The 288,358-nt window shown below is 42.4% G+C and overlaps 2 protein-coding genes across 6 annotated transcripts; one reads left to right on the top strand and one right to left on the bottom strand.

The window, feature by feature from the left end:
* Positions 1-52,664: 52,664 nt before the first annotated feature.
* Positions 52,665-167,702, top strand: UGGT1 (UDP-glucose glycoprotein glucosyltransferase 1). 4 transcript variants are annotated; one of them, XM_055316056.1, is made up of 42 exons: positions 52,746-52,871; positions 53,423-53,613; positions 58,466-58,601; positions 62,876-62,958; positions 65,589-65,719; positions 73,439-73,551; positions 76,374-76,548; positions 77,853-77,949; positions 79,064-79,142; positions 81,494-81,594; positions 82,487-82,586; positions 83,904-83,964; positions 88,345-88,436; positions 90,073-90,223; positions 90,729-90,848; positions 92,158-92,243; positions 96,270-96,405; positions 98,739-98,870; positions 114,948-115,112; positions 121,648-121,768; positions 124,058-124,156; positions 124,919-124,942; positions 125,446-125,540; positions 127,391-127,597; positions 128,369-128,500; positions 129,314-129,444; positions 131,699-131,794; positions 140,436-140,538; positions 141,854-141,933; positions 143,198-143,387; positions 147,268-147,426; positions 147,925-148,010; positions 149,766-149,850; positions 151,304-151,392; positions 152,146-152,250; positions 153,456-153,540; positions 154,875-155,057; positions 156,827-156,987; positions 158,010-158,124; positions 164,026-164,142; positions 164,623-164,791; positions 166,882-167,702. In XM_055316056.1, exons 3-42 carry the CDS (start codon positions 58,480-58,482, stop codon positions 166,905-166,907), a joined length of 4,602 nt encoding a protein of 1,533 aa, XP_055172031.1. In that variant the 5' UTR covers positions 52,746-52,871; positions 53,423-53,613; positions 58,466-58,479; the 3' UTR covers positions 166,908-167,702. The 4 variants fall into 4 exon arrangements, with proteins under 4 accessions (XP_055172033.1, XP_055172031.1, XP_055172030.1 ...); XM_055316055.1 differs by lacking the exon at positions 52,746-52,871 and adding an exon at positions 52,980-53,333; XM_055316058.1 differs by lacking the exon at positions 53,423-53,613 and having other exon boundaries at positions 52,665-52,871.
* A 48,530-nt stretch (positions 167,703-216,232) lies between these two features.
* HS6ST1 (heparan sulfate 6-O-sulfotransferase 1) lies at positions 216,233-257,868 on the bottom strand. 2 transcript variants are annotated; one of them, XM_055316439.1, is made up of 3 exons: positions 257,284-257,868; positions 257,000-257,083; positions 216,233-219,745 (listed from the first exon to the last, which is right to left on the bottom strand). In XM_055316439.1, the coding sequence occupies exons 1-3, from the start codon at positions 257,814-257,816 to the stop codon at positions 219,037-219,039; spliced, it is 1,326 nt and encodes a 441-aa protein (XP_055172414.1). In that variant the 5' UTR covers positions 257,817-257,868; the 3' UTR covers positions 216,233-219,036. The 2 variants fall into 2 exon arrangements, with proteins under 2 accessions (XP_055172414.1, XP_055172415.1); XM_055316440.1 differs by lacking the exon at positions 257,000-257,083.
* Between the last annotated feature and the right edge of the window lie 30,490 nt (positions 257,869-288,358).

Raw genomic sequence — 288,358 nt, forward strand, 5'->3', positions numbered from 1 at the left:
TGATGGCACTAGATTTCATTTTCCCAAGGGAGGTGCGGCACGGGAAAAGGGTAATGGAGGCCGACTGCAGCGGGGCGAAGAGGCCGCAGCAGGACCGAGGGTGGTCCTGCCTGTGCTCACTTCCCCGCGCCGCGTTGTGGAACTTGATGTCACCACCCAAGGCGACGGCTGGCGAAGCCTATGCATCGTTGGGGAATCGGGCGCGCTGAACTGGAGCAGCTGTGTTGGGTTTGCAACCAGCGCGCCGCCCAGAGAGCCGTGAAGGCAGCCCCAGGCCGTGCACCTGGGGGTAAAGGCGGCTGGCTCCGAGCGGCTCCCGGCGCACAACTCGGGCACTGTGCACTGGCTCCGTTGGTCTAGGCTACAAAGAAGCGAAAGGGGATGGTGCTGCTTTGTTGTTGTTTCGTTTGGGGTAGAGGATTGGAGTTTGCACACTTGTGGAAGTCTTTTTTTTTTTTTAAGATTTTATTTATTTATTCACAAGAGACACACAGAGAGAGGCAGAAACACCGGCAGAGGGAGAAGCAGGCTCCCTGCAGGGAGCCCGATGTGGGACTCGATCCCGGGACTCCAGGATCACGCCCTGGGCCAAAGGCAGGCTCTAAACCGCTGAGCCACCCAGGGATCCCCACACTTGTGGAAGTCCTAGCCAAAAATCTTGAAGCAAAATTCGGATCTGTTAATAGACATTACTTGCCCCTTCTCCTTTCCCAGTTGGTAATTTAGGCCTGGAGTTTTGTGGCTAGTTAGAAATAAGTAGTGGTGAAGTTCCTCCTTCCTATCCTGCACAGCTGGGTAAGATAACTGCTTGCTAGGAAGACAGTAGCTCATAGCAACAAGGTTGACTCTCAAGTACCCTCTCCTTCCTCAAGCTACTTTCCTTCCCTCTTCAAATTTCTTCTAAATGTAACTGATGTGATACCCTTGAGCCTCCTCTTTTCTTAGGCAGTCTATGACTCCTGCTGGATTCTGCTCCTGCAACCCTTCTCAAACTGCTTCCCAAAAGTTGCCGGTGATCTGTTTTATGGAGTGGTCCTTGCTTAGCTCTTACCATGTCTTACTGACAGTAATTCCATTTAACGTTTATCCCGTGACCTCTATAACCACGCTCTCTCCTGGTTCTACTCCTATCCATATCAAGCTCCATTATACTTCTTTTTTCTCACAAATACAGCACTTGCCAAGGGCCCAACCGTCTTATAATGCTCTACTATCTTCCTAACTAGTTTAATGCGTTCTTGAAAATGACTCAAAATCTTATCCACACAGTGACTTCTCTCTGAGTTGTACACCTACAGTTCCACAAATATGTCTCCCAACCCTCTGAAAGGTAACAGATTGAACACCTTTTTTGATTTGCCTTATCTATGCCCTCCTTCTGATTTCTGGGTTTGATGAATGACATCACCATCCTCTCTGCCTTTGGCTTTATTGTTGTTATTTTTCACTTTTCTATCACCCAGTGTCACCATATGTACCTCTGTACTGCCTTTCCAGTGGCTTCCATAATCTTGGCTCGAGCTTTCACTATTTCTTGTCTGGATTATAGTAGTGCTGTAATCGAGTGCCCCCACCTGAATCTCTTTCTACTCCCAGTATGACCTCCACAGACTTCTTTTTCTAAAACATTAATATGAGTCCATTCTTCCCTTCTATGATGTTCCAATAACTTCAGAATAAATCTTTAAATCCAGTATTCAAGGTCTTGATAATTTAGTCCCTCCAACTCAAACATAGGATACTCTCTCAACAGTAGTTTCCACCAATTCTCCACATAGTTTGACTTCCAGGGTTTTGCTCAAGGCTGATGTACCTTCTATAAGGCCTCAACCTTCAGCAATCACCTGGTAGAGTTCCACCAATTCTACACTACCTACCTGGAAAGAAAATTATTTATCTTCTCCTACAAGCCTTCCTTGAACTCCTCCCCCGTCCCCCCCCCCCACCCGCAGGATACTTTCTAAAACTTCTTCAGTACCTCTGATATAGCACTAATCTGTCTACTCTATATTCCTCCTGGAGTAGGCAGAGAGAGAAATTAATCATGTTTGTATCTCCAGTCAACAGGAAGGATTCAATAAATGTTTGCTGAGTATAGTCGCAAACACATCATAGTACATGGATGAAATCTGAGTTTTCCTCAGTTACTAGGGACAGCCTCTGCTGCTTTATTCATGCATGTCTCTGGTCCTTCATATCATGGACACTTGAAGGAAAATCCATGGTTATGTTGCTGGGTTTTAGAATCCCCACCACTGAGTTTGGTGTGCTGAAGGCACACCAAGACAATCCTTGTACCCCAGCTGGGCTGAGTCTTCCATACATCCCAAATATTCAAGCCTCCTGTCAGTTTCAGGTGCTTTTCTTGGGTCTTGATAATGATATTGCTCACATAAGGTAGTTTGGATGGATTGAGCAAAGACACCAACAAACACCACACACTGGGTGGTTATCTAAAGGAAGGCAAATAACTACTGCCCTCTACCAACAAAGAGGACAGGGTCTCAATGCAAGTGTCCTGTGGTAGTGAAGTGTCAGTGGGTGGCCTATAAGTGTTGGTGGAGCTGTAGTAGGCTTTTGGCACTGGACTCCTATGGTTCTCAGTCTGTAAGAACCTGAGTGGTCTAATGATACTCCTTGTGGTTCCTCTCAGTCCAGATGCTCCCCTTGGCCCAACTCTTAAGCCAGAGAAATCTAGTCTCATCCAGTTCACTCATCTGTAAAGTGAGAATGCCATTACTTATCTCCAAGTTATTGTATAGATTAAATGAGCTATAAAGGATGTGATGTTTTTGAACTTTATCATATCCATTGTTTTTATAACCTTCATCTCATTATTACTCAGGCGAGACTCACCATGTACTACCTCCTGGCACCACATTCTGTACCACTGTCCTTACCCCAAATGTACATGTGCTAGGTATGGTGGATAGATCGTAAGATGACTCCTTATGATCCTCTTTCTGGTGTTTATTCCCTTGTGTAATTCCTTTCCCATGAATGTGAGAAGGACCTGTGATTTGTTCTAATAGAAGATGGCAAAGATGATGAGATGTCACTTTCTTGACCATGTTATGTTCTATGAGACTGTTTTGCTGTCAGACTTGCTCTAGAGACTTCTATTTGGCCTGATAAAGCAGCCATGTGACATGGCAAGGAACCATAGGTGGCCTGGTAGGAACTGCAAGCAACCTCTAGGATTGGAGGGTGGCTTCCAGAAAACATCTGCAAGAGTTTAGACCTTCAGTCCTACACACCAAGGAAATGAGTTCTGTCAACAACTGGGTGAGCTTGGAAGCTGATTCTTCCTTAGTCAAGCTTCCAGATGAGAACCTAGTCCAGTTGATACCTTAATTGTCACATCTGGACTCTTGACCCACAGAAACTATGGGATAATAAATGTGTGTTGTGGGAGTCGGGTGGAGGATGGGGTAACTGGGTGATAGGCACTAAGGAGGGCACTTGATAGGATGAACACTGGGTATTATACTATATGTTGGAAAATTTAATTTAAAAAATATTTAAAAAATAAATGTGTGTTGTGTTAAGCTGCTAAGTTTGTGGTGGTTTGTTATGCAGCAATAGCTACCTAATACACCCAGGGTAGGTGGCATCTGACGCTAGGGCATCTCTTCTATAGGCTGTCTTGAGGGACTATTCTGTCCAAACGAGAAAGAATATAACTATCCAAACTTCTCAATTCTCTCCAGAATTTGAAAGTATATAATTTGAAATCTAGAGTAGAAGAGAAGGAGCAGAAGCTGAAAAGCCTGAGCTTCATGAAAGCCATGAGAAAAAATGAGCCAGAAATAGGCTGAAGCCATAGACAGAAAAGAGCAGCATGGAGTTCCTAAGGACAACTGGTCGTCAGGGGGAACCCATAAAAGCAGCAACACATGGGGGCCAATTCACCAGGCAGTGGAGGGGAGATGGATAAACATCTCTTAGAAAGTCAGAGCAACCAGCTGACTAAATCTCTTTACCTGACCAGGAGCCCTGTGGGTCTTCATCCACAGCCCACTCTTCATGAGCCAGAGTGAACCCATCTTCTTTATAGCCATTCACAACTTGTTGATAAATTCACATTAATTTGAGTGAGTCTCACTATAGCTGCCCAAACATGTCAATGTGAAGTATAAAGTCTGAAAGTGGACAGTGAAGAGTTGATATGGTGGATGCATTATCTATAAAGATCTAGATTACTGTCTCCTGCTCTGCCAAATTTCATCTGCTGCCTCATGATCCAGGGTGGCAGCACTGGCTCCTGCCATCTACTACTCTATTTCCATGCAACCGGTTTAATGTTAAGTGGACAGAAATTCAGTTGTGACACTAACCATGCAGTTAGTGCGAGCCTCACAGGTGGAGGGCAGAGTCCTCCACAGGCTGCCTTTACTTCGATGCCAGCCACAAGTCTCAGGGAGTTCCCAGGCCACCTGCACTTTTAACTTAACTGGCTAAAAATTCAGGGTTTCCCACGAATTTGTTTAATAATTCACTAGAATGATTCACAAAACTCAGGAAAGCATTATAGTTACAGTTTCATTATAAAGGATACACATAGAGATCTGAAAGGAAGGAAACACCTTCCATACCCTCTCTTTATAGAATTGGGGTGCATCACCCTCCCAGCACATCAGTGTGTTCACAAAACAGGATGCTCCTCTGAACTTCAATATCCAGAAACTTTATCATTGTTTTATTATGTAAGCATGATCACTTAAATCATTGGCCACATGATTGAATTCAATCTCCAGCCCCTTTTTCATCCTCAAAGCTGAAAGTCCCTGCCCTCTTCCCCAATCCTAAAGCTGCAGGGGTCACCTTATTAACATAACAAAATCACCCTCATCATCCAGGAAGTCCCAGATGTTTTTGAACCTTGATGCTAGGAACCCAGCACAAAGACCACACAAATTATTTAATATACCACACCATTACATCTGTATTTTAGCCAGGACTAAGGAGCAAAGAAGCCCCCCATCCCTTCCTCTTAAAGATACTTACTGGAAGCTGCACAGGACTATTCTGCTGATATCTAGTGGCTGGAACACAGACACTGTATTGCAAGGGACCCTGGGGACTGCAGGTGTTTTCTTTGACAGCAAAGTGTCTAGGTAAAAATTGAAAATACTATTTTTAGGAAAGGAGGGAAGATTGGTTATTCAGTAGGCAATGGGTGGTATTTGCACGGAACCCATGCAAAGGAGGGAAAGAAACACGAAAGGCAGAAAGTTTTTTCATTTCAGCCTCTGTGGGAAGTTGAGATGTCAAGGAACCCACTAACATAGCTGTGAACAGTTTCCATAGTAACAAATGCCAGTGTCCTGGCCCCCACCCTTGAGATCTGGTGATGGCTGCCAGAAGCAGAACTGTGAGTATGACCACATTAGAGGCTAGGTTACTGTCTATGGTGTCAAGAAGGACAAGAGAAATCACCCCAGCATCCAGAGGCGAAGACAATAGCACACATCCCAATGGAACAGACAGGATGAATGGGCCACTTATTCCACCAATAGACTGAGTGACAGGCATTCTGCAGAGGCTAGTTATGCAGAGCCAGTGAAACAGATCCATCACCACCCTAGGAAAGCATTATATAAAGACAATAAAACTTCCCTGCAGAGGGATAGAGACAGTTACAGCACTGACTGTTATGACGATATCTTTACTCCCAGGCTTGTGTGACCATAGAAATCCCAGTGAAGAACCATTGTTCAAACACTTTTTGTAGAAGAATGTGACTGAACACTGCAATGAGCAACTGGTGTTTTGGCTAATCCATAGTCCTTCCTTTTTAGGGAAGTTTCATTCCCACAACCCCATGTGATGTGATGACCATCACATGGCCCTGTCCCCTGACCTCTTGGATGGGTGTAGGTCCTGCTGGAAGAGTGAGTCCTCTCCCACAACCTGGAAACTGGTGTGAAGACATGCAGAGATTGAATGAGAATGGAGCCCAGTCACCTCATGGCAGCCCTTTGAGGTTCCTGGTACACAGGATGCCAGAGAGGCCTGGGCTCCCACTCTTCCTGGAGTCTGCTCCTTATACTCTTCTTTGGGCTCTCTGTGCTTTCCAGTATGTGTCTGAATTAGTTTTTTATTCTGTTATAGCAAATTACCACAAACTGAAAGAACCCACATTTATTGTCTTAGTGTTCCACAGGTCATCTGTCCAATGAGAATCTCACCTGGTGTCAGGCAGGCTGCTCTCTCTTCTGGAGGCTCTAGGGAGAATCCGTTTCCTCACTTATTTGGGTTGATGGCAGAATTCAGTTCCCTGTGGCTGTGGGTCCAAGGCCTTGTTTTCCTACTGCTGTCAGCTAAGGACTCACATTTCTTGGACGTGGGCCCCTTCCTCCATCTCTAAAGCCAGCAACGTAAGTTGGGTCCGTCCCATTTTTCAAATCTCCTCTCCTTCCATCTCATCTCTCTGAGCAAGCCAGGAGATATTCTCTGCCTTTAAAGATCATGATTAAACCAGGCCTGCCAAGATACTGCAGGATAATCTCCCTATCTCAGGGTTTATATCCTTAATTATATCTGCAAATTCTCTCTTGTCATGTAAGGCTCTATGGATTAGATATATGGTGGGCATCTTTGGTAAGCCATTATTCTTTGTACCACACTACATGTTTGACTAATTCCTGGAGGTTGGGGATCTGATTTCTATCCTGACTCTGCTTCTAGTCAACTGTCTGACACTGGACCAGACACTTCCTGTCTTTATGCTAGCAGATCACACCAGGAGTTCATGTCTTGGTAAGCCGTGTTGACAGATTTGCAATACAAGTGACACAGGGCAAATGTAACAGGTTAGTTCCCTGGAGGAATCGGGGTAGATTAAGTATGATGGTGGAAGCAGAGCTGCTCCTGAGGAAGAGAGCCATGGGGCCAACTGGAGAGGCCAGAAGCATTGGGGCTAAGGCAGGTTCATGAAGAAAGGATGAGGCAAGGCTTTCATGCCAAGTGCCAATACAATGTGAGTGGGAAGTCAGGCAGCAACACGGCACAGCCAGACCAACAGGCAGCAGAGCCAGATTTCATATCTCCCTGGCCTTAAGACCTCTGCAGACTCCATGGGCCTTTTGCTCAGTCTGGCCCCTTCTGACTCTTGGTGGCCTTGTAGCATCAGGCCCTTTGAACAGTTGGGATGCGATCTCATTCCTGAACACATTCCTTACCTCCCTTTTCTCCTACCACACAAAAGCCACAGGCCATATAAAAATCCAGCAGGCCCTCTCCTCAGGTGCCGAGACTTGCTCCAGGCCTTCCTTCTGCCCCTTCTACAAAGCCTTGTTTGGTAATTCCCTTGGAGTTCCCCACTGCCTAGCTACTTCTATTGACCATACTTCTGGTCAGCTAAGTCATTAGTTGGAATACAGCCCCTTCAGGAAGAAGACAAGCCACAAACGGACTTGGGGACCTTGTAGCCTCTCTTGGATCTGGACTAGGGAAAAGCTCAGGTGGCTTGCCGACCTGTCTGGGCCCTTTATTCCCTTCCTGATCCACACATCTTGAAATCACCTGACTTTCTCTGGTGCTAGGTTGAGCCATGCAGTTCAAAGACCTCTGTTCTTGAGCCTCATTTTCAGGAAGCTGGCCTTGAGAAAAACTATCTGCTTTGGGAACAAGAACTCACTATGAAGGTCAACTTTAGAGGCTTGACTGTCTGAGATCAGCATCCTTGTAATGAGTCCTCAGATGGTTCTAGAGCTGGCAGTCCTGCTTTTCAGTATTTGAGTATATTTTACTATTTGCTTTTTAAAATCATGACATTTATAAAACTTCTAATTCCAGCATAGTTAACATGTAGTGCTATATTTGTTTCAGGTATACAATATAGGGATTCAAAAATTCCACATATTACTCAATGCTTATCAAGATAATGTACACTTAATCTCTTTCAGTTATTTTACCCATCTCCCAATCACCTCCCTTCTGATAACCATCAATTTGTTCTCTATAGGTAAGAGTCTGTGTTTGGTTTGTCCCTCTCTTTTTTTCCTTTGTTCATTTGTTTTGTTTCCTAAATTCCACATATGACTGAAATAATGTAATATTTGTCTTTCTCTTGACTGGATTATTTAACTTAGCATAATGCACTCTAGCTTCATCCATGTCCTCTTTATGGCTGAGTAATGTTCCATTATATACATAAACCACATTTTCTTTACCCATTCATTTATCAAAGGAAACCTAGGTTGCTCCCATAATATGACTGTCATAAACAATGCTGCAATAAACATAGGGGTGCAGGTATCTCTTTGAATTAGTGTTCTCATATTCTTTGGATAAATACCCCAGTAGTGATTACTGGATCATGGGGTAGTTTTTTTTTTTTAATTTTTTGAGGAACTTCCATACTGTTTTCCACAGTTTGCATTCTCACCAACAGTGCGTGAGGATTCCTATTTCTCCACATCCTTGGCAACACTTACTGTTTCTTCTGTTTTTGTTTTTATGGCCATTCTGACAGGTGTGAGGTGATATATTATTGTGGTTTTGATTTGCATTTCCCTGATGATATGTGATAGTGAGCATCTTTTCATGTGTCTGTTAGCCATCTGGATGTCTTTGGAGAAATGTGTCTTCATGTCTTCTGCCCATTTTTAATTGGATTATTTGTTTTTTGGGTGTTGAGTTGTATGTTTTTAATACTCTATTGGATATGTCATTTGCAACTATTTTCTCCCATTTTGTAGATTGTCTTTTAGTTTTGTTGGTTGTTTCCTTCACTATGCAAAAGATTTTTATTTTGTTGTAGTCCTAATAGTTTTTCTTTTGTTTCCTTGCTTCAGGAAACATATCTAGAAAGAAGTTGCTATAGCTGATGTCAAAGAGGTTACTGCCTGTGTACTCCTCTAGGATTTTTATGTTTTCAGGTCTCACATTTAGGTCTTTAATCCATTTTAGTTTACTTTTATGTATAGTATAAGAAAGTGGTCCAGTTTCATTCTTTTACGTGTAGCTGTCCTGTTTTCCTAACACCGTTTATTGAAGAGACTGCATTTTTCTCATTGCATATTCTTGCCCCCTTTGTTGAAGATTAATTGACCACATAATTATGGGTTTATTTGTGGGCTTTCTAATCTGTTCTATTGATCTATGTGGTTATTTTTGTGTCAGTGCTATATTGTTTTGAGTGTTATTGCTTTGTACGTCTGGAATTTTATCATGACACTTTTATCTATGCCAATAAGAGTATTTTGGATGTAATGCAACTAATTTAGGCATTGGTCAGCTGTTCTGTATGCCTTTCTTGATTCAGTCTCTAATTTCTTCACTGTTCCCCCATCATCCCTCATGCTCTTTTCCCCTCAGCTCTGACAATGTCCCAGCTCCCTCCCATTTACTATGTCTCTACTCCCCCATGCCTCCCTCAAAAATGAGCAAGGACTAGGCAAAAAAGTATCCTGTGCAAGAGGAATATCAGAATACATCAAGAACCAGAGTATGTCCCACATTGGCAGGGGAGAAATGGAAACTACTTTAGCTTGGTCCTTGGCCAGATTGGAGTTGCTTCCCTGAGTTAGTGTGGCACTGAGGGAGCCACACAGAGAAAGATAAAGAAGACTCCAGTACAGGGGCACCTGAGTGGCTCAGTGGTTGAACATCTGCCATTGGCTCAGGTTGTGATCCTGGGATCCTGGGATCAAGTCTCACATCAGGCTCCCCTTGGCGATCCTGCTTCTCTCTCTGCCTATGTCTCTGCCTCTCTTTCTGTGTTTCTTATGAATAAATAAATAAAATATATTTTTTTAAAAAGTAGATCCCAGTACATCAGAAGTTATAGCTCCCAGGGATCTCCTGGATGGAGAGATTGAAGGCAAAGTAAATAGAAAAGTCTGGAGGGGTCAGGGAGACATTTTTAAATATTTACAAATGTTTGTATTTGAAATTTTTCCTTATTTTATGAATTTTGTGCACTTAAAGTAAAATGCCCGTTCTAACACTTGTATTCCTGTATGAACCCAAATAAAACTGACAATACTGGACTTGTCCTCTTGTTCCACTATGGTAACCACTTTGCCACTGCAGTCTTGAGTAGCTGAAATGGCCTTGGAGAGTCAGCACAAATGGGTGTAGGGATCTACCTCTTTCAGATATCTATGGATGTTGAAGCAAAGTCAAATGGTCGCATATCTTGGAAAGTTAGAGAACAACAAGTTATAGAGTATATAGGATCCATATATAACAATCAATTTATATCTATATAATAGCAATGAACTTCAAGAAAACGAAATGTAAAAATAGTACTATTTATAATAACAAAAATAAAATACTTAGGGATAAATTTAACAAAATGTGTATATATAAAACACTGTATATTGAAAATCTCAAAAGATTGCTGAGAAAAAATGAAAAAACGAAATAAGTGATGATGTATATACCATGAGTTTGGATTAGTGGACTAAGTGTTAAAGTGACAAATTTCTCCACATTGATCTATGAATTCAACATAATCCCAATCAAAATCCTAGCAAACTTTTTGCAGACATTGAAAAGCTGGTTCCAAATGTATAAGGAGAGGGAAACCTGGATGGCACAGTTGGTTAAGCGTCAGACTCTTGATTTCAGTTCAGGTCATGATCTCAAGGTCGTGAGATTAAGCCCCCTGCTAAGCCCTGCACTGAGCCCCGTCTTGAGCTCCATGCTGAGCATAGAGCCTGCTTAAGATTCTCTCCCTCTCCCTCTGCCCCCCCTCCTTGCCCTCTCTCACTCTAAAAAAAACAAAATAAAACAAAAAAAATCACATTGAACTTATAAATAAACACTTTAAATATGTTCAAAAAAAGAAAAAAAAACTATTATCTCAATTTCTTAGTTGTTATATAAATATTCATGAAAATGCCTCAGTGTTATATTTAATGGCCTATTATGTGCCAAAAGAAGAGGACATCTAAGAAATACTCACCTATCATGTGTGAATATAGAACATGGGCTTCTTTTATGTCATTTTAAAAATTTGCAGTGTAGTTGACATAGTTGACACTAGTTTCAGGTGTACAACATACTGATTTTGTAATTATGTATATTACAAAATGCTCACCACAATATAGTTATCATCTTTCATCATGAAAGTTATTACAGGGATCCTTGGGTGGCGCAGTGGTTTGGTGCCTGCCTTTGGCCCAGGGCGCGATCCTGGAGACCCGGGATCGAATCCCACATCGGGCTCCCGGTGCATGGAGCCTGCTTCTCCCTCTGCCTGTGTCTCTGCCTCTCTCTCTCTCTCTGTGACTATCATAAATAAAAAAAAATTTAAAAAAAAAGAAAGTTATTACAATATTATTGTTTATATTCCCTACACAGTACTTTTTATCTTTGAGACTTATTTATTTTATAACTAGAAGTTTGTACCCTTTACCTATTTCTTTTTTTTTATTTTTTATTTTTTATTTTTTTCCCTTTACCTATTTCACCTACACTTCCAGTCCTCCAATTTGACCACCATCAACTTGTTTTCCACATTTATGAGTCTCTTTCTGTTTTGTTGTTGTTGTTTATTCTGTTTTTTGTTTTTTGTTTTTTTTGGTTTCCACATATAAGTGAAATCATTTAGCATTTATCTTTCAGAGTCTGATTTATTTCACTTAGCAGAATACCTTCTATATCCATCCATATTGTCACAAATGACAAGATGCCTTTCTTTCTTATGGCTGAGTCCATTCACCTGTTAATGGATAGACACATAGACTGCTTACATATCTTGGCTATTATAAGTAATGCTGCAACAAACATAGGGGTGCAAACACCTTTTTGAGTTAATGTTTTCATTTTTTACTGATAAATACCCAGTAGTGGAATTACTGGATCATATGGTAGTCTATTTTTAACTTTTTGAGGAATCTCCATACTGTTTTTCATAGTAGCTGAATCAATTTACATTTCTACCAATAGTGCATGAGGGGGAAGTTCCCTTTGCTCCATATCCTCACCAAAACTTGTTGTTGCTTATGTTGCTGATTTTAGCCATTCTGACAGGTGTGTGGTGGATATCTCATTGTGGTTTTGATTTGTTTCCCTGATGATCAGTAATATTGATGACATTTTTACATGTCTATTGGCCATCTGGATGTCTTCTTTGGAAAAATGTCTATTCAGGTCCTTGGCCCATTTATTAATCACATTGGTTTTTTGGTGTTGAGTTGTATGAGTTCTCTATACATCTTGAACATTAATCCCTTATTAAATGGATCATTTGCAAATATCTTCTTCCATTCTGTAGGTTGTCTTTTTGTTTTGTGAATGGCACTATGCAAATTATTTTTAGTTTGATGTGGTCCCAATTGTTAATTTTTGCTTTGAGGAAAAATCCAACAAAAAATGCTGCTAAGACCAATATATAAGAGTTATTGCCTGTGTTTTCTTTTAAAAGTTTTAGGAGAACTTACATTTAGAGGTTATTAATCTTTTTTGAATTTGCTTTTGTATACAATGTGAGAAAGCAGTCCAGTTTCATTCTTTTGCATGTATCTGTCTGTTTTCCCAACACCATTTGTTGAAGGGACTGTCTATTCCCCATTGTATATTCTTGCCTCTTTGGTTGAAGATTAATTGACCACATAAATGTGGGATTATTTCTGTGCTCTCTATTCTGTTCTATTAATATATGTGCCTATTTTTGTGCCACTCCCATACTATTTTGATTACCATAGCTTTGTAGTATAGTTTGAAATCTGGAATTGTGATACTTCCAGCATTATTTCTTAAGATTGCTTTGGCTGTTCAGAGTCTTTTGCATTCCATATACACTTCAGGATTATGTGTTCTAGATATGTGATATATATATATATATATATCACATCTTTTTTGAAAATTTTATTAATTTGGGAGAGAGAGAACGTGGGTGGGGGGTGAGAAGGGGAGAGGAAGAGGGAGAAACAGACTCCCAGCTGAGCAGGGAGCCCAATACAGGGCTTGATCCCAAGACCCTGAGATCATGGCCTGAGTCAAAGATGGATACTTAATCGACTGAGCCACCCAGACACCCCTATACCACATCTTCTTTATCTATTCATCAACTGATGGATACTTGGGCTGTTTCCATACTTTGACTATTGTAGATAATGCTGCTATAAACATCAAGGTACATGTATCCTTTTGAATTAGTATTTTTGTATTCTTAAAATAAAATCTAGTAGTAAAAATCTGGTAGTGTGGTCGCTTGATAGCAGGGTAGTTCTATTTTTAACTTTTTTTTAATAATTTTTTTTATTTATTTGTGATAGTCACAGAGAGAGAGAGAGAGAGAGAGAGAGAGGCAGAGACACAGGCAGAGGGAGAAGCAGGCTCCATGCACCGGGAGCCCGACGTGGGATTCGATCCGGGGTCTCCAGGATCGCGCCCTGAGCCAAAGGCAGGCGCCAAACCGCTGCGCCACCCAGGGATCCCTATTTTTAACTTTTTGAGGACACTCCCTACTATTTTCCATAGTAACTGCACCTGTTTGCACTTTGCATTCCACCAACAGTGCAAGAGTGCTCCCTTTTCTCCACCTCCTCACCAACACTTGTTGTATCTTGTGTTGTTCATTTTGTTTTATTTTTTTTTCTTTTTAAAGATTTTATTCATTTATTCATGAGAGACACACAGAGAGAGGCAGAGACATAGGCAGAGGGAGAATCAGGCTCCCTGCAGGGAGCCCAATGCAGGACTTGATCCCAGGACCCTGGGATCATGACCTGAGCTGAAGGCAGACGCTCAACTACTGAGCCACCCAGGCATCCGTGTTGTTCATTTTAGACATTAAGACAGATGTAAGGTGGTATCTCATCATGGTTTTGATTTCTATTTCCTGGATGATAAGTGATGTCAAGCGTATTTTCATGTGTCTGTTGGCCATCTGTATGTCTTCTTTGGAAAATGACTATTCATGTCTTCTGCCCACTTTTCAATTAGACTATTCATTTTTTGAGAGTTGAGTTATTTTGTTTTTCTTTAAGTAAACTCTGCATCTAATGGGGGGCTTGAACTCAAGACCCCATGATCAAGAGTTGCATGCTCTACAGACTGAGACAGCCAGGTGCATCTAAGTGTTGAATTTTAGAAGTTCTTTATATGTTTTGGATACTAACCGTTTATCAGATAAGTCATTTGCAAATATCTTCTCCCATTCTGTAGGTTGCCTTTTAGTTTTGTCAAGTGTTTCTTCACTGTGCAGAAGATTTTGATTTTGATGTACTCCCAATAGTTTTTATTTTTGCTTTTGTTTCCCTTCCCTTAGGAGACATATCTAAAAAGAAGTTGCTGTGGCCAACATCAAAGAAGTTACCAACTGTGTTCTTTTCTAGGATTTTTATGGTTTTAGGTCTCACATTAGGTCGTTAATCCATCCTTTTTAAAAAAAGATTTTATTTATTTATTTACTTGAGGGAGGAAGAGAGGAGGAACAGAGGGAGAGCTCAGAGCTGAGCTCAGAGTTCTATGCAGGGCTTGATCTCATGGTGCTGAGATCACAACCTGAACCAAAATCAAGAATTGGTTGCTTAACTGACTGAGCCACCCAGGTGCCCCAGGTCTTTAATTCATTTTGAGTTTACTTTTGTGTATGATGTAAGTAAGTGGTCCATTTTCATTCTTTTGCATGTTGCTGTCCACTTTTCCCAGTGCAATTTGTTGCAGAGACAGTCTTTCTCCCATTAGATATTCTTTCCTGTTTGCCAAAAATTAATTGACCATATATTATATGACCATATATTCACGTCTCTTGTTTCTATTCTGTTCTATTGATCTATGTGTCTATATCTGTGGTAGTACCATACTGTTTAGATTACTGCAGCTTTTAAATATAACTGGAAGTCTGGAACTGTTAATAACTCTGGCTTTGCTTTTCTTTTTCAAGATTGCTTTGGCTATGTAGGGTCTTCTCGTGGTTCCACGCAATTTTAGGAATTTTCGTCCTAGCTTTGTGAAAACTACTGTTGGTATTTGATAGGGATTGCTTTAAATGTATAATTGCTTTGGGGAGTATACACATATTAGCAATATTTGTTTTTCCAGTCCATGAGCATGGAATGTCTTTCCATTTCTTTGTGTCATTTTCAATTTCTTTCATCAGTGTTTCATAGTTTTGGAATATAGCTCTTTCACATCCTTGGTTAGGTTTATGCCTAGGTATCTTATTGTTTTTGGTGCAATTGTAAGTGGGATTGATTCTTTAATTTCTCTTTCTGTTTAATTTGTTATTGGTGTATGAAAAGAAATGCAACAGATTTCCGTATTTGATTTTTTATCCTGTGACTTCACTGAATTCAGTGATCAATTCTAACAGCTTTTTGGTGAGTTTTTCAGAGTTTTAAAAAAAATATATTATGTCATCTGCAAATAGTGAAAGTTTTACTTCTTCCTTCTTGATTTGGAGGCCTTTGATTTATTTTTGCTGTCTGCTTTGCTCTGACCTCCAGTACTACGTTCAATAAGTGGTTAAGAGTGGACATCCCCATTTTGTTCCTGACTACAGAGGAAAACCTCTTGGTTTTTCCTTATTTAGGTTCATGTCAGCTGTGGGTTTTTCATGTATGGACTTTATTATGCTGAGATATGCTCCCTCTAAATCTACTATTTGAGAGTTTTTTTTTTAATCGTGAATGAATGTTGTACTTTGTCAAATGCTTTTTCTGCATCTATTGAAATGATGATATGGTTCTTATTCTTTTATTGCCATGAGGTAGAGCATTGGTTGATTTGCAAATATTGAACCACCCTTGCAACCTAGGAATAAATTCCACTTGATCATGGAGAATGACTTTTTTTTTAGTGTATTGTTGGATTCAGTTTGCTAGTATTTTGTTGAGGATTTTTGCATCTATGTTCATCAGAGATATTGGCTTACAGTTTTTTTTTTTGTAGTGTCATTGTCTTATTTTGGTATCAGAGTAATGCTGGCCTCCTAGAATGAATTTGGAAGTTTGCCTTCCTTTTCTACTTTTTGGAATACTTTGACAAGGATAGGCATTAACTTTTCTTTAAATGTTTAGTAAAATTCAGCCATGAAGGCATCTGGTCCTGAGCTTTTGTGTGTTGGGAGTTTTTGTATTACTCATTCAATTTTGTCAGTAGTAATCTGTCTGTTCAGTTTTTCTATTTCTTCCTGATTAGGCTTTGGAAATTTATGTGTTTCTAAGAATTTATCCATTTCTACTAGGTTGTCCAATTTGTTGGCATAGAATTTTTCCTAGTAGCATCTAATAAAACTTTGTATTTCTGTGGTATTAGTTGTAACTTCTCCTCTTCTATTACTGATTTTATTCATTTTGGTTCTCTTTCTCTCTGATGAATTTTGTATTTTCAAAGAACCATCTCTTTATTTTATTTTATTTATTTATTTTTAAAAAAGATTTTATTTATTTATTCATGAGAGACACAGAGAGGGAGGCAGACATAGGCAGAGAGAGAAGCAGGCTCCATTCAGGGAGCCCAATGTGGGACTCGATCCTGGGACTCCAGGACCATGCCCTGGGTTGAAGGCAGATGCTCAACCGCTGAGCCACCCAGGGATCCCCCATCTCTTAACTTTAGTGATCTTCTCTCTCTCTCTCTCTCTCTCTTTTTTTTTTAGTCTCTGTTTAATTTACTTCCACTCCGATTTTCAATATTTTCTTCCTTCTGTTACTTTTGGCTTTATTCTTCTTTTTGTAGTTCCTTTAGGTGTGAGTTTAGATTTTTGCTTGAGGTTTTTCTTATTTCTTGAGGTAGGCTTATGTCAGTATAAATTTTCTTCTTAGAACTGCTGATGCTGTAACTTAAGATTTTGAACCATGTGTTTCCATAATCATTTTTTAGGTATTATTTCCTCTTTGATTTCTTCATTGACCTCTTGATTGTTTAGTAGCATGCTGTTTAGCCTCCATGTGTTTGTGGTCCTTTTCAGGTTTTCTTCTTGTAATTGATTTCTAATTTGAATCTGTTGTGGTCGTAAAGATGCATGATATAATTTCAATCTTTTATTGAGACTTGTTTTGTGGACTAACATGTGACTTATCCTAGATAATGCTCTATGTGCGTCTGAAAATAATGTGTATTCTGGTGTTTTTTGGATGGAATTTTCTGTATATATACTTGTTAAATCTATCCAGTCTATTCAAAGCCACTCTTTCTGGGGAACTGAGTGGCTCAGTTGGTTAAGCAGTTGCCTTCAGCTCAGGTCATGATCCTAAGGTCCTGGGATAGAGCCTGGTATCCAGGGCAAGATGGCAGAAGAGTAGGGGTCCTCAATTTATCTGGTCCCACAAACTTACCTAGATAACTTTCAGAACATCCTGAACACCTATGAATTCAACCTGATATGTAATGAGAGAACAGCTGGAATGCTACAGAGAGAAAAAAGATTGCTTCTGACAAGGTAAGAAATCAGGCCTCGCATCAGGCTCCCTGCTCAGAGGGGAGTCTGCTTCTTCCTCTCCCTCTGCCCATCCTCGCTGCTCGTGTTCTCTCCTTCCCTCTTTCTCTCTGTCTCTCAAAACTAAATAAGATCTTTTAAAACAATTGTCCACCTTTCTTCCTTAAAAAAAAAAAAGCCACTTTTTCCTTATTGAATTTCTGTCTGGATGATATATCCATTGATATAAAAAGGTGTTAAAGTCTCTAATTATTATTGTATTACTGTCAAGTTCTTCCTTTATGTCTGTTAATACTTGCTTTATATATTTAAGTGCTATGTTGGATGCATAGATATTGACAATTATCATATCCTCTTATTGGATTGATTCCTCTATTATTATGTAATGCTATTCTTTGTCTATTGTTGGCCTTTATTTTAAAGTCTGTTTTGTTGAATATAAGTTTAGCTACCCCTAAGCTTTTCGTCATTTCCATTTGCATGGAATATTTTTTTCTACCCCTTCTCTTTCAGTCTGTATGTGTCTTTATGTACGGAAGTCACTGTCTTATAGACAATACTTAGATGGGTCTCTTTTTAATCCATTCACCCATGTTTTTTGATTGGATCTTTTAGACCATTTATATTTGAAGTAATTATTAGTAGGTATGTATTTATTGCCATTTTGTTAATTGTTTTCTGGTTGTTTTTATGGATTTCCTTTGATCCTTTCTTTTTCTCTTGCTCTCTTCCTTTGTGAGTTGATGATTTTTTTTTTTTTTTAGTGTTGTGCTTGGTTTTCTTTCTTTTTGCTTTTTTTTTTTTTTTGTCTATCTATTACAGATATTTGGTTTGTGGTTGTCATGAGGTCCATATATAACATCTTATGTACATAGCGGTCAATATTAAGTTGATGGTTAAGTCTGAATATGTCCTAAAAGCACTCCTCTCCACAAGAGTACAAGAATGAGAGTTTCCTTTTTCTGGTTGAAAAGCAATCTCAAAAGAAAGAAAGAAAGAAAGGAAGGAAGGAAGGAAGGAAGGAAGGAAGGAAGGAAGAAAAGCAATCTCATTTGGAAAATATTTTAAAGATGTGATTTGAGCAACAAAATTGGTGTATTTAATTAATTTTTTTATTCTTAATAAACTAAATTTGAAACCAGAGGGGAAGCATGATTTCAACATATTCAGGATATTTAAGGGTTCTAAAGACACTATTGTTACAGCAAGTGAAAAAAAAAGTGATTGCCTTAGCTACAATATGAAGAAAATGTTACAATGAAGATAGTTTGAACAAACACAACTGGAAATATTTTTCTATCTCATATTATGTGTCTCAAACTTTTGTTCATCATTTTATACAAAAATTGAAACATTAAAGAAATACAGTTAGATAAAATACCCATTTACTGATAATTTAGTTAAACTTTGAGCTTGGAGAATGAACTGGTTTCTTATTTACCTTGAAGGATGACTATAAAATGTTAAGATGAAAAAATTTCATTTGTCAAGGAAAAAAGAACGTATTATTTCATTTTTTATAGTCACTGTTCTATTAGTATTAACTACAATTTTCAATGCTGACCTAATAAAAATCAAAAGACAGACTTGACAGTCCATCAGCTGTTCACATTACATTGCCCCGTGTATTTCAAGCCATATTAAGCCTACTGATTAGCATGCTTACTCATTACAATGTATTTTTCTTAATTTGGGGGAGGATTTACTTGTTACAATTAAATATTAGTAAATAAGATTTTGTGTAAGTGTAGTTATGATTTTACTTTACTATATGTTATAGGCTGAATTGTGTCCTCCACAAATTCATATCTTGATGTCTAAACTCCCAGTCCTTCAGAATGGGCGCTTCAAAAGGCAATGTGGTTGACAAGAGGTCATTAAGGGTGGTTTCCTAATCCAGTCTGATTGGTGTCCTCACAAGAAGAGATTAGAACAGAGACACCAGGGTTTCAGGTGCACTGAGGAAAGTCATTTGGGGACACAGGCAGCCATCCTCAAACCGAGGGTAGAGCCTTCAGGAGAAACCAAATTTGCTGAGACTTTGATCTTGGACTTTTAGCATCCAGAACTGTGAGACAATAACTTCCTGATATTTAAGCCATGCAATCAGTGATATTTTGTTTGGCAGCCTGAGCAAGCTATATACAATATATGCAATGGTAAGAGTATTGTTTTGTGAAATTTTAGTTTCAGTTGTGTGTATAGGTACTGAGTCTCAATGCAAGATGCATTTCTTATTATTGGTTACAGGCCAAAATATTTGAAAAACATTGAATTAGAAGAAATGAAGGATTTTGCCTCCCAGCTCTGAAACAAGCCAGTTGAACTGGATTATACTAGGCAAACCTGGAGAAATTCTGGCCCCACTTTTCCCAGAGAGAAACTAAGGAAAAGAAATGGCTTACAAGGCTTTGTGTTCCTTGGAAAATAATTATAGAATAGTGTTCTTTTTTAAAGAAAAAAAAGTGTGTTTTTTAAAAAGATTATTTTTATTTATTTGAGAAAGAGAGCAAGTGAGAGAGAGAGAACACACACAAGGGGGGGAGGAGCAGAGAGAGAGATAGAAGCTGACTCCCCGCTGAATAGGGCGCTTGATGCAGGGACTCCATCCCAGGACCCTGATAACATGACCTGAGCCTAAGGAAGACGCTTAACTGCCTGAACCTTCTAGACACCCCTAGAATAGTGTTCTAAGGTGGAGTTTGGGGATAGAATTGACAAGGTCTGTGAACTTGGTTGGGAAAAAGGTACATATTTATTTTTACTAATGTGTATCTCAAAATTACATTTTCTATCAACTAAATAGAAAATGGAATGGAATAAATGGAAGCAACAGATTTCAATAATATTAGAAATACCTGTAACTTTGTCATCAGTAGAAATCAGACGTTTTCATATCATGTCACACAAACTGTACCTTAATAGATTAATCACAACCATTATTTATTATTATTATTATTATTTTATTTATGATAGTCACAGAGAGAGAGAGAGGCAGAGACACAGGCAGAGGGAGAAGCAGGCTCCATGCAGCGGGAGCCTGATGTGGGATTCGATCCCAGGTCTCCAGGATCGCGCCCTGGGCCACAGGCAGGCGCCAAACCGCTGCGCCACGCAGGGATCCCCTAATCACAACCATTATTATATCAAAAGTATAAGTAGATTTACTGATACAACTTATTATTTAATATATTAATAAAGAAACACATGTATTACTATGTACAGATTTTAAATATATATACATATATGTATGAGTGTGTGTTTTTAAGAGAAAGAGAGAGAGAGAGAAAGAGAGGGGGCAGAAGGAGAGAGAAAATCCTAAGCAGGCTCCATGCCCAGTGTAGAGCCCAACATAGGGCTCAATCTCACAACCTTGAGACCATGATCTGAGCTGAAACCAAGAATTGGATGCTTAACTGGCTGAGCCACACATGGCCACAAGGCCACCCAAAGAGTTTCTGGCCATTTGAAAAATAGCTTATATTGTCAGCAGCACAAATGGGAACTATTTCATTTCAGGACCCATGGACTTGTTCCTGCCTCCTGAGGATGTTTGGCTTACTTTTGCGGTTTCCCCAATCACATCATTTCATATTAGATCCCCCCTCATGACCTGAATGTGTAGCTCCATCCAAGGCCTTCTAGACTCCGTATGTCCACACTGCCATGGCTCACTTGCACCATCAGTGGCCATATAGGGTGTGTCCACCTCCCAAAGTGTGTCCTTGGACAGCCTGTCTTCCAGTTCACAGTAATTCGGATCTTCACCCACTGAGGTTTCCCCATGCACACAGCATTCCCATTCTGGCTTGCCCACCTGGTCAACACTGGGGGGAATGCCACGCTACTACAAAGAACAGAGTGATACCTTCCAGTAACCACCCCTTTTTACTGGAGAGATCATCCTAAACAGAATGAGGGATAATTTAACTCCTGCACAACCCATGTGTCAGTGGCACACTCTGGCCTCTAGAGGGATCCCTATGAATGAGGGAGAGAAGGAGAAGCAGTTCTGAGCCTTCTGGGAACAGGAATCTGGAACCTTTCATCACTAGCTGTCCTGGAGAATGGGACTCATGTCTTGTCCACATATCCTAAGTTCACTGATGTCCTTTAGTGTTCTTTGGGCAGGAATGCCTTACTTGATGTATCATGTCTAGTCTGTCTTCCCACCAGCCTTTGCCCACTGCTAACATTTATCTATGTGGGGGTCACAATGCAAATAGATTCTTGACTGCTTAGGCTCAGCCTAGCCTAAGTACCCAAGTACTTTGTACTAAAGAACTCCATCAGTGGAGGCTCCAGATTGTAACCAACAGATGTAATGGGTATATCTAGAAAACAAGAGTCAGGGACAAATGCATATCTCTAATCTCATCTGGTCTTCTATCTAGGAATAAACAATGCTCTGTATCATGTTCAGTTTTGTTTTCCCTTTACACTGATCGTTAGAAGCACTTCAATATGTTATTTTTCTTTTTTTACCTTTGTATTCAGAAATATTTCAAACACACAGAAGAGTTGAAAGAGTCACATAATGAACAGATATATTTCATCCATATATGTTAAAAATTCAACAATTTTTAACATTTTGCATGATAGTTTTTAACATTCTGTTGCCTTTGCATCCTTACCCGTCCCCTTGTTTGTGTGTAGAATATTGTGTTGTTTGTAAATGCTCACTTTCTTCTCCATGGACCATTAGAAGGTAAGTTCAGTCATCAAGATGCTTCATCCTAAAATACTTCAGTGTACATCTACTAGAACTGTCTCCCAGAAAACTTTCAAACCATAAAGGTTGTTCTAATGAGCTCCATATCCCCAAAGAAGGCAGGCCTTTTGTTATTCAGCTGGGAGACTGGTTTTCTCAGCAGATATGTCAGCATTGGTGGGCACCAGGTGCCAGGCTGTTGCCTCTGGCTGCTCCCAAGGGTCAGCTGCTGGGCCTGCCTTTTATTGTTCTCCTGGGCCTAGTCCTGATTCTGATTGAGAACCCAGACACTCAGGGTCTGGGCTTCCCAGGCACAAATAACCTGCTTATCCTTCTATTTTATGTTTTAAATGTTACTCTTTTGAGTAGGGAATACATTCACATGTTGTAAAAGCATGAATAATGCAAAGTTTCCTCCCTACTGCCAGTCCCTTGCAACATGCTCCTGTCTCATAGCCCCTCTGTTCCCCTTCCTGGAGGAAACGAATCTTATTAGCTTCTTGCAAGCCTTTCCCCAAATCGCTTATACGTTTACAAGCAAATATATGTATATGAATGGCTCCTTTTCACTACAGAAATGATAGCACATATGCACACTGCTCTGTACCTATGTTTGTCAATAACTTAAAAAAATATAACCAAAAGATAAGCACTATCCTATATTTGAAACTGGTACCTAAATTCAAACTGCTCTGTTGTAATCAAGCTTCAATGATCATATGTATATAAACAAAATCAATGGCATTTCTATACACTAACAATAAGACTGAAGAAAGAGAAATTAAGGAGTCAATCCCATTTACAATTGCACCCAAAAGCATAAGATACCTAGGAATAAACCTAACCAAAGAGGTAAAGGATCTATACCCTAAAAACTATAGAACACTTCTGTAAGAAATTGAGGAAGACACAAAGAGATGGAAAAATATTCCATGCTCATGGATTGGCAGAACTAATATTGTGAAAATGTCAATGTTACCCAGGGCAATGTACACATTTAATGCAATCCCTATCAAAATACCATGGACTTTCTTCAGAGAGTTAGAACAAATTATTTTAAGATTTGTGTGGAATCAGAAAAGACCCCGAATAGCCAGGGGAATATTAAAAAAGAAAACCATAGCTGGGGGCATCACAATGCTAGATTTCAGGTTGTACTACAAAGCTGTGGTCATCAAGACAGTGTGGTACTGGCACAAAAACAGACACATAGATCAATGGAACAGAATAGAGAACCCAGAAGTGGACCCTGAACTTTATGGTCAACTAATATTCGATAAAGGAGGAAAGACTATCCACTGGAAGAAAGACAGTCTCTTCAATAAATGGTGCTGGGAAAATTGGACATCCACATGCAGAAGAATGAAACTAGACCACTCTCTTGCACCATACACAAAGATAAACTCAAAACGGATGAAAGATCTAAATGTGAGACAAGATTCCATCAAAATCCTAGAGGAGAACACAGGCAACCCCCTTTTTGAACTTGGGCATGGTAACTTCTTGCAAGATACATCCACGAAAGCAAAAGAAACAAAAGCAAAAATGAACTACTGGGACTTCATCAAGATGAGAAGCTTTTGCACAGCAAAGGATACAGTCAACAAAACTAAAAGGAAACCTACAGAATGGGAGAAGATATTTGCAAATAGCATATCAGATAAAGGGCTAGTTTCCAAAATCTATAAAGAACTTATTAAACTCAACAGCAAAGAAACAAACAATCCAATCATGAAATGGGCAAAGGACATGAAAAGAAATCTCACAGAGGAAGACATAGACATGGCCAACATGCACATGAGAAAATGCTCTGCATCACTTGCCATCAGGGAAATACAAATCAAAACCACAATGAGATACCACCTCACACCAGTGAGAAAGGAGAAAATTAACAAGGCAAGAAACAACAAATGTTGGAGAGGATGTGGAGAAAAGGGAACCCTCCTGCACTGTTGGTGGGAATGTGAACTGGTGCAGCCACTCTGGAAAACTGTATGGAGGTTCCTCAAAGAGTTAAAAATAGACCTGCCCTATGACCCAGCAATTGCACTGTTAGGGATTTACCCCAAAGATTCAGATGCAATGAAACGCCGGGACACCTGCACCCCGATGTTTCTAGCAGCCATGTCCACAATAGCCAAACTGTGGAAGGAGCCTCGGTGTCCATCGAAAGATGAATGGATAAAGAAGATGTGGTTTATGTATACAATGGAATATTACTCAGCCATTAGAAACGAGAAATACCCACCATTTGCTTCAACGTGGATGGAACTGGAGGGTATTATGCTGAGTGAAGTAAGTCAATCGGAGAAGGACAAACAGTGTATGTTCTCATTCATTTGGGGAATATGAATAATAGTGAAAGGGAATATAAGGGAAGGGAGAAGAAATGTGTGGGAAATATCAGACAGGGAGACAGAACAGAAAGACTCCTAACTCTGGGAAATGAACTAGGGGTGGTGGAAGGAGAGGAGGGTGGGGGGTGGGGGTGAATGGGTGATGGGCACTGAGGGGGACACTTGACGGGATGAGCACTGGGTGTTATTCTGTATGTTGGTAAATTGAACACCAATAAAAATTAATTTATTAAAAAAATAAATATGTATATAAACACCACAGAAAGTGGTGTTTGCCCAGGGATCCTCCACTCTTACAAAGCGGTTTCCCCAGGAACTCCTGCCAAGTGCCATCAACAGAAATCCAAAATCCAAACTCCAAACTCCATATAATATAAAAGACAATCCTAGCTAGTACCAACGTAACCCTAATAATACAGTCCCAAGACCATGTCTTCCTAGCATGGTGTATACCATATTAAGTACCCCTTCCTAATATGTAACTTAACATATAGAAGTAGTAGACAGCTCCTACATTTTGGAGCCTGCTGAAATAATTTATATTTGCAAATCCTAAACCCTTAGCCTGCCTACCCTGCCTTGCTCATTCCTTCCCCTGGAAACCACAATAAAAGCTATTGCTGGGCAGCCCGGGGGGCTCAGCGGTTTAGCGCTGCCTTCCACCTAGGGTTTGATCCTGGAGACCTGGGATCGAGTCTCACGTCAGGCTTCCTGCATGGAGCCTGTTCTCCCTCTGCCTGTGTCTGTGCCTCTCTGTGTGAGAGTGTGTGTGTCTCATGAATAAATAAATAAATAAAATATTAAAAATATAAATAAAAAGCTCTTGCCTAAGTTTTCCTCTTGTTCTCTTTATTGCCCGACGGATCTGGTGCTTCCCTTATGGCTCTCGATGGCATAGCATGCCCCTTCCTCTTATAAACTACAAGTAACTATCTTTTTTTAAGATTTGTACAATCATAATGTACAGTCACCACAGTTAAAATCATTACAGAATCTTACTCCTTTTGTTGTTCAATCTCCAGCTCACTTCTTTTTTGCCAGCACCAACGTTGGCTTTTGCAGTCTGTTCTTGGTTCCTTTTGCTGTTTTTTTGAAGTCTTTTTCTTCTTGTACAGGCTGTGTCTTGCAAATCTATGTTTGGGTTTGTTTTTCTTTGTATAATTCAAGGAATCATAAATCATGCCAAAGCCAGTTGTCTTGCCAATCCACCAAAATGGGTTCTGAATCCAAATACAAAGATGGTATATGGTGTGGTCTTGTACACTTTGGCTGTTTTTTCCTGAATGTCTGTCTTAGGTACTGTTGCCTTTTTAGGGTGAAGAACATCAATGACCATCTACTTCTGCTGAAGTAGTCAGTTGGTCATGAGCTTCCTGGTCTGGATAGTTACTGTGTCGTTCATGATGGTGGCCAAGCTTCAAGCAGCCAGGGAGGGAAAAAGCTATCTTTTCAATGGCAACCATTTCCTGGTCTAGTGGCCTCATTATATCTGGATAATATTTAAACCTACATTTTAAAACAATCATGAAGCTTATATAATTAAAGGAAGGTATGGTAACATCTCAACTGAATGTTACTTAGAAGTTAAATATCTGTGTAGGTGGAGTATGAGGGAGAATTGCAGTGGCCTGTCCAATACTAGATAAATTAAGCTAAATTATTCCCAAGACTAAATGGCAAAATGAGATTCAAAGTCAATGGATCTAATTCATGCTGATTTATTTATCAGGTAAACTGATCATTTAAAATAGAAAAAGCAGAACTAGCCATTTAATTTCTTTATTCATAAAAGGAAAATTTGACTGTTTTCTTAGTAGTCTTCAGATGTTCCTTCTGTTACAAGCAGTAAAGAGCGTGACATCCAGTTCTGTCTAGAAAAAGGTGTACCTTACAGATTCAACACAATTTCTATCAAAATCTTGGTGAGCTTTTTGTAGAAACTGACAAACCAAAATTTACATGGAAATACAAGGGATTCACAGTATCCAAAGCAATCTTAAAAAGAATAAAGCTAAAGGACTCGCATTTCCCTATTTCAAAACTTACTACAAAGCTATGGTAATCAAACAGTGTGGTATTGGCATAGGATAGGTATATAGATCAATGGAATAAAATTGAGAATCTAAAAATAACCCCTTACACTGTGGTCAGTTAATTTCCTAAAATGGTGCCAACATAATTCAATGGGAGAAAGAATAGTCTTCTCAACAAATGGTGCTGGGACACTGGATACTCACATGCTAAAGAATGAGGTTGGATCCTTTGCTTACATTGTACGCAAAAAGGAGTTTCCAGTGGATTATATAAAACTGTAAAATTCTTCGACACAGGTCTGAGAAACACAGAAGTATATCTTCATGACTTTAGGGTAGGCAAAGTCTTCTTAGGTGTCCATCAAAAAAGTGAAAAGACAGGGACGCTTAGCTGGCTCAGTTGGTAGAGCATGTACCTCTTTATCTCAGAGTTGTGAGTTTGAGCCCATGTTGTATGTAAAGCCAATTAAAAAAGGTAAAACACAATCCACAGAAAGGAAGAAAATATTTTCAAATCACATATCTGATAAGAAACTTATATCCAAAATATATAAAGAATCTTATATCTCAATAATAAAAATATAATCCAATAAAAATAGGCAAAGAATATGAACAGACATTTCTCTAAAGAAAGCATGCATGTGAAAAGATATTCAGCATTGTTAGTCATTAGGGAAATACAAATCAAAAGCACAATGAGATACCACTTCATATCCAGTGTGATGAATATAGTAAAAGGGAAAATAATATTGGTGAGGATATGGTATATTTGGAACCCTCATTCACTGCTGATGGGAATGTAAAATGGTGCAGACATTTTGTAAAAAGATTGTCATTTTCTGAAACAGAGTTGTTATATGAACATAAATTCCACCCTTATGTATGTACTCTGGAGACCTGAAAATTTGTACATGAGCTTGCAGTGTTATTCATAATAGCCCCAAAGTGGAAACAATTCAAATGTCCATTAGCTGTTAAATGGGTAAATCCATTGAGATATAGTGATACAATGGAATATTTGTTCAGTTGTAAAAAGCAATGAAGTACTACATTTAATGCAATAAAGTGCTACAAATGGAAGAACTTTAAAAACATTATTCTAAGTGAAAGAAGTCAGTCACACAAGACTACATATTTTATGATTTCATTTGTATGAAATGTCAAAAAGAGCCAAACTCACGGAGACAGAAAATAGATTAATGGGAATGGGGGGGGGGGGGGCGGGGAGAGTTGATGGGAAACGGGAAGTGGCGGCTAACAGGTGCAGGGTTGCTTTTATGGTCATAAAATATTCTAAAATTGATTATGGGTGATGGTTGCATAGCTCTGTGAATACACTAAAAACCGCAGAATTGTACACTTAAGTGTGAATTGTAGTCATGTGAACTACATTACAATGAAGCTATTTTAAAAGTGTGTAACTTACCTATCTTAAATGCATAAATAAAATATTCATGCCAAAGGGTACCACACTTCCATTGTATGATGAAAAGAATGTTTTAAATCCAGTCGTCCTTAAACTTTGATATCGCTTAAGTTTTGCATTGTTTTATGACATCATAGGTTATTACACGTAGCAATCTTTTACTTTATAATCCTAAAGTTAAGAAAATAAAAATAATAGTTACTTGAAAAAAGTTATTCCCAGTAGCCATTTTATTTTCCCAGAGAAATTAAACCTTCTAGATCTTAGTGTCTCCCTAGTCCAAATCTGTTAGCATAAGTCACTAATCAGACTTTGTTTTTGTTAATGAAACAAAGGGGCCATTTCCTAAATCCCAGATAGGCCTCTTCACTTAGAATAGTATAGGAGGGTACTTCTCCTGACACATCACTGGCTTGGTGTTTTCCCTTTTTTTTTTTTTTAAGATTTTATTTATCTATTCATGAGAGAGGGATAGATAGAGAGAGAGAGGCAGAGACATAGGCAGAGGGAGAAGCAGGATCCACGCAGGGAGCCCAATGTGGGAAATGCTGATGGGAATCAGCCCTGAGCCAAAGGCAGATTCTCAACCTCTGAGCCACCCAGTCGTCCTGGTGTCTTCCGTTTTTGTCTGTGTTAATTGCTCTACATACTCTCTTTGTTATGGTCCTCCATGGAAATGTGAAATATCTGTTAAAACCATCTTCTGAGAGCTGTAGGAGGAGGAAGCATTGGAGATGGAAAATATAAGATAGGCATATTGGCTATTAGAATGTCCTTGAATTTCTCAACTTTTGTTGCAAACTTCGTCGAAGGAACTTTGATAAGCCTTTTTCAATTTATAATTCTATTGTTTATTTTTTCATTTTTCAAGGTTGCCTTCAGGGAATGGTGCTGTTATTGTTCATTCTTTTTATGAAGCAAAATATAGTAGTGACTTTAAGTTCCAAATAAAATATAAGTTATTGCACCTTGCAAAAGGCATAGCATTTTGGTGGGCCACTTTGGATTGATTCTAGAGGGAACATATACATTTGAGTGTGTTGTCTGACCTGATTACTGACTAACACATACTCTTTCAGTTTTGAGACAAACTCAGAGCAAGAGAAGGCCCTGCAGTTTATTTAACTTTATCGCTAGCTACTCTGCCACTTGAGCCTTATGACCCAGCAGATTCAGTGGCTCCCAAAATATTTCTGATATTTTGATGAATATCATGGAGCTTCTGGAAAATCCCAATAGAGGACCTCAGCTCAGACTTCTAGGATTTTGGAGCAAAGAAATGCCATCTTGTGAAGACAGATATTCCCTTTCTGAGAAACAGCTCCTGATTTAGTTCTGAGTCTTGATAGACACCAAAGGGAAACTCAATTATCATCTGACCTCAGTTGCTTATCCTGATCTGGGTATTACTGGGTCCATGAAGCCATAAAACTGGTTATGCATACTGATAATTCAACATCAAGTGAAAAAGTATATAGGAGATTGTGCATGAACATGTCCTGAGGACCCAAGTGAGTTATGAGAGCAAATGGCTTGGATTTGCATGGCAGTTACTTCTGCTGTACTGATACTTTCTCTCAGCCCACATTATGGCCTCATGGGAAGTTTCCTATGACCAGTTGACTGAGAAGGACTAGTTTTCTTCTTAGGCTTGGTCTAGGAATCGTTCTACATAATTTGCTAGTACTGATTTTAAGGTTTAAGGTGTATTTGTTTTTTTTTTAAATTTGGGGGGTATATTTAATTTTATTTTTATTTTAAAAAGATTTATTTATTTAAGACAGAGAAAGAGAGAGAGAGAGAGAGAGAGAGAGAGAGAGAGGTTCAGGGGCAGAGGGAGACAGAATCTTAAGTAGACTCCAAATTGAGCACAGAGCCTGACATGGGGCTTGGGAGCCCAACAAGGTCATGACCCTGAGATCAAGACCTTAGCCAAAACCAAGAGTTGGATGTTTAACCAACTGCATCACCCAGGCACCCCATTTTTGTCTGTTTTTAAAAATAATCTCGGGATCCCTGGGTGGCGCAGCGGTTTGGCGCCTGCCTTTGGCCCAGGGCGCGATCCTGGAGACCCGGGATCGAGTCCCGCATCGGGCTCCCTGCATGGAGCCTGCTTCTCCCTCTGCCTGTGTCTCTGCCTCTCTCTCCCTCTCTGTGTGTGACTATCATAAATAAATAAAAATTTTAAAAAAAAATAAAAATAATCTCTACACCAGATATGGGGCTTAAACTCACAATCCTGAGATCAGGATTGAGTCTCATGCTCTACCAACTGAGCCAGCCAGGTATCCCATTAAAATATATTTGTTAATGTTAACCTTGTAGCTTTGACTTTGCAGTATATCAAAAGTGGATTGTAATTGACCTAGAAAAGGAAGTGAACATCACTTAGAGACACAATGACTTACTTATAAGGACTCAAGATCTCTCTTAGGGAGAGCACAGGAAAATCTCTGATGGTACGAGGCAGCAGGATGTTTGGCAGAACTAGGATGATGGAATTATTATTGTTTGTTGGCATTTTAAATATGAGTGGAGGAGTATGCATGCATGCCAAAGTTTTATTATGAAAAAGTTTAGACTCACAGAAATTTGTGAATATAGTATACAGTTCACTTATCTTTCCCTAATGTTAACAACTATATAATCACAGTACAATGATCAAAACTGGGGAATTAACAATGGTACCATACTATTAACAAAACTGTTGTGCAAACGTCTAACTTTTTTTAGACCATCTATAGTGGCTTCTGTTTTACTGATGGAATCCTGGTTGACCAGCTATCTTGTCATGATTGTATCTATATCCCTTTTGTGAACTAAAGACTGCTATCTGGTCTAATCAAAACTGTGGAGATCATAAAACCTGTAGTTTCCATCTTCGTGCATCCAAATAATCTTTCCCAGCAGACTAGGCTGTTTGGACATGCCCTCCACCCCTGAGATTCTTCAAGTATAAGTGGTGTTAGAAGATTTTACTCAGGTCTTTCTTGAGGCCAACTGCAACACCAGACACTATGAGCAGAATACAGATCAGAGGAACTCTTATCCTATAACTTCTAGTATAAGAATTTGGGAGATTGGGGATCCCTGGGTGGCGCAGCAGTTTGGCGCCTGCCTTTGGCCCAGGGCGCGATCCTGGAGACTCGGGATCGAATCCCACGTCGGGCTCCCAGCGCATGGAGCCTGCTTCTCCCTCTGCCTGTGTCTCTGCCTCTCTCTCTCTCTCTGTGACTATCATAAATAAATAAAAATTAAAAAAAAAAAGAATTTGGGAGATTGATGTTTTTCAAAAGAGGCTGGATTTTACCTTTCTCACCCCATTCACGCACATTTCCTGACAATAAAGTGAGAGGAAGGCATGATCCCTGATCTGAAAAGTAAAGAAAAAAGTGTAAAAAAAAGAAAAAGGTCATTTCAACAAATGGTGTTGGATGGTCAACTAATCTTCGACAAAGCAAGACGGAATATCCAATGGAAAAAAGACAGTCTTTTCAACAAATGGTCTGAGGAGAAGTGGATAGCAACATGCAGGAGAATGAAACTGGATTACTTTCTTACACCATACACAAAAAGTAAATTCAAAATGGATGAAAAACCTAAGTGTAAGGCAAGAACCCATCAAAATCCTAAAGAAGAACACAGACAGCAATCTCTTTGACCTCGGTCATAGCACTTTTTACTAGATACATTGCTGGATGCAAGGGAAACAAAAGCAAACATGAACTACTGGGACTTCATCAAGATAAAACCTCCTGCACTGAAAAGGAAACAATCGACAACACTAAAAGCAGTCTCCAGAACGGGAGAAGATGATTTGCAAATGACATATCAGAGAAAGGGCTAGTATCCCAAATCCATGAAGAACTTATCAAACTGAATACCCCAAAAACAAATAATCCAGTTAAGAAATGGGCAGAAGACATGAATAGGCACTTTTCCAAAGCTGATATCCAGATGACTAACAGACACATGAAAAAAATGCTCAATATCACTCATCATCAGGGAAATACAAAACAAAACCATGATGAGATACCACCTCATACCTGTCAGAATGGTTAAAATTAACAACACAAGGGGATCCCTGGGTGGCTCAGCAGTTTAACACCTGCCTTTGGCCTGGGACGTGATTCTGGAGTCTCGGGATCGAGTCCCACATCAGGCTCCCTGCATGGAGCTTGCTTCTCCCTCTGCCTGTGTCTCTGCCTCTTGCTCTCTCTGTGTCTCTCATGAATAAATAAATAAAATCTTAAAAAAAATTAACAACACAAGATACAACAGGTGTTGGTGAGGATGTAGGAGAAGAGGAATTCTCTTGCACTGTTGGTGGGAGTACAAACTGGTGCAGCCACTCTGGAGAACAGTAAGGACATTCCTCAGAAAGTTAAAAATATAACTACCTGATCTAGCAATTCACTACTGGGTATTTGCCTAAAAGATGCAAAAATATAGATTCTAAGAGGTACATGCATCCTGATGTTCATAGCAGCACTATCTACAAAGCCAAATTATGGAAAAAGCACAAACACTCATTAACTGATAAATGGATTAAGAATATGTTCTTATATATATATAAATATTACTCAACCATCAAAAAAATGAAATCTTGCCATTTGCAACAACATGGGTGGAGCTAGAGTATGTCATGCTAATTAAAATAATTTAGTCAGAGAAAGACAAATACTGTATATGATTTCGCTTACATGTGGAATTTAAGAAACAAAACAGATGAACATACAGGGAGGGAGAAAAAAGAGAGACAGAGAGGGAAACAAACCATATGAGACCCTTAACAATAGAGAACAGAGGATTGATGGAGGAATTAGATAGGGGATGGGTATTAAGGAGGGCACTTGTTATGATGAGGACTGGGTGTTGTATGTAAGTGATGAATCACTGAATTTTACTCCTGAAACCAATTTTGGACTGTATGTTAACTAACTAGAATTTAAATAACATTTTGGAAAAAAACCCAAAATGGTGCTGGGAAAACTGGATGTCCACCTTCAGAAGAATGATGTTGGACTCTTACCTAACATCATACACAAGAATTAATTCAAAATGTATCAAAGACCTGCATATCAGGCCTAAGCCTATGAAACCATAGAGTAAAACTTCATGACATTGGATTTGGCACAATTTATTGACAAGACACCAAAGGTACAGTCAACAACAAGAAAAGCAGACAGATTGGTCTTCACAAAAATTTAAAACTTTTGTGCAGCAAAAGACAATATCAACAGAACAAAAAGGCAATCCATAGAATGGAAGAAAGTATTTGCATGTCATATATTGACAAGAGATCAATATCCAGAATATCTAGAGAATTCCTAAAACTTAACAAAATAAAATCAAACAGCATGATTAAGAAAATGAACAAAAAACTCGAGTAGATATTCCTCCAAAGAAGACATCCAGATGGCCAACAAGTACATGAAAAATGCTCAACATCTCTCATAATGAGGGAAAAGCAAATCAAAGCCACAATGAAAACTACCTCCCGCTCATTTGGATAAATACTATCAAAAACAAAAAGCAAAACCCAATCAATCACGTGTTGAAGGATGTGTAGAAATTGGAACCCTTGTGCAGTGTTGGTGGGAATATAAAGTGGTGCAGCCTCTGTGGAGAACAGTAGAGCAGTTCCTCAAAAAATTAAAAATAAAATTATTATGTGATCCAGTAATTTGACTTCTGAATGCCCAAAAGACTGAAAGCAGAATCTCTCTCTCTTTTTTTTAAAAAAGATTTTATTTATTTATTCATGAGAGACACAGAGAGAGGTAGAGACATAGGTAGAGGAAGAAACAGGCTCCCCTTGGGGACCCCAATGTGGGACTCGATCCCAAAACTCCAGGATCATGACCTGATCTGAAGGCAGACGCTCAACTGCTGAGCCACCCAGGTGTCCCTGAAAGCAGAATCTCAAAGAGATATTTGCACACCCATGCTAATGGAAGCATTATTCAGAAGAGTCAAAATAAGGAAGCAACCTAAGTGTACATCAATGGATGATGGATAAACAAAATGTGGTATATACATACTGTAGAATACTATTCAGCCCTAAAAAGGAAGGCAATTCTGATATATGTGCTAACGTGGATGAAACTTGAGTATTTCATGCTTAAGTGAAATAAGTGAGTCACAAAAAAGACAAATACTGTATAATTCCACTTCCATGAAATACTTAGAGTTGCCAAAATCATAGAGACTGAAAGTAGAATGGTGGTTGCCAGGAATAGGTGGAGGGGGGAATGCGAACTTATGGTTTAGGTTATGGTTTAGATATATAGAATTTCAGTTTCACAAAATGGAAAGAGCTATGAAGATGGATGGTGCCTGTCATTACACAACATTATGAATGTATTCAATACAACTGAATTATACACTTAAAAATGGTTAAGATGGTAAATTGTATGCTACTTCTCTCTGTTTCATTAAAGTTTCTGAGGTTTTAATTTGTTTTTTCATTTTTAGTATATTCCTCTGATTCTTTATTTTGATCGAATTTCTGTGTTGGTTTCTATGCATTAGATGAAACAGCCATGTTGCCCAATCTTGAAGGAGTAAGGACAATTTGTTCTTATAATTTATAATTTATAAATGTCAATTTATACCTTGTATAAATTGTAAAAATTGTATAAATTGTATAGCCAAGGTAATCTTGAGAAAGAAGAACAGAGATGGAGGAATCACAATCCCAGATTTCAAAGTATACTACAAAGCTGTAGTAATCAACACAATATAGTACTGGCACAAAAATAGACACATAAATTAGTACAACAAAATAGTCCATAAATTATAAATTATAATTTAAAATTTATAAAAATAGTCATAAATGCAAATGTTCATTTGTGTAACAAATGAAACTTTATCATTGAATCTTGCCTTAGCTCTTAGTTGTCTCTGAAACTTTTGTAATTTTTTCAAGCAGTATGGTTTTTTTTTTAAAAAGACTTTTTAATTTATTTTAGAGAAAGAGAGAGAGAGAGAGAGAGACTGCAAGCCACAGAGAAAGAGAGAAAATCTCAAGCAGACTCCCTGCTGAGAATGGGGCCTGATGTAGGGCTCAATCTCATGACCCTGAGATTATGACCTGAGCTGAAATCAAGAACTGGATGCTTCCCCAACTGAGCCACCCAGGCACCCCTTGTCTTATTTTTAATAGTTCCCATTTTTTGAGGGTATGCCAAGACCAGTCAGTGTCTCAAAGGGGAGGATCCCATCTAGCACCTAGATTCAGGATGTTTGGAAGCCAGACCTTCAGGCAGTAGCTTTTAAAATATATATGTGCAAATATATACAGTCCTGTGGGGACACAGGCATAATCCTGTAGACCACCAAGCCAGGTGATCTAGAGAGATCTCCTTGGTGACAATTGCAAAAATTGGGGCTCCAGACAGGTATATGTAAGTTCTTTAAAAAAAAAAAAAAGATTTTTAAAATTTATTTACTTATTGGGAGGAGAGGAGCAGAGAGAGAGGGTGAGAGAAAACCCCAAGCAGACTCCATACTGAGCCCAGAGCCCAATGCAGGGCTTGATCCCACCACCCTGAGATCATAACCTGAGCTGAATTCAAGGGTTGGACACTCAACTGACTGAGCCACCCAGCAAGATCCTTTTTGAGAGATACCAGTGAGCACAAGGGTGGCATCTACTGGCCTACTTCCCCAAGAGCACCTTTGTAGACTCTCAGTGTGTGCCAAACCTGAAGCCTGTCCCTCAGGCTGAAGCTCCTGGACAAATAAATAGGCCTCTTTCACAGAAGACTAGGATGACATTTCAGTCAGCTGTTTGTGCAATGTCCTGGTTGTGGTATCCTGCAAAAACTGTCTGATGGTTACAATCCTATGAGACACAAGAATGCAAGGAGATTGAAGATGACACAAACAAATGGAAAGATATTCTATGCTCAAAAATTGGAAGAATTAATAACATTAAAATGTCCATAATACCGAAAGCAATCTACAGATTCAATGGAATCCCTATCAAAATACCAATAGTATGGGGATCCCTGGGTGGCGCAGTTGTTTAGCTCCCAGCTTTGGCCCAGGGCACGATCCTGGAGACCCGGGATCGAATCCCACATCGGGCTCCCGGTGCATGGAGCCTGCTTCTCCCTCTGCCTGTGTCTCTGCCTCTCTCTCTCTCTGTGACTATCGTAAATAAATAAATTAATTAAAAAATAAAAATAAAAATAGTATGTTTTACAGAACTGGAACAAATAATTCTAGAATTTGTGTGGAACCACAAAAGACCTTGTATAGCCAAGGTAATCTTGAGAAAGAAGAACAGAGATGGAGGAATCACAATCCCAGATTTCAAAGTATACTACAAAGCTGTAGTAATCAACACAATATAGTACTGGCACAAAAATAGACACATAAATTAGTACAACAAAATAGTCCATAAATAAACCCATGCTTTATGGTCAACTGGTCTATGATACAGGAAGCAATAATTGTATACAATGGGGAAAAGACAGTCCCTTCAATGAACAGTGTTAGGAAAACAGGACAGCTATAAGCAGAAGGATGAAGCTAGACTACTTTCTTATACCATATACAGAAATAAACTCAAAATGGATTAAAAACCTAAATATAAGACTTGAAATCATAAAACTCCTAAAAGAAAACATAGGGAGTAAACTTTTGGACATTGGCTTTAGCAATATTTATCTGGATCTATCTCCTCAGGCAAGGGAAACAAAAGCAAAATAAACAATGGAGACTACCTCAAATTAAAAAGCTTTTGGACAGCAGAGGAAACTATCAACAAAGTGAAAAGGCAACCCACAGAATGGGAGAAGATATTTGTAAATGATATATCTGATGAAAGATTAATATCCAAAATAAGTGAAGAACTCATACAAATTGATACCAAAAACCCTAGGCTGATTAAAAAATGGGCAGAGGACCTGAAAAGACATTTTTCCTTTTTTTTTTTTTAAAGATTTTATTTATTTATTCATGAGAGACCAAGAAAGAGAGGCAGAGACACAGGCAGGGAGAAGCAGGCTCCATGCAAGGATGTTGAGACTCCATCCTGGGTCTCCAGGATCACGCCCTGGGCTGAAGGCGGCGCTAAACCGCTGAGCCACCGGGACTGCCCAGAAAAGACATTTTTCCAAAGATGACATACAGATGGTCAGCAGACACATGTTTGACATCACACTAATCACCAGGGAAACACAAATCAAAATCACCACTTCACACCAGTCAGAATGGCTACTATTCAAAAGTAGTATGTGACAATATAACAATTGTTTATGAGGATGTGGAGTAAAGTGAACCCTCTTGCACTATTGGTGGGAATGTAAATTGGTTTAGCCACTATGAAAAACAGTATTGAGTTTCCTAAAATAAAATTAACCATAGAAATACCATATGATCCAGTAATTCCACTTCTGAGTATTTTCTGAAGAAAACTAAAACTAAAACTAATTAGACTAGAAAACTAATTATTGTTTTAGTTTTCTTCAGAATGGATGGATGGAAGATGGATGTATATGCGTATATACAGATTCCATTGAATCTGTAGATTGCTTTCGAATGGATGAGGAAGATGTGGTGTATATGTACAAAAGGATAGTACTCAGCCATAAAAAAACAATGGAATTGTGCCATTTAGGACAACATGGATGGAACTAGAGGGTATTAGGCTAAGTGAAATAAGTCAGACAGAGAAAGACAAGTACCTTATGATTTCACTGATAGGCAGAATCTAAAAAGCAAAGCAATGCAAAACAAAATAAAACAAAACAACTGGAAAAAGATTTGCAAATATAGACACATTGGTGGTTGTCAGAAGGGAAAGGGGCAGGGGATGGGTGAAATAAGTGAAGAGGATTAAAAGATACAAACTTCCAGTTACAAAATAAATAATTCACTGGGATGAAAAATACAGCATGGGGAATATAAAAGATAATTTAATAACTTTGTATGATGACAGATGGTAACTACACTTATGGTGAGTATTTTATAATGTATATGATTATTGAATCACTATGTTGTATATCTGAAACTAATATGACACGTGAACTATACTTCAATTGAAAAAATAAGGAAAATCTACAATTAAAATAGATAAATAAATGAAAATAAAATGAAAAAATAAACAAACAAATATCCAAGCTCATAGTTACAGAGAACATATTGGTGATTGCCAGAGGCAGGGCGTTAGTGTTGGGGAAAAATGTGTGGGGGAAAAAAAAGAACTCTTTCTCCTTTGGTTACAGTTCTGTGGGAGCTAAGAGTGTAAGCTTTACTGGCCATTAGAGTCAGGTGATACAGAGGTGTCCCCTTGGCAACAGTTGCAAAAATCAGGGTGTTAGACAAGAGTATAATATTCTTTCTGGGAAATACTGGTGAGCTAGAGCAAGGCAGAGGAAGAGCATAAAAGCTGTGTTCACCAGCCTCCATTCCCTGAGGGCGCTTTAGTGTGTCCCCAGCTGTTTGCTAATCCAGAAGCCCACCCATCAGGCTAGAGCTCCTAGACAAGCAAATAGGCCTCTTTCACAGAAAGACTGGCGGTGTGCTTCAGTCTGCTGTGTGTGCAGTGCCCCTGGAGTGGTAGTCTGCTAGAAACTTTGATTATTATAGCCCTATAGCAGTGGGATTGGAAAGCCCCTATGACCTCCAGAGCCTGGTGATCAAGAGGTGTCTCCTGAGCAGTAGCTGCAAAACCCAGGGCACCAGACTCTTGGTAACTGAAAAGAGTTCATTGGGGAGATCCTGGAGCTCTGAAGTATGACTGAGGGAGAGTAAAGTCGGCATCTGCTGGCTGGAATAAGGCAGAGGGATAGGACAAAGATGGTGCCCATCAGAGAGCAGGCCCCTAGATGTGTGCTAAATTAGATGCCTGCCTCTCAGGCTGACATTTTAAAGTTAGTAAATGAGCCTCATTCACAGAAAGTCTGAATGCTTCTTGATCTCTTGATCGACCGCCTCTATACTGAGCCCTGGGGTTGGTGAGTCTATGTGAATCCTTTAAGAGCCATTCTTAGTTTGGTCTAGCCATGTGGGTTTTATGGACATGAGCCTCATTGGTTTTCAAAACTAGATGTATTTGGGGCTTGTCTCTCAGGTTTAGGTCATAAAAATTGGGGTTCCCAATGTAGGGTTCAAATCCTTTGCTTCTTGGGGAGAAGCTCCAGGCTTTGAGTTCCCTCCCAATTCCCTCCCAATTGAAATTCCCTCCCAGCTTCCCTCCCTGGTTACTGTGCCAGGGATGGGGTTTATGGTGAGATTGTACCCCAGGCTGTCTTACTTGCATTGATGTAGGCCTTCTCTTATTGGCTCTGTGTGTAGGAGTCACTGAGCCAGTTTTAGGTTTTTGTTTTGTTTAGTTTTGTTTCAAAAGAAGTTCTTTCATATGTAGCTGTGGATTTGTTGTGTCCCTGGGAGTAAGATCAGGATCCTCCTAAGTTGCCATCTTAAACCAGAACCTGGTAAATTTTATGTTATATGTATTTTATCACAATAAAAAAATTTGGAGAAAGAGGTAGTGTGGGCGACCACGAACTAGCTGGAGTAACTGAACCAAACCAGGCCCCGACTTGCATCCCTCATTCACTCAAAAGGCTCGAGAGCCTAAAGGGTGAATAGTTGGTAGACGCTTGAGAAAGGGCTTGAGCAATGGTTCTCAGGGCTCACTTGTCCGTGATCGCCCACATAACACAATAGATAAAACTTTGACCTGGTCATAAATGTAAATAAGGGTCTGTCTGTCCTTGCTGGTCTGTTTACCATACCTAATATTCCTTTGAAGTATGCACATCTGGAGCAACCAGCTTATCTATTTACCAAGGTCTTCTGGCACCCTCACGGGTCTGTCTTGCATGCTGAGAAAAGGGAACTTTGGAGAGTTTCACAAACCTGCTAAAAATAAACACCTTCTTGGCTTTGTTTTGCTCATGCTATAAAATGTTGTAAAACCTTGAATAAAGCTGGCACTGCTTGGACATCATCCACTGTGTCCCTCCTGTCCCCATCTCTTTACTTTTCTTTTATCTTCCTCATCCCCTTATCCTCAGGACCCTGATCGTTTTGCCACAGTGCGCGCAACAAGGTAGTGACTGCAAAGGAAGGAACAATGTACTATCTTATTCCCAGTAAACCTATAGGTGTTCTGCACGAGATCTTCGGGTTGCAGAGCTATGAGGAGCCAGTATACAGCTAAGGCCAGTTAACACCTTACAGCTGCCAGTGGGTCCCCACAGGACTAGAGTGACGGGAATACAAATGCCAGGACTTGGTGGTGCTTTCATGGAAGCACTCCCACAGTTTTGACTCTTGCTCTAGAGTAAGTGCAGTGAAGAAATAGGATGTTTAGAGACAGCATATGACCTCTTATGACAGCCAATGAAGTAGAAGTTGATAGTAGCCAATGTTAATGCAACTTTTTAATATTAAAAATGCCCTGAAGCATGTGTAGTGTGTTCTATTGGTCAATTCTAGGGAGTCCCAGAATAGACCTGATATTCCTCTTTATTTTTTGTTAATGTTGAAATAAAATTTTCATAGATAAGGACTCTTATTACACTGGGGTACAATAGAATACACCATGACCTTAAGACACTCCAGGAGAGGGAAAGATAAAAGGGAGATTCAGTTGGAGTATGCAACTATCACCAAATTTTCAATTGGCAAGTTAATCTAAAGACAAAACAAACCAAGCCCTCTTCCCCCAAACCAGTGAAAATATTACATTTATCATATTGGAGAGAAAGAAAAACGGGGTCCCTCAACATAAATACTAGAGGGGTGAATATAATAACTAGATTATACCTTCAAATAAAGAAACTTTTCCAGTGATGCATACATAAGCTGGTTTATGCATTCAGTAAAGATTTAATCACATGTATTTTAAGCCCCACAGTGTTGTAGGCACGGGGAATGCAGTTACAAACAAAACACATGAAATCTCTGCTCTTAGGGAGTTTAAAATCTTGGAGAGTGGGTGGAGACAGATCATATATGCTGTCTAAAAGAAATCTACTTTACAGATAAAAGCAACATAGGTAGGTTCAAAGTAGATGATTAGCCTGGGTGGCTCAGCGGTTGAGCGTCTGCCTTTGGCTCAGGGCATGATCCCGGGGTCTGGGATCAGAGTCCCACATTGGGCTTCCTGTACGGAACCTGCTTCTCCCTCTGCCTGTGTCTCTGCCTCTCTCTCTGTGTCTCTCATGAATAAATAAATAAAATCTTAAAAAAAGTAAATGATTAAAAGAATAGATGATGTGAACACTAACAACAAATGACATACCCCAGCTGTACTGGCAACATTAACACAAAAAATTACACTTCAGAACAAGGAATATTAGCAAAGACGGATATTGCATTATGATAAAGTGGTCAATTCACCAAGAAGACATAACAGTGTTAAGATATCTGCACCTAGCAATGGAGTTTTAAAATACATGTGGCAAATAGTGAAGGAAATAAAAGGAGAAACAGACAACTTCACTATTATATTTGGAATATATATTCCAAGTATTGATAGGAAAAGTACACAGAACATTAGTAAGAACATAAAAATCCTGAACCACACCACCAACAAACTGACCTAGCCAGGATTTATAGAATACTTCATTTAAGTAATCTCTGCACCAAACATGGGGCTGGAACTCACAACCCTGGGGTCAAGAGTCTCATGCTCTTCCAACTGAGCCAGCCAGGTACCCCAAGAGAAGCAATTTAAATACAAATTATGCAGAAAGAAGGAAATGAAGAGCAAACTTTAATGAAAATAAAGATAGAAAATCAATAGAGATAGCCACAGAAGGGAAAAGCTGGTTTTGTGAGAAGAGCAACTAAATGGATAAATCTCTAACTAGACTGGTAAGGAGAGAAAGAGAATGCACGAACTACCAATGCCAAGAATGAGACAGGTGACATATTTTAGCAATTCTACAGTTATTAAACAGACCAAAAAAGGAATATAGACTTTATGCTCCAAAATTTGATAATTTAGGACAGAGGTCAGCATGATATGGTTTCTGGGTTACATAAGCCTATGAGTTAAGAATGGTTTTTACATTTTTAAAAAGGTTGTAAAAGAAGAAGAAGGAAGAGGAGGAATAGGGAGAGGAGAAGAAGAAAAGGAAGAAAAAAAGGAAGAAGAAGAAAAGAATGTATGACAGAGAATAATATAAAGTCTGCAAAGTCTTTAATATTTACTATTTGGTCTTTTATATAAAAAGTTTCCTGATACTTAGATGAAATAGACAAATTCTTTGAAAAATTAAAATTACCAGTGATTGTAGAAGAAAAAACAGCCCGAATAGTGCTATGTGTATTAGGATGGGGTTTGTGCTAGGTAAGGTGTGTGAGGCTAAGTGAGGGTACCAAATCTGAGGAGGTACTTACTTTTGGGATCTTTCTAATTAAAGAAGGTGAATGCTTCTTAACTGTGCCACTCTGGAAAACATTTTGTCAATCTCCTATAGAGTTAAATATATATTTATAATATTATCCTATAATATTATTCCTATGTATTTATCCAAAAGAAATGAAAACAAATGCTTCTACTAAATGTTATATGAGTGCTTAGTATAGCTCTATTCATAATCACCAAAACAACCCAAATGTTAAAAAACTGGTGAATGGACAAAAAAATTGTGTTAGATCTATTCAATGGAATACTACTGAGTGATAAAAAGGAATAGCACTACTGTTTCATGCCAAGTGTATGAATCTCATATAGATTATCGTAAGTGAAAGAAGTTAGAATCAGAAGGCTGCACACTGCATGATTTCATTTGTGTAATGTTCTGATAATGGCGAAATTATAAGGATAGAAACACAGAGCCATAGTTGACAGGAGCTGGGGTAGTGGGAACGGTTTGATGACAAGGGGCAAGGGATAATGGCGAAATTATAAGGATAGAAACACAGAGCCATAGTTGACAGGAGCTGGGGTAGTGGGAACGGTTTGATGACAAGGGGCAAGGGAAATTTTTGAGGGGTGATGAAATTGTCCTATACTAGGATTGTAGTGGTCATTACACAACTGAATATTATCATCAAAACACACAGAATTATTTATAAAAAAGAGTTAATTCTGTTATATATAAATTAGAATAATTCAAAGAAAGAAAAAAATGAGGAAGTTTTTTAAGAACATGCAGAGAATTTCCAGGATACATTTTTAAGTGGGAAAAAAAAAAGTGCAAAGTGCAAAAGAATACCTAAAATATGTTCACTTTTGGATAAAAGCAAGGAAAATAAGAAAATAAGTGAGAATATAGAAGATTGGAATAAGACTAGTAACCAAATGATTCAAATGACATTTTTAGAGCATTCTGTTCAACATGAGAATACACATTCAAGCGTTCCCAGAACATTCATTGTGATAAAGCGTATTGTTGTCTATGAAACAAGTCATAATAAATTTTAATAAGTTGAATCCTAGGAAGTATGTTTTCTGACTATAACAGAATTAAATTAGAAATCAGTAACAGAGGGACTCCTGGGTGGCTCAGTGATTGAGCGTCTGCCTTTGGCTCAGGTCGTGATCCTGGGGTCCTGCAATCAAGTCCCGCATGGGGCTCCCCACGGGGAGCCTGCTTCTCCCTCTGCCTGTGTCACTGCCTCTCTCTGTATGTCTCTCATAAATAAATAATTCTTAAAAAAAATAAATAATAGAAAGATATGTGGAAAATCCCCAAGTATTTGGAAATTAAATTAGTGAAAGAATTTGGGGGAAGAAATGTCAAATGTGTTTCCAAATATATGCACTAGTGATCAGCTAAATTTTCCAGGTCTAGAAGGTGGTGCTTGCATGTAAAAGTTGTTTGTTAAAACAAAATCTCCTGAAGTAAAAAAATTATGCATAGGAGAAAGAGTAGAAGAAAAAACATGGAAATTTAGAAATGAAGATTTGTTTGGATGATAGAAATATAGGTTAATTTTTCTACACCTGAATTTTCCATTTTTTTTTTAGCTAATGGGTTGTATTTTTTAATACCGAAAAGGATTACCACACAGAAATGTGAGGTATCAAAGAACTTCTTAGCAGCTCTTAACTGGAGAGTTATCTCTTCCAAGAAGCTTTCCTAGACTTTCCTAGCTGCTTTGTGCCCTTTCTCTGCATACCATTGTGACCCAAGGTGACCTCTGTCTCAGCCTTTCACCTGTTTTATAATTATCTGTGTCTATGTCTCTCTCCTCCCAATCTGGGCTCCTTGAGGGCAAAGATTTTTTTCTGCACAGAGCAAGCATTAGTTTACTGGATGAATGAAAGAATGTTAAATATACCATTTAACATTAGATATAACACCTATATTCTTTATACCATAGATTACATTGGATACACCATCCCTCTTACATCAAGAAACAGGAAATGTGTGGGGAATTCTGTGAGACAGGGCTTTGGAATGGAACCAGAAGTGTGGCTGCAGGATGTTGGTTCCAGAGGCCAGATACTATGTCAAAACCAAGCTGAACCTATCCCATATCAATGAGCCATGTTTGATCTCAAAACAAGGGATTTTGGAGCATGGGCATTAATAAGTTATAGAGGGTTCCTGCAAAGCTAATACAAGATGGCCTGGGTCCTAAAGGAAGATTATTCGGGTACCACATAAAGAACTGTCTTTCCCCTTTGGGATATCAGGGTCCTAACTGTGCCTAAGCAGGGGCATAGAGCAAGTTCAGCCCAGGCTGATGCCCCTGAACGTGCAACCTGGGTCCAAGCTCAGAAAGTTAATGTGAGCTCTAGAGAGGAAGAATGGGGACTGGAAAAGCTGGCCTGGAATGGGAAATAACTCAAGTAGTAGGAGGGCCTTCCATGGTCCTCTGGCCAACGTACTGCTGCATTATTTTAATTCCGTATGGCCAAAGCTTTGCTCCATCACAGGAGACCTACAAGCATCATATCACCAACACTGCACAGAGCTCAGTGACAGTTACCCCGAGCAAAACTGCAGCTGGATGCCAACTCTACACCACAGAATTGCTGTGTGTCAATTGCAGGTTTTCCTTTTCACATTTAACAAATAACAAGTAAAGACTGGCAGGGATCTCTTTCTTTAGTATTCTTCTGGATTTACACCGAGATGTGAGTCCTGTGTGCTATTGTGTGTACCCAGATTTATGTAGAAATGTTAAAACACCATCTGGAAGAGCAAATGGCTCTTTGAAATCTGTGGAGAAGCACCAGATGGAAGCTTATAAGGCTCTTGCTCCCCACAGCCCTGCATCTAAAACATCCTCAAGTATGATTAAAAAAAATCATCCACCAATCCTAGGCTTTGCTACTGATAAAATGTACACGTGTAAGGCTGCATTTCTGTGTTAATGTGGTGGGCAGAACAGTGGTCCTCAAATTTGTTCATGCTCTAATCCTCAGAATCTGTAAATGTTAGCTTAGAAGGCAAAAATGACTTTGCTGATGTGATTAAGGGTATGGACCCTCAGGGAGATTATCCAAATGTCATGATCTAATCACATGAGTCTTTAAAAGTGGCCAACTCTTCCAAGTTGCAATGAGAGAGATGCAGCAAAAGAGTCAGGGAATGGTAGAATGAGGAAGATTCAGTGCCCTGTTATTGGTCTGAGCTGTAGGGGGCTATGTGCATGGGCCAGAGAGAAGCCTCTAGTGGCCAGGGGCAGCCTAAGATGGCAGGCAGCAAGGAAATGGGGACTGGAGTCCAACAGCCACAGGGAACTCAATTCTGCCAAAGCCAGAATGAACAAAGAAGTGGGTGGGTGCTTCCCTGGAGTCTCAATAGAGGACTGCAGCTCTTCCACTATCTTGGTTTCAGCCAGCAAGATCCACATTGGATTTCTGGCCCGTAGAAATGTAAGACAAAATATTTATGTTGTTTTAAGTTTGTGGCAATTTGTTCTATTAGCAATAGAAAACTTACACAGGCAAGAAATCGTATACTGCATTTATTTAAAAGGTGAGAGCTTCTGAACCAGTGTTTTCAAATCTGTGGACCACAACCCATTAACCTGTGGGCTGTAACAAGTTTACCTTTTTTTGAGGTGTCTTTATTGTACCTTAGTAAAAAAAGAAAAAGAACAGAAAATATCACAGTGCATTTCCCAGATTCTGACCCCACAACTGTACCCATTGTGACAAATATTGTCACCAATTGTGACAAGTTAGTGAGGGAGGCCGTACAAGGGATATAGGTGGGCTACCGATCATGTTTCCAGCTCTTGTTTACTGATATCACTTGATTCAGTGGTAAATGACAACCAGTTTTGCCATTATCAAAATGGAGGAGGTAGATTTGTAGAGTTTAATATTATTGTAATTTACAGTTGTGAAATGTGAGAATTTTACCTGCATTCAGTAAGTATGAGATTTCCCACTGAGTTTATCTATGAAGATTCACATAAGTTTCAACTAGATACATTCATAGTAACTTCGTCCTTGAGGGTTCTGGGATGGAATAAATTTGTGAACAGGCATTAAACAAAGTTATTCCTAATTTTTAGTTTATTTTTTCCCCTGGGATATATATATATATATGCATATATATGCATAAGAATAGAGTAATACTTGACATAAACTTTGTAATCGTTTTGCATGATTGAATGTGCAAGTGTAAAGTATTGTTTCATGAAATTTTTCAGTTTTGTAGATATGTTTATCAGCACTAGGTCATGATGTGAAATGTATTATTGTATTTCAAACACTGCTCTAGATTGGTTCATTAGAATGCAGCTGCTATGCATAAACCTTATACTACGATCGAACAATCTGTGGTGTTGGGATTTTTTTTTTTTTTTGGTTACCTGCTTATAAAGACAAAATATTAGGGAAAAAAAGAATTCCCAGTGAGTAGTTTTGTTTTCAAGGTATCACTGAGATATAGGCCTCCAGTTACCATGTAGGGTAGAGATTCTTGTTCCAAACCTCTATTTCTGGTCAGAGTAATGAGGATACAATTTCTAGTTGCTCTCTTTACTCCCAGCAAGGGGATCCCTTGCCCATCCAACTTCAGGTCTGCCTGGGCTGTTATACCCAAGGCCACTTTGTGCACCGGCACAGGGTCACACTTCTTTGTGGCTTTGAGCTGTGTAACAAATTATACAACACAGTGGCATTAAAAAATAAAAAAAGAGACATTGTCGTACATAGTTTCTGTAAATCAGGAATTAGAGAATGGCTTAATGGGGTGATTCTGGCTTAGGGTCTCTCACGGGGTCAGAGTTAAGATATGGGGAAATATTGCAGTCATTTGACAACAGGAAGATCCAATCCCATAAGACTGCAAAAGTGATGCCTGCTCTTGGTTCCAGGGCTCACTTCCTGCTCATGTAGATGTTTCCTCGGGGCTGCTTGACTCTCAACACCAATGTGGCAGTTGGCTTACCCCAACTGCAAGAGTGATGCAAGAGAAAGCAAGATGGAAATTGCAATGTTTTATGACTTAACATCAAAGAACATACTTCATAATTTCCAGATTATCCTTACTGGTAATGCAGGTCATCTGTGTTTGCTTGGGAAGGGACCACATAGGGTGTGAACACCAGGAGGCAAGAATCTTTGGAGGCCATTTCCAAACCTCCCCACAACCTCCTGAAGCAATGTTATACAGATAAACTATTTGACTTTATTTTAGCAGAATAAAGACCTAAATTATAGTTACCAAGAGGTGATTATTCAAGCTTCTACAAGAATATAATTGAAATCAGCCTAGGAGTGAGAGGATGAACATATATTGAGTTGAATCTATATTAAAAGAACAGTAAGAAATCATTATGACATGGGCACCATATTGAAGAATCCTACGGCATAGAAATGCTTAGAGAAAATCAGGACTTGGAACCATCCCTCCTCCCATTCCAAATGCCAAAGGCTTGTGTGATGATAGTTGGAAATTATTCTTCCAGTTGCCATGTGGAAATGCATCAAGTGATGACCTCTGACTGTTGTACATACTGTACATGTTGTACATCCAGATGATAGAGGTGGTCTGGCCAAGATGGATCAGGTGCAGCTAAAGTCTCCCAAAAGACTCAGTTTGAGGAGGGTTCAACGGAGCCTCTCCAAGCGGAGTGGGGAGGGAGTGGCAATGAAGAGAGTCAGTTCTGTGTCTGGAGGGCGTGCTCACTCAGGAGCATGAGCACGACATGCATCCTACAGAGCTGGCGAGCTCCAGGGCTGATTCTTGAGTCTTGAGACATGGTGCAGCCTGCTCATCCCACAGCCATGATTACCCGAAAGGTCAGGCTTTATCTTTATTTTTATTTATTTATTTATTTATTTATTTATTTATTTATTTATTTATTTATTTATTTATTATTTTTTTATTGGAGTTCAATTTGCCAACATACAGCATAACACCCAGAGCTTATCTGGCCATGTGCCCCCCCTCACCCCATCACCCAGTGCCCATCACCCAGTCACCCCAAGCCCCCGCCCACCTCCCTTTCCACTACCCCTTGTTTGTTTCCCAGAGTTACGTGTGTCTCATGAGGCTTTACCTTTAGACCCATCCAGGCCATGGCTAGTCAGTCTGTGGAATTAGGGCTTATTTGGGGGGAGAAAGTAAAACCTGTTGGTACATGTGGACCTCACTACCCACATGCCAGTCAAGCCACTGCTACTGTCTCACAGGTGGGGACACGTTCTAGGTGTTGCCTTTTGAAACTTCATCTGCATATTCTTTTGTCTCTTCTCCTTTTCTTCTACTTTATTTGGCCACATATTTAAAATATGTTTTGAAAATAAGTTCATTTACTTTTTCTTCAACAGGTAGTGTCACATGTTTTAAAATTTAGAGGCTATAAGAGTGATATAAAAGGACATAGAGTGACACTTTCCCTCCTATCCAGTGATGGTACATGTTTAACAACTTACTTTAAAAAATGTGCCCTCAGGGGATCCCTGGGTGGCGCAGTGGTTTGGTGCCTGCCTTTGGCCCAGGGCGCGATCTTGGAGACCCGGGATCGAATCCCACGTCAGGCTCCTGGTGCATGGAGCCTGCTTCTCCCTCTGCCTGTGTCTCTGCCTCTCTCTTTCTCACTCTGTGTCTTTCATGAATAAATAAATAAAAAAAATCTTTAAAAAAATAAAAAAATAAAAAAATGTGGCCTCATATCACAATATCATAAATCAGATGGCACCAGGTGTTTCTGTTGCCACAGCCCTGGGGCACAGGCCTGCTAAAATACAGCCCTCATTGGGATGCCTGGGTGGCTCAGGGATTGAGCATCTGCCTTTGGCTCAGGGTGTGATCCTGGTCAGGGGGATCCAGTCCCACATTGGACTGTGAGGAGCCTGCTTTTTCCTTTGCCTATGCCTCTGCCTCTCTGTGTCTCTGATGAATATATAAATACAAATCTTAAAAAAAAAGACAGACCTCATAGGATGGATTACAAATGCTTGCCCTCCCATCAACCTTACCACCACATCAACAGGGCTCCTGTATAATAATGTGGATTACAGCTGACAGAACTATAATGATCAGGCTCTATTTAAGAAGCAGCTTCTAGGGGCACCTGGGTGGGTTAAGCATCTGCCTTTGGCTCAGGTCATGATCTCAGGGTCCTGGGATCCAGCCCCACGTCAGGCTCCTGGCTCAGCAGGAGCCTACTCCTCCCTCTCCTCTCTGCTTGTGCTCTCTCTTGCTATTTCTGTCTCTAATAAATAAATAAAATCTTAAAAAAACATGCAATTTCTAGGGAAACTCAAATATTACAGAGGAAACAAAAACAAGGACACTAGAGGAAATGGAGGTCTCTGACGTGTACAGCTGTGGCAAACAGTAAATACAGCCTAACAGCTGGCCAGAAAAACACAAAACTTCACACTGAGGCCTATTTACTTCAGTTCCTTTCACCCAGTATATTGCATATGGGTTTTAAGCAAAAATTATAGGTATAGAGGCAGAGATTTTGGAATTATCATAGTAGGATCTTTAAAGTCACTTTAACAAGCTAAGGGGTCTAATAGAAAAAGTGGATAATACATAAGAACTTCTGTGTCCTCACAAGATGGAAGGGCAAGGGAGGTCTCTAGGGTTTCTTCTTATAAGGGCACTACACTCATTCATGAGGGTCCACTCTCCTGACCTAATCACCTCCCAAAAGCCCCACCTTTAAATACCACACTGAGTGGTAGGATTTAACATATGAATTTTGGGAGGATGCAAATATTCAGTCTATAGCAGATGGTGAAAAAAGATCAGTGGTTGCCTGGGTTTGGGGGGAGAAGTGTAGAGGTGAAGAATAAGGAATTATATGAGTGGTGAAATTATTCTGCATGAAACTTAAGGGTAGATACATGCTTTTATGCATTTGTGAAAACCCATAAAACTATACAATGCTGAATGAAACCTGATGTCAGTTATGGACTTTAATTGATAACAATTTATCAATCTTATTTCCATGATCTGAGTTTTGGGAGTCCTTTATATATTTTATATACAAGTGTTTTGTCAGATATGTGGTTTGGAAATTATTCCCACTATTCCATTGTAGGGATATAATCCAAATGTACTACACTAATGCAAGATGTTAACAATAGGGCAAACAAATTCTGTATCAGATGTGGGAGGTGGGGTATGATGAATATATGAAACTATATGTACTACCTGCTCAATTCTGTAAAATTAAAACTGTATTAACAATAAAGTCTATCAATTAGTTTTTAAAGTCGGAGTCTCATTTTTTTCTCAATTTACAATGAGGAGAGAGGAATAGGTTATTTCTTATATTTCTTCCATCTTTAACATTTATGATTTCCCCCCTTCTAAATACACTATTTTATTATTTTTTTTATAAGATTTTATTTGAGAGAGAGCAAGCTTAAGTACAAGGTGGGGGAGGGGGAGAGGCAGAGGGAGCAGCAGACTCCCCTGCTAAGCAGGGAGCCTGGCATTGGGCTGGATCCCAGGACCCTGAGATCACCACGTGAGCCAAAGGCAGTCGTTTTACCGACTGAGCCACCAAAGTGCCCCTATACTTTATTTTTTGAAGCAGTTTTAGATTCATTGGAAAATAGAGCAGAGAGTAGAGTTCCAATAAGCCTCCTTCCCCCCAGAAGCACAACTTTCTCCACTATCAACATCCGCAGTGATACATGTGTTATAATTCATAAACCTACCCTGACACATTCTAATCACCCCAAATCTGTAGTTTATGGTAGGGTTCAGTCCTGGTGTACATTCTGGGTTTGACCCATGTATGATTATCTGTATTCTTTCTAGAAGATTCTCTCTAGAAACAGAATAGTTTCACTCTTAAGTCAATCAGAAAAGGACAAACATTATATGGTCTTGTTCACTTGGGGAATATAAAAATTAGTGAAGGGGAATAAAGGGGAAGGAGAGAAAATGAGTGAAAATATCAGTGAGGGTGACAAAACATGAGAGACTCCTAACTCTGGGGAACGAACAAGGGTAGTGGAAGTGGAGGTGGGCAGGGGGTTGGGGTGACTGGGTGATGGGCACTGAGGGGGGCACTTGACGGGATGAACCCTGGGTGTTATGCTAAATGTTGGCAAATTGAACTCCAATAAAAATTTTAAAAAGATAAATAAATAAAAATAAAATGTAAAACCACAAATGATGGAAACAAAACAAAACAAAAAAACAAAACAAAAAGAATAGTTTCACTCTCCTAGAAGTCCTCCATGCTCCTACTTGTCCCTCTTCCTTAACCCAACAGACAGCTCTGTGGGAATAGTCCTGCATCTTGATATTTACAGTGATTACACAAGCCTGCATGTGATAAAGTGACAGAACTAGACACAGTTTTCTGGTTTTGATGTTGTGTTGCAAGTTATTTAAGATAAGAATCATTGGGGGAGCCTCGGTGAAGAAGGGTCGACGGGACCTCACTATCTTTGCAGCTTCTTCTGATTGTGTAAGTATCTCAAAATAAAAACCTAAAAAAAAAATAAATAAAAATCTGGTTTTGTTCAAATAAAACAGCATCGAATTTTCTGAGAAAGGTCTGGAAAAAGAGAAAGCCAACTTTCTTAGGAGCTCCTGAGTTATCACGTGGTTGTACGTCATCACTAAGCAAACCTTGGTAGCGTCTATACATCACAAGGCTGGAAACCAGGTGAAGACCCAACTCCTCTGGCCTAGAAGCACCACCTTGCTGCCGCGGTGGCACAGCGCATGCGCAGCTGTGAGGTCCGCGGGGCGCGCTGTGCACCCGGAGGGCCGACGGCCGGTCACACTCGGACACTTCTTGGGGACGTGCCATCAATGTTCAGTTTTCAGCTCATTTTGACTTGGTTAAAAATATGCACTCCAGAGGGAGTATGACCTGCCCGGTGTGACATACTCTAAAACAATCTGGCACGGGGATTTAGATTTGCCAAAACAAGTAAAAAGTAGAAAGGACAAAGCAGTCCTTGCACAGAAACCGCGCCGCCACTGTACGTTAGATCGTTTCTTCGTGTCCCCGCATCCATCTCCGGGAGCGGCGGTCCCCAAGATTCGGCCAACATGAAGTCCAAGACGCTCAGAGCGTTAGCGATTTTGTCCGCCCGTTGTGCAGGGTTTAAGGATGTAGACGGTCACGCGCCCCCGCGCAAGCACGAAAAGGGGCTGAAACCCGAACCCGGCTTCAGCACCCCGCACGGTTTTCGGTCCCAGCAGCCAAGCCCGGGGCGGTCCTCCCGACCTTAGAGCCGCCGCCCCCCTCCCCACACCCCCACTTCGCCGCTCCGGGCCGGCACACAGGAAGGCGGGGCCTCCGCGATCAAAGATGGCGACCACGGGCGCTCTGGGCTGCCCCGGCCGCGACTCGGCAGCCGGAAGTCCTCCGGCTCTTGCCAGCCGGAAGCGGAAGTAAGAGGCGGTCGGCAGTCGGGCTCTTGCTCTGCGAGACCGGCTTGTGAGCCGAGCCGCGGGGAAGGCGCGTGTCGGCCGCTCACTGGCGCAGCGGCTGCGGGTGCCGTCACCGCCCCGCCCCGCCCCGGCGTCGTCGCTGGCATCGTCGTGGACTGAGCGGGGCCCCAGCCTGGGCAGGAAGCGGGACTCGAGCACCGCGTGTGTCGCGGCTGCGCTGCCGGTGACAGGTACCCCCGGCGCGGCGTGGGGAGGTCGGGCGGACGGGGAGAGGGTCTGGGACGCGGGGCGACCCTGTGCCCCGGTCACCTTGAGCTTCCGCTTCTTCCTTGACTCAGTGTCTCCTTCCGCGTGTCGGTCCTTCCCGGATTCGCGAGCGTCCGGAGTTGCCCTCGGTGGTTTTCAGGGAAGGCACCGCTACCGCGAGAGCAGCGGCTCCGAACCTTCCTTGGAGACCGCGTGCCCGAGTGCAGGAGGTGGCGGAAGCGCCCCGACCTGATTGTAGACCACGCCTGACCCCGAGTAGCCGCAGGACTCCGATTGGTGGACGACTGGGTCTTTTTATAGATTCATATTTTCTCTGAAATGAATTCGGGGGATGCCTATTGGCCGTCGCTTTCATTCAAATACGAGGATCCGTTGGCTAGAAATTGGACGATCCAGTTTCACTTTTCGTGGGGCCTGCCAGAAGAGTAAGATCTTGGTCCATCGCCAGTAAATTATGGAGGTGAACTGTTCCTCGTTGGCCAAAATCTCTAGATTGTTTTGCATTTCTTACCAGATTCGAGAACTCGCATATTTTGTCCAGTTGAAGTCCGGAGATCTTCTACCTTCCTGTGCTACACTACGTCGGAAACATTCATCCTGCACTTGCCAGCGAGTTTCAGTGTGATGTTTAAAGACACTTAAAATAGTTGCTTTACGACACCACAGAATTTGGGTAGCCTTTTCACTCGGCTTCCTTTTGACAAAGTTAGTTGACACTTATTTTTTAAAAAAAGATTTTTTTTGAATTTTTATTTATTTATGATAGTCACAGAGAGAGAGAGGCAGAGACACAGGCAGAGGGAGAAGCAGGCTCCATGCACCGGGAGCCCGACGTGGGACTCGATCCCGGGTCTCCAGGATCGCGCCAAAGGCAGGCGCTAAACTGCTGCGCCACCCAGGGATTCCCTAAAAAAAGGTCTTATTTTTGCAGAGAGAGAGAGAGAGAGAGAGAGATAAGTGAGGGCGGAGGGAGAAGGGAAGAGAGAATCTCGAGTGACTCCGTGCTGCGCCTCAAGGGGTGAGGGGCTTGGTGTCAGGACCCTGAGATCAGGACCTAAGTGGGAATCAGATTCCGAGTTTCACTGAACCACCCAGGCGCCTGACAGCTCATTTTTATTAAAGGAAGTAAACATTGCTTCAGTACAGGAGCAAAGCAACTTTACAGTGCACGTTAACTTTTTTTTTTAATTTTTTAAAATTTTTAAGAAATTTTTATTTATTTATGATAGTCACAGAGAGAGAGAGAGAGAGAGAGAGGCAGAGACATAGGCAGAGGGAGAAGCAGGCTCCATGCACCGGGAGCCCGACGTGGGATTCGATCCCGGGTCTCCAGGATCGTGCCCTGGGCCAAAGGCAGGCGCCAAACCGCTGAGCCACCCAGGGATCCCCAGTGCACGTTAACTTAAGGGGAAGATATTGAACTATGTAGAAAATTCTGTTAAATCTTTTCTGCAGTTACCTGTGATAATTTTCATACCAGATGTATAGTAACTACTTTTGTAAAAAAGTTAGATTTGTGTGGTTCACAGCAAATGGTTTTACTAAGAGTTATAAATGCATATCGATTTTAATTATTTGGGAAGTAAATTTATTTCTTAAGGGTGCTTCCTAATATTTTACCTCGCTGTTATGTACGTTGGAGCTCAGATGGGTGTCTATGAACTTGGAGAGTGCAAGTTGGTTTTTTGAGTTGGATAGCATTATCTTCAGTTTAGATAGAATATGAAGTTGGTGATTTAAAATTTTATGCCTTTTCTGTTTCCCAAAAACTGAAAAGTGTTTTCCACGGTACAATTTTTGTCAATATTTCCATTATCTTACTGTAGATCATTAACCAAGAGATAGTCATTAATTTAAATTAAGGAAAATAACCCACAGACTAGATTTTACAAATAATACACTTAGGCCTAGGATTTATTAAAGAATGTTTTAATTTACCCACCATGCCACAAGCATTATGCTTGTGATCATGCAATGCCACATTGTAAATTCTGACAGCTATTATTTCTCACACTTTTTATATTAATTAGCAACATTTAAAGACCACTAGTGTCAGAGTGATAAGATTCTCATAAAATGAAGGCATTGTCAAACAAAAGGTCACTTCAGTGAAGTTCTTACTTATGCTTCTCTAAAACAGTCTTTCCCTGTAGTTTTACCTGTGGCTTCAAAGATGTAGGGTTTGGGTACGAAAGCTCTTTTTTTTCCGTCTTTTTTTTTTTTTTTTGGAGGGGGGGTTATCTTAATGGGTGCTATATCTTGCCCCAAGAACTCTATCTCTTTTTAAACAGTTCAAGGGGATTTCTAGGTAAATCTTGGTGCACAGAGTTTTCGTTTTAACCATCCTTAAGTCCTAGGCTTTTTGTAGCATCTTTCTTCTTGGTGTCACACTCCTATTTGTTTTCCTTCCTTCTTTAAGGAATGAAGTCTGTATTCGTTTATTTCATTTCGAGTACCTCCTATGTTCCAGGCATTATGCTAGGCATGTGACTCTGACAGACAAAACTCCCTGCTCTTGAGGAGCTCACATTCTGTCCCCGAAGCAAGCCTGAATACAGATCTGTCAGGCTGGTTGGTCAGTTCACTTTGGTCCCAGCTTCAGGGCTGGCATGCTTGGTTTCACGTTGAAACTGTGCCTTCCTCATCTACCTGTATCCCAAGGACTCTGCCCCTAGAAAGTCCTTGGATTTGCCTTGGTTCTCACAAGAAAGCTCTTTGCTCAGTCTGGGTCCTCACAGTATGGATTCTTACCCTTCCAAAACCAGAGAATCGGGAGATAGCGTGATAAAATTGTAAAAAACAGGCAGGCATTTGTGGATTCCAAGCATTGCTCTTCATTAGGCAAGTTACTCAGCCTCTCTGAGCTTCCATTTTCTTATTTTTAAAGTGGGAATGAGAGTGTTCCATTATGCAGCATAGTTATAGAATATCTACTGTTTGCCAGGCAATGGTCTACTTGTTGTGGTGAACAAAGTGGACATGGCTGCCACCGGTCAGGGACAATAGTTTCCTGGATAGTTGTGTGGAAGGACTAGATATTATGGTATTTGCAAAGCACCTGACCCAGTGCTTGTCCCAGGCAGTTGCTCAGAAATGCTAATGTTCCCTAGTGGACCTTTTGTCACTCCCTGTTCCCTTACCACTCTGTGCAGCCTGCCTGGGGTTGCTGGCAGTGCTGTCCAGTTTCCAGTCCAGAATCATCACTTTTGGGATTACACATCTAGGCCCCTTTGGGACAAATTGTAAACAGAACTGTAGCACAGTACTGCTGGAACATAGTTCATGTATTCTCTTTCCAGTTTAGAAGTTTCGTGACTTTGGGGAGGATTTTTTTCCCCCCTAACCACAGAAAATGTATTTCCAAGACATCTTTTTTGAGCCCATGTGATAACGATGCATTCTTATTCTATAATTTAGAAGGCGGTTTCTTATGAGAACATCTTTTACTAGAACAGTTAATTTGGTAGAGTACTTGGCACTACACAAAGTAATTTTCATGTTGCTTTTTCATTCTCACAGTGTCCTGGTGTGGCAGATTCTGATATTCCTATTTCAGAGTCTGGGAGTCTAAGGGCCACAGGAAGTTACTAGGGAACTTGCTTATGGTTGAACTGCTAGTAAGTAGCAAACACAGTAATTTATCACAAGTCCCTTACTTTAAAAGGTTCTCTCTTTTCACTAACCAAATTTTTCTATCATGCAGAACAGGTTTCTGAGGCTGCAGTCCAGGGACCTGTAGAGGAGGGTGTCTAAGAGTTCTTGAGTGGTCTGAAATTATATGTAAAAGTTTGGGTCTTTGCTTGCCCCTCTGCAGGAAATGTGTAAGTTTTGTTATGTTCTGAAAGGGCCACCCTCCCCACTCAGACCTCCCCAACCCCCACTCTAGCCAGAAATCACTGCTAACAGGTTTCAGTGTCAGGGGTCTAGTTGGTTAGCCCTAGGCTTTATAAATGTTGATTATTTATATATTTGTGCTTGTTTATAAATGGGATGTTAATATTATCAGTTAATTAAATCAATTAAGTGGGCAGTGCTTGAACTAAAGACTCTTAAAAGTAACGTTTCTATTTGGTTTAATTTATTTTTCTTTTGACCATTTGTTCTTTAGAGATATTTTGTGTTACTGAAGCTGGATGTTGGCACAAATAAATGTTAATGCTTTTTGTAAAAAGAGGATACTGACTGGTCCTACAAACAATAGCTTTTCCAACCAGTATCTCAAGAAATTGGGGTGAATCTGGGGTGAGCCTTACCAGACGTTAGCCTGCAGAAGCACAACTTTGGTTTGGTGTTTCCCACATATTTATGTCCTCTTTGGGTTTCCATTAAGTGGGTGGAACTTAGATGCTGACTTATCTAGTCCAGGGGAAGTCTGATTAGGGTTCTGTCAGGCAGACTTCTGAGATGAAAAATCAGACCAAAGAAGCCTAAAGCTAGAGGCCTTTTTCTTTTTTTTTAAGATTTTATTTATTCATGAGAGACCCACAGAGAGAGGCAGAGGGAGAAGCAGACTCCCTGCAGGGAGCCCAATGTGGGACTTGATCCCGGGACTCCAGGATCATGCCCTGAGCCAAAGGCAGGTGCTCAACTGCTGAGCCACCCAGCTGTCCCTGGAGGCCTTTTTCTGAAATGATCTGGACACCTCAGTATGCTTGAGGAGGTTACTGCTGGGAGTTAAGGAGGCAATGGCCATGCCAATTTACCATCAACCCCAACTTCCTTATTTTGTAGATAGGGGCCCATTGAGTTCTAACATTTCTTCATTCTGTACCTTTGCTTTTACATTCAAGGCCCATCTGTAAGCTCCCTAAGGCTCCAGTGACCAAACTGTGTAGCTTAGAGCAATGACAGTTTCTTGTCTGACAGTTTTGGATGCCAGACATTCTAAATAAAGGTGTCACAGGATCATGTTCCCTCAGAAGTCTGTAGGGGAAGGTCTGTCTTTGCTTCTTCTAGCATCGGCCAGCTCCAGATAATCTCTGGTTTGCAGTATTCCAGGGGCTGCCCCTGTCTTTCCTGGCATTCTCCCTGTGTCTCTTCACATGGTGTTCCCACTGCATGCCTGTCTCTCTCTCCACATTGTCCTTTTTTTGTATCACCAGTCATATTGGACCCACCCTAATGACCTCGTTTTAATGAGATTACCTCTGCTAAGACCCTATTTCCAAATAAGTTCATATTTCAATGTGCTGGGGTTAGGACTTTGGGAGGACACGATTTAATATCCATCATTTACATTTTAATCTACCTCAGCTTTATTTACTCTCATGCTTTGTAAAGTATGATTGTGTGCAACCACCTGGCTTTTATACCTGTGTATAGCATAGACTCCCCAGTAAATTAAATAGAGTCTTTGTAGGAAAGAGTATATGATCTATACACTTTTAGTTATGTATTAGTCACTCAGCAAGTTGAAACCATGGAGATATTAGGTGCTGTTAAATTTCAGAAGCATTTCCATTTCTTTAATTTTCATGTTTATTTTGTGTCTTTAAGTATTAAGATTTAAATTTAAACATTTCTTTGTAGCAAAACCTTTTTTTTCCCCCCTTTTTAGGGGTTTGCAATAAAATGGGACTTCTGATTGTATTCATTGGACTATGGCTGTTTTCCTCAGTAAAGGCAGATTCAAAAGCCATTACAACTTCTCTTACGACAAAATGGTTTTCCACTCCATTGTTGTTAGAAGTCAGGTAAGAAGATGTCTTTTTTTTTTTTCTTTCATGTATTTAAGTAATAATGTAGGATCTGCTAGTGAGTATTCAGGAGGTTTTTTTAGGCAGTAAGATTGTCATCATCACATGCATTTGGTCAGCGCCTCTTTCGTTGTGCACTGTGCTGTATGCTAGTCAGAGGCTGTTAGAATATAGAATATATCGGTAGGATAGGATAATACTAATTCATAGAGATATTTAGTGACTTCTTTGGACAAATATATTGAATTGGTTACATTATCTTCTCAGAAACGTGTATCTGTGGTAATAAAGGAAGAGTTATACTTAAAGGAATTTTTCAATTTATTTGAAAAAAGTTTTAAGAGGTGTTTAATAAAAGAAGGGAGCTTGGCAAGATGAGGGAGAGAGGGCATGTGCTTTCTAAGAAGTTGAAAGAAGACCTCGAGATACAAGAGCACAGAGGGGAGGCTGAGGACACAGCTGGATTTTATCTAAGATGTACGTGTTCTATTTTTTTTAACATCTCCAAAATTAAGAGACATTTTAATGAAATCAAGATGTTACCTTAAAATTAAAATTGGTAGTGTTTTCCTTTTTAGTGTTTCATAAAAACAATAATATGTCTTAAAATTGATGGTTATCTTCAAATCAATAAAATACAATATAGTCAATGATTTCTTGGGAGATTTTGTATTCCAAGTGTATTTTTTAGTTAATGTTTATAATATAATTAACCAGATACCCCTCTTTTGGTCAGTTTTTTGTTTATAGAGAGAAACTTATTTTTATTGTATCTGAAATAATATATAGCTAGGACTTGTAGAGAATAGTCCTAAAGTATAAATTTAGGTAGATTGAATGTCAAGCAGTTGGTAAATCTCAGATTCTGATAGTGCTAGAAATTTGAACTGTTGAATTACTTTACTTAATTTTGGTCTGTCTTTGTACTCTTCAACTTAGAATTATGTCTTCTAACATTTCCTCCTTAATCCCTTAGAAAAATGTGAATGAAGAGTTTTTGTTATGTTGACTGTAGTTATGAACAGCTGCATCTCCTAAGGAAACAGCTTCATTTGGTATTGATAAGAAGGCCAGTGGGAAAATAGGACTTGTAGGACCTGATTTTGGCTTGCTGAGGAGCCTCATGGGCTTTTTGCTGATCAGCGCTCTCTGTGCCTCCCTTTTCTCAGCAATAAAATGGCCAAAAGAAAGAATTCCTACTGCATTTATTTCATAGCAGGGTTACAATCTGATCAATGGGTTCCAGTATCAGAACTTTATTAGATAGATGATAGTTTATAAAAGTTAAGTGACCAAAGGTTGTTTGACATCTAAACTGCCTGAGCTGGGACTTAACTGAACTCTTTTCCCCCCAATCCTATTTTGGATGATTTGTCTGGTATAAATCTAAGTGTTTGAGATTTACTATCACTTTCTAAATAATTTTGTGTAGTTAACTGTAACAGATGTTTTATAATACTCTGCTTGACATTCCTTAGTTCCACTCGGTTGTTCTCACACTAATTTTTTGGTTTTTGTCTCAGAAGATTCTTATGGTACATACTTAAGGGACTTTTGAAAAAGTATGTTAAAACTGTCAGCCTTAATCCACTTTTTTTTCTTGTTTCTTTGATCTCTGTGAAGTGAATAGTGTATACCACTTCCTTCACCAACTTTCCTCTCACAAACATTGCCCCTTTTCATAATTTCCTGGCCATTTGCCATTTTGGTTGGTTATTTTTAGTTTTCTTCTGTGGCTATTTGCAGACAGTTTGCCAAGGTAATGGGACATCTAGGTAACTCAGAAATAAGTTGTGCATATTTGAAATCCTCAATATTTACCTCCAGAGTTAGCTGAGGCCACCATTCTTCCCTCCCAGGTCCATGGCAGACATCAGTGGCGGATCACAGCACCGTCCATCTGAGTGAGGGTGATGGGACAGAATATTTTTCTACATATTGAGGCATGCGGCTACCACAGATATTTTGCCTTCCCTGTATCTAGCCCTTAGGGACTAAAAATATTCCCATGTATATTTTTAGATTAGGCATGATCCTATTGAAGCGGTTGTAGCTTTCTGGTTGTTCATGAAGTGATACATATTTAATTGAAGTAGAACACTGAATATGTTTTGAACAGCCATAGTGACTAACAGAAATATTGTATAAGTAAAGTAGTATTAAAATTGAAACCAATAATCATTTATTGAGCACTAGATACTATAATGACCCAAAAATGCAGCATGATAGAGATAAATCAAATAGATTTGAGTTTGCATTCCAGAATTTTCATTTGCTAGCTCTGTGCCCTTAAGCAAATCAGTAACCTCTCTGAGTTGTAGTTTTATTCTAAAAATGGTTATAACTCAGAATGGCTTTGAGGCTTTAAGGACATGGGTGAATATGCCAAGCATAGTGCCTGTTACATAGTATGCCCTCCTTAAATATTCATTTCCCTTCCCTTTCTAGTTCTGTATGGAAGGAAGACGAGTTCTGATCTCCAACAACTTTGGAAATCTAGAAAACAAGTTTGCTACCAGATTTATGCTATCTGGTGGACATTCAGGTGGTTTATAGTTTTTTTTTCTTTTGCCATAATTGAAAACTTTTTATTGTGATCTTTCAAAACATTTGTAAGTGGAGAGAGTGTGGTACGTATAATGTGCTCTCCCTCTACCTGTCACCCAGTTTTAGCAATTATCAACTGAAGTCCAGTAATCTATCACCACCACTGCCACCCTCCTCCCTTATCCTACTGGAATATTTTAAAACAAATCCTAGACATCATATAATTTCATCTGAAAAACTATAGATGTTTTACTCAATGGAATAAGAAGCTAAAAAAAAAAAAAGAAAAGCAAACAAACTGAATTATATTATAAACAGATGGCAGCGTTCCTTTTAATAATATCTTGTATTGTTCTTACTGTTCTTGGATTAATTCAGTGGATCTAGTAATTAATTTTCTTAAGACTGTTTGAAACTTAGATGTCGTAAGACTTATTTATGCAGTGGGATGAAGAAGAATGTGTGTTTCAAGTTTTCTTGTAATTATATGAAGAGCATATATGTATTTGTACATGGCCTTTACATGGAGGGCCTTAGCTTCAGTGAATTCTTCTCACCATTACAACCTTTGAGTGTATTATCCCTTCCCCCTCTTCCACAAACTTATCTTGTAGACGCAGCTTTAATTAATGAATTTAGTGTTTATTTGCATATTACAATCTATTTGTCTTAGTATCTGTTTTCTTAGACCACAAGCTATTATAAGGCTAGTATGTTTTTCTTAGTTACTAGAAAGCCTAGAAAAATTCCACATTCAAGGAGGTACTAAAGTATTTAATACATTATGATAATGGGTATTTTCAGAAACCTATTTAGAGAGGCTGTGTATTACCAGGAAATGTTTCTTATTTTTCCCATATTTCTGTGTCTAGCTGTGGAGTAGAGTGAGAGTTGTACATCCCAGTGTTGACAAGTAATGGGAAAGTCTTCCTTTGGCTAGGTAAGCTGAGATCCAGATCTGTAGTTTGCTTTAAGAAGTGAAAGATCACGCCTACATTGGTATTCTATCTCAGAGAAGAGAACCAATTGACATGAATCAATCAGTACATGTGTTTTCTTTTAGGGATTTTATACTCTCCAATGAAAGGAAATTTAGAATGGCCATTATTTTAGATCTGTAAAGTCAAGAAAAAATGAAAGTGGTATTAAGTTCTAAGAACTTTATTAAACTGAAATTTGGTAATCTTGAAAATTTGGATTTATGGATGTTAAAAGATTACAACATGCTGCCTTTAGTCTCCTAGAGATTTTTCTAGGGTTCATGTTTTCCTTGGGAGAATCTTAGGCAAAACATATTTTTTTGTTCTTTGTGAAGTCTTTCAGAAAATAAATGAGAACTAGTACCAGAATTATCAGTTCTTAATTCTGCTTCTACTACCAGCAGCATTATCACAAAACAGGGTTTCATAAGCTTTATTTATATTGGGACTCCCTTCTTGTTACATTAATCCAGGTTTCTTAAGGAATATCTATTAAGCTATTAATAGAGTAAGTGAATAAGTTACTAATAAGCTAATTAGTTATAAATAGCCAATACGCTAATAAGACTTGCTTATCATTAGGATATATATTATACATGCTGGTGTATAATATATGTTATAAAAGCCAAACTGTGGACATTTGTAAACTTAAAAACCTCTTTTTGCTCTCTTTTGTAATGTAACTTATATTAGAGGATTTTATTAAGTTATTTTATTTCTGATATTTCCTCCTTTTTCTCCCAGTGAGTTTTTAGCAGAAGACAGTCAAGAGAAATTTTGGAATTTTGTAGAAGCCAGTCAAAATATTGGATCATCTGATCATCACGGTAAAATTGAAGCAAATGCTTCTTTGACTTTGGTATCTGGGAAAATATTAGGAAAAAACAGTCTCAAAAAAAAAAAAAAAAGGAAAAAACAGTCTCTTTCATAGTATTTGTGGCATGGCAATTAATGGAAAACGTTTTTATTTTTAATGACTAGAGCTGTGATGGTAGCCCGCAGAGCCAATACAAACTAATACTTACTTCTGAAGCCGTTTATAACTTCTCCTATAAGTACTGTTTCTTCCCCACTTTGTCTTTGTTCTTTTGTGTTCTTTTATTAGAAGTGCTGTATAAATGTTTTGTAGAAGTCAAATTCATTTAAAATCATTTAGTATTAACATAATTACCATCAGTTTTGATTCCCTTTTTCTTTTGTTATTAATTAACTATACAACTTATCTGTTATCTGTTAGGTTTATTATCATTAATTTAGTGCCATTCAAAATGTTTCCCGTTAAGCCTGCCAGTCACCCACAACTTGAGTGTCAAGGTATCAAATTCATGACAATGTAAACTGTATCACTTGTTTACAGTTTATGATGTGCATTCATATTTTCTACCTCAATATAAGCTTTATAGAGTGTAAACATTACTAATCAAAGATGGGGATATATGGGTAGCTAAAACCTTGAATATTATATTGACAGGCTTTATTGAAGAGCAGATGTATGAAAACAGTGTGACTGCTATTAATATTTAACTGAATTTGTTTTTAACTTTGATTTTTATTAGAAATAATGCAGGTTTTAAAAGTCGAATCTGAATTTTTTTGTGATATTAGTATCTAAAGGTTTGAACAAACATCTGTAAGTTTGAGTTACATAATTTAGAGTCAATTGGAATTGTTTGCATTGTCAAAAAAATCGTTTTACTTTTTGTTTACAATTTCATAAGCAAATTTATTGAAATGGGTTTTATAATGAAATTTGAACTCTGACATTTAAAATGAAATTTGCTCAATTTAAATGATAATGGTTCTTGGTTAAAGTTAGGGGGTTATGATTTCTTGGAAGTGATCATAAAAGTATGTTAAATATTTTATTTGAAATATTCATTGTTCTACCACCCAAAGGTGTTCACCATTAACATTCTGGCAACATTTTAAGTATTTCTTTCTGTCGTCTTTTTCTGCTTAGAAGATGCTAATGCATTGTCAGACCTTTCATATGCTTTTTAAAATGTTAATTATATTCCTTAAAAATTTTTTTGATACATAATATGTGATTTAATAGTCAAGCTTATGAAAGGCTTAGACAGAAAAATCTTGTTCTTTACTTGTCCCCCCTCCTGTTTCTCCCCTGCTTTTTATAACTGTTTAACCTTCAGTGTTTTCTTTTTTTTTTTAAGATTTTATTTATTTGTTCATGAGAGACATAGAGAGAGAGGCAGAGACACAGGCAGAGGGAGAAGCAGGCTCCATGTAGGGAACCTGACGTGGGACTCGATCCCAGGTCTCCAGGATCCTGCCCTGGGCTGAAGGCGGTGTTGAACTGCTGAGCCACCGGGGCTGCCCAACCTTCAGTTTTTTTAAACAACAAATACGTACATATGTATTCTTAGTTTTCATTATTTCTTAGAGTAAAAAAGATAGCTTACTATGTATAGTTGACCTTTGAATTAACGCATTTGAACTGCATGGGTCGACTTATACTCGGATTTTTTTGGTGTGTGACTACAGTATGGTACTTAAATGTATTTTCTCTTGTTTATGATTTTCTTAACATTTTCTTTAGCTTTATTGTAAGATTACAGTATAAAATTATATATATAACATATAGAATGTGTGTTAATTGACTTTTATGTTACTGGTATAGCTTCCTGTCAACAGTAGGCTGTTAGTAGTTAAGTTTTTGGAGAGTCAAAGTTATACGTGGACTTTTGACTGTGGGGCAGTTGATGCCTCTAAACTATGTTCAGGGGTCAACTGCACGTTGTTTTGTACCTTGCACTTTAAGAATATATCCTGGGGATTTTTTCATACTGGTACATGTAACTTTTCTCCCCTCTGATAGTTTGTTTCAATTGTTTAAATATGCTTCTCCCCAAACTATCATTTCCTTAATATCCTTTAATACTTTGTACTTTTCATTATGCAGCTCAGTTTTGTTGGGTTATTAAGTAATAAACATGTTAGCATTGGGGATACAAAGATACGTTTGAGCCCCTCTTGGGGCTCAAAAACTATTTGGGGAGGGGTGGATAGTGAATAAATAATTTAGTATATGATGTGATAAGTGAAAGAGGTAAGCAGAGAAATATTAAGGGACCAAAGAAGAGATGTACTTGGTCCAGTGAGGCATGGGGTAGGGATTGGGAGTGACTTTGCAGAGTAAGTGATGTCATAACTGAATTCTTCCAGTGGAGATTAAGTAGAAGTTAGTCATCCAGGTAAGTGGGACACTTGCAGTCCAGGTAGAGGGAATAGTGTGAAAAAAGGAAAGAAGAGAGGAAGAGTCCAATTACTTTGTGTACTCTAGGGAATTCTAAGCATTTGCCAATAGTTCAAGATAGGATAGTGGTAAAATTTTGCCATCATATACCTTTGTAACACATAGCTTTATACTTTGTGAACTATCTTATTTGGGTATGTCTAGTCCTATATAGTTACTTTGGTTAATTTGTTCCTTTGACAGGTACTGATTATTCCTATTATCATGCAGTACTGGAAACTGCATTTCAGTTTCTGTCCCCTCTACAGCAGAATTTGTTGAAATTTTGTCTGTCCCTTCATTCTTACTCGGCTACAATTCAAGCCTTCCAGCAGGTAAGTTCAGTGCTTAGAGATAACAGTATTTTTTAGGGGTTGTATAACATGATGATTGGATATATTGGGGTTGTCCTGGCATTGTGTTACAGAGCTATAATTTTTCTGCGTGAAATTTCTGACGATTTATGATTTGTTTATAAATAGAAAGCAAAGCTGACATTAGATCTTCAGATCACAGGTGTTTTTAAATAAAAAAACATAATTTGCACTCATTTTCATTTAAGAAGAAAGAAAAAATATCCACACAAAGACGAAACTACCAGACTTCATTTATACAACACAGCATAGGAGGTATAGTCTTGCTAAACCAATTGACTGTAAATCTGGATCACAGCCTTTAGAACCAAAGTTCACAGGAAAAAAAAAAGTTCATAGGAAATACAGGGGATGGGAAATAATGAAGCAGGATCACAGGGGTAATAGGAAAATCCAGAATGTAGGAGACTTTGTAGTAAAATAGTCTATTACTTCAACAAATATGTTATGAGGAAAGAAAAGAAGGAAGGAAAAACTTCAAGGGAGACTTAAAATATGTATCTGCTTAATGCAGTGTGTGGAATTTGAGTTGAACCAGACTCTCCTTGTAAAAAAAAAAAAAAAAAAGAGACTCAAAGATGAGCACATACTGATCATAAATTTGATGTAAAAGAAATGTTAATTTTAATGATGTTAAAATGTTAATCACTATTTTATTATAAAATAAAGTAGGCATAGAAAACCACTCACATGAATTATATTGTGTAATGAATTTTTGCAAAGTGAGCACTTGTAATTTTCCCCCAGATCAAGAAGTAGAACTTAGCCAGGCCCTCTGGCAGCCTACCCTTCTTGTGCTCTTCTCTCATTACAGCCACCTTTCACCCTCAACAAGAACTACTTTATCAACCTCTGTTGAAATGACTTGCTGTATTTCTTTATCATTATGTTGTCTAAGAGTGCATCTCCATACAGTAGTTTAGTATTGCTCAGTTTTAAAAATTTTGATAATGTTTTTGGTGGGTGGTGCTGAATTTATAGGTTCTTCCTCTCTTTTCTTTGAGTGACACGAACTGTTGGCCTTGTAAATTTTTTCAGTCTGTATTTTGGTGATCACATACTCATGATGCAGTTCAGCTTTTTTTGTCCTCTGTTTTTTGCAAATTGGCAGCTGATCCAGAGGCTCAATGAGAATTGTGTTTTTTTTCCCCCTTCGGCAAGTGTATAGGTAGTACACTGTTTCATTAGGAGACCTCTTTGATTTAGCAGCCATTACTGCTCTGTGCTTAATCTATTAATTCTTTAGGTTGTAAAGTGGTGCCTCTCATTCTTGTGTTGTTGTTCCTGGAATATGGATTTAAAGAGGTGCCTCTCCTCACCTGGTACTGTTCACATGGGGATGGCAGAGTACATGCTTGATTCCTTCCTGTTGTTTACCAGGTTTTTGAATGAGTTTGATTCACTAGCATCTTTTTATTTTAACCATTTAAGTTTTTTAAAAAATTGTTTGTTTATTTATTCATGAGAGACAGAGAGAGAGAGAGAGAGAGAGAGAGGCAGAAACACAGGCAGAGGGAGAGAAGCAGGTTCCATGCAGGGAGCCCAATGTGGGACTCAATCCCAGGTCTCCAGGATCACGCCCTGGGCTGAAGGCGGCAGCGCTGAACCACTGAGCCACCCGGGCTGCCCAACCATTTAGTTTTTTGCTTCAACTTTTTTTTTATTGTGGGAAAATGTACATAATGTAAGATTTATCATCTTGGCTGTTAATTTAAGTGTACAGTTCAGTGGTATTCAGGACATTATTGTTGTACAAGCATCACCACCATGCATCTTCAGAACTCCTTTCATCTTGCTACACTGAAACTATATACTTCTCAAATAATAACTTCCCATCCCCCGTACCCACCCTTCCCATCCCTGGTAACCATCATTCTACTTTTTATCTCTGAGTTTGCCCATTTTGAATACCTCCTTCAAGTGGAATCATAATGGTGTTTGTCTTTTTGTGTCTGGCTGGCTTATTTCACATAGCATAATGTTTTTAAGGTTCATCCATGTGTGGCATGTATCAAAATTTAATTTCTTTGTATAACTGAATAATATTCCATTGGATGTATAGAACACATTTGATTATGTATGTCCTCTGTTGATGGACATTTGGATTGTTTCTGGCTTTGGCTATTGTGAATAATGCTGCTTGGAACATTGGTTTATGACTCTGTTTTCAGTTCTTTTGGGTGTGTACAAAAGAGCGTAATTCATGGATCCTGTGGCAATTCTGTGTTTAACATTTTAAGAATTACCAAGCTTTTTCACAGCAGCTGCACAATTTTACATTATCACCAGTAATGCTCCAGGATTTCACTTTTTCCACATACTTCCCAACACTTTATTTTCTGTGTTTTTGATAATAGCTGCCCTCATGGATAGGAAGTTGTGTCTTGTGGTTTTGATTTTCATTTCCCTAGTGACCAAGGATGTGGAGCTTTTGTCCTTATTGGCCATCTGTGTATCTTCTCTGGAGATTTGCCCATTATTTGTTTTTACCTGTTTCTCAGGTAGATTATTTGTTTTTGTGTTGTGGTAGGGTTTTTTTTTTTTCATATACATTGGGTTTTAGTCACTTACCAGATATATGCTTTTCAAATATTTTCTCATGTTCTATGGGTTGCGTTTTCACTGTTGATGGTGTTCATTGATAGACAAAATTTAAAATTTTGATGAAATCTGATTTATCTATTTTTTCTTTTGTTGCCTGTGCTTTTGGTATTATATCCAAAAATCATTACCAAATCCAATGTATGAAACTATGTTTTCTTCTATAGTTCTGTAGTTACTGTATTAGCTCTCAAGTTAGGTCTTTGATCCATTTTGAATTAATTTTTGTATATGGTATAGAATAAGAGTCCATCTTCATTCTTTTGCATGTAGATACCTAGTTTTCCCAGCACCATTTGTCAAGAGACTGTTCTTTTTCTCTGGAATGGTCTTGGCACCCTTGTTGAAAATCAGTTGACTGTATAATATGAGGGTTTATTTTTGGAGTCTTTATTCTATTTCATTGGTTTATATATCTTTATTTATGAAAGTACTATACTGTTTTGAATGCTGAGCTTTGTGTTAATTTTGGAAAACAAAGTATGAGTCTTCTACTGAGTCCTTTTGATGCCATGCTGGTAGTCTTTGATTGCTTCCTTCCTATCTGATATGTAAGTAGTTTCAGATTTATCTTGTATATCTCTGGCCCTAGATTTGAGATCAGTTATTTCTCTAAGAGGCTAATTAAAGTTCTTTGTTTATCTGTTTGTTGTTTTCTTTGGTGGAAATGGTATTTTAAGAGCCCAGTGAAAGCACTAGGGGTATTCATTGCAAATGGGTAGGTCATTGTTCTTAGGCCTTTTAAATGGATAGAGGTAGGAAGTGACTACATGTATCTAAAGGCAAAATATATAAAGCTATGTATAGATGAAATACTTCATGAGTTCATACTGATGTTTCCAATTCAAATTTAGGACTACTTTGTTATATCTTTATTCCTCCACACTAAGAATATTAGTTCTCAAAGTTATAAGGGATGATAGAATTAAACTATCTTATGGTTTACTTGTTTTATCCACATTACATACGCTGTAACCTTAATAACAGTAGTCATACCATTTCCACAATTATGTTTCCTTTCCCCTTCCCTTACCCTTTTCCTTTCCTTTCTGTTCTGTTCCATTTTTGAGTAGGCTTCATGCTGGGTGTGGAGCCCAAGGCAGGGCTTGAACTGAGATTAAGACCTGAGCTGAGAACAAGAGTCAGACTGAGAAGCCAACTAGGCGCCTCCACAATTACATTTCCTATAAACAGTTAAAAATTTTTCTTTTGGCATAATGATTGCCATTTTCCCTTCTCCCATTTAAAAAAATGAATATATTCTACCTAGAACATAGATATTTCATATTATACTTTACCCTTCAACACTCATTTAGTCGTAGTTCTATAAATAATTTATATCTTAATGCTCCCCACTAGTCCTTTTGCCACATGTCTCTAGTCAGTTGGCTTTTCTGATTCTTGCTTCTGGTAGATTGCTCAAGAAGGGCTCAGGGGAACAATGTTTCCTCAGTTTTGCATGTTTGTATATGTTAGATATAAAATCCTTAGTTTATATCTTCTTTCTTTGGCTAAAACCAATTTTCTTTTCTTTTCTTTTTTTCTTTTCTTTTTTTTTTTTTCTTTTCTTTCTTTTCTCTCTTTCTCTCTCTCTTTCTCCTTTCTAGATTTTACTTATTTATTCATGAAAGACACACACACACAGAGAGAGGCAGAGACACAGGGAGAGGGAGAAGCAGGCTCCATGCAGGGAGCCTGATGCGGGACTGGATCCTGGGACTCCAGGATCGCACCGTGGGCGGAAGGCAGGCACTAAACTGCTGAGCTACCCAGGGATCCCCCTGAATTTCATTTTCTTTTAGCATAAAATCTTCCTGCAGAAAGTTGTATGATAATCTAATTTTCTTTCCCTTAAAGTCTCTTGCTCTTTTTGTCTAGAGGCCCAAAGAATTTTTAATATTTCTTGAGAGTCATAATTTATTAGAATAAAGCTTACACTTTATAGTTGGAATATAGCTTATACTAAATTCTAGTAAATTAAGACTTTGAAGAAATTTGAAGAGTGATTATTCTGGGTTAATATTCCCAGGTATCCAGTATGTTCTTATTAATATAGAGTTTCAGATCATTTTTTATTTCAAGAAATTTTTTTAAAAACTTAAAATAGTTTGTTTTAGTCCCTTGTTTTGGAATTCATATTATCTCTATGTTGAATTTTTTTTTGCTTAGTTTCATTGTCACTTTCTCTGAATTGCTTTCTCTTTTCTTTCTTTTTTTTAAAAAGATTTTATTTATTTATTCATGGGAGAGACACACAGAGAGAGAGATAGGCAGAGACAGGCAGAGGGAGAAGCAGGATCCATGCAGGGAGCCCAGTGCAGGTCTGATCCCTGCACCCTGGGGTCACGCCCTGAGCCAAAGGCAGATGCTCAACTGCTGAGCCACCCAGGCATCCCTATTTCTTTATCATTTTAAAATATTTTCTCTTTTCATCTTCTGTTTTTCTTAAATCATTACTTCTCATGTTTGTTTTTGTGCCCCTTCTAGTTTAATTTTCATTTCTACGCTGATTTTTCTTTTACAAATTTTCTCTTGAGTCTTTCACCTTCACCTCACTTCTGAGTTTTTCTAATTCTGCCTTAGGTTCTTAAAGAAGAACCTAAAAGCAGAATCATGTCTAATACGATTTTCTTGATATATTTTAACTTGCTTGAAATAGTAGTTCATATCTATTTTTTTAAGATTTTATTTATTTATTCATGAGAGACAGAGAGAGAGAGGGAGAGGCAGAGACACAGGCTCCATGCAGGGAGCCCAACGTGGACTCGATCCCGGGTCTCCAGAATCAGGCCCTGGGCTGAATGTGGCACTAAACTGCTGAGCCACCCGGGCTGTCCCCACATCTGTTTTTTGGCTGTGTATTTCTGACATGGCTTTATTGAGTATAGCTATGCTGTCCAATATGGTAGCCAACAGCCATGTGTCAGTATTTAAATTTAAATAAGTTAAGATTAAATGAAATAAATTTAGCTCTTCAGTTGCATCAGCCAAATTGTAAGTGTTTGATGGTCACTGGTGGCAAGTGCTACCACATTGGACAGTGTGGATATAGATTTCTGTTGTTGCTGAAATTTCTCTTGTACGGTCTTCATCTATAAAGATAAGGATGTTATTCTATTTCTCCTTCCAATCTTTTCTTAGCTTTGTGAGGGATTTGACATTGGGACTTTTCTGCTCCTTCTGATGTGAAATGGGTTTTCCTGTACTTTTAAAGGTTGGCATGGCTCCCTCTTCTGTTTATTTTAGGTAGTGTTAAAAAAACATGGGCTTTAAAAAAAATGGTGGTACGGTTTTTGAGATTTCCTCTGTTCCCCTCCTGCACTTTCATTGGACTTTCTCTTTAGTTGTCTTAATATATCTCTGCTATTCAAGTTTTGTTGTACCCTCAGCAGCTTCTCCTTACAATGGGGCCCTGTCCTAGCAGGTACTCCTAGCTTGTGAGTTTTGAGAGTTCAGAGCAGCTAAATTGCGCTAAGCCCTTTAACCTTTTCATGGGCCTCCTTGTGCTCACCTGGTACTAGATTGAACAAATGCGTTGGCCCACAATACTTTGCAGTGAAAACCTGTTGGCTGTTTTGTTTTTTGTTGTCAGGATCATCAAAATCTCTGTTATTAAAACATCCCTCTGCTTCCTTCTCTATGGCATCTGATACCTGCAGGTCTTATGTCATAGGGATATTTTTTCGCATTCATTTTGTCATAATGTGATCCGTTGACTATCTAGTTGCTCTGTTTTAATGAGGGAGCTTGGGAAAATTGAAAAACTATTGCCAGTTGCCATCTATGCAGAATTTTATTCCTTTTTAAAAGTGTGATAATGAGGTATTTAAAAAAAACTTTTATTGAGATAAACTGAACATTACAAATGAAATGTTATTTGGGATCTTGTCAAAGTGATCCGTCCATTGGAGTGTGGCAGGAAGGTGGATGAAGTAAGATTGGCCATGAGTTGATAATACTGAAGCTGGGTCCTGGATACAGGGGGGTTTATCATACTATTCTTTTCTTTGTCTTTGTAAGTTTTATAACTCATAAAAAAAAATCAAGACTGTAATGAAAAGATTTCATGTCAGTTTTTCATGGCAAGCTTTCCATTTCTATATCTCTGGATTATTTTTCTTAAATTTATAATTAATAGAAAAGGACATCTTAATATTATTGTATTACGTAAATGACATCAATGCACACAACAAGCAATGTATATTATATCCTTTGTTTTCCCATCTCATTGTACTCACTCTTCTCACTGTGCCTCTCATTAGAAAGTTGCAACTTGACTCACCTCATGCATTGGCATTTATGCATATTCACTTAAAATAAACTTATGTCTCATTCAACCTTTCCCTGAAATATCTTACTATGCTTTGTAGATAATTTTACCTTTTGTCTACATTCCTTTTTAGATCCAGGTTACTTATTTATTTAAAAGATTTTATCTATTTATTTGAGAGAGAGAGAGAGAGCGAGAGAGCATGCACACAAATAGCGGCAGGGAGAGGGAGAAGCAGGCTTCTAGCCAAGCAGAGCCTGATGGGCTTGATCCCTGAACCCTGAGATCATAACCCTGAGCTGAAGGCAGACGCTTAAACCAGCTGAGCCACCCAGGCATCCCAATCCAGTTACTTTTTTAGATTCTATATCATCTTCCTGTTTCAGAGAGGGGATTCAAGTTAATTTGCATTTTATACTTATTATATGGGCCTAATACACTTAATAAGAACTGTGTAGTTGCACTTTGATGCTTGAAGTTGACATTTGTAAGGTTAGTTTTCTTCAAGGTACATACTGTGTCCCTGGACATCTTTTATTATTTTCTGAGATAGAATTTAAAAATTGTCTTTTGGCGATATTAACATCTACCTCTTGGGTTGATATTGGGAGTAGCTAGGTGAAATAATATGTAGGAAACAGTGATGGATAAAAACCCTTAAATCCTGTCACATCATGGGGGTTCAGTAGATGTTAATTTTTGTTTTTATTGATGTTATTTTATTGCCATCTGATTACCTAGAGTATTCACGTCCTTACTCTTCTTTGGTTAGAAATCATTGCAAGCATGTCTTGTGTCTTAAATGGCAGATAGCAGCTGATGAACCTCCACCAGAAGAATGTAACTCATTTTTCTCTGTGCATGGAAAGAAGACCTGTGATTTTGATACCCTTGAGACTCTTCTCCTCACTGCATCTGAAAGGTAGATTGTGTGTTTCTTTGTGTAAATGTCATGCATTGCATTATGCTTTCTTCTATATCAAATCCATCATTGGATTTTTCTGATGGGTTTTGTGGTCTGTAGGTACAGTTGCTTAGAGTATGGATTCTGGAGCCAGACTGACTAGATTTGAATCCCAGCTCCATTACTAAAAATAGTTTTGTAAACTTAGGTAAATTACTTAACCTTTCTTTTTTCTATCTCATTTCGAAATGGAGATAATAAGAGTACTTAATGTCACTGTTATTATTTAGTAATAACTGTCTGAGAGATTACATAGATGTTGTCATTAGCTTAGTAAAGAATTACCTGGTGTATTAAAGCAAGGGCCTGAAGTAATTATATTAATAATAATGATTTCTCAGGGTATTATTAGTTTCAGGCAAAGGAGACCATTTAAAAGATAATTGCAAGCTTAATTTGAATATTAAATTGGTAATTTAAAAAATATTTATCTATTCATGAGAAACACAGAGAGAGAGAGAGGCAGAGACATAGGCAGAGGGAGAAGCAGGCTCCATGCAGGAAGCCCAATGTGGGACTCGATCCCGGGATCACGCCCTGAGCCAAAGGCAGATGCTCAGCCACTCAGCCACCCAGGCATCCCTTAAACTGGTAATTAAAGGGCTGACTTTTTTGCTTAAAAAAGTGGTGGACAGATGTAACAGGTGCCTCTTGCTGTCTGGCTATGGCAATAATTGCATTGTACCTTTTCTCTACTGGCATTATAAATCGGATAACAGTGATCTCTCTGTGGTGTTGCTCTGTTGATTCAGAAGAGCGTTTTAGGCACGGTAGTTCTTCTTTAGTAAGATTATCTGCCTGGCATTTGTTCTCTGCTCACTAAATGGCATGAGAGCCTTTTACTCAGAATGACAACCAGAAAATGGGGTGTGTGTTCCAGCTACCTTCAGGTCAAGGAATGGACATTCGAAAATGGTTCATATGGTAAAGTAGTGCTCCCTTGGGGCAAACATAATTAATTGATTAAAAAAAACTCTTTAACTTTTTTTTTGTAAATATTTTGTTTATTCATGAGAGACTAGAGAGAGAGAGAGAGAGAGGCAGAGACACAGGCAGAAGGAGAGAGAGAGAGAGAGAGAGAGAGAGAGGCAGAGACAGAGGCAGAAGGAGAAGCAGGCTCCATGCAGGGAGCCTGATGTGGGACTCCAGGATCATGCCCTGGGCCGAAGGCAGGTGCTAAACCACTGAGCCACCCAGGGATCCCTACTCTTGAAACAATAATATAAGCCTTCGTAAAGAAAAGAGTGATAGTGTTTCCTCTTCTGAGAGGTGATAACTATTTTTAGTGGTTTGTCATAGTGTTTTGGAGTTTTTTCCTGTGGTTATAAATTTATACAGGTATGTAGGCTTATTTTTACAAGAGATTTCTTCCCAGTAGTATATGTAGTGTATCTCCATATTTTTACCACATGCAAGATAACTATGTAAGAATGTCCTGTAGTTTTTTACTGATAGTTTTAAAGTTGTTTTCTGTTTCTTTGTTTTTGTTATTATGGTAAGGCTATCGTGAACATCCTTATTTATACATTTTTACTTTGTGTGAAATAGTTTAATTATAGTTCATTGTAAGAGGGAATGGCAGATCATTAAGTCTGTGTAATAAGACTTAATATCTTTTTTTTTTGAGAGAGAGAGAGAGATAGAAAATGAGTGAATAAGAGGGGAGGGATGGAGGGTGGGAGCCCAAGCAGACTCTACATCTGACACAGAGCTCCATCTCACAACCCTGAGATCATGACCTGAGCAGAAATCAAGAGTTGGACACCCAACTGACTGAGCCACCCAGGCACCTGTGATCTCTTAATATCTTGATGCCATTGTTAGGGAATTGTTTTTGAGGGTGAAGTTTTGAAATTTGGGAGGAAACTTAAATGTTAAATCATTTAGTAGGAAGATCATTTAATAAAATGATAGAGGAGGGAGATGCTGTGGTTGGCAAGTTATATGCTTAAAGTCATCGTGCCTTTTCACATTATTTGTACTTATGTTTTCAGATAAAAGGATAATCTATTTAGGGTTGCCTGGGTGATGAAGTCAGTTAAGCATCTGACTCTTGATTTCAGCTCAGGTCCTGACTTCAGGGTCATGGGATTGAGCCCCTGAGTTGGGCACTGAGCTCAGTGTGGAGTCTGCTTGAGATTCTTTCTCCCCCTGTCTGTGCCCCTCCCCTTGCTCATGTTCTCTCTTTCTTTCTCTCTCTCCCTGAAATAGATAAATCTATTTTAGGTCAATAGATTTTATTTTAGATAAATCTAAAAAAATGATTATATAGTAGAATAGCTTACTAAAGTTTAGTATTGTGATATGTGGATATGTATCCTTTTTCTGGCTTTCATTCTTTTTTAGGAATTGGTAACAATTATTAATCTTAAGTCCGCATTTTATAGTTACTATTTATATAATGCATGTATTTTTATTTTTTTCAGTCATGAATAAGTAAGACTCATATTTGACAGTATTCTTACTGTCAAAACTATTTCAGATTTTGATATTCTTGTATTATTAAGATACTTAAAATCTTAAATCATTGCTGCTGTAGCTATATCTTGTACTGTTTTTAATGTTTAAGTACTTTTTTAAGTTTAAAATTTTAAGGGGGTGTGGGAGGATGGGTGAAATATGTATTGGGGATTAAGGAGTACACTTGTGATGAGCACCAGGTGATGTATGGATTTGTTGAATCACTATATTGTACACCTGAAAAAATATAACTGTGTTAATTAAATGGACTTGAAATAAAAACTGAAACAAAATTTTAAGCTTTTGATATTTATTTTCAGACCCAAGCCTTTATTGTTCAAAGGAGATCACAGATACCCCTCATCTAATCTTGAAAGCCCAGTGGTGATTTTCTATTCTGAGATTGGTTATGAGGAATTTTATAATTTCCACCACCAACTTATATCAGAAAGCAATGCAGGCAAAATCAATTATGTATTCAGACATTATATACTTGTAAGTATTGATTTATTTTATGACTTCTGTAAATATTAATTTGCCCAGCATGACTTTGGCATGTAAGCTAATAATACCACCCCTTTATAAAATAAAATAATTTGAACTACTTTTCTTCATGTGCACCTGGATTTGCACATAGGAGGTACTTTTGCTTGCCTTTCTGAAGAAATAGAAAAGAATTATGATTAAAAAATGGCTTAATAAGATTTATATCATATTTAAAAATGTAGCATGTAATTTATATTTTCTAGGTTTAGTATAATCAGTGTACTGTGAAACTGATTTTTTTTAAAAAACTAATTCTTAAATTCGGTCCCTTTCAAACCTTTTTCTTCATTTTGGAATGTTTTCATTTGATAGAAAGGGAGGGATTTCTAGAGAGGTAAAAACAAGTGAAATTGATTTAAAATTAAGTTTTAAAAATCTTTTGTAACATTTAGCATCTAATATATGTGTGTAAACATATTAGCCTTTAAAGTGTCTGTGTCATAATCTCAGTAAAATTGAGTGGTAAGTCCATACAAGTAAAATAAATTTTTTAAAAAAGATTTTATTTTTTTATTCATGAGAGACAGGGACAGAAGCAGAGACATAAGCAGAGGGAGAAGCAGGTACTTTGTGGGAAGCCTGATGTGGGACTCTATCCCAGGACACTGGGATCATGACCTGAGCTGAAGGCAGATGCTCAACCACTCAGCCACCCAGGTGCCCCAAGTAAAATTTTTAAATGAAAATTTGTATGAACAGAAACATTAAAAAAAATACCCAGTTTTTGGCAACTGCTCTCCTTCTCCCTGCTTCCCAGACTTTATTTCTGTTTTTAAAGATTAAAATGTCTAAAGCTCCATCCTCATTCAGGATGGTGGTAAGCCTGTGACAGTGACAGCTGGTCAGCCTAAGCCCTACCTGAAGACATTGAAATTCATTTAACAATGAACGCATAACACACATGATGCCAGCAAAGTACTTCTGGGTTTGAAACCTCATCAGTTTTCAGCCCTGCTATGTAGGTTCTGGAATTTCCTTTTCTTTTTCTCCATTTTTTTCACATGATTTGGTTACTTTTGCCCTGTCAGCTGTCCCTTCATCTGGTTTTCCTTTTACTTTAGAATTCCCATTTCCATACTTGTGGCAGGATATTAATGAAGTCTAAAGGAGGCTTGAATTCTCATGGGAGTTAAGTATACTTTGAGCGCGTAATCCTAGTGGCATCTATGTGAAGTTAATACCCTCCACGTCCCCTTCACTGTGACATGTAAAGAGCCAGATGGTAATGATGGAATACTTAACTCTGCTTGCAGAATCCCAGGAAGGAGCCTGTTTACCTCTCTGGCTATGGTGTGGAATTGGCAATTAAGAGCACTGAATACAAGGCCAAGGATGATACTCAGGTGAAAGGTGAATTTGTAAATTAAGACTGATGTGTTTTCTTTTTTTAAAATGTGAATGAAAGGGAATTTGTTTCCTGAAGGTAAAATAACAGATTTAGGAGTTTGATGAACCTGTGTTTGAATGCTGGTTCTGTTACCTCTGAGTTGGGTGATGTTAAGCAAATTCCGTAGGTCCTAAATTTTTCCTTTGTAAAGTGTGGATAACGGTTTATGCGTCCTAACGTATTTGTGAGGAGAGAATAAGATATATAGGTAAAGAAGGTGTAGCACAGTATTTTTGCACAAAAATTTCAATAATTGTAGCTGTTATTATTGATGATGCATAGTTCACAAGTAGACATTGATTTGTGATCCAGTGTGAAATCTTAAATTATCATATACTTCATGAACAGTTTTGTGTTTTTTATTTTCTGCATTTAGAATTGTTTTTTATGAATATACTTCCTATTATACTACTTTAGAGTTTTGAAGTCATTATTTCAGCCACAAGGTTTTTTGTTTAGTTTTTTTTTAATTTTTTAAAGATTTTACTTATTTAATTCATGAGAGACACACAGAGAGAGGCAGAGACATAGCCAGAGGGAGAATTAGGCTCTCTGTGGGAAGCCTGATGTGAGACAGTATCCCAGGACCCTGGGGTTACCTTGAGCCATCTCTCAGCCACAAGTTTTATGTGCAGTCTATTATAATCCTTGTGAACTCACTTTAAAGAAAAAAATGATTGGGTAAATGGAGGATAGTCTAGTACATCATACTGTACTCAATAATTATATTTAGGTTTAGGTTCCCTAATTTCAAAGTCTTCAGAGTGTAGATAACCGAAAAATCCACTATTCATAATTTTAAAGGTATTAATTTTGAGCTTTTTAAAATATAAAATTTTCCAAAGTTTAAGGGGAAAATATATTTTTGCTTTATCCAGAATACAAAATACATTGAAAAACAAATTTATTCTGTTAAAAAAAAATTGCAAAGTGTTCATTGAGGTATTCAGTGTTTTAAATAGTATTAGAGTTTCAGGTGTTTCTAATTTGGTTTACATTACTCAAATTATATGAGGTTAATAACATTTTAATTTCTCTTCTGAACAATTAGACATGTATTTGCCTGTGTTTTTATAGGAACTGAGGTAAACACCACAGTGATTGGTGAAAATGATCCCATTGATGAAGTTCAAGGATTCCTCTTTGGAAAATTAAGGTATGGCATAGTCTTTTGGGAAATGCCCTTATTCTCTTTATGCTCTAGGCTTCCTCCCATTATAAGCATCATCTTTCTATTTACTGTCCAAAGTTACAGGTCTCGCAGTAGTACTGTATATATGCAATCTGATATGAAGCGATTACCACTTCACTAACTGTATAGTTTATGATCTCCAGGCATCTGTAGCATGTTATTATTAAATGATATTAGGGTGGCCTGCCGATGGCTTTAGTTGATTTCCTTTCTGAGCCTTGCAGTTGATGACAGAAAGTTACATGCCAGTTTTTGATTCACATAATAGGAGACATCTGATTGTTTCACTCAATTTTTCCCAAGAGAATAAAAAGTATTTTAAGTGAAAGAGCTTATAGTTGTTTACTTAAACTAAGAATAGCCTGAAACAATGCAAAAAAGGTGCAATAGATCTTATACATGTTCAGTTGAAATACATTAGACTTTGCTTTATATGAAAGAGGACAAAAGATGTTTCTTGAAAATTTCATAGCCATTTTATGAAAGTGTCATAGAAATTTATAGCTGAAAATTCTTAGTTGTCATTTTAAGTGTTATTTCTATTATGCCGTGATAATTGTTTAGAGCCTTGAATTCTGCTTTATCTGGAAATCTTAATTAGGACAGCTGCAGTGGGATTTGGTTTTTGTGTTTTTGTTTGTTTTGTCTTTTTTTTTTTTTTTGTAAAGGAATGGATCATGAAGAAATATGTATAGGCCCAGTTTCATGTACTTGAGCTTTAACATTTGGCCCAGTGAAATGACTTAATCATATGAACAGGTTAGCAGAGGTGACTCAGTTCATGTTGAATTCTGCGCATGTGTTCAGTTTATCCTATGCATATGCATGTTTCTTTGTGTTTAACATCAGTTTTAGCCTCATTAGTATACAGTCAGATTCCAATTTCATTGGACCCAGGTTTTCATAGTTTCTTTTCATATTCATGTTTTTTATGTTTGGTTTCTGGATAGCATCATGATCTTATGTATTTAGAGCACAAAGGTAGTATGCAGAGTATTCAAGAGATTTTCTTATGTAGGTGTTCAGAATGGTTATTTAGCTGTCTAAAGTAATGGGACCATTTTCTTGATAGTCTTATCATGAAGAAAAGTTTCTAGTAACTGACTGGAAATGGATTGCTTGGAAGGTGAAGAATCAGAGTAAATATTTTACTTTATGTATGTGGCATTTAAGAAATTTTGAATTTCTAGCATTTAAAAGTACAGAATTACTCTACCAACCATCTGTTGTCTGATCTAAATGATACATATCTACCTCTGATACCTTCTGTTTTACTAGTTTTAAATAGAATGTACTCTATTTCGAGATAAAACTAAAGGAAATCCAATTATCTTGGTTAGTTCAAATTGTATTTTTTATGTGATTAAAGGATTTATGTGCATGTAGCTGAAAGAAATTCATTTTGGGACTGGCAACAATATATTTCCAGTTTTATTTTGAGAAAGTAGAAAGATTCAGTCTAGTATGGAGAATAATAGAATATACCCATGTACTTACTACCCAGAATTGATGGTTGTAATTGTACTTGCTTTTTTGTTCCAAAGAACTATTAATCAAGTTTATGCCAACATATGCCTTTTACTTAAAAAAGAAACAAACAGGGATCCCTGGGTGGCGCAGCGGTTTAGCGCCTGCCTTTGGCCCAGGGCGCGATCCTGGAGACCCGGGATCGAATCCCATGTCGGGCTCCTGGTGCATGGAGCCTGCTTCTCCCTCTGCCTGTGTCTCTGCCCCTCTCTCTCTCTCACTGTGTGCCTATCATAAAAAAAAAAAAAAAAAAAAAAAATTAAAAAAAAAAAGAAACAAACAAGGGTAAAACACTACAGGTAGAGTTGAGGTTCCCTTTGTTCCTACTCTCAGTCCTGTCCCCTGTCCCCCCAACACAGAAAATCACTACTGTATTGATTCTTTTTTTAAAAGATTTTATTTATTTATTCATGAGAGAGACAGAGAGAGACAGAGACATAGGCAGAGGGCGAAGCAAGCTCCATGCAGGGAGTGCCATATGGGACTCAATCCCAGGACTCTGGGATCACTCCCTGAGCCAAAGGCCGACGCTCAACCACTGAGCCATCCAGGCGTCCCATGACTCATTTTTTAATCTGTAAATTTTATGGTTTTTAAAATTATAATTTTCTATATTAACTTTTTTTTTCAAGAAAAATAATTATGCTTTAATATTTTTCCTATATTGTAGGAGTTTTCTCCTAATTGCTAAGGGGAGAAAAGCATGAAGATAAAATTGGAGCTAACTTCTAAATGTGCTTTAGAAAGGAAAGGTACATTATTAAGACTTGATTTTATGTTTCTTTCAGAGACCTGCACCCTGACCTGAAGGGGCAGTTGAAAGAACTCAGAAAACACCTTGTGGAGAGCACCAATGAAATGGCACCTTTAAAAGTTTGGCAGTTGCAAGGTAATAAACATATAGAAGAATCACTGGTTTACTTGACTAAATTTTATGGTATTAAAAAATGTAGAATTAAAAATTAGTGTTCTTTATTTTTAAAGATTGTATTTATTTATTCATGAGAGACACAGAGAGAGAGAGAGGCAGAGACATAGGCAGGGAGAAGCAGGTCCCATGCAGGAGCCGGATGTGGGACTTGATCCCGGACCCCGGAGATCTCGACCTGAGCTGAAGGCAGACACTCAACACTGCTGAGCCACCCAAGTGTCCCTAATGTTATTTATTTGCCTGATTCCGAGGGTACACAGATTTTCAAGATAGAGTGATTATGATTAATCAGAAAAGTCCTTTTGTAGACAGATACTGTGCAGAAGTAGATGAGTGCCTGATCTTTATCTAAACAGATACATAAGTATAATAGTACAAACTTGTTTGTCTTAGTTTTTATGTTTCTTTATATATACATTTCTTAAGCAGTGTATCAGTCAAATGTTTAAGAAGTATTAACATGGCAGGATATATTTGTGCTTTTCTGGTCCAAAGATCTGTCATATTATTATTTTTAACATATTTTATTAAATCTTTTGCTATACTTTGTGGTATGTTGTAAATTCAGAAAAAGGAAAAAGATTTGGGATAGATTTATCTTGTGCTAAATGTAAATGTGTTAGTATGTATTTCAGTGTTTTATGCAAGTATAGCAAAGAAGGGCAACAATAAACATTCTAGGGTCTATGAAGTGACTACAAACTGAGATTAAACCATCTGCACTCCCTGAAATGGTTGTATTCTCAGGCATTCTCAGTTACCAAAAAATTGTGAGAAAGAAATGCATTTTTTTTCTTATTTCTCTTTGCATTAGAATATGCACTTTCAATTGTATTTGACCTTGTTGCAGATCTCAGTTTCCAGACTGCTGCCCGAATCTTGGCTGCTCCTATTGAATTAGCTTTGGTGGTTATGAAGGATCTTAGTCAAAATTTTCCTACCAAAGCCAGGTAATAAAGAGTAAGGCTCTGAGACATTCTTCTTTGACACTATCTAATTACCTTTATGTTTACATGCAAAATGAGGCAAGTAAAATATGAAAATGTTTAGGAAATTAAAGTTTTACTACCAGTACCATACTACTGATAGTGCTTTTTGGGAAGGTGGCAATACCATATATATAGTGAGGTTGGAGAGACCCATCTAGCTTGTGTCCTTGGCTCTACCATTTGGTAGTTGTGTGATGTTTGCAAATAAGCGACCTCTCTTTATCTTACTTCCTTGGCAGTAAAATAGAAATAATTATACCTGCCTCTCAGGATTAGATGAGTTAACAAAATCTGATGTATGCAGATGTACCTGCAAGCTCCTGAAGAGTTTCATATATATCATCTTATTCAAACTGGGTGAGGAAAATGAGTTCTAGAGGCTGACTTGTTCATTATGACACAATAAGGTTTTGAATGCAGCTTTTTTTTTTTTTAAGATTTTATTTATTTATTCATGAGAGACACACACATAGAGAGAGAGAGAGAGGCACAGACATAGGCACAGGGAGAAGCAGACTCCATACAGGAAGCCCGATGTGGGACTCGATCCCAGGACTCCGGGATCACGCCCTGAGCCAAAGGCAGACACTTAACTGCTGAGCCACCCAAGCGTCCCTTGAATGCCGCTTTTTCATACTGCTTTCAATTGTATAATGATCCTCCACATCACATAAGTAAATAATTTTAAAAACCAAATTTTTAAAGACTATAACAACTTAAATGATTGCCAATATTTTTCTTGAGTAACTGAACAGATGTTTTGACTTCTGATGTGAGATATTTTATAAATAAATTTGTTTATTTGATTAGTCTTGGAAAATATTTCTTAGACAGGACTTATAAATCATATGGTACATTCTCATTTAGTTCAGCATGCTATTGAAGATATACATTTAGAATTCCACCTCCATCAAAAGTGCTCAAATAGGATGAGCAGTCTTTCACCTTAATTTAACATTAGCCTTTAGCCTGTGAACAGTAGAGCTCATACATAGGAATAGAGTTACATATATTTAATTTAAGATCTTGGGAATAACTGCCCATGCTTTAAAATACTGCTATTTCTGCTACTTTTCTGTGGTGTCCTATCTTGTAATAATGAAAATATTATGTACACCTTGAGTGGGGAAATATATTTGTAAAGATGAGGGTTTTTTTTTTTCCATTTAGTTTTTTTGTAAAGTATTGAGCAATGTGTTGTTTCATATCTAAATATAGGGAAATTGAAGACATTTATATCAAATGTTAACCTAAACACTAATATTTTTATTTCTTTAGAGCAATAACAAAAACGGCAGTGAGTTTGGAACTTAGAAGCGAAGTGGAAGAGAATCAGAAGGTATTACCCAGTGGAAAACCACTATTTTCCTTTCTGTTTTGTATTTTTAAAAATGAGGAAATCTGAGTTACATCAATGACATTTAACAGTTTTACTCTCCTTTTATCAAGAATGGTAGTCTTTTATTTCTGTAATTTTTTTATATTTTTAATTTTTAATCAAAGTTGAATATTAATATAATTCGAACAAGAGTGCCTCAGTCATTTAAGCATCCTCTTGATTTCAGCTCAGATCATGTTCTTAGGGGTCCTGGGATCAAGCTCCGTCTTGGGTTCTGTGCTCATTGGATAGTCCTGCTTGTTCCTCTCCCTCTGCTCCTCTCTGCGCTTGGGCTTGTTCACATGTGCGCTCTCTCTCTCTCTCTCTCTCTCTCTCTCTCTCTCTCTTTCAAACAAACAATCTTAAATCAGACGGTGCCACCACTTTGTTTATATAAACAGCATACTCCTAACATGATTTATTCCCTGTTTTATCCCCCTTGTCAGAAGTATTTACTATCAACACTTAGCTAATTGTTTTGATATTTATCCCCAGATTTCTAGCAAGTTTGAATTGGTACTGTTTTCCAGTTTCAAACTTTGTCTCAGCCTACCATTACAAGGATGAAGTTTAAGTTTCTTTCACTGTCCCTCACCCCCATGTCTGCCATTAATCCATATTGGCACTTCCATGTCTCCATTTTCGTGTTGTAATTTTATCAGTTTTTGTTCTGCTCCACTGTAGTCTGGTGGTTCTTTATGTCTAGGGTATACCAGTTATCCTGAGACCTTGCTTTAAAGCAATCTTTTGTTGGATCTCCTATTCTTGGATTCCAGGTCTTCTTTGTTTTTGGTTTACTTCCTTATTTTGGTGCAGCACATCATTCTTCATGAGAAAAGTTGTGTGCAAAATAAATTTCAGACTCTGAGAAATCAATTTTCCATTTCTGTTTTTATTGATAGATTGGCTGGGTATAGAATTCTATATTGGAAGTCATTTAGAAGTTTTGTTACTAGGTTAGGATGGGTCTGCTCCTTGGTGGGCGGGTTGAGACCATACCAGGTGGGTTGCCTCTGAGGTCATCTTTATTTGTATAAGTAGGGAGATCGTGGGGAATAATTTCCAAAGCCATGACTGTCCCAGTAGGGGTAAGCTGGCTCTTCTTTAGGGTTTGGAATGAATATTCCCCAAACCAGGGACTTTTACATTGTAATGAAGCTGAGTATGTGCAGCACGTTTTGATTTTTCTGAGCGGGTGTCATCTCAATTGTTTCTTTTTCTGTTCCAGCAATTTGTTAGTTTCTAAACAGTAAAATTGCCTGTAGAACCTTTTAGGAGTTTCCTGAGTTCAGTAGGTCAGTCCTGAGTTCAGGTGGTCAAGGGTGGCAGTTTGAAAGGCCTTGCTTCTTGGAATTTTGGTTTCTCTTGTGAATATTGAGAAATCTGAACTTAGATCTGGTTTTTATTTTCCAGAATTATTCACGATCTTTTCTTTGGCCCTAGTAATCCAAAATTTCACACTGCTCTTCCTTTAAAAAAAAAAAAAAATCTCTGTACTGTTAGGTGGTTAGTGGTCTTCAAATCTGGAAAGTAATTTCCTTTAATTTTGGGAAGTTTGCTTGAATTATTTCTTTGCCTCATTCCTTCTGCTTTCTCTCTTTTGTTTTTCTGGAATTCTTCAGTTTTAAGATATTGCATCTCCTCGGCTAGTTTGACCAATTAAAAAAATTTTTTCCCCCCTACATTGAATTCTTTTATATTTTTAAACTTTCTGGGAAAGATTTTCAAGCCCTTTGGTTGACATTTTTCCTTTAGTTGTCAAATCTTTAATTTCTAAGGGATATTGTATTTAGATTCTTTTTATCGTGTTCTCTTACCTTTTGAATTATCAGTGGTGCATGTGTATGTTTTTTTCTCTCGCATCATATGTTTTCTCTTAAGTTCACTTTCTTTTTGTCTTGGTTTCTTGCTTTAATGTTAGAGGCTTTCCTTACGTGTTTGGTGTGGTGATCTGCTCTTATTGAAGAGAATGGACAGTAAAGAGCTGGTGGGAAGCCTTAAGGATGAGGCTTTTTGACTGTAGGCTTTCCTAGGTTGCCTCAGTGTCAGTATCCTGAAACCTCTCTTCTTGAGCTGTTCAGTCTTCAGAAAAGGATCTTCTGCCTGGAGGGTGAAGTCTGTCTGCCTGGGTGGTAGAAGCCCAGTAGGAAGAACATTAGGGAACTTATACTCAGTCCCCTGTTTTCATTATGGGATCCCTGCCCTCTTTGGGTTTCCCAAGTTCCAGGTTCTATCCTTCACTCTTTCCAGGGAATGAGCTTCCATTTTTTCTGGAGTAGAGGGAGTCATGACAGCAGTCACCTTGCTGCATGAAATCAGCAGGGGAGTCTGAGGGCTCTTATCTATAAAAAGCTGTCCACCAGAACTCATTTTTTAACTTAGTTATTACCCCCTTGTACATGTGTTCTTTGTGTTGTCAATCTTGATTGAGTCTTTTAAGGAGTTCCATAAGATAACTTGTGGTTTTAGTTGGCCTTTTCCACTATTGGCCTGGCATTTAGCTTTCTTAGGGTTGCTAAAACAGTTGCTATTCATGCAGCTCCTTTCTACCTTCTAAAATTAATTACCCTTTTTCTTTTTTGTTCTGTTTATTGTTTTGGATTTATGACTTTATAAAAGTCCCTTTTTAAAAAACTGACATTTTGGGATGCCTGGGTGGTTCAGTGGTTGAGCATCTGCCTTCAGCTCAGGTTGTGATCCCGGGGTCCTGGGATCAAGTCCTGTATTGGACTCCTTATGGGGAGCCTACCTCTCCCTCTGCCTGTGTCTCTGCCTCTCTCTGTGTCTCTCATGAATGAATAAATAAAATCCCCCCCCCCCAAAAAAAAAACCTGACATTTCAACAGAGTTTCAGGAAGGAAAAAAAGAAATGCTTGTGTTCAGTCTAATATCTTTACCCCAGATTTTTAAAATGTTTGCATATGATGAGATATTAACTAATAGATCGGAGGAATAAGGAAACCAAATTTATCTCAGATGTGTACTAAATTGAAGAAACCTTATTGATAATTTTTATTTACCTTTTTTTAGGACTTTTTTCCCCCACAAGAGAATAAAACATTAAATCACATAAACTGTAGTATTTCCTGGATTCTTTTTTTTTCATATTGTATTAAAGTATAAAATATGGAAGTATAAAACACGCAAAAATGTACACAAACCCTAAATCTTTGGTGTGATGAATTTTCACAAAGTGAACTTCAGTCTGTTACCAGCACTCAGATCTTGAAATAAATATGAGTTGTGTTTATCAGTTCAGAATCAGTACTTCTTACAATCAGAGGATGATTGGGCTTGGGTGTGAGTGGACTTGGACATGGAGTTTTTCTTTCCCATGTAAGAAATTCCAGTTCTGAATTGATGTAACTTCAGTTTCCCCTTATTTTACTTGGCAGTTTAAGCCTTATAGGGAAAGAAGCAAAAGCTGTGACTTCCTCATCGTTTTATGCTTCACTCATTGCAATATTGGACCTTAAAGTTTACTTCTCTTAGTTTGCTGACGACTGAGAAATGAAGGAAGTTCAGCAGTCCCTGTCTTCCTCCTCTTAGCACTGCGAGAACTGAGTTCTGTTTAGTATCTGAGTAGTTTCTTCCCTTTGCTGTGTGGATTAACTCCCTGTGGTGCGGAATATGAATAAGGAGTCTCAGTTTCCTTGGAAGGAGAGTAATTAAATGGAAAGAAGTCAACAGAAGCTACAGCATGACATCCAAGCAGTGTGTTGGATGCGTCAGGCAGGTTTGAAGGGCTGTAGGGACTGCAGTCACCTGTGTGCCATGGCAGCCATGGTCTCAGGGAGTAGACCTGGTCTTGGAGAGTTAGGTTGCATGTAGGTGCTATCCTCAGGGCAGCAACTCATTTTCTTAGTGTGCATTAGTTTGAAGGTTTAAGAGAGCTGTGGGGGTTTGAAACCATTTTAGATTAGATCCCTGAAGTTCATCACGAAGGCCCAGCTGTTAGTGACTGCTGGTACCACCTTGGTGTCACAAGCAGGGAAAAGTAATAGAAGTCCTCTTTTATGAAAAGTGACCCTCAGCGCTTGGCTTATTTAATCAATCTCTCTCTTCCTCCTTCCCCCAACATTATAGGAAACCATTGTATTAATCATAGTTGGAAGGAAGAAGGGAGGAGAGGTTTATTTCTCATGAACCAGCAGTTTCATTACCATGAAATAAATGCTAAGAAGGGTCTTTGGGAGTACATAAAAGGAAATCTTAACCCAGCTTCAGGATTTTCTATAATACAAGGGTGCAGCATTTGTACATGAAATCAGAAATATGGAAGTTTTTGTTAAACATTCTCTTGCTGCTTCCTAACAATTTTTTTTTTTTTAAATATTTCAGTATTTCAAGGGAACTTTAGGATTACAGCCTGGAGATAGTGCACTGTTCATCAATGGACTTCATATTGATTTAGATACACAGGATATATTCAGGTATGGATAATATTCTCTGGAAATGTTTTATAATGTTAGCTCCTTGTAACATGTTCAAATTGTTTTTCTTACTTGATGTGACATGTGTAAAGCCTAATGGCTTACTAGGTGCAGTGAGAGCACTTTAGGTAGGTTCAGGACTGGGATGGACATGATGATACTGTCATTTATCGTAATGGACATTGAGGGCCCAAGTGTCTTTAGAGGATGCCTTTGAATATCTAGAGGGACGCTTGGGTGGCACAGTTAAGTAGCTGACTATTGGTTTTAGCTCAGGTGGTAATCTCAGGACTGTAATCTTAGGGCTGTGAGATTGAGGCCCACGTGGAGTATGCTTGGGTTTCTCCCTTTGCCTCTCTCCTCTTCCCTACCTCCCTCCCTCCCTCCCTCTCTCTATCGGTCTGTCTGTCTCTCTCTCTCTCCTTTGTCTCTCAAATGGATAAATCTTTTTTTTTTTATTTTTTTTTTAATTTTATTTATGATAGTCACAGAGAGAGAGAGAGAGAGAGGCAGAGACACAGGCAGAGGGAGAAGCAGGCTCCATGCACCAGAAGCCCGACGTGGGATTCGATCCCGGGTCTCCAGGATCGCGCCCTGGGCCAAAGGCAGGCACCAAACCGCTGCGCCACCCAGGGATCCCTCAAATGGATAAATCTTTAAAAAAAAAAAAGTATTTCTTTTTTGTGTTGTTAAAATGTGGTTCAGGACTAACTTGCTCTTAGTTGGCTTCATGAATTTACAAGGAGGGGTGTGGATTGTTAGGTAGAATTCAGATTTTTGTCCATAGAATTAAGATTGACAGACTTGACCCTGTGGCTTTATAATAGTAAAAACGAAAGTTATTGCTAATCCTTCAGAAGAACGAGTTCTCTCACAATAGGATATTTTTTACATTATTTTAATTGAGCTTTTATGTTCTCCTACTTTTCAGAGTTAGTAAAATGGGTATGGATACTTTAAAAAATTGCCCAGATCTTTTTTTTTTTTAAGTAAAAAATAGACGCATATCTCTTTAATTTTTCAGAGTTTACAACTGAGTGCTTTGCTCATTTAAACAATTTTAGATGATACACAGGTAAAAGAACTAAGAAAAGTAAAGTCTTCATCCTGATTTCTTACTTATTCCTCCTCCATATCTCTTCTACCTTTACTAGCAAACCTCTTCGTTGGGTATAAATTCCTGCATACCTTTTACTGTTGTTGTAAGTGTGTGTACTTTGTAAATTGACACTGATTTTGTAATTTACGTTAAATCTACGTAATGTATTCTTTGAGATAAATTTTAAATTATGAGATAATTGTAGATTTATGTGCAGTTGTAAGAAATAATAGGTTACCATAGTGTTTTTTAAAAACATGCAGTATAAAATTGAGGTGAGGATTATTTAATCCTCAAATTGGGTGTTTATATTTAGAGATAATTTTATATCTGGTAGATAACATTGATAAGTGTAAATAAGAAGCAAGTCCTACCTACTTCGTTCTACATATTTTGACAAGATGAAGCAAGGGGAAGAACTCTTTTTTTTTTTTTTTTTATTTGAACAGAGCATTGTGTTTGAACTGATAAAGTTTTTCATGGTGAGGTTTTTTTAAATAAAGTTTTTTCTACTAAATACCTTTTTTCCTCCCTCAGTCTGTTTGATGTATTGAGGAATGAAGCTCGGGTAATGGAGGGCCTGCATAGATTGGGAATAGAAGGCCTTTCTCTGCATAATGTTTTGAAGCTGAACATCCAGCCCTCTGAGGCTGACTATGCTGTAGACATCCGGAGTCCTGCTATTTCAGTAGGTATTCTGTTGGGGTGTCCAAGGAGCGTTCTAGCCAGGCAATTTATTATGGTTTTCTCACTTGTCTTTTGTGAGAAGTAAGTTATTTCTCCCATCCCTTACTTACATTATTGGCATCAAACAGTGATTTAGAACAACTGCTTATGTGGGACTTTGTATATAAGATAAAGTATTCTCTTAAATCCTCCAAAAAGTTAAATTATGTTTAATTTGGTTACGACAGTGATTTTTACAGTTTTGTTTCCCCCTAGAATTCAGCTTGAGTGTCTTTTGGGAAAAAGAATGCTAAGTTTGTATTTTCTCATTTGCATACAAGTTCTGTGTGATTTTTGTGTATATATTTTTTGGCCAATCCTTCTTTAAAAGAACTTTGATTATTTTGTATTTGGAGGTCTTTCCTATGTGATTCTTCTTAAAATCATTTCAAGTCTTACTGTTATTTTTGGTAATTTCACTAATAGTTACTAAAGTATATGCCCCATGTTGTGCTTTTTTTTCCTAGTGGATCAACAACTTGGAGGTTGACAGCAGATATAATTCATGGCCTTCTAGTCTACAAGAGTTGCTTCGACCCACCTTTCCTGGTGTTATCCGGCAGATAAGGAAAAACTTGCATAACATGGTGAGTAAAATTCCTTATTGTCTGGCAATGTGCTGTTTCCTCCTTGCCTTCTTCCCTGCCTTTCAGGCAAATCTAGACTGTTCATTTCTCCCCTGTAGTAGCTGCTTCTTCCACCACTATGACCACTAAATATGTTCTTCTTCTACCTCCATATTCAAACTGAAAGGGTTTTAAAATGTATGGATCATGTGTAAGGCTGTGAGATGTCACAGTAGCAATACTGCCTCCATCGAGTCATAAAAAATGTTCCTCATCCTTAACCTGAAAGTTCAGATCGTATTGTTTTAGTTTTTTTTTTAAGATTTATTTATTTATTTTAAGGGGGAGAGAGAGAGAGAGCGAGAGAGAGAGAGAGAGCGTGTGTTTGCATGCAGGCAAGAACGGGGAGAGACGGGGAGAGGGACGGAGAGAGAATCTTAAGTGGATTCTGCACTGAGTGTGGAGACTGATGTGGGGCTTCATCTTAAGATCCTGAGAGCACAACCTGAACTGAAACCAAGAATCTGACACTTCCGTGACTGTGCCGCCCAGGCACCCTTTGTTTTACTTTTAAGATATTTTTACTCAGAAGATGACTATGCCGCTATTCTTTTCCTTTAATATCTTAATTTCTAACATTTCAATACATCTTTCTGTGAGCTCCTACTTATTAGAGAGAGGAGAGGTTTTTAGTTGGCCTTCTTTTCCGCCTCTCATTTCTTTTTTTTCCACCATTTGCTCTTAGAGATTGGGGGCAGGTCACCTTCCCCGGAGCTTGCAAGGGAAACTATCCTCTGTACTTGCCTCACTCTTGAAACTACTTCTTTTCCTTCCCAGTCAGTATTTCATTCTTTCTCTTACTATGTTTCTGAAGTTTATTAAATGAGATTATAAATGTATTTAATGCACATCAAGAAGTGTTAATACATGATAGTTCTGTTATGGTCTAAAAATTGAATTCTGAATGAGTTCTTAATTAAAAGATGCTTAGAAATGAATACACAAGAAAGGTAATCTCTGTTTTCAAAGGTAAGAGAGTTAATAAAACCTGGGTTTTGTTAGGTGTCGTAAAAGTATGGGTGTTGATAATCTGGAACACAGTTCCCATGTTATTAGCAGAACACCATGGAAAATGAGTTCGCTTTTCAGTACCATATTCTCTGAACATTAAGGAGGGAAACTGCTGTTTGTGTAACTCCTTTTTTATGTGGTTCAAGAGTCACTGGGAAAAGATTACCTCTAAGTACAAAGCATAACAGCATTTTTATTGGCCCTGTGATATTTGAATAAATTTCATTTTATGTGTTCCCTTTTCCTTTCCCCTTCACAGGTTTTCATAGTTGATCCTCCTCATGAGACCACAGCAGAGTTGATTAACACAGCTGAGATGTTCCTCAGTAATCATATACCATTAAGGTAACATTGGTATTATTGTATGCTATAAACCTAATTAGCTGAGGTTTTGTTTGTCATTCTTAAGTGCAAGTCTGGTGCTATTAGATAAATAATAGTTGGATCGGGGATCCCTGGGTGGCTCAGCGGTTTAGCACCTGCCTTTGGCCCAGGGTGTGATCCTGGAGACCTGGGATCGAGTCCCGCATCGGGCTTCCTGCACGGAGCCTGCTTCTCCCTCTGCCTGTGTCTCTGCCTCTCTCTCTCTCTGTGTTTATCATGAATAAATAAAAAATCTTAAAAAAAAATAATAAGATAAAATAAATAAATAATAGTTGGATCATTAATGGCAGTTGTATCTTTTGTTTAAGGATGAAGCAGTATCTTTTGATTTAGAAAATTTGATTCTCAATGAATAAAAACTTACCACCACTGAATTATTAATAAATAGCCCATGTAAAAATAGTTAGACCATAGTCTCAGCTTGCTTCCCAGTGGATGGGAATTTTCCTAGGTAAGCGTCAACATCGCAAAGCCTATTTCCCCTTTCAGTGAAGATAAAGAGCTCTGCCAACAGCTTCTTTAGACTGTTAAAGACCAGGTGTACATGCTACTTTTTGTAGATGCAGACACACTTGTTTTATTTGCGTTGCCAAATCTACCAACAGAGTACTTGATTGGCTGGATTTTTCACTGTGCCTTTTAAAAACTGTGTTTTAATGCTTTATGTATGCGTATTAAGATATTTTCATGAATAATGTCAACAGAAAATTTGAATTCTTAGAAAACGTGAAAATAGAGAAGAAGAAAAGGCTAGTCAACAAAGGTTTGTGTGTTCTGTACCCAGCACTGAGCTAAATGCTGTGGATAGTATCTAAGCTGTATTCCTACCTCCTTGGAAAAAATACTGTATGTGATTTCATTCACTTAAAGGTACTTGATCAGGTGCTAGATTATGTCCTAGCTTTATAATTTCAGGGAAACCAAAGATTATAAACGAAGGTTATTTGGGCGAAGACAAAGGTTTTATGGAACAGTTGGATATTAGTTAAGCTTTGAAGAAAATAGAGGGTTTTTATTGATGGAAAAGCAGAGATTTTTTTTTTTTAGTGAAATTTTTCATGTGAAATATGAATATCCCCTGGTTTGATGGAGGACTAAACTACTGTATTGCAGCCAGAGCTCTATTTTGATTAAAAGGGAAATAAAAGAACATCAAAGAAGTTGGCCCACGCTACACAATGGGCACTAAATAAATGTTTATTGAGTTGTATTGAGGGATAAGAAGAGGGAATATAGTTTTCATATTGCAAAATAGGTGAGAAGAGCCTTAACTAATAGGTAGTAGAGAGGTGTGTTGGCATCATTGATGGAGCCCCAAGGCAGACTGGCATCTCCTTTAGTCTTTGTTTCTGTTGCTGTGGTATGCTTTGTTTCTGTTGATATGGGGTTGACGGGCTGAGGAGAGGAGGGGACAAATCCGTGGTACTTGATGAGACTGGGCCTGAAAGAATAAGAAGTCTGAATTTTGAGGCCTACCTAACAGAAAAACTGATGCCCTTTCTAGAAATTAGAAACTTGGAAAGGGGAATTCCTTTGTGAGGAGATGCTTAGCTCTTATTTCTGTTTTCATAAGAGTAACATTTAGGTTATTTGTGCCTGGAGCCTACTCCTATGATTTCTGTTACAAGTGGGATTTTAAAAACCAAACACAATTTTCATCTATAAACAAACCCTCTTGCTACCACCATGTACCTATACATACACTGTACACATATCTCAGGAGAGCATGATGTTGGTTATGTATCTTTTTGTATTTTCTTCTTCTATTTTTAAGCTTTACCTTTTTCTAATTAATAGACTTTGTATTTTTTAGAGCAATGTTAATTACCTGGTATTGATACATTATTAACTAATGTTTGTACCTTACATTAGTGTTCATTGTTTGCATTGTATATTCTGTGGTTTTTGACAGATGTGCAATGACATGTGTCCACCATCACACAATCCTACGGAATAGTTTCACTATCCTCCACATCCCTTGTGCCTCATCTATTTGTCCTTCCCTCTCAACCACTGGCAACCAGTGGTCTCTTTAACTGTCTCCCTTGTTTTGCTGTTTCCAGACAATATGAGTTTTCAGGCTCATGATATTTATATCTTTGTTAGATGGGCTTTTTTTTTTTATTTAGCAGTATGCTTTTAAGGTTTGTGTATGTCTTCTTGTGACTTGATAGACCATTTTATCGCCAAATAATATTCCATTATATAGATGTACTCCAGTGTTTTGTTTTGTTTTTAAATCCAGTCACCTATAGACAGACATCTTGGTTGCTTCCAGGTTTGGGCAATTTATAAAGTTGCTGTAAACATCCATGTATAGGTTTTTGTATGGACATAAGTTTTTAGCTCATTTGGGTATATACCAAGGGGCACAATTGCTTTATCTTACGGTAAAAGGTAATTTTTTTTTTTTTTAAAGATTTTATGTATTTATTTATGAGAGACACAGAAAGAGAGAGGCAGAGACATAGGCAGAGGGAGAAGCAGGTTCCCTGCAGGGAGCCCGATGTGAGACTTGATCTTGAGACTCCAGGACCACACCCTGAACCAAAGGCAGACACTCAACTGCTGGGCCCCCAGGCATCCCAAGTGTTTTGTTTTAAAAGAAAGTACCACACTGTTTTCCAATGTGGTTGGGCTATTTTGCATTCTTGCCAGCAATGAATAAGAGTTCTTGTTGCTCAACATACTCTCTAGAATTTGATGTTGTCAGTGTTTTGGATTTTAGCTATTCTAATAGTTCTGTGGTGAAATCTCATTGTGGTTTTACCTTGAAATTCCCTAATTACATGATTTTGAGCATCTTTTTTTGACAACTCTGCCTTGTTTGCCGAGGTACCAGTTCAGATCTTTTGCCCATCCTAAAATTTTGTTGAGTTTGAAGAGTTTTTTGATATTTTGGGTATCTGCCCAAAATCAGATACGTGTTTCTCACAGGATTTTTGCCAGATATGTGTTTATCAGATATGTGTTTCTCACAGGATTTTTGCCAATCTGTGGCTTGTCTTCATTCCCTTAATGATCTCTTTCACAAAGCAGAAGCCCTAATTTCTTTCCTTTTTTTTTTTTTTAGAAGCCCTAATTTCAATGAAGCTTAGCTCATTTTTTTTTTTTTTGGTCATGGATCATGTTTTTGCTGTTAGATCCAGTAAATCATTGCCCAACCCACGATCACCTAAATTTTCTGTGTTCCTTTTTCTAGGAATTTTATAGTTCTGTGTTTTACATTGATGTTTATGATCCATTTTGAGTTAATTTTTTGTGAGAGATATAAGGTCTCTGCCTAGATTTTTTTTTTTTTTGCATTGTGGTTGTCCAGTTACAACATCATTTGTTAAAAAGACTGTCGTTTATCAATTGAATTGGTTTTGCTTCAGTATGTAGGCTAGTGACTTCTGTATTGGCCAGTGCAAGTTTTGCTTTTTTGTTTGTGTGTGTGCGTGTGTGCATGTTAGTTTGTAGATGTGTAATGGTATGGTATCTTATTGTGGTTCATTCTTTTAATATGTAATAAACATTAATCTTGGTTGTAGCTTTTTGCCAACAGGTAATATAATGATTTTCATGTTTTCCATTTACCTATGATTTTCATCTTGCCTATGTTAAATAACCCCCCTTTTTATATATTTTCACATTCTGAAAATGTTCACTTCCCCTAAGTTTTGTTTAAAAACAAAATCCCCATCTAAAACTATAGTGAAACCCTTCATTTCAGTAAAGGCCTCATTTCACCATGTGGAACCAGTGTGCTTTAAGAGTTGCAAAGTCTAAACCACCTTTGGGAACCTGATTTTCTCTTCCTTGAGTGATGAATGCCTTTGCCAACCGTGTTAGAGTAGGATGTGAACTGTGCTTTTCAGAAGAGGAAGTTTTTAGTAGAGGAAGTTACAATATGTGAGTGGGATACAGGAATGCCATTCCTTTTAACCAGTTGCGTTTTTGAGATAAGTTCTTTTTCTTCTTTTTACCCTTCCCCTTCTCCCTCAGAATTGGTTTAATCTTTGTGGTTAATGACTCTGAAGATGTTGATGGGATGCAAGATGCTGGAGTGGCTATTCTGAGAGCATATAATTATGTTGCTCAAGAAGTGGATGATTATCATGCCTTCCAAACTCTGATACATGTATGTTTTCAATCAAAATGGTGAATAATTTTCTTAATTTAACTTTAAGAAACAGTATGAGTTAAAAGGATTTTATATTTTTATAAAGAGAAAAAGCTTGATAAATTATTCTCTCAACTTTTGTGTTTTATATATAAGGAGTTGCTTTTACTGATTCACTGATGTTAGTAATAGATTGCTGTGATTTCAGCTAAGATAAGATTCCTTAGGAGCCCTACTAATATATTAGTATTCTGCCTTTTGGTTATTTGAAATCACTAATTTTTTTTGGTAAATGTAATGTTATCTTCTTGTTTAAAAAAATGTTTGCTTTTATCCCCTTTAAGGTCTTTATGATATTTTAACTCAATTTAATATTCAAATCATAAATTCTTATTGTCTGTTTTCTCTATATTTTTTGCCTTGGGAACTGAAATGCCCTAAGTTTTTAATATACTTAAGATATTTGTTCAAGTTCAAGCAAGGAAGTCTGGTGTTTTCTTTTTTTCTATTTTTGAATATAAAAAATTTATAAGTAACAGTTGTTTTGCTTACAGATTAATGGTAATTATTAGAAAACCGTCTTTAAAGCAGTTGATTTTCACCACTTTTTAAAAAATTTATAAACATGTCAGCCTGCTGTTTATTATGTTTGTTATGTTTATTGTTTAGAAATTCAGTCTGGGGCTTTTTTTTATTAGTTAAAATGTTCATTTATTTATTTGGCTAACATCTATTAAAGACTTACCATTTGCCAGGCCTGCTACTAGCTGCAAGGAATACAAAGAAGAGTAAAATTTTCCCCCTGTCCTCAAAGACTTTGTAGTCTGGTGGGAGAGATGTCTGTGCAGGTGGTTAATGCAGTGTGGGAACCACAGCCAACTATGGCAACATCAGGACCTCATTCCACTAGGGATGGCATTGTTTTGGAGTGGGAAGTTGTCCCAACTGAGTGTAGGAGGGAAAACAGAAGTCAGTTGAGCAATGGCAACAAATCAGAGGTAGTGATTCCCTGTTGTCCATTTGGCTTGAGCAGAGCTGAGAGGGGAACCTAGTCATTGAGGCCATCAGCCATGCAACGAGTGTCCAGTTTGCAGAAGTTAAACTCCAGTTAAAAACATTCTGATGCATGTATGGAGGCAGATCTAACAGAGAGTATAAAGGTGGTGGCAGTGATAGTTTGTGAGCTCTTGTTGGGATCTCTGTGAGAGAGACCATGGTGAATTGCGGTTAGCAATAGAACTAGGGAGAAAGAAATAAGTTCAGAAGAAGCTGCTGAGGATGTGTTTTAAAGTCTGCTTTTTAAAGTTGGTCCACCACCCTGATAGCTGTGTATATGAAGGAAAGGATAATACGAGTTTTCATTTTTTAAAATCTTTAATTGCAACAAGAAAAAACATTGTATGCAGATTGTAAAATTTTTAAAAATAATATTGAAGTGTATTGATTTAAAATTTCTCATTCTCTGCCTTCCCAAATTCTGCTCCTTAAAGGCAGACACTATTAGAAGGTTGTCTTATGTCCTTCTAGGTGTTTAACTGTATATATACAGAGACAGTTATGTTATTTGGTTTATATCTGCTGTTTTAAAAATAAAGATTTTGCCATACATATAACTTTTTCTCCCCTAAACATCATGGCCATGAGTTTTTTTTTTTTTTTTTTTTTTTAAGATTTTATTTATTTGTTCCTGAGAGATACAGAGAGAGGCAGAGACATAGGCGGAGGGAGAAGCAGGCTTCCTGTGGGGAGCCTGATAAGGGACTTGATCCCAGGACCCGTGGATCACAACCTGAACCAAAGGCAGATGCTCAACCACTGAGCCACCTAGGTGCCTTAAGGCCATGAGTTCTTATTTCAGTGATTATATAAAGGCAGTCAGATTTTAAAAAAATTAACACGTTTTTGCATTTGAGACTTAATATGAGTATGAACTAATTGGGTCGTTTTAAGAATATGTAGTTTCGGGCAGCCCTGGTAGCTTAGCGGTTTAGCGCTGCCTTCAGCCCAGGGCATGATCCTGGAGACCTGGGATCGAGTCCCATGTCAGGCTCCCTGCATGGAGCCTGCTTCTCCCTCTGCCTGTGTCTCTGCCTGTGTCTCTGCCTGTGTCTCTGTCTCTCTCTCTCTCTCTCTGTCTCTAATAAAGTCTTAAAAAAAAAGATTATGTAGTTTCTAATATAAGAAGATACCTTAAGGAAATATATAAAAAAGGGAGAATTGCTAACATGTTCCATTTTACCTTTCAAGAAAAATAGCTGTGTTTTCGCTTTACATTCAGAAATCTTTTGTAATAAACATTCTGAAATTTGGATTTAAAAGTATATTTGGTTACTTGATTTTTCTTTCTTCAGATATATAACAAAGTAAGGACTGGAGAAAAAGTAAAAGTTGAACATGTGGTCAGTGTCCTGGAAAAGAAGTATCCGTATGTTGAAGTGAATAGCATTTTGGGGATTGACTCTGCTTATGACCAGAACCGGAAGGTGAGAAATTCTTTGGCAGTTCTCATTGGACTGCAACGCTATACTTTCCTTACCTCCCCTTTCTAGGGAGTTGTTATTAATAAAGGCAGTGGTAGTTCAAGTATTTAGGTACCTAGCATTTAACTTAGAAACCAGGTTACTTTTCTATGTTTACGAATGCAGTTTATATTTCAATTTTGTGAAGATACCACTGATTTTTGGCTGACATATTAACTGTTAAATTGAAAAACAAATTTTCTTCTTCACAGTGCAGTGGTAGTACTTCTATGATGTATGTTCCACATAAAAGCTATTAGAAGTGTATGATGTATGACTTATATTAATGTATATCATTTATTTAGTTGTGTAGGCTAAAGATAAAAATATATTAGGAAACATAATAAGCAGAATGGGAAAGGGTGGTAATAAGGATATAGGGAAACATTTAAAATTTTTATTTAAAGATAATTTATTTTGTGAAACATTAAATACAGTTAAAAGGAACTTTATCTATTGCAAGCAGGAACAATGTAGTTGGTTTATTGAAAATAAATGTTCAGGCAAAGGATCTAAATACATTTCTGAGACATTTTAATTTAAAATAATAAAAATGTATTTATGAATTCTTTTTTTTACTTTTAAGTGAAGGACATATTTCTTGCTGGTTCAGTCTTGCTATACTGGTTTTAGAAATGTATCCATTTCTTCTTGGTTTTCTAGTTTGTTGGTGTATAAATTCTTCATAGAAGTCTCATGATCCTTTGCATTTCTGTGGTGTCAGTTGTAATGTCTCCTGTTTTATTTCTTTTGTTAAAATTTATTTTTATTTTACATTAGTTTTTATTTAAGTTCGATTTGCTGACATATAGTCTAACACTCAGTGCTCATCCCATCAGGTGCCCTCCTCAGTGCCTGTCACCAAGTTACCCCATTCCCCCCGCCCACCTCCCCTTCCACAACCCTTTGTTTGTTTCTCAGAGTTAGGAGTCTATCACGGTTTGTCTCCCTCTCTAATTTTTCCCACTCAGTTCCCCTCCTTTCCCTTATAATCCCTTTCACTATTTCTTATATTCCACATATGAGTGAAATCATATGATTGTCCTTCTCAGATTGATTTATTGCACTCTGCATATTACCCTCCAGTTCCATCCACATCCAAGCAAATGGTGGGTATTCATTCGTCCTTTCTCATGGCTAATATTCTGTTGTATATATAGACCACATCTTCTTTATCCATTCTTCTGTTGAGGGGCATCATGGCTCTTTCCACAGTTTGTCTATTGTGGACATTGGTGCTATGAACATGGTGCAGGTGTCCCAGCGTTTCACTACAGTATCTTTGGGGTAAATCCCCAGTAGTGCAATTGCTGAGTCATAGGGTAGTTCTATTTTTAACTTCTTGAGGAACCTCTACAGTTTTCCAGAGTGGCTGCACCAGTTCACATTCCCACCAAGAGTGCAAGAGGGTTCCCCCTTGTCCACATCCTCTCCAACATTTGTTGTTTCCTGTCTTGTTAACTTTCGCCATTCTCACTGGTGTGAGGTGGTATTTCATTGTGGTTTTGATTTGTATTTCCCTGATGGCAAGTGATGTGGAGCATTTTATCATGTGCTTGTTGTCCATGTCTATGTCTTCTTTGGTGAAATTTCTATTCATGTCTTTTGCCCATTTCATGATTGGATTGTTTGTTTCTTGGGTGTTGAATTTAATCAGTTCTTTATAGATCTTGGATACTAGCCCTTTATCTGATAGGTCATTTGTAACTATCTTCTCCCATTCTGTAGGTTGTTTTTTTAGTTTGTTGACTGTTTCTTTCTGTGCAGAAGCTTTTTATCCTGATAAATCACAGTAGTTCATTTTTGCCTTCATGGATGTATCTTGAAAGAAGTTGCTGTGGCCAAGTTCAAAAAGGGTGTTGCCTGTGTTCTCCTCTAGGATTTTGATGGATTCCTGTCTCACATTAGAGCTCTCAACCATTTTGAGTTTACCTTTGTGTATGGTGTAAGAGAATGGTCCAGGTTCATTCTTCTGCACGATGGGGGTCCAGTTTTCCCAACACCATTTTACTCTCCTTATCCCAGGGAATAATTGTTCCTGCTTTGTTGAAGATGAGTTGACCATAGAGTTGAGGGCCTATTTCTGGGTTCTCTATTCTGTTCCATTGATCTATGTGTCTGTTTTTGTGCCTGTACCATACTGTCTTGATGATCACAGCTTTGAAATACAGCTTGAAGTCCAGCATTGTGATACCCCCAGCGTTGGTTTTCTTTCTTTCCAGTATTTCCCTGGCTGTTCGGGGTCTTTTCTGATTCCACACAAATCTTAAGATGATTTGCTCCAACTCTCTGAAGAAAGTCCATGGTATTTTGATAGGGATTGCATTGAACATGTAAATTGCCCTGGGTAGCATAGACATTTTCAAAATATTTATTTTTTCCAGTCCATGATCATGGAATATTTTTCCATCTCTTTATTTCTTCGTCAATTTCTTTCAGAAGTGTTCTGTAGTGTTTAGGGTATAGATCCTTGACCTCTTTGGTTAGGTTTATTCCTAGGTATCTTAGGCTTTTGGGTGCAATTGTGAATGGGATTGACTCCTTAATTTCTCTTTCTTCAGTCTCATTGTTTATATAGTAATGCCACTGATTTCTGTGCATTGATTTTGTATTCTGCCACATTGCCGAATTGCTGTATGAATTCTAGCAATCTTGGGGTGGAGACTTTTGGGTTTTCTATATACAGTCTCATGTCATCTGTGAAGAGGGAGAGTTTGACTTTTTCTTTGCCAATTTGAATGCCTTTTATATCTTTTTGTTGTCTGATTGCTGAGGCAGAATCAGACGACGACTACTACTACTACTACTACTTCTTCTTTCTTCTTTCTTTCTTTCTTTCTTTCTTTCTTTCTTTCTTTCTTCTTCTTCTTCTTCTTTCTTCTTCTTCTTCTTCTTCTTCTTCTTCTTCTCTTCTTCTTCTTCGTTCTTCTTCTTCTTCTTCTTTCTTCTTCTTTCTTCTTCTTTCTTCTTCTCTATATTGAATAGCAGTGGTGAGAGTGGACATCCTGTTGTGTTCCTGATCTTAAGAGAAAGGCTCTCAGTGTTCTCTCATTGAGAATGATATTTGCTGTGGGCTCTTCGTAAATGGCTTTTAAGATATAGAGGAATGTTCCTCTATCCCTTTGAAGAGTTTTGATCAGGAATGGATGCTGCATTTTGTCCAATGCTTTCTCTGCATCTATTGACAGGATCATATGGTTCTTGTTTTTTCTCTTGTTGATATGATCAATCACATTGATTGCTTTAGGAGTGTTGAACCAGCCTTGCATCCCGGGGATAAATCCTACTTGGTCATGGTGAAAAATCTTCTTAATGTACTGTTGGATCCTATTGGCTAGTATCTTGGTGAGACTTTTCGCATCTGTGTTCATCAGGGATATTGGTCTATAATTCTCCTTTTTGGTGAGGTCTTTGTCTAGTTTTGGAATTAAGGTGATGTTGTCCTCATAGTACGAGTTTGGAAGTTTTCCATCCCTTTCTATCTTTCAGAACAGCTTTAGTAGGATAGGTATTGTTTCTTCTTTAAACATTTGATAGAATTCCCCTGGAGAGCCATCTGGCCCTGGACTTTTGTGTCTTGGAAGGTTTTTGATGACTGCTTCAGTTTCCTTGTTGGTTATTGGCCTGTTCAAGCTTTCTTTTTCTTCCTGTTCCAGTTTTGGTAATTTGTGGTTTTCCAGAAATGCATCCATTTCTTCTGGGTTGCCTAATTTGGCATATAGCTGCTCATAATACGTTTTAAAAATCATTTGTATATCCTTGTTATTTGTTGTGATCGCTCCTCTTTCATTCATAATTTTATTAATTTGAGTCCTTTTTCTTTTTAAGAAGACTGGTTAGGGGTTTATCTCTCTTATTAATTCTTTCAAAGAACCAAATCCTGGTTTTGTTGATCTGTTCTACAGTTCTTCTGGTCTCTATTTCATTGAATTCTGCTCCAATCTATATTAACTATCTCCTTCTGCTTGGTGTAGGCTTTACGTTGCTGGTCTTTCTCCAGTTCCCTTAGGTGCGAGGTTAGCTTGTGTATTTGAGTTTTTTCCAATGTTTTGAGGGATGCTTGTATTGTGATGTATTTCCCTCTCAGGACTGCTTTTGCTGTATCCCAAAGATTTTGAACAATTGTATCTCCATTCTCATTAGTTTCCATGAATCTTTTTAATTCTCCTCTAATTTCCTGGCTGACCCATTTGTCTTTTGTATGATGCTCTTTAACCTCCCTGTGTTTGAGTTTCTTCCAGATTTCTTCTTGTGATTTAGTTCTAGTTTCAAAGCATTGTGGTCTGAAAATATGCAGGGGACAATCCCAGTCTTTTTGTGTTGGTTGAGACCTGATTTGTGATACGAGACCGTATGTGGTGTAGTCTGGAGAAAGTTCCATGTGAACTTGAGAAGAATGTGTAGTCAGTTACGTTCAGATGGAAAGTTATATATATATATATATATATATATATATATATATATATATCTGTGAAATCTATTTGGTGTAGTATATCAATTAAAGCCCTTGTTTCTTTGATGATGTTCTGCTTATAATATCTGTCATTTGCTGAAAGTGCCGTGTTGAAGTCTACTTCTATTAGTGTATTATTATTTAAGTATGTCTTTACTTTGGTTATTAATTGATTGATATGCTTGGAAGCTCTCACATTAGGGGTATAAATATTCATGATTGTTAGGTCTTCCTTTTGGATAGACCCTTTAAGTCTGATATAGTGTGCTTCTTCATCTCTTATTACAGTGTTTGGTATAAACTTTATCTGATATGAGGATTGCTACCCCAGCTTTCTTTTGAGGACTATTTGAATGGTAAATATTTCTGTACCCCTTCATTTTCAGGCTGTAGGTGTCCTTAGGTCTAACATGAATCTCTTGTAGACAGCAAATAGATGGATCCTGCTTTTCTATCCAGTCTGATACCCTGTGTCTTTTGATGGGATCACGTTCAGAGTAGCTATTGAAAGATATTAATTTAGTGTCATCATATTACCTATGCAGTTCCTGTTTTTGTGAATTGTTTCTTTTGGGCTCCCTCTTTCTTTTACAGAGTCCCCCGTAATATTTCTTGCAGAGCTGTTTTGGTGGTCACAAATTCTTTAAGTTTCTGCCTATCCTGGAAGCTCTTTCTCTCTCCTTCTATTGTGAATGAGAGTCTTGCTGGATAGAGTATTCTTGGCTGCATGTTTGTCTCATCTATTATCCTGTATAGATCATGCCAGCCCTTTCTGGCCTGCCAGGTCTCTGTGGAGAGGTCTGCTGTTGATCTGATATTTCTTGCCATATAAGTTCAGAATTTCTTGTCACAAGCTGCTTTAAGAATTTTCTCTTTATTTTTGAAATTTGCAAGTTTCGCTATTAAATGTCGAGGTGTTGAATGATTTTTATTGATTTTTGGGGAGTCCTCTCTATCTCTTGAATCTCAATGCCTGTTTCCTTCCCCAGATTTGGGACGTTTTCAGCTATTGTTTGTTCAAATATAGTTTGTGGTCCTCTCTCTCAGCCTCTTCTGGAATCCCAGGTAGATGTATATTCTTCCTTCTCAGGCTATCATTTATTTCCCTAAGCCTTTTCTTGTGGGCTCTTAATTGTTTTTCTCTTTTTTCCTCAGCTTCCTTCCTTACCATCAACTTGTCTTCTATGTTGCTCACTCTCTCTTTCACCTCATTAACCCTAGCAGTTAGAACATAAGGTTTGGACTGCATCTCATTTAATCTGTTTTTAATTTTGGCATGTTTATATCTGAATTCTGCAATAACGAATTGTCTAGATTCCTTTATGCCTTTTTCCAGAGCCACCAGTAGCTTTATAATTGTTTCTGAATTGGCTTTCTGACATGGTATTGAAATCTGCATTTTGTAACTCTGTGGCAGAGTGTATTGTTTGCGGTTCTTTCTTTTGTGGTGAATTCTTCCTTCTAGTCATTTTATCCAGTGCAGAGTGGCTGTATGAGCAGGTTGAGTCAAAAATATCAACCATGACTTAAGTAAAATCCATCCTAGATGATTCTGAAGTGATCAGAGACAAGAAAATAAAAGAAAAAGAACAGAACAAAATAAAACAAAAGAACCACTAAAGTGAAAAAAGGAATTTAAAACAATGTAGTAAAAATAAAAAAGCCAAAACCAAAAACAAAGAAAAAAGGAACAGAAAAAAAAAAAGGTAAAGAAAAGAGAAAAAAAAGAAAGGCAAGGGGGGATGGTAGTGGTGAGGAAGTAGTAGTAGAGAAAGAATGCAGTCTACCTGAGGGGTCCTATGAGGTGATCTTCTTGGTTCTGAGTGTGTTTTGTTCTGTATGTTAGAAGATTCTCAGTCCCAAATTTATATAAACCAGCAATACTTATAGAAACCCCAACATTGAACACTAAAACATAAAGAAGATAAAAGAAGGGGGCAGAATGGGAATGAAGAGAGAATATAATCTCACAGAATGAACCACACAGTGTTCCACTTGTTTCTGGGTGTATGTTGGTCATGTTTTAGAAGTGCTAATTTCCACCAGTGTAAAAAACAAGGCGAGGTAGAAAAGACAAAAACACAAAATAACCCGTATCTTGTATGTCTACCAAAATTAAATTGAATATGTTGAAGGGAATCCTGAAGTGAAAAATATGTTCAAGACATATAATTATAGAAATTTGAAGGCAAAAATGAAAAAACTTAAAAATGAGTTGATGAAATTCTATAGTTAGGTGGGAAAAGAGAAAAAAGCATTGGAAAATTCTAGTATGATATAAAAATGAATCGTAATGGAAAAAGAAAAAAGGGAAAAAAAAAAAGGACCCTCTAGTTCTGTATACTATTTTTCTTCTGTTGTGGAACTTTTCCAATGCTGTTTGTTGAGTAAACTTGCTTTCCCCTTTACTTCCAGCAGTTCTTTTTGGGGTAGGGTCTGCTGTGCTGATTTCCAGGTGTTTGTGCCTGGTTGGAGATGTCCTGCTTCCTGCTGAGTGCAGGGCTCAGTAAGAGCTGTTTATCCTGTGAGGCCTTTGTTCCCTAGAGGCTTGGCCTCTCACAGCCACAACGTGAAACGAAGAGGAGCAACGACAACAGCAAGATTTCCAGCTCTGGAGTTGGCTCCTAGCAAGTAACTAATGGCAGCTCTCAGTCTGCACTGGGCTAGATGCTTTCGAGGCCAGTGTGGGTGCGCTGATCTGCACCGCTTGGGGGTGCCCAGCGGCAGGAGAGTTCTCCCTGTCTTGTGCCCTCCCTGATTCCGCTTGTCTCAGGGGGAGCGCAGGATTGTGGGCTTTGTCCCCTTGGGCACCCTGGGATCTGGGGCCCTGTTCTGCTGGACTTGGTGGTCCTGGGGGCCGCCTATCCTGAAGGGAATAGGGCACAAACACCGTTGCCAGCCTCTAGGGTACAGGCAGCTCCGGAGCAGCCCGTAACCTACTGGCTTCTCCCAAATGCCCCGAAGGTTGAGGCGCTCTTGGGCTTTACTGGTTTCAGACTGCAGTTTGGGGTGTGCTTTCCCCCAGGTGCCCCTCCCCTTAAAGTGACTCCGGAATTCTCTAGGTTTCACTGCCCCTCCGGCGATTCTGCCCGATCTCCCTGCTAAGCACTTTTCCATCAGGGAAAACTGCGCAGATTTTTAAAGTTCCCACTTCTCCAGGGCTGTTCTTTCTGTTGTGCAAGAAACAGAAAGATTGCGAATCCGAGAAACCACCAAGGAGCCGACACTGATGCAAGTACATGAGTGTTTATTTACAAGCTCAAGCTTGGGTCCAAGTATACTCCATACTACAGAGCAGGGTCTTGGACCCCGAAGTGGGTTACAGCTGGGTTTTTTATGGGCTGGTCTAGGGGATCTTCAGAAGGAGTGGAGGAATTTTTTCCATTCCAATATGGGGGAAAGGGTGGGAGAGTTTCTTAAGATCCGATACGGCATTCTCTGCCAAGGGCATTCTGAGCTTTATTGTCTTTCCGATATGGGATTCCCTGCCTAGGACAATCTGCAGTTTTTCCTGTAAAGTTCAGTTCTTATTCCCAGGGACCTAAGATGGCTGTGCTTGTGCTAATGCTAAACTTGAGGTGGAATGGCCTTAATTTTTCTTGGCCTCCACACTTTCCTGCCCCAGAGGCTTTTGTAGCTCTGCTCTAGTCCTGCTAAGTCACAGTTCCCTTACCCCACTTCATTCTTTTTTATTTTTTTGCACCTTCCTCCCTTGTTAGAAGTGAAAACTTTTTTTGGAACATTCCGGCTGTTCTCTCGTTAAATCTCAGGTCAAATTCGTAGGTGGTCAGGATGCTTTGAAAATTATCTATGTGGGACACCTGGGTGGTTCAGCAGTTGAACATCTGCCTTTGGCTCAGAGCATGATACTAGAGCCTCAGGATCGAGTCCTGCATCGGGCTCCTTGCATGGAACCTGCCTCTCACTCTGCCTATGTCTCTGCCTCTCTCTCTCTCTGTGTCTCTCATGAATAAATAAATAAAATCTTTAAAGAAAAGAAAAAGAAAATTATCAATGTAAGTTTGTGAGGCCAGATGAGTTGAGGACCCCTACTCTTTTGCCATCTTGCCCCTTCTCTCTCCTGCTTTATTTCTGATTTTATTTAAATTTTTCTCTTTTTTCTTCATTTAGCTAAAGGTTCGCTAAATTTTTTTATCTTTTTAAAAAACAGCTTAGTTTTAAAAAACAGTTTGAACTTTCCATTTGTTTTTCTGGTCTCTGATCTTTGTTGCTTTCCTTCAGCAGTTTGGGTATAGTTTCTTTTTTTTTTCTAGTTCCTAGAGGTATATATAGTTAAGCTTTTTACTTGAGATCTTTCTTTTTGCTTAATGTTAGCATTTATCACTATAAAATGCCTTCTTAGACCTACTTTTGCTGTATCTTGTAAGTTTTGATGCATTGTTTCCATTTTAATTTTATTTCAAGGTATTTATTTCACTTTTGATTTATTCTTTGAGACTCACTGATTATCAAGGCATTTGTTAATTTCCACATATTTGCAAATTTTCCAGTTTTCCTCATGTTACTGATTTCTAGAATATTTCATATGTGCTTTTGAAGCCATGTATTCTGCTGCTGTTGGATGGAGTATTCTGTATATATCTGTTAGGTCCATTAGATTTACAGTATAATTAAAGTCCAGTATTTCCTTACTAATTTCTGTGTGTTTATATATCCATTGTTCAACGTGAGGTATTGAATTCTTCACTGTACTCACATTGTGTTGTCTGTTTCTTCCTTGAGATTTGTTAATATTTGCTTAATATGTGTTGTCTGTACGTACACTTAAAATTGTTATGCTTTCTCAATGAATTGGCTCCTTTACATAAGGATCTTTTTTTCCATGTGATTACAGTTTTGTGTTTAAACTCTTATTTTGTTTAATATAAATACAGCTACCCCTGCTGTCTTTCAGTTTCCATTTGCATGGAGTATTTTTTTCCATCACTTCACTTTGAGCCTATCTGTGTCCTTAAAGCTATAATGAAACTCTTGTAGGTTTATATAGTTGACTCTTGTGGATTCATATAGTTGTCTTGTTTTCTTTCTTTTTTCTTTGATCTACCCAGCTATGTTCTCTGCCCTTTGATTGGAGAATTTAACATTGTTACATTTAGAGTATTATTGATAGACTATTGATGTATTCCATAGATTATTTACAAACAAATGCCATTTTATTAGTTATTTTCTGGCTGTTTATGTTTCCCTTGTTCCTTTCTTCCTGCCTCTTTTGTGAATTGATTTTTCTGTAGTGGTATGCTTTGATCTCTTTCTCTTCATGTTTTGTGAAGCTACTGTAGATTTTTGCTTTGTTATTTTGAGGCTTACATGGACCATCTTACGTATAGTGTCTGCTTTATGCTGCTGACATCTTTTATTGCATATAAAAACTTATTTACTCTTTTTACACTCTCCCTGTTTCTATTTTTGTTCTCACAATTTATATCTTTTTATATTGTGCATTCATGAACCAATTAGTATAGCTATAGTTATTTTCAAAACTCATGTTCCGTAACCTTTATATTAGAGGTAAGTGGCTAACACGTCACCTTTTTACAGTATATGAATATATACTTGTGTTTACCAATTTTATATATTTTCATATGTTTTTATGTTACTCAGTATCATCCTTTCATTTCAGCTTGAAGAGGTCCTTTCACCATTTCCTGTAAAGCAAGTTTAGTGGTGATGAAGTGTCTTAGCTTTGATTTATCTATGAAAGTCTTTCTCCATTTCTAAATGATAATGTTGCCAGGTAGGGTATCTTTGGTTAGCAGTGTTTACCTTTCAGCACTTGATATCATCCCACTCTTGCTTGGTCTGTAAGGTTTCTTTTGGGAAGTCTGCTCTTGGCGTTCCCTGATAAGTGACAAGGTGTTTTCTGTTGCTGCTTTCAAGATTCTGTCTTTGTCTTTGATTTTTGACAGTTTTATTATGTGTCTTGCAGAGGATTTCTCTAAGTTGATTTTGTTTGGTGACCTATAAGCTTCATGAACTTGAATATCAAATCACTCCCCACATTTGGGGACTTCTCAGCCATTATTTCTTTAAGTAAACTTTTTAACACCTTCTAAAACCTCTTATCTCCTTCTGGAATTCTAGTAATTTGGAAAACATCTAGATAACATATTTTTCCTATTGTTTGTGTTGTTATTGTTATCCTCTGAGTGGATAATTTCAGAGTTCTTTTTAACTCACAGATTCTTTTTTCTGTTTGATCCATTCTGATATTAATGCTATTTCATTCTTCTTTCCAAAGAATTTATTGTATTCTTTAGCTCCAGAATGTGTTTGGCTTTTTTTTTTTTTTAAATGATTTCTCTCTCTCTCGTTAAACTTGAAATTTTATGGGTTTTTTTGTTGTTGTTGAATTATCTTTGTGTTTTCTTGTAGGTAATTGAGTTTCTTTTTAAATAACTTTTTTAAATTCTTTATTAGGTAAATCATAGGTATCCACTTCTTTGGAGTTGGGTACTGAATGATTATTGTGATCCTTTGGTGCAGTTGTGCTTTCTTGATGTTCCTTGCAGTTTTGTTGCTTCTTTGAGGTAGCAGTCACCTCCCACAGTCTTTACTAAACTGTCTTTGGGAGAGAAGTACCTTCTGTCAAACCTAGGAATTCTGAGGCTTTCTCAGGCCATCTGTGGATGTATATGCTCCATACTTATTCTTTCTTATACAGAATTCTTAACCGTGCCTAACTTTTGGAGTCTACATTGCCAAAGGCTGGGGGTGCTGACTGTCCTTCTTTTGCTTTCCTTGAGGTGGCCATAAAGCTCCAGTATTTTTTCTCTGTTGCCCTCATGTTTGGTCTGACTTTCTGTGCTTTCTCACTAGCCATCTGGTAAAGCTCACTCTTGCCACTACTGTAAGGAGCATATACAAGGAGCTGGACACAGGGTGAGGGTGAGTGTAGATGAGGTGTGCCAATGAGTCATTTGGTGGGATCTGTGACTGAAGTGTCCCCAGTGGTTCATGGGTGAGCTCTTGATGGAGTTTGTGATGCAGTAAGTATGATCCATCCTCTTTGAGTGCTTTCTGAGTACTATTGGCTGCCTTTTCCAGCCTCTTTCTACCCCGTTACACAGTTCAAATTCAGTACTCTTGATGGGTTAAGAGAAAAATGAGCAAGCCTCAGTGTTGCTTGTAGTGGGGGAAATTGAGTGTTTGCTCACTTACTCTCTGTTTCCCCAGCAGGAGACATCATAGGCCCAAAAAATCTTTCTTGGCCCTAAGTTGTGCTGGGGCCAAGTGAAGTCAGACTATTGTTTTTATCTTCTCCGGTGCATCCAATCTCTTTTTTCTTTTGCTCCAGTGGTGTTTTGGAACTTCTTTTCTGGAAACCTGGACTTACACAGAGGTCTCTTGTCTGAAGGTGTGATTGTTTAAGACAGTTTTTTCTAGGGGTCCTCAGGCTGTGACTGGGAGGGGCTGGAGCCAGTTGATGAACCAATACAGAGTCCACAGCCAGGGTTGAACTTGTATGGCTGTTACCTGATGCATGGGTAAGTGAACTTCTTGGCATATGGTGCTGGATCCCAAAGCTTCCACAAAGGCACTTTTGTCTGTGCTTAAATGCTGGGTTATTGTTCAGGATTGGGGGCACCAATGGTGTATGTCTTCTTCTTCAGCCATAATACTGATGTTACTCTTGCTTTAGTGTTGAGCTCCTTTGTTTTTAAGGTGTATTAAGTCAGATTTAGGGTTGCAGCTGGTCATGAGGTCTGTTCTGGGTAGCCTGAACACAATTCCATTGTTCTGTTGTATCTTTCCATTTGCTCAGCTGCCTTGTGTGTGTCTTAAATATTTATTTATCCATTCATTCATTCATTCATTCATTCATGAGAGACAGAGAGATTGGCAGAGACACAGGCAGAGAGGGAGAAGCATGGTCCCTGTAGGGATCCTGATATGGGACTCGGTCCCAGGACCCTGGGATCATGACCTGAGCCAAAGGCAGATGTTCAGCCACTGAGCCACCCAGGTGCTACCCCCACCTTATTTGTTTTTTAAAATAAAATAAAACTGATATGGTGCCCGGTAATTTTCTAGATAGACAAAAACAGGAAGAGGTAATACTCTGTAGAAAAAGAATAGGTGAAATAGAAGGAAAGAAAGACCACTTTGGGAATATGAAAGAATTGAAGGAATTCATGAAGTTTTCTCATATTTTTCATTTGGAAAATGTTTATTTTTAATTTTTAATTTAATTTTTTTTCCCCCGGAAGGGAGAAGTGCCTGATTTTGCCCCAGTGTGCTTGCTTGGTTGCTTTTTACCATTTTAACATTAGATCTCACTTGTTTAAATAATTTTTTTAATTCAAGTATAATTAACATACAGTATTATATTCATTTCAGATGTATAATATAATGATACAACAGTTGTATACACTACTTGGTACTCGTCCTGTTAAGTGTACTCTTGATCCCCTTTATCTATTTCACTGGTCTCACCTGGAAAACAGTTCCCTTTAATTTTCCTTCATCTTCCTGAAGGACAGTACACATTGCATTTCTATTGTGGATGATTGCTGTATTAAAAGTATTTTCTTAGGGCACCTGGGTGGCTCAGAGGTTTAAACGCCTGCCTTCAGCCCAGGGCATGATCCTGGAGTCCCAGGATCAAGTCCCACATCAGGCTCTCTGCATGGAGCCTGCTTCTCCCTGTTTGTGTCTCTGCCCCCCCCCTCTCTCTTTCTCTCTTTCTCTCTCTCTCTCTCTCTCTCTCTCTGTGTCTCTCATGAATAAACAAATAAAATCTTTAAAAAATAAATAAAAGTATTTTCTTGAGATATATTGGACAAATGGAGTAAAAGGGTATTTTATTACATGTGTTACAGTCTTCATTTTACTGATGTATCAGATAAATGTATTACAGACATAGCTCCTTAGTAGTTTCCGAGTCTTGGCTCTTTTCCTTATCTGTACTGATTAGAGGTCCTTCCCATATAAGCAAATAATTTTATACCACTTAATTTCCTTGCTATTTGAGTAAACATATGCTTTCATATATTAAGGATGTTGTGAGAGTCTCAGAAGTCCTAAGAATCTAATGATTAATAAGACTTTCAAAACTGTAGTAGCTGTGCTTCCACGTGATAAAGACCACAAAAAAGATTGTTTTGAAACTTTTTAAAGGAGGAATAAATTCATTTAGCAATTGTTATTACACTTATAAATAACTGTACTGGAGTGTTTGGGTAGCTCGTTCAGGTTAGCGGCTGACTCTTGATTTCAGCTTAGGTCGTGATCTTAGGGCTGTGAGATGAGCCTGTATTGGGCTCTGTGCTAGGTGGGGAGCTTGGTTAAGGTTCTCTCTCTCCCTCTGCCCTTCCCCACCTTGTACATGCACAGTCTCTCTCTCTCTCTTAAATAAAAATCTTAAAAAAAAAATAGATACTTGTACCTTTTGTTATAAATTTGAAGCTATGTTATCCTCTGTGTATGATATTTGAAAGTTGTAATTATTTGTACTAGAGTGTACAATTAAAGTAGAAATTTTAAACTGAAGATAATATGTCTGATAGGTGTGTGTGTGTGTGTATATATATATATGTCTTTCAAGCTAATAAGATAATGATACTTAAGTCCTAATTTATACATGTAGACATTTTGCATTTGGCATGTTAACTTTGAGTCCTTATTAATTTCAGTTATCATTTGTGAGTGGCTAATTCATAAGACCTTGCCTATAATTAATTAAGGTTTTTAAATTACAGTTAACATTTTTAGTTAGTATTGATAGAAATTCTTATGTAATTTTTAAGTTTGGCTTTTTGGTAATTAGCCTGCATTCTGTTATTTGGTTGGTAAGTTATTTACAATTTGTAAGGAAGGAAGGTCTATATAGTCAAAACATCTCCTTCTTAACTCCTTTTTTTCACTCATTTGCCATTTTTGGAGAAAACCAGTGTTACTTTTATTGTCTCTTAAGTTATTATTATTTTTAAAGATTTTATTTATTTATGAGAAACACACACACACACACACAGAGGCAGAGACATAGGCAGAGGGAGAAGCAGGCTCCATGCAGGGAGCCCGATGTGGGACTCAATCCCGGGTTTCCAGGATCATGCCCTGGGCCGAAGGCAGCGCTAAACCACTGAGCCACCCGGGCTGCCCTGTTGTCTCTTAGAGTTATAACGTGGGTTTGTTTTTTTTTGTTGTTGTTGTTGTTTGTTTGTTTTGTTGGGGGGATGATTTTCGAAACAAAGTATTTTAAAATTGAATTTTTAATGAATGTCTTTGAAATAGTTGAGACATTAAAGAACAGAATTAGCATGGTAAAAATTTTGGAAATGTAAATTTTAAAAGTATAAACTATGATATGTGGAAATGGCAGAAATAACATACAAGGCCTTTCTGCCTGTGCCATGTTCTCACCCATCTGGTAAGTGTTACTGTTATGGCTAGATCTGATTAGAAACTGAGCAGTGTGTTACTGCTGATGATTGTCAGTTACCCATTTGAAATACTTTTCTATTTATATATAAATACATATAATTTTGCTATTTTTCAGAGGTATTAAAAGATGTCTTAACAAGAATGTTATAAGGAATCCTTTTACACCTTGGGTAATTAAAGTTTTTACTGTGACGAGTTAGCTTTGGGGCTGTGGTTGATATCCAAGGGGAATGTATATCTATATATTGACCATCAGAGAAGAGTGCTCATCTTAGATATATTTGCTTTTTTGTTAGCCTAGCATTTTCCTCCTAAGGAACCTCTTTTGTCTTGGAGAAGAAGGAAAAAGATTGGGCTTAGTATTATCATAGAGCAATTTTTTAAAAATATTTTTTTTTTTTTATTTATGATAGTCACAGAGAGAGAGAGGCAGAGACACAGGCAGAGGGAGAAGTAGGCTCCATGCACCAGGAGCCCGATGTGGGATTCGATCCCGGGTCTCCAGGATCGCACCCTGGGCCAAAGGCAGGCGCCAAACCGCTGCGCCACCCAGGGATCCCCAATTTTTAAGCACTCTTTTACTACCAGTTTTGTTTTGTTTTCTAAAAGTGTAATTTCTTTGTCAGTGATCGGGATCTTTTAAATTTAGATTGGAGTGTAAATATTTCATCTTATCTGCCCAAGAGCACTCATAATTTATGGCAGTCTGTCATTGTGCTGCCCATTATGGTAGCCTCTAGTCGCATGTGGCTTTTAAAATGGAAATTAATTTAAATTTTAAGTGCTCAATAGTTACATGTGGTTAGTGGCTATTGCATTGGACAGCAAAGATAGAATATCTCTATCATTGTTGAAAGGTTTGTTATACAGCCTTGGCTTTAGTATATGTAATTAAGGTTTGGTAGCCTGGGTAGCTTAAAATTACCCTTACCCTGAAATCACTTCCTAATTTGCAAGGATTTGTGGTTTTATAAAAACTCAATAATTCAGGTTCAGATTACCCAGTTGGATATTAACTCTGTCTCTTCTGATATTTCTTTAAAGGTATTTCTTTAGTTATTTCTTGGTGATCATATTTCTGTTGATTTTACTTTTCTTATTAGCACATATGCATGAAAAATATGCTTTGTTCCATTTATCTTACAAAGGATAAAAGATATTATTTGTTGTCCCTTGTGTCTCAGGAAGCGAGAGGCTATTATGAACAGACTGGGGTTGGTCCATTGCCTGTTGTTCTGTTCAACGGAATGCCCTTTGAAAAGGAACAGTTAGATCCTGATGAGTTGGAAACCATCACAATGCACAAAATCCTGGAGACCACAACCTTCTTCCAAAGAGCAGTATACTTGGTGAGTGGTAATTCAAGGCTGATTTTGAAAGAGAATGGTTTTGCTTATGTTTTTGTAATCTCTGTAGTAAGCCATAACATTCTTTAAGTATTATTAGTTTTTATACATCAGTTGTAATATATATGTAAAAAAAGATATAATATATATATTTGCACATATACAGATATAATGAAAATATTCACAAGACTTTCTGTGAATTCTATTTGAAATAGCTAAGTTTATTGTTGTCAAGATTAAGTGTTTATTTAAAAAATTCTAAAGAACTTAGCATTTCCAATAGTCATTTGTTCTATTTGTAGGGGATTTTGACTTAGGAAAGGCTCACACATATATATATGTGTGTATATATACTTGTGTATATACAGTTATTGTTGAGATATAATTCACATGTCATAAAATTCAGTCTTTGAAGTGGACAATTCAGTGTATTTAGTGTGTACACAGAATTTATGCAACTATAACCTCTGTGAAATCTTAGAACATCATCATCACTCCCAAAGTCCAACACCCTGTAGCATTCACTCTGCATTTGCCTCTACCCTAAACTCTAGCAACTTCAAATCTATTTTCTTTCTGTATGGATTTGCCTATTTGAGACATTTAATATAAATGGAATCATATAATATGTGGTCTAGTGTGTGTGATTTCTTTCATGTGTAATATTTTCAAGGTTATTCCAGTTGGAGTATGTGTTAGTACTTTATTTCTTTTTATGGCCAAATAATAGTTCCTTGAGTGGATATAACACATCTTAAAAACCCACTCATCAGTTGATGCATATTTAGGTTTCCTCTCTGTGGCTACTTATGAATACAATCATGTACAAGTTTTTGTGTAGACATATGTTATTTGTCTTGTGTGTATACCTTGAAGTGAAATTGCCTGTTTAGTCTTTTCCAAAGTGGCTGTACCATTATACATTGCTACCAGCAATGTATGCAGGTTCTAATCTCCACATTCTAGCTGATACTTGATATTATCTGTTTCTTTGACTATAGCCTAGTTGGTATTAAGTAATATCTCATTATGGTTTTTACCTGTGTTACTCGAAAATGAATAATGTTGAAAATTGTTTCCTGTACTTATTGATCATTTATATCTTTTTTGGAGAAATGTCTATGTGTTTCATTGACTAACTTGTTTTGTTATTTTGAGTTCTCTATGTGTTCTGGGTAGTAATCCCTTATATATAGAATTTTCCAGTGTTTTTCTAATTTCATAGTTTGTCTTTTAAAGGACAGATGCTTTAAATATTGATTAAGTCCAATTTTACTTTTTTTGTTGCTTGTGCTATTTGTGCTGTATATGAGCTTATTCTAGGTCATGAAGATTGATACCTTTTATAGTTTTTTTTCTCTTAAACATTTAGTTCTTGGATGTATTTTCAGTTTTTGTATATGGTGTGAGGTAGGAGTCCACTTTTTTTTTTTTGTCGTCATATCCAGTTTGGCATGCAACTGGATGTCTTTTGGGATATGCAGTTGTCCTAGTACTGTTTATTGAAAAGAATGCTCTTCTCCCATTAAAGTGTCATGTCACTCTTGTAAAAAAATAAATTGACCATTAATATAAAGATTTATTTATGAACTGCCTATTTTCTATTCAGTTACATATTTGTTCTTATGTAAGTACTGCACGGTCTTTTTTTTTTTTTTAAGATTTTATTTATTTATTCATGAGAGACAGAGAGAGAGAGAGAGGCAGAGACAGGAAGAGGGAGAAGAGGCCCCGTGCAGGGGGCCTGACGTGGGACTCGATCCTGGGTCTCCAGGATCAGGCCCTGGGCCAAAGGCGGTGCTACACCGCTGAGCCACCCGGACTGTCCAGTACTGCACAGTCTTAATTGTAATTAAGTGTGAGTTTTCCAACTTTGGGTTTTTCTTTCTCTTTTTTAAAGATTGTTTGAACTATGTCATCTGCATTTTCACATGAATCTTAAACTTAACTTGTTAGTATTTGCAAAAAAAGGGCCGCTGGGATTTTGTAGTAATTGCATTGAATCTGTAGATCAATTAGGAGAGTAATTAACATCTTAGCAACATTGAGTTTCTAACCCATGAACCCAGGATGTGTTTCCATTTATTTAGGTCTTGTTATTTTTTCAGTGATGTTTTGTTTCCAATGAAGCATCCTTACTCTTCTTTCATTAAATTTATTGGCTAGTATTTTTTTTGATGCTATTATAAGTGGAATTATTTCCTTAATTTAATTTTTGGGTGGTTCATTGATAGTGAATAGAAATACAATTGATTTTTATATATTGATCTTAGATGCTGCAACCTTGTTGAACTTATTAGTCCTAAAGCCTTTTTTTTTTAAAAAAAAAAAAAGAATATTTATTCATGAGAGACACAGAGAGAGAGAGGCAGAGACACAGGCAGAGGGAGAAGCAGGCTCCATGCAGGGAACCTGATGTGGGACTTGATCCTGGATCCTGGGATCATGCCCTGAGCCAAAGGCAGACACTCAACCTCTGAGCCACCCAGGCGTCCCAGTTCTAAAGCTTTTTAAAAAAATTTCTATATAGAAAATGTTGTCATCTTACAGATGACAAAAACTTGCCATCTATGATTAGAGATAGTTTTGATTCTTCCAGTCAAATCAGGATATCTTTATCATTTATTTATTTATTTATTTATTTATTTATTTATTTATTTATTTATTTATTTATTTATAAGATTTTATTTATTTATTAGAGACACACACACAGACAGGCAGAGGAAGAAACAGATTCTATGCAGGGAGCCAGATGTGGGACTTGATCCCGGGTCTCCAGGATCAGGCCCTGGGCTGAAGGTGGCGCTAAATCGCTGAGCCCCCGGGCCGCCCTCATACCCTCTTTTGACTAGCTGTTAATCTTTCTGAGGATCCAGTCATATTTGAGAAATCATTGTCAAATCCAACGTCATGGTTTTCCCCAATGTTTTTTCCCAAAAGTTTTATAGTTTAGCTCTTATGTTTATGTCTTTGATCTATTTTGAGTTAATTTTTGTGTGTGGTGTGAGTATGTAAGGGCCCCACTTCATTCTTTTGTATATGGATATCCGGTTTTCCCAGCACCATTTGTTGAAAAGACCCAAAAAATATTTTTAAAAGCTACATATCATGCTGATAATCCTTTTATAAAACAAGCAAACAAGAAAACAAACCCCAAACAAAAAGTATTGACTAAATTCTATTGCATGCTCCCTCATGAATAAGGTAGTTTTGTTAAGTAATTTGTTCTTCATGGAGCTACTAGAACAAAATATGAAAATATAGGTTTTTTTTTTAAATGAGTTTCACTTATTTTCCAAAGTTAAGGATAGTCTAGAAGAAATGATAATTATTCTCTTTGTTTAAATAATATTAATGAAAAGATAAAAGATAATTCAAACATGTTGGTTTTCCAGCATCTGTTTAAACCATTTCTTTTTCAACATTGTTGGATGTAAAAATTCAGAAGAGTTTTTGTTTTTCAGATATCTGTGGTTTAAATATTCTCCCTTTGAATGCTAGTTTTCCTCTGCTTCTCCTTAAATTGCCAGTGAGAAGTTTGGTTTGCTCTAGCTAAAGAAAGTTTTATTTGAAATATTGTGACAAAAGTCAGATGTGCTCCTATACATATTTAGAAAATACTAAATTTGGGAGAATATTAAAGTGTCTAAAGTAAATATGAGAGTTGTTCTCTTCTTCAGAATCCCTAGAGAAATAGCTCTTTGTGTCCCCATATATATAGAAATATATATTTATATATTTACATATGTATTTTTTAGCTTACCTTTCTTTTTTCTTTTTTTTTTTTAAGATTTTATTTATTTATTCATAGAGACACAGCTAGAGAGAGAGAGAGAGGCAGAGACACAGGCAGAGGGAGAAGCAGGCTCCATGCAGACAGCCTGACATGGGACTCGATCTCGGGTCTCCAGGATCACGCCCTGGGCTGCAGGCGGCGCTAAACCGCTGCGCCACCGGGGCTGCCCTTAGCTTACCTTTCTAATTAAATATATCTCTGCTTTGTGTTTCGGAATATACAACTCTTTGTCAGTACTTTTAGATTGCTGTCTGGTTTTTTAATTTTTTATTAAAGATTTTATTTTATTATTTATTCATGAGAGAAACAGAAAGAGAGAGGGGCAGAGACACAGGCAGAGGGAGAAGCAGGCTCCACGCAGGGAGTCCGACATGGGACTTGATCCCAGGACTCCAGGATCACACCCTGGGCTGAAGGCAGGAGCCATACTGCTGAGCCACCCAGGGATCCCTCTGGTTTTTTTATTTTTAAGAATGAACAGTTATATCATCCCTTAATGTTGGACATTGCTTATAGAATTTCACTGTTACAAATACTGCTGAAATGACTAGTCCTTTTTTATTTTTTTTTAAGATTTTATTCATGAGAGAGAGAGAGAGAGAGGCAGAGACATAGGCAGAGGGAGAAACAGGCTCCATGTAGGGAGCCCGATGTGGGACTTGATCCCGGGACTCCAGGATCACGCCCTGAGCCGAAGGTAGACGCTTTAACTGCTAAGCCACCAGGCGTCCCAAAATGACTAGTCTTATATGTATATCTTTATACCCCCCCCCTTTTTTTTTTGAGAAATACCAGTTATTGGAATTGTTTTGTCGAAGGGTCATGTACATTTAAGATTTTGAACTAGAGTCACTGTAAAAAGGTACGATAGGCAGATGGTGTGAAACTCAAGGTGTGAATAGAGGTGTGAATGAAGAGAAACTTTCACTCATTCACTCCTCTTTCCCTGCAACTTATCTTCTCTTTCTAGAAAAAAACGTTGTGTGTGTTTGTGTGTGTGTGTGTGTGTGTGTGTGTGTGTGTGTGTGTGTGTGTAGATGGGCTGCATTAAAAGTTAAGTACATTTGATGGGATCCCTGGGTGGCGCAGCAGTTTAGCGCCTGCCTTTGGCCCAGGGCACGATCCTGGAGACCCGGGATCGAATCCCACGTCGGGCTCCTGGTGCATGGAGCCTGCTTCTCCCTCTGCCTGTGTCTCTGCCTCTCTCTCTCTCTCTCTGTGTGTGTGACTATCATAAATAAATAAAAATTAAAAAAATATATATTAAAAAAAAAGTTAAGTACATTTGAAATTTTGATAGATGTTACCAAATTGCCCTCCTTAGCTAGTTAAGGCTTCTGAGTAGAATCAGGCCAGATTTATAATAGAGACTAAAGTTATATACATGGGCTTACATATATACTGAATCATCTAGTAACTTTGTAGTCTTTTGTATGATTGGTTCGTATACTCATTATTAGTCTATAGTTTGAGAATTGTATGAGTTTCTCTGGGTAAGTAGCCACAGAAGATGCCTAATTGCAGTTTTCTAGACTTGACTGTGTATTATATTTGATTTACATCTATCTCTCCCTTGAAAATTGCTTTAGGACAGCCCAGGTGGCTCAGTGGTTTAGCACCACCTTCAGCCCAGGGTGTGGTCTTGGAGACCCGGGATCGATTTCCACATCAGGCTTCTTGCATGGAGCCTGCATCTTTCTCTGCCTGTGTCTCTGCCTCTCTCTCTCTCTCTTTCGCTCTCTTTCTGGCCTCTCGTGAAGAAATAAATAATTTTAAAAAAAGAAAGAAAATTGCTTTAAAATACATTTTATATGAAATTTTTTGAGTGTGGAGAACTTGCTATTTATACTTGGCTTTGAGACCACCTTCATAAAGTACAAGTATTTCTGTACATCTTGGAGGTATAGAAAAGGGAAGAAAAAATGATAAATGAGTTCTAATCCCTGAAGTGTAATTATGACTCTGGAAATTGCATGGATGCCTGAGATTGAAAAAAGCTTGGGATGATTTTTGTTTTTTAAGATTTATTTATGTATTTGAGAGAGAGGAAAATGCGAGGGTGTATGGGAGGTGGGAGGGGCAGGGTGGAGGGAGTCTTAAACAGACACTGCTGAGCAAGAAGCCTGACATAGGACTTGATCTTACCACCCTGAGATTACAATCTGAACTGAAACCTACAGTCAGGCGCTCAACTGGCTGCACCATCCAGGTGCCCGTTGGAGTGATTTTTATTATAAAATACATTAACTGCTTGAGAGAAGGCATTTGGCTTTTTCCTTTAGAATGAGGCTATGAGCAGATTGCAGGATGGATTTTTGAATTTGGTAACTCTTACCCAGTTTGTAGAGCTTACTTATTTTGGGGGAAGCACAGTGGTGCATGGAGAGACAACATAGACATGGCTTTGCATTTCATACTTGAATCTCCTTAGGTCTATGACTTTGAATAAGTTTGTTAACCTTTCTGTACTGTACCTCAGCTTCCATCTTTAAAACAAATGTCAATAACATTTGCCTCATGGTGTTGAAAGAATTAAAGATAATGTACATACATAACATGTCAAGCTGTGCTGAACAACAATAGGGACCTCTAACATGGAGACTTCTGTTTTTAGCTATTATCGATACATAAGAACCTTTAATTGTAAAGTTAATAACTTTTTAGTTCCTAATAAATTATTATTGCTCTAATTTTTTTTAACATTTATCCCAGCCCCATCTTGTTAATTTTTTTTTCTTGTAGGGTGAACTGTCCCATGATCAGGATGTGGTAGAGTATATCATGAATCAGCCAAATGTTGTTCCACGAATCAATTCTAGGATTTTGACATCTGAGCGCGAATACCTGGATTTAACAGCAACCAGTAAGGAGTGTTTCAGGAACAGCTTTGGGCTTTTTCTCATTTTTGTTTCAGAATCTTTGCATCTGTTGGATTGTAAAGTCCAGAAGATAACCCAAGATTGTGACACAGTGTTTTAATGTTTTATGTTTTCATTCATCACACATTTAGTTCATAACATGAGCTTCTAAATTCATAAGCGTTTCCTCCAAAAACAAAGAAATTCTTCCTGTATAAATCCTTATAAACTTTGAAAAATATCCATTGTCTTTTTTTGTTTTTTAAGGGGTGGTAGGGAGGGAGAGAAAGAATCTTAAGTAGGCTCCACACCTAGTGCAGAGCCTCTCACAACTCTGAAATCCTGACCTGAATCCTGAACCAAAATCAAGAGTAGGATGCTTAACTGACTGAGCCACCCACGTACCCCTCATTGTCCTTTAAATGCCAGCTGTTAAGGCCTAAGGCCTTAAGTGATGGGACTACATCTGTATTGTTGACTTTCTTAAGAGTCATAAAGCTGTTAAGCAGCCTTGTTGTAGAATTAGCTAGCAGTGATGTGGACAAACAACTCAGGTGGTTTTGCTCTGAGAGGCTAGGAATGAATGCCTATCTAAAAATAAACTTTCATTGAGATATAGTGTACATGCCATAAAACAGCCTTTTGAAACTTTATACAAGTGCACAATTTTTAGTGTATTCTCAAAGTTGTCTGATCATCACTGTCTAATTGTAGAACATATATCATGGCCCCTACCATGTACCCATTGGTAGTTACTCTCCATTTCCCCTTCCCCAACCCGCTCTGCAACCGCTGATCTAGTGTCTGTCTCTGAGGGAGTTTTCTGCTGGATATTTTGTATAATTCTGAGTTTTCTGTGATTAGCTTCTTTTTCTTACCATGTTTTTAAGGTTTATCCATGTTGTAGCATGTCACAGTACTTTTTGCCTTTGTATGGTTAATTAGTATTTTCTTACATGGATAGTCTACACTTGGCATACCTAATCCTTAGTTGATAGACGTTTGCGTTATTTCCACAAGAATACCCTTTCAGAGGTAGTTGTGTGAAGCCTAGGTACAGTTTGTTCCTTATGCCTTCCCTTGTGGCTCCGAAGGCCATTTGAACAAAGAGCTGGAAATAGGTAGAGCTGTGGTAACTTGCAGAAGTCTTACTCCACAAGAAAAGATAAATGTAACAAAGAAGTACAAGCCAGTGGCCTTTGCTGTTGTGAGTGGGGTGTGATGCACACAGAGCTTTAGGTGTGCTTGTTAACTTTATGGCACCCATCTCTAATCTGCTTGAAACTGAATGTCTTTTCTTTTAGACAGAGCCAAGATGTACATCTCTGCTTATATTTGAAAAAAGGAAGTAGTCAGAAAGTGACCTAAGCTGTTTCTTTATAATTAGGTTTTAGCTTTTTACCTAAAGTTTTAATAGAGTCAAGCAGTATTAGGAGTCTTTGTCCTAAGTTTTTGTAGTTTCCATCATTTAAAATTAAACTGTAAGGAGCTCTCTTTGAGGTATTCATGGATGAGGAGCACAACAATAGTTCTGTGTTTTGGATATCTTTCTCCATTGAATGTTGAAGTGATCAGCTGTGAAATTATGCTAGTTCATAGTGGCAAAAATGCAGTTTGCCTGGTAAACATTTTGGAGCTGTCAGTGGAGGAGCAGCTTGCATCCTTCTGACCCTGCAGTCATAGTTCCATGATTACCTACACAGCTGTTGGCCTTTGTTGTCCTGGGACCTTCTTAGAAGGAGATTGTTTTAAGGCTTTAATGCTTTTGGTGCTTTTGTCCCCATGAGCTGTGTCTTACTTACCATTTCTTTCCTTTTACTAGAATATTGAGTTTAAGGATAGTAGGTGCTTGGTAAGTTCTGTTGAATGAAAGGATAGACAGGTGAGTAAGTGGACATAGATAGGAGGCGTAAATAAACCAGCTGTACTTGGAAGATGGTGAGAGAAGAGTGACATTTGTGTTGGAGTGCAATAAGGCACGAGATTGAGGAGGTTCTTGGAGATAAAGGATGATACAGGATGGAGACCATTTTGTATGTAGGAAGAAATTACTGGGTAGTTTAGATCAAAGGAATGACTTGATGAAAATGGGATTTTAGCAAAAGTAACTCGAGGGGAAATGATTGATAAGAGTGTTGCCCGAGGGCACTAATTAATAAACATGAAACAATAGATTTCACTCATGCATTTTTATAAATCTTGTATTATGGTCAAGTCAGATTATCAATTGAATATTAATGTTAGATTGAATTTAGTCACGTTAATTATAAATCTGTTTCAATTTTTTTTTCCAGATAACTTTTTTGTGGATGACTATGCTAGATTTAGTGTCTTGGATTCCCAAGGCAAGACTGCTGCTATTGCAAATAGTATGAACTATCTGACAAAGAAAGGTAATCCATTTTAGGCTTATCTTGGATTCAACTTTTTTTTTCTTTCTTTTTTTAGTATTTTTAGAAATAATTCAGTCTTTAGTGTCTGTCAGAGATTCTGTCATTTTTTTATTAATAATTTCTTAAAATGATTTGAATCCATTCTTTATGTTTTTGAAAGTTTAGATGTTTTTATAAATTTTATTAGATATTAAGATCAAATGAAAAGTTTTTTCATGATTCAAAATGTGAAAACATTTACGATGTAAACATGGGTTAATGGATTGAAAATTGATTTGATTTGCCTCTTCACTGACAACATTGAGTTAATTTTTTTTAGGGTTTATAAGATAAACTTGGTTCTAGGAATCCTTGTGCACATTTTAAAACTGATTTTAATGAGGAGTCAGTTATTTAGGCTAATATTGTGTGAAATTGATATCATTTTAATGGCAGACAGATGCTTTCTTCCTCTGGTCTTTCTTATCATCCTTTCAAAGCACTGACTGTCATTTAAGGCAACTATTTTTATTCATGCTGTAGTCTTGTCCTAGAGAGAATTTCTGGCTTTCCAGATCTATGTAAATAAAAGTAATTGCTCCATTTGGTTCCTCAAGGAAATTGTTCTGAGGGGTCCTGGAATAGTGCTATACCACTCAGGGGACTACAGAGCAGAGAGAAGATTGATCATATTAGGAATTATTTAAAATTTTGACTCTTATGATAGGCATCAGTTATAGCAATGACATTTTCTTCTACTCTTTTTCCTTTACCTCTGTCTAGGAATGTCCTCCAAGGAAATATATGGTAACTTTAAATTTCAGAATGTTCGGTTTCTTTTCTTAATTATCTTATGTGGTTTCAGGCAATGTTGTGATTCAGAATTTATTGACACTTTATTATGACATTTCTGGAACTTGTGGGTAGCAGTAGATAATTTATCAAATGCAGATAAAATTTGTATAAGTGTTTACAAAGAATTCTATTTTAGAAAGTTACAAATTAATATGCTTAAAGACTAGATATGCTACCCACACGTTCAAAGGTTATTTTTCATTGTATATGCTAACAGATGCCTAAATCACAGAATTAATAAATGCATGTTCCTAGTTTGTAATTAAGCCACATGGAAGGTTACCCTGCTTTTGTTCTAGTATAGAAGTTTTACTACTTTTGCTTTATATCTTTATTAAACTTGTCATTTTCTTATTTTTTGCATGGTTTTCAGAAATTTTTGGCTTAAATAATATTGAAATATAGAATGTGCTTTTTTCCCTCTGACTCAGTGTGTTGTTTTTGTTTTTCTATAGATGATTCTTTCATTAGGCCTGTAACTTTTTGGATTGTTGGGGATTTTGATAGCCCTTCTGGAAGACAATTACTATATGATGCTATTAAACATCAGGCAAGTATCTACACCTTCATTCTGTGTGCTGATGTTACTGTACCAGATGGGAAGTGGGAGTCCTGTTTTTCTACTGCTTGAGGGAAAGGAGCATTGTTTCTCTGAAGGTCTGCCCACTAGTGAGAAAAGAGAGGAGACTGCAGTATTCTGACTTTACTTAAGGGTATAGATTCTTTTAGAAAAAAGAAATAATGAGATCCTTATCATAGACAAATTTTTGTTGGGTGACTGTTCATGTTCTTTCTACAGAGATGCTGCAAAGATCAGGCTGTATATTGTGTGGGGGGAGGGAGGACCTTTACTTTGAAGGAGGTCTAGATGTGGGGGAAATACCATGCAGATATCTTAGTGCTCATGTAATAGCAGATCTTGGCACACAGAGGAATGCATATATAGATGGTCTGAAAGATACATTGCACATAAATTGTAGAACTTGAGTGAATGGCAAGGGTGAATGGTTGAGAAGAAACGGACTCTTCTAAAGAGCGTCAGAGACTGAGCTGTTCCTTTTCCTGAGCAGTTTCAGATTGGATCTTCATCCAAATTTCACACCCTTCCCATGTTTCCTTGCCACCCTGTGTCCCAAGGAGGCTTATTGGAGTACTGAAATACCGAGGTGATTTCAACTTCCCTAACATGCTAAGTGCCTTTATTGTCTATATTTTTTGAGTGGTGATAGAGTGGGAGAACAAGAAGGGAGAATTGAAAATTTTTTTTTCTTAATTTATTTTAGAGGAAGAGCACAAGTGGGAGGGGCAGGGAGAGGGAAAGAGAATCTCAAGCAGACTTCATGCTGAGCACACAGTCCTATGCGGGGCTTGATCTCAATGACTCTGAGATCATGACCTGAGCTGAAACCAGGATTCAGGCACTTAACCAGCTATACCACCCAGGCACCCTAAGAATTGAAATTTAAAAAAAATATATTTTAATTGAAGTAAAATATAGGATAAAAAGAAGTACACAAATCTTAGAATTACTTAATGTCACAAAGGGAACATCCAGGTGGCCCACCACCCTGGTTTTAGACATAGAGAATTATCAAATTCCAGAAAGCCCTCTCCTGCTTGTGTCTCCATCACCCCTCACATATTTGTTTGTGTTTCCTTTTTTTAATCAACATTTTTGAGATTTATCCATGATATTACAAGTAGTGGTAGTTAGTTCTTTTTTCACTGTGCTGTATCATATTATATGGCTGTACCACAAAGTTTTGTTTGTTCATTTAATCTTTTTGATGGATAGTCTTTTTTCTAGTTAGGGGCTATTCTGAAGAAGGCTGCTTTCACCGTTCTTATATGCATCTTTAGATCTACCTTAGTATGAGTTTTTGTTGCTCATGTTTGTGACACAAGGTTTTATGGATCCCAGATAACTTTTCCAACATAGGTTCTTATCTTTTTACTCAGAGAGAGATTAATTTTTACAAGGAATCTGGGAAGGCCATGTGAACAAAGAAGTCTTTGAATAGAAACTGAAGATTGGTTGGGACTGAGGGTAGGAAGGATGGGATGGACTTGGGGTTTGCATGCCAACAGGAAGCATGGAGTGTGTTAGAGTGATACAAAATGTGTTGGGGAACATGGGACTCTTGACAGCCTGTAATGGAGCTATATATATATATAGGGATGGTAAGAAGTGGAAGTTGGAAAGGTAGTTTTGGGACCAGTTCATGTAGGGGTTTGAAAACCTGCTATAGCATTTAAATTTTATTCTGTATACAGAAGAGCAGTACTAAAGACTTTTAAGAGAGATTATATTTGCTTCTTAATAAAATACGAAGATGTTAATGTCACTCTTTAAGTTCAAAACATCTACCATATAACTCTTATTTCCCATTTTATAAATAGAAATCCAGTAACAATGTTAGAATAAGCATGATCAATAATCCTAGTGAAGATATAAATTATAAGAACACTCAGATCTCCAGAGCAATCTGGGCAGCTCTCCAAACACAGACCTCCAACTCTGCTAAGAATTTCATCACAAAAATGGCCAAGGAGGAGACTGCAGAGGCCCTGGCTGCAGGAGCTGACATCGGGGGGTTCTCTGTCGGGGTAAGTCTCTGTGTGTTGCATGGAGCTGTCTTGTTTTGTTACTTTCCACAGAAATTCAGTCTCAGGGGCTGATGTATCTTGTTCATGATTGGGATTTGTGATTTTAGTACTGAGTTTCAGAGGATTTTTCTTACTTTGGAAGTATCTTTCCAGGAAATAACAATTGTGCCACATTCCCTTTACCACTTTTAATACCTTTAAATAAAGTTTCAGGATTGAACTCTTAAATATTTTAAGCACAAAGCCATTTGTTTTGTATAGTTTTTAAAAGACAGGCAATATTTGTTTATAGAGCAAAAAACTATGATTGAAGCTTCTTATGAGTTAGAGGCTTACGTATTCTTGATGTGTTCTGATATAAGCCCATATGTATTCATTGTATAAGTTACTACCTTTTGAACTATTTCATAATTTTAAAATTCTTACAAAATGATAAGTATAAACTTGATGTTTCAGTTAGCAAAAAGGCTCTTAAAATTAGCAGGATTTTAAAATACAGAATAAAAAAAAGAATAAAGATATGATGAAGAATAACTTGCCAATTGAGCAATCACATAAAAGAATAGTTACAGGAAATAGGCATTACTTGATAAATTAGAGGGTGGGAGAAAATGGGAGGAGTAGCGAATTGAGACATCATTAATGTTAATTATTAAAATTAGTTCTGACTCTCCATTAAGAGATCATTTTATGATTTATTCATTTTGATTACTCACTTTTATAGCTTGCTTAATAACAATTACTTTTCCTTAATAACAATTACTTTCCTAGGGCATGGATTTCAGTCTTTTTAAAGAGGTCTTTGAGTCTTCCAAAATGGATTTCATTTTGTCTCATGCCATGTACTGCAGGGATGTTCTGAAGCTGAAGAAGGGACAGAGGGCAGTGATCAGCAATGGAAGGGTGAGGATTTTTTTGTCCTGAGACAAACTTGACTTCAGATTAGATCAGTGAGCAGTGTTGGTCGTGTTCTCCTCTGAAGCTAGTAAACTCCTCAAACAGAGCCACTCTTTCCAAAGGGAATTGGGGCTTATGCAGTGATGATGGTAGTTTCTGCACCCTTATTTCAAAGGTGATTTGCTTTTGACAGAAGCATCCTTATGTAAAACTAAAACCTTCTCGCTGTTTAATTATGTCCTGCCACATGTACAGTGGCGGCAGGAGTGTATTGTCTCTCAGAGAATAAGCTGATAAGGCTTTGATACATGAAGTATACATCCTTTGTGGGAACTGTGTTCATAGTTATGTAGTCTCTGTCAACTTCAGTGGTGCAGGCTTAGACTATTTCATACATATCTGCAGCCAGGGACATGAAGCTGGGGGTGGGGGGGTGGGGGGGTGGGGTACCAAACTTTGAACTCTTAGCACCAAGGGTGAAATCTCTGCTGTCTGTTACTCACTACACTGCATCTCTTGTTTGGTTCTGTTATTTATTTCCAGTGAGAATCAATGAAACTGGCTATTTTGTTTTATTTCAGAGTTGCTTAACTTTAAAAATATTGTGGAGTATACAAGTCTACATTCTGTAATTGAGGAATTGTTAAATAAATAACTGGATGAGTTGATTTGGGTTTTATTTTTACCTTTTTCACTGATTTTATTAGATATATACATGTCTTGGGTCTTTAAAGTGATTAGGTTTATAAGATAGCCTAAGGACAACAGAGTCCTTCTTTTCAGCTTATAATGCTAGCACTGACTGCCTGCTCTTCACAGATCATTGGGCCACTGGAGGACAATGAACTCTTTAATCAAGATGATTTCCACCTCCTAGAAAATATCATCTTAAAAACTTCAGGACAGAAAATCAAATCCCACATTCAACAGCTTCGGGTAGAAGAGGATGTGTAAGTTTTGCTGTGGAAGAAATTAATTAGTGAATGTCATAGGGACTGTGTTGAACTTTACTCCTGCTACCTATTTCATGGTGTTTATTTCCATTGTGAGCTCACAACTTTGAGATCAAGAGATGCACACTCTACTAACTGAGCCACCCAGGTGCCCTTACTTTGCGCATTTTTTATTGTTTTTCTTTTGTTGAGTTATAGGAGTTCTATATAAATAAGTAAATATTCTGGGTATTGATCTCTTATGGATAGACAATATGCAAATATGGTCTCCCATTCCATGAGTTACATTTTCATTCTTTTGTTAGTGTCCTTTGGTGAATAGTTGGAGGATATAAAGTTTGAAAGTTCTGGTTTTTTCCTTCATCTCTTTCGTATACCTTCAAGTATTGACGTTGATAGCTGCCAGAGCAGTCCCTTTGCCAAGTCTTGTGATAGAGGAAGGAATCTTCTTTTATCTCAACCAAAAACAAGGCAGCAGATAAAGAAGTTTCCTTCTACCTTAGTGGCTTTTTAGTGATGTCCCTTGTTCCAGTCTATGAAACACTTCCCTGATGCAGGCCAGGAGGTGCGCCCCTGACTTGAAACCATCATATCACGGCATAGGCTTGGTGTGCTGTGCCCTTGGATCATTCTTTCTCCTTTTGGACTATATAATTGCCAGACTAGGCATGGAAGACTTGCTGTTTATTAGAGAGGTGGTACCATCTCTCGAGGGTTAATTGAGGGAAATAAGGTAGTCATAGAGCTACCTAAAGATAAACTAAAACTATTTGGGTTCTCAGAATTACCTTGCCTGCCTAGGGTTTTCATTAGTGTCATAGCTGCTCCACCTTGGAGAGGTCCCCTGTGATAGCCACAGCTTTCATTTATGGCCCAGTCCTGCAGCCACAAGGCCATCCTCCACTTTCTGAAGTTCACTGTGGGCTGTTTGATCCCAATTGCACTGACTAAACATAGGCGTGCTTTGTGAAACTTAGGGAGTCTGTTGTTTGCCTGCTCACCCACGTCCACATTGCTTACTCAAGTCTACATAATCCAGCATCCCTTGAAATATTTTGTGAGTGTTGACATATCACAGGATACAAGTGGCCTGTATTATATAGGTTCAGACTCCATGAGAAGTACCAAGAGAGATAGTTTGATTTGGTTCAGTGAGAAAATGTATAGGCTTGTTTCCAGTTCAGATATATTCACAAGTGTTTTTTTAGAATTCTTAAAATTCAGTCCTTGGTTCAGCAGATTCAAGCATTTTTTTCAGTCTTATGGTTTAGTTCAAGATCTTCCTTGGTTAGAAATCAACTTTAGAAGAGGCAGGGAAAGCAGAAGAGCTTTTTTAAGTTGTTCACTGCAGTGTTGATTGTAATAGTGAAGTAGGAAGCAACCTAGATGTTTACTAGCCAGTTGGTGATTATTGTGTATCAGGAAATCTAATGATAGTCATTGAAAATATTGATGTACCCTATATGTATTAACTAACAAAAAGATGTTTGTAATATATAGTTACAGGGGTACCTGGGTGGTTCAGTCGATTGAGCATCTGACTCTTGGTTTCAGTTCATGTCATGATCTCAGTGTTGTGGGATTGAGCCCTGTGTTGGGCTCCATTCTCAGTGTGGAGTCTGCTTGAGATTCTTTCCCTTTTCCTCTGCTCCTTCCCCAGCTCACAGTCTCTCTCTCTCTCTATAAAGTAAATAAAATCTTAAAAAAAAAAGAAAAGGAAAAGCAGGTTATCAAATAATATAATCCAACTTTTGTTTATATATGTATATATTTAAAAATGTAGAATTATGAACCAAAATGTCATTAATGCTTATTTCTTGATAATGATATTGTATATATATCAGTTTTCTCATTTTTTTTCCTGAATTTTTTTTCAGTGAATTATTACTCTAATAATCCTAAAGACTAATAAAGCTATTTAGAAGTGGGTGAGGGAGAAGGTAAATAACACAAACTTACAGTCTATTATGGGCCAGGCCCTGAGCTTGGTACTTTATAAAATGTTTAGCCAGTGCAATATTTATAAGTGTCATACAAAGTATGTACTATCCCCATTTCACATATGCAAAAATCAGTATCTTCTTCAAGGTTATGAAACTACTCAGTTACAAAATCATTAGTTTTTCTCTTGCCTGTTGGTAAAAGTTCATATGTTCTTTAAACTATTTTGGTGGCATTCAATACTTAGACTGGTAATTGGAAAAACTTTCAGTTAAAGAGATACTAAATTTTCACCAACCATGTCTTTCAGGGCAAGTGACTTGGTAATGAAGGTAGATGCTCTCCTGTCAGCTCAACCAAAAGGAGATGCAAGAATCGAATACCAATTTTTTGAAGACCGACACAGGTACAGAATTAATATTGAATTTATGCATATTCTTGAATAAAATGGTAAAATTGCCTTTACCTCATCTCCTTTATTTTTCTGTCTGAAGTGTGTATATAAGTTGTTTGAATGGAAAATTTTGCCTGGTTGTGCAGTTTTCATATATACTCATTTTCTTATGCAGAATTCATATACAGACTCAGTTGCATAAAAGTTGACATTTTTTCTAAATAAATCTGAAATACTTCTGACTGTACCCTTCTAGAAAACAGAAAGCATGAATAGAGAAAAATTAGTTGTAATTTTCTGATACCCAAAAATAAACACAGGTTGGTAGGGCACCCTACCAATGAAAACGATTTTGTTTTCAATAAAATAAAAATAAGTTTTAGCATTGTGAAAAAAGTCCTTGCCTTTTGGTTCTGAGTTATTTATTTGAAAAGTTTCAAACCTAAAGAATAGTGGAAACATTTTATGAGTGAACACGTAGATATCTTTACCCTGGGTTCACAGTTATTAACATTATGCCACATTTATCTGTCATTTTTGTGGGTTTGTTTGTGCATATGTATGTGTAGCACATAAAATGTATATTTATGTTTGCATACAAACATACGCGTACTTATATTTTTCCTGAACCATTTGAAGGTACATTGTAGACATCATTACACATCACGCCGGAATTCCTCAGCATGTTGTTTCCTGAGCACCAGGAGTGTCTCCACTATTGGCATACCTTAGAGATTTAACCTTGAAGCAGTGATATTAAGTAGTACCAGTCCATATTCACATTTCTCCAAGGCCCCAGTAATGACCTTTGAAAACTGTTTTGTTCTTTGATTTGATTTGACCCAGATCACATGTTGCAGTTCTTTGTTGCGGGTCTCTTTTAGTCTCCTTAAATCCAGAATATTTCCCTACATGCTTTTTGTTTTGTTTTGTTTTGTTTTGTTTTGTTTTGTCTTTTATGACAATGACATTTTTTTCCACGTTCTGAAGTTAGAGATTTATTTCAATACTTTACCACATACCAAATATCATGAAATCTATTTTATTTTATTTATTTATTTTTTACTGAAGTTTGATTTGCCAGCATATAGTACAACACCCAGTGCTCATCCCATTTTTATTATTATTTTTTTTTATTGAAGTTCGATTGGCCAACATACAGTACAACACCCAGTGCTCATCCCATTAAGTTCCCTCCTCAGTGCCTGTCACCCAGTTCCCCCCCTTCATTTTCAGGCTGGAGGTGTCCTTAGGTCTAAAATGAGTTTCTTGCAGACAGCAAATAGATGGGTCTTGCTTTTTTATCCAGTCCGATACCCTGAGTCTTTGGATGGGATCATTTAGCTCATTCACGTTCAGAGTAACTATTGAAAGATATGAACTTAGTGTCATCATAATACTTATTCAGTCCCTGTTTTTGTGGATTATTTTTTTAGGCTTCCTCTTTCTTTTACAGGGTTCCCCTTAATATTTCTTACAGAGCTGGTGGTCACATATTCTTTCAGTTTCTCCCTATCTTGGAAGCTCTTTATCTCTCCTTCTATTGTGAATGAGGGTCTTGCTGGATAAAGTATTCTTGGCTGCATGCTCTTCTTATTTATAACCCTGAATATATCATTGCCAGCCCTCTCGGGCCTGCCAGGTGTCTGTGGAGAGGTCTGCTGTCAATCTGATATTTCTCCTTACATAAGTTAAGAATCTCTTATCTCACTCTGCTTTAAGGATTTTCTCTTTATCTTTGGAATTTGCAAGTTTCACTATTAAATGTTGAGGTGTTGAACAATTTTTATTGATTTTCGGGAGGGGGTCCTCTCTATCTCTTGGATCTGAATGCCTGTTTCCTTCCCTAGATTTGGAAAATTCTCAGCTATGATTTGCTCACATATACTTTGTGGTCCTCTCTCCCTCTCAGCCTCTTCTGGAGCCCCAATTATATTTAAATTCTTCCTTCTCAAGCTATCATTTATTTCCTTAAGCCTTTCCTCATGGTCTCTTAATTGTTTTTCTCTTTTTTTCTCAGTTTCCTTCCTTACCATCAACTTGTCTTCTATGTCACTCAACTCTCTCTTCCACCTCATTAACCCTAGCAGTTAGAATATCCAGTTTGGATTGCATCTCTTTTAATCTGTTTTTAATTTCATCCTGTTTAGATCTCAATTCTGCTGTAACGAAGTGTCTAGAGGCCTTTATGCCTTTTTCCAGAGCCACCAGTAGCTTTATAATCATGCCTCTGAATTGGCTTTCTGACATCCAATTGAAATCCGCATTCTGTAACTCTGTGGCAGAGAGTACTGTTTCCGGTTCTTTCTTTTGTGGTGAATTCTTCCTTCTAGTCATTTTGTCCAGTGCACAGTGGCTGTATGAGCAGGCTGAGTCAAAAATATCAACCACGACTTAAGTAAAATTCACCCTAGATGATTCCAAAGAGGTCGGAGACCAGAAAATGAAAAAGATCAGAAAATAAAAATAAGGACCACTAAAGTGAAAAATTAAAAAAAAAAAAAAGTAGGAAAAAATAAAAGGCCAAAAACCCCAAAGAAAAAGAACAAAGAAAAAAAGAAAAGAGAAAGAAGAGAAAAAGGGGGGGCTGGGGGCTGAGGGTGGTGAATAAGTGGTAGTGGAGGGAGAATGTAGTCTACCTGAGGGGTCCTAGAGGGTGATCCTCTTAGTTCTGAATGTATTTTGTTTTGTTTGTTAGAAGATGCTCAGTCCCAAATTTGTATAAACCAGCAGTACTTATAGAAAGCCCCAACAATGACCACTAAAGCATAAGCAAGATAAAGGAGGGGAGCAGAATGGGAATGAAGAGAATATAATCTCACAGAATGAACCAGCACGGTATTCCACTCGGTTCTGGGTGTATGCTGGTCATGTTTTAGAAGGTATTAACTTCTGCCTTTGTAGAACAAAACAAGGTAGAGAAAACAAAAAACACAAAACAAAAACCTATATTTTGTATATCTCCTAAAATTAAATTGAATATGTTGAAAAGAATCCAGAAGTGAAAAATGTATCTAAGACATATAATTATAGAAGTATGAAGCCCAAAAAGGAAAAAACTTAAAAATGAAGAGTTGATAAAATATTGTAGTTAAGATGGTAAAAGAGAAAAAATATTGGAAATTTTTAGTCTGGTATAAAAACGAGTTGTAATGGAAAAAGGAAAACAAAGGGATACCTTCTAGTTCTATATACTATATTCCCTCGATTTTCCCTTGGTCTAGAGCTTTCCAGCGCTGCTTGGTCAAGAGCTTGCTCTTCCTTTTACTTCTAGCTGGTCTTCTGGGGGAGGGGCCTGCTGTGCTTATTGTCTGGTGTCTGTGCCTGGGTGGAGATGCCTGCCCCTCACCAGGTGTAGGGCCCAGTGTGAGCTGTTTATCCTTGGTTTATCCCTCAGCAAGGCGTTTATTCCCTGGTGGCCCCGCCTCTCACAGACAGAAGGTGAAACGAGGAAAAACAACAATGGTGATGGCCATATTTCCAGCTCTGGAGTCGAGCTCCCTGCGAGTAATTAATGCAGTCTCCCATTCCTCACTGGTGTAGATGCTCCCAGGGCCAGCATGGGTGCACTGCTCTGCACAGCTTGGGGGTGCCCAGTGGCAGGAAAGTTCTCACTGTCCTGTGCATTCCCTGCTTCTGCCTGTCCCAGGGGGAGCACAGGATCACTGGGTTTGTCCGCTTGGGTGCCCTGGGATCTGGGACCCTGTGCCACTGGACCCGCGCTTCCAGGGTCCACCTCTGCTGAAGGGAACTGGGCATAGTTCTGTCTAGAGCCGGCCCACCTAACTGACTGGCTTCTTCCAACTGCCCTGAGGGCTGCAGTGCTCTAGCCCTTTACCGATATTGAATGGAAGTTTGCGGTGTGCTTTACCCCTGGGTGCCCCCCCCCCTTATAGTCACTCCAGGAATCTTGAAGCTTCACTGCCCCTCCTAGGAGTTTTTTTTTTTTAATAAATTTATTTTTATTGGTGTTCAATTTGTCAACATACAGAATAACACCCAGTGCTCATCCCGTCAAGTGTCCCCCTCAGTGCCCGCCACCCAGTCACCCCCACCCCCCGCCCACCTCCCCTTCTACCATCCCTAGTTCGTTTCCCAGAGTTAGGAGTCTCATGTTCTGTCTCCCTTTCTGATATTTCCCACTTATTTTTTATCTTTTCCCCTTTATTCCCTTTCATTATTTTTTATATTCCCCAAATGAATGAGACCATATAATGTTTGTCCTACTCCGATTGACTTATTTCACTCAGCATAATACCCTCCAGTTCCATCCACGTCGAAGCAAATGGTGGGTGTTTGTCGTTTCTAATGGCTGAGGAATATTCCATTGTATACATAAACCACATCTTCTTTATCCATTCATCTTTCAATGGACACCGAGGTTCCTTCCACAGTTTGGCTATTGTGGACATTGCTGCTATAAACATTGGGGTGCAGGTGTCCCGGTGTTTCATTGCATCTGTATCTTTGTTTTTGGCCACTCTGCACTGAGCAAAATGACTAGAAGGAAAACCTCACCTCAAAAGAAAGAATCAGAAACAGTCTCTCTCCCACAGAGTTACAAAATTTGGATTACAATTCAATGTGAGAAAGCCAATTCAGAAGCACTATTATAAAGCTACTGGTGGCTCTAGAAAGAAGCATAAAGGACTCAAGAGACTTCATGACTGCAGAATTTAGATCTAATCAGGCAGAAATTAAAAATCAATTAAATGAGATGCAATCCAAACTAGAGGTCCTAACGACAAGGGTTAACGAGGTGGAAGAACGAGTGAGTGACATAGAAGACAAGTTGATGGCAAAGAGGGAAACTGAGGAAAAAGACACACAATTAAAAGATCATGAGGATAAATTAAGGGAAATATATGACAGCCTGAGGAAGAAAAATTACGTTTACACAATTAAAAGATCATGAGGATAGATTAAGGGAAATATGTGACAGCCTGAGGAAGAAAAATTACGTTTAATTGGGGTTCCTGAGGGCGCTGAAAGGGCCAGAGGGCCAGAATATGTATTTGAACAAATCACAGATGAAAACTTTCCTAATCTGGTAAGGGAAACAGGCATTCAGATCCAGGAAATAAGAGAGATCCCCTCCCCCCCAAAATCAATAAAAACCGTTCAATACCTCGACATTTAATAGTGAAACTTGCAAATTCCAAAGATAAAGAGAAGATCCTTAAAGCAGCAAGAGACAAGAGATCCCTAACTTATATGGGGAGGCATATCAGATTAACAGCAGACCCCTCCACAGAGACCTGGCAGGCCAGAAAGGGCTGGCAGGATATATTCAGGGTCCTAAATGAGAAGACATGCAACCAAGAATACTTTATCCAGCAAGGCTCTCATTCAAAATGGAAGGAGAGATAAAGAGCTTCCAAGACAGGCAGGAACTGAAAGAATATGTGACCTCCTGGGAGTTTTTAAAGTTCCTGCTTCTCCAGGGCTGGGCTTTCCTCCCCGAAAGGCTCCTCGCAGTGTCCCTCCCCTACTTTATTCTTATGTCTTTTCTTTTCTCTTTCTTCTCTTTTCTTCTTTTTTCTCTTTTCTTCTTTTCTTTCTTTTCTTTTCTTTCTTTTCTTTCTTTTCTTTTCTTTCTTTTCTTTTCCTTTTCTTTCTTTTCTTTATTCCTTCCTTCGAAAACTTCTCTATAGCATTCCAGCTGTTCTCTCTTTAAATCTCAGGTCAAATTTGTAGGTGTTGAGGATGTTTTGAAAGTTATCTAGGTAAGTTGCTGGCACCAGGTTTGTTGAGGACCCCTTACCATCTTACCCTTCCTCCTCAACAATGACTTTTTTTTTAAGAGTCCAGGCCAGTTATCTTGTAGAATGTCCCATAGTCTGGGTCATCTCCTCTGATTAGTCTTAAGATTAAGTTATCCTTAGGGAAGAATCCTTGCAGTTGATGTATATAGCCAGGCAGATTATATATCTTGATTGTGCCTTAGAGGTTTTGGATATTGAAGCTTGCATCATGCTCCTTTATGATTCTGATTTAATTAGTCTGGGGTAGATTGGACTTTGGTTTCATTGATCTGGGCTTTCTGACAGCCGGTTCTTGTGGGGATCAAATTTGACCAGACTTATTTGATGATTCAGGCTAGAGAGGAGACCGTCTCCTTTCTCCCTGGCTGTATGTTCTGATTTCTTACATTGTCATTGGGGGAAGACTTCTGGGCTCCTCGCTAGCCCTGGTTGGATTTTGCCCATTAGCACTCATCTTTTTATCATTGTATACTTTCAGGAAATAACTTACCCAGTTACCACCACAGGAAACATATTTCCTAATTGGCTTGCTGTCTTGTTTGCCTTTCATGGCCAAGAAGATAGTGACTCCCGAGCAAAAATCTCTTCTTTTTAGAGCATCGTTTTTTCCATGAGTCTTAAATAATTGCTCTAATTACAAATTCTATTATGAGACAAATTCTAATTAGAGAAATTCTTCTCATTGGGGTTGTGTTAAATAAGTGTTTGTTATATTTAAATCAGAAGTTTCTTATTTGTGTGAGAAATAGAAAGGTCTGAATTATTGCTTATGTATATCCTTGCCCTTGAAGTGTGGCTCACAGAACAGCAACAGCATGAGCTAATCTTTAACATGAAATGATTGGTTTGGCTTTAACACACGTTTCTTCCCTTTCTTGTCTGTCACTTTTGGCCTAACTCTGGTCCTCTCTCTAATACAGCGAGTATCTTTCAACATGATATTGTTAGTTTATACTATTCTCCATTTCCATACTGTTAGTCCTCTAATCTTGGTTTTTGTCTTATTCTCTTTTTTGTGATAGAAATGTGGAGTGGTTAAAAGAACACACAAGGTCAATTTCTGGTACTGCCTGTTGCGGATCACCTAGAACACTGGGTCAGAACATTAACTTGTCACACAGAACTCTACCCAAACCTACCAGGTTCACAGGTTTTGACCTGGGTGTGCCTTACTCAGATGCTATAGAGCATTGTTTGGGACGTTTCTTCTGGTTCCTTTTGTGAGAATTTATATAATGCCATTCTCTAGTGAGCTTCTCTGTCCAGAATTCTGGAATAGCACAGAGGTCCGGGTTATCTGAACGGCTCTCATACTTTGACTTTTACCTAGAGTTTGTTAAAGTGCAAATTGTCTGACCCACCCCCTGATTTTCTGATTCAGGAAGTCTGGATTGTTGCTGACAGTTTGTTTCTGACAAATTTCCAGATGAAGCTAATACTGCTGGTCTGGAGCCACACTTTGAAAACAGCTGTATTAGAGTGGGGAAAAAGGTTATTGTGGAATAATTATTGGCAGCTGGAAATTTTATCAAAAATTGAAAACATCTGCTTTGATAACAGGCACAAAGCTATTTTGATGGTTATTTCCAAAGCAGTTAAGATTTGAAATAGCCTTCATCACCATTTAAACTATAGTTCCTCAGTTTTGTTAGTTACATTTTATTTTGTACTTTTGTTTTTCCTCCCACTGAGTAAATTGCTTTTGCACAGAACAGTAATGATTAGCACCAGAACTACATTAAAATATTGTTGAGAGCAACCAGAGATAGGCATTGATTTGACAAATTTAGATTTTGGAAAATGGGATGTGTTTTAAAACCCTTTCAAAAAAAAAAAAAAATAAAAACCCTTTCAAGTTTATTCATTTTCAAAATGTATCAGAGGCTCCTGCTCCTCTTAAGTCATCTAAGTCAATATGACTTCAGAAGGAGGCCATGTGACTAGAAACAGCAGCTGGGAAGGTGCACCTTCTCAGAAAGCCTAGATGTACAACCTGACGTCTAAACGGCTACTGTTTTTCACTAAGACAAAATATGTATGACTTAATGTCCTTATAAAGGGACTCCGTTCTTTTGGAAATGCGATTAACAACATGTATTATGCACAAAAATATTTGTATACTGTGACTCAGTAATCTCATGTCTAGGACTCTGTCAACTCTAAAGAGATTTCTAAGTATGAAAAAAACTTGTATGTATGGTGTTACTTATAGGTTGCAAAAGCCGTCCAAATGTCCAGCAATGAGGAATAGCTTAAGTAAACATGCCAGATTCACTTGGTATATTGAAGATTATTTCCTATTCAGGATGCTTGATGTGTAACAATATGGAAAAATCATTGTGATAAAGTGGTGGGGGAAGCAAGGATATTGTTCTAAAATTGCTAATATTCGTTAGGTATAGAGGCTCTATATCCTTGGGCATTTGAGAAGGTCTATGGAAAAAAAATTCCACAGCATGGTTGGGTTGGGATGGCGAGATTTTATGATTATTTCCTTTTTCTCTCACAAGTTTTCTGTAATGTTCTTTGTATTATTTTTAAAAATCTGTTTCTTCACTACTCATTACTCTTCTTGCCAAGAAATTAAAAAATTGGTATAGTGTTTATAATTGTCAAATACAAACATCAGCTTTTAGCATCAAGCTGGTTTTCCTTCTCAACACATATCTCTTTGTTCATTTGGAGTGAACTTGAGTCTTTAGCAGGTTTAGCAGACTTTTAGGTAGATATAATTACATGATTAACCACCATGTAACCTCACTGTTCTAGTAAACAAGTGTTTTTAGAAATGCTGAGAGGGCTGATAGGTTATATTGACCTTTTAAAAAAAAGTTAACTTGTTTTCTCTTTTCCACTAGATTAATGTTTTGTCTTTTTGATCTCTGTAGTGCAATTAAAATGAGGCCAAAGGAAGGAGAGACGTATTTTGATGTCGTGGTTGTCATTGACCCTGTCACCAGAGAAGCACAGAGACTTGCCCCATTGCTCTTGGTAGGCATACCCTAAATGGCAGTTCACATTTCTTGGTCCCAGGCCCTGTGACTCTCTTGAGTATCATTGTTCCCCTGGTTATCTTCAGAGAGCATTGGAAAATGTTACAGGGCATCTTGGCAAAGCACAAATGTCTTCATAAAGATTGATAATGGCTCTGCAAACAGCCTTATAACCTTGAAAGTTGGCACAAGTTTGGTTGGTTTCCTCATGTAATTTTTAAAAAATGTCCTATTTAGAGCAAGGTGCCTCTCTCTCTCTCTCTCTCTCTCTCTCTCTTTTTTAAGATTTTATTTATCTATTCATGAGAGACAGAGAAAGGCAGAGACATAGAGGGAGAAGTAGGCTCCTGGGGGGAACCAGATGTGGGACTCGATCCCCAGACCCGGGATCATGCCCTGAGCCAAAGGCTCAACCTCTGAGCCACTCAGGCGTCCCTAGAGCAAGATGTCTTTTAATTAAATTGATTTGGGGCAGCCCGGGTGGCTCAGTGGTTTAGCGCCGCCTTCAGCCCAGGGCCTGATCCTGGAGACCCAGGATCGGGTCCCATGTTGGGCTCCCTGCGTGGAGCCTGCTTCTCCCTCTGCCTGTGTCTCTGCCCTTCTCTCTGTGTGTGTCTCTCATGAATAAATAAATAAAGTCTTAAAAAAAAATTAAATTGATTTTTGCCATATTTTGATTTATAATGAATAAGAGTTAAAAAGGGTAAAATAATTTTACTTTATCATTTTCCTTTTTAAAAACTAGCATTTTTTAGATTAGCATGTCTTGTAGATTTGTATATTACAATTTTAAGAAAATTAAGAACTCTGCCAAAAAGACAGTTGCCTCAACATCTTTTTTTTGAGTTGTATTTCTTTTTTGAGGTGACATTTAATTGACATATAATCAACTAACCTTTTGGCGGGTGTGTGTATATAAGGTTTTTTCCTACTATAGTATATAGACCATACTGATGAACCTTTAAAATTTTCCTTGTATAGACAGCTCTCCCATTATCCATCAGTTGCTTCATTACATGAGGGGGAGCAGTGATTTTCAGTAGCCCATTTGCTATGCTTTTGCCAAGTGATAAGTGTTTGTGATTTAGATTGTGTGCTCTGGCACACAATCACAAATCTGTGATTTTCAGAAATTTCTCCAGTACAGAGTTTATGGCTTTTATTACCTTTCTGTGTTTCTTGAGATATTAAGAGGTATTAACTTAGTATCAGAGTGGATGTTTCTGAAGAGAATATGTAAATATTTTGTCTCAAATATCAGTCACTTTCTATGTAGGAAAATTTTATGTTTTGTCCCTGGCTTACTCTTTTAGGTTTTAACCCAGCTGATCAACATGAATCTAAGAGTGTTTATGAACTGCCAATCTAAACTTTCTGACATGCCTTTAAAAAGGTAAAACAAATTGTTTAAGAAAATCAATTGAAAATGTGGTACTAAATCTGAAAGGTGATATTAAATGTTAAAGATCAAATGGGTTTACAGGTGGACTTCATGTTTGAAAAGATTGTTAACTGTATGTTCAGTTTTGCTCAATTTCTGCTCTCATCCACAGTTCTAAGAACTTAGTGTGGGCATGGAAGCATTTAAGTGGCATTAACTCAGGTTACTTGAGCCTGCCTGCCTCTCTCCCTCCCTCCCTTGGAATTATGTAGTTCTTTAATTTTAGAGTATTTGGATCAATGTAGCTATTAAGTTTACCTAGTTAAAAAAAAATGTGCTGTGGTACAGAAAGAAACTTGTCTGTTCCTTTTTATCTTAAAAGTGGAGCAGTTATTTCAAGTTGGAGTATATTTGTCAGAGGAAGCTCATTTGCATGTATCTTGAGAAGGAGAGCAGGCTTAGCTCTATGTTGTCTGAACCTTGGAATGGTCATTTATGAAGAAAGTTATATAAAAAGATGTTAATAGTAATAGGGTAGCCATCTGCTGGGTCTGTGGGAAATTCCTGATGTGCAAATGTGCTATGTTTGTGGGTTGTTCTTTTTTTTTTTAATTTTTATTTATTTACTTGAAAGAAAAAGAGAGAGCACAAGCCAGGAGGCGAGTTCAGAGGGAGAGAGGGAGAGATAGACTCCCTGCTGAGCAGGGCTCTACCCCAGGACCCTGGGATCACGACCTGAACCGAAGGCAGATGCTTACCAACTGAGCCTCCCAGGCGCCCCTGTATGTGCCATGTTTTAGAAGTTAGATTCTAAGTGAACTCAAACACCGTTTGAAAGTGACTAAACCATTCTCAACCTCCACCATTGTCCTTGAGTAGGAGAAATGTTTAAACTACTACATGTAGTGTTTTCAGGGCTCACCTGAGAACCATTTAGGACTTTGTGTTTAAGAGAAAAATAAGTTTCTCTTACTGATGGGAGGCATGTGTTCAGGAAATCTTGTGACTCCAAACAACAGCCACCCTTACCGGTACCAGAAAGAATGACCTCTCCTCTCAATTCTGTTCCTCCTGCTCTTGCATCTGCAACAGCCACAGGAGGCATAATTAGATCAAGAGATGGTATTGGATACACTTTTCCCAGTCTGGGAGGATACCCTTGCAAATCTAGTTTGTTTTATTTTAAGCTAGCTAGTTAACCTGTGTGAATGCCTGTGAACTTAAAGACTATGGGAGTACTAAAAAGACTCACTTTTTTTTTTTTTTTAAATTTCAGCTTTTACAGATATGTCTTAGAACCAGAGATTTCTTTCACTCCAGACAATAGCTTTGCTAAGGGTCCAATAGCAAAATTTTTGGATATGCCACAGTCTCCTCTTTTCACCCTGAATTTGAACACACCGGAGAGTTGGATGGTGGAGTCTGTCAGAACACCATATGATCTTGATAATATTTATTTAGAAGAGGTAAGAATGTCATTGCTCCTACGTATGTAATCTTGTGTTGTAAAACTGTTTAAGATAGAGTGGTGGTAGTTTCTGACTGAACAGAGATGTCTGTTATCACTTATAATTGTATTATTAAAAAATAATAGCTTCATTGAGATATATTTCACATACCATAAAACTCACTCTTTTAAAGTATACAGTTCAGTAGTTTTAGTATATTCACAAAATTGTTCAGCCATTACCACTACTTAGAAACTCCATACCCATTAGCAGTCATTCCCCATAACCCCTGGCAACCACTATTCTGCATTCTGCCTCTGTGGATTTGCCTGTTCTAACATTTGATCTAAAGAGAATCATATATTTTTGTGACTGGCTTCTTTCACCTAAATTATTAGTTTTAAGGTTTGTCTATGTTGTAGCATGTATTAGTATTTAATTCTTTTTTATTGCCAGATAATATTTTATTGTATAGATTTATCACATTCTGTTTATCCATTCATTGATAGACATTTGGGTTGTTTCTACTTTTTGCCTATTATAAATAATGCTGCTGTGAACATTCATGTCCAAGTTTTTGTAGATGTGCTTTTATTTCTCTCGGAATTGGTGGATCATACAGTAATTCTTTGTTTAATTAGTTGAGGGCCTGCCAAACTTTTCCAGGGTGAGTGCACCATTTTCCATTCCTGCCTATGATGTTGAGCATTTTTTTCATGTGTTTATTGGCTGTATATTCTCTTTGGGGGAGAAATGTCTGTTCAATTCCTTTGCCTATTTTAAAATTTTTCCTTGTCTTTTTATTGTGGAATTGTAAGAGTTCTTTGTATATTCTGGATGCAAATCCCTTATCAAATACACAATTGGTAAATAATTTCTTTTTTTTTTTAATAATTTCTTTCCTTCTGTTAGCTGTCTTTTACTTTCTAATGTTCTTTGAAGCACAAATGTTTCTAATCTTGATGAAATCTGTTTTGTTTTTAAGATCTTATTTATTTATTTATTTATTATTTATTTATTTATTGTTTGTTTGTTTATTTATTTATTTATTTATGAGAGAGGGGGGGGGAGGCAGAGACATAGGCAGAGGGAGAAGTAGACTGCATGCAGGAAGCATGATATGGTACTCAATCCCGGGACTCCGGGATCATGCCCTGACCCAGAGGCAGATGTTCAGTCGCTGAGCCACCCAGGTGTCCCTGTTTTTTTGTTGTTACCTGTGCTTTTGGTTGTATACCTGAGAAATCATTGTTTAATCCTAGGTCGCGAAGATTTACTCCTGTAAGACTTTCAAAGTTTTAGACTCTTCTAATTAGGTCTTTTATTCATTTTGAGTTTTTTTGTATATGGTATGAGGTATTATTACACCTTTCTTTGCATGTGAATATCCATTTGTCACAGTACTATTTGTTGAAAAGACTATTCTTTCTCCATTGAATGATCTTGGTACTACCTTTGTCAAAGATCTGTTAAACCTACATGAATTTAATTCTAGACTCTCAGATCTATTCTCTTGATCTGTGTCTGTCCTTAGACCACACTTGTCTTACTGTAGCTTTGTTGTGAGTTTTGAAACTGGTGAGTTTTCCAATTTTATTCTTATTTTTGGGGATAGTTTTGGCTATTTTGGTTTCTTTGTATTTTGGAATCAGCTTATTAATAGCTGTAGGAAAGGCTGCTGAGATTTTGATAGAGATTACATTAAATCCCTAGATCAGTTTGAAGAATATTGCCATCTTAACATTAAGTGTTCTGACCCATGAATATGGGATGCCTTTCCATTTATTTGAGTCTTTAATTTCTTTCATAAATGTTTTATAGGTCTTAGTATACAAGCTTATAAAAGATTATGTCATCTGCAGATAGAGGTAGTTTTATTTCTTCAAACCAAATATCTTTTATTTAATTTTCTTACCTATTTGGGAAAAATTTAAATTACCAATTAATTCCTTTATTATGAATTTGTTTAGATTTTCTATCTAAAGTCAGTTTCTGGAGTTTGTGTCTCAGGAATTTATCCATTTTATCTAGATTATAATTGGTCTGTAGGTATAGCATTTTTCTACAGTCTTTTAAATTTAAGCTTATTAGTGATGTGTCTTTTTCCCTTGCTGATTTCAGTGAGTTGGCTCTTCTCTCTTTTTTTTTGTGGTCACTCTAATTAAAAGTTTGTCAGTTTGCTGATATTTTTGAAGAACCAGCTTTTGGCTTCATTGATCTTTTTTTCTCTGCTTTTCTGTTCTTTATTTCATTTATGTTCATATAACTATTTTGAGTGTCTAAGGTAAGTGGTCCTTTCCCTCAGTCCACTTTCAAAGATCGAGAGTTCACAAGTGTAGTTTCACTGATGTCTCTTTACAGCCCTCACTCTCTGTACCTGGCTCAGAGTGTATTAACAAAAGAATTAAAATACATGGTCTTTACTTACAAGGAGCTAATGGCATCTCAGAGCCTTCTTCCTTTTAAGATAACTGTCTCTATGTCTGTCCTAAAGATCTCTTCCTAGAGTTGAAGCCTGTTTCCTGGCTCTTCTTCCTAGGAATTGGGAGATCAGGAATTTGAAGATAGTTATTAAAGGACTTCTCAGCCTTCTTTTCATTAGGGTAAAGAAGAATCCCACAGGTGCTAATAAGTGAGGGGAGAGTGTGTGTACACACTTGCCTTATTCCCCACCTCAAACCTGTCTACCATATTTGTAACAAATGGGAAATACAGTCTTTGCCCTTGAAGAACCAACTTTTGGCAAGGAGATTGTACAATGGCCACAGAAAGCACTAAAGAGCAGTGCAAGAAGGCACAGAACAGATGCAGAGCAGCTCTCTTCCATATCCTTAGAGTTTTTGCTGCTATTTCCTAAGCTTTCTCTGTATCTGCTGAAAACAGAGCATGAGACTTGGTGAGCTTGTGGAAGTTTACCCCTTAGCTTTCATTATTATGCTTTTGGAATTCAGTGTTGCAGTAACACATTAAGCTCCAAATGGTGCATTATTAGCATTAGGTAGAATTACAGAGCCAAGTGTGAACTAGCCTGGGATAAAAACCCTTTAATTAACAAAAGCCAAGCTGCCCCAAGACCTTGCAATTATATTGTATTTTCTGCAAGAAATCAGTAATAATTTAGGCAATTGATGTAGAATATGAATGGTTTTATGTCATTATGGAGCTATGATACATTTTAGATATTTGCATTTAGAACAGCATTAGTATTTTCAGCTATATCCTGTAGGCCAAGATGAATTTACAGTTTTCTCTGCTGTTCTCATTGTTATCTTCCTTATTCTTAAGCTTTTAGATCTATTTGTTCTTTTGACAGTGTATTTTACGTACTTTTCCCCATACTACTTCCTAGATGATAATGTGATCTTTTCATCTGTACAGAACCTCCTTATTGTATTCTTTTTTTCCTGATTCTTTTCCCAACCCATCTGAGTTTTGAAAATTGTATATGGTTGTTAACCACCAGCATAATCAAGATACAGAGCATTTCCATCACCCCAGAAAGTTCTCTTGTGCCCCTTTACAGGCATTCCCCTCCCTTTCTGTCACTATAGTTTTGCTTTTCCTTAAATTTCTTAGAAATATGGCCATACAGCATTTAGTCTTTTATGTCTGGCTTTGTTCACTTTGCACAATGTGTTTGAAATCCATGTTATTACATGTCTCAACAGTTTGTTTCTTTTTAAGATTTTATTTATTTATTCATGAGAGACACATGAGAGAGAGGCAGAGGGAGAAGCAGGCTCCCTGTGGGGAGCCCAATGCGGGACTCAATCCCAGGACCCTGGGATCATGACCTGAGCCAAAGGCAGATGCTCAACCACTGAGCTACTCATGTGCCCATAACAGTTTGGGTTTTTTTATTGGTGAGTAATTTTCAAGTGATTTAATTCTGTTGCAGGTGGATAGTGTGGTGGCTGCTGAGTATGAGCTGGAGTACCTCTTATTAGAAGGTCACTGCTATGACATCACCACAGGCCAGCCCCCACGAGGACTGCAGTTTACATTAGGAACTTCAGCCAACCCAGTCATTGTGGATACCATTGTTATGGCCAATCTGGTAAATAAGCAGTACATCACGTGGTGGTATTGAGTCATATTAATTTGGACACTACGATTTATGATGAAGGAGTTTGTAATGTGAACATGAGGGAGATTAAAATCCATGTTCGACTGAATTGGGTCAATATAAAAATTATAAGTTAACCTTGTAGGTCAGAATTACATGTCAGCCTAAAAAAAATGCTAGAATATTCTTAATATTCTTTTCTAAGTAAAGTGGCCCCTGCAAATAAATTGCTTATGAGCTGACAGTGTTTTTCTTGGCTTTGAAGGTTTGTAGCTTATTCACACATGACACATTGATCCTTCACTCACAGATCAAGAACCCCCTTCTTGGCTTCACTGGCCTGTATTTTGCTAGTGTTTCTAATGTGTAGGGTTTTGTTTGTTTGTGTGTTGTTTTTTTAAAGAATTGCACCGAAATTATAACTATCCTTCGAAAACAGTATTGTGATATTTCAAAGAGAACTAAAATTTGTTTTTCTTCTTGCTGTAGGGCTACTTTCAGTTAAAAGCCAACCCGGGAGCTTGGATTCTCAGACTAAGGAAGGGTCGTTCTGAAGATATTTATAGAATCTACAGGTAGGATTAAGTGATGTAGGTGCTGTTTTTCCAGAACATTTTGTAAAGAATCAGCTTGAATTGAGTACTACACTGACAGCCAGGGAATAAGGATTTAATTTATGTATGATGAAACAGTGCTATTCTAGAAAATTGAGTATAGAAGAACTGTCAGGGTATGATAGGGCAATAACTGGTGTTAAATACTAGGAAGTATAGTCAAATTTCACTCTTTAGTCTTTCCTTTGTGCTAATAGCATCTTTGAATCAGATCATTTTCTCACTGCAATGAAAACCATAGGCAGATGAAAAATTGAGTCATTTCAAGAAAGGAAAGAAAAAATGAATAACAGATTTTTCTACCTAGACAGTGTATTTCTGGACCCTGGGTGAATTGCAGATACACAGTAAGTATAAGCTTTGGCCATGAAATCCATAGTACTGGCACTGGCTTTCCCAGGCTGTGGGAGTATGGAAGTATGTCAGAGCATTTCGTTGGTTAAAGGTTTTTGCCTTGAGATTTGCTCTGACTGCCTATTAGTTTAAAAAAATTATACTGCCTTTTAAAAGGTATAATCTAAATTCTTCTTAACACAATTTAATTTTAAGCTATGTGAAGAGAGTTCATGTCAATTTTTTAGGGAGTGATTCCCATTACAGTGTATTTAAAATATTCTCTTGTGTCATCTTCTATAGGATCTTTAGAGCAGTGTGGATTTTTGAACCTGTGTTATAATAACAGATTCATTGTAAATACCAGGTTTTCTTCCAAATAATGTTTTCTAAATATTGTTTTGTAGAATTTAATCCCATCATTAGAAGTTTTACTTGTTTTTCTTCTAAACTTTGTCCCTTTGTTTTCCTGGCTACTCTTTGCCTTCCTTAGCAGTGGGGAGTCCTCCTTTCTTCCTACTGTCTAGGGCTCCCTTTATCTTGGATATTCTCAGATTCTGGAGTATTTAATGTTCCCCCATTAGGAGTATTTCATGTTCCCCCATTAGAAACTTACCTTGTCTGAGAACTCTGCTCTCTGCTGGATTACAGTGAATGAATACAGTGAGTTCATATTTTGTTGTGGCTTTCTGCACTTAACACCTTGAAAATTGGTGCTTGGAAATTTTAGGCATTGCAGTTGATTGGGGATATCTTGTTTTTAATTATAAATATTTCTTCCTCTGCCGAAGCTCTGCCTGCAAATAGAGCTTATTATAGTTCTTTCTCCAGAATATGAGCACCAGATTGAGTACAGGGCCTACAGTTGGCTGGTTGTGTGCCTCTAGGCAAAAGGATAGAGTAGATAGATGCCTGTACAGAACTCTGAAGTAGAGTCATGCTTTATTTGTCCATGAAAGAGTAGAGTAATGTGTTTCTAGTGATGGTTCAGAGTGGCTCATGCCCCTGGGCACTCCTTTATTGCTGGTACTGAGCTTGGCTCAGACTTTGTGAATATAGGCCTTGATTAAGTGCTCATCATGAGCTTGCCAGCACTGGCAGCTTTTCACTCTGTGAAAGGTAATTTAAAGAGGAGACTCAAGAAGGAGGTTTGGGTTGTGACTGATTAGAATGCTCAATGTTTGAAGGATAGAGATTCTGACAAAGTGCTTCTGTGTAGCTTGAAGGGGCTTCCTACAGGTTGTGAGAAAATAATTTGTTCTGGAAAACTCCTTTATGATAAAGATGATGGACAAATATGGCAGATTGATGTCAGACCACTTACTGCATTTTGAGAATTGTAATTTGTAATGTCTTACTCTTTCCCTTTTTTTTCTTTCTAAGCCATGATGGCACAGATTCTCCTCCTGATGCTGATGAAGTTGTTGTTGTCCTCAACAACTTCAAGAGCAAAATTATTAAAGTGAAGGTGAGTTTGGTAATGCTAAGGCAGCCACTCTTTTATAGTGGGTAAAGGTGGCGATATTCTGGCATTCAATAGCTCTTACCTAGAAATAGATGGATGTGATAACTGATAATGCTATCACCATGGTCATCGTTTTACAATATATATGCATATCAAATCATCACATTGTACACCTTCAATTTATATAATGTTGTTTGTCAATTTGATGTCAGTAAAGCTGATGGGGGAAAAAATCCAGCTTAAAACTTTAATTCACCCTTTGGAGTTTTATAGTGTTTATAGGAATGCCTTTTCTTTTCTTTCTTTTTTTTTTTTTCCCCTGAGAGAGAGCATATGCAGGGTAGGGTGGTAGGGATGGGGAGAGGGAGAGAGAGAGAGAGAGAGAGAGAATCCTAAGCAGGCCCCATGCCCAGTGTGGAGACCAATGTGGGGCTTGATCTCACAATCCTGAGATCATGATCTGAGCCAAAATCAAGAGTCAGACACTTAGCCAGCTGAGCCACCCACGTGCTCCAGAATACTTCTTTAAATGTAAAATGTCTTTTGTAAATATACATTTGTGGCTTTCTTCAACTGAGAGATGGCACCTTTTGGGAAATCTCAGTGAGAAATATCAGTCTCATTTTACATAAAGTGTTTTCCTAGATATGATTTTGCTTACATAGCCATAGTTCACATTATTGTTCATGACTGTTCTCAAAAAATTGAGAAGAAAATTTCAATGACAGGGATCCCTGGGTGGCGCAGCGGTTTGGCGCCTGCCTTTGGCCCAGGGCGCGATCCTGGAGACCCGGGATCGAATCCCACATCGGGCTCCCAGTGCATGGAGCCTGCTTCTCCCTCTGCCTGTGTCTCTGCCTCTCTCTTTCTCTCTCTCTCTCTGTGACTATCATAAATAAATAAATTTAAAAATTTAAAAAAAAAAATTTCAATGACAGTAATAAGTGGTAGCCCTCTTTCATTTCTTTTCACTTAGAATTTTGAAGTTCTTAGTGCCTTAAATTCAAGTAAAAGGTATTATGGAATAAATAATCATTATACACAGTAAAATGTAAGGCAGACCATACACGGTGGAGCAGAAAACTGGTCTCTGCTGGTGAGAAGATTGAACCTGTCTTTATCCTGGTAAATCCTGAAAACAGGCTGTGACATAAAGTGACTTCTTCCTGACCATGCAAATGCCAACTGCACTCTTCCCCTGCAGCCAGCTGTCAGCTTGGTGAATGAGGCTTCTAATTTTGCTCAGATTCTGTTTCCTACACAGTAGAATTTGAGGTTCTGTGACCATTTTTCAAAGTAAAAACAAATTAAAAGAGGTTGCTGTCTTGTCACCTGAGGCTTTGGTATGATATGTTGAAGATGGTTCTGTTGAATTCATCTGTACTCCAGGTGGGTTGTCTGCTTGTGGGAGAATTCATTCCCTGTTGTTGATGGCACTCCTCGCATATGGTTGCAGGTTCAGAAAAAGGCAGACATGGTGAATGAAGACTTGCTGAGTGATGGAACTATTGAGAATGAATCTGGATTTTGGGACTCCTTCAAATGGTAAATTGGCATCATTAAAAAAAAGTAAGATTTTTTAAGGAAAGACTGAGATATGACACCATCCCTCCCTTCTTTTGAGTATAAGAATCCCATCTGAGAAGAAATGTGTGGGAAATATCAGAAAGGGAGACAGAACATAAAGACTCCTAACTCTGGGAAACGAACTAGGGGTGGTGGAAGGGGAGGAGGGCGGGGGGTGGGGGTGAATGGGTAACGGGCACTGAGGGGGGCACTTGACGGGATGAGCACTAGGTGTTATTCTGTATGTTGGTAAATTGAACACCAATAAAAATAAATTTATTATTAAAAAAAAATAAGAATCCCATCTGGGCCTTTCAGCGTCTACACTCTGCCACCAAATCTTCTGCTTCTCTTTAGAGTAGATGTGTGTTTTCCACTGACAAAGTGAAGGAGCCTAATGTCCCCTTGTGGGGAGGTTACTTCCTGGCTCTCGTTGCGTTGTGCCTGTCCTTCCATTGAGCAGATCACATTCTGTGGAATCACCTGTGTTCAGTCTGTCCCTGAAGCTACGTGGTAGCCTGCAGGCAGCATCCATCTCTTTACCCTGTGGTGGCTTGGTTGCCTTATGCCCTCTCCGGGTGCCAGCAGATGCTTCACCGGCTCCTCCTGCACCCCCACTCCCCCAGGAAAGGAACTGGAATGGAAAACACCATCTTTGTAGCTCTTCCCTTAAAGGGCTATGTGTCTGTACTAGCATTTCAAGTGTTCTTGTTTTTACCTTTATTATTATAGGGGCTTTACAGGAGGACAGAAGACTGAGGAAGTGAAACAAGATAAAGATGACATAATTAATATTTTCTCTGTGGCATCTGGTCATCTCTATGAGAGATTTCTTCGGTTAGTCATGTTGATTATTTCAGTATATACCAATGAGTTTGTCACAATATTCTTATTTAGAGAATGTTTTATGGGATTCTGTCTATTACGTTTCTGTGTATCTGAAGCACTCTGAAGATTGTGAATATATCATTGTTTTGATCTGCTAGTCTCATAAAGTCTGGCTGTATCATAAATGCATCTTTGTGGATATTACAAGACTATAAACGTTTAATACCACTATGCACACATTATAAATAATTGGCCCCCAAGCATTGCTTAAGCCAGAAATTAGGAGGTTAACACAGAGAGTAGAAGTAGAATAGGGCCTCCAAAGATGCATAGGAGTTTGGAGCCAGGAGTGATCTTAGTTCTCACAGAACACCTTTGTTTTATAGACATATTCAGAGGGTAAAGGGAGGCCTGAGGTCACCCAGCTAGAGCCACAGGGAAGTCACAGCCTTGGGCTGGTTGATGCAGTGGTGGCCAGGGGAAGGTTTGGCTGTGAATATGCTCCTTTACTTGAGGGAGTTTCCTAATGCCAGGGTTCACTTTACTTTTAACTTTCCGTGACAAATCTACTATGGAAAAGAATTAAACTATCATGTTAATCAGATTCAGCCCTCCCATTTCCAAGAAATAACTGACCTAAAATAGTTATGTCAAGTGTTAGTAATAATTTAATTAAGTTCCTTGACTCAGTTTGTTTTTGTCTGTTTTCAAAGTAGGAAATCATGACGCTGTTGCCATTTGCCCAGCCACACAGAGCTGCTGCCATTTGCCATCCCCTGTCCTCTCCCTGTTCTCTTTCCTGGCGGGGTCTCTAATAGAGGCTGTGGGGGGCATGCAGCCACACAGAGCTGCTGTGGCCTTACAGGTTTTCTTTTCAGAGTCCTGTAGTGAGTTTACCACAAACTTTGTTACTTATTTGTACCATAATTAAGACAGCAGTTCATGAAGCAAGTATATTTAAAGAATGTAACATGATTAAAACATTTGTCTTTATCAGATATATTTTTATGGGTGAGAAATACTCTTTCTTTTCCATCCATTGATAACCTTATAATAGCTGCAGTTTTCCATTTTCCATTAGTAAAGGTCTCTCTTTGCCATCAGTCTGCTCTGCCATGGAGAACACTTAATGGTTTCATGATTGACTCTACTTGATTTTGTTGACATTAAAAAGCATTGAAAGATTATCATTACTATTTGCTTTTGTTTGACAGTATAATGATGCTATCAGTACTGAAGAATACTAAGACTCCTGTGAAATTCTGGTTCTTGAAGAATTATTTGTCTCCCACATTTAAGGTTTGTTTCTCAGGGGGAAGGAGAAGATTCTTGTTAAGGAGATATGAATGGAATAATATACTTTTTACTGCTTCTATGTTATTTGTATGATTAAAAAATTTTCCTTTTGATTAGGTTTCCTTAATTCAGTTGCATATATTTTTAAAATTATTTATCTTAAGTGATCTCTACATCTAAAGTGGGGCTCAAACTGGTGATCCTAAGGTCAAGAGTCACACACACTTCCGACTAAGCCAGCCAGGCACCGCCAGTTGCATATTTCTGTGTTCATTGCAGACTGGATTATTTTGGAGGAATAGTTGTTATGATACCAAACACAAAATTCTGACCTTTTTGAAGCTTGGATAACATTGGAGGAGAATCTTTTGTGTTGATGAAATAACATTCTCTTCCTCTGAGCACATATATTATAAAGCACAATTAAGAAAGCATAGTGCTGGTTTCCTTTTTTTTTTTTTTTTTAAATTTTTTATTTATTTATGATAGTCATACAGAGAGAGAGAGAGAGAGGCAGAGACACAGGCAGAGGGAGAAGCAGGCTCCATGCACCGGGAGCCCGACGTGGGATTCGATCCCGGGTCTCCAGGATCGTGCCCTGGGCCAAAGGCAGGCGCCAAACCGCTGCGCCACCCAGGGTTCCCTTAGTGCTGGTTTCCAGTGAGGATGATTCATTCTATCATGAGCAACTAACTACCCACTGGTCTCTGGAAGTAATGTTCCCTTATGTGCAAAATGAAAACAAGACTTGGAAAGTTTTCTGCTTTATTTATATTAGTTAGTATTTGTTATCTAAATTGATTTATATATATCTTTTGGTTGTTATTGTTCTATAGAATTTGCTGAACAACTTTTAATGTATTCAGCAGTATCTTTCCTAGATAGGCAATTCGCTTCTGATCCTCTGAAGGTACTTATATTTAGGATCTGAAAGACTTAACATAAATTTGTTCAGAATATTTGGATTGGCCATGTTATTTCCTGGGTTAGGCATAGGTATGAGAAAGGCTTTAAATCAATCCCAAACAATGTTTTACTGAAATCATGTTTTGACAGTTTTTTCCCATAAAGCACACATATAAACACAAAAGCCCTTCATTGAAAGATTTGTCATTTCATGTGGTAATCAGAAGTCATAAAGAAATGGGGGTTTGACACATTATTCTGTATTCTTTTATGTAGTCGTAGGTAAGTCAGGGTCAGATTTCTGTATTAGACTGCTCTTACGGTAAATGTGTTTTACTTGTACCATAATCATGATGACTGATTTACATTATACAGTTGATTTTCTTCATCAAAATAAATGGTGGTTTGTTGTTTCCTATGTCCAAAAATAGGAGTTCATACCTTATATGGCAAGTGAATATAATTTCCAATATGAACTTGTTCAGTACAAATGGCCCCGGTGGCTTCATCAACAGACTGAGAAACAACGCATCATCTGGGGTTATAAGATCCTCTTCCTGGATGTGCTCTTCCCACTAGTTGTTGACAAATTCCTGTTTGTGGATGCTGATCAGGTAAGCTCTCTTATAAGCCAGATATAAACAGTTTGCATTAAGGGCATTAGACTTCCTTTTCATTTTTTAAATGATTTTTTTCTTTGTTTAAGATTTTATTTATTTATTCACAAGAGACACAGAAAGAGAGAGGCAGAGACACAGGCAGAGGGAGAGGCAGGCTCCCTCTGGGGAGCCTGATGTGGGACTTGATCCCAGGACCCCAGGACCACGACCTGAGCCAAAGGCAGAGGCTCAACCACTGAGCCACGCAGGTGCCCCTATTTTTCTAGTTACAGAAAAATACATGCTTATGATACATTATTTTAGGATATATGGAAAGTGACACCCAAATGTGATCATCTTTAAAGTTTGCATTTGATCTATCTCCTTTTCATCTTTTTTTTAATGCCTCTTTTGCACAGTTGTGATTACATCATGTATGCAGTTTTGTTTCTTACTTTATTTAACTAAAAACTAAACTAAAACTAAAAACTGGAAGATTGAGGTTTAACAGTACTTGCAATTATCTCCAATTTTTTACCCAAAAGCTAGGAGTTGTTGACATGGTTAAGAGAGGGGAAGCTCTAGTTGATAGATGCTTGGCCTTGATAATTTGGAAGTCTTCAGCTATTCTTCCCCGTGTCAAGATTTGACCTAAAAGGAACACACTTTGGTTTTAAAACCTACAAACTCAAAAAGTGTGATTATAATTCTCCTTTACAGCCTTCCCCCTTACCCTGATCTGGCTGAAATCTGAGGTAATCATCTGAATGGAAGTGATATATAATATGTGTAAAAGCTACACGGCCAGAAACTTCATCTACATCTTTGGAATTACCTGCCTCATCTGGCTCATGGTATCACAACTGGCTAGACCTGAAGCATGCTTTCTGGATTCTGATATAAGCACACTTACTCTTTATTGAGTACTTGATATGTGTCAGACATCTTTCCACATTTGTCCATAAATTGATTAACGTAATCCTGTGGGGTCTCCATTTTACAGATGAGGAAACTCAGTCATAGAGAGGCTAAGTAGTGTAAATTTGTTTTATTTCTGTCTTTTTGAATACTTAGAATACTGTGTGCCAGGCACCATACAAAATATCTTACATGTTAGTGATGGCAGTCAGCTAATCAGTAAGAATCTGGGTTTAGACTGAGTCTACCCATAGACCCTGTGCTATTAACCTCAGAGCTACCCTCTGTAATGTCTCAGTGAGGTAGTCTGTATTTTTTTTTTTAAGATTTTATTTATTTATTCATGAGAAACACAGGGAGAGAGAGGCAGAGACACAGGCAGAGGGAGAAGCAGGCTCCACACAGGGAGCCCGATGCGGGACTCGATCCCGGGACTCCAGGATCACGCCCTGGGCCAAAGGCAGGCGCTAAACCGCTGAGCCACCCAGGGATCCCGGTAGTCTGTATTTTAAAGAAACTGCTGTCTTTATGGCTGTTTAACAAATGACTTGTGGGGCATCTACATGTCTCAGTTTGTTAAGCGTCTGACTCTTGATTTTGGCTCAGGTAATGCTCTCATGGTCATGAGATGGAGCCCTGTGTTGGGCTCTGTGCTGGGCGTGAAGCCTGTTGAAGAGTCTCTCTCTTCCTTTCCCTCGCCCTTTGTATCTCTCTCTCTTGCATTCTCTGTTTCTCTCTCTCCCTTTCCCCTTTACCCCTACCCCTTTTCTCTCTCTTACCTTCTCCCTCTCCTTTTCTTCCTCTAAAACACTCAAAACAAAACAAAACAAAAAAAACCAAATGACTTGGGATCTTCTTTTCTCCAGATTGTACGAACAGATCTGAAAGAGTTAAGAGATTTCAACTTGGATGGTGCTCCTTATGGCTATACTCCCTTCTGTGATAGCCGGAAAGAAATGGATGGCTACAGGTTCTGGAAATCAGGGTACTGGGCCAGTCATTTGGCTGGGCGAAAGTATCATATCAGGTATTGAAAAAGCGATATTCCTAATGCTATTTGATTTTCTTTTCTTAAAAAATTTATTTTGCGTATTAGAAATTGTGAGTAGGTAATAAATTAATATGGTTCAGAAATAAAAATTATAAAAAATATGTCATGAAAAAGAATCTTCCCAGTCCTTTCTGTCTTCTAGTCAGTTCCCACTTCTATAACAGATAACCTCTTCTATTAATTTATATATATCCTTCCAGAACTTAGTTCTTACATAAACAACTAGACTTCTTTTTTACACAAAATAATACCATCATATTTACAGTTTTGTGCCTTGTTTTATTTAATATCTCTATTACATCTTATGTCAGTGAGTTGAGAGAGACCTTCCTTTACATCTACATATGATTCCAGTAGATATATGTTTTTTATGATCTTTTGCTGTGGCATATGTTGTTGCAGTGAATAATTAGGTACATCACTTAGTATATTTCAGACATATCTGTAGGACAGAATCCTAGAAGTAGAACTGCTAGAACAGACTGTGTAATGTTACATTATCTGCTCTGGGCCGGATGTGGTTTAGAAGATCTGGAAGGTCAGGGGATGTGTAGGTAGCAGCATTTACAGAGATATTTATCTCTGAGGTTTGGTGATTTATCCTTAGTTATGTTCTTGGTCCAGAAGATCCATAACACTGTGGGGATTTTTTCCTGCAACATTTAAGACATCAGGGTATCTTTGATGATTAGCTTTTATTACTTTATCTGCTGACATTTCATAGAAGTTGTCTTTTGTCAGAGATTTAAGGCAGCTAAGTAAGGAAGATAGTTGAATAAGGAGGAGTGACAAAGTGAGCTTGTGATGGCAGAATATGGATTTTGCAATAATTTCCTGAGCATCTTTGAAGAGGCACGTACTGACCCTGAGCTGTACCATGAGGCCATAGTTCACTTTTTCAAAGAGAGGCCAGGATGTTTACCTGGTGACTGTTATTTAGTGAGGTTACTTTTGATGCCACAATCCATGGTTATAACAAGTAGTTCTTCTCTATCCAGTGCACTGTATGTCGTGGATCTGAAGAAGTTTAGGAAAATAGCTGCTGGTGACAGACTCAGGGGACAGTACCAAGGTCTGAGTCAGGATCCTAACAGCCTCTCAAATCTTGATCAAGTAAGTGGCTATTTTTTTGGTTAATACTTTCAGTGATGGGTATGCAGTATTGTGTCAGGAATTATTTTCCTCTCTGTTCTCTCCTCTGTTAGGACAGTGTTTTGTTTCTTCGTGGAAAGGAATTGTGCAGTGTGTGCGTGTGTGACATTTTTATCTCTCCTGAAAGATGTCATAGTCATAGATGTCATAGATGTTGGTTTGGAAGGGAGATAGAAGGATGATGCGGCCTCTTCAAACCATTACCATATTTTTTAATATTGTACCCACGGTAATCTGATAAATTTGTTTCTTTGCCTGCTAGGAGCAATTTGTTTCTCTTTAGGAGCTAATTAGCAAGGATTCACTGTATCTAGTCTCACAATTTCAATTTCCCTTTTTTCTATGTCAAAAACCATGGGTTTTCTTAAGTTTAGCCAAATCAGTGCATTAGCTAAATATTTTTCAGAAGTGAGTTTATAGTTTGTTTTAGATACCTAGTTTCACATATTTTGTTTTGCATAAGTCTGATTTAAACATGTTAAAGCCTTTATTGTGATATATAGCATCTATGAAAGAAAGCATACAAAACAAAAATATACCAATATGTACATATTCACATGCATTAATTTCTTTGTGGAAATGCCTGTATGCCACCATCCAGTTCAAGAAATAGAACATTGCAAAAAAAGAAAAGAAAAAAGAAAAGAAAATAGAACATTGCTAACATCCCAGCAGCCACCCTTCTTCTCTAACAAAGGTGTCCAGCATCCTGACTTTTGTGGTAATCACCTCAATGCTTTATTTCTAAATTATTGCTTTAACATGTATCCTTAAATACTATAGATTGGTTTTGAATGGTTTTTTCCTCCCTACCTCAGTATCTTAAAATATGCACTCTTCTGAGCTAATTTCTTTTGTTCAACATTATGTCTGTACAATCCATCCATTTTGTTGTGTGTAGTGGTACAGTGCTTTGTTTATCCAATATTTGGGTTGTTTTCCATTTTTTGTCTTCCATGGATAATGCTGCTGTGATCATTCATGCAACTGTCTTGATGCACATGTACACATATTTCAGTTGTGTGTACAGCAACACATGGAATTACCAAGTCATCAGATTAGTGTATTTTTCTTTATTAGATTATCCTAAACAGTTTTCCAGAGTAGTTGTAATTTATGCTCCCACTAGCCATGTAAGAATTCCTATTGCTCATGTTTGACCAGTATTTATTGTCAGTCTATTAATTTGGTATATGTGAATCATTATCCTATGTGACTTTCATTTGGAGAGTTTTTTATGTTTATATTTAATATAATCATTAGTGAAGTAGAATTTACATCTGCCATTTAAATTTCCTTGTTACCTTTGCTATGTATTTTTGAGTTATTTTCTCAGTGGTTGTCTTGATGACTATCATTAACACTTTAACTTATGACAGTTTTTTAAGATTTTATTTATTTATTCATGATAGACACAGAGAGAGAGAGAGAGAGAGAGAGACGCAGAGACACAGGCAGAGGGAGAAGCAGGCTCCATGCAGGGAGCCCGATGCAGGACTTGATCCCGGGTCTGCAGGATCACACCCCAGGCTGAAGGCGGTGCTAAATCGCTGGGCCACCGGGGCTGCCCACTTATGATAATTTAGTTTGAGTTACTAATTACTTAATTTCAGTAGTATTCAAAAACTTTGTTCCTAAATAGCTGTGTTCCCCTCGTCCCCATACTTTATTATCATACAATTTTTATGTTTATACATCATATGCTCACCAACACAGATTTATAATTATTACTGTTTGGAATTGTTTTTAAATTGGGGGGGCAGGAACTCTTCATAAGAAATACATTGATATTATCTTTTATATTTACCTACATACCTTTACTGCTGCTTTTTATTTTTTCACGTGGATTTGAATTATTGTCTAGTGCCCTTCCGTTTCAGCCAGAAGACTCCCTATAATCTGTCTGATAGGATAGCCCTGGAGCTACAAACTCTTGAAGAATGTATAATTTTCTCCTTCATTGTTTTTTGATGAATAATTTTGCTAGATATAAAATTCTTGCCTGACAGTTTTTTTTTCCCCTTCTCATGTTTTTCTTTGAATCTATTGTTCCACAAATTCTTGGCCTCCATATTTTGTGATGAGAAGTTAGCATTAATCTTGAGAATCCCTTACCTGACAAGTCACTTTCTCTAGTCTTTTCTTTTGATGGTTTAATTATGATATAACTAGGTTGGATCTCTTCTGAATTTATCCTGTTTGAAATTCATTGAGCTTGTGTAGATTAAGATTTTTCACCAAATTTGGAACATTCTGTTTCTTTAAGTATTATTTCTACCTCTTTCTCTCTCCTCTTGGGACTGCCATTGTATGTGTTCATGTATTTATTTGATGGTTTCCCACAGTTCTCTGAGGCTCTGTTTAGTTTTCTTCATTCTTCTCTCTGCTTCTGGATAATCTCAAGACTGAATAATATCAATTGATTTATCTTCAGTTGACTGATTATTTTTTCTGCTGCTCAAATCTGTGGTTAAACCCATCTAGCAAATTTTCATTTAAATTATTGTTTTCCAGCAGTGTATTTCCTGCTTGGTTCTTTTGTATAATTTGTATCTCTTTATTATCAAATTTTTGAAACATCATTCTCATATTTTCCTTTAGTTCTATTTAGACATGGTTTCTTTTGTCCTATTTGAACATATTTAAGATACTTGATAAAGTCCTTGTGTTATAAATCCAATGTCTAGGCCACCAAAAGTATAGTTTCTATTGATTGTTTTTTACCCCTGTATATGGGTTTTATATATTTGGTATTTTGCAAGTCTCTTCATTTTTGTTGAAAACCGAACATTTCAAGTAATATAGTGTGGCAACTCTGGAAATCAGACTTTCCCCCTCCCCAGAGTTTGTTGCTGCTTATTGTAGTAGTAGTTGTTTTTGGAGTTCTAAACCATTTCTGTGAAGTCTGCATTTTTGGTTTGCTTGATTAGTTTAGTAGTCAGCTAAAATTGAACAGAGATTTCCATAAGTGTTCAGAACCACTAAGATTTGCATTCTTTGCCATCAGTCTCTGGGTGTATGTTGGAACATGTGCTCAACAGTCTGCTTTTGTTTCTATTTGTTACTGGTCTAGAATTGCAGTTGATTTTTGTATTCAGCTACCCTGCTAATCTTATATACTTTTGTCTTTTCTATATATGTAAGTGTATCATCTACAGATAATGGCTGTTTTACTTTTTCTTTTCCAATCTTATGTTAACAAAAACTTTTTTTTTCTCACTTTCACTATTTATTGGGACTTTTATAATGTTGAATAGAAATGTTGATAGTGGACATTCTTGACTCAAAATGATGAAAGCATTCAGCATTTCACCACTAAGTATAATGTTTGTTGTAGATGTTTTATAGATACCCATTATTCACATTGAGGAAGTTCTTTTTAGTCTTGGTTTGCTACTTTAAAAAAAAAAATCTTTTGTGTTAAATTTTGTTTTGGACATCTGCGATGATATGCTTTTCTCTTTTATTATAAATATAGTTAATTTTATACCTAAACCTAATTTCTGAATTATATAATCAAACTTGATCATGATTTATTATTTTTTTATATAGTCCTGGATTCTGGGGGTAAGTATTTATTTAAGAATTTTGCATTTATGTTTTTATGTGACATTAGCTTATAATATCTCTATCAGATTTTGGTATTGAGACTTAATGAAATGAGTTGGATTTTGTTTTTGTTTTCATTTACCTGTAACTGGTTTGTATAAGGTTGGCCTTATTTCTTGCTTAAATGCTTGGTCGAATTCACTAGTGAAGCCTCTAATTTCTTTGTGTTTAAATTATGATTCCAGTTTCTTTAATAGTTATGGGACTGTTGACATTTTCTATTACTTCTGTTATCACTGTTTTTGTTGTTTCTAAATTTCCTTAACATATTGTCATGAAATTGCTTTTACTATCCTTTCATTTTAAAAAACAATATAATTTATATATAGTGAAATGCTCAGATTTTAAGTACACTGTGTAATTAATTTTCTGATGATACACATAAGAAAATGTATATCCAGAGCCAGAATGCTTCCATTACTCCAGTTATCATTTTTAAAGTCCATAGGATCTATACTGGTATCTTCTCTTTCTCTTTTAAAAATTCCTGACATTGTTTATTGTGCTTTTTTTTCCTTTATCACCTCGCCAAGAATTAAAGAAGCATCTTTTAATGTGTTCCATCCTATCTATATGTTTCTTTTCTATTTCGCTGATTGTTCTTTATTGTTCTTACCTCTTTCTTTTATTTAATTTGATTTTTTTTCCTAATTTCTTGAGATAGGTGTTTAGTTCATAACTTTTAGTCTTTTCTAATATGTACATTTGAAAGGATCAGATGCTACCTCAGCAAAACTTGGTTGCATTCCGCATGTTTTATAGGAGTATTTTCCTTGACATTTGGTCATTTTAGAATTGCTTACATGGTTACTCTGCATTCTTTCCTGCATTTCTGGGCTTTCATATAGGATCATTTTCCTTCTGCCTAAAGAATATCATTTTATTTTCCTTAATGTAAGTTTACTAGTAACAATTTTTTTCTTTTTCTTTTTGTCTGTTAGTGTCTATTGTACTTACATTATTAGGTATAATTCATGTAACATAAAATTTCCCATTTTAATCATTTTTAACTATATAGTTTAGTGGCATTAAGTACATTCACACTGTTACAGCTAACCATCTCCAGAGCTTTTTATCATCTCCTCCTGAAACTCTGTAAACATTAGAGGATAACTCTCCCTTCTTTCCTCCCCCCAGCCCCTGGCAACCTCTATTCTATTTTGTATCTGTATGAATTTGCCTATTCTAGATACTTTCAGAATCATACAGTATTTTTCCTTTTTGTGCCTAGCTTATTTGCTTATTTCACTTTGTATACTATTTTCAAGTTTGTCTTCTTTCTTTCTTTCTTTCTTTCTTTCTTTCTTTCTTTCTTTCTTTCTTTCTTTCATTTATGAATGAATGAATGAATGAATGAGAGAGAGAGTCAGATACACAGGCAGAGGGAGAAGCAGGCTCTATGCAGGAAGCCTGATGTGGGACTCCATCCCAGGACTCCGGGATCATGCCGTGAGCCAAAGGCAGATGCTCAACTGTTGAGTCACCCAGGCGTCCCTATTTTCAAGTTTCATCCATGTCATAGCATCAGAATTTCCTTCTTGTTAAGATGGAAGAATATTCCATTTTATATTATATATATATATATATATATATATCCCATATTTTGTATATCTATTCATCTGTTGATGGATATTTGGCTTATTTTCAGCTTTTTGCTATTGTGAATAATGCTTTTGTAAACATTGGCATACAAGTATATGTTTGAGTCCCTGCTTCAGTTCTTTTTTGCATATACCCAGAAGTGGAATTTCTGGATCATATTGGTTGTTTGTTACAAGACAATGGAACACTGAGAACAAAGCTTCAAGGCATATAGTTGACTCAAAAACATGTGAGCTTCGTCCACTTGGGATCAAGCCCCAGGTGACAAGGTGGATTCAGAGCTTCCTTTATACAAAACTGTGAAGTATAAAACCACGCTCTATGATTAGTTAACTTTCAAGAGGCAGTAGTACCTTTTCTTAGAATTGTCCTCATGGAGGGAAGTCTAGGTGCAGGTTATTTGTGAATTTTAAGCTAAAATTTTTCAGGTGCTTATCATAGGTAGTTTGAGTCCTCTAAACTTTGTGGTTTTAAAAAACATCACAAATATGTTAGCTTCTCTAAGGTTTTTAGTAGACCCTTTCAGTTCTAAAAATTTGTGATTGGTATGTGATACGTAATGAGCAACTATCATCGCTAATTTGCTATTCATTCATTTAAATTTCTCCCAAAACTTTAGATTGTTGTTTTATTTTCTTTTTTACCAAACAGGATTTGCCCAATAACATGATCCATCAGGTGCCAATTAAATCACTCCCTCAAGAATGGCTTTGGTGTGAAACGTGGTGTGATGATGCCTCTAAGAAAAGGGCAAAAACGATAGATTTGGTAAGCTCTCTGTGATTCTTTTCTGCGTCCTAGTCCAGTGTGATTTACAACTAGATCGTTATTAACACAGAGAGAGAGTCTTACTTAGTGTTCTCTGTGGTTTTACAGTTGGGGCACTGCATCTTGTCTTACAGTAACATACATAGATTTCTGCTGCTTGCAGCAGGTAGCCAAGTCCTCTAGTGTCTGATGGGGCTGTTTTCACTAAAACCAGCAAAGTTACTACTTTTCTTACGGATTATCTCTGTGCCTTGTGATTTTACTACAAGAATTTTCTTTTCCTGCTTTCCTGTCACTCCCTACAACTTTGTAGAAGCTTTATGTGACCATGTTGCTTCTGCTCATCTGTCATTTGATTCCTCAGTGTTATTCTTTTTTGTTCAGTTGGGATTTATAACCCAGGAACAGACATACCTTTGAATTCTGGATAATGTGCCCTGTCTTTACCTTGGTTGAAGTATACGATTTGGTTTTTCACAGTGTAATAATCCAATGACCAAAGAGCCCAAGCTGGAAGCAGCTGTTCGAATTGTCCCAGAGTGGCAGGACTACGACCAGGAGATCAAGCAGCTACAGACCCGTTTCCAGAAGGAGAAAGAGACAGGAGTGCTGGACAAGGAGAAGACGACACAAGAGTCACGCTGGGAAGGTAGGTCCAACCTTCGGCCCTAGAGAAGTACTTATTTACGTTCCTGATTTGTGTTTATTGCAGAAACAGAATAATGAATAAAAGGAATCTCAGCACTTCTGTCCTGACGTCAACCAGTATATATTTTTATTTTCCTTTTTTAAATTGGCCTTCTAAATGGTATGTATTACCATTGTAATACATCGATTGTATTAATACAATCACTGTCCTCTTTTCTTTGCCTTTTTATTTATTTATTTATGTTTTTGAGAAAAGGTGCTTTTTTTGACTTGGTTTTGTTTTAAAAGATTTTATTTATTTATGAAAGATACAGAGATAGAGAGGCAGAGACATACGCAGAGGCAGAAGCAGGCTCCCCATGGAAAACCTGTTGTGGAACTCAATCCTGGGGCCCAGGATCACACCCTGAGCCAAAGGCAGATGCATGACCACTGAGCCACCCAGGCATCCCAAGAAAAGGTGCTTTAATTGAGATTATTGTTAGGTAGGCCTATGAGTTTTGTGATACATAAGACAAGCAGGGAGTCTTCTGGTGTGTTGTTGGCCTGTTTAGGCATAAGGTTCTAGGTCCTTCCCTCTATCTGACAAGCCCAGTGTTATTTTGGGGATCTCTTGTCTTATTCCTTGGCTTTTTATTAAATCTCTCCAGGCACTAGTAAATGAACACATCTAGGATCAAGACAAAGCACATATTGATGTGAAAAAAAATACTCTTTCAAAGAAGCATATTAGGGTGGAGGATAGAGTGTTTTTATTTAATTTAGGCTAAGAATAGAGGGACTAGGCTAAGATAGAGTGTTTTTATTTAATTTAGGCTAATTTAGGCTAAGAATAGCCGGGACTAAATGTTCATGTAATATTTTCCCTATGCTATATACATCTCAAATGGTATGCAGTTGGCAAAAATCATTAGAATACAAAAGTGACCTTTTGTAAACTATTAATAAGCTGAGATCTGGATTTTAAACATTTATTCAGCTCAAAACTAACTAAAGATCAATTACAGAACATGGATCTTGAGTGATTCACCCGAACATCCTGAAGGCTGTACCATGATGTTAAGTATCACGGCCGAGAGGCTGGATATTCAGCATAAAAATAATTAAAATTCAGTAGTGAAACCTAAAGGATTTCTGTCGATATGTAGATAAAGAATGTAGACAAACTGTTCAAATAAGAGAAGAACACAAATAATAAGTGAAGTTGAGGAAACAGTAATCACATTAAAGGAATCTGTCATTAAAATATATACTCCATTGAAAAAATATGTATATTGTTTCTGATAATGCCCTTTGTTGGTTGGGAGATGGTGAAGAAACTGCTCTGGGTCTACCTTGCTGGAGCTTTGTATATTAGAACAGCCCTTATTAAAAGCAATAATAAGGTGCCTGAGTGGCTCAGTTGGTGAAGTGTCTGACTCTTGATTTTGGCTCAGGGTTGTGAGATCGAGCCCACTGTCAGGCTCTGTGCTAGGTATGGAGGCTGCTTAAGATTCTCTCCCTCTCTCTCTCTGTGAGCTCCCCTCTTACCCTCTATTAAAAAAAGGAGGGAGATAATAAATTGGCTGTCAGAAACCATTAACATGTTTATTCCCTTGATAGTTCCTTTCTTGAGAATTTACCTTAAAGAAATAAGTCCACACAAGAAAAAAGTCATATACATGGAGAAATATATTATTTATAAACCAAAAGCATTAAAAACAGTTTAAACATCCAAGAGCTGCACTTTACTGTATAAAGTACATGAGCTGCACTTTTACTTAGGAAAATGTTTACATGTTAAGTGAAGAAAGAAGAATCCTGACTAAAAATATGTGCGTTTTTACCAGAAGTAAATATTGTATTTGTGAAAACAGTTCTGCTGGAGTAGGAGTATGCAGGTAGTGTCAGTGTTTTTAAAACCAAAAAGATCTTTATTTCTTTTTCAAAATACAATACACCAAACCAGAGCTCCTAAAAATTTTAAAAGAGAGATAAAATGGAGGTGGGGCTGTAATTAATAGGTTATAATACCAGAAAAGAAATCCAGTCTGTATTTTTGTAACTTAAAGATTGAACCATTTTATTTTCAATTGTCCTCTTTTTCCATAGGACCTCAGAAACGAGAAGAGTTATGATCTTCATTCACAAGCAGATAGGAAATTACACCATTTGAAAAACACTTTTTATATTAAATGCTAGTTTTTTTCTGATCTGTCTCTACAACTGCTGATAAACTGGCTGGGCAGGTGTGCCACACCTTTTGATTCTGAGCATTTGATTTTGACTTCTGCATACCAGTGGGCTCTGGATTTTTAGAGTTAAGGCTCTATTGGATTTGTACCTCATAGGAAGACAAGTGACTGATCTTTCGAGACTCTGTAAAGAGCAGTCTTCTGACCAGAAGGGAAAATGGCAAAGGCAACTGGAAGAAAATGAGTCCTGTGGTGACCACACCCAAGAGCACACACATGCTGCATCACCACAGGAAGCCAACCAGCCAGAGCAGCCACGTTCTTCCTTACCTCAGTTTACTGGCAGTGGAGCTCAGTCTGCAGTCTGCACTGTGGTGGCAGAAGCTTCTGTGTGGCAGAAGCTTTGTGCAAGGTTCACACACCTTGAGGTTTATGCCAGTGTGCTCCTGTGTCCTTTTGTTCTCTTCTCCAGCATTAAGTTGTCTAATTGAAACCCAACCAACAATCATGTGTCTTTGGAGTTGGCTCGGGACAGATTAATTTGGGGACAGGATGGGGTGGGTTGGGGTGAAGGTGGGGAACATAGCAGAAGTAGGAGGACTCTGGGGTGTTTGAGGGGAAATGAGGAAAACAGAAATTGACCATTCTCTTTTATAAACCATCAGTACCATGTGACTAATTTGAAATGAAAACATGATTCTTAATCCCCTCCCAACCCCAGTAAACTTTTTAGATAATTGTTTTGTAAACAATTTTTGTATTTGTGAAGGTCTGCTTTTTCTTCCCACTTTCTAAAAAAAAAAAAAAAAAGTCTGTTATGATTTCCTTACTGGATACAGCCATAGCGAGCCCCTCTGGTGATCCATCTCGCAGGGCTCAGGGCTCCCTCAGAAAGGTCATTGCATCATTCATCCCTCTGCTTCCTGGGGAAGGGATTGTCTCTTTCAGACCCAGGCAAAGCTGGCTTGACTTCTCTGTGAGGAAATCCCAGAGCTGAGAACAGGAGAGATGTTGAACTGGAGAGATGTTAATTTGTTTCTCTACACTGTTCTATATTCCTTTTAGTTGAGCCTGTGGGTTGCCTTTGGTTTGCTGAAATTGCTGGTATGCCACCTCTTCTGATTGCACAAAATCACACCTTGAAGGTGTGTTGGCCCTTTAGTCCCTGCTTTTAGTGTCTTTGCTTTAGCAACCCAGAACAGTCCTTCTGGAAAAGCCTCTCCTGGTAAGTAGACAGTGTGGGGAGGCACCCACAAGGGAGTCTTCTGGTGTGGTGTTGGGCTGCATGGGTGTGAGGCTCTGGGTTCCTTCCCTCCATCTGCCCAGGCTGCAGAGTACAGCAAGCAGCAAGAGTACTCCCATGGGACTGCACCTTCTTCCAGGGCAAACTGGTGTTGTCTCCAATATTTTGCCTGCTTTTTAAAAATGTGAGGAGGGGCTGCAAATGGATAGGAGAATCCTCACTCTTCTAAGCCAGGGAACATTGATTTGCAGTCTTTTTTTAAAAAATCAAGTCTTGTGACAACTACCAAGGAATTTTTTCCATATACACATAAGCAAAAGTTAGCTTAGGAGTCTCTCAGCCTGAAGGAGCTTTTCAGTTTGCTTTTATAATTACATTAAAAATTGGGACGAGGGGAGCTCAAAAGATTTTTATGTAAATTGATCCAAGACTGAAAGATACCTCAGAATCATTTCTTTTTTTTTTTTTTTTTTTTTCTCAGAATCATTTCTGTTGACAAAGGCTGTAGCTTGAGTTCCCCCTGCCCTGCTGCTCACCTGGTCAGAATAGCTAAAGGGATAGAATCAGAGCAAAAAATATTTGTGCAGCTTTGTCTTCAATTTAATTAAGCCTTCAGAGAGGCTTCTGCTCCCGCAGCTTTAGTCTATAACCGTGCACAGAGTTGTGCATTTTCTGAGTTTATTTTCTGGGAGACTGAGCAGGAAATACTAGTCACTGGAGTATGCTTTTTAAATGGTGGTTCCCATGGGACATGGAACAAGCCACCTTTCTTCATGTCTTTCCACCAGGTCTCGTGTGCATATTCCATGTGAGGAAAGTACAGTGTGAAATCTGTTGTCTGTGTAGTATGTGTGTCCTCACTGCCCTTATTCATCACCACCCTAAATGGAAGTTTTACCAGTAGCTGAATCTAAATATGTAAGATCCAGCTTACTTCTGAAATAGTCGAGGGCCTGCCTTCCTTCTCTTGGTTCATGTGTCATCAGCATCTTTCAGGATGAACCTCTGATGCCCTAGAAAGCGATAATACCACTAAAATTTGGTCTTGGTCAGCTTTGTCTATTGTCCTTACTATGTGAAAACAAATTGCGACTGAAAAGATTTTTTTTTCAAGAGGCAAGAGCTGATGGCAATGAAACACACAAGCTTCTGGAAACTTCACAGTGCATTATTTTTAACCATCATTTATTTATATGTAATGGAATTTTTTCTCTTATCATGCCATAATGGGAAATTTTCTTTCTGAATCAGTGCCAGAGTGCTGTAAAATAATGTTACATGTCAGAGTAACACGCAGCAGTGTTTTTATGCTCTATGAGTAGTGGTATTTGATTGAGATCAAACCCATGCACACAGCCTGCTGCTGGAGCTGTTGGGGGCATGCCTATGTTTATTTTAAAATTGTACTCAATCCTTACACATTGAGAATGATGACACATTAGTTTTCCCTAAGGCCGACAAAGTGTAGAATCTCACAATGTGGCATTTCAAATGGAAACGTACAGATGTTTGCCTACCTACTACATGCATATGCCTCATGATACGCCTGTGTGTTGTATGAACTCAGCTCGTGGGAGAGCAAAGATTATCAAATCATTTCCAGGAATAGTGCTTAATGAACTCTCCTGTCCTCAAGTCCTCATATAATGGACTGTGTTGAGGCTCCACTTGAATGAACAGCTTTTGTCTGGTTGCAGGGACTCAGTCCTCGGATGAAGAGTTGAAAGCTAGAGGTGGCGTTACAGTTTTCAGAAGAGACTGGCCCAGGTAATAGGAAGGGAATCCATTTCCTTTATCCGGGAGTTACACTTGAAGGATGCCATAATTTGGAACAAGTCAGACACCACCCTCCTAGCAATGAGTAAAATTATTTCCCTTACCCACATTTCCCCTAGGAGTAAATTTAGGTACTTAAGAGCAGTCCTTTTCTAAAATTGCCATGAATGATTGAAAGAAATAATTCAACTCAAGAGTTATAAGGAAATTTCTAGTGCATTTTTCTGAATATAGTGTTAGTGCTATGGCATCAGATTTCATGGAAATGGAAATGTTTAGGTAAAGTCACCTAATGGAAACTGTTTGTTGGCAACAACAAGTGGAAGGTGCATTGTGTGCAAATGAATTTAAATATCGATTCCATTGTGTAATTTTAATAATTTTTAAATATTTGATTTTATGGAAATACTTTTGTGGGATGATAAGAGTTAAATATAGCTATCATGTCTAGTTTGGTGGGATAACATTTTTTACCTAAATTCATGTTTTCCCTGCCTTGATGTAGTGGTGGAAGATCTCAATCATGACTTTGGTAATTAATTACCTGATTGAATTCAAGCTAATGAGACTTTTTAGCTCAGGTTGTAATCGATATTTCAAACTATCTGGAGGATACCAGTTTTCTCTTTCATTTGGTATTTGATCTCTTGGTCTAATACAGAAACAACACTTCCAGGTAACAGTGTGTCAGTGCATGGAGTAGTGGATCTCTCCTTTCAGGGTGCCATTGGGTGCTGACAAGTTTATAAGAAGAAACTACAAAATCAGCTTCAAGCAGCTGCATGTTCCCCAAAAGTAGTGCCTTTAGGTTGTTTTTTATTGTTTTTTGTTTTTTAGTGCATTAAGTTTAAACTCACTGATCATGATTTTGCAAGCAAGAGGCTATCTCCTGAGTCTTGAATTACCTAGCAACGCAGAGGGCAAATGTGGAGATTTAAGAGGAAACAAGTTAGGGTATGAGTTAAGGCCTTCACCCACCTGTAACTTACGCATTGCCTTACTTGTCACTATTTAGATTTCCAGAGAAGTGGCATAATTCCTCTTCAAAATAAAAGTAGCAAAATCTAAGGTTAAGAATCTGAGAGAAAGATGATCAAGTACCATTTTATCCTTGGTAATAACAAGGTAAACATAGAAAAATGAAAAATGTTAGAATTTTTAAAGAACAGTATGTATTAGAAAACCTTCTTTATAACTTTTGTTTTACTGTAATCTATTCCATCAAATGCAACATTGGCCCAGGTGCTGCCCCTTGCTTGGGAAGAAGCGCTGAGGCTCTAAATGTCTGCAGAGCCCTCTGCACCTGAAGTGAACTGAGAATGAATTTCCTGGTACTGTAATGAAAATAAGGTCTGCTAAACACAATAAACTTTTCCTTGTCTTCTTTAAAACTTTCTGGTTATTCAGCTATTATGTTTAGGAAGAACTGATTTATCAGAATTTAAGGTTCCAACCTTTAATCTGACAGAAGAAGCAGGACTGGACAGGAAGGAGACCTTTATCATAATGTCTCCTCTGGTGTTGGAGCTAGGTGTACTTGTTTCCAATTCTCTGAATTCTCACAGTAGCATCCGTGCCTCTTCAAGTCACCAGCCTTGGGGAACTGCCGTAGGTGGGATCTTGTAGGCCAGTTGCCCTAGGAAGGCTAACCATAACGAGAAGGCATAGTTTGAACATTTTGCACACTCTCTGAACTACTCTGGGGCTAGACTTAAAGATCTGGTTCTTGACACTCAGATGCTCATTGGACACTGCAAGCTAGTTTAACGAGTGCTCTTGCTGAGGTGGGGGTCAAGGAGTGGGACCTGGTGGCTGTGACTGAACAAATCATAGCTGAGAACTTCCCTAACTTGGAAAGGGAAACAGGCATTCAGATCCAGGAGATAGATCCCCCTAACATCAATAAAAACTGCTCAACACCTCTACATTTAATAGTGAAACTTACAAATTCCAAGGATAAAGAGAAAATCCTAAAAGCAGCAAGAGACTAGAGATCCCTGACTTCTATGGAGAGAAATATTAGACTAACAGCAGACCTCTCACAGAGACCTGGCAGGCTAGAAAGGGCTGGCAGGATATATTCAGGGTCCAAAATGAGAAGAACCTGCAACCAAGAATACTTTATCCAGCAAGGCTCTCATTCAAAATGGAAGGAGAGATAAAGAGCTTCCAAGATAGGCAGAAACTGAAAGAATATGTGACCACCAAACAAGCTCTGTAAGAAATATTAAGGGCAACTCTGTAAAAGAAAGAGGGAGCCCAAAGAAATAATCCACAAAAACAAGGACTGAATAGCTATTATGAGGACACTAAATTCATAGCTTTCAATAGTAACTCTGAACATGAATGGGCTTAATGATCCCACAAAAAGATGAAGGGTTTCAGACTGGATAAAAAAGCAAGACCCATCTATTTGCTGTCTATAGGATACTCATTTTAGACCTAGGACACCTACAGCCTGAAAATGAAAGTTTGGAGAACAATTTACCATTGAAATGGTCCTCAAAAGAAAGCAGGGGTAGCCATCCTCATATCATATATATTAAAGTTGATCCCAAAGACTGTAGTAAGAGATGAAGAGGAACACTATATCATACATAAAGGATCTATACAACTAGAGGACCTAACAATCATGAATATTTATGCCCCTAATGTGGGAGCTGCCAAGGATATCAATCAATAACCAAAGTAAAGATATACTTAGATAATAATACACTTACACTGGTAGACTTCAACATGGTGCTCATGTAAATGACAGATCTTTGAAGCACAATATCTCCAAAGAAACAAGAGCTTTAAATGATACACTGGACCAGATGGATTTCACAGATATTTACAGAACTTTACAACTGAATACACATTCTTCTGAAGTGCACATGGAACTTTCTCCAGAATAGACCACATACTGGGTCACAAATCAGATCTCAACTAATACAAAAAGATTGGGATTGTCCCCTGCAATTTTCAGACCACAATGCTTTGAATCTTGAACTCAATCACAAGAAGAAATTTGGAAGAATCTCAAACACATGGAGGTTAAAGATCAGCCCGCTAAAAGATGAAAGGGTCAACCAGGAAATTAGAGAAGAATTTAAAAGATTCATGGAAACTAATGAGACTGATGATAACAACTGCTCAAAATCTTTGGGATACAGCAAAAGCAATCCTGAGAGGGAAATACAACACAATACAAGGATCCTTCAAAAAATTGGAAAAAACTCAAATACACAAGCTAACCTTGCACCTAAAGGAACTGGAGAAAGAATAGCAAAACCTACACCAAGCAAAAGAAGAGAGTTAATAAAGATTCGAGCAGAACTCAATGAAATAGAGACCAGTACAACTGTATAACAGATCAACAAAACCAGGAGTTGGTTCTTTGAAAGAATAAGATAGATAAACCATTAGGCAGCCTTATTAAAACAAAAGAGAAAAGATTCTAATTAATAAAATCACAAATGAAAAAGGAGAGATCACAACCAATACCAAGGAAATACAAATGATTTTAAAAACATTATGAGCAGCTATATACCAATAAATTAGGCAATCTAGAAGAAATGGATGCATTTCTGGAAAAACACAAAATACCAAAACTAGAACAGGAAGAAATAGAAAACCTGAACAGGCCAATAACCAAGGAGGAAATTGAAGCAGTCATCAAAAACTTCCCAAGACAGCTGAGTGAAATGAGTCAATCAGAGAAGAACAAACATTATATGTTCTCATTCATTTGGGGAATATAAATAATAGTGAAAGGGAATAGAAGGGAAGGGAGAAGAAATGGGTAGGAAATATCAGAAAGGGAGACAGAACATAAAGACTCCTAACTCTGGGAAACGAACTGGGGGTGGTGGAAGGGGAGGAGGGCGGAGGGTGGGGGTGAATGGGTGACGGGCACTGAGGGGGGCACTTGACGGGATGAGCACTGGGTGTTATTCTGTATGTTGGCAAATTGAACACCAATAAAAAATAAATTTATTATTAAAAAAAAAAAACTTCCCAAGACACAAAACTCCAGGGCCAGGTGGCTTCCCAGGGAAATTCTATCAAACAATCAAACATTTAAAGAAGAAACCAAACCTATTGTACTAAAGCTGCTCCGAAAGATAGAAAGGGATGGAATACTTCCAAACTCATTCTATGAGGCCAGCAACATCTAATTCCAAAACCAGACAAAGACCCCACCAAAAAGGAGAATTATAGACCAATATCCCTGATGAAAATGGATGCAAAAATTCTCAACAAGATACTAGCCAATAGGATCTAATAGTACATTAAGAAGATTATTCACCATGACCAAGTAGGATTTATCCCCAGGATGCAAGGCTGGTTCAACACTCATAAAACAATCAGCATGATAGATCATATCAACAAGAGAAAAAACAAGAACCATATGATCCTCTCAATAGATGCAGAGAAAGCATTTGACAAATACAGCATCCATTCCTGATCAAAACTCTTCAGAGTGTAGGGATAGAGGGAACATTCCTTGACATCTTAAAAGCCATCTATGAAAAGCCCACAGCAAATATTCTCAATGGGGAAACCCTGGGAGCCTTTCCCCTAAGATCAGGAACGCGACAGAGATGTCCACTCTCACCACTGCTCTTCAACATAGTACTGGAAGTCCTAGCCTCAGCAATCAGGCAACAAAAAGAAATAAACAGCATTCAAATTGGCAAAGAAGAAGTCAAACTCTCTCTCTTCACAGATGACATGATACTGTACATATAAAACCCAGAAGCCTCCACCCCAAGATTGCTAGAACTCATACAGCAATTTGGTAGCGTGGCAGGATACAAACTCAATGCCCAGAAATCAGTGGCATTTCTATACACTAACAATGAGACTGAAGAAAGAGAAATTAAGGAGTCAATCCCATTTACAATTGCACCTAAAAGCATAAGATACCTAGGAATAAACCTAATCAAAGAGGTCAAGGATCTATACCCTAAAAACTACGGAACACTTCTGAAAGAAATTGAGGAAGACATAAAGAAATGGGAAAATATTCCATGCTCATGGATTGGAAGAATTAACATTGTGAAAATGCCAATGCTACCCAGGGCAATTTACACGTTTAATGCAATCCCTATCAAAATACCATGGACTTTCTTCAGAGAGTTGGAACAAATGATCTTAAGATTTGTGTGGAATCAGAAAAGACCCCGAATAGCCAGGGGAATATTAAAAAAGAAAACCAGAGCTGGGGGCACCACAATGCCAGATTTCAGGTTGTACTACAAAGCTGTGGTCATCAAGACAGTGTGGTACTGGCACAAAAACAGACACATAGATCAATGGAACAGAATAGAAAAATCCAGAAGTGGACCCTCACCTTTATGTTCAGCTAATATTCTACAAAGCAGGAAAGACTATCCACTGGAAAAAAGACAGTCTCTTCAATAAATGGTGCTGGGAAAATTGGACATCCACATGCAGAATGAAACTAAACCATTCTCCTACACCATACACAAAGATAAACTCAAAATGGATGAAAGATCTAAATGTGAGACAAGATTCCATCAAAAATCCTAGAGAACACAGGAACACCCTTTTTGAACTTGGCCACATCTTGCAACTTCTTGCAAGATACATCCACGAAGGCAAAAGAAACAAAAGCAAAAATGAACTATTGGGACTTCATCAAGATAAGAAGCTTTTGCACAGCAAAGGATACAGTCAACAAAACGAGAAGACAACCTACAGAATGGGAGAAGATATTTGCAAATGACGTATCAGATAAAGGGCTAGTTTCCAAGATCTATAAAGAACTGATTAAACTCAACAGCAAAGAAACAAACAATCCAATCATGAAATGGGCAAAAGACATGAACAGAAACTTCACCAAAGAAGACATACACATGGCTGACAAGCACAGGAGAAAATGCTCCGCATCCCTTGCTATCAGGGAAATACAAATCAAAACCACGAGATACCGTATTTATAAAAGAAAAAAAGGGGGGCAGCCCCGATGGCGCAGCGGTTTAGCGCTGCCTGCAGCCCAGGGTTTGATCCTGGGGACCCTGAATCAAGTCCCACATCGGGCTCCCTGCGTGGAGCCTGCTTCTCCCTCTGCCTGTGCCTCTGCCGCCCCCCTCTCTGTGTCTCTATGAATAAATAAATAAAATATTTTAAAAAAAGTATATAAGAAAAAAAACCACGAGATACCACCTCATACCAGTGAGAATGGTGAAAATTAACAAGACGGGAAACCACAAATGTTGGAGAGCATCTGGAGAAAGGGGAACCCTCTTACACTGTTGGTGGGAATGTGAACTGGTGCAGCCACTCTGGAAAACTGTGTGGAGGTTCCTCAAAGAGTTAAAAATAGATCTGCCCTACGACCCAGCAATTGCACTGCTGGGGATTTACCCCAAAGATACAGATGCAGTGAAATGCCGGGACACCTGCACCCCGATGTTTATAGCAGCAATATCCACAATAGCCAAACTGTGGAAGGAGCCTCAGTGTCCATCGAAAGATGAATGGATAAAGAAGATGTGGTTTATGTATACAATGGAATATTACTTAGCCATTAGAAATGACAAATACCCACCATTTGCTTCAACGTGGATGGAACCGGAGGGTATTATGCTGAGTGAAATAAGTCAATCGGAGAAGGACAAACATTATATGGTCTCATTCATTTGGGGAATATAAGAATTATTGAAAGGGAATAAAGAGAAAGGAGAGAAAATGAGTGAAAATATCAGTGAGGGTGACAAAACATGAGAGACACCTAACTCTGGGAAATGAACAAGGTGTAGTGGAATGGCAGGTGGGTGGGGGGTTGGGGTGACTGGGTGATGGGCACTGAAGGGGGCACTTGGGATGAGCACTGGGTGTTATGCTATATGTTGGCAAATTGAACTCTAATTAAAAAAGGATTTAAAAAAGAATTACTCATGATGATGAAGTGATATTCATTCCTGGGCTCCAGGGGTGGTTCAACATTTACAAATTAACCAAAGTGATATACCACATTAGTAAAGAAAGGATAAGAACCATATGATCCGGTCAATTGATGCAGAAAAAGCATTTGACAAAATACAGCATCCTTTCTTAATGAAATCCCTGAACAAAGTAGGGATAGATGGAACATATCTCAACGTTATAAAGGCCTTATATGAAAGGCCCATAGCTAACATCATCCTCAATGGGGAAAAACTGAGAGCCTTTCTGCTACTCTCAGGAATAAGACAAGGATGTCCACTCTCACCATTACTATTTTACTTAGCCCTGGAAGTCTTAGCCTCAGTGATTAGACAACAAAAGAAATAAAAGGCAACCAAATAAGCAAGGAAGACGTCAAACTTTCACTATTTGCAGATGACATTATATACTATGTAGAAAACCTGAAATACTCTTTCAAAAAATTGTGAGAACAAATACAAATTCAGCAAAGTTGCAGGATATAAAATCAAAATGCGGAAATCTGTTCCATTTCTATACACCAATAAATAAGCAGCTTATAAAGAAATCAAGGAATCAATCCCATTTGCAATTGCACCAAAAATAACAAGATACCCAGGAATAAACCTAATTAAAGAGGTAAAGGATCTGTACTCTGAAAACTATAGAACACTTATGAATGAAATTGAAGAGGACACAAAGATGGAAAAGTATTCCATCCTCATGGATTGGAATAATAAATATTGTTAAAATATCTATACTACCCAAAGCAATCTACATGTTCAATGCAGTCTCTATCAAAGTAACATGAGCATTTTTCACAGAACTAGAACAAACAATTCTAAAATTTGTATGGAACCAGAAGAGACTCCAAATAGCCAAAACAACCTTGAAAAAGAAAAACAAAGCTGGTGACATCACAATCTCAGACTTTAAGCTGTAGTTCAAAGCTGTGATCATCAAGACAGTAGTACTGGTACAAAAACAGATACTTAGATCAATGGAACAGAATAGAGAACCCAGACATGGACCCTCAACTCTATGGTCAACTAATCTTCCACAAAACAGGAAAGAATATCCAATGGAAAAAGTCTCTTCAACAAATGGTGTTGGGAGAACTGGAAAGCAACATGTAGAAGAATGAAACTGGACCACTTTCTTACACCATACACAAAAATAATTTCAAAATGGATGAGAGACCTAAATGTGAGACATGAAACATAAAAATCCTAGAGGAGAACACAGGCAGCAAACTCTTTGATGTTGGCCATAATAACTTCTTACTAGACATGTTGCCAGAGACAAGGGAAACAAAAGCAAAAGTGAACTATTGGGACTTCATCAAGATAAAATGCTTCTGTACAGCAAAGGCAATCATCAACAAAACTAAAAGCAGCCTACAAAATGGAGAAGATATTTGCAAATGGAATATCTGATAAGGAGTTAGTATTCAAAATCTATAAAGAACTTATTAAACTCAATACCCCAAAACCAAATAATCCAATTAAGAAATGGGCAGGAGACATGAATAGACACTTTTCCAAAAAAAGACGTCCAAATTGCTAACAGATACATGAAAAAATGCTCAACATCACTCATCATCAGGGAAATACAAAACAAAACTATGATGTGATATCACCTCGCACCTGTCAGAATGGCTAAACTTAACAACACAAGAAACAACAGGTTTTGGTGAGGATGCAGAGAGGGGAACACTCTTGCACTGTTCATGGGAATGGAAACTGGTACAACCACTCTGGAAAACAGTGTGGAGTTTCCTCCCTAAGTTAAAAATAGAACAATCCTATGATCCAGGGATTGTACTACTAGGTATTTACCCAAAGGATATAAAAACTCAGATTCAAAAGGATGCATGCACCCTAATGTTTATAGCAGCATTATCAACAATAGCCAACCATGGAAAGAGCCCAAATCTCCATCAACTAATGAATGGACAAAGAAGAAAGAAGACGTGGTACATGTATACAATGGAGTATTACTCAGCCATAAAAAGAATGAAATCTCGCCATTTGCAACAACATGGATGGACTAACTCCATCCATTTGCACTTAACTAAATAAGTTAGAGAAAGACAAATACCATATGATCTCACTTGTATGAGGAATTTAAGAAAGAAAACAGATGAACATATAGGATGGAGGGGGGGAAAGGGAGAGAGGTAAACAAACCATAAAGGATTCTTAAGGATAGAGAACAGAGTTGAGGGAGGTGGGTAGGGTAGATGGGTGTTGGGTATTGAAGAGGGCACTTGTTGGGATGAGCACTGGGTGTTGTATATACAAGTGATGAATCATGAATTCTGGGATCCCTGAGTGGCGCAGCGGTTGGGCGCCTGCCTTTGGCTCAGGGCGCGATCCTGGAGACCCGGGATCGAGTCCCACGTCAGGCTCCCGGTGCATGGAGCCTGCTTTTCCCTCTGCCTGTGTCTCTGCCTCTCTCTCTCTCTCTCTCTCACTATGTATGACTATCATAAAAAAAAAAGAATCATGAATTCTACTCCAGAAACCAGTTGCAATTGGGTATGTTAACTAAAATTTAAATTTTAAAATTATTTCCTTAGTAGTTATGTTGGGTATTACAATTAACATTTTAAACTTACATAGCAACTTAGTTTGAAAAACAACTTGGTTTCAATAGAATACATTCTGTCCCTCCCCTATTATTTTGCCAATTATATCCTTACATAATTTGTGCTCATTAATAAACATTTTCAACTATTGTTTTATATATTTACGTTTTTAATCATATAGGCAAAAAGATGAGCTATAAACTAAAAGTAAGTGATACTAGTTTTCATATTTACCCCTGTAGTTATGTTTAGTGATGTTTTCTCTTATGGCTTTGAGCTACTGTCTAGTGTCTTCATGTCAACCGGAAATATTCCCATTAGCATTTCTTGTAAGGCAGGTCAACTATTAATGAACTCTCACAGCTTTTGTTTTCTAGAAGCATCTTAATTTCTCCTTTATTCTTCAAAGGTAACTTTGCCAGATATAGAATCCTTGATTGAGAGTTTTGGTTTCTGTCTTCTGGCTTCTGTGGTTTCTGCAGAGAATTTGGCTATTAATCTAAACTTGTACTTGATTCGTTGCTTCTCTTTTGCTACCTTCAAAATTCTGCCTTTGGTTTCAATAATTCAACTGTATGTCTTGGTGTGAATCTCTGAATTTATCTTGCTTTGAGTTCATTAATTTTCTTGCATGTGTAGATTCATATCCTTCGACAGATTTGGGAAGCTTTTGGCCATCATTTCCTTAAATACTTTCTCTGCACTTTCTTCTCTTTCTAGGACACCTATGATGCTTATGTGGGTACACTTGATAGTGTCCCACTAGTCTCTCAGATTCTTCCATTTTCTTTCAGTTTCCCAGACTAGATAATTTCAACTGTCTTAGTATTTAATTTTCTGATCCTTTTTTTCTATCTGCTCTTATCTGCCTTTGAATACTTTCAGTGAATGTTTCATATCACTTAGTGTACTTTTGAGCACTGGGATTCCTTTTTATAATTTCTATCTTTTTAAAATATTTTTTTCATTTTGTTCTTATGTCCTTTTCCTCACTTCCATTAGTTCTCTGTCCATGGCTTCATTTAGTTCATTGAGCATATTAAATCAGTTGATTCAATGTCTTTAATAATTCCAATGTCTGGGGATCCCTGAGTGGCTCAGCGGTTCGGCGCCTGCCTTTGGCCCAGGGTGCGATCCTGGAGTCCTGGGATCGAGTCCCGCATCGGGCTCCCAGCATGGAGCCTGCTTCTCCCTCTGTCTGTGTCTCTGCCTCTCTCTGTGTGTGTGTGTCTATCATAAATAAATAAATCTTAAAAAAAATAATTCCAATGTCTGAGCTTCTTCAAGGAGAGTATCTGTCAAATTCTTTTGTTTTGTTTTTCCTGTGACTGGCCATATTTTCCTATTTCCTTGTATGTTTTTAACTTTTCTTTTTAAAGAAATGGACATTTTGGGTATTATAACATACTAACTTTGGAAATAAGTATCTCCCAGTCCTCAAGGATTGATGATTTTTGCTTACTGAAGCTGAATCCATCTGTTTGTGGTTTTCCCAAACTATTTTTGCAAAGTATGCATTCCTTGTGTGTGGTTCTTGAAGTTTCTGCCCCATTTTCTCTGTAGTCAAGCAATGTCTGAGAACAATTTCCTTAAACATCTATCTCCAACAAGGGAAAAAAGAGGGTCCTATCTCTACAATTTCTGTTAGATGACACCAGGAAAAGCCATTGCTACTGAGGGCCAAAACCAATGCAGGTATCTGTGCCAGTTCCCCAGGCATAACTAGAGCAGCTCAAATGCACAAATCCAAACATTTTGAAGACAAGATCCCCTCTGCCCACACTGGCATCAACCAGCTGTTTCAAGAATACAGGCTGCTGTTCCCACGGCCAAAATTGTGCCAAAATATGGGAGTAGTAGTGGGTTTATGAATGCCATTCACAAAAGATCAGAAGCCTCTCCCTTCATGCAGCACTATTCTGGTTATTGTGTCCAAATGTGTTCCAGAGTTCCAAAATAGTTTATTCCAATACCCTTTTCCGTTTAGTCATTGACTCAATGAGTGGCTGACCACAGATATATTTTAAAGTAATGTCATTAGATGCATATATATTTAGGATTGTTAACATCTTCTTGATTGACTTTTATCATTATAGAATGTCCTTTCTTATCCTCTGGTAATATTCATTGTCTTAAAGTTCACGTTGTCTTATATTAACATAGCCCCATTAATTTTCTTATGCTTATGTGGTATATTTCTTAATTTCAAACTATTTCCATTTACTGTGCATCTCTTAGAAATTATTTTGTAGGGGCACCTGGGTAGCTCAGTGGTTGAGTGTCTGCCTTCGGCTCAGGTTATGTTCCCAGGTCCTGGGATCAAGTCCCACATCAGGTTCCCTACACGGATCCTGCTTCTCCCTCTGCCTATGTCTCTGCCTCACACACTGAATGTTAAAACAGCTTTTTCTTTATTTTTATTTTTTTATTTTTTGCTTTTCCTTCTTTCAGCACTTTAAAACATTATTTCACTGCCATTTTTTTCCTATTGAAAAGTCAGCTCTCAGTATTGTTTGCTGTATCACATGTCTTGTTTTCCTGGCTACTTTTAAAAGATTGTCTTTATCTCTGGTTTTTAGCGTTTGACTAAGCTATGCCTAAGGTATAGCCTTTATATTTATCCTGTTTTGAGGGGAGTAGGGTGACTGTCTCCCTTCTTTGCTCTTCAATTTGGATAATTTCTATTAACCTGTCTTCAAGTTCACTGATCCTTTCTTTTGCAGTGTTTAATCTTTTTACAGAATTTTTGTTTTGTTTTGTTTTTGAGAGTGGGGCAAAAAGAGAGGAAGAAAATCTTAAGTAGGCTCCATGCTCAGCAGAGAATCTGACATGGGGCTCAATCTTGCAACCTTCAGACACTTAACTGGTTGAGCCATCCAGGCAACCTGGTAGTGTTTAATTATTTAAGCCCTTCCATGAAGTTAATTTTTTAAATTGTAGGTCTCCTCTAAAATTCCCCACATCATCCTTTGTATTTATCCTTTTCTATAGATACTTTAATGTATTTATAATTATTTTAAAACTCTTATTCAATAATGTTAACATCTTATTTGCTGGTCTGTTTTTTTTTTCCCTTGGTTATATGTCATACATCCCTGTTTCTTCCACAACACAACTTCTCCAGAGTTGTAATTGCGTATGGACATTGCAGATATGTGTAGAGACCCTGAATTGCTGAGTTTTGTTTAGTAGGCAGTTAAGTTACCAGCAGATCACCTTGATTCTTGGCTTTGAGTGAGTCTGTTTTAGTTCTGCCCTTAGTCCTAGGGCCTAGACCTGAGTTCTGAGCTGTGGTTCTTATCTTAAGGCACAACTTACTAGGTTTTCAATGAAAAGCTCAAAATATTTACATCTCTTGACTTGGGACACAAATCCCAAACTTTCCCTCCCCAGCACCAGCCTCTGCTGAAATCTTAGTTGAGCTTGTCCAGCCTTTCAGGTGTTGTTTTCCGTTGGGATCCCTGGAATCCAACCAATTTATGTATAACTTAAGAGTCAGCCAAGGATTTGAGGGGAGTATCAGGCAAACCCAAGACTCTGTAGTTTCCTCCTTTCTGGGATTTCCTTCTTGAATTTCCAAGCTGTTCCAACAACCCTGAATTCTGACTTGCCTCCTGCTTCATGAGACTGTCACTTTTTGTTTTATTCCCTGTGAGCACATGAGGAATAGTCACTGAAATGTATATCCTATCCAGTGTCTTACTCTTCTTTCAATAGATGAATCCCCTCTAGTTTTCGTCCATCTCTGATCAGTTTCCTTACTTCCCAGTGCATTTCAAAAATGTGTATAATTATCAATAGGAGGGTTTGTCTGATATGAAACTCTTGCCCTCACAGAAAGCCAGACTAGATAACATGTTTAAATAACATGTAAACACCTTATTTAAAATAAAATCCAGCTTCCTTTTATTTATCTCAGTAATGGTTACACAAGTGTGTTCACATTGAAAATCCATCAAAGTGTATGTTTGTGTACTTGGGTCTGTCATTTGCCAATAAAAAGTTCATTATGAGAAAAAGCCAACTTCATGTCAGTACCCAGTTAAAAACCACTCCAGCTTTCCTGTGGCCTTGGGATCAAACTCAGATCCTTGCCTCAGACTTCTCTCCTGGCTATAACTTCTAGGTTCACTTGCAGCTTCCTAAATGAGACACATTAGCTCCTGTTCTTCCCTCTATCCCCACCTCCCACATTCTATATGGATAGCTCCTACTTACTCCTCAGGCTTCAATTTAAGCATCGTCTTGTAGAAGCTTGTCCTGGCCACCAAGTTAATCCATCCTTTCTTACACCTTAGGTGTCCTCTGTTGCCTTGTCGATTTTTTCTTCTGAGGCTGTCATTTATTTCCCTTAACCTTTCGTCATGGTCTTTTCATTGTTTTCTCTTTTTTTCCTCAGGTTCCTTCCTTGCCATCAACTTGTCTTCTATGTCACTCATTCTTTCTTCTATCTCATTAACCCTCATTGTGAGGACCTCCAGTTTGGATTGCATCTCATTTAATTGAGATTTAATTTCGGCCTGATTAGATCTAAATTCTGCAGCCATGAAGTTTCTTGAATCCTTTATGCTTTTTTCCAGAACCAACAGTAACTTTATAATTGTGCTTCTGAATTGGCTTTCTGACATCAAATTGTAATCCAAATTCTGTAACTCTGTGGGAGAGAGGACTGTTTCTGATTCTTTCTTTTGTGGTGAGGTTTTCCTTCTAGTCATTTTGCTCAGTGCAGAGTGGCTAAAAACAAGTTGTACTGGAAAAAGGAATGAAAAAAAGAGAAAAAAAGGGGGGGGACAAAGAACAAAAAGAAAAACAAAACAGAAACAAAACAAAAAAAACAAGGAGGTGTATCCTATGGTTCTATATACTGTAAGTACCTCGACCTCCCCTGGAGCTTTCCTTCCAGCTGGTCTTCTGGGGGAGGGGCCTGCTGTGCTGACTCTCAGGTGTGTGCATGCTCAGTGAGAGCTGTCTATCCTGTGAGGCCCCTGTTCCCTGGCGGCCCTGCTCTGTCCCAGGCACAGGGTGACACCAGGAGGAACAATAACACTGGCAGCGGCTAGGTCTCCAGCTCTGGAGTCAGCTCCCGCAGTAGTTACCCCAGTCTCCCAGTCCTCACTGGCCTGGATGCTCCGGGGGTGGGGGGGCCACTGATCTGCACAGTTCGGGGGCGCCCAGCGGCAGAAGCATCCTCACTCTCCTGTGCCCTCCCGCCTGTCCCGGGGGAGCGCAGGATCCTGGGCTGTGTCCGCTGGGCGCCCTGGGCTCCGGGGCCTGCGCTGCTGGAATCGTGCTCCCGGGCCTGTGGCTCCCGAAGGCAGCAGGTGCAGCCCCCTCCCCCGGAGCTGCCGCCTGACCCCCGGCTCCTCCCTGAGGCCCCGCGAGCGCCCCAGCCCTGTACCGAGATCTGCCCGCGGGGTGCGGCGCAATCTCCCCCGGGGCGCACCTCCTGTTAGTGACCCGCAAACCTGGAGGCTCCACGGCCCCTCCTGCGGTTCTGCCTGGTTTCCCTGCTGAGCACCTTTCCCTCCGGGAAGAATCCGGTGCGGATCTTTAAAGCTCCTGCCTCTCCGGGGCTGGGCTCTCCTTTCTGGAGGCTTTCGCTGGGCCTGAGCCCGGCTCCTCGCAGGCCCCTCCCTGACTGGATTCTTTTTTTTTTTCCCCCGCCTTCCTACCTTGTTAGAAGCATAAACTCTTCTCTCTGTAGCGTTCCAGCTGTTTTCTCTTTAAATCTCAGGTTGAATTCGTAGGTTTTCAGGATGATTTGAAAGTTATCTAGGTAAGTTGGTGGGGCCTGGGTAGGTGAGGACTCCTCCACCATCCTGTCCCCCTCAACTTCTTTCCTTGTTGACATAACTTAGTTTAACCGAGTTAATTCTCCGTCTCTCTCATTTGCTTAGTTGTCTACTCATTGATTTTTTTTCCCCAAACGGTCCAACAGGTCTGTCAAAGGCCTTTCTATCATCCTCCTGAATATGCACAGACCTCAAATCATCTGGATGTGGGATACTTGCCCCTGGCTCTCCTTGCTCAAGCTTGGCCTTCATCCTGGCTGAGGGGGCTCAAGACCAGAGTCCCCATTGCCTCTCAGTTGTGGGAGCCCTGTATCCTGGATTCCAGGGCCTCCCCCTCTCAGAGCCTCACCTTGTTTTGCCAAAGGACATCCATTCTAAGAAAGAGTGTACGGGAGGTATTTCTAAGTCTTTATAAGCCTGAAGATCTGTTAATTTTGCCCTTGCAGTTGATGGTATGTGGATGAATGTGGTATTTGAGGCTGGGAATAATTTTCCTACATTTTGCTGGACTTAAAAAAAATTATTTCCACTTTTTCATATTATACATACTTCAGTTGGTGCTATTTATTCGATCCCGGGTCTCCAGGATCGCGCCCTGGGCCAAAGGCAGGCGCCAAACCGCTGCGCCACCCAGGGATCCCCCCCCTCTTTTTTTTTTTTTACGAAGTTAGGATACATTCTTAAAATGGTGGGAAAGTTTGCATATTTTTAAGGTTTAAAAATAATATATGTTGCAAAATGTCTCCCAGAAGCAGCAGATATGAGTATGTCTTATTTTTTCCCCCATCTTCATCAACCCTGGGTATCAGCACTTTAAAAACCTCTTTGTTAGTTTGGTGGAAAAAGTGATGTTTTAGAGATTAGGCTCCGGTAGGTATAAGGTTGTGGGGCTGGCAGTAGAGGGTCTCAGAGATGTAGGGTGTCTGAGGGCTGCATCTCCTTTCACCTTCCTTGCCTGGGGTGGAAACTCCCAAGACATCTGCCTTTGAGGACTGGGTAGGCTTGCAGTTCTTCAGGACTAGAGGTGGGCTAGTTTGCTGACAAGTCTTCTGCTCTCCCAGGGCTTGCCTGGAGGTGGGCGAGAGTAAGTGCTCTGAGGCACCTTCCCCAGATCTGTCCCTAGCCCTACTCTACCTCCTGCCCACATCCTTTGTCTAAGTATAAACCCCCATGTGACTATGGGAATAACACTGACCTAGACATATGAAAGTATAGGTTACCCTCAGTACCTGTGAGGCTCTGGCTAAGTAATCATGGTGGTCAGGTATCATAAATAGAGCTGCTCAGAATATTTACTCACACGCTTTTGTACAGCCACCTTCCTCTTGGGTGCATACTTTGGGGTGGAAAGTCGGGATCATATGAAAGGTGTATGTTTAACTTTTTAAGGAACTGTCAAACTGGCTTCCGAAATGATTTTACCATTTTTTAAAATTTCCACTAGCAGGGTGGAAAGTTCCAGTTTCCCTATATCATTGCCCAACACCTGGTATGGTCTTTATCTTTAAATTTTAAGATAAAATTTATCTTTTAAAATTTATATTTTATCTTTAAATCTTTAAATTTTAGTCACTCTCCTGGGTGTGTGGTGGTCTCGTCGAGATTTTAATCTGCATTTCCCTAACACTAGTGAAATTGAATATTTTTCTTCATATGCTTGTTTGCCATGTTTATCTTCTTTGGTAAAGTATCTGTTCAAATACTTTTTTTTAATAAATTTATTTTTTATTGGTGTTCAGTTTACCAACATACAGAATAACACCCAGTGCTCATCCTGTCAAGTGCCGCCCTCAGTGCCTGTCACCCATTCATCCCCACTCCCTGCCCTCCTCCCCTTCCACCACCCCTAGTTCGTCTGTTCAAATGCTTTGTCCCTTTTTTTTTTTTTTCAAATTGGGCTATTTGTATTTTTCTTATCAAGTTCTGCAAGTTATTCTAGACACAGGTCCTTTGTCAAATACATGTTTTGCAAATATTTCATTTTCGTTTGTGGCTTGAGTTTTCATTTTTGTAAATTTTTTTAGCTTTTAAAAAACTTTTAATTTTAAAATAACTATAGATTCACAGAAAGTTGCAAAAATGGTACAAAGAGTCTCATTTACCCTCCCCCACCTTCCACTAACAGGGCCGTGTGGTTTAATTGCAGTACAACATTGAACTCAGGAAACTGACATGATACAGTACTGTCCATTTTCCCCAGTTTTTTATATGCACTCATTTGTGTGTGTGTGTGTGTGTGTGTGTGTTTGTAGTTCCATGCAAATTGATGTCACATATGTGTTTATGTAACTACCACCATGATCAAGATATGGAACTGTTCCCCCACCATGAAAAAATTGCTGTGTACTGTTCTTTACAGTTGCTTTTCTCTCCATCACCCTCACCTCTCCTTTAGCAACCATTAACTGTTCTTCATTTATAGAGTTTGGTCATTTCCAGAATCTCACAAGGTGTCATACAGAAAATGGAATCATATAGTATGCAACCTTTTGGTATTGATGTTTTCCCACTAAGCATAATTCCCTTGAGAACAATTGAAGTTGTGTGTGTTAAAGGCTACTTTTTTAATAAGATTTTATTTCGTTTACTGATGAGAGATACAGAGCAAGAGAGAGAGAGGCAGAGACACAGGCAGAGGCAGAAGCAGGCTCCATGCAGGGAGCCCGATGTGGGATTCGATCCTGGGTCCCCAGCATCACGCTGTGGGCTGCAGGCGGCGCTAAACTGCTGCGCCACCAGAGCTGCCCTAAAGGCTACTTTTTATTGCTGTATAGTATTTCCTTGTGTGGATACACCAGAGATTTTCTTTTTAACCATTCAGCCATTGAAGGAAATTTTGGTTGTTGTCGGCTTTGGGCTATTATGAATGAAGTGGGATGAACATTTGTGTAAACGTAAGTTTTCATTTTTTTGGCAGCGGGGGGGATGAAGAGTGCAATTGCTAGTTTATTTTGTAAGTCCATGTTTAGGCTTATTGAAAAACCATCAAATTGTTTTCCAGCCTGTATCATTTTACATTTCCATCAGAAATGTATGAGAAACTGTTTCTTTGCTTCCTCACCAGCATTTGTTGTTGTCACTATTTTAAATTTTAGTCATTTTAATAGATGTGTAGTGATAGCTCATTGTGGATATCATCCTCTTAGCTTACTTCATGGAGCAAAAATGTTAATTTTGATGAAGTTCAATTTATCCAGTTTTTTTGTGTGCTTTTAGCTTCATGTCTCAGGGCACTTTGCTTAGCACTAGGTCCTGAAAATACTGTCTTTTGTTTCTTCTTAAAAATTTTAAATAGTTTTACAGTTTATGTTTAAATCCATTGTCAACTTAGAATTAATTTCTTAGAAAGGCATGAGACTTACTTAGATTGAGGTTCATGTTTTTGCCAATGAATGTCCAACTATCCTGGCATCATTTGTTGAAAAGCCTATATTTTCTCCATTAAATTAATTTGTGCCTTTGTAAAAAAAAAATCACCTGGGTGATTTTGCATGAATCTATTTGGGGTTCCATATTTCTGGAGTAGTCTATGCTGTTCCACTGTTTTTTGTGTCTATCTCCCTTTTAATAGCACACAGTCTTGACTTCCTGTAGCTAAGAGCTAGTTTTAACATCAGTTAGGTGGTTCCTCTCTATTTTTCCTTTTTGAAATGGTTTTACATTTAAAAATATTCTCTAGGGGGATCCCTGGGTGGCTCAGAGGTTTAGCGCCTGCCTTCGGCCCAGGGCGTGGTCCTGGAATCCCAGGATCAAGTCCCACATCGGGCTCCCTGGAGCCTGCTTCTCTCTCTGCCTCTCTCTCTCTGTGTGTGTCTCTCATGAATAAATAAATAAAATATTTTAAAAAATAAAAAAAATAAAAATATTCTCTATATCCGCAAAACAGTCTTTCCGGCATTTTGACAGAATTGAATTAATTCATTTTGATAGATTGAGTATATCAATTTGAGAGAATCTTTACTATGTGAGTGTTCCAATCCACAAACACAGAATGTTTCTCCATTTATTTTAAGCTTCTTTGACTTCTGTCATCAGTGTTTTGTAATTTCCAGCATACAAGTTCTATGTATGTTTTGTTATGTTTAACTTTTTGAATGGATTGTCAATTTTTTTTAAAGATTTTATCTATTTATTCATGAAAGATAGAGAGAGGCAGAGACACAGGCAGAGGAAGAAGCAGGCTCCATGCAGGGAGCCTGACATGGGACTCTATCCCAGGACTCCAGGATTACACCCTGAGCCAAAGGCAGGGGCTAAACTGCTGAGCCACCCAGGGATCCCCTGGTTTTGTGTTTTTAACTCTGGTTTCCACTTTTTGCTGCTAGTATATAGAAATACAGTTGCTTTATATTTGTTCGTCTTGTATCTTGCAACCTTACTAAATTCATTTATCCCAGGAATTTTATTTTTAATAGATGCCTTAGAATTTTCCATGTAGATAGTCATGTTGTCAGCAAATTAGGACAGTTTTATTTCTTCCTTTTTCACATGTGCACATTTTGTTGCATTTCTTGCTTTATTGTTCTGGCCAAGACTTCCAGCACTATGTTGCCTAAGATTTGTGAGAGCCGTGTTCCTGATCTTAAGGGGAAAATATTCAGTCTTTTACTGTTAAATATGATATTAGCTGTAGGATTTTTTTTAGATGTATTTTTTTAATCAATTTCAGGAATTTCCTCTTTATTTCTAGTTTTCTGAGAGTTTTTAGTATGAATGGATATTGAATTTTGTAAAATTATTTTTCTACATCAATTGACATGATCACACGAGTTTTCTTTTAGTCTACTGATATAGCAGATTATATTGATTACTTTTCAAATACCAGCCTTTTATCCCTTGAATAAATCCCAGGTGGGTGTGGTACATAATGTTTTAAAATACTGCTCATTTCAATTTGCTAATATTTTGTTGAGGAATTTTTATTTATTTATTTTTATTTTTTAAAAATTTTTTTTTGAATTTTTATATTTAAGTTCATGAGAGATATTGGTCGATAGTTTTCTTTTTTAAAAATCTCATCTTTGTCTGGTTTTGGCTTCAGAGCCTTGTAAAATGAGATTGGAAGTGTTCCCTTCTCTTGTTTTCTGGAAGAGATTGTATAGAATTCATGTTAATTCTTTAAATATTTGATAAATGTCTCCAGGGAAACTATCATGGCACAAAGATTTCTTTTTTATAGATTCGATTTCTTTAGTAGACATAGAATTTATTCAAGTTATCTATTTCATTCTGGGTGTGTTTTGATAGTTTGTGACTGTATAGGAATTGGCGCCTTTCATCTAAGTAAGTAGTTTCGTAATTGTTCCTTTTTATACTTTTAATGGCTGTAGCATCTGTATTGATATACCCCCCTTTCATTCCTGATATTGGTGACTTGTGTCTTTTCTTTATTTTTATCAATTTTATTCAGTTTTAACCAGTTTTATTGATCTTTTCAAGAACTGATTTTTGTTTCATTTTCTGTATTTTTTCCCTATTTTTCAAGTTCACCGATTTCTGCTCTTGTTTTTATTATTTCCTTCCTTCTTTCTTTGGGTCTACTTACTCTTCTTTTCCTAGTTTCTTGAGGTAGGAACTCATCTTTTCTAATGTAAGCATTTAGTGCTATATAGTCCCCTCTCAGTACTACTTTAGATGTATCCCACCAATTTTTTTTTTTTTTATAAATTAATTTTTATTGGTGTTCAATTTACCAACATACAGAATAACACCCAGTGCTCATCCCGTCAAGTGTCCCCCTCCGTGCCCGTCACCCATTCACCCCCACCCCCCGCCCTCCTCCCCTTCCACCACCCCTAGTTCATTTCCCAGAGTTAGAAGTCTTTATGTTCTGTGTCCCTTTCTGATATCTCCCACACATTTCTTCTCCCTTCCCTTATATTCCCCTTCACTATTATTCATATTCCCCAAATAAGTGAGAACATACACTGTTTGTCCTTCTCCGATTGACTTACTTCACTCAGCATAATACCCTCCAGTTCCATCCACGTTGAAGCAAATGGTGGGTATTTGTTGTTTCTAATGGCTGAGTAATATTCCATTGTATACATAAACCACATCTTCTTTATCCATTCATCTTTCGATGGGCGTATCCCACCAATTTTGATATGTTGTGTTTTTCTTTTCATTCAGTTTTATGTGTTTTTTTAAATTTCATTTGAGGCTTCCTCTTTGACTCATGGGTTATTTAGAAGCATGGAGTTTATTCCCAAGTGTTTGAAGATTTTCTAGTTATTTATTTATATTTTTAATTCCATTATGGTCAGGGAATATACTCTATATGATTTCAATTTCTAAAAATTTATTAAGGTTTGCTCTATGACCCTTGAAATGGTCTGTCTTGGTGAATATTCCATGGACACTTGGAAATCATGTATATTCTGCTGTTGTTGGCTAGAGTGTACTGTAAATGTCAGTTAAATTCTGTTGCTCAGTTCTTCCATGTCTTTACTGATTTCCTGTCTAGTTTTATCAATTGCTGAGACTGGGGTGCTCGAGTTCCTAGCAATTGTTGTGGATTTGTTTACTTCTTCTTTCAGCTTCCTGTATTTTGAGGTTCTGTTTTTTTGAAGACTATGTATGTATGTATGCATGTATTTGAAAGAGAGAAATAGAAAGAACAGGAACTGTGAGGAGAGGGAGAAACAGGCTCCCCACTGAGCAGGGAGCCCAACATGGGTTCCATCCCAGGACACTGGGTTCATGACCTGAGCTGAAGGCAGATGCTTAACTGACTGAATCACCCAGGCACCTCAAGGCTCTATTTTTTGGTGCACACATATTTAGGATCATGATACCTTTCCAGTGGATCAATTCTTTTATCTCAAAATATTCCTCTTTATCACTAGTAATTTTTTCTTTGAACTTTATTCTATGTGATATTAATGTATAGCTGCTCCTCCTTTTTTTTAAAAGATTTTATTTATTTATTTATTCACGAGAGACACACAGAGGCAGAGACATAGGCAGAAGGAGAGGTAGGCTCCCTGCGAAAAGCTTGATATGGGACTGGATCCCAGGACCCCAGGATCATGACCTGAGCCAAAGGCAGACAGACACTCAACCACTGAGCCACCCAGGCGTCCCAAGCCACTCCTGCTTTAAAAAAAAAAAAAATACTTGCAGGATGTATATTTTTCCACCTGTTAACTTTCAGCTTACCTATAGATTGAAATGAGTGTCTTACATAACATACAATTGGGTTGTGTTTTTTTATAATATATGTTGCCAGTCTGTTTTTTGATTGGTATATTTAAATCATTAATATTTCTTTCTTTCTTTCTTTCTTTCTTTCTTTATTTATTTATTTAGATTGAATTTATTTATTCATGAGAAGAGAGAGAGAGAATGTGTGTGAGAGAGAGAGGAAGAGGCACAGGCAGAGGGAGGAGCAGGCTCCATGCAGGGAGCCCGATGTGGGACTTGATCCCGGGTCCCCAGGATCACACTGTGGACTGAAGGCGGTGCTAAATAACTAAGCTCCCCCCTTTCCAGCTGCCTTAAATCATTTACATTTCAAGTATTATTGCTATGTTAGGGCTTAAGTCTTACAAGTTCTTTGTTTTGTGTCTGTTTCCATTGTTTTTCGTTTCTTTGCTTCTCTTCTCTTTCCTTCCTGTGAGTTACCTGAGCATTTTTGGGGGGATTCCACTTGATTTACTTATATGATTTTAAAGCTTAGTTCAAGTCAAGAGATTCAAAGGAGGTGATTGTTATGCATACTTCCAAATTAGAGATTTAGGGAATCATCAATATTTCCAATATTTCAGTATTTCTAATATTTTTCTGTTTGTTCCTTCTGTTTCCTGTTCCTCTCTGTTTCTTTTTCAATGCTTGCCTCTGGGTTACTTGAACGTTCTGGGGGGGGACTATGTTTATGATTTCTCTATAGTTTTTTTGAGTATGTCTCTGTGCATATTTTCATTTTAGTCGTTGCTCCAGGGCTGACATATACATACACAACTTATTACAGACTACTAGTACGGACATTTTATGTCTGCAAAGAAAGTATAGAAAACTTACTTCCATTTAGATACTTTTACCTTCTCCACTTTTAAAATACAGTTGTATTTCCTCAACATGTATTGAGCATCACATTAGCTCATGCTATAATTTTTACTTTGACCACCAAACACAACTAAAAAAATTTGTGAGAAGGATAACACTATATTTACCCGTATTTTTTAACCTGTTCCACTGTTCTTTCATTCCTCCTTCTTCTCCTCCTTCTCTTCTTCCTTCTTTTTCTTCTCCTGATGTCCCAAGATTCTTTCTGTTATCATTTCCTTTCTATTTGGAGATTGACCTTAGCCATTTTTTAGAAGTAGATCTACTGGTGACAAATTCTAAGTGTTTCTCTGCCTGAGAATGACTTCATTCCTACTCATTTCTAAAGGCAATATTATCTGCATATAGTTTGGTATTGATAGTTCTTTTCTTTCAGCACTTGAAAAATGTTGTGTTGCTTCCTTTGGTCTCCTTGGATTCAGATAAGAAATTTGCAGTCATTTAAAATGTTTTTCTATAGGCAATGAGTTCTTTCTAGTCACTTTTAGGATTTTTCTTTGTTTTTACTTGCCAGAAGTTGGATTATGATATGTCTTAGGTGGATTTATTAACTTCTTGAATGAATAGGTTTATGCTTCTCACCAAATTTTGGAAATATTCAACCATTATGTTTCCAAATATATATGCTTTTTGTTCCACACTTTCTCTTCTCTTCTTGGGTCATCCATGACACAAACGTTAGATCTTCTGTTATTGTCCTCTGAGGCTCTCTGTGCATTTTGGTCAGACTGAACAAATCCTATTTTTAAAAAAGATTTATTTATTTATTTTAGAGAGGGAGCGAGAGAGCACACAGCAGGGGGAGGTACAAAGGGAGAGGGAGAGCACCTCTCAAGCAGAATCCCTGCTGAGTGCAGAGTGCTACGTGGGGCTTGATCTCATGACTCTGAGATCATGACCTGACCTGAAATCAAGAGTTGGCTGCTTAACCAACTGAGTCACCCAGGCACTCCTAGACTGACTAAACTATATTGATCTGTCTTCTTTCATATCTCATCTTTAATCTAGTATTGAGCCTATACAGTGAGTTTTAAATTTTGATTCTTTAGTTCTTTAATGTTATAATTCCCCTCTGGTTCTTTTTATATCTTCTATTTCTTTACTGAGGCTTTTTATTTTTATGTATTTCAAAAGTATTCATAATTGCTTACTGAAGCATTTTTATGATGGCTACTTCAAAATCTTTGTCAGATAATTCCAACATCTGAGGCATGTCAGTGTTGGCATCTGTTGATTGTCTTTTCCCCTTCAGTTGTGATTTTCCTGATTCTTGGTATGATGAATGATTTTTTATTGTATACCTGGACATTATGGATATAATGTTATGAGACTGTGGATCCTATTGAAATAGTCTATTTTAGCAAACAGTCGTTCTATTTAGGTTAGTATGCTGGTCTTGGCCTACTTTTGTGGGCTTTGGTTCCAATGACAGTTTCATTTCCAAGTCCTTGCAATGCTATTCTGGTCTACTTTGTATGTGTGCTATTCAAAGGCTGCTCTGAAAACCTGGGTCAATTAGCTGTCTGCCCAAAATATCCTAGGGAGGTTTAGAGGATCCCTGTAGTTCTGTTCTCTCCAAAACCCTCCCACCATTTCCTAGTTTGGAAAGTGAGGGGCATTGCCTACCACTGCTAAATGCAAACTTCCCACTAATGCTACCCACAAGGGAGGACTCTCTGAGGCTTCAGGTGCTGCTGGGTCGTAGATGGAAGTCCAGACTCCATCCTTGGTTAACATAGCTGGCAGGGGGGAAGAAAATGCCCCAGGTTATCTGCTGTTGCTGTGCTGCCATAGGCTATCTATTACCCACGTGGAGGCTATAGTCCACTCAGTCTCTGCTGATGCCGTGCTTGGAGGGGAGGAAAGCGTTCCACCCAGGGCTACCTGCTACTACAGGGCAGGGGGATGTCTGTCTATTCATTCATCACTGACTGCATATTGACAGGGCACCAAAGTGCTGTCTTTAGGCTGGCCAGGCCTCTCTGCTACCATTGTGTCACCAATCTGCCTTCCATCTTTCGGAGTTCTTGTTTTGGACTAAATGTTTGTGTCTTCCCAAAATTCATATGTTGAAGTCCTAATTCCCAGTGTGATGGTATTTGGAGGCAGGGCTTCTGGGAGGTGATTAGGTTTAGATGAGGTCATGAGGGTGGAGCCCCCATGATGGGATTAATGCCTTACATAACTCAAAAGAGACCCCAGAGCTCTCTTTCTCTTCCTAAGTGCACCGAGGAAAGACCATGTAAGAAGGCATCAAGAGGCAGCTGTCTGCAACTCCAGAAGAGAGCTCTTAGCAGACATTAAATCGACCAGCACCCTGACCTTGGACTCCCACCCTCTAGAACTGTGAGGAGTAAGAGTCTGTGGTGTTGTGCTGTGGCTGTCTGAGCTCATTGAGACTCCCCTCCTATGATTGCCAGCTGTGTATGGGCAGGATTCTAGTTTTGCTTAGTGGAAGGAACTAGGAGAAATGACATCTATGTCATCTTATCTGGAATGCTGTTGAAGTTTCTTGGACAGAGCAGAAGTTTTGATAATTTTTTAAGATTATTTGCTCATTGGGATGCCTGGGTGGCTCAGCGGTTGAGTGTTTGCCTGTGGCTCGGGGCATCATCCTGGGGTCCTGGAATCGAGTCCCACATCGGGCTCCCTGTGTGGAGCCTGCTTATGTCTCTGCTTCTCTCTCTCTGTGTCTTTCATAGATAAATAAATAAAATCTTAAAAAAAAAAAGATTATTTGCTCATTTATTTGAGAGAGACCACAAGTGAGGAGAGGGGCAGAGGCAGAGGGAGAAGCAGGCTCCCTGCTGAGCAGGGAGCCCAATGCAATGCGGAGCTCTATCCCAGGACCCAGGGATCATGACCTGAGCCCAAGGCAGATGCTTAACCAACTCAGCACCCAGGCACCCTGGAGTTTTTTATTTTTATAAAATCAGATTTATGAATTTCTTTTTCCAGTTTTAGTTCATGCTGTTTGTGTCATATTTAAGGCATTTTTGCCAGACCCAAGATTACTATCTTAGTTATCTATTGCTTATCAGTGTCAAACAATAAACATTTATTATTTTCACATGGGTCAGGAATTTGGGAGCACTCTGGCTGGGTAGTTCTGGCTCATAAATTCTTTTAATTCTTTTTCAGAGATATTTTGGCTCTTTTAGGTCTTTTGCATTTCCACATAAACTTTATTTTATTTTATTTATTTTTTTAAAAGAATTAACTTATTTATTCATGAGAGACACAGAGAGAGGCAGAGACAGAGGCAGAGGGAGAAGCAGGCTCCCTGGGAGCCTGATGTGGGACTTGATCCCAAGACTCCTGGATCATGCCCAGAGCTGAGGGCAGACACATAACCACTGAGCCACCCAGGTGCCCCTCCACATACATTTTAGAATCAACTTGTCAATTGCTACGAAAAAGCTTGCTGAGATTTTGATTAGGATTGCATTAATCTTTGTTCAATCTGGGGAGAACTGACACTTTAACAGGACTGAGTCTTCAAACCCAGGAACGCAGTTTATCTCTCCATTTGTATAGGTCTTCTTTAATTTGTCTCAGCAGTGTTTTGTGGTTTCTAGTGTATGGGTCTTGCACATCTCTTGTCATATTGGTGGGGACTGGTGGTACCAATGAACCAGGTCCAGAAAGCCAGACACGCCTCTTGAGAATGAAGTTTGGGTTGTAAAGATTCTTTCCCTCTTTTGTCCAGCCTAATACAGCAGTAGTCATGAGGGAAATGCTAGGTGGTTAAAGGACTGAAAGAATGAACAAATGAATGTATTTCTGGGGCTGCTGAATTTTGGACTGATAGAATAATCCTCAGCCTAGACCTTCAGATGAGTTTGATGTATCTACAAAGTGACTGCTAGTTGAAGGGGGTTCGTTTCCTATAGTTAAGGGTCTCCTATGGTTTGCCTTCCTCTCTGATTTTGTCTTCTTTTATTTTTCCCTCCTTGCCCCTATAATACTCTGTTTTGTTTCTTAAATTCCACATATAAGTGAAATCATATGATTAGAGTCTTTCTCTGATCGACTTACTTCACTAAGCATATGTACTTTAAAGCAATGTATTAGGTCAAACCACATGAAACTGAATGTAGAAAATTTCACATGGTTTAACCCATGCATTTTCAAGAGGGCAATATTATTTCATGGAGGTGAAAATTGGTTCTTGGTTGGAGACAGGCAAAAAATACTTAGATAACACAGTGACTTGTGGTCCCCAAAGAGCCACAATATGTGACCAGTTATATAGTGTATTTACAGAATTAAAATTTCATGGGAGGTTGGCATTTTAAAGAAAAAAAATCTCTAAAAGGTCTCCTTTGGAAGGTGATTATGAAATCTAGGTTGAGAAACACTGTCTTAATATTATTTAGTTTTACCTGTTCTTTGAACTTTATATGAATTGAATGAACTTTGTGCTCGCTTTGGCAGCACATATATTATATAAATGAACTTTATGTAAATCCTGTGCATGTGTCAGGTACGCGGACTTTGATTTTGGGGTTCATGCATGTGTGCAGCCATTCCTTTTCCTTGCTACTAGCCCACTGTGGGGACATGCCAGCAACGACTATTTGGGTTGTTTTCAGGGTTTTGGTTTTTTTTTTTTTTTTTTTTTTCTGTTACAAACATTCTTTGGCTTGGGTCCCTGGGCACGTGTGCTTGCATTTCTTTTGAGCATATTCATGAAGGAGAGGTATCCTGGACCACAGGAAAGCACCTCTGTTAGATATCCACCCTCATTAACTGCCAAACGGAGTCCCAGTGATTGCTCCATTTTAGATTTCCACTAGCTGTGTATGGAAGTTATTTTATTTTTCCCTCTTTCCTAACACTCTATACTGACAGAGATTTTAATTTTTGCTAATTTAGTGAGTGGGAAATTGCATACCAGTTTTAATGTATGCTTCCTTGAAAACAAAGCTGGATATCTCCCACATTTACTGGCCCTCCTGGCTCCTTTCCTAGGAAGGAGCAAGTTTTAAGTTTTAAGCTGTTCAGTTTGTGTTTTCTTCTTTTTGGTCCAGACTGAAGAATCTATCTATCATCTATCTATCTATCTATCTATCTATCTATCTATCTATCTATCTATCTATCTATCTATCTATCTATCATCTATCTATCTATCTATCTATCATCTATCAGTCATTTTTCACGTTTATTATTTTAAATATCATTCTCCCCTCACCTCGTTTGTTTGCTTTTCATTTCTTTTTGATGCCTTTTAAAGACCAGAACTTCCTGATTTTAATGTAGACAATTTCTAAATAGCCATCTTTTCCCTTGGGCGAAGTCTGTAAAGATTCTGCTCTGTGCGCCCCTTTGTTTCACCGGTAGGCTTTCCACAATGATGCTGGGGAATTTTCGCACCTCTGAGTGCTCTCCCCACTCCCGCACCTCCTGCAAGGCCGCCGTGAGCTGCTGAAAGGACGCCCGCGGGCATCCCTCTGGGGGGCTTCCAGGAGGTGGTGCTCGGCAGCCGCGGCGGGGTGGGCAGCTGCAGCCGCTGCCGGGAGGGCTTTCCGCGGCCGGCAGGTGGCGCTCACGCTCCGCACTCCCGCGCATTCTGTGTCCTGTGCGCACCTGGCAGCTGCTTCTTGCTGTGTCATCTGGGGCTCTGCTTCCCTTGTTTCTATCTTCAAAATAGGCTTCCAGCAGAGCCGTTAGGATGCTTTAAGATTACCGAGGCCACCGCTGGAGATGGGAGTCGCCTGCTTCTCTCAGAGCAGCCAGGTCTCCGCAGTCCCCACCAACTCCCCATTGCCTCGTGTCCACCTTTGCTCTCCTTTACTCAACTTGCCAGACACCTCGAGCCATTTGAGTTTGAGATCCCCCTTTTCAGACTTTGGCCCTTTTAGATGGAGAGGAATTCAGGGTTTGTGAGTCGGTCGTTGCTTTAAAAAGTTTATTCTGGGATCCCTGGGTGGCGCAGCGGTTTGGCGCCTGCCGTTGGCCCAGGGCGCGATCCTGGAGACCCACATCGGGCTCCCGGTGCCTGGAGCCTGCTTCTCCCTCTGCCTGTGTCTCTGCCTCTCTCTCTCTTCTGTGACTATCATAAATAAATAAAAAATTTAAAAAAAAGTTTATTCTGATGATACCTATGTAGTTTAGAAAATTTGAAAAGTGCAAGAAAACAAGATAAATAGCCTGTATTTTCACTTCAGAAACAAATACTCTGAATATCAAATATTGTTTGTGTATTTTTTTCCCGTCTTCTTTCTGTGCAATCTGTTCTTTTAAATGTCTTTACATAGGGCAGCCCAGGTGGCTCAGCGGTTTAGCGCTGCCTTTGGCCCAGGGTGTGATCCTGGAGTCCTGGGATCGAGTCCCACGTTGGGCTCCCTGCATGGAGCCTGCTTGTGTCTCTGTCTCTGTCTCTCTCTCTCCTCTGTCTCTCATGAATAAATAAATAAAATCTTAATAAGAAAAAAATGTCTTTACATAGAGCATCACTGTGCCCTCAGTTGTGTTCAAGAATGTGGCTCATCCCTGTAGGGTTCCCTGGGACTGCAGAGGCCACAGACAGACCCTGGTCTAGCCCTGCTGTGTGGGGACCACATGATGGACTGCCTTTAGCTCATTGCTGGACAGACTCTTGGTCTTGGTTTCTGTGTCAAGTGGTGCAGGACAGGCTTGCGTTCCACCACGGAGGCCCCTTTCCTGCCTCAGTATGATGCTCTCCGGGTGCCGTTACCCACACTCTCCTGTGAGATTATAGTCATGCAAGCACCCGGGGACATTCCCATGAGCACGTGTGGTCCTGGGACCATGAACCCTGGCACTCATGTTCTATGCTAGTGACCACTCAGAGCCAGGCTCTTGCCTGGGTATCTGACACCCTGGCTCAGAGCCCACCACTGTTGGCAGACCTGTCCTGATTTCTGCAGGCTCTGGGTTCTGAGGCTGGGGCCAGGTGGAGGGGTCAGGGGTGGGGAGTTCCTTAGCCTGCTGGGAGGTGGGAGCTGCTGGGTACACGGGTGCTCAGCTCCAGGGGACGCAGATCCCTCTGGTAAACATGGTGGGGCTGCGGGCCCTAGGCCCTACATGACACTCCAGCCCTTTTGGTGATCCCACCCTGGCAAAGATGGGTTTTAGTACCACATGGGGATCACTGTGGGGCAAGGGATGTTGCATCCAACTGTGAGGCTTGAGAAGCTGTGCGGCGCCCAATGGGCACACATATCCTGCTAGTAACTAAATGGTAGTTTTTTCAGAGTGAAATAAAAATAGTTCTGTCTTAATTTAAGTCTATGGCTTTCAAACGGCTACTATATTATTAGCATATACATACTTGTAAAGTGTTTTGGAGACCCCAAGTCTGTGATATGGGAGAGCTGGGAACCGCTGATTTATAGTTCTGCCTCTGAAAATTAACCTCCACCCTCAGGATGAGTGGCCTCAGGTGCATGGGGCTTGGCAGCTCCCTCTGCACAGGAGGACCCCAGAGGGACCTGGGGATGGGGATGGGAAGCAGGGAGTGGGGGTGGAGGCTACTTGTCCCTGAGGTCACTGATGGACAGCATTTCCTCTACACAGAGGAATTGAGATATGATTTTTATCTACACCTAGCAGTGTCCATCCACTGATGAAGTTTAGCTGGGTCTGAGAAACCATGAGACCCAGATTTGTCTGGGGGTTTGCACAGAGCTGTGCTAAAAACGTGGGGATCGAGCATGCTTGCCCTGTGCAGCTGTTGACAGCCCTCTACACTTGGTTGCACTGCATCCACAGTGATAAAAAGCTGTCTTCCAGAGGTGGGACATTAGTCTACCTGGAAAGCTGGAAAGCAATGAGGTAGCATGTGTTTCTATCTTCCTGCCTAGCCCTGGCAACAGAATAAAGTGCTGTGGTTGCACCTGGGTGCCCAGGGAAGGCACCACTGCCTCAAAGCAGAGTAAAGTAACTGCGCATCTGCCAGGGATGGCCAAGCAAATTACAGGCATCCACACCTGGAACATTAGGCAGCCATGAAAGAGACTGAGGGAATGCCGGGGCCAGATTTCAGTGGAATTTGTAGAAGATATTGAGTAAAAATTGAGTATGTGTTCCACATGTGTGGAACAAGATCCCACTTTGTGAAGCCAAGTAACCAACACCCTCTACATACACTTGGATGCACATATGTATGAATATGCATATATATGCTTATAATTAAGGAAAAGCAGATATTTTTATGTAATTAAAGGTGCGTTTACCATATGAAGAAGGCAGAATGGGGTTACAAGCAGTTCTGTTGCAAATGTAGTGGCATAAAACAACTATGTGTCATGCTCCTCGAGTCTGTGGGGTCAGGCACTGCGAAGGGCTCAGCGGGGCGTTTCTGCTTGGTGTCTGACGTCAGCTGGGGCCACAGTCATCTGATGGCTCGCAGGTGGAGCACGCACATTCCAACGTGGTGCACACACAGGGCTGGAGTGTGGTGCTGGCTGTTGGCCCTGGGCTTTGACTGCTTTCTAAGTGGGCCTATCCATGGGACTAGTTGAGTGTCTTCATGGCGACATTTAGGACAGCCCCAGGTCAACTGTTGTAGCAGGAAAGCAGCAATAGAAAATCATAAACGAAAGCGTGTGGCTGTTTTCCAGTAAGGCACATTTATGCAAACAGGCCGAGGGCCAGATTTGGTCTATGGGCTAGAGTTTGCTGACATATAGCCTTGAGATCCATGCTTAATACTTTGGCTATTCCTCTGAGGGCCACTGGACCGTCTCGAACAGAGAAATCACCTGGCTTGGCTCAGTTTTGACAGGGCTGCTCTGGCTGTTGTGTAGAGGCCAAATGGAGGGCCCAAGAGGATAGCCAGAGCCCAGGGCAAGGCCTGTGACATGACCTCGGGACTGGGGTGCTGGTGTTGGGGGTGATAGGGATTACATGTGCTTTGAAGCTAGACACAGATTGTTTGATTGGATCAATTCACTTAGAGAGAGACACTTTATTAGCACTTGGCCCTGTGTGACCATCGTGAGCCTGAGGCCAAGGAGCTCTGTGGTGGGGAGCACAAGGGTTGATTGAGTTGGCCACTTTCATGGTTGGAGATGGAGTAAGTGCCTTTCATAGGAGTGGAGGCCAGGTCTACCCAAAAGGGAGGCCAAGTATGTGTGTTGGGAGGGGGCCTGGGGTCAGGAAGCCTGAGCACCGAGGATTGGCCTCCCAGGAAGCTGCTTGTGGCTTTCAGGAGAGTGTATGGAAATTTGTAGGTTCCAAGAAGCAGGGTGGTGCAGTGACAGGGCTCTCCAGCTTGGACAGGCCACAGATGGAGCTCCTGACACTTGGGTACTTCCCTGTAAAAACAAATATGTAAACATGTAAATAAAAATGTGGGTTTTTTGATTCAAGCTGGTGACTCACGTTCTGCAAGTATAACTACAGAGCCAGCATTTCCCCCCAACTTCTGTACAAAGTTAGAAAAGTTGAAGAAAGAGTTATTTTAACACCCATACACCTACTACCTAGATTCAACACTTAGCTTTTGCAACAACCAGGGTGCACCTGAAGCCTGTTGTTTGCTCTGCTATAGATCTTTCTCACTTCCTTCTCTGTCTGCCTTTGAGTCTCTGTCAAAATACATGTGAAGGTGGCCGACTCCCTTGCATAGCAAACTCCCAGTAAATCACCTTTGTCTGTTTTCATTTGAATGGTCTTTTTTTTATTTCTACAATGTGATTATAATTTCCTTCTGGGTGGAAGCTATTAAGTAAATCTACCTTCTAAAACCAGAGAAGAAATGATGGTCCCCAAACTGAACCCAGAGGCTTGGAAGATGAGCAGATATTGTGAGTGGAGTAGCTGGGGCGGGGGCATGTTTTGAGACTGGCAGTGCTGGAGGGACCTCACGCTGCCAGGCCCGGCTGCAAGGACGTGGAGCTGTGCCAGTGAAGCTGTGCACTGTGGACACTTCACTTGTTTGTGCTCCAGCCCCATCCCAACTGTCCAGATCAAACCCCACGCTGCGTAGGCACTGTCTCAGTCTGCTTGGGTTGCCAGAACAAACATCATAGCCTGGACAGCTTAAAAACGAAAATTTATTTCTCACAGTTCTGGAGGCTAGAAATCCAAGATCAAGTGTTGGCAGGGTTGTTTCTTCTGAGGCTTCTCTCCTTGGCTTGTAGATGGACACTTTCTGACTGTATTCTCATTTGGTCTTTTCTCTGTGGACATGCATCCCTGGTGTCTCCTCCTCCTCCTCCTCCTCCTCCTCCTTCTCCTTCTTTTGTTTTTAGAGAGGAGGAGAAGTGAGGAGGAGCAGAGAGAGGGGAGAAAGAGAATCTTAAGCAGACTTCATGCCCAGCACAGAGCCCAATGTGGGACTCTGATATCATGACCTGAGCCAAAATCGAGTCAGATGCTTAGCCAACTGGGTCCCTAGGTGCCACATGTCACCTCATCTTCTTAGAAGGACACCAGTCCTTCTGGTTTAGGGTCCCACCCTGATGACTTCATTTAACCTTAATTACCTCTATAAAGGCCCTATTTCTGAATACAGTCACATGAGGATTAGGATTTCAACATATGAATTTGGGGGGCACAGAATTCAGTCCATAACAGGCACCAAAGATGGAGAGCTGCCTCCTGTTAGAGTTGAGAGTGCAGGATACCTGCTTCAAGGTATCCGTAAGCAAGCCCATTCTGAGGACTTACCACTCATTGGTTTGTTCTCTACTTATACCCTTGTTAACAGGTTGTCCCACTACCTGGAATGGCCACTCTCTACTTCTGGTCCTGAGTGGAGGTGACACTATAGAACATGTGTTCTCACTTTAAGTTTGTAGGGGACTTCCTGGTGACCATGAGCCTTGAGGTTGTGTGCATATTTTGTGGGGATGTACGTCTGTGCCTTTTGCATTTTCCAGAGAGATGAACAGCTTTCACTTGATTCTCTGAGTCCGAAAGATGATAGAGACCATCATTCTAGGTGCTGGGGGACTAGGCCTAGATCTGGTGGCCCCTTGCAAAGCTCTGAAGAGAGCACGGCCATGCATGGGATCTGTCAGCATGCTTCGTGGCTGAACAGAATCTCTCTCCTTGCCTACAGAGATGTCAGGAACATTCCTGCATGTAACATGCAAGACCCTTTGAAGTCCATCATCCATCTTACTTTGTCCTCCCAACAATCTGGGCACCAGGCAGGTATTATTTCTAATAGACTCATATTTCAGAGAAGGAAACTGAGGCTCACATAATTGGCACAAAGTCATTCCTTAGGGAGCCAAGACCTTTTGGCTCCTGAAGCAGGTGCTCCACTGTTCCCCACTGCATATACTCTCTAAATAAGCTACTTTGATTGGCTGGCTGGCAGGTTTTGCTTGTTCAACTCTATCTCATATAACTTATAAAGTATTGGTCCATTTCTCACTGGAGGCTAAAACTCAGCTGTCTAGATCATAATGCTCACACTTTCAAGCCAAGAATGAAGCATGGATTTCAAGCCTCAATTCTCAGCCTTGATAGCCCTTGGAGACACCCCCTGGGGAGACTACATCCTATTTGAAAAAACAGGGTGCCTGGGCCTCCCACTCAGGCCCAAACTGAATCATGGGCATTCCCACTTTTATAAACTTGCTATGTAATATGGAAGGATGATGAGAATTAAGACTTGCGGATTTAGAGAAATTTTGAAACTAAAGTGAAAATAGATGATTAGTGAGTTTGCTAATTAATTTTTCTTTATATATCAGTTATGATTAGATTCAGCTATGAGGCACAAAATCCTGAGCAATAGAAACTTTTACAAGAGAGGAGTACATTTTTGTCTCATATGAAGGAAGTCTGGATATCGGCAGTTTTAGGGCTAGTATGTTATCCTCATGATGTCTCAGGCTCCTTTTATCATGTGGCTTCCATTCCCAAGATCACCTCATTGTCTAAGATGGGTGCTAGTACACCAACTATCACATTTATGCTTCAGGCAGCAGGATAAGAGAAAGAAAGGTGATGAGCATGCCCTTTTATTTTATTTGTTACTTTTATTTTTTAAAGATTTATTTATTTATGAGAGACACAGAGAGAGAGAGGCAGAGATATGGGCAGAGGGAGAAGCAGGCTCCTTGCAGGGGGTCCGATGTGGGACTCAATCCCAGATCATGAGATCACACCCTGAGCCAAAGGCAGAGGCTCAACTGCAGAGCCACCCAGGAATCCCACCCTATCCCATTTAAAGAGGTTTCCTAGAAGTAGCATTCATGGTTACATTTATTTGGACAAAAAGACTCAAACATACTAACCAAAAAGAAACAAAAATTAATAACTTAGGTTTTATTAAGTTTATTAAGTTTGATGAACTTCTGTTCATCAAAAGAGTTCATCAAGGGAATAAACAGCTAAGCCAAAGACTGAGACATTCAGAATACATACATCTGACAAAGGATTTCTACCAAGAATATATAAAGAGCTCCTGCAAATTAATAAGGAAAATACAACTCAATTTTTAAAAATGAACAAAAGACACATTCACAAAAGAAAATATCCAGATGGCCCATAAGCATTTGAAAAGATACTTAACATCATCAGTTATCTGGGTAATAAAAATTTAAAACCACCTGAGATGCCTTTATTTAACTACTAGTATGACTAAAATTGAACAAATTGTGGAACAAAGGTTGGCAGGAGTGAGGAATGATGGAGGCAGACACCTGCTGCCTATGATGGTAAATTAGTTCAAACACTTTGAAAAAGTGCAAATTTGTTATAAAGTTAAAGTGTACTTTTTTAGAAAAAGATTTATTTATTCATGAGAGACATAGAGTGAGACAGGCAGAGACATGGGCAGAGGGAGAAGCAGGCTCCTTGCAGGGAGTCTGATGTGGGACTTGGTCCCGGATCCCGGGATCACACCCTCAACTGAAGGCAGACACTCAACCACTGAGCCACCCAGGCGTCCCTAAAATGTACTTTCATATGGCCCAGAAGTTCCACTCTTCGGTATTTACCCAAGAGAAAAGAAAACATGGACAATTTAATAACAACTATCTATAAATAGCTAAAAATTTGAAAGAACCCAGTGTCCAACAACAGGAATTGGATAAACAGATTATGGAACTTTCATATATCACAGAACAAAGGACATTTGCTGTGGGCCTGATGAAGCGTGGCTCTCACAGCTAAAAGGCTCTGGCCCCTGCCTGGGATCTTGTAGCAGCATCTTGGTGGATATAGTTGGGAGTAGAGGTTGCTCAGAGCTGGAGAGGGCTCAGCCTGCCACAGCCAGCGCCATCTCCTCCTGGGACTGGACTCAACTGGCCACTGTCTGCAAAGAGTTGCACGTAACACATATAATATATACCATGCAACACGTATAACGTAACTCATACAGTGTGAAATACAAATAGCACGTAACATATAGCATGTGTACATGTATAAACATGTAGTGATAGCATGTAACAGTAAATAATATTATAACACGTAACCTCCATAGCATATGTGGTATGTATAACATGTGATACATCACAGGGTACATGCTATATGGTACACACGGTATATAACATGCATAACGTAATACACATAGCATACAACACGCATGATACATGCCACAGATAGCATGTAACACACTATGCATGCATTTATAGCGCACAATGTAAATTGCATCTAACACGTATAGCATGTAACACGCCTGGCACATGATATGCACAGCATGTAACATACATAGCACAAAACGCATAGCATATAATGTATATAACATGTAACAGAGCGTGTGCACACATATAGCATGTAACGTGCATAGCACAGACTCCATGGCTGTAGTTTGCCCTTCCGTGAGGGACGTCTGCCCTGGACGGGCTGGCCTGAAGTGGGACTCGCTTTGCCTGGTGGGCATAACCAGCCTTGTTTTGCCCCGCCCCTTACCCTCTACCCTTTCTCTCCTTCCTGAGATGTGGCCTGAATATGCTGGGATAGATAGATAGAGAGGGACCTTTTGGAATGTGGCTGTTGGCAGAATGGCCCCAGAGCTATTTCTGTACTAGTACCTGGAGCCGTCTAATGTGCTCACTGTTGGCGGCACCAAACTTCTGGCACCGAGAGGTCACTGCCCCTGGGAGCCCAAGACATCTATCTCTTCCTTCTCCAGCTACAGACGTTGTGTCACAGGCAAGTATCAACTGCTGGCTGCTTGCTTCTGAAATCAGATCTGACCTCCTTTTATAGCAGAAACACATACTCAGTGAAATAAGAGTTTGCCCCAAAGCTGCTAAGTGGAGGAGCAGGAGGTCAAATCTCTACTCTGGTTACTAGGCTGGGAAGTTTAGGGCCCCAGTGATGGCCACGGGTGAGCATGAAGAGGGTGTGTAGAACTGCCTGAGGGCAGTGGGTGCACCCTGAAGCCCCTTCCTTCATGATCTGCCAGGATGAGAGCAGAGGTGGGGCTGCAGCGTGAGCCCCCAGCACCCTACAACCTGACTCAGTGCCTTCCCCTCACTGGACCCTGTCTGATGATGCCCTACGACTCCACGGCGGCCCTGCCTTGAAGGGAGGCCAAACCCCCACCCGAGAAGCTGGCTGCATATAGCTCAGAGTGTGGCCTTCCAAGGAATAGGTCCCTTAAACGTGCTACACCAAGAAGCAGGGGGAAGGACTGTGGTCTGGCTTCTTGCCGGGCCCTCAGACAGATGGTGCTGGCTTAGAGAGGGGCGTCAGTCCTCCCTCCGGTGGAAGGTGCCAGGAGAGGGCTGGGGCCAGAGGCCAGGCTGCTCCAGCCCATGCTTGCTGCGGAGCCCTGCTGAGTCGGCATTCGTTGACAGGGGGAGCAGCGAAGGCTTGTTGTGGTCATGGTTTCATCCTCACCCCAACTTTCTCAGTGACTGTGCCTGAGGTCTGTCTGCATGGAGCCTCCTGTAAGCTGATTGAAGGCAGTGTTGATGCTAGTCCTGGGTTAGAACAACCATGTCCCAAGGCAGCTTGGCTAAAATAAATTGCTTCTAGATAGGGAACTTCTGTTTCTGGGAACATGGAGCAGACATACTTCTCCCCATTCCTCCTGCCAAGTAAAACTAAAAACCCTAGATTTTTTTATAAAGATGGAGGTATTTATATAGAATATCTATCTATGATTTAGATCACCTATCTGTATCATCTATCTTTTTTTTTTTTTAAAGATTTATTTAGGGGGGATCCCTGGGTGGCTCAGTGGTTTAGCGCCTGCCTTCGGCCCTGGAGTCCCGGGATCAAGTCCCACATCGGACTTCCTGCATGGAGCCTGCTTCTCCCTCTGCTTGTGTCTCTGCCTCCCTCTCTCTCTGTGTCTCTCATGAATAAATAAATAAAATCTTTAAAAAAAAAGATTAAAAAAATAAAATAAAAGATTTATTTATTTATTTGAGAGAGAGCGAGAGCAAGCATGCTTGAGCAGGGGGAGGGGCAGAGGAAGAGGAGCAAAGAGAATCACAGGCAGGCTCCCTGCTGACCTGGGAGCCTGACTCAGGGCTTGATCCAGGTACCCCTATTATCTATCTACCTATCATCTATCTGTCATACCTAGACTCTGAAAGCAGAGAAAAGAAGATGAACCATGTAGGAACCTTGAGACCTGAGAAATGACATGGTAGTGAGTCCCCACATTGTCTTTTTGTCTCATGTGTCCCAGAATTGGATCACAAACAACCCAGAAATACCAATGGGTATGGACAGAAAGTCTCAAGAAAGTCTGCTTTCTTAGCCCAAAGACCAGTAAAGGATCAGCCAAGAAGAACAGAAAATTCCACCATTATCCACTTTACTCCAGCCAAACACTGCTGGAAAGTCTGTGGCCCCACACCCACCTCCAATGGGCAAGGCCAGGTGAGAATCCTAGACTATCACCAGGCCCCAACATCCCTACCAGATGGGGACAGAGAAGGCCAAGTAGGGGGCTAGGACTCCTATCACCATAAGCCCCCTGTGAGTGTCAATAATGAGGAGCCCCCCCACTTCAGGTGTTAAGAGAGGCCAAATGGGGAAGCTGAATTTCTACCTACACCTGGCAGTAATGAAGCAGCACCCCTTATTTTCCTGCCAGCACTGGGTTTGTGAAAACCAGCTAAAAGAAAAATTTTAAATAAGGTCCAGAGTTTTATAATATAAAAATGCCAGGTTTCAAGAGGAAATCTCTCATCATACCAAGAACCAGGAAAATCTTAAGCTGAGTGAAAAAGATGATTAGTAGATGGCAACATCAAGATGACAGACTTATTAGAATTACCTAACAAGATTTTTTAAAAAAGATTTTATTTATTTATTCATGAAAGACACATAGAGAGAGGCAGAGACATAGGCAGAGGCAGAAGCAGGCTCCATGCAGGGAGCCTGATGTGGGACTTGATCCCGGAACTCTGGGATCACGCCTTGAGATGAAGGCAGGTGCTTAACCACTGAGCCACCCAGGTGTCCCACTTGACAAGATTTTTTAAGCCACTATGATAGAAACGCTGTGGTGAACAGTTATGAACACTCTTGAAAGATATTAAAAAACAAAGTCTTTTTTTAAAAGAGTTTTTATTTTATTTATTCATGAGAGACACAGAGAGAGAGGCAGAGGCAGAGGCAGAGGGAGAAGCAGGCTCCATGCAGGGAGCCCGATGTGGGACTCTGTGACTAAGACCTGAGCCGAAGGCAGATGCTCAATCACTGAGCCACGCAGGCATCCCTAAAAAACAAAGTCTTGACAAAGAACAGAAGATATGAAGAAGAATCAAGTGGAAGTTTCAGAATTGAAGATACAATAATGGAAATAAATAGCTCAGTGGATGGGCTCAGTAGTAGAATGGAACAGAGGAAAGAATCAGTGAATGGGAAGACAGACGATAGAAATGACCCAGTCTGAACAATGGTGGTGAAGGGGGCGGGGAGCAGTGGGAAGAACAGAACCTCAGGACCTAAGGGACTGTAAGAAAAGATCTTGCATTAATGTCATCTGAGTCCTGGAAGGAGAGAAGAAAGAAGATGGAGCTCACTAAATACTTGAAGAAATAATGGCTGTAAAATCTTGCAAATTTGTCAAGAGACCAACATTGGCAGATTCCAGAAGCTGAGTGACTGCCCAAGATGATAAGCACAAGGAAATTCACTTCAAGAGACATCATCATGAAATTTTTTAAAACTAAAGACAAAGAAAAAAAATCTTAAAGCAGCCAGAGGAAAGCAACATATTCCTATAGGGAAAAAGCTCATTCGAATGACAGTGGTTTCTCATCAGGAGTCACAGGGGTTGGTCAGAAAAAGAGCTATCAGCTCAGAATCCTATACCCAGTGAAAATATCTCTCAAGAATGAAGGGAAAATCAAGACTTGGTTAGGATTACTCTCTGATTGATCCACCAAAATGATGTGAAACCGGAGTTTGCAAAGTTTCACATCCCTGAGCCCCATGTGTCAGCCTAGGAGAACCTGGCCCAGGCTGTCAACAGGTGTCCCCTCCTGTTTCAGGGGCCTGAGTCAGCTGCCTGAGTGTCTGCGCTTGCCTCACATGCAGACTTTTAACCATGATGGTTTCATTTTGAGAAACAAAACCATATAGAAAAGTACAAAGAATAACATGACAAGCCTCCATGTACTCAGAAAGGACAGTTGCTCTTCCTTTATCTGCCTTATTTTCACCCTATGATATGTAAAATGTTCTAGATAAAGTGAAGTTCCCATATTCCTCCAAGATGAGTCCCACCCTCTCTCTGTGTTCTGTGAATGCTGAGAAAATCACTGTCATGAATTTACCTCTTATCTTCCACTTTGCATTAGGTTTTACTTTCAACCATCTCTGTTTTGATCAGGTACTTTATTTATGTTTTCAAAATCCAGAAAGTACAAAAGGTGCACAGGAAAATTTCCCCTTGCCCCCTCCCCGCATGTGTAGGAGCCAAGAGCAGCAGGTGGGCAGTCTTGAAGCAGTACTGGGATGGAGGTGTTGTCACTTGGGCTGCAGCCTTCAGCTGTGTTGCCTTTGCAGAAATGCCATCCGTAGTGGCCGTGCCATGAAGTCCACTGTGGTTAGCATTAGGTTTATTAAGAGTGACAGAAGCTCCAAACAGCAGCTTGAGCAAGGTACACGTTTATTTCTCTCTTACGTCTTGAAGTCGGCAGCCCAAAGCTGGCTGGGGGGGGGGGTGGTGTCTCGCAATCATCAGGGACCTATCCTATTGCTTGACCATCCTCAACAGGAGGCTTCTACTTCGTGGTCCAAAGTGGCTGCTTGACCTCCAGCCATCACGTCTTCATTCAGGCATTAGGTCAGAGTCGGGAAGGGGAAAGATCCCTGCTTCTCTTTCAGATTGTGTCCTGACGCTGCAACCGCGCCAGCTCTTGCACACTGTTGGCCGGGGTTTAGCGGGGTAGACGCGTCTCACTGTGAAGGGGTTGGGGGTGTAGCCTCGAGCCCGGCTGGCAGTGGCCCCCTGCTACGGAGGGAGGGGCCGGATACCAGGGGCAGCTGGCGGGATGTCCGGCGACGCCAGAGTTTAAGATCCTTTGAGGTGGACAAATCCCTCCCTGCGGGGAGGCGGAGGCGGGGGCGAGGGCGGCCGGGACTCCTGCGAGCGGAGCGCCGCGGGCCGGGGCCGGGGCCGGGGGCGGGGCCATGGGCGGGGCCGGGGCGGGCCGGGCTGGGCGGGGCCATGGGCGGGCCCGGGGGCGGGGCGGGGCGGGCCGAGCTGGGGCCGGGTCGGAAAGGGCGGGCGCCCCGGGCTCTGGCCGGCTCCCTCGCCTCCCGCGGGGCGCAGGGCGGCCGCGGCCCGGGAGCTCGGCTTCTGTCGGAGAAAGGACCGCGGCTCGTGTCCTTGGGCTTCCGATCGGAGGGGCCTCTAGGGTCCTGCCGAGCCACGGAGCAGGCGGGCGGGGCGGCCGGTGGGGACCCGCCGCGGGGGCGGGGGCGACCCTGGGGTGGGACGACCCGGGCGGATGGCGAGGGGAGGGCACCGGTGTCAGGCCGCGCGCAGGGCTGAGGCGGCCCGGGACGGGGACATGCCCAGCCTGTCTGGGCCCCGGAGCCCCGCGTCGGCAGGACCGGGCTGCCGCGGCCGAGCGGGAAGGCGGGGTGGCAAGGCCGGGCGGGGAGCAGGCCCCCTGTGGCTGATGGGCTCACCCGTCGGGGAAGGCCGGGAGCCCTCGGCCGCCGTGGGGGTGGGGGTGGGGGTGCCCGCAGCACGGGGAGGGGCTGGAGGGGGCGCAGCGGCGGACGGGCCCGGGAGAGATCTCTGAGCCTCGCCTGACCCGAGGTTAGACGCGGAGTCCTCAGGTCCTGGACACCGAGCAGTGGAGCTGGGGAGCACGGACACTGGCTCTCTACCCAGGGCCTGCTGGCAGGCGGACAGTGCACGGGGAGCATGTGCAAGCACCCTGCCACCCATCACTGGGGGATGGGGGTGCCCCTGGGCTCCCGATGTCACCCAGAGAGGAGGGGAAGCAGAGGCGAACAGGGGGAGCCCTAACAGTTTCTAACCATTAGGGACAGTTAACTTGAACAAATTAAGAAAAGAAATTAAACCCACGTCAGAGGGAATGGAGACTCGAAGTGCAGATGTGAGCAGTTTCTTTACGAAAGGCCTGTTTTGGGGCAAGTCTGGGCAGTGCCATGTAAACTCCTCCCCTGGGCCTGCCTGAGAGCCCAGTCCCACCTGGCACACCCAGAGCATAGCCAAGAGGGCCCCAGGACTGGGGATCAGTGGAGGTGGAAGGTCCCACAGGTGGGGGGGGGCCAGGAGGGTCCGGCAGCCAGAGAAGGTGACCCACCTAACCTCTAGGAGCAGGAAACCAGATGGCGCTGAGCAGGTGGGATGGATGGGGCTGGGGGGCAGGGAGGTCTGAGAAATTGTCATGGTCCTTTGAGGAAAAGAAAGGGAAAAGTGTGCCCATTGGCTTTGCTCCATGATGGACAGTGTGGAGGGTGACAGAGCTGGTGATGGGAAGGGTCAGGAGTCTGTGTGCCCTCCCCAGAGGCTTGTTCGGGGTCAGAGCTGGAGCTGGACATGAAGGCCTAGGCTGCGATGTGATGCACCTTGCCTGGGTCTGGCTCCTCCTCCTCCAGAACTTTCCCATTTTACAGATAGCAGGTGGAGGTCTAGTTGGAATCCAAAGCCTGATCTGACCACAATCTCCTGAGAGATTTCCCTGTTGCTGCAGCAGGGAGAGGACCCAAGACCAGCATCTCATAGAGGGTCTCCTGGGATATGGAGGTGAAGCCCTTCAAACTAGGCCTTGTTAAGGAGGCTGGGTGCCCACCCCAGTGCAATGGGGCAAAAGCTCATGGGGAGGGGGCTGGCCAGCCAGAAGGGGATGAGGGGCAAAGGGTCCCCACGACATCGATGCACACAGCTTCCTCTGGAGGCCTCCCAGGCTTGGAGATCCCCGAGACCAGGCATGTACTCCCGGGAGGGGGCTGTGGGCTGCCATCCCCCTGGGGTTGGCCTTTAGCCTCTGGGGAACATGCTCTGGGAGCATGGAGGGCAGAGGATAGGCTCTTTCCTGTGGCAGCAGAAAGGGGACTCTGCCCAGGTGGGCTGAGTAGGGAGTACTTTCCTCTGGGAAGAGAGAACTGGAACCACACAGAGCACTAAGTGAGGACAAGTGGCTGCCAGATTTTGGGGTCAAGATCCAGGGAAAGCAAGTTAGTAGCAGGCCTGTCCTAGGAAGTGGCAGCTGTTGGTCCCCTAGAATGTTGGGTATGAAGAGGGGACAGCAGGGGGGCAGCAGTGGGCTGGATGGGGAGGGGGGCTGGGCCAGACCCGGATATCAGAGGAGCTCCATTAGACTTGGGTTTGCCTAGCGGTGGGTGAGGGGCAGGGCCCACTGTGGGGGGACAGTGTCCACCCCCTGGCTGACACAGGGGAGGCTACTGCTGGGAGTAGGAAGGGAGTGAGGGGCTGGGCAGAACTCAGGAGCCTCCCAGCCTTGAGCTCAGGAAGGCTGAAGGGGGCCTCCAACTTGATTTGTATTTATTTTTTGAGATCGAGAGCCAGCAGTGCTGGGGGAGAGGAGCAGAAGGAGAGAATCCTTGATAGGCTCCGCACCCAGCGTGAGCCCCACTTGGGGCTTGATCTCACAACCCTGAGATCATAACCTGAGCCAGAACCAGAGTCCAGCGCTTCATCGATGGAGCCACCCAGGCGCCTCAAGGGGCCTACGACTTAAATAGAAGTAGGAAGGTGACAACCCTCATCTTCGGGAGGAGGTATTCTCAGGTCTGACTCTGCCTTTGTCTCATCAGGACCTTGGCCCCAGAGCACGCTGGCCCTGTCATGAAGTGGACACTTCCACCCTGTGCTCCCTGATGGGCAGCCAGGCTGCAGGCTCCTACTGAAACGTTCAGGAAAGGCCAAACCTGGGGGTGTGGGGGGCCGCACTGGTGTTTTCACACTGGGTTCCATGTGCGATGCCTCTAGTAGCCGGACTCTGCTACTAAAGAGATGCTCCCTTGGATTCAGATGGTCAAGAACGGTGTTTGGAGCTGCAGGTTGTGTCTGCCCCTCGCCCTCTCCCCGGTGTGGGACAGCTCAGCCACCAGGCAGCGGCCACGTTCGCCCCTTGCACTGCTGTGGGACCTAGCGATGAGCCCCCTCTCCTGGGTTTCTGCTCCGCCCCTCAGTTGTTGGGGGGCTCCTCTCTGCGGCAGAGAAGCCTCAGCTGCCCTGCTCTTCCTCTCAGAACATAGGAGGAGGATCCAGATCCACGATCTGGGAGGGAGAGGAAGGCCTGCGGTGTGAACCACAAGCTTCAACGTAGCTTTTCTATCTAGTCTTGCGTGTGAAGTCACTGACTCAGTGACTTCGGACTCAGCCTGCTGGGTCTCCCGGGGACCCTCGTGCAGGTGCAGAGTTGGTGCGCCAGGGCCCCGGGCCCTGCAACGGCCCAGCAACAGCCAGCTTCCTGCTGTGTAACCGAGCCGTCCCCGAAGAGAAGGTGACGAGCTGACGGCTTTTATCAGGCCTGTGGTCAGGTTACGGCCCGACGGGAAGCAAGGGCTCGCCCTCCGTCTCCTCAGAGCGCTGAACTCCGTCAGGGTCCGTGGCCACATTTGGCATTTGTGACCAAATGTTCAACAGGACCTGATCGTGAGAGCACAGAACCATGCAGACATTTTAAGAGACAAGTGGTCTATGTCCAAACGGCAGCGCTAAGGGAAGAGGCCGGCAGTGCGGGGCGGGACTCGGCTGTGAGAGGGGACAGGAAAGAGCGCGGCCACTCGCACGGCCCGCGGCTCACGAGTACGACCTGAACACATTGTGGGGATAACCGGGAAACGGAGCCCGGACCGACCGTGAGCCAGGGTCACCGCCACACTTCGGGACACGATAGTGGCGTTGCGTTTCGTAGCACAATGTCCTTCCTAGGAGCTACATGCCGATGCGATTAGGATTCTGGGGACTGTGCCGTAGTTTCAAATATTTCAGAGAAAAGCATGCCTGAGTGTACGTGTGAATGTGTACACGTCTGTGCGTCCTCAGTGTGCACCTGTGTGGCCAGACGGCAAGTGTGTCTGTGGGACAAGGGAACATGACGGAATGTTAGTTCAGGCAAATCTAGGCCAGGGGTTGATGAGGATCCAGGAGCTGTTCTTTCGCCTTGTTTGCAATCTTCCCAAATTAAAAGTGGAGAAGAAGGAGGTCACCGAGGAGCACGCGTTGTCTGCCTTGCTCAGCCGGAGCTTGAGCTGGGGTCCTGCTGCCAAGCGCCGCACTGAATCATTGCTAAACCGTGCCCTGCGGGGATGACAGGTGCCCCTGGACTGTCGCAGAGCCTCAAGTGAGAAAGCGTGTGAACGCCTCTCTTCCTGGGCTGCCGGCACTGGAGGGAAGCCCCTGCCTCGCCTCCACGTCCACCTCCACGTCCACCTCCACGCCAGGATGCTCATTTCGAGAATCAGACCACGAAGGTCCGGCCACACGGCGTGGGGCGGCTGGCTGTCGCTACAGACCACAGCACACCTGCACTCCTTGTCAAGGGTTTATTTCATCTGCTAACATTCATTCTTGACCTAGACAAAAACAATTAGATGATTATGACTTGCTTTTCCATCACCAACTCGTTTGTCTTGTATGAATAACCAAAAGATTTTCTTCTCAACACTTTTTTTTTTTAATAAGAAGCTATAAATAAATAAAGCTTTAAACGCTCCTGGGTTCAAGTTAAACGCTTCCAGTTCCCCAAAAAAGGTCACAGACTCATTGCTCGGACAGTTCTGCTGTCCCTGGTTCCTCCTCCAGGAGGGGACATTGCAGGTCTGTGTAGGGAGTGGGCTGTGGGCCCACCGCGTGTTGCCTCTGTCCTCTCAGCCCCAGATAGAGCCCCCAGGCAGGGCATCCCTTCAGTGGAGCCCCAGCAGGTGGCAATGTCGGAGAAGATGCTCCAGGCCTGAGGAACCTTCACCTCAACACAGGCAGCCTGAGCGGAAGTGGACTGGAGGCTTGAGGGGCCTAGGGGTACTGGCACCTGGCGCTATCTCTGGGCACCTGGACCTAGGTCCTGGCCCCAGATCGGACCGCTTTCCAGATGCAGCAAAGAAACCAAGGGGAGACCCGTGTTTCCGTGTGAGCTGGGACAACGGATCATAAGTTAAAACATTCTACTATGTACAAAACAGATCCTACACTCAAGCCTGCACACACACAGGAAGCCCACCTCGAGGAGGGCCAGGTGCCCAGGGACTCAGGCAGAACCGGGCTGAGCTCTGCATGAGTGCCTGGAAGTGACACCCTCCTGGTGGAGGCTGCAGCAAGCCCCAGCAACTTACGTGCTTGTGCAAGACAGAGTTCTCATGAACATGTCCCACTCTCCTCCCTGCAGCAGGCCTATTTCAAAAGACGGGTGTCAGAACAGATCCCCCCAGGTGGACCCCTTGAAAGAACCACTAGGTCACCTGGATGTTTGCCTGCTCAGCACAACGCATCCTCTGTGGGGGGTGGTCTGGGGTTGGGCAGGCGCAGCGCCCATCCCCGCCTGCTCACCACTGCCCTTGGACTACAAGATGCAGTGGCTGGGGTCGGAAGCAGGAAGGACACACCATCCCTGTGGCAGGCAGGCAGCAAAGATGAAAGGCTACCTCCTCCTGGGTAGCCACTCACTAGACACCACTTTAGGATTTCCTGTGCTATGGAAGGTTCCTGGCTTCCACAACCCTGTAGGGGAACAGCTGCGATGGCTGAAGAGAACCTGGGGCAGGGAGGAGGGTGCCTGGTAGAAACTGCCCATGAGGCTGTGGCTGTCACCTTCACTGCCCAGTGCCTGCAGGTACACGTGGGTCCTCTCTAGGAGACAGGCCACTCAGCCACCTTGGGTGTGGGGCTCATATTTTGCTCCCTACACCCCAACTCTTGGGCCTCCTGTGGGGAGAGCACCCCCAGAGACGGTGGCCTGGCCCATGGAGCACAAGAGGAGTCAGGCATGGGGGTAGTATCTGTAACAGAATGGAACATGGCTTCTCCAATCTGCAGGGCTGCCAGGAACGGGGCCTGACTGGCTGTGGCCAGGGGGTGGGCAAAAGGAAATGCAGGGAAAACCTGGGGTGAGAAGGGCTGTGTTATCTGGGGAGTAGGGAGCCACTGAGAGCCATTTCTTCCAACTCTAGTTGAGAATCTGAAAGTCTGAGTCCCCTTTTCCAGCCCTACAGAATCACCGTGGCCCCAACGTATGGTTCATGGGCAGCAGGTGGTCTGCTGTTTTCTAGCCAATGGAGGCTTGATTGTACTTTTGCATGTGGGGTTGTGGGAACGGTGGGGTATGACCCCTGAATAAATATCGAAGTGATGAGCTGGGGCCAGTGCTGGTCTAACAAATCTGAGAGGGTCAGAAAGGTAAATCGGGCAGAGGAAACTCTCTCCCTAAGCTGGTCTGGCTAGGTGGTCACCCCCAAAGGCTAGCTGGCAGGGGGAGGGGTGTTTGGACATAGGTGGCAATATCCCTGGTCACAGCCTTTGTACTCCTGGGATGCACGCTGTCCACAGAGGTGCATGTGGGCCCGTCTCCCCGCAGCCCTCAGCCTGAGGGCTATGGGACATGGGAGGGATCCCATAAGGTGTGCTTTGATCTCCTGACCCAAAGCATGAAGCCAGACTGCGTGTTTTGACCCTGGGCCAGAGAGAGGATGAGCTTCCCAAGAGCGGGACTAGAATCTTCTCAGCTTTAGGTGAGGTGGGCCCTGGCCGTTGAAGATGGGGAAGCTAGAGCTCCATGCCTGAGGACATCTCAAGGGGCTGCCTGTGCACCCAGGGAAGGGGCTTCACTCAGGCCCAGGAGCATCGGGGCCACCAGAGGCCCAGGGACCGCCCAGGTGGCCTGAGCCTGGGAAGGTGCCTGGAGCTGGTGTCGGGCTGCTGCCGGCCAGCGGTGGGGAGAGAGCAGATAGGTGTGCACAGTGGGTGTAGGATGTGCTCCTGGCAGGGCGAGTCTGGTCTCCACTCTGCTTTTTCTTGTCTTCAGACCTTGGGCCATGGCGAGGAAGGAGGCCAGGGAGGCAGGGACACCACCTGCCCCTGTTCCCCTCAGGCCTGCCCAGGGTGTCCCTTAAGCACACTCTCCTGTGGCCTGGGGGGTTGCACCGATTGATTCCTCAGTCCCCAGTCTGCGGGGAACCATGAGAACTGGCCCTGCCGGCCACCGTGTCCCACTTCCTCAGCCTCGAGCAGCACGCATCTCCCCTCTGGCGAGTGCACCTGGGCCCCTCTTCCCACCAGAGCTCCGGTGGGTCCATCTGATTCCCCCCCACCCCCCGAGGTACCTCCCTCCCTGCCGGCCACCACTACCACTTCTCGATGATGTGGCTCATGTAGTCCTCGGTGGGCACACGGCCCGGCTCGTCGGCGTCCTCCCGTGGCAGGGCCTCCTTGGCGCGGTGCAGCAGGCGCTCCTCGCGGCTCTTGAGGCGCTGCTCCCGGCGCTCCAGCTGTCGCTTGTACTGGTAGCGCTGCTGGAAGAGGTCCTTGGCGTAGTCGTAAAGCTGCATGTCCAGGTCATTGAGCTCCTCGATGCGCCGGATAGTGTCCTCGTCCACCTCCACACCGCCCGCCCGTGTGCTGTTGTACTGCATGAAAGGCCGGATGAACTTGAGGTTGAACGTCCGCTCGAACAGGTACTGCGTCTTGCGCTGGAACTCCGTGAGGCCAAAGAAGGCCATGCCCCGCAGGTTCTTCTTGGCGCTCTCCAGCAGCAGCTGCGCCCGCTTGCCCTCAGGGATGAAGGACAGGTTGTAGCAGCCCACCAGGCTCAGGTCGGCCAGCATGCGCACCTGGCGGTTGTTGGCCAGGTTGTAGGGGCAGTCCATGAACTCCTGCAGTGTGCAGCCCGACCAGTCTGTGCCCTCGTAGCAGGGAGGCAGCTCCTCGGGTGTGGGCGTGCGCCCGTCACACATGTGCAGCGACGTCTTCCACGTGGCACCCCGCTGCACATGCCGCCACTCGCTCAGGTAGCGGGACACGGGGTCTCGAAGCAGGGTGATGTAGTAGAACTTCCTGCAATGAGATGGGGACAGTGGTAAGGTAAGAGGCCGGAAATCTGGGGATCATTATGGGGCGGGAGCCCCAAATCTGATGGCTTTGGGTATACTCTGGGGGACCACAGGTACCTCTAATACCAACCACTAGGGTAGTTCTCCAAACAGCCACTTCTGAATGAGAAACCCAGGATGTCGCCCAGGGATGTGAAAGGGCCCTTGGCCACCACTGTGTCTGCCACATGTGACCATCATGATGTCCAGATGTGCCTGACTTCAGTGCCTCCTGAAGCCTGGTCCAGGGTCTTCTCCGGGGGCTTCCCCTGAACCCCATGGCTGCTTTCCTGTCTGCTCCCTCCTCATGAGGGACAACTCGTCTCTGCCCTGTGGTGGGGTGGAAAGGGTGCCCCTGAGCCTATGCCACCTGGAACTAGTGGGCTACAGAGTCACAGGGCCACTCGGCAGAAGTCACTTACAGCACCAGGCTGCATGTCCAAGCCTGGTCAGGGCCTCCTGCAGGTCCAGTTCACCCCCGCACCAGTGTAGACCACCCAACCCAGGACGCCCAGGCGACCCATAATTCATAATTTGTTTCCCAGGAACTGCTTCCACCTCAGGAAGTCAGGGATCCCTCAAAATGCCACTTTGTGCTGGAAGCGAGGAGCATCCATACCACGGGAGAAAGGACTCCCTGTGTGACAGACAGGCCTGGTGTGTGGGGTCAACCCCAGAGAGGTTATTCTGGGAAGCCTCTCCTCCAGGGCTGGCTGAACAGCTGCCTGTGCCTGGTGGGATGAGTCCCAGGCTGAGGAGAACCTGGGCAGGTGGCAGGAGCCTAATGGGCTCCATACACCACTGCAGGTTACCCCAGGCTGCAGGAGGAGCATGTACTCCACTGTGGGGCCTGGGATCTCTCAAGCAGAGCCCAAGGGCAAGGGGCAGCCAGCCAAAGGCTCCGCTGTGTGTAGGGGGGCAGCAGAGGGAAAGACTGGTCCTTCTGTGCAGATAACTGAGGAATAGACAGGGCAGCAGGTGGCCCCCTGACATCCCCTGTGGCTCCTATTGGCTTGTACTATGCCCGGGGGCGGGGGCAGTTGGGCAAGGCAGATGGTGGAGGGCACCTGGGCAGTGGGGGTCAGGGACCTGTTTCACAGCAGGGAGTAGAGAGCAGGGCAGGCATCCCAGCTGCCAACCCCTCTGTGCTGCCTGGGTTCTGCTCCAATCTCCCCCTCAGGTCCTCGTTCGCTCTGGAAGTGCCCTTCCCAGGTACCGTGCCCCAGCCAAGCATGGACCACTTGTCTCTGGCCTCTGCAGGTAGCTCATTCAAGCTCCTGCAAAACACACTTTGGTGGCTCCGACTGCCCTTGGAAGATGCACAAGGGGCCACCTGCACCCCCTCAGGCCCTGTGACCAGTGGTACCTTCTTAAACCCCCTCACTGTCTCCTGGGGAGAAACTTCAGGGCCTTGGCACAAGCTGTGTTCTCTTCCCTCTGCTTCATCAGCTGACGCAGCTCATCCTCCAGACCTCAGGCAGTGCTGCCCCCCAGGGAAGCCTTGTGCTGCAGACACGGTGCCTCCTTCGGCCTCTGCCACAGCGCTAGCTCAGTGACCATGGCCTCCCACAGGGGAGGGGGCAGGCAGGAAGGAAGCTGGCTCCTGTGTGTGTGTGCTCAGCAGGGCCAGCGTGACTCCCCAGGGAGGTCACCTCATATGGCACCTGCAGCCCCCAGTGGAGGAAACCAAGCCTGAGGAGTTACGCAGTTGCCTGAGGCTCCCAGTGGCTTTAGCACTGGGTGGGGTGGCTGGCCTCTCCTCAAGGGCTCTCCTCTACAGTGAGAAAGCCCCTAATTGTGGCCAGGACGAGAAAGCTCAGTTCATTCAAGGGTCAACTTCCTAGGAATGAAATAGAAAACCTAAATCCTGACCATGTCAAGTGCTTCCGAAGAGGCCAAGACAGGTAGACCCAAAGCAGTAAGCAAAAGGACACAAGAAACATGCACAAGAACAAGTGCAGCCCTCTGTGCGAGTGTCCGTAGCCCCACCCCACTGGGTCCTGCCTGTGCCCACAGGTCCTACAGGGAGGCTGAGGGTCACCTGGATCCCCTGCACGGCTGTGGGCCCCTCGTCATCCACAAGGACATGGGGCAGCCTAGGAGTTCCTCCCATACAGAAAAGCCATCTGAAGTATCAACTGACAAGCTGGTCTACTTGGTGCCAGCCAAGGCCAGCTGGAGTTGAATATGGCCTCAGGGTAAGCTCTGAGGGCAAGAACCCACTGTGCACGAAGGGCGCGGGGACCCTGCCCAGGCGTACCCCCCTGGTCTTCAGGCTGTCGTCCTCCATCAGCACTGGCCCCGTCCCACTATGGGCGTAGGCCTGGCAGAGACTCTGCGGCTCCCAGACCCTCCCGCGGGTCCCTGTAACAGGAACAGGGCCATCATCCCTCCCACTGCTGGCACCTAGAGGTCCTGGGGAGGCCGGGTGGCTGGGAGTCTCTCCTAACGCACTAATGTAGGCCAGAGAGGTGACGGTTCCCTGTGACCTACAGCTGCCATCTGGACAGCCGGGACTGATGGGAGTCCTGCCAATGGAGGCAGGCCCACCTGCTTTTCAAGTCCCTCTGCTCACAGCCCAAGAGGGTATGTGACTGGCCCAGTGTCCCACAGCAAGTCTTGAGGCAGGAGGAATTCAAGCTTTTTCCTCAAAGTCCACAGTACAGCTGCTCTCTGCCTGGTTAGGCAGCTAGGAGGACTATGGCCGAGATGCCAGGGGGTTTGAGGGCTTAAGGCCCCATGGATGGGGTTGCTGGTGTATCTGGCAGGTTCCAGAAGACACAGGTGAGTCTTCTGGTCCTTGGGGCTTCCTCTTTGTGCTCTCTGGTGAAGCCTGAGCTGAGTCCTCCTGAGCCCCCGGGGCTCACGCTGACCCCGCAGCACCCTGTGCATCGCATGGGTGTTAAGCAGAGTGACTTCTCTCCTCACTGCATCCCTGGATGCTGGCCCAGTTGCACAGGAGCAGGGGCTTACCCCTGCCAGGGTGACTGGGAAGGACATCAGGATGGAATACGTGGCACCTTCTCTGTGCAGGACACGGCCATGCCCTGGGCAATGTCCTTCTCTCCCCCATCCTGTCCCTCAAACACGGCCTATGGGGAGAAGGGCTCAGGCAGACTGTGGAAACCTGCTCAAGGGGCTAGCAGCCCCAGGCCACTACCCAGCTCTTGTGTGGACAATGTGGGAGCCCCTGTAGGCACACACACCCGTAGTCTGTCGGCCTGACATCAGACTCATGAGCATGATACCCACCTTCACCTTGCCCACCCTGGCCCTCACTGTCACTGCTGCCATGATACAGCAGGCCTGTACCCTGGCCACACTCTGCCCAGGAGCCCTGCTCCCATCTCCCTCACTCTGCCCTCTCTGCCCATTATCCACACCACCAGACACTGGCTGTTTATGTTCTGGTTTACTGTCTGATGAAAGAGGGGATGAGGGCATTATCCAGAGGCAAGGTGTGGTGTGGAGCAGAAGAATCCCCCACATGACCGACCACCCCCTGTATCAGGCAGCTTCCTGCCCAACATGTGACTTAATATACATTCTGTGAAAGTGTCAAGGGGTTCATGATGCAGGGATATGAGGACCTGGGCAGGGGCCAAAACAGTCTGTACCCTCAGTGGTATCCCCAGCACCAGCCCTCCAGTGCCAATACAGCTGCCACCAGGCTAATCTAGTCCCTGCCCCAGCCCCACTGCATGGAAAACTAGAGGGTCTCTGTCCCAGAGCAAAGTTCTTCCTGCACTGACATCTGGGGTCCCTCATAAAACAGGGGGTTTCTGCCCACCACTCTTCAGCAGGATCTGTTCTTTCAGGTGATCCAAGTGCCAACCAAGAAGGTTTCCAGAAAGAGGGGAGTGAGGAAGCAGAGGGGAAGAGATGAAGAAATAATGAGAATTGGAGTATATAATCCATTTAGCCTGAAAAGGCTCCCCACTTGCCCAGCAACTGAATGTGGGGACCAGACCCAGGACTAAAGAAATGACCCATGCAGCACCTGGACAGAACAGAATATATAAAGAGGGCTGGTTGTCAGAACGGGACTCAATTTCTCTGTAGCAATACCATATGCTAAAAGTCAAAGGAACACGGCTTCAAAATGCTGAGGGAAAGTGACCAGTGGCATGTCAGACCCCACAAAACTATCAAGCAGATGTGAGGGGAGACTAGAGGCATTTTAGGTACGTGAAGACTCAGGACACTTACTTTCCATATATCCTGTTTTAGAAAGGTATCGGACTAGGTATCTTATCTAGTAAACAATGACAACAAAAAATTTAGCATGGGAGACAGGAGCTCCGACCCAGGAGACAGACTGCTGGTCCTCCCAGAAGCAGAGGAACAGGGGTTCCAGGAAGACAGCGGCATGGACAGACTACCTGATGCAACAGAGCACTTGTGGAAAAAATGAATGGTAGGTGCATAGGAGATCTTTGGAATCACTTGAAAAAATTACATCTATGATGACAGAAAACAAGTAAAAAAAAAAGGGGGGGGGGAGGCTATCATTAATTCCAGGAAATACAAGAAGTGTTATAAAAAGAGAAAATAAAGCATTCTACTAGGCTCAGGAAGTAAACAATGCTTTTAGAGGTAGCATAATGTAAACAAGGACTATTGATTTAATAAAAACTTGAGCTTTTTACTCTACTTGGAGGATGGGTGGGGCATGGAGAAGGCTGTATGAGGGCTTAAGAACATTTAATCTTCATCTACCAAAACAGAAAGCAAACAGATAATGTTTAAATCAATAAATAGCACTATAAATTATTTAGAAATATGGAAGTAAGTACATGAAGAATACTGAAAAGAGCTGCAAGTGATAATTTGGAGAGGAGGGAGAGGAAAAGCAGATCTGTTGGTTTTTACTATAAGTCTCCTGGAACTCCCTGTCTTGAAGCCTGTATATAGACTATTTTAATGAAAACATTTAGTTTCATTTTTATAAGAATATAACAATGAGGAAATTGGTCAAAAAAGCATATGGAAAGATGCTCCCCTTCATTAGTCATTGAGGAAATAGCACACTGAGCCACAATGTGATACCCACTAGACAGGCAGAACAGGAGTGAGGCCATGCCAACTTCCATCAACTGTTTATGGGACAGGAGTTGGGGACAGTTGTTAGGGAAGGTCTTCACTGGGAAGCTGAAGGCACACACATACCCTTGACCCCAGGGCTACCCTGTCCACGTACGCTGGAGGATGCAGGCATTGTTGGTGACAGTCCCAAACATCTGCCTCGGTGGCACATGTACATAAACAGTGGTTTACTCTTCCAGTAGAATACTGCTCAGCAATAAAAACGAGCAAACTATAGTTATAACTTGGGTCAATTTGGTGAATAAAATGTTGCAGAGAAAAAGCAAATTAAGAAAATTTAATGGAGTATGATGCTACTGTTTATAGTTTCCAAATATAAATACAAAGAAAGTACTATTCAATGATATGCACACAGATGTTGAAATTATTTTTTAAAAAACAGGTGATGGGACGCCTGGGTGGCTCAGTGGTTGAGCACCTGCCTTCAGCCCAGGGCCTGATCCTGGATTCCTGGGATCAAGTTCCACGTCAGGCTCCCTGCATGGAGCCTGCTTCCCTCTGTGTGACTCTCATGAATAAATAAATAAAATCTTAAAAAAAAAAAAAGATGATGAGGTGATACACACAAAAATTCAAGGCAGAAACTGGCTTTGGCCCTCCATGGGGTGGGAATGATGCTGGGATATGGCATAAGCTCATGGAGGCTTCTGTGGCAATCATCACGTCCTCCTTCTTGAGGCAGGCAATGGGGATGTAGGGGTTTACTTTCGTTTTATCTCCTACATACATTATGCAAATTCTTTTACCTTTACAAAACACTTCGTAATAAATAATAGTTCAAAAAAGTTTTGTGCCAAGAAAACCAAGCAGGCCCTGCAGGTGAACTAGCATCCCTGTCCAATCAGGAACCTCGGTTCCCCAAAGTGCCCCAGTCCCCTCTACCTTTGCTCCCATGTTCCCTTGGTCTGCAACAACCCCCCACTTCCAACCTTTCTACTTGCTAACATCACTGCGGTCAGTAGGGCGAAGTCTATGGAGGACCCCTTGGGATGTCACCTTCAGGGATGGTGAGTGGGGCCAGTTTTCCAGGCCAGTAGGGGCTGCCTTTGGCTTGTGAGCTAACCATGCATTAGTGAACTGGCTGCTCTGTGGCCTCTCTGGAAGGAACCACAACTTCTCCCAAACTGGAGCAACCGTGTGGTGGTTGGCTTCCCACCCAGGAGGACTTGGTGTACAAACACGGTCAGCTCCACTCTTGGGGCTCCCCTTCGATGCTGCCAATCCCAATGCAGGGACTCCTGCTTAGTAACTTGGTTGGCAAGTTATGCTCTTTGGAGCAGCAAGCTTCTGGCACCTTCTCTGAGCATAGCCCTAAACCATGTCCTGGCCTATGTGGATGACCATGGTATCTTGACCTATGGGAGAGACCTCTGTGGAGCACAACTGCCTGCTATGCTGGGGGACAGGCCCAGGAAGTTGCCCAGAGCACGTGCCAGCCCAGACTGTCCTGCCTATGGCTAGGGAGAGGGCTGACAGCACTGTCACCCCCAAACAGGGTACACTGGAACCAGAAGGGTGATGGGGAGGCCCTGCCCACGCCTTTCTCTCTGAAGCCTTCCATATGGAGTGCTCCCCACCACTTATCCCTACATGGGGAAGGAGACAAACTGGCAATGCCCCCAGATCCCTCATAACAGTGACAGCAGCCATAGTTACCAAGGCTCAAAGCATGCTAGGCACAGCCCAGGGGGCAGGCATTTCTGCCCTTTCTCACAGAGGATGAGTCCCAGGCTTAGAGGCAGGGTATGGCTCTCAGCTATTCAGTGTCCAAGTGCTATGGGAAGGGTGGGACGGGACCCACAAGGACAGTGGGGGTTAACAGTCAGGGGGAGGCCTGAGGGCACTACTCCCAGTTAACAGTCAGGGGGAGGCCTGAGGGCACTACTCCCAAATGGGGCAGGCAACGTCAGGGAGGCTTCTTGGAGGTGGTAGGGGCACAGCCCATGGTGACCCGAGAGGGGGGCAGTGGAGGCTCCAGGTGCAGGTAGGCCCAGACCAAGAGGGGTTTTGTTCATTTTATAGGAAAACAAGCTCAGATGGGTAATGAATGGCACAGAGGGCAATATTCACATGGATTTCAAAGATAAAACATGAGACTTCAAAGAAATTGTGCTGTGAAGTCACTGTGGTCCACATGGGCTGCAGTAACTCCTGACAGCTCACAGGATTTATCGCCTGTAGCATGCATTCTTGTATTTGATTATGCTGGGTTTAGTGCCTTCTGTGAACTTAGCAGCGCTGACATTTTCGTATGCACCGCTTTAGCATGCCACGTAAGACCTTGCTCCAGGCAGTGGCCAGCTCTAAAGTTTTAAGTCTAAGTTTTTGTGGGACAACTCACCCCTGGTCCGGGAGCCCTGCTTTGTTGACAACGAATTCTGAAAGGTGCAGTAAATTGGGTGCCTTCCTGGAGGAGGGGGTGGGGGGCAAGTGGGTGATAGCCAAGATGTGGCTCCTGCTCTGCTCGGTGCTCAGATCAGCGAAATGGCACCTTCTCACTGTCCTCAAGAGCCTTCTCCCTCCTGCCACCTGCCTGCAGGCAAGTCAGCCCACAACTGTGACTCTGTAGAGCTCAAACTGTTTTTATGTGAACGGTGCTGCCTTAAGTGACCATCCCTTCCTGAAGGGTCCTACCAGTGGCCAGAGGAGGCTTCATTTTCCTCACCATGCCCCGAGAGCGTGGGTTTGATCTGAACCCCATGCCTGAGCCCACCCACCCCTGGCGCCATCCCCAGCAGCCCAGGGCTCTGACCAGAAACCAGGCTTTACACCTGGCTCAGGCCACAGGCAGCCCCATGCTGGGTGAACACATGAGGTCCCGCGGCTGGCTGAGGGGCCATCCGGGCATCAGCTTCCAGGAGCCCACCCTGTACCAGGAAGGGCTGGGATGTGGCGAGGCCACCGCAGAATGCTGGCTGCATGTTAGCCCACGCGGGAGGCCCGGCAGCGAGCGATGGAGGAGGGCAAACACCTGCAGCGGACTGGGCTGCAGCAGAGACTCTGTGCGTAGGGACATGCAGAAGGTCAGCAGCCAGCAGGGAGGCGGACGACTGAGTGGCTGCCTCAGGATGCTGAGATTACGGATTCTTAACATTTTATTATAAGCATTTTCAAACTTACAGCAACGGTGAAAATCTAGGGAACACCCATATGCCCAAATGGGTTACTTTGACATTTTTATACATTTCTGTTTTGTCTATGATGCCTGTGCACTGTCTAAATAACTGAAATAGAGGAACAGGGATTTTTTTTTTTTTTTTTTTAAGGAACAGGGATTATAAAAACATCTCTGGTGTCTGGTATGGGGTGCTGGGGTACCCAGCAAAGGGACAGCTTTGCGCTGCTCATCCTCCATGACAAAAGGCCAGCTGGCTGGCATCTCTGGATGGCACACTGCCGCTCACCTCTGCCCTGGGCTGCAGGCTCCCACGGCAGGAATTTTGTGAACAAGGGTCCAACTCACCAGTCTCTGAACTCACACCCTGAAATAAAGGCAGATTTTTCTAACCGGTGCCAATGGAGCTGGAACTCCTTTACTGTGGGTGAGGACACTGTCATTACAGCCAGAAATTACAAAGTCTTTAATAAAAAACACATACTGCTGTATTACTTTTGCATACTCAGTCACTGGAAGAAAATTAATGCCACAGGTCACAAGAGGCCCTGGAGGACCAGCCACTTCCTCCCCTCTAATATGTCCTGAGGAGGGTCCCCAGAGAGGCCACAGAAACTGTGAGGGATACCCATGCCTCCTTCCACCCCAACGATGTACTTTAGCCTCCCAGGGCCAAGAATCTTCCCTCATGAGGACAGAGGCCACATCGTGAGGCCAGGATCTGGATGGTTATTGCTTTAAAACCATATCCTGAAAAGTACTGGGAATTCAGAGGGAGGACTCAGGAGAACTTGCCTGGGTGGGTGGGAGCTGACCACAGTACTCCAGCCCTTGCTCAGGGGCTAGCTGGGGCTGGTGTGCTGGGGGCCCTGTCTACTCACTCTTGCTCTGATACCAGGGCCTGTGGGGCACTGCAGGGCAGGGCAGCTAGCTCCCTCACTGAGGCCTACGTCCATGTTACAGGAAGGAAGTGACAACCTTCAGGGATGGCCAGAGCGGGCAGCCATGGCCTGACCTGCTCTGGTTAGCTCGCTGAGCTGAGCCCCATCAGGATGCTTGCTGCTGACGCTAGGCCAGGTGCTGGTGGCCCCAGGACCTACGGCCGGACAGCACCCAGCAGCCCAGTCCTGTTGTTCTCGCTGGCCTGCTGACCTTATATAAAGGGCAGCTCTGGGGAATGCAGTTCATGTAGTAAAATGACCCAGCACGGAATCCAGATGGGAGATTCACCACCTTACAAAAATACAAGTCTGATTTTAGCTCTGATTCCCTAAGACTGCCCTCCGTGGGGCTGGCTGCCTCCTCCTCCCTGTGACAGGAAGAGGCCTGAAGGTGCAGCTCCCCAAGGGGAGCACTTGGCTGGCTGTGAGCTGGGTCATCTCTCCTCTCTGAACCAGAATCCTCATGTGCATCATTAACAGGGCCTGGCTGGGGAGAGGGAGCAGAGTGGGGGGTGGGGAGAAGCCAGAAGTCCTCTCAGTGCTGGCACGGGGAGTGGGAAGATGGATAGGAGATGGGCCAGCTCCTAGGCAGTACAGGAGCAAACTGATGGAGTGAACAGATTCTGCACTGGTTCCAGCCAGGACTTCCCTCCCTGCAGCATACCAGGGCTGCAAGAGCAGCCCCCCCTGGCACCTGTAGGAAAAACCTAAATCATCAAGTGCTGAGCTGGCAGTGGTAGGCTGGGGAACCCCCTCTCCAGAGGCATTGTAGAAAATGCCTGCGTAAGGCTGTCCCTTCTTAGTAATGTGCCCATAGAGCCGCTGGGGTCAGGGGCTGCGTGAGTGTAGGCCTGGGCTGGCCGGCCTCGTGACTGGGCTCCCTGCCTCCCCAACTTCCAGCAAAGTGAGGAGGCCTCCTTGGCTCACCCAGTGAGCTACATTCCTCTAGTGAGAAGGGAGTCAGGCTACAGGGAACAGCACTCCCATGGGCCCTCAAGTGACTCCTCAGGCTTAGGAAACAGCATGGAAGTCCCCAAGGAGGAAGCAGCCCAGGAAATGTTTTATAGGCAGGTGTGGCTGTGTGACTCAGTCTGGCCACCAGGAAGTGCCTAGGGACACTTTCTTCCCCCATTCTCCTGCTGGTTGGAATGTAGATGTAAGCGCAGAGCACCAGCAGTTATCTTGGATCAAGAGGCTTGAAGTCCTACTCTCTAAGGCTGGTAGGACTGAGAGACAGAATCTGTTCTCCATGCACCTCGGGGCTGCACTACCATTCTGGGCTGCCTATACTGGGCTCCCTTTCAAAGGGAGGGGAATAAATGGCTACCCTCTTTTGGTCTCTAAACCTAATCTACCCATTCAGAGCCAATGCATAAGGACCTGTGCCTGATGGGAGGGTAAGCTCCTGGGATGGGGCCTGAGGTGTCAGGGTCTCAGGAATGAAGTAATTAATTTGGTGAACCTCAGTGCTTTACTCCAGTCATCCTGGACACTCGCAGGCATCCTGTGGATGGAAGCATTCCTACTTTATAGATGAGAAGACTCGGTCCAGAGACGTTAAACAGCAAAGCCAGCAGGAAAGCTAGCAGTGGTGTCTGATGAGAGCTGCTTTTCCCAGAGCCCCAGCCCCCAGAAGGCATGGAAATGTTGCCTGGCAAGGCTGGACCCCAACCACCTGATGACCACTCACCAAACCACAGCCAGGAGCAGTGGTATTTTTTAAAGTAAACTCTGAACACAATTTCTAACCTATTTCCTTTAAAGTAAAGTGAGCTTGTTAAGAGTCAGAGTGATCGGGGATCCCTGGGTGGCTCAGTGGTTTAGCGCCTGCCTTTGGCCCAGGGCGCGATCCTGGAGTCCCACATCAGGCTCCCAGCATGGAGCCTGCTTCTCCCTCTGCCTGTGTCTCTGCCTCTCTCTCTCTCATAAATAGATAATCTTAAAAAAAAAAAAAAAAAAAAAGGAGTCAGAGTGATCTCTGTAAAGGAAAATACATACCCAGACCAGCAGCTAGGATACACCAACATGGGGCGGGAACACCACACAGCCACAGTGACGGTCCTCCTGACATAGCTTCCTTGGGGCACTGGTCACAGGGAGGAGGCACAGCAGAAGCCCTGGACCTTGGCCCAGCCCAGCCAGTACCTTGCTGTGGGATCCTGAGTGGCCTTCTGGATGGGCGCTCTAGCTCTTCCTAAGGGCAGATGGCCACTGCCACTGCCGTAGGCAGAGAGCCAGGCTTGCACACTTAATAGTATTTCTGTCCCCTGCTGGGAAGCCATGGGTGGACACCCGTCCCTTTGGGCTACAGGATGCATGGGTGGCAGGCTTGACTGTCACAGGGCAGAGGCAAGGAGTGGCAGGAGTGAGAGCAGGGCTGCCCTGAGTCTCCACCCCTTCCCCACTGCTGTCACACCGTCTAGCCCCCAGAAGCCCCCACCCAAAGGAGGAAGAGGGCCTGGCTAGAGATGGGAGTGTACCCAGGGCACATGAGCCACGCGGGCTCATAGCTCCAGACAGGCCTCTCTGACCCTGCCCTCACCAACTTTCAGGGACTCTGGGCTCCATGGTCTTGAGGACAGGCAAGGTGTATAGGGGGGTGATGGTGTGGCTCCCCACATAGTGCCCCCCTACCCCCGTACCTCGGGGGCTGGTTTGCACACATCAGCCTGGTGCTGGGCCCTTACTGTTAGGAGGAATTGTTAGAATGAATGGGAATATGAGCAAGAGTTCTTGTGTTACCCAGCAGGCCAGGGTTGGGGAGGGGGGTGTCTGACTAAGGACCATGGAACCCGAGGGGGGTCCTTCCAGGAAGCCCTGGCAGCAGAAGGAACCTCCCCAGGCATCCTCTTGACTGTTGATTCATGCACTGTCTCCTTTTCTGGTACGGGCACCCATAGCCTGCTGCAGCTCAGGGCAAGGTCCTGTTCCCCACAGGGAATGGTACTGGGAGCTGAGAACCCCAACCCCTCCCTTGTGGGAGCAGAGACATGCTGGGAGCCTTTCTGGTCAGGGGGCCCCCAGGGAGCCTTCCTGGTCAGGGGGCTGGGAATGTAAAGGTGAGACTGGGGTGAGGTGGAGCTCTCTGCACCCTGTCAATCTGATCTGAAGCACCCTCACGGAGGGGCTCCTCCAGGATGAGACTCTGCCAATTTTCTCCCCTACCAGGAGGCCTGGGTAGAGCAATGATCCTTCTGAGCCTGACCTGCCACCTCCCGGACCTCCCAGGCTCCTGCAATGACCCAGTGTAAGGCTGTCTATAAAAGAGCCTTACAGCCAGAATGATGAGGAACTTCTAGCCCCGGGCAGGTGGCTGCAAGGAGATGTGAGCCTGGTGACCTCATGACTCTGCCTCAGGGCTCAGCACCCCGTCCTGGGCTCCATGGCACCCTCAGTCTCGCTCATTCTTCTCTCCTTCAAAGGAGCACCTACTGTATACAGGAGGTGCACAGTTCTGCCCTCCTGCAGCACCTAGAAGGCCTAGTAATGTGGCCAGTGCCAGGAGCAGAAGGGGTGTGTGTCTAATTCCGGGTCTGAGCTGCCATCTGAAGGACAGGGAGGAGCAGCATTCCTGACAAATCCCCAGAAGAGGAAGGGGAGGTGGGATGGGGGAGAGCAGAGCACGGATGCAGAGGGGAGCTTGTGAATTCAGTAAGGAAAGGACGTTGTTATTAAGCAGTGTGAAACATACAATTTCCGTCTGTTTAAATTCCAAGTTGTTGAGAAGATGTGACAAAAACCAAGTCGATTAGTTTAGGCTTAGGAAATGCCTCAATAGCCCCCTCCTCCCTGACAACATCTGTGGCAGATGAAAACACTTCCTCCATTTACAAAGGAGGCTAGCAAAGCGTTAGGAAAACAGAGCGGATGGACAGCCTCAGCCCCGGGCTCTGTGGCACAGAGTGTGAGGTGCTGGCCAGGCAGGTGCCAAGCCCCTGCTGGACCCCAGCGCAGCGCATCCCAGGAACCTGGGGCCCTCCCCTTCTTCCCTGGGGCAGCTGACCAGGGAGTAGGGCTCCACATCTGGGGAAGCCCAAGCTTTTTCTCCAAGGCCCCTAACCTTTGTGATCCCGCCAGACCCTCACAAGGTCCCTGGGAGACGGGTGGGGCAGTGGGTGACTTAACCGTCAGGCCAACATGCTCTACAGGGGTCTGCAGTGGCTGCCCCCTCATGCCTCAGCTGGCACAGACTGGGGGAAGGTCCTAAGCCTGAGCTGGGGTGCCAGGAGGGGCCCTCTCAGCTCCAGCCTGTGTGCTAATCACTCTTCATTCTTGACCAGGTCACCAGGGGTGACCCCCACCCTTCCCTGTAAGAGCACCTGAGGGGACATATCTAGGACCCAGTGCTGGGGGGCTCCACCCACTCCACTGGGTAAGACTACTTTCCCTGGACACGTCTGCACTTCTCAGGTATGTGCAGGAAGATGCGCCACTGTGCATAGCACAGGTGCATGAGACCCCAGCCAGCCTTTTGCTGGGGAGCCATCCTCATGACAGCACCAACTCGGAGGCTCCCAGGGGTTTGACAGTGAGGGCTGGGATACCAGGTCCACAGGCACCCCTCCTGGCATGGAACTGTCCTGGAAGCCCTGCCCAAGAGCTCATCTTCCCACTGAGGTTAGGCCTGAGGCTGCTCTCCTCCAACCCAAGCATGGGCCTTTCTGGAGACGTCTTCTCCAATGAGCAAAGGATTGGCTGATGGCATGGTGGGAGACTGCCTGCTGTCCTCAGGCCAACTGTGGCCGGGTCAGCCCCAGCCCGGGACTCTTGCCCCAACAGCAAAAGCGGGGCTCTGTTCCAGGTGTGAGGACCACCTCATGTCTCCTCTTGCCTTCTGACTCTACCAAGCTCCCTCCTGCTACTCCCTTGCATTGCTGCAGCTAAGTGGGTGCTGATCAGCAGGTGGACTCAGCTAGGCCTCCAGACCCCACTGGGCTGCCCGTTCGTACATCATGCCTGCCTGCCCGGCACTTTCTGGCTTCTGACACCAGGAGGTAATACTTCTGCCTAAACACACACACTCACACCTTGGGGTAAAGGGAAAGCGACTGTGCCCTACTCCTTCCCTGGGTGGGGCCGTGTGCTTGCTGACTCAGCCCAAGACCTGCCTCCAGAGCCATGGCCTTTGCCTGTCATCAGCTTGAATCCCCACAAAGGACTCTTGCTTGCTTTCAGTTTCCAGACCTTTGTTGAGGCTCCTTCCTCAGATCCTCACAGCCTACACCTGCAGACCTGCTACGCCCCCCTGACCCAAGGAGGAAGAGGACAGGGCCCACGAATGAGGCAGTAGGCAAGGTCAGTGTGTAGCACATATGCCAGGTTGATCTGCTCCTACCATTCGCGAGGCAAGGGTGGCTTCTGACTCTCCAGAAGCCAAGATGTATCTTATAGCTAAGAGCGAGCATGGAAGGCCCATGCAGCATGGTACAGCTCATGGAACTGTCCCTGCCAGGCTACCAACAGCCTGGTCTTAACTCGAGCTCAGGGGTTGATACACAGCATGATACCTGAGCCCAGCAACTCCATGGCAACCAGGACACACGGCCCTTCTGGGGACTCTAAAGTGACATGGGAGCACCAGTATGTGCATAAGGAGCAAAAGCACATCGGAGCTCATGTCACAACAGGATGCCATTCTGGAAAACACATAACCTGGGTACAGTTGAAAGATGGGATAGGGATGTAACAGGGGCCAGGTGCAAAGGGGGATTACCCCAGAGCCTGGTGCCTTGGGCAGCTTTTTCTTCCGCTTCTAATTTTTCTCATATATTTCCAGTTTTATGTAACTAGGCATGCATTACAAAACAAACAAGACACAAAGATTAAAAGCCTTTTATGCATCTGATATCATCTGATTTTTCTCAGTGACTCCCCAGCAACTCCTAGGCTGGCTCTGAAGCCATGAGACCACCAGCTGTCTGCTTTTCTGGGGGTTGGGAGAGCCAGAGCTGGTCTGAGGACCACTGGGACTCTCTTAGGGCTCAACCTACCAACTTCACAGCTGGTGTCTGGTCCCACAGAGGCTCTGGACAGGAGGGGGCTGATTCTCCCTCTTCCAGGGGCACACATCACCTGCACAAGCACACAGTGTGCCAGGAGCGACAGCTTTGCGTGGTCTCTGAATGGAAACTATTTTTCCCAGGCAGAGAAGTTCAGAGCCTGAACGGCATGCTCTAGAGCCATCTGACGCCCAAATGAACTGCAGTGTCCCACATTCTCCCACCCTGTGGTCCCTGCTGAGCCAGCTCTGCTCTCCCAGGGACAGGGGCCAGCTCCGGCTGACAGGCTGGGGGAGCTGCCACCTCAGCAGCGACCCTGAATCCCGGGCCCTGGGGACACCAAGTTGTCTAGAACAAGGATCCCTCCATCAAGTGCTCCTGTGGGGTGGGAAAAGAGAGGCTGATGCTTGGTGTGAGGAGTGGGGCCTCACACGCACTCATTGGCTTTGTTCCTGCAACCTCTAGGGTAGGTGCCACTATTAGGCCCCCTCTGTAGATGGGCAAACTCAGGCTCAGGAGAGCTTCCTCTGCCAAAGTCTCCTACCTCCTGGGGCATCCACACCACTGGGCAGCCCCAGATGCAGCATCTCTGAGAGGAGCCGAGCAAGGCGCCTATGGACACCAAGTGTAGGGTCTTTCAGCTTGCCAAGGGCTCTGCCACTTAGTAGCTGTGTGGCCTGGGTAGGTAGTGTATTCTAGGGCTGCGGACCCAGCCATGAGGGAAAGAGAGAAAGCCTCTAGAAAACAAACAGCCAGAATGAACTCACCTGCTCTCACCAACCGTGGATGGAGGCACCAGGTGAACATGCAAAAGAGAGAGAGAAAAGCCATTAATCAAATATAAAAGAATATGCCCTATCACCTTAACAACAACAACAAAATCAAAACAGTAGTTAAAAATCCTATGAGTAGTCGAGGATTGAGAAACATCTGCAGCTTACTTTTAAATTATTCTGCCAAAAAGAAGAAAAAAAGGGGACAAGTACATATAAGTACATCTCTGTGTGTACCCGTAGGTACACACACACACAGATACACACCAGTATGTAGAGCAGTAGAGCTTGCAACCACGCTGTCCAAACATCAGAACAGGAACAACCAAGTGTGTCTGGTTGTAAGGTCTAAGGCTTTACTACTCTGTAGGTTTGTTTTTCAAAATAAAAAGGTATGATGGGGAGGGGAACTCCTCCCAAGAGAACACCAGGCTATTTCTACCAGATTTTTATTTTTTTTTAAATTTAAAAAAGATTTTTATATATTCATATGAGAGAGAGAGAGAGAGAGAGAGAGAGAGAGAGAGAGAAGTAGAGACACAGGCAGAGGGAGAAGCAGGCTCCAAGCACGGAGCCTGATGCGAGACTTGATCCCAGGTCTCCAGATTCACGCCCTGAGCTGAAGGCAGACGCTCAACGCTGAGACACCCAGGTGTCCCTCTACCACATTTTTAAATAACAGATTATCTATCCTTATGCAAATGATTCTAGACAACAGGAAAGTAGGGCAACCCCCCCCCAACCCATTCTAAGAGGCCAACATTACCCCAGCACCAAAATGAGACAAACATGCGAGAAGACAGGAAAATTAGAGCCCTTTCCATTTACAGGGCAGATATAAAAAACCTACACAAAATTCTTAACAGATCCTATCCAGCAAAACCCATGGAGAATACCATACTAGGACCAAGTTAGATTACCCCAGGGATTCATGGACGGGTTCATGTGAAAAAATTCATAAATGAGATTTATCATCCCAACAGATCATGGATCTCAACAAATGTGTAAGAAACATTTGCTAAAATTAAACACCTATTCCTGATAAAACTCTCAGGAGAAAGTAGCAATAGAAGAGAATTCTCCTATCCTGATAAAGTAGACAAGGTAAAGGTTTTACTTCGTCTTCAAAGACAAAGGTTTTTGAAGCAACCCAGTCCTCAGGGAAGTCCGATGCATTCCCTCTAAGATGGGAACGGGGTGAAAATGCCCACGCCCCACTCTGTACTTGGGGGAGGTTATCTCACCTCACACAATAAAATGACAAGATGGAACCTGTGTGTCTACCTCACCTTTGCTAAGCACGTATGTGCAGGCATTGGGCTGGGGGCTTTACCCTCAGAATCCCCGCTGCTGGAGGGACCTACTTCCCCCATCCAGTGCCCTTGTCCTGAGTCCCAGAGTACCTGACAGTGAAAGGTCTGGCTTGTTCTCAGAGGTCTGAAGGTTCTGGAGGTTTGGGGCACCAGCAAGAGGCAGCTCACCTGCTGGCACACTGCCTGCTCCCAGTCTCCTGGGGCCAGGTGAGCTCAGCAGATGTATCAGCCAGAGCGCCTGCTTCTGAGTGAGATTGGTGGGCTGGTCTTGGCCCCCAGGGGGAACTCCTGGCTGCATAACTTGGGGTCTCCAGAGGCTGAAGCCTTGCCTGGAGCAAAGCAGATCAGCGGGGTCCCAGGTAGGCAGGACATGGGCCCAAGCCCTCTCCAAGACTCAGTTTCCCTGTATCTGGTCCCTTCTGTCTGTGGGAGTGTGGGTGTACTCAGGTAACAGGTGGCAAGCAGGCCTCAGGACAGACCTGGAGGAAAACCATTCTTGAAAGGACATGTGTTAACAAGTCTACCCCAGGGCCTGAGCACAAATGGCCCCAGGTCCTGCTCACACTTTTCTCTCATTTAGCCAGGGGCCCACAGGCTCATCTCTTTGACAATGGTCCTCCCCTTCTCTGTCCACTCCTCCTGAGTGCGCAGGGTGAACCCCTGTCAGAGGGATGTCCCTCCTCCATCCAGAGGGAGGATCTGGCCCGGGAGAAGCTGCTGTAGTCCTGGCAGAGGAGCCAGAGCTCATCTGGGGAGGGAGAAGCCTGGTGGGGGCAGAGACTGGGAGGTGGAGCAGAGACAGAGCCACCAAGGCCCAGGCCCTCCCACTAGCACAGGAACCACCTGGGGGTGGGGGTGGGGGTGGGAGGGAAGGCAGGGGACAGGGGACCTGGGAGGGACTCTTCCCAGAGGCCCTGCCCATCTCTTCTTTTTTTTTTTTTATTTGAGAGACAGTGCGAGAGCGATAGAGGGCGAAAGTGCACGTGTGCCAGAGCAAGCACTGGAAGGGGTAGGGAGAAAGGGAGAGAATAACCAGCAGACTCCCGGCTGAGTGTGAAGCACATGACCCTGAGGTCATGACGTAAGTCAAAGTCAAGAGTCACTTAACCTACTGAGCCACATAGGTGCACCACCTGCCCATCCTTCCATGGAGTCTGAGCCCAGTAGGGCACGGGCTAGGACAGCAGACCATGGGGCAGGGACACACGCCATGTGCAGACAAGGAGAGAGCAGGCCTCGGCCCAAAGAAGCCTGGACACAGAAACAAGCCAGGGCTTGAGTCTTGACCTGGAGCAGAGTGTGTTCTGTGCCCAGGAGCTCAGAGACCTTGCCTCCCATGAGAAGCAGGCAAAAAGTGCCCATCAGCAGGGCTTCCCAGGGGTTTGGTGTAGGGGGTGACAGGGGATGACGCTGGAGGGTTCAGGGTGGGGGAGACACCTGTGGGCAGGGTGTGGGGGGTGATGGGATGACGCTGGAGGGTTCAGGGTGGGGGAGACACCTGCAGGAGAGGGCAGTGGCAGCACAGTGGGGCCAGAGTTCTCCTGGCTGTGGGCACTGAGCCTGGGCCATCTCACAGGGGATGGGGCCAGCACATTGGGGGAGACACGAAAGCAAAAGGAGCAGCATCAGAAGATTCAGGGCCGTCCAAAGGCTGAAGGCCAGGACACGTAGGTGTGAGGAGGGCCAGTGACTCACTGGGCATGTGGCAGGGCGGGCTCAGGGGGCAGGTGGGGTACTGTCAGCTGATGGGCTCCAGCTGGAAAAGACGGCTTGACTCATACAGGAGGACGCCTTCGTTGCGGGACATTCTGAAATAGGCAGCCTCCTTAGTGGGGCTGCAGCCGGGCTTTTGCCGGTTCACACAAATGCCCTGGTCACCGGTGCTCCTCCCTTCTGGTGAGGACAGGCCCCCAGCACCCCTACAGGATGCCCATCCTGCCTCCCCATTCCTGGTAGCAGACAGAACTATGGGGACCTCCCTGCCTGGCTCAGAGACAGGGTGTAGGCCAGCATGTGGGAGCTGGGGAAGGAGGACCGTAGCCCGGGCCTAGTGAGCAGGACCCGGTAGGTCCTGATCACGGAAAGTCACACACCTCAGGGTGTGACACATCCACAGCCAAGAACAAGGGGCTGCAGCACAGCACAGCACAGTCACCATGCACTGGAGGGCCCCATTATCTCCCCCGCCCCTGGCCACACACTCTACCACAGTTCCCACCTGTACATGTCTGTCTCCCCAAGCTTCAGAGGGACAAAGCCCACGGCTGAGGCCTGTCTGTAGAGTTCCTTGTGGGCCCGGCTGGCCAGGAACTCAGGGTGGGTCCAGGGAGGGCCACCCCTACTGCCGCTGACCCCGGTGCAGCTGAACGCGGGCCCTTTCAGCACTTCAAGGAGCTCTAGGGGTTAACTCTAGGAGTTATCTAAAGGAGTTTCACAACCGAGGTGCCAGGCTGTGCCATAGGTGCCCACTTGGCACCATGTCACCACTTCAGGCTGATACACCAAGAGGAGACCTCACGGCTGCAGTCATCACGTGCAGCCAATGGTTACCCTCTAGTGCCAGGCCCCCCAGGGAGGGGAGCTCCTTAGGGCTGAGTCCAGGTTGGGCTCCCTCCCCCGGATATCTTCCTCCTATCTGGCCCTGTGTGCTCCATAACAGCCCCCCTGCCCCTTCCAACTCTGTTCCTACTCCTGCTGCAAATGAACCCTGAGGCCATCCTGGGTGCTGGCCCAGGCCCACGTCTGGGGTCCTTTGTGTGGCTGCAGGCCCTCCAGCTGTGCAGGGCCTGTGGGTTTCCATCTTCATGGGTCCCAGTGGAGCTGCTCTCCTCTGCTTCCCTGTTGGCACTGCCCAGCGCCCCCTGCACACCTGGCCTCCCATCACAAAGCACTGTTCGTCCCAGTTCTGTTTCAAGTAACCTCCTCCTCCCCTTTTCCTTCCTCCCAGAGTGTCTTCCCCTGGCCCACCTCTCAGCCGGCGTTATCATACAACACAGTGTTTCCTCCTCTCCTGGCCTGGCTCCTGTGGTCTCTGGGGCCAGCCCAGGGCCTGGGCAGAGTGAAGACTCAGAAAAGCCAAGGCTTTGAGTCTTGGGCTGAAACTGACTGAAGAGTTTGGGTCTGTTCCTTAAAACCGAGAGCAAAAGCAGGCAGTTGTGGCTCCTTTGGTGGCCATCACCCACCTGTCAGTCAGTCTCCTTCCACAGAGCAGGGGAGGTCAGCAGGGTGGCTTCTGGACTTCCCAGAAACCACAGCTTCCCTGCTCCACAGCAAGTCCTGCCTGGGGCTCTGGGATGAAGGTCCACATGGAGGGGTAGTAGCTCCAGGAGACTCGCGAGTGGGAACATATACAGCCACATACTTATGAAACATCACACCAGTGGGGAGAATAAAAACGTAGCCCCAAATAGTGTCTAGAAGTTTCACCAAAGGATGGTGGCATCAACCCTCCAGGGTGCCACTGTGGCCCTTCCTGCCAGCTGAGAAGGCTCCCATATGTGCACCCAGGGCCTCACTTGCTGACCAGCACCCCAGAGGCAAAGGCTTCTGTACTGCCACCGAGCTGACACCAACCTTGGTGAGAATCAGGAACCAGAAATGTAGAGGCTGCAGGCCGGCAAGTGGCGCCAGCTGTGCCCTAAGTATCCTGCTTGTCATCAGGAGCCCCCATACCCCGGAGAGAAGCACTAACTCTATTGCAGTCCAAGACCTGGGAGCCTCCAAAGCCATAAATGACCTCATGTAGGGACCCCTCATAAATCCAGGGATTCTGAGGCTGTGAGAACGCAGCATGCACCCCCACCCCCCTGCAGCCTGGCTCGTACAGGGCCTACAGGGACAGGTGGGCAGAGAGGACACTGGGGTAGCCCGGCACACAGACCCCACGTGTGTCTAGCCTTAGGCCACTGGTGAAAGAGGGCACCTCACACACCCAAGCATAGACACAGCTGCCCACAGGGGCTGAGGAGCTAACAACTGACCCTCCAAGGTGGGCAGTTATATGGAGGTGAGTGCTACATGAGCAGAGGTCTGTGGCCATGATTGGCCCAGTGAGTCACACAGTGCGCCTCATGTCCCACAGTGGCCATATCAGCCTCTTAGGTGGTGGTGGTGATGGGGAGGGGCTGGGCCCTGTGGGCGGTTCACACGGAGACCATTGCAGGAACGAGCCCAATGTGACGTGGGCCACTCCTCTGCTTTGCCCCGTGGCCAGTGGGCTCGAGCTCCACAGCTCCCAAGGGTGGGGACCTACCCAGTCCTCTCTGCATCCGCCAAGGCCTTCTGCTCAACGCCTGTCCCAAAGTCCACTAGGAGCTATCCTGTACCCCGGCCCTCCCCAACTTCTGGGCCCAGGGTCTGACTCCTCTGCTGAGACCCCCAGGGGCTCCCCATGGTAGTAACTCCCATCCGGCACATCCACGCCAGGCTCTGGACCATCCTACTTGCTCTGATGGAGAAAGGGGGCCCCAGTAGCATTTCTGGTGGGAACATAAAATAGAATGGTGGTTCCTCAAGAAACCAGGCATCGAATCACGATATAATCAGCGATTCTACTTTTAGCTATACGCCCGAAAGAAGTAGAAGCAGGGACTTGGAACAGGTATGTGTGCTCCTATGTTCACAGCAGCGGCACCCACAATAGCAACGGGTTGAAACAACCCAAGTGTCTGCACATCGATGCAGGTAAAATATGGTAATAGACATACAACCACACACTGTCCAGCCTCAAAAAGGAAGGAAGCACCGACACACACTACAACGTGGATAAATCCTGAGGAAGTCATGTCAAGTGAAACAGGCTAGCCACAAAAAGGCAAATACTGTAGATTCCACTTACATGAGGTATATAGAGTCATCAAATTCACAGAAACAGAGTAGATGGTGGACGCCAAGGGCTGGAGGAGGGGATGGTAGAAAGTTAGTGTTTAATGGGCATACTTTCAGTTGGAAGATGGAAAAGTTCTGGAGACGGACAGTAGTGATGGTTGCACAGCAATGTGAATGGACTTAAAACCAATGAACTATATGCACTTTTAAAAAACGGTTGGAACGGTAAATTTTATGTTATGCATATATTACCACAATTAAAGAAAAAGGCTGTTCCATGATGGGGCACCCGCAGCCAGCTCTGGGCCAGGCAAGTCCTCAAGAACAAAACCATGGCAGGCTTCTCAGGGCCCCTCACGGACTGTGTGACAAAGGAAGTCCACAGAGTTAAACCTGACCGCAGTGCGAGTGTGTTTGGGGGGCACTTCCTAGGCTCTCTAGAACAGTGACAGGACCAAAGAGAAGATCCAGAGCACCAGGCTTGGTTGGCCTTGGATGGGGAAGAAATGCGTGCAGACCTAGCCAGGACTCAGCGTGACCTGAGAACCCCATTTCTGTTCTTTAGCTGGACAGGGCAGGGGCCCAGCAAGCACCCATCCCTCACTGAGGGGACGAGGGAGCACACAGCCTCTTCTTCAGCTCTGTACCACACCTCACATCACAGGTGCTCCTGGTGACCCTAACTCTACCAGCTGAGGGGACCTCATACCCCTAACAACCCCGAGATGCTGCTCTGCTCCCCTGTCCTATGGACAGGCTCTGAGAGGCTCTGGTCTGGCCTCGGCTGCAGGACCTCCAGCAGGAATGAGCCCCCTGCCCCAGCTCTCCACAAACTGTAAGATGTCACTGTCAATCACACAAACTGCGAATTCAATCTGATCCCAAATGTGATCTTAAGGTAAACAGAATGGACAGCCCTTTCATCCATGACCCTTCCCCTGGGTTCCAGGCACTGAAGCAGGCTGCACTGTCCACCCCATCCCATTTGACAGAGGAGGAAACTGAGGTGCAGACAGAGCACACATTGGTGAGGAGCACAGTGGGGCTTAAGAGAGCTCCGTCTCTGAAGGTCATGGCCTAACCTGTGCTAGGTCCTCAGCAAAGGGTGAGGACACATGTGAATCATGGTGGAAAGAGGCTCTTGGCCCCTCACCCACTCTCAGCCCTGCAAATGCTGTCCATCTGCCAGGCACCAAAACACCAGCCCCCAGCAGGAAGAAGGCTGCAGGGATCTCAGGGCTGGGGTCCACTGGCCCCTGCTCCCGTCTGACAAACATCAGGTTTCTCTTCTGAGGCCCAGGCCAGGAGAGCAGATGTCAGGCCCTGGTCTGGGTGAGTTATGGCCCTCTCTGCCAACTTTATGCAGCAAACTCCTTCTGCACCTTTTGCAAAATGGGGAACATTTCCAGGGACCCCCAACAGATTGTGACTCTGAATTTCTGCTCAGAATCACAGGCACACAAGGCATGTATCAAGGGCAGGGCTGGTGGAGACAAGATTACACAGGAAATCTCCTGGGTCAGCAAGCTTGGGCCCTGGTGTCCAACCCACCTCAGCGGCCCCCTAAGTCCCTCAGCTCCCTAGGCTGACATTGTGGTTGATAATTGGACACTGCTGTCCAGGACACAGGCCACTACCCTGCTGGAATCTGGCGGGGATAGGGCAGTGTGGAGTAGATGGAGGGCCACTCACCTCCCTACACTGGCCTTACTGCAGGGCCTTTCCCAATGCCACAGGCCAGGCCCAGGGGCTATGGGGTTGTGTGTCTACCTGGGAGGCAGCATGTATGTGAGGGTACTGGGCAAGTCCACCTGGGGGCTGGTGGTGTGAGGGGTCTCTGGGGCTTCTAGGCCAGCAGGTGAGCAGCTCCTGTAGCTAGAGGTCTACAGCTCTGTCCCAAGCCTGTCCCTAGTCACCCCTGCTCCCCTTCTTCCAGCGAGGAAGGGAGAGGCAGCTGGGCCTCCAGATCCACCTATCTGTCCAATCACCTGTTTGTATTTGTCTCTTTAAGTAGGCCTGAGAGACACCTGGAGGCGGGGAGGGGAAGGAGGCTGGTGCAGGTGCACAGGGTAGGCTCCATGACTGGAGTGGGGCTTCCTGCCTGGCAGTCACCCATGCGGTCGGCCCCACAGCCACATACATGCTCAGTGCCAGGGGCCTCCACTGTCACTCCTGGAGGCCACCCCAGGGATGAGCCCCAGGCAGTAAGGGGAGCATAGTCCCTTACCCCATCCCAGCCTGGGGTCCTTGCCGTGGGAGCACAACCACCATGTCTCAGGTGTGGTGAGGACCATGTGATGGCAGCCAAAGAGAGCACCCAGGGTACCCCACCCATCATGCCTGCCTAAGAAACAAGGATGGCTGTCACTGTCATTAGCCAGAGCCCCTTCTCCTAGGGAGGGCAGGAAAGTGGAAGGGAGCCCCAAGGTCCAGCTGTCTGAGAAGCCTGGTCTTTGACCCCTGACAAAGCCTCCCTCCACCTTCCTGTCCAGGCAGGGGACTTGAGGGGTGGCCCACCTTGGCTCCAGGCTGCCCCTCCACTGCTCTGCAACAACAGCAAATCTTCCTTGAAAAGACACTTCCTTAAAGTCCCAGCTGTTCCGAGGGGTGGGGGTAGAGGGGTGGCTCAACCACCAAGTGGAAAATTGCTCAGCTCTAAAGAGGACGAAGGGAACATCCCAAAGTCCCACCACTTGTAGGGAAAGAAGGAATTCTTGTTCCTGAATGTTTCTGAGTCATTGCTGGCTCCAGCGCTCAGGCTACTGTGAGGAGCATGTGTGTGGGTGTGCAGCTGCGGGGCTGTGTGAGCGTGTGGGTGCCTTGTGCAGCCTATGGTCAGCCCTGGGAGCCCTCCAGCCTCTCCCCTTCCTCTCCCCCTAGGCCCACATGAATCCTGCCCCGGGCTGAGGCTGCTCCTCTGTGAGGCAGAGGATGGCCCATGGTTGGCAGTGACACTCAGCAGCAATCACAGAAGGGCCTTCAGACTGGAGAAGGAGCCATGACATGTGGTTGGTTCAGGAGAGGCCATGGCCCCTGCTGCAGGAGCAGGTGCCTGTTACCTCCTATCCTGGATGCTGTGTGTGCAGGCATGAGGGTGGGAGGGAGCTAGGAGCCCAGCAGAGACCCACGCTGCCGGCTGCACATATAATCTGTGCTGAGGATGGAGTGAATATGCTTCTCCCGACCTCAGGGACACGTGTGTGCCTGTGTGAGGCCGGAGGGCCCACCCACTGGATCCTCTAGTACTTATGGAAGCAATGGCTGGGTGTCCTTGGAGCTCAGCTGGTCGGAATGGCCTGTTTACCCAGCCTACATGGTTGGCAGCTGATGAGCAGTGCTGCTGGCCTCTGCCTCTCCAGCCAGATACACTTGGGTCCCAGCTTGGCCTGAGGGCAAGGGAGCACAGAGGGCCAGGCCCTCCTTGATGCCCAGTGGATCCTCTCCCTGAATAAAGTCAAGCCCCAATCAATCAGAGAACATTGCAGTCTGAGCCACAAAGCCAATCTCATCCCTTAGGAACACCTGCTGGCACCTGGAAACCTGTCAGCGTTGGGAACGGGGAAGGCTGCCAGCCTTCCTAACCCCTTGCTGCACACTGCGTGGCCACAGTGTGGAGGCTTTCAGCCAGGCCCTGCACCCTCCGCTGGTGCTGCTGACGGGCCCAGAGAGGCATACCAAGGGAAGAAGGCCCGCTCCCAGGCCCGTGACTCTATGGCCACATCCTCAGCTATAGCATGTACTACTGTTCCAGGAAAAAACTCTGAAGATAAATATTTAAACCATAGCTTCTAGGTCTACCACAACATTTTCCATAGCCTTGTGCTTCCTCTTTGCCGCTTGTGAGATGGACCAGGTTAGCTATGGGGGACACCTAACCCTGCCCAGGAGGCTGGGTGCATTCCTTCAAGTGTCTGTCCTCCGCAAGGGGATGCAACTTGGGAGCAGGACCAGAGCCCACGCTGACTACCTCTTCTTAGGACTGGCTCTAGAATGACAGCTGCCAAGCAGCTACAGCCATGGGTGTGGTTAGGGCCCAGATGGGACTCCAGGACTTGAGTTCAAGTGCTTGGTGTGCTAAGCTTGTGACCTTTGGCAGGTCGCTTGGACTCTTGAGACTCTGCCTCCCCACTGTGAGAACAGTGGAAGCAACACATCACAGTGACCTGGGACAGTGCCTGTCAGTAGGCCCATTGGTCCCTGCAGGTCAGTGCCGAGTCCCCAGCAGGGGAGTGGGGGTCCAGGGTGCATCCAGATTAAAGCCAGAGCAAGATGTGAAAAGACCCTGACTAGTATTACTTGGAGAAAACCTGCCTCTGGTCTGGCAGATGGATAGCAGATACGCCACCTAAGGGGGTCAAGACCCTGCCTCTGCGGACTAGAGGAAGCTGACAGTGTAAGCCATGGGATGTGCCTGCTGCTGAAACCCCCCGGACTCTCTTGCTTTGGGGCTGCCTGCCTGTCAGGCACAGCTGGGCACCCAGTCCAGACATAGCTGTGCAGCCCTGGCAAGGAAAGGCAGGGACCATGATCTGTCGGCGGTGCCCCTCCGAGACTGCACAGAACAAGGGTTCAGGAAAAAAAACTGTTGAGCAAATAAAACAACTTGCGAGGTTCCACGCACAAAGCCCAGGCTGCTTAAAGCTGGGATTTCCTGTTACTCTGCAGGCAATAGCTGCTGGCCTGCAGGGTCAGGATCCTATGCCAGGTGGTGGTGTGGCCTGGCCAGAGCTCAGACTTGAAACACCCGGCCACAGGTAGCTGCAGGCCATCACCCCTCGGCTCTCTGGTAACCCACTGATCCTCCCAGGAGCATTTCCTCTGGAAATGACCCGGAACAGCTCACATGATGGCTTGATGGACAGGTCCCTGTTCCCCGGGAGGCTGGCTGGGCTGCTGTGCCATCCCCAACCCAGCTGCCCCACTTGTGGCACAAGGGAAGGGCCACATATGTCAGCCCTGTCTGGAGTCCGAGGACCAGACCTCTCTGCTTAGTGGCACCTCACTGCCTCTGGCCTGGCCGGTGGATGGACAGTGGCCAGAAACGCAGGGGTCAGGTTGGAGCAAGCAGAGAATGGGGCGGGGGGTGAGAGGGATCACAGGAGCCCTTAACCTTGTCTCGCCTAGTAAGGCCCACGTCCCCAGCCAGGTGGGGTTCTTTGGTCTGTGGGGAGCCCCTGCCAAATGCAGAACTGCTCTGTGGTTCAGCCTGGGCCCCATGGACAGTGCCCATCCTCCAGACGAACATGGTGGTATGTGACAGAGCCCAAGGCCCTGGCTGCTGGCCTCAGATAGGCAGATTGAGGGCTCTAGGAAGGGAGAGGGCCCATGCTGTGGAGTGAGCCAGAAGGACAGATCAGGGTACCAAGGCCTCTTAAGCAATGCTCTCATATCCCAGGATTCTGCAGGCCTGGTTGAGCATTTTGTGCCTGCCTGATGCCCACTGGGTTCCCTTTCCACTCACCTGCCTGAGGACAGGGTCTGCTCCTGCTCTGGAGCATCCCCACATCAATCCCACCACCTTCCTCTCATCTACCTCGCTAAAACATGACCACCTTTTACTTGAAAAAAAGGGTGTTTTCCACTGGGCACACTGTCAGCCTAGCTTCTAGGCAAGCGAAGGAATGAACTTCCCCTGATGGGACTGGGCTTCTTGACTATGTTGAATGGAATAAAGCAGGAGTCGGTAGGCCCTGAACTTCCAGGGTTCAGACGGTTGGCCAACAAGCAGCCCTCTGTCTGGACTTGTATGAGTAAAACAAGCTGCCTAGACCTGCCTGCCCACCTGCCTACCACAAGGGAACAGAGGCGAGGAGGAGGGGCCTGTGCCTGGAGCTGTGGTCGCTCCTCTTTGGGGTGAGTGGCCCTGGAGCGCTGCAGTGTGCTGGACAGGACGGAGGGCTGTGGCTAGGGTTCGGGACTGGGCAGCTAAGGTCTTGGCTTAGACACAGGGCCCACTTACTCCCCGGCTTTGTGCCCACCTGGGCAGTGCCTCTTCTTGCAGGGGACATTTGACACCTCCAAATTCCCCCAGGAGGCCATCTGCACTGCCTTGCTCTGTCCCACCTGCCCTTGCTCCCCACTGTACCACCTTGGGCTCCTGGGAAAGCTCATCTTTGCAACAGTCACGTTAACTTCACCATGGCAGGCAGTGTGCCCAGGAGATGCCTGGCTCTCCCCTTCCAGATGGGGACCTTGGGGAGGGCTTAACAGGAAACCCTGGAGCCACACAGCTGCGTGTGAATCTCATCTCTGCCAGCTGTGATCTTGGGTGACAAGTTACTTAGGCTCCCGGAGCCCTGGTTTTCTTATCTAACAGGTATAAGGAAGGAGGGCCTGGCAGTGAGTGTGGCAGTTGGTACAAGTCACAGGCTCTTGGCCTGTGCCTTCCAGGTGAGAACACCTGCTTGTCATCCTGCTCCCCAGCACAGCGCATACCCTGTAAGCAGGGTGCATGTGGCACAGCAACCTCACTTCACATGACAGCATCGTCCCCAAGCCTCCCTCCGTTAGCTGCAGTCTGGCTGGAGGACCTTCTCCTGCTGGTGCAAAGTTTTCCTGGTGGGGAATGGGGGCCACATTGCAGAGACAACTCCATCTGGCCTCACTACTCCAAGACAACCCCCCTCACCCCCGTCTAGCTTCCGTGATGCAAATGTAAAACTCAAGGTTTGCTGGTCCTCCTCTCCCAAGGACACCAATGCTCCAGAAAAGTAAATATTTACAGGTGATGCTTTAAAGCTCCTAACTCAAAGAGGAGATGCTCACCCACTGTCTGAGTTTGTTCCTGGGGCCCCACGAGCCAGGCCTATGATGGCAGGAGCTAATTCTCAGATGGATGATGATTTATGGGCCACTCCCCCCAGGCCAACTGGGGATGTGGTCTAGAAGCAAACGCTGCACATATGGGGCTGGGGTCACGTGGGGCTGAGGGTGGGTGATGTATGTTCTGAGGCCCAGCCACAGCCCTATGTTGGTGCAGCAAACAGGGACCAGGCACCAGCCCGGAGGCTAAGCCCTGCCTAGATTTCCATCCAGTGGGAAGGAGGCTCCTGGGACTTTGGAGCAGTGGGTTCCAGCCTCTGGTTTTGACTGCAGGATCCTTTTCCCCATCAAATCTCACAGGGACCCCAACAAGCAGGATCTGTGGGTGGGAGATGCCCGGCAGGAGGCTCATGTACTTGTTTGGCCTTCTGGGGTGGGCTCATGCAGTGGCTGCCCTGGGTGTTGCTGAGGGCTTCCAAGGAAGGCCCTGGGAGTATCCCCACTGCTGGAAGGATGGCTGGTTAGTTGGCCATCTGTCCATCTCCTCAGTCTTCCGGGCCTCTGGCTGAGCTCCCACCACGGGGGTTACCAGAGGGGCTCAGCAGTCAGCAGGTACACTGCCCTCCGTCCCCTGCCTCTGCACTTGGTGCCATCAGCTGGTGCAGGCCTCAGTAGACCAAATGCTTATGACAACATGTGGCGCAGAAGGACCGTAGGGAGGAGAGGCCTGGCAAGCACACCACCACAGAACCTCGTAGTAAGAGACACGAAGAAGACATCCCACCCCTCAGGGCTGAAAACGCTAACAGGTAGGTGGTGGGGAGGAAACCTCAGTGGTGGTGGTAACCACATGCTAGCATGCCTGTCCCACTGGTCACAGGGACAGGCAGTTAAGACTGCAGCATCTGCCTCACAGCTGCTGGCCTGGCAGAGAGGACAGTGTGCTACAGGCCTCAGGCATGGTGCTGGGAGTCTGAGGAGCCAGTCTGGAGAGCACTGGTCACATCCAGTAGGGCTGAGGATGGACCACCTGCCCTCCAGCCCACTCACAGGGACACACAAAAGCAGGGATGGCCAGGCCTGGACGCTGTCACCGAGTCTGCTCTTGGGACAAAGCAAGGGAAAAAGAGGGTGCCGAAATCCACAAAACACATAGTGGTGAGGGAGGTGGGTGGCAGGCGGGAGCCACAGCAGGCTTCCTTGTGCCCCTGTGGTAAACTCTTAGCCTGCAGCGAGGACAGAGGGACCGGCAGCACAGATGACGACCAGCAAGTGAACACAAACAAGCCTGCCACATCACAGCGATCCACGTCTGTGGAAGGTGAGCATGGCCTAGGGGCTTTCTCAAAATCCAGGGAGCAAGCACAGAAAGGAACAGAACAGAGTGGTCCCCAATAACACAGCCTGGGGTGAGCAGAAGACCCCTATGGCTGAAGCACAGCACGTCTTGGATGGTCGTATCGAAGGCCAGTGATGCTGGGTGGATGTCCCAGATAATGAGACCCTAGCTACCTAGACTATGGGTGCTGTAAGGAAGCCCCCCTGCCAGTCCCCAAGCTGACTGGGACAGGTGCCAAGTGCCTAGCTGGCCGAAGGGCCCTTCCCTGTTCACAGAGAGGGGATGCACTGTGGCCTCTTATAAGAGAGTCTCCAGTACCAGGCACAGTGCCTGTGAGCGGCAGAACCAGGATTCAACCCAGCTGGTCCAGTCCCAAGCCTACCCTGACCCCTGCTCTGCTGTCACCCTGGCCACCCGCTGTTGTTGCTCTCCCGCGGACTTCTTCACTGATGGTGGGAGAGGCTGCCTGGAGGGCTCCTCTCTCCTCCTTTGATTCCTTGTGGAGGCCTCGAGCTGCTGCCCATGCCTTCTGGAAGGAATCAAGGGTCGAGTCCCATGTGTCTCCATCCTCCACTGGCATCCCAGAGCCCCGTCTAACTGGGGAGGACCCAGGGGCTTTTGCAATGGCCTTGTAGACCTTGGTGTACCCTGGTGAACAGAGGGCCGAGACCCAGGATGGTTGGTTAAGTGAACGAAGGAGCTGGGGTGGGCATGGGGCCTCCAAGTAGTCCAGGCACCCTGGAGGAAGCTTCAAGAGAGGTGGAAGAAGATAGCATTGCAGGAAGAGCTGCCAGCTGGCCTGGTGTGTGTGTGTGTGTGGGGCGGGGGGGGCTGTGCCTCCCAAGCAGAGCTCCTAGCACCCAGCCTGGTTGGGGCAGCCGGCAACAGTGGGAGAGAAGGGCTGCCTGCCTCGTTTCTGCTCCCCCATCAAGGAAAACAAGCCCCTGGCCCAGGCTGGGGTAGGATGTGTGTGGTCTTCAGTGGCAGGCTAACCTGCACTCACCACCCACCTGGCTGATCCTAACATCCTCTAAATCTTGCAAGGTGGGCAGCCTGGGATCAGTGTGGTAACTCTCTGATGTGTGGGTATGTGCATGCCACACTTCTAGAATCACAAGCCCTGTAAGCTAGGGACTTGGGACACAGCCACACCAGGAAGGGGGCACTTTACTAGGGAGGAACAGAGAAATCAGACCACAGGTCCCACAGCCGGAAGGTGACGGACCTACATTCGGGGGCAGACTGGACACCAGCGCCTAGGCCTCTTTCTGTATTTTTCTCGCTGGGATAGCACCTCACCCCAGGGGCCCTGACAACCCAAGCAGAGAGCAAAAACTTGATAGGAAGAAAAAGAGCCAATGGTGTTCTGGAAGAGGCAAGAACAAGAGTCTGGAGAGACCAAAACTTTCCTGCAAACACATCTCCTCATCTGTGAGTGCTGGCAAGGGAGGCTGAGGCACAGGCCTCAAGGCAAAGGAGAGCAGGGTTGCCAATGAGAAGTATCTACATGGTTATAAATAATTGCTGAGAAGCACTCAGAAAGCATCTTCTCAGGAGAGAGCCTGAGTGCCCTTCCCGTTTCTCACACTCTCCACAGACCAGCTGAAATGTGTCCTGGCCTAAATCATGCCACCCCTCCAACTGGGCCAGGGTTGGGCAGGTAGCTGCAGCCCCCCAGGACCATCTGGGAGCGACCCGGTCCCATGGGAGTGGCAGTGGGGGGCATCGGCCAGTTGGCTCCAGCACCTCTGATGCCATCGGCAAAGCTTGCCTGGTGCAGCCGTGCCAGAGCCAAGAGGATGCGGCCCGTTCCCACCTTACTGCTACGCGGGTGAAGACAGCCATATGTTTTCCAGTTAGGCGATGATGCGGGTCTGCGTGTGAAATTGCCTGTGTCTGCCCAGGGTCTTGGAAGCTGCATGCGCCGAGCCTGGCTGGTGTGACCGAATGCTTGGCTATTGTCCTCACCCACAGTCTTCCTGGCTGGGGCAGGGCAGGGAGGGCACAGCAGAGGGCTGGGGGGCACATGGGCTTCAGGACACACATCTCAGTACAGCTCCTCTCTAGGCTTAAGGTCTCTGCAAGTTCCCCAACATTGCTGGGTCTTGACCTCCTTATGTGGAAAATGGGGACAATCATCACACACCTGCCTTGTTGGGGTGGTGGGGCCAAATGAGAGCCAATTACCCATTCCAAATACCTACTGAGTACTTGGGGGGAGACGGGAGCCAGCCTCTTTTCTGTACTTCCCTCTGGGACCCTGGTTTCCTCAGATCTGGGTCTTCATAGTCTGCTACCCCATTCCTACAGACCCCAAGTGACAGAGCTGCACCGGGCTCTCTGGGCAGGGCCAAAAAGCAGGTATCTGTGATCAGATGAGCAGGTACTTTGGGTGACTGGGCACATCTCCTCCCAAGACCCTTGAGGTTTAGACCACCCCTGAGGGTACATGCACCAAGCAGGACTTTGTGATAAAAACCACAGACACATTCTGCTGAGCAAAGTAAACTCTTCAAATCCACAAGGATATTTCATCCCAACAAGGGTGCTGTTGAAGCTGCACTCAGCACATGTGGCAACACAGTTGCAGACTCTCCAAAAAGTAACTTCACACCCATACTGATGGTATTTGAACCTTGAGACCTTTCAACTCGGAAATTCCATTCCTAGGAACTTCCAAAGGAAATGAGAGCTCCACAGAATATTTACATACAAGCACATCCACTACAGCATCACTCACAGGAGCCAGAGCCTGGAAATCTCCAAGCTCAACAACAGAGCAGAACTAACAATGCACCCAGAGGGGGGTTGTCTGCAGCTACTAAAATATTAAGTTTTTAATAAGAAAGAACAATGTTTATGGAAAATTTATATTATAGTTTCAATTACAGTAAAAAAAAAAAAAGCATGTGTGAGGAATACACTGAGTTTTCTTTTCTCTTTTATGTTTTCCTACCAATTATCACATAATCATTACAACAACAACAACAACAATAGAAGGATGAAACGTGAAAGAAAAAGACTCCAAAGACTCGGGGTCCCTTGAGGATGACAAAGCCAGACCTCCACACTGACAGCCTGCTACTCCCCAAGGACAGCAGCCAAATCTTTCACACCTCGAACTGAGAAAGAAAGAAAAAGACCAGGGGCCTCACAGGCCCCTGGGTAGGAGGGTAGGAGCTGTGCCCCCTGGGAAAGGTTTTCTGACCCTGGAGCCCACAGTCCCCAGCTCAGAGCCAGCCCCCAACAGCACAGTGGTCCAGCCCACACTGCATGGCCCCACATTTTATAAGCGAGGGGCCTGGAAGCACAGGACTCGGTCTTGCAAGTCCCGGGTGCTGGAAAGAAAATCTGAGTTATGGAGATAATTTCACGAGACAGAACACCATTTAAAATAATTGTCAGCAGCTATTGAAAAGTTTGTCTTCTTGTGCATTTGCCTAAAAAGATGTTTTTGGTTCTGGTTATGAACGAAAACCTAATTCTGAACATCTTGACCTCAGATTCCCCTCATCTCCACGCAAGGTTTCCCTAGGTGATTCAGGCCATAGTGACACTCCAACCAAGTCCCATAGGTTGTCTGGGCCCCCATTCATGGGTTACAGTCACATGCTCTAGGTAACATCTGCCCCACTGCAGGCAAATGTGGGTTTTGTCCCCTGACCACGTGGAAGAAAGGAATTGTGAAGGCAAACTGAAGTTCTTCCTGCATGCCGCAGAAAAAACTGTTTCAGCAATGCCCCAATCTTAAGTCTGACCAACCTGGCTGGACCCACTGAGGGGCCCCTGAGGCCCTCTGGGAGCAGCACTGCACTCAAGGGGGACTCTGAACTTCATTCACTAGAGGACTCACGGAGGGACACAGCTCCCAGAGCGTGCGGCATCAGGAAGAGAACAATCTCGGAGCCAACAAGTGGGCAGTACCCACTCAGCATCCGGCCAGTGCCAACATGCTGTGGACATGCCAGGATGGCAGATGAAGTGTGGCTGAGGGCATCTAAGGCAGTAGTGTTGCCAGGGAAGGCTTCCTGGAGGAAGGGGTAGCAGAGCTAAGGCTGAAGGGAGACGGGGAGCCAGGAGAGGATTGGGAGGAGAGGACAGCACGCTGGGGCAGAAGGTAGCAAAGGCTCAGCTGAGAGCACTGGCAGATTTTTGGAACACAGGACCGCAGCATAGCGGAGGGTATGTGACCAGAACGAGGCTGGGGACTGAGAGGGTACAGGCCATTGATGCTAGTGCTCTTACACAGCAACATCATCAGGGGCTCCTAGGGGCCTTGCTGCAGAGAGGGTCTGGGAGAGTCCTGAACCCCATGGAGGTGGCCTGGAAGCCATATGGGAACCCAAATGCCCTTGGTGACTCCAAATGAAGCCTACAACAACTTGGCCTGCCCTGGCCAGGGCAACCCAGGCCAAACCCTGACTGTTTCTCCTTCTCCGTCGCCTTTAGGTAGATGGGGAGAGAAATGAGAGGCATCCCGGCTGTTAGGGAGTATCGTTCTGACTCCATGAAGTGACATGGGGTGCAGAGACACTAACCAAAGTGGCCCTTGGCTGGCCACCTGCCTGCTGCCTCTGGGCAGCCTCACTACTCCAAGTCAGTCCTTCCTGGGGGCCTTTCAAGCGCCCTGGCTGATCCTAGCAGGTGCGGCAGCCCCTGCAGTGGACATCAGCCTAAGAGGGGCCTACTGATGCTTTGCTCACACACATCTTCTTTCTTTCAACTCAGGAGTACTAACACTGCTAGAAGTTGCAGACTGTATTCCAGGAAGATACATCTCCTCACTCTCAAGTCTGTTACCTCAACACCTGCCCAGCTTAGAACCCCCCAGGCTGATGATGCCATATGCTGGTGAGATCTTGGTGCTGTGGAAAACCCTGCTCCACTAAGTCACAAGGCCCACCTCCCCTAGGCCCCCATATATTGCAGATACTAGCACCAGGAGCTGGGAGGGGCTTGGTGGAGTTTCTAGAAGCGCTCCTCATGCCTGCAACATGCTGGGCTCTGGGGACCAAGGAGGAAGGAAGGGTCCTCACCCTAGGCCCAGGCCCCCAGGGGCTTGTCAGGGTGGGTCTCAGAGCTAGGCCCATCCCTTCCTCAGTTACCCAGCCAGGCAGTACTCCAGAGCCCACAGGGCCGGGGTGGGTTGGGGGTGGGGAATGGGCCCTGGTCTGTTGGAAGGAAGGCGAGGGTGACATTTAGAGCCCGGAAACCAGGCTTTCCATGGAATCTGGGCACTGACAATATTCATCCAGAGAGGTGCCAGGTCCCTGGGGCAGGTGGGAGAACTGCATCCTGACCTACAAAGCACCCCGGTCCAGTCCCAGACTAGGGGAACGCTCAGTCAGAGAGCTTAAAAACACACAAAGCCAAGATTACCCTGACCTCTCAGGGAAGCTCTTTAAAAAAGCAATCTACCTAGCGCTTGGAAGACAAACAAAGGGGGTGGGGGGGGGGAAGCGGCACAAGAGATGAAGCTCTGTCATCTGTCTTTTGGCATGGCTCACTCCCAAAGTGGACCAGAGAGGGAAGGCCTCCCGAGGACCCTGGAAACCCCTCCTCCACCCAGCCTGCATGCTGCTGAGCTCAGCAACCTCCAGGCGGAGGGGCTGGCAGCCCACCGCAGCAGAGGCATCCGGCTGACTAGGCACGGCATTTTCTATTCTTGCTACACATAGCCACCCAGGGGAGGGGGTGCTGGGCCTCTCTGGTGTAGCACCTGCAGGCCGGGTCCCCAGGGCTTGGCCCCCCAGCTCTCGTCTGTAAGTGTGGCTGGGCCTCCTGCTCTGGTGGATGAACTCCAGAGAAGGGAGATCAGGGCCCTTCATCCCGGTAAGCCAAAGGGAAGCAGCCTCAGGAGATGGGCTACAGGAAGAGTGTCCTGGTCTTGGCAGCCCCGGAGAGAGTTCTGCACACTGTGCCCTCTGGGGTTCTCCTGTGCTAATTCCCTCTGGCAGACAGGATGGTGCCTACCCCCACCCCCTCGTAGGCAGGGAGGTGCCCATCTGGGCCTATTTGAGCTGGTCAGTGCCCAGTTCTGGGGGACCACAGCCCTGGTGGGCCAGCAGCTACAAAGCCCAGAACTGGCTCAGTCTAGCAGAGTGGCTGGACCACAGTGGCAAAGGGGTAGGAGGTGGGTGCTACCCCAGGAAAGTGCAGCCATGCAGAGCAAGCAAGCAGCAAGGCTTCAAGGGCTTTGGGGTGGTAGCTGTGTTACCAGGGGGCTGTAAGAGCCCTGGAACATTACCTCTCAGGCTATGAGCTGCCAAGGGGGTGTGTGTGTGTGTGGGAGGTGGGCAGGGGATGGGGCAGCCAAGGGGGAGTCAGGTGACCTCTGCCCATAGCTCTGGGGCCCTAGTTTCCGGACAGCCCCGGGACAGACCACAAGAAAAGGACTGAAGAACTGAGCAGGACAGCAATCCACAGAAAACGTTTAACTGTGAACTGGGCAGATACTCAAGCTTTATCCCCGAGTCAACACACCAGAGACCCCGTGCAGCCTCTTGACCCAGAAGGGTGCCAACAGACACAACTACACAGCTCACAGATGCTCCCTGGCCCTGCCTGTCGGTAGGTGCAGTCCTAAAACAAATCTGGTAGATAAACAAACAACAACAACAACAACAACAAAAAAAAAACGGGCAAGAAGACCTCACTCCCGGCCCCTCCCAGCCCAGACATCACAGGGAGAAGGCCCTCAGGGCTCCAAGACCAACAGGAGGGGAAGAATGGGTATTTTAAGCACTGGAAACCGGGCCTGCCCTCTGAGGCTGTGGCTAGAGTCCTTCCCGGGAGAACTGCCCCCGACACTGCAGGTCAGCCCTGTGCCTCCACACTCCACAGACACGGGGGGCTCCCGAAGGAAGTGTCTGAGTGGGCGCCCCTGACTCAGCACCCTCCTGCTTTTAGGGGTTGGTCGGTTTCTGCTGCTCTTCCAGAGGGAGCCTGCAGCCGCTTGTGGCCCAGCGGGCGGGCGAGGGCGGGCAGCACTGCCTCCTCCCCGCCCGCAGGTCACACTCAGGCCTTTGTTCCACCTGCACCGACCTGCAGGCAGCTCCTCCCCAGCTCTTCCCAGGCCGGCCGCGGGCCTCGCAGGTGCGGGTAGACGCTTCTCTTCCCTCGCTTCGCCTGGGGAGCGAGAGCCGCCTCGGGTAAGCGAACGCCCCTGGGGGCTACACACGCCGCAGCGCCCGCCTTCCCGCCTTCCTTCCCGCCTTCCTTCCCGCCGGCGACACAGGGCTGGCCCGGACCCGCCGCTGGGGCGGCGGCACCTGCGCCCCGGGGGAAGGAGAGCAGAGGAGCGAGGGGCGGGCCCGGCGGCAGCTCACCTGGGCGTGCGCAGCGCGGCGGGGTCGCGGCGGTCCAGCACGCCGGGCACGCAGTTGGTGAGCTCGGTCCAGTCGGCGTGCAGCCCGCAGCTCCAGCCCGTGGAGAAGCGGGAGAAGAGCCAGGTCTCGCGGCGGTTGGGCCGGTAGCAGGTGCACTTCTTCTGGCCGGGCCGGCAGTCGCAGGGCACCTCGAGGCGCACGTTCTGCACGAGGTGGCGGCCGAAGGTGGTGCCGCCGGTCTTCTGGATGTGCAGGAACACGATCACGTCGTCGCCCTTCATGTCGAAGCGCAGCGAGCGCTCCAGCTCGCGCACCGGGAAGTAGTACTTCTTCTCGTAGTGCGGGTCGGGCGTGGGGAACAGGTCCAGGTCGTCGGGCGGCGCGCGGCCGCCGGGGGCGCCCAGGCTCAGCCCCGGGCCCGCGTACTGGTAAAGGATGAGCATGAAGCACGCCGACCCCGCCACCACCAGCACGAACTTGCTGGCGCGCTCAACCATGGTCCTGCCGCCGCCGCCGCCGCGCCGCCGCCGCATGTGTCACCATCGCCGGCGGCCCGGGCGGGCGCGGGGCGCGGGGGCGCGGGGGCGCGGGGGCGCAGCCTCCTCCTCCTCCTCCTCCTCCTCCGCCTCCGCCGCCGCCGCCGCCCGCGCTCCGGCCCGGCCCGGCCCGGCTACTCGTCGCCCAGGCCGCCCGCAGCCGACCGGGCCCCGGCCCTGCGCGGCGCCATGGCTGCTCCCCCGCCCGCCCGCCCGGACCCGCTCCGGCTCCCCGGGCCGACCCGGCGCTCGGCTCCGCTCCGCTCCCGCCCAGGCCCGGCCCCGACCCCGGCCCCCGCCCGGCCCCCGCCCGGCCCCCGCCCGCACCGCTCGGGCCGGCCGCCCGCCACTCCGCCCCGCGCCGCGCTGCGCCGACCACGCTCTGCGCCGCCCCGCGCGCCGCCGCGTCTCCGCAGTCCGCCGCCGCCCCGCCCCGGCCCGCCCCGGCCCGCCCCCGGCCCGCCCCCGCCGCGCCTCTTGCCGTCGCCGCCCGCGCGGGTCCTCGGCTCCACCTCCCCCCCTCCCCCCCCCCGCCCCAGCGAGCTCGCGGAGCCCGGGCTGGGGGCCCCGGGCCGGGGCTGGGCGCCGGGATCCGGGTGTGCGGCCGCGGCCGGAGCGCTCCGAGGGCTGCCACACCGCCGGCGCCTGGTTCCCGCCCGACAGCGGGGACGACGGGAGGCCCAGCCGCGCCGGCGCCCCAGCCCCTCCCCCAGGCCCCGCGGCGAACGCGACCCTCCCTCCCGCGCTTCCCGACCGGAAAGCCCCGGCCCCGCACGCCGGGCGCTCGCGAGTTGCGAATGCGAAGGGCTTGGCTGCGGTTGCGCGACCCGGGGCGGCGGGCCCGGCCGGGGCGAGGACGGAGGGCTGGGGGCGCAGGGCCGCTGCCCCGCGGCTTCGGCACCGTGACCCCAGCCCCTCTTGGAGAAGTACCAGGTGTCCAGGAGACCTTCGCCCTGGCTTTACACAGGCCCTCCTTTGGAAGAGGCTTCAAGGGCAATGTGCAGTTGGTTATCCCTGTGGATCATGCCCCAAAGGAGAAGTCATAAAGAGTTGAGTCCGTATTTGAAATTGTGAAGGTCCTTGACGGGATGAGCACTGGGTGTTATTCTGTATGTTGGTAAATTGAACACCAATAAAAAATAGATTTATTAAAAAAAAAATAAAATTGTGAAAGTACACAAAAAAATTTCAACTTCGAGCTTTGGTAGGTGGGTCAGAGGGTCTGGCGGCCCTGGACCCGTGCTGTCTTCGGTGGTGCCCCTGTGGAGCCTCGGGCTTCCCTGCCCTGCTGCCCACTGCCTGCTTTCAGCTTCCAGCTTGAGCCAGGTGCCCCGACGGCCCCTCACCTGGGTAAGCCACACCCAAGCTCAGCATCCTGGCCCTTGATTGTGTTCAGAGGCTGTGACACCTCCAGGGAGCAGGAGGTGATGTGAAATGGGATGTGAAATGACCTGCCAGAGTAGCACCTGAGATGGGTTCAAATGCTCACATCATCCCCTGCAAAGGTTCCCCTGGTTTCCTTCTGTGGCGGGGTGTCCTGAAAACATGCCAGGGTGGGCACATGGGAGGGGAGGGTTAGTAAGGGCCTATTGTGTCAATGATATACCTCCATAAACTGTTAAAAAATAAATCGCGACAGAAAGCCCTCTTGGAGGCAAACCCAGAGAACTGGAAGAACAACCGCCCCAACACTCCAAATAAGAGGGCAACATTTAATTTTCCAAAGGGGCAGAAGGAACATCAGCTCTGGACAGCTGTGTGCGGCCTCTTGAACACAATGCACAGTGACCTAGAGCTGCTGGAGGTGAGGTGGGGAATCCAGGTGTGACCCAGGGACCCCAATACCCTGCCCAAATCAAATCTGCTTTAAAACTCACCCTGGCCTGCGGAGGCCAGGGGGTATTTTGTGCAGACTTCCCCTGCACTCATTCTTGCCAGGAGTGGGGGCTGGCACAGTGCTATGCCTAGAGGTGTCTGCCTCTGCTTGCAGCTACTCGACCCTCTTTATGGCTGAGGCCTGGGGAATCTCCCTTCATAAGCCTGAAGGCAGCAGCCCGACACGGAGGGCAGAACTGCCCTGAGTGAAGCCCCTGGGCATCCTTACCCAGATAACAATCCTCTACCAAGTACTAAATCATCAATCCTCTACCAAGTACTAAATCATCGTGGAGGCTGCTCTTTATCCAGAACTACTGGGTACTAGGCACAGTAGACGAGTCATTTCCAATCCCGCTGGCAAGCCTGTGGAGCAGACTATCATACCCATTTTGTGGAATAGAAACCCAAGGTTCAGAGGAGCGAACAGAAGGTTCACTTCTGTTCCACCCACAACAGTAGGGTGGATAAATCCTGAACAAAAGCCTGCCCGATGTGCACCCTCATCCCTTGTAGCCTGAGTCTCTGGGCCCAGGATGGAGGCGGCCGGGTGAGCCAAGCTCCTCTCACTCTTAGGAAAGTCAGAATTCTGATCCTGGGCTGTCTGGCTTCAGAGTCCAGCCCTTACTCACCCCTGTACTTATCTCAGATGCCAAGGCTGAGTGCGGAGCTGTGAGATAGTCTCAAGGGACCACTCCTCAGCTCCCAGCGACGGCCTCTGCTGCCAGACTGGGATGTGGGTGCAGCGTGTTCAAGAGAAAGCTGAACCCATCTGTGCTTGGCTGGGGGTCCTGTCTTGTGACAACCTCATTGTCCCAATGGGGAACCTGAGGCCGAGAGAGAGAGAGAGAGAGAGAGAGAGAGAGAGAGAGAGAGAGAGAGAAAAGGCCCAGCAATGGCTGTCCCTCCTGTGAGCTCTGGGAACCGGAGCTGTCAGCCCCTCGGATGAATGGCCCCTCCAGGGCAGCTGTTTAGTTTGCACTGGCCAGGAGAGCTGATAGGGAACTCCCTATTTAGCCAGGAAAACTTGTATTCCTAGAATTCTCTTAGGAGGAAGAACAGTTTCCTAGCTGCTTCAGGATCTTACTTCCTTTTCAGCTTTAAGTGCGAAGCCCCAAGGCCGTGGGTGATTTTCCCACGTCTCAGAGTCAAGTTCGTAAGAGCCACTGATTGTAAAAGTCAAACTGCTTCCATGAACCAGGGGCTATTTGGGAACAGGATGGTGTGCAGACTCTGCCTGCCCTGACCCCGGGCGCTCCGTGGACCCCTGTGTGTGTTGAGGCCTCCTGTCATCCCCGAGAAACTGGCAGAAACACGGACACTAAAGGCAGTTGTGGATTTCAGGGGAGGTGGTGGCATAGCCAGGGCCTGGCTCACTGGGTCCTCCCACTGCAGGAAGGCCCCAGCCCAGGTTCCCCGCCATCCCCAGACTGCACGCGAATGCAGGGAGGGCTGTTTGCTTGGAGGCAGGGCCCAGCCCGGGGGGTTTTCAGAGTCCCCGGAGAAGCGTCTGCAGGCTCCGTGACTATCTTTTGTTCTCGGAATAGCCACTTCGTACATTCTTTAATGTGTGATCCCTGGCTTAATGTTGAAGAGGAAGGAAGGAACGCGGCCGGCGGTAGGATGCGATGACCACAGAAACAAGTCTTTGCACTTCTGCGCTGGGAAAGTGCGAGCCGCGATGCTGTTTCGGCTTCGGGAAAGAAATGGAATTTCTTTTGAAATCCCACGGAGCCTCAGAACCCAGCGCAAGCTCGTGCTCCCCGCGCGCCGGTCGCGCTCCGAATCTGAGAACCAGGAGATCAACCGGCAACGTTCCTCCCGCCTCCCCCTCCCCCTCCCCCACCGCCGCCCCGCCCCGCCCCGCCGCGCCCCGGGGCTGCAGTCCCGGGGAAGGCCGCGCGGGGGCAGCACAGCGGCCGGCCGGCGCCCCGTCGGGGACGCTTAGAGACCCGGGTGGTCCGCGCTCGCCCGTCCGCCTTCCTCCTGCCGCGCACTGTTGTTCCCGACGGGGGGGGTGGGGGGGTGGGGTGGCGGGTGCAGCGCCGGTTCTCGGACCTCCCCTGGGCACGGCTCCGGTTCCCACGTCGCGGGGGAGGGGTGTTTTGCTTAGGGACACACTTGGACACACCTGGAAGGGGACTTTGCATTGCGTCGCCTGCTGTCAGGCCCTGAGCCCAGCGGGTGCGGACCCCTGGGGGCGGGGCGCGGGGGGAGGCGCCAGGGCCCCTCGGGCCTGACCCGGGCCCCTTTCCTCCTGGGTGTCCGCGTCTGCCTGCCCCTTAGTGCTTCCCCCTGCCTGGGTCTCGCAGGGAGTCCTACCCCCACCCCGGTCTAAGGCTCCCCCGCTGGGAGCCCCTCCTGCCCTGCACACCTGTCCCGGTGACCAGGTGCCTCTTCCCCAGTGATGCCGCCGAGGTGCCCTGCTTCCTCCTCCCCAGCCCTACACAGAGGCCTGCCGGTGTCTTCAGGGCCCCTGTCTTGTGGGCTGAAGGACTCAGGCCTGCTGCCCCCACCCACCTCCACGGGAGTGCGCAGGCGGCGGGGAGGGGACAGCCGTCTCCATGCCTGTGCCAGGCCCCTGGGCCGTGGTGGGAAGGCAGAGCACAGCCAGCCCTGAGCAGGACCCTGCAGCTGTCTTCCCTCCGGCTCCTCCTCGCTGCGCTCTTTTCTGCCCGACTTTGAGGCTTTCTTATGCAACCTTTGGGGAAGACGGTGGGAGTATAAATTTGTGAGAATCTGAGCGATTCAGATGGAAAGACCTAATAGCCCTGATCTTCCACCTGCCACCCAGAGCAGAGGTTTGGGACCGAGTTGTGGCCCTGTACAGCCCCTGCCCTCCTGGGCCCACTGACTGTCTACCCTGGCTGACCAGTCACACCAGGCCTGGCAGTGTGGGGGGGGGGGTGGGCAGGCCTGGCAGTGTGTCTGCTTAGCCTGTTGCCTGGTGTGCACTCCTTGTCCAGCAGTGGAGGCTCTGTTCTGGGGTCCTTCCTCACCTGGACCACAGAAGGAGCAGGGAGGCCCTCCTTCCTCCTCGGGTGCATTCCTGCTATTGGGGTTATCGGCAGTGCCTGAGCTGGGCAGGGTGAGTTCTGCCAGCTTGGTGAGGTGTGGCTGGGCATAGTGTTATCCTGAGGGCATCGTCCTCATTCTTACGCTCAGCACTTCTGCTAAGGGACACACCTTTAGAAATTCCAGAGCAAAGTCAAACCTGGCAAAGCCTGTGTCTCAGGGAGGGGTGAGGTGAAGAGTCAGGGTTGTGTCAGTGTAGAGTCCAGCCCCCAGTGGTGACCGCATCTCTCATTTGTGCTATTGTGTGTCCTGCCCAAGCCAGCTGGGTGGAGGGGCCACCAGGGAGGGTGGTGAGTGTACTTTGGAAAGATGTACTGCTAGGAATAATGATCCTAGGGGGGATAGTGGCCCTTTTGAGAGTTAAAGGGTCAGGTTGAGATGAGTCACCAGGATCATGGGTGCTTGCGGCCTCTGCCGCCCCCCCCCCCCCCCCCGCCGGCCCCAGCCCTGGTTCCCTGCAGCCACATGGGACAGGACCTGGGGTGAAGGAGGATCTGTGCAGAGGCCTTTGGCCTTGCAGGGCTGAGGTGGGGGGGAATTGGCGCCCTCCAGGCAGCCTCGTTCATAGCTTGCGTGAGTGAGCTGTGCCTCTTTCTCTGCCTTTCTGCATTTAGCCGGGCCCCCCCTCGCTGAGGGGCCTACCCAGCACCTCCTTCTCTAAAACTCACCCAGTGTGTTCTTCCCATTGGGCTGCGGTGGCCCTTGCTGGGAGATAGTGGTCTGTGCACTTCCTTATCTGGCTTGGCTCTTTTTAACTTGATTCATCTTGACTGTTATTAAAGATTTGCCATCTTGTTAGATTAAAGTTGGCATGACAAGTCAGTTGAGTTTTCTGACAGAAGCTGCTTTCCTGGGCAGAGCCACGTGGCCTTTTATGGGGTCAGGGCCCTGAGCACAGAAATCGGGGCTACTGGTGGCTTTACGGAGAAGGCTGAGGTTTTAGAGAGAGCCCACCTGTGTGGCCTGCCTGCCCCCATGGCACTGTGGGGAGAGGGCCATTTGTCCTGGAGACCAGGCCGAGAACCTAGCTGGCCATGGCACTGTCTCTTGGCTGTGCAGTGGTGCCTCTCTTTTTGTTCTTGCCATTCATTTCTCTCTCTTTCCTTCTTTTTACTACCCTCCTTTAAAAAGAGCTTTTGATGGAAATTAGACTCAGGCCTAGCCAGGCTCTGGCCAGATCACTCTCTAAGGCCACAGAGCCATGTGGGAGGAGGCATGACCAGAGGGTGAACTGAGGCGTCTCCTGACAGGTGGGGCCAGGAGAGGCCACACCTCAGATGAGGACGACTGGGAAAGAGCGCCTGCACTGTGATGCTTGCCTTCCATGTCCTGGCCCACCTGGGGACTGGGTGAGGGCTTCCTTGGAGGTATTTGGCTCCTGACTTGGGCTTTAGGGTCACTCGGGATTGGGACACCCTGTGCCAATCAGGCTGGTCCCTAGAGGCTCACCTGGGCTGGGGGCCTAAAGAGAATCTCGGCCTCAGCAGTATGCAAACAGAGTCAATCAAGTGGGGCTGTTAGGAGCAAGGGGTACTTGTTCACACCCCTCTCTATCTACCTGGCTGTGTGGCCTGGGGCAAATTAACTTCTCTAGGCCTTGAAGTCCTCATCCATCAAAGGAGGATAATAATAGGACCTACTTTATAAGGTTGTGAGCCGATATGTATCAAGGGCTACAGATGCTGCTGACCTGTAATGAGCACTGTGTTAAGTACTATCACAGCCACTCAGGTCCTCCTGGGGGCCAGGCCCAGTGCTGGTCTCCTCTGTGCTGTCATTTACTTGGTTCTCCCAGCTGCTCTAGGGGCATCATTCCCCCATTTCACAGATGGGGAAGGTGAGGCTTAGCCAAGGTGCAATTGTCCCCTGCCTGGCAAGAGTCTTGGCTGAGGGCAGACTTCACTGTCCAGCTTTTGGGCAGCTCAGCCCGTGGGGACCTGGGAACCAGGTTCCCTCAGGTTTTCCCTGGGCTGGCTTGACTCTCCCTGGCCTGGCAGGGTTTGGGACTTATGTGTTCCCACCTGGGGCCCTCCTGCTTGTGTCCCTAAGACACTGATTCCCGTCACACAGCCTTCAAATCCCTATGTTACAGGGAGAACAGTTCTTGAAATATATTAATACATGTGTCTCATTTGCTTCTCGTGGTCAGGACTTCTCCTGCTGTTGGAGGCATCTGTGTACCTCAGGTGGTTTGGGCCTGCAAGAGTGAGTATTCGGTTTCAGACTTCCACACTGAAGCTTTCTAAGTTTGCACTTGGCCAGTAGGCTTGAAAAGCAGACTTTGTTGAGAGACAAGGATTTTCTGAATCTTTTATCTGCTGACATTTTCAAGACAGAGTGGGGATTCTTGAATAGAGAGATGTCCATAAGGGCCTCATCTCTTTGTAACTGCTGGGTGTAGTCAGCTACGCAGGGCAACCTGTGCCAACAGGGTGGAGCCCCAGCAGGATCAGATATGGTGGGCTGTAGGCTTGAGGACAGTGCGTAGCCTGTTTCCTTTCCTAAGCTGTCTTGGTTTTTTTGTGGCCGAGGTGGGGCCTAGAGGCCCCTGATGCCTCAAGTGGAGATGTAGAACCTGACAGACCTGGGCTAGGCAGGAGGCTCCATGTGGAGCTCTGTGGGCAGGCTCTTCTTGGGATGGCCAGGACTGGGGGCTGCGGCAAGACCTCTGCCCATGCTTGCCCAGAAGGCTCCACCAGCCTCCTCACGCGGCAGTGGCTGACATGCCTGGCAGCTATTTTGCAGCTTGTGAATCTTGCCTGCCCTCTTGCTTTGGGGTCTCTTGAGGAATTTTGAGTTCTGAAAGACCAAATGTTTATTTGAGCCATGCAAGTAGAAACTAGGCTGTCAGAAGAGAGGATTTAAGGATTACTCTTAAAGACAAAAACAGAAGCACTTACAGAATTTGCTTTAAAATGCCCTATTGGTGAGCACTTGGGTGTCTTGGTTAACCATCTGCCTTAGGCTAAGTCATGATCCCAGGTTCTGGGATCAAGATACACGTTGTGAGGTGGGCTCCCTGCTCCATGGGGAGTCTGCTTTTCCCTCTCCCTTTCCCCTCTCCCCTGCTTGTTCTCTCTCTGTCAAATATATAAGTGAAATCTTAAAAAAAGATTTAAAAAAATGAAATAGAATGCCCTAGTGGTGATGGGGTACATATGTGGCATGATGGGCATGGACTGCTAATTGTGAATGCTGGGTAAGAGCAGGTGAAGATTCGCTATGCTACTCTCTACTTCTGTGTGAATTTAAACTTTTCACAAACCAAAGCTAAGAAATAAAGGCCTAACAATCATTGGATTGGAAGGGAGTGACTGGATGGGCAAAATCGGGTTTTGTCTGTTGCACATTGGGGTGATGCTGATGGCAGACCAGAGCAGATGGGGAAATAAGCAGTGTCTCAGCTTCTGGTCCAGACAAGGTGGTATGGGTACATTTCTCCATGCTCCTCTTTGCTAAGTATAGCTACAAATCTTGGAGATGGCACAACAGACAAGCAAAGGAGAGCTCTGAAAGGTGGAAGAGGAAGGCACACTGAGGTGAGACAGCAGCAGGGCTGCTCATGAGCCCTCTTGACAAAAGAAGGACCTGGTGTTCCCCAGCCCCTAAGCTGGCCATGTAAGGAGGCCTGCTGGGCTTGTTCTTCTGCCTGCAGTGATGCTGAAAGCAGGTAAGCAGGAAAGGTCATCTGGGAGATGAATGACAGCACATGGCCAGGGCATGTGTTCTCTGTCTCTGCTGAGCCTGACACTCCCCTACTCTCCCCAGAAACAATGACACCAGCAAGAGGTCTCCACCTCCATGAGTGCCCAGCCTAGGAAGTCCCTTTATCCCTGTGGGAAGGAAAATCCCTCCACTACCTAGAAGCATCAATTGGCTAGGCCGATTGATGGGGTTTAAGGGACAGGGGCAATCTCCTCTGTCCCTTAAACACCAGCAGGGATCAGTGGGAACCCCAGTCGCACTGGGCCAACCAAGCAGACCAAAATAGTTCCATAAGCTCTGAAAATTATATTCTCATTGGAAACATAGACCTCAAAGGTAAGCCAGGACCTGTGTGCTGAACCTAAACTGGCAACTGACTGCTAAAATTAAATGTTTATCTGTATACTCAGTCTCCAAACGTAGTAGTCAAGGATACAATAGAAAGTCACCCATTATATCAAGAACCAGGGAGATCGCAACTTGAATATGAAAAGAAAGCTAATTAATGCCAACACAGAGATGAATCAGATATTGGAATTATCTGGCAACAGTTTTATTTTATTTTATTTCTGAAGATTTATTTATTTATTTTAGGGGGGAGTGAGTGTGCATGAGAGAGGGAAGGGACAGAGGGAGAGGGAGAGGGTGAATCTCAAGCAGATTCCATGCTCAGCACAGAGCCTGATGCAGGCTTGATCTTATGACCCTCAGATCATGACCTGAGCCAAAATAATGAGTTGGATGCTTAACCAACTGAACCACACAGGCACCCCTTTGACAGGGGTTTTAAAGTAGCCATGATAAAAATACTTCTACAAATAATAACAGATTCTCTTGAAACAAATTAAAAAAATTGAAAATCTTAGCAAATAGAAGTTATAAAAAACATTCATGAAAAATACAATAATGGAAATTTTAAAAAGCCCACTGAATGGACTCGGAAGTAGAGTGGAGGTGACAGAGAATAGGAAATCCGTGAACTTGACAGCTGAACAACAGAATTGACCCAATCTGAACCATGGAGAGAAAATTGAAACAAAAACAAAAACACAAAAACAAAGTCAGAAACAAAGCCTCAGGGATCTGTGGGATGATAACAAAAGATCCAACGTGTGTCATGTATCACTAGAGTCTCACTGATGGGAGAGAGGGACTGAAAGAGTATTTGGAGAAATGATGGATGAAACATACTATACTGTATTTGGTAGAATGTGTAAACACACACATTCAAGAAACTGAGTGAGCCCCAAATATGATAAGCCCAAGGAAATTTATGTCAAAACGTCATAATTAAACTTGTGAAAATGAATGACAAAAAATTCTTAATGGCAGTCAAGGAGAGCCTTGTCTTCAACCTCGTCTTCTTTTCCTTTGCTTTTATCTGAGACTCATCTTTTAAGAAGATTTCCCCTTATCAGAGAAAGACAAACAAAGAAATGGACTCTTAACTGTAGAGAACACACTGATGGATGAAATAGGTGATGGAGATTAAGGAGGGCACTTGTGTTGAGCACCGGGTGATTTATGGATTTGTTGAATCACAATCCCATACACTGAACCTAATAAACCATACTGAAATTAAAATAAAAACTGAATAAAAAATTCTCCTTATCATTTTGGTGGGTCTTTTGACTTACAAAATACATTATTTCTCAACTATGTAAATACAAGTAACTAGGAAAATTAAGCATGTAATTCAATAAAACAGATAAAAATCACTGTGATTCTATACAGACATACAGATGGCCAACACACATGAAAAGATGCTCAACATCACTGGTCATCAGGGAAATGCAAATCAAACCACAATGAGATGTCAACTCACAACTGTCAGAAAGGCTAGTATCACAACGACAAGAAATAACAAGTGTTGGCGAGCATGTGGAGAAACGGGAACCCTTGTGCACTGCTGATGGGAATGTAAATTGGTGCAGCCACTATGGAAAACAGTGTGGAGGATCCTCAAAAAACTAAACATAGAAATACCATATGATACAGTAATTCTATTACACTACTGTAATTACCCAAAGAAAATAAAAATGCTAATTTGAAAAGATATATGCACCATTTTTGTGCATATACATGTATTATAGCATTATTTACAATAGCTGAGATATGGAAACAGGCTAAATGTCCATTGGTGGATGAGTAGATAAAGAAGTGGTATAAATATACAGTGAAATATTACTCAGACATAAAGAAGAATGAGATCTCACCATTTGTGGCCACATGGATGTCAGGTTTTATGCCAAGTGAAACAAATCAGACAGAGAAAGACAAATACCATATGATTTCATTTACATATGGAATCTAAAAAATAAAATGAACGAACTAGAATCAGACCATGAATACAGAGAACAAATTGGTGACTGCCAGAAGTGAGGGGTGGGGAGATGGGCAAAACAGGTGAAGGGGATTAAGAGATATAAACTTATAGGTAAAAAAAAAATTATTGCAATCCTACCACTCAGAAGATACTATCATTAATATTCAAATATTTGTATTTCCAGATATTTTTCTATGTATATAAATGCATATGAACAAACATTACAGTTAAAAGGAATCATAGAATACATATAATTCTGCAATCTACTTCTTCCATTTTAAAACATGTTATGAATGTCTTTTCTCGTCAAGAAATGGCCAAGTATATCATTGTTTTTAATGACTATATAGAAATCCATTGGATGAACATGCCATAATTTAAATAATCAAAAATGTTGCAAATTTAGGTTACCAATTGTAAATAATACTGTGATGAACATTTGTGCATGTTTATCTTTGCGCACTCATCTGATTATTGCATTAGGGTAAATTCAGAAATTTTGAATTTTGGAATCAAAGTGTATGTGTGGTTCAAAGCTTTTGATACATATTGTCAAGTTGTTCTTCAAAAATATTTGCCAATGAATAGGTCTGCTAGCAATATATGAGAATATGAATTTCCAGGAATACCAGGTCCCTGCCTTCATCATTGTGTGCTCCCCTGCGGTTCCAGTCTTCCCTGTTAGCATTCTCAGTGTGCTTGCCATGTTTTCCTCTCAGGAGTCTTTGACTTACTGATCCATCTGCCTGAAATATTTTTTTCCCAGACATCCAGATGGCCTTCATTTTCTTTAGGTCTCTGCTCAGATACCATTTGATTAGAATTGCCTTCCCTGTTCATCTTATGTAAAAGAGACATTTCCCTTCCCCACTACTTCCTAGCTCCCTTTCTTTTCCTTATCTTCTTCAACCATTACACTTACTACCCTATCTTACCCACTCTAGGTTCTAATGTTCTAAGGGCAGAGACTGTCAATTCATTTCTGGATTCCAACTCCTGGGATGTATATAGATCTTACATGTAGAAAATGTTGAATAGATATTTATTGAATGAAAGACTAATATTATTATTATTATTATTATTATTATTATTATTATTTTATGATAGGCACACAGTGAGAGAGAGAGAGAGGCAGAGACATAGGCAGAGGGAGACGCAGGCTCCATGCACTGGGAGCCCAACGTGGGATTTGATCCCGGGTCTCCAGGATCGCGCCCTGGGCCAAAGGCAGGTGCTAAACTGCTGCGCCACCCAGGGATCCCTTTTTTTTTTTTAAAAAAAACTAATATTATTTTAAAATTATAGTGAGTTGGTAGGTGAAAAATGATATCTCACTTGTTTCAATTTGCATTTATTCAATTACTAAATAAAATGAATAGTTTTCTCTCTTTTTTGCCATTTATTTTCTTCTTTTGCAAATGTTATGTTTCCTTAGTTTATTTTTCTATTGAGGTGTTCATCTTTTTTATTTTTGATAGTTCTTTGACTATTAATAGTATTAACCTCCTATGTATCATAGATCTCAAATAATTTCTCACAGATTTTCATTTATTTTTTAATTTTTTTGTCTTATATAAATTCTAATTTTCTGTTTAGTCAAATCAATCTATTTTGCTTTATGTTTCCTTATCTTGGTGTTGTGTTTAGACCATATTTCCACATCACTGGACTATGAAAGTCATCTTAAAAATTCTTTTGGCACCTTTATTATATCTTGTTAATATTTAAATGTTACATCTATCTAGAATTCATATTATTATAATATATGAGACAGTGATAATTTTAAAAAAATTATGTGTCAATTTTCTCAATGTTTATTAAGTAATTCATCTTAACAGTGAGAGCAAGTTGTTAAGGTACAAATTACAGTTTAAAGAAACCTACTGGAGAACTAAGGTTATAAGGACACTTATATGTACCAAGTTCCAGAAAGTGGAAGAAGTCCATAACTACTTCCATCTTTGGTGCAGTGGGGAAGTGGAAAGAAACCTGTTTTAAATAGGAATAAGAAGGAAATAACCAGATACATAGAAACAGAAGAGAATGATAAATAGAAAATAGAAGACAAATAAATGGGATAAGAACAAAACAACACCTGGTCTGGTAGAGTGGATTAGAATCCTGATAAGCTCAATCATAGCAGGTCTGCACCCACTTACCAAGTAAAGCTGCACTAAACCCCAAATATAGCTCCAACCTCCACAGCAGTGGCTTGACAGAGAGGGGAAGTTCCTTTACTGGGAAGTAAGTATCATTAACTTTGTTTCAATGATTGTTTTACAAAGTCTAGTACACCACAACCCAAACCAAATCAAAGCAAAAAAGTGATGATACATATAGAGAAACAACCCATGTTCAAGAGAAGAAGCAATCAATAGAGGCAGACCCAGAGATGGCCCAGATGTTAGAATTATCAGAAAGGGATTTTGATATAGTTATGATACACCTAATAATGGATCCACTAGGAAAGATAGTTTGTGCACACATATGGGGAATTTCAACAGAGATAGAGGAACGATATTGAATAACCAAATGGAAATTCCAGAAATAAAAGATACTTTATCAAAAATGCAAAATATATTGGCTGACCTTATGAATAGTAATGAAAATAGTCAGTGAACTTGAAGACTAAGGTTACAAGGTAAAGAGAAAAATGTCCAAACTGAAATACAAAGAGAAAGGAATATAAAAATTAGAAGAGCATATACCAAGACTTGTATCAATATCAAATGGTCCAATATATGTGCAAGTGGAACATCAGAAGGAGGGGTGGTAGAATTTGAGGAAGAAGAAATATTTAGCATACATAATAGATAATTTACTAACACTGATGAAAAACATCAACTCACTGATGCAAGAATCTGAGTGAATCTCAAGCAGTATAAACACAAATAAAACCATACCTTGACATGTCATAGGCAAGCTACTAAAACTGAAATATAAAGATTAAACCTTAACTGCCACTAGAGAAAAAGAGACATTTTTTATTCAGAGGAACAAGGAATGAAAATAATTTACACTGACTCTTTATCAGAATCAATGGAGGGCAGATGACAGTGGAAAAACAAATCCTGCAATAAAAACACAAAAACAAAAATAAACCTTTCCACTGATACATCATTTGCAAATATCTTCTCCCATTCTGTAGGTTGTCTTTTAGTTTTGTTGACTGTTTATTTTGCTGTGCAAAAGCTTCTTATCTTGATGAAGTCCCAATAGTTCATTTTTGCTTTTGTTTCTCTTGCCTTCATGTATCTTGCAAGAAGTAATTGTGGACTAGTATCCAAGATCTATAAAGAACTTATTAAACTCAACAGCAAAGAAACAAACAATCCAATCATGGAATGGGCAAAAGACATGAACAGAAATCTCACAGAGGAAGACATAGACATGGCCAATAAGCACATGAGAAAATGCTCCGCATCACTTGCCATCAGGGAAATACAAATCAAAACCACAATGAGATACCATCTCACACCAGTGAGAATGGGGAAAATTAACAAGACAGGAAACAACAAATGTTGGAGAGGATGTGGAGAAAGGGGAACCCTCTTGCACTGTTGGTGGGAATGTGAATTGGTGCAGGCACTCTGGAAAACCGTGTGGAGGTTCCTCAAAGAGTTAAACATAGATCTACCTTACGACCCAGCAATTGCACTGCTGGGGATTTATCCCAAAGATACAGATGCAGTGAAACGCCGGGATACCTGCACCCTGATGTTTATAGCAGCAATGTTCACAATAGCCAAACTGTGGAAGGAGCTTTGTTGTCCATTGAAAGATGATGGATAAAGAAGATGTGGTCTATGTATACAATGGAATATTACTCAGCCATTAGAAATGACAAATACCCACCATTTGCTTCGACATGGATGGAACTGGAGAGTATTATGCTGAGTGAAATAACATCGGAGAAGGACAAACATTATATGGTCTCATTCATTTGGGGAATATAAAAAATAGTGAAAGGGAATAAAGAGGAAAGGAGAAAAAACGAGTGGGAAATATCAGAAAGAGAGACAGACATGAGAGACTCCTAACTCTGGGAAACGAACAAGGGGTGGTGGAAAGGGAGGTGGGTGGGGGGTGGGGGTGACTGGGTGACGGACACTGAGGGGGGCACTTGATGGGATGAGCGCTGGGTGTTATGCCATATGTTGGCAAATTCAACTCCAATTAAAAAAAAAAAAAAACCTTTCCACTCCAGGTCATACAGACATTAAAGAGATAATGAGGACTATGATGAGTCCATGACAATAAACTTCAATAGAATACAGAAACTTCTTGAAAGTTGCAAATTCCTAAACCTCACAGAAGAATAAAAAGTCGGGATCCCTGGGTGACACAGCGGTTTGGCGCCTGCCTTTGGCCCAGGGCGCAATCCTGGAGACCCGGGATCGAATCCCACATCAGGCTCCCGGTGCATGGAGCCTGCTTCTCCCTCTGCCTGTGTCTCTGCCTCTCTCCCTCTCTCTCTCTGTGACTATCATAAAAAAAAAAGAAGAATAAAAAGTCTAAATTGCCCTGTGTCTTTCAAAGATATTGAACTTGTAATTAAAAGCCTTTCTACAAAGAAAACTCCAGGCCCAATGGCTTCTCCAGGAAATCTATCAAACATTTAAGGAAGAACTAATACTAACTTGACAAAACTCTTTGAAGAAAATAGAGGATGAGAGAATTCTTTTGAACTCATTTTATGAGACCAGCTTACAGCCCTGATACCAAAACTGAGAAAATTATAGACTAGTTAGAGACTAATACCCCTCTTAGACACATATGCAAAATTTCTTAACAAAATACTAGCAAATTGAAATCAGTAATACATAGAATACACAGAAAGAAAAATATATAATATGAAGTAGGATTTATCCCAGAGATGAGAAGTTCATCTACTATTCCAAAATGAATCAATGAAATTTACCACCATACAAGGAATAAAGAAAACTAGACAACTAAAGGAGAAAAAGCATATCATTATCTCAATAAATGCAGAAAAAGCTTTTGATAAAATTCAACATATATACATGATAAAAAAAAACCTCAGCCAGAAATAGAAGAGAATATCTTCAGTCTTTTTTTTTTTTAAAGATTTTATTTATTTATTCATGACAGACACACAGAGAGGGAGAGAGAGAGGCAGAGACACAGGCGAGGGAGAAGCAGGCTCCATGCAGGGAGCCCAATGTTGGACTTGATCCCGGGTCTCCAAGATCCGGCCCTGGGCTGAAGGCGGCGCTAAATTGCTGAGCCACCCGGGCTACCCTATCTTCAGTCTTATAAAGGAGGTATACAAAAACCTATAAAAGTGAGATTAAAAATACCTTAAAAAATAACATTAAAAATCTGTGAATAAATCTGATAAAAGATGAGCAAGACTTCCATACTGAAAATTGCACAAACATTGTTAAGAGAAATGAATTAAGAGCCAAGTTAATGGAGAGCTATACCATGTTCATGGATTGGAGTTCATAGTATTGAGAAAATGTCAATGTTCTTCAAATTGGCTTGTAGATTCAACACAATCCCAAACAAAATTCCAACAGTCTTTTTGAAGAAAAATAATTCTTAAATTTATATGGAAAGGTAAAAAATATAGAACAGCCAAACACTGAAAAACAGCAAAATGGTGGAGGTGCACTATCTAGTTTTAAGACTTGCAATAAAGCTACAGTAATCAAGATGAAAAAGCAGTGCCACAAACATAGACAAATAGATGCATGGTACAGAACAGAGTTACAAAATAAACCTACACAGTGTGGCCAGTTGATTTGAAAAAAATCTCCCCCATTCTCTCATGCCCCAGCTGCTGGTGACCACTTTTCCACTTGCTGTTGTTATAAGTTGGCTTTTTTTTTATAAGTATACCATGTATAAGTGATTTCATGCAGTATTTGTATATATGCATCTGGCTTATTTCACTTATAATGGTAGGATTTCTCTCTTTTTAGAGGTTTAATAATATTCAATTGTATGTGTGTGTTATATGTGTGTGTGTGTGTGTGTGTGTGTGTGTGTGTGTATAACATTTTTGTTATTCATCTGTCAGTAGATATTTAGGCAGTTTCCATATTTTGGCTATTGTAAATAATGCTGCAATGAACATGGGAGTACAGATGTCTCTTCCTTTCAATTGATCTTTGATCAAAGAACCAAGTTAATTCAAAGGAGAAAGGGGGGCAGCCCCAGTGGCCCAGCGGTTTAGCGCTGCCTTCAGCCCAGGGCATGATCCTGGAGACCCAGGATCGAGTCCCATGTCAGGCTCCCTGTATGGAGCCTGCTTCTTCCTCTGCCTGTGTCTCTGCCTCTCTCTCTCTCTGTGTCTCTCATGAATAAATAAATAAATTTACAAAAAAACAAAGGGGAAAGGGAAGCTTTTAAAATAAGTGGTGCTAAAACAAACTAGATATCTGTACCAGAAATAAACTTAATACCACACAGAAAGTAATTCAAGATGGATCATTCATCTAAATGTTACCCTATAAATTAAACACAAGTCTTTTAGAAGAAGATATAGGAGAATATTTGCAATTTTGGGAAAGACAAAAGCACTGACCAAATTAGCATGAAAAATAACAAACCATAAATCAAAGAATAATAACTGGGCATCATCAAAAGCAACATTTATACTCATCAAAAGATACTATAAAAGACAAAATGAGCAGAAGCCACAAATGAGGAGAACATATTCATAATGCAGATGTCTGAAAAAGGATTCATATTCACAATATGCAAAGAATTCCTAAAATCATTAATAGCAACTCAACTAAAAATGAGCAAAATAGGGGTTCCTGGGTGGCTCAGTTGGTTGAGCATCTGACTCTTTGTTTTGGCTCCGGTTGTGATCTCAGGGTCCTGAGATCAAGCTCCCTGTCAAGCTCTATGCTCAGCAGGTAGTCTGCTTGAGAATTCTTTCCCTCTCCCTGTGCCCTTCTCCCCCTGCACCACCCCCTGCCTGCAAGTGCTCTCTCTGTCTTGCAAACAAACAAACAAATCTTTTAAAAAAAGAGCAAAATACTTGTAGACAATTCATAAAAGAAGGTGTATAAATGGCCAATAAGCATGTAAAGAGATATTCAACATTCATAGTCATCAGTGAGAAGCACTATATATCTACTAGATTAGCTGTTAAATTAATCAATTAAAATTGATTAAAACTAAGACAACTGACAATATTAGGTGTAGAGCCTCTGGAACTCTCATACCTTGTTGGTGGGGATGTAAAATAGGACAGCAACTCCTTGTAAAGCTAAACATGCACATATCCTATAACCTGGAAATTCCACTCCTAGGTATTTACCCAAGAGTCCTTAAAAAAGCTTGTGCATCAGTGTGCATTGCAGCTTTATTCAAATAACCAAACATTGGACATATCTCAAACCCAGGCATATGTGAATGAATGAAACAATTTTGATATATTCAAATAATGGAATACTACTTAGCAATAAAATAACTTGTTGATACATAGCTATGTGGTTGTAGCTCCAAAATATTATGCTGCATGAAAGAAACCAGATACAAAGGAGTTCATGCTGTGTGTTTCAGTGATATGTATTTAACAAGCAAAACTAATCTCTGATGATAGAAATCAGAATAGTGACTGATTCTAAATATGTGGGGGCAATTGACAGAAAGATAGCATGGGGAAACTTTCTGGTTGATGAAAATATCCTAGATCTTGATTTGGGTGTTTGTAAACTCAAAATTTTTGAACTGAAAGGTGAAGATCTATTCTTTTTTGATGTATATAAATGATATCAATTAAAAGGAACAGTAGTGTAGACGGAAATTTATACCTATGTATTCATTTTTTTTTGCTGTTACCAATATGTCACTTTTTCTACCATATTTTCTAACTGGTCAAAGCAATTTTATAGTCAAAGTTGGGCAAACTTTTAGCACTTCCCATAGAATTTCCCTGATGTCAAAACTTGATGAAGTCAGCACTTGTGTGTGCATTTGCACACATGAACGCACACATGCACACAGCCATAGACCAAGTATACTTGAAGTAAATGTGAGTACACTAATGCAAAATTAATTCTTAATTCTTAATTAATTAATTAATTTAATATCAAAATTAAATCTAGCATCACTACAGCATGACAAAATATGATGGATTCCAGGAATTCAAGGAGAAAAAGTACATGATTATCATAAAGCACACAAGGTCAACTGTCAACAAAGATGACAGAGGGTGGGAAGGAGACTTTGGGTACCTGAGGGTCTCCTACTATGCTCGGTGTTGGCTCCAGAGGGTGAAGCCTCTCTGTGGGTGTGGCCTCCTCAGGCACTGTGGAGCAGCTTTGGGGAGTTAGTAGATGCTTGATAAGCCCTGATTAGACAAAACAATGGCATCAATAACATGCTAGACCTCCAGAGCCTTTGTCAATGGCACAGTGATGTCTACCCTCTCCTCACTTCTTCCTTTTGAAAGACTCTCCTCGTACTAGTGAACAGTGTTTGAACTCAGCCACTTCAAGCAAGGGCTTTACTTGGTTTAGCCCATTAGCTCCACAGAGCCTCCTTGCCAGATAGGTGCTGTGGCACTCTCCTTCTCCTGGGCACAGATGGTTGGGGTTGATGTCTACATGGTCAGCAGTGTTGTGGTCACTCACTCTGGCCACGTCCTCTTCCCTGGCTGGCGGTGTTTGGTGGCAACTTCACTCCTCAGAGCCATGGAAATCCCTGGGAAAACCTCACCCAGAAGAAAGTTGGGGAAGGGCACCTAAGTAGTCTATGTGGTCAGACAAGAGATTTTCTAACTGGTCAAAACAATTTTATAGTCAAAGTTGGGCAAACTTTTAGCACTTCCCATAGAATTTCCTTGATGTCAAAACTTGATGAAGTGGAAATAATGTTGACTAAGCCCTAGCCCGGTGGGCTCTGTGCTTGGCATCCTTGGCAGCAGAGTACCCTCATGGCAGCTTTAGGAGGGAGATCTTCCGTTGCCCTGGGGAGTGACTGGCTTACGCACACAGCTGGTGACTGGACTATTGCTTGAGACTGTGGGCTGTGGACAGTTGAGGACTGTCCTGGTATGAGGGGAGCAGGGCACCCAACTCTGCCCCTGCTGAGCTTCCCAAGGCACCTCCTGGGTGGGCCTCAGAACTTAGCTGCATGTGAGCATCAGTATGTGTGGGATGCCAGTCACCAGGCCTGTCCTGCTGGCCCAGGCCTGTGTGCTCCAGGCCCCCCTCACTCCCTGCTGGGGACAGAGCCTGGAGGTGGCAGGCAAGTGCTGCTCTTCCTTTCAACACAGGGAAAGCAGCACAGGGCCTGAGTTTTATTGCTAGCCCAACCTCTTGCTAGAGGATGGTCTTGACAACTCACTTAACCTCTATCTGCCTCAATTTTCTTACTAAATGAGGACAGCACTGGGTAACACTTTAGTGCTTTATACATGCCAGGTGTGGTTCTAAGTGCATCACACAAAAACACTCTATGGTAAGGAATGTTTCTAGCTCCATTTTACAGATGAGGAAACAGGCTCAGAGAAGTCAGGTTCTTTGGCCAAGGTCGCCCAGCTACACTATGCTTCTGTACTCCACCAGATGTCTGAGAGTAAGTCTCTCTATCCTCCTCCCCCAGCCCCTCTTACAGATTGGGATGGGGGTGCTGGGGAGGACAGGTATGCTCCCTCTGTGGAGAAAAGGACAGGCTGCCTAGGGAAAGGGGCTGGTGACCTCCATACTGTTTGCAGAGCACTCATGGTACCACACTATGCTGCTCTTCCCAGGCCAAAGGCTCTTCCCTACCAAACACCAGTTCCAACCCCAAGGAGGCCAATATCCACATTTTCACTCCACCAGTGTTCCTCTCTTCTTGTTGACTATTTCCTTCTATCTACCCCTCTCTGGAGGCATTACTCCTCTCCATCAGCCCAGAGCTGCCTCTGCCTCTTCTGTTCCTCCTGCCCTGGGCAGGGTCCCTCAGCATCACCAGCCCCAGCATCCCCTGCTGTGGAGGCACAGCTCCCAGTCCTTGAAATTTCCCCAGGCACCCAGATTTGTAGCTATGGCCATGAATAACTATCTTCATTGCTCTCAGTTGTTAAAAGTTAATCCAATCCGTTACCACCTGAATACCATGGAATTTATATTAAAAAATGGAAATAGAAAGGATTTGGAACTTTAGTGGATCGAAGCATGCAAATGTAGAAGTTGTAATGTGTTTTCTAACACAGACTTTTAGCATTTTCAGCAAGTACATTGTCTCCTTGAATTCCATTGGCTCTGTCTTGGCTCTTGATACTGCTCGTTCTGAGCTTCGTTAAAATGTTAAAACTCGAACTGTTGGGGCAGCCCAGGTGGCTTCAGCCCAGGGCATGATCCTGGAGACCTGGGATCAAGTTCCACGTCAGGCTCCCTGCATGGAGCCTGCTTCTCCCTCTGCCTGTGTCTCTGCCTCTCTCTCTCTCTCTCTCTCTCTCTCTCTCTCTCTCTGTGTGTGTGTGTGTGTCTCTCATGAATAAATAAATAAAATCTTAAAAAAAAATACCCCTGTTATTTGGTGAGCCAATGGGTCATCACTTAATTCCATGCAGGTTTCATGCTCCTACACATCTCAAAATAGCCTTGGGTTTTATAGTCAGATTCCACAGAAGGCTGTGGCCTGGACACAAGGTTAGCATGGACAGCTGTTCCTACCACCAGTGATGTTTATGGGTCAGCTTTTGGAACTTTCTCATAGTGGTTTTTAGTATCATGCCCGGAATCAGCAAAACCTTGTGTCTTTGAGCCAATTCTGGTGGAATTTTTGACAAGCCTGGAGTATTAACTATTTATAAAATTTTATGACTTCCAGCTAAGCACAAGTTCACCAGCTAATAGCCAACAGTAGACTTCTTACCAGAGACTTTAAGTTCCCTTTTGTGTAGCCATTGGATATATATGGTTCATACTTCAGTGGTAATTATAAACATGGTTGAAGAGTGTGCTTTATTAAGCTGGCTAAACATTATCTCCTACTGTTTTACTTTTAATGACATTTAAAAAATTTCTTTAGCAGGATCCTAAATTCACCTTATGTTAAGAAACTTCTTGCCTGTCCCCTGTTGCCATATAGGAGTCTTCTGGAAGGAAGGCCCCTTAAGAGGAGAAGAAGGGTGTCTCTGGGAGTCAGGGAGTAAAGCATGTGCGGGAGATTATGGAGGATAGCATGCACCTTGGCCTCCAGGACTGGTTGTCAAAGTGCACAGCTTAAAATGTCATGCCAACCTTGGCACCTCTGAGGAGCACCATATGTTCAGTGCCTCAATGATTCCATGTGTAGGCTATAGGGCATGACGAACACATCCCAGGGATCACTGTGGAATCTTGGATATTGAAGGAGTGGGGAGAATAGTTTGAAAGATTCCTCCTGGAAGTTTGATGTGGCCCCCATGCCTCTTCCCTCTATCCAAATCAGCAGGAGGAGCTATAGTATGTGTGCCAGGGGTCAGAACTGGGGGGGGGGGGCTTGTGGAACAATATTGATTGTCTACACTTAATACCCTTCCTTCTCATCTTTCTTTGCTAAAGGAGTCATAATGTTGTCTAGGTCAGAGATGTGTCAAGTTTCAGGTGACACACTCTTTCACAGCCTCCCTGAGGCTTGTGGTGGATATAAATCGTGGTTCCCACCAGTGAAGTTAAGACTTCAGCAGGTGTGATAATGTTGGTGGAGGAGGTGGTCGTGAAGGTGTGGTGGTGGTGATGATTTTGGTGATGGTGGTGGTTGTGGTGGGTGATTTTGGTGGTGTTGATGGTGGTGATAGTGATGGTGTTGGTGTCATTGGTGGTGAGAGTGATGATGGTGGTGGAGATGGTGGTGTTTTGGTGATGGTAGTGATGGTGATGGTAGTGATGGTGATGGTGGTGTTCTGGAGAAGCAGGTGTAGATTAGCTGGCTCTTCACCGTTCACATTTCTTCCCCCCCCTTCCTCCCTCAGTCACAAAATATCTAGAGTGGTAGTAGCCATCCTGTAACCATGATGCAGTAAGGATGAAAATTAAAAATGGTTTACTAAGGGAAGCCAAGTGATGGGGCAGGAGCCTGGACCAAAGATGCCACAGTTGAACAGTTGAACCAGTGTAAACAGAAGCCCTCCTCTGAACTTGTGGTTATATGAGAAAAATCATCCTGGTTGACCTGACCACTGTTGGTGAGCTGGGTTTTCTGTTACTTGTAGTCAAACACAATACTGACAGAGGAATCCTTCTGGAAAATGAGAAATGCCTGATGTCAACACATGCAACATTCAACATTTTATCTGAGCACCTTTGTTCTTCTCTTTTTACACAATACTTTGTTATTATAATTCTTATTTCTTCCTTCATGTGTTCAGTAATTTTATACTTGTTATAATAATTATTAACTAATTCCATTATTTGAAGTATTTAGAGGCCCAATGCTCTGTTGTTTCTTTTGGGTCTTGCTCCTGATCTCCCACTTCCTCAACTATTTTGTAATTTTGGGAGGCAAGCTTTTCCACGGTGCTTCTTTCTGATCTGGATTAAGGGAATTGACATTTACTTCTGTCAGATGTCCGTGGGGAGTGAGCAGCTCAAGAATACTTTTAATATTGATTTTTTGGTGTGTGTGGTGCCTAGGCCATGAAGTACAATAAACACTAAGCCTATGTGATATGAGTCTTGAATTTACAAATTCTCAGGTATCATTTTCCCTCACTTTGAGCAAAAACATATAAGCATACCTATTATCCTATCCCTCTTTGCAAGGTGCAGTCTGCTCTTTCACCAAATATGGAGTGTCATGAGGTGCCACTGTGTGCAGGGATCTCAGCCACAACTTGGCACTCTGTGTGCCCACAAGTTCTGCACATGTATAGTCATGAACCCAAGTCCTAAGTTGCATAAGCAGAGCCCATTGCCCTTCCTATCCGCACCAGGCATCTGAAGTAAGCCTCTGGTTCCATAATTTTTTCCATTTTGGGTCCCTGGTATTTGCCCTCATTTCTCTTTGCACTCAGCTCTGCATTTAAGCAGGTGTTTGTTATATTTTACCCAGCATCTAACACAACCCCAGGTCAGGCTTTTTGGGCACAAGAGTTAGTTAGATTTTTAGAATGTCTTCTGGGCTGCTATTTATACCATCCCTGTACTGCTTCCTCAAGAGTGAGAACCTGAGGCCCCACCCCCAACTCCGCCAAGAGATAATGAAGAGTGAGCTCCCTAAAGACTGGACTGGGTCTGATTTTTTCACCAATTTATCACTAGCACTAGCTCAATGCATGGCACATAGGGAATGCTCAGTAATTTTGTGGTTGACTTTTGAATCAGGAATTGGTAATTCAACTATTGCACATTCATATGTGCCTTGTTAAGCCACATGAAAATTATTTCATAGACAAATATTTAATAAAGTGGGAAAATGTTTTTGACATATTTTTAGTGACAAAACCAAACCAAAAGGCAGCATAGGTTGCCTTGACAGCTTAAATGTGCAATTTAAGTCCCATTTGAAAAAGTGAAATGGTAGAAAGAAAACACAAGAGGACATAATGAAAAGTATTAAAAGAGGTTGTCTGCTACAGCATGATTATAGACAGTTTTGGCTTTCATATTTTTCCAAGTTTTTAAAGTAGAGAATATGCATGACTTTCATAGTAGAACTTATTATGAAGGTGGCAGATAGGCCAGTAGTTGTTACAGTGACACTGTGCCAGGTCTGGATCACCTCCAGAGTTGACTGCCCCTGGGAAGACATGGTCTCCCCCTGTTCTCTACACTCAGTTCTGCCAGCAACTCCCAACATCTCCCCTTACATACTTCTAGTTGGTCCTGCTCAGGAATTGGGGCTTATAGGGGAAAACATTACAGAAGAAATGAGAGCAAGGACAACATTACTAATGATAGTTAACATATATAATGCACACCCTATGCCAGGCACATATATACTCACTTGTAGGTATTATTAATTTAGTCCTCATGATATATTAGCCCAATTTTATAAGTGAGATGAACGAGGCAGATATATGTTATAATAAAACATTTATCTACAAATAAACTGTTTTCAAATATATTATTGTAGCAGTTTGCAAAGGCTGAGTTTGCTTCTGTAACAAACATTCCCCACATCTCAGAAACTAAGAGTAACACATTTCTCCATTATACTACATGGCCATCATGCATGATGATGATCTTTACTTAAGGACCCAGGCTCCATCTCTTGTTCTGTTATTGTCAAAGCAGGACAAAAGGGATGTGAAACTACTGTGAATTGTGTCTCAAACTTCCTCTACTGCTCCCTGGCCACAGTAAGTCACATGGCCATGCCTAACTCCAAGAGGCCAGGATATGACTTTCTGCCATGTTATTGGAAAAAAGAACCAGATGGGTTGGAGAATGGCATTAATAACTACTATGGTCATTACACTGACCCTCATAAAATCTGATGATGTTTCTTCCATTTTAGATTAGAATGGTGAGGTACTTTCTAAAAGAACCTAGACAGATGGTGAGTGGGGATGGGCCCCGTGCCCAAGATCTAAGATCCTAGAGCCTGAGACTATCCCGGTGCATGAGTCACCATGAGATGGGCCCTGCCATTTCAAAAAAGGAGGTCCCAAAGAGGCCAATTTTTTCTAGTGAAGATCTTTCACAGCCTAAAGGGGATGAAAGGGTTCAGTAGTGCTAGAAATCTGTCACCTAGTTCCATTCTCTTTTGGTTGTTTGAGCTGGGTGAGCACCTAACCCTCAGAACCTCAGTCTCCTCATCTGTAAAATAAACCATCATAACCACTCCCACTTTTACAGGTTCTTGTGAGGATAAAACTAGATAAAAGAGCACATGTAGCATTCTGGTCCCTGGCATGTGTGGTCACTCATGAGCATGTTTCTTTTCTTCACCCACTCACACAAGTTATTTGCTTATATATCCCTCAGTTTTTCTACTTATGTCACAGAATTATTAATAGTGGCCTTATTTTGTCATGGCAGTTGTGATATAATGTAAGTGTAAAAGTGTTTTAAAAAGCTAAAAGCACTTTAGAAAATGCAAATTTAAAAAAAGTGCTCATGATAAATGTAAATGTGTTGAACTTTTAGAAGATGTATCTTAATTAGAGAGTCTAACATTTTTTAAAAATAGGGACCAAAGTTGGGCCAAGCTGGGCTGATATTTTTGCCACCAGTACTAAATGGAGCTGGAGGCAGTCTCTCCATTTAGAGTGTGTGTGTGTGTGTGTGTGTGTGTGTGTGTGTGGTTCTCTGATAAGACCTAGGAAAGCACTGCTATTCCCCTGTGACGAGCAGAGCACTGGGCTTTCAAGGGATAATCATTATCCATCAGCAGCTTCCCCCAATTGGGGCAGTCCCTGCAGGAGGGAGAAAAGGAAGCCAGATTGCCCAGGATGGAGGGCTGTATATGAGTTGAGGTGGTGAAGAGGAGTGAGCAGAACAAGGGTTGGGGGTGGGTGGGTAGTGTGGCCAGTGGATTTGGGGCTATGGCACTTAGCCTGTTTGCTCCCTCTGGAAGGAAACCTGTGGGGGTGGTGGGGGTCCCTGGCCAGTGCTCTGGATGGTGAGATGGCTTCTCATTACCCAAGGATGAGCCAGCTGAGTGCACACAATTACCGTTCTTTCTCCCAGGAGCTCACATTGGGACCTTCTTGACACCTCATTTCCCTCCTGTCCTCAGTATATGCAGTCTCAGTGGCTGGGACAATGGACACTTGGCACCGTTAGGTGGTGCCCATGTCACCTGGATTCCCTTCCCTGCTAGTGTCACATGTCTATGACCATGAAGATAGATGAGGGACTGACTGGTGGAGTGAGCCCTGGCTGTGATATGTGGACCCCACACAGCGGGTGGGTACCCCAAGCCTCAGCACTCTGGTACAAGACCAGCCTCAGATCACAGGAGAAGATCATTAGGGTCCAGAGAAGCAACTCTAGCTGCGGTAGGGCTGGGACTCCAAGAGAAGATGCCACACTGGTGTTTATGCACTCCAACAGTTTCAAGCCATGTATAGGGTCATGCCCTGCTAGGTGAAGAGGGTTACAAACTCCAAACTATACCCTACAAAACCCAGGTTCAGAGAAGTAGCCTGCTCAAGGCTGTAGCAGTGTGGACCTGGGTGCTGTGATCCATCCATCCATCCATCCATCCATCCATCATCTCATTCAATAAAGCATTTAGGAGAATCCAATCTTCTCTGGATGCTGGGGATCTAATGCTGAACAAAACAGCTGTGGTTCCTGTCCTCAAAAATTCACAGTCTGGTAAGGTAGTGGTAGGGTGGATGAGCACTCAACACCTCATGGTAGATGTACGTGACTGTAATTGGGGTGGTGCTGTGAGGCTGAGTGGGAGGGTGTAAGACGTATGGTTCAGGCATCAGACATGACCAGGGTGGAGGGGGCAGGGGGTTCTTGAGCAGCTGGCCAGTGGGGGTGGCGTGAGGTTGGGACCAGTAACAGATTGTAGGAGGCTGTGGGCACAGGGGACAGGGCAGGGCCACACCTGAGCAATGGAAGGAAGCCCACATGGCAGAGGGAGCATAGGGGAGTGGGGGGAAGTAGGGAGGCTAAGGCCTACACGTTGTGTTCTGTGAGGACAGGACCCCTTCTTGAGAAGCTGTGTCCCTGAGAGTGTTGCAAGGGAGCAACAAGGGAGCTGCCCAACTTGGCACCCATCCATTTGTTCTTCAAGTGAGAGAGATAATTATAATGCTGAGTAACAACCTGCCAGGGCGGGCCCCTGAAGACTGTCACGCTGTGTAGGATCTGCATGCACTGAGATCTTCTGGCTCCATGGGGTGAGGGAAAGAGAGGAGGCAAGCGTGTTCTGGCTCAGTAATCTGCAGACATTGAGATGCCATTGGGGTTCAGGTCCCAGGCATTCACACAGCGATGAATGGAGCCTCCTGCAAGGAGGACATGCATGTACAAGTCAATGAGCAGCCACTTGTGGTGATGATCAGTGGTGGGTGGCCCCATGTCACAGCTCAGGGGCAAGGTCTGGGATGGTGTGTTGTCAGAGTCTTGTGGGGCAAAGCTTGGCATCTTCACACATCATGGGCAGCCACAGGATCACCTGGGGAGGGGGGCTGGGGGTGTCCCCAAACTGTGGTAGTCCAGCATGGGGTGACTGGTGGAATCAAAACCAGACCTCTCTTCTCCACATCTGCCAGTGTTTCCCACTGGCTGAAGGTGACAGGAAGCCAGAGGACAAAGGAGCTCACAGAGGCCATCCAGTGTGTGGAGGAGGCTTGATCAGAGGGCCGGCAGCTGGCTGGCCAACATGTCTTGGAAGGGGGGAGTGTCTTTACACTCAAGTTTCTGCTTGGTCCTCTTCCCCTTGCAAACCTGCTTTCTCTCAGCATGAGGTCTGTTGGGTGGACTCTTGGCATCTGTATTTACCATTTGGGGCCAGGAGGAGAGAGAATTGGAAAGAGCGGCTCTGGGTGGGTGTCTGGCCTGTTCCAGAGAGCCCCAGCTGGAGGAGGCAGGGGTGTGTGTGGTTGCTATGGCTGGAGGGGTCCCTGTCAGAGAAGGGGCCTTCTGTGGGCTCAGGACGAGTGCCTGTCATCCTTGGTGGATCTGGGACAATTCAAAGGGCATCATCTAGGCTGCCAAACCCTCACCTGGGTCTCTGCCTGCCCTATGCCAGGCCACAATCCCTGGCTTCTGCTGGCTGTGGGGAAAGCCAGATCCTTTTAGGACCAGAAAGGCCCATCAGTGGGGTCCAGAGGCAGACAGGAAAAGAGGCCAGCACTCTCTCAGTACCACCCTGTTGCCACTGCCTCCTTCCTTGGCTTTTCCTGTTTTTGTTTTTCCCCAAGAATATTTTGGCACGAACCTGCCATAAATGTGGATCACCCTTGACCTCAAGCCAATATTCTGGAAGGGTGGGCCTTCCCAGAGCCAGAATTCCCCTGGCATGCGTGTCAGGTGGGGTCTGAGGCTGATAGAAGCAGCCCTTGGCAGGGAGACCAGGTGACACGGGCTGTATTTGTTGAGCATCTGCATCCATAAAGTGTGTGGGGCTCCTCGTACATGTTCTTTCGTTGAGTTCTCACCACTACCCCGTGTAATACGTCCAACAACTAAAATTGAGCACTGACAGAATTTTCCAAAAGTTCAATGAGTAGGTGGTAAGCAGGGCTGGAATCCATGGGCAGGGGTGTGTGTGTGTGTGTGTGTGTGTGTGTGTGTGTGTCACAATGGCTGCCTAACCCTGTCCCTGAAAGCCCATAGAGATGGACCCCTAGGTGAGTGTTCCCCTAGAGGGCATCCAGATGCACGCACACACACTCATCCATACGCTCTCGTATGTGCCCATGACTCCCCATGCCCTCCACACACCACATCAGGCTGTTTCCTGAGCCCAAGAGTCCCTGGATGCTGACTTGGCTGTGGCAGGGAGTGGGGATTGGAGCCCAGGGGTAAAGAGAGATTTTTCCTAATTCGAACCAAGTCCAAGCCATTGTCTGCGGATGCAGCCCTGAGGCCACCACATCTTTCACAGACAGTGTCTTGCCAAGAAAAAGAGGAGCCTCTGCCAGCAGCCAAGACAGGGGAAATAGCAGGGGAGCTGCAAGGCGAGGCAGGCCTGGCTTCTGCGGGCCTCCAGCAGGGGCTCCTGACGCAGCAGTGTCTGGCGGCGAGGGAGCTTGTGGGACTGGCGGGCGACAGCCTCCTGCCCACAGTGGGCACAGCCCTCTCCCCCACCCCGGGTTCACCATCTTCCTGGCCAGCCGGGGAGCTGTGCTGATGCACACCTTCGAAGCTTCTTTCCTTCTTTTCTTTCTTTTAAGAACAATTGTTCTGATTTTGTGAACAGACGGAGTGTCCACATGGCTCAGGTGCCAAGAGTAAAAGGCGTTTGTAAAAGGCATTTGCCCCACTCCATGTCCTGTCTACCTTTCTATGGCAGCCAGTTTCACATGTTTCTTGCATGTCCTTCCAGAGACATTTTCTGCATATTCAAGCAAATAGGTGTATAAATTCCCCCTTCCCCTGATTGTGCCAAAAAAGGCAGCACACTCTACAAACTATTCTTCACGTCACTGTCTTCACTCAACATTGTCATGGTGGAGCCCACTCTGTGTCGGGGCATGGGAGATTCTTTCTGAGGTTTTGAAGTTCCATCATAATTCATGCTATAGAGGAATCATAGTCTACTTAACCAATGATGCATCTGTTTTCTAAGTTCCTGTGCACAGCTCCCACCATGTGCCTAGCTCTGTGGCCAGGTCCAGAAGGAGGCAGGAGGCAGGAAAGGCCCTTGGTTATTACGCCCACGAAGGAGAGCAGGGCTTGCTACTGTCCCTCTACTCTGATGACCATATGGAGTGAAGACTCCATGTTCACGTGGGCCAGGTCTGAGAGAGGATGCAGACCACAGGGGAACTACCGTGGGTGAGGCTGGAGGGTTGTTCTTATCCACCCTCCTAAGAGCAACTGTGGTCATGGTGGCAAAGGAATGTTCTGATAGCATGTTTGTAATTTTAACAAATTACATTTTTTTTTGAGTATTGTCACACAGTGTTACATTGGTTTCAGGTATTCAAGTTCTTTGCACTTTAACCAAGTACATTTTAAAATATAAGGTA

This window comes from Nyctereutes procyonoides, unplaced genomic scaffold (assembly GCF_905146905.1).
Source record: "Nyctereutes procyonoides isolate TBG_1078 unplaced genomic scaffold, NYPRO_anot_genome, whole genome shotgun sequence".
NCBI classification, from domain to species: domain Eukaryota; kingdom Metazoa; phylum Chordata; class Mammalia; order Carnivora; family Canidae; genus Nyctereutes; species Nyctereutes procyonoides.

What these genes read in the sequence shown, in the direction of transcription:
- UGGT1 (XM_055316058.1), top strand. Translation starts at nt 58,480, where the DNA reads ATGGGACTTCTGATTGTATTCATTGGACTATGGCTGTTTTCCTCAGTA. An exon ending in CTCCTCACTGCATCTGAAAG is followed by an intron (nt 73,552 to 76,373) that starts GTAGATTGTGTG and finishes ATTTATTTTCAG; the next exon opens with ACCCAAGCCTTTATTGTTCA. An exon ending in TGTTTGTGGATGCTGATCAG is followed by an intron (nt 155,058 to 156,826) that starts GTAAGCTCTCTT and finishes TCTTTTCTCCAG; the next exon opens with ATTGTACGAACAGATCTGAA.
- HS6ST1 (XM_055316439.1), bottom strand. Translation starts at nt 257,816, where the DNA reads ATGCGGCGGCGGCGCGGCGGCGGCGGCGGCAGGACCATGGTTGAGCGC. An exon ending in GCCGCGCTGCGCACGCCCAG is followed by an intron (nt 257,084 to 257,283) that starts GTGAGCTGCCGC and finishes CTCGCTCCCCAG; the next exon opens with GCGAAGCGAGGGAAGAGAAG. An exon ending in TGGGGAGGAGCTGCCTGCAG is followed by an intron (nt 219,746 to 256,999) that starts GTCGGTGCAGGT and finishes ATCTCATTGCAG; the next exon opens with GAAGTTCTACTACATCACCC.